The 249,221-nt window shown below is 47.4% G+C and overlaps 12 protein-coding genes and 3 non-coding genes across 24 annotated transcripts; 8 read left to right on the top strand and 7 right to left on the bottom strand.

Moving 5' to 3' along the window:
* The first annotated feature begins 5,761 nt into the window (after positions 1-5,761).
* Positions 5,762-14,033, top strand: hspbap1 (hspb associated protein 1). Of its 4 annotated transcripts, none has more exons than XM_047046076.1 (8): positions 5,762-5,950; positions 7,613-7,799; positions 8,435-8,619; positions 9,849-9,985; positions 11,063-11,234; positions 12,169-12,252; positions 12,703-12,813; positions 13,255-14,033. In XM_047046076.1, the coding sequence occupies exons 2-8, from the start codon at positions 7,616-7,618 to the stop codon at positions 13,786-13,788; spliced, it is 1,407 nt and encodes a 468-aa protein (XP_046902032.1). In that variant the 5' UTR covers positions 5,762-5,950; positions 7,613-7,615; the 3' UTR covers positions 13,789-14,033. The 4 variants fall into 4 exon arrangements, with proteins under 4 accessions (XP_046902032.1, XP_046902031.1, XP_046902030.1 ...); XM_047046075.1 differs by lacking the exon at positions 5,762-5,950 and adding an exon at positions 6,855-7,272; XM_047046074.1 differs by lacking the exon at positions 5,762-5,950 and adding an exon at positions 6,855-7,428.
* A 686-nt stretch (positions 14,034-14,719) lies between these two features.
* slc15a2 (solute carrier family 15 member 2) lies at positions 14,720-24,915 on the bottom strand. Its single transcript, XM_047046072.1, has 22 exons — positions 24,011-24,915; positions 23,357-23,444; positions 22,751-22,892; positions 22,572-22,664; positions 22,327-22,426; positions 22,094-22,184; positions 21,846-21,923; positions 21,199-21,281; positions 20,999-21,082; positions 20,641-20,730; positions 20,115-20,159; positions 19,765-19,800; positions 18,419-18,507; positions 17,990-18,071; positions 17,769-17,894; positions 17,384-17,548; positions 17,059-17,105; positions 16,841-16,948; positions 16,526-16,622; positions 16,190-16,333; positions 15,821-15,925; positions 14,720-15,346 (listed from the first exon to the last, which is right to left on the bottom strand). Exons 1-22 carry the CDS (start codon positions 24,017-24,019, stop codon positions 15,143-15,145), a joined length of 2,106 nt encoding a protein of 701 aa, XP_046902028.1. The 5' UTR covers positions 24,020-24,915; the 3' UTR covers positions 14,720-15,142.
* Positions 24,916-26,927: 2,012 nt separating this feature from the next.
* On the bottom strand, positions 26,928-32,361 carry si:dkey-91i10.3 (cytochrome P450). The gene is made up of 9 exons (XM_047046073.1): positions 31,980-32,361; positions 31,147-31,337; positions 30,592-30,791; positions 29,849-30,046; positions 29,308-29,471; positions 29,033-29,199; positions 28,776-28,857; positions 28,463-28,666; positions 26,928-27,352 (listed from the first exon to the last, which is right to left on the bottom strand). Exons 1-9 carry the CDS (start codon positions 32,226-32,228, stop codon positions 27,194-27,196), a joined length of 1,614 nt encoding a protein of 537 aa, XP_046902029.1. The 5' UTR covers positions 32,229-32,361; the 3' UTR covers positions 26,928-27,193.
* Positions 32,362-32,533: 172 nt separating this feature from the next.
* On the bottom strand, positions 32,534-35,547 carry eaf2 (ELL associated factor 2). The gene is made up of 6 exons (XM_047046078.1): positions 35,338-35,547; positions 34,804-34,898; positions 34,559-34,695; positions 34,132-34,310; positions 33,747-34,013; positions 32,534-33,621 (listed from the first exon to the last, which is right to left on the bottom strand). The coding sequence occupies exons 1-6, from the start codon at positions 35,438-35,440 to the stop codon at positions 33,572-33,574; spliced, it is 831 nt and encodes a 276-aa protein (XP_046902034.1). The 5' UTR covers positions 35,441-35,547; the 3' UTR covers positions 32,534-33,571.
* An 87-nt stretch (positions 35,548-35,634) lies between these two features.
* On the top strand, positions 35,635-70,549 carry si:dkey-91i10.2 (uncharacterized protein LOC555224 homolog). 6 transcript variants are annotated; one of them, XM_047047522.1, is made up of 10 exons: positions 35,635-35,704; positions 36,388-36,514; positions 37,094-37,176; positions 55,693-55,830; positions 57,653-59,364; positions 62,328-62,505; positions 64,708-64,927; positions 66,387-66,961; positions 67,086-67,231; positions 67,702-70,549. In XM_047047522.1, exons 5-10 carry the CDS (start codon positions 57,698-57,700, stop codon positions 68,570-68,572), a joined length of 3,657 nt encoding a protein of 1,218 aa, XP_046903478.1. In that variant the 5' UTR covers positions 35,635-35,704; positions 36,388-36,514; positions 37,094-37,176; positions 55,693-55,830; positions 57,653-57,697; the 3' UTR covers positions 68,573-70,549. The 6 variants fall into 6 exon arrangements, with proteins under 6 accessions (XP_046903478.1, XP_046903479.1, XP_046903482.1 ...); XM_047047523.1 differs by having other exon boundaries at positions 37,094-37,185; XM_047047526.1 differs by lacking the exons at positions 35,635-35,704; positions 36,388-36,514; positions 37,094-37,176 and adding an exon at positions 46,249-46,366 and having other exon boundaries at positions 64,711-64,927.
* Positions 70,550-70,615: 66 nt separating this feature from the next.
* tsn (translin) lies at positions 70,616-73,455 on the bottom strand. 2 transcript variants are annotated; one of them, XM_047046781.1, is made up of 6 exons: positions 73,280-73,455; positions 72,854-72,947; positions 72,646-72,742; positions 72,432-72,547; positions 72,108-72,187; positions 70,616-71,987 (listed from the first exon to the last, which is right to left on the bottom strand). In XM_047046781.1, exons 1-6 carry the CDS (start codon positions 73,343-73,345, stop codon positions 71,754-71,756), a joined length of 687 nt encoding a protein of 228 aa, XP_046902737.1. In that variant the 5' UTR covers positions 73,346-73,455; the 3' UTR covers positions 70,616-71,753. The 2 variants fall into 2 exon arrangements, with proteins under 2 accessions (XP_046902737.1, XP_046902738.1); XM_047046782.1 differs by lacking the exon at positions 72,108-72,187 and having other exon boundaries at positions 73,280-73,447.
* Positions 73,456-73,843: 388 nt separating this feature from the next.
* si:dkey-219c10.4 (high affinity cGMP-specific 3',5'-cyclic phosphodiesterase 9A) lies at positions 73,844-78,714 on the bottom strand. The gene is made up of 14 exons (XM_047047454.1): positions 78,627-78,714; positions 77,766-77,915; positions 77,542-77,593; positions 77,350-77,452; positions 77,021-77,163; positions 76,790-76,849; positions 75,893-76,070; positions 75,449-75,571; positions 75,184-75,276; positions 75,022-75,089; positions 74,829-74,931; positions 74,556-74,660; positions 74,262-74,408; positions 73,844-74,176 (listed from the first exon to the last, which is right to left on the bottom strand). Exons 1-14 carry the CDS (start codon positions 78,712-78,714, stop codon positions 73,985-73,987), a joined length of 1,605 nt encoding a protein of 534 aa, XP_046903410.1. The 3' UTR covers positions 73,844-73,984.
* A 956-nt stretch (positions 78,715-79,670) lies between these two features.
* On the top strand, positions 79,671-82,784 carry nifk (nucleolar protein interacting with the FHA domain of MKI67). The gene is made up of 6 exons (XM_047047250.1): positions 79,671-79,890; positions 80,188-80,316; positions 80,708-80,816; positions 80,960-81,171; positions 81,322-81,381; positions 81,804-82,784. The coding sequence occupies exons 1-6, from the start codon at positions 79,771-79,773 to the stop codon at positions 82,047-82,049; spliced, it is 876 nt and encodes a 291-aa protein (XP_046903206.1). The 5' UTR covers positions 79,671-79,770; the 3' UTR covers positions 82,050-82,784.
* Positions 80,487-80,616, top strand: LOC124486122. Its single transcript, XR_006958240.1, has one exon. It is a non-coding gene; the product is annotated as a small nucleolar RNA ACA64 (small nucleolar RNA).
* LOC124486121 lies at positions 81,481-81,610 on the top strand. The gene has a single exon (XR_006958239.1). It is a non-coding gene; the product is annotated as a small nucleolar RNA ACA64 (small nucleolar RNA).
* Positions 82,785-82,882: 98 nt separating the features above from the next.
* On the top strand, positions 82,883-141,831 carry clasp1a (cytoplasmic linker associated protein 1a). Its single transcript, XM_047047249.1, is given in 42 exon segments — positions 82,883-83,022; positions 84,344-85,066; positions 98,136-98,214; positions 98,445-98,548; positions 98,810-98,901; positions 99,113-99,188; positions 99,608-99,705; positions 102,176-102,246; positions 114,492-114,635; positions 114,785-114,861; positions 114,976-115,068; positions 115,270-115,415; positions 115,984-116,119; positions 116,213-116,283; positions 116,504-116,563; positions 117,480-117,557; positions 117,778-117,945; positions 118,659-118,705; positions 119,178-119,348; positions 122,897-123,004; positions 124,415-124,576; positions 126,031-126,183; positions 127,207-127,269; positions 128,148-128,251; positions 128,406-128,429; positions 128,952-129,077; positions 129,079-129,215; positions 129,792-129,855; positions 130,029-130,031; positions 130,145-130,308; positions 130,473-130,551; positions 130,656-130,799; positions 132,670-132,819; positions 132,930-133,036; positions 134,104-134,251; positions 134,372-134,618; positions 136,256-136,312; positions 136,959-137,131; positions 137,307-137,435; positions 137,590-137,796; positions 138,172-138,288; positions 139,419-141,831. Coding segments are annotated over 41 exon segments (4,659 nt in total). The 5' UTR covers positions 82,883-83,022; positions 84,344-84,871; the 3' UTR covers positions 139,506-141,831.
* Positions 97,632-97,759, bottom strand: LOC124486120. Its single transcript, XR_006958238.1, has one exon. It is a non-coding gene; the product is annotated as a U4atac minor spliceosomal RNA (small nuclear RNA).
* Positions 141,832-142,380: 549 nt separating the features above from the next.
* On the top strand, positions 142,381-149,873 carry tfcp2l1 (transcription factor CP2-like 1). Its single transcript, XM_047047102.1, has 15 exons — positions 142,381-142,660; positions 143,058-143,206; positions 144,086-144,159; positions 145,587-145,692; positions 145,935-146,041; positions 146,152-146,304; positions 146,419-146,529; positions 146,889-146,989; positions 147,225-147,276; positions 147,461-147,554; positions 147,793-147,883; positions 148,139-148,221; positions 148,441-148,583; positions 149,039-149,090; positions 149,272-149,873. Exons 1-15 carry the CDS (start codon positions 142,434-142,436, stop codon positions 149,307-149,309), a joined length of 1,581 nt encoding a protein of 526 aa, XP_046903058.1. The 5' UTR covers positions 142,381-142,433; the 3' UTR covers positions 149,310-149,873.
* Positions 149,874-150,001: 128 nt separating this feature from the next.
* Positions 150,002-156,451, top strand: LOC124485468 (sterile alpha motif domain-containing protein 9-like). Its single transcript, XM_047047101.1, has 3 exons — positions 150,002-150,116; positions 151,132-151,205; positions 151,326-156,451. The coding sequence occupies exons 2-3, from the start codon at positions 151,182-151,184 to the stop codon at positions 155,862-155,864; spliced, it is 4,563 nt and encodes a 1,520-aa protein (XP_046903057.1). The 5' UTR covers positions 150,002-150,116; positions 151,132-151,181; the 3' UTR covers positions 155,865-156,451.
* Positions 156,452-164,344: 7,893 nt separating this feature from the next.
* gli2a (GLI family zinc finger 2a) lies at positions 164,345-221,421 on the bottom strand. Its single transcript, XM_047046263.1, has 13 exons — positions 220,971-221,421; positions 210,250-210,387; positions 189,304-189,409; positions 183,212-183,414; positions 181,029-181,229; positions 174,628-174,829; positions 174,193-174,388; positions 172,643-172,897; positions 170,239-170,388; positions 169,311-169,475; positions 168,824-169,105; positions 167,508-167,862; positions 164,345-167,330 (listed from the first exon to the last, which is right to left on the bottom strand). The coding sequence occupies exons 2-13, from the start codon at positions 210,362-210,364 to the stop codon at positions 165,055-165,057; spliced, it is 4,506 nt and encodes a 1,501-aa protein (XP_046902219.1). The 5' UTR covers positions 210,365-210,387; positions 220,971-221,421; the 3' UTR covers positions 164,345-165,054.
* Between the last annotated feature and the right edge of the window lie 27,800 nt (positions 221,422-249,221).

Here is a 249,221-nt window from a genome sequence, read left to right as displayed (position 1 = left end):
AAGAGAGAGAGAGAGAGAGAGAGAGAGAGAGAGAGAGAGAGAGAGAGAGAGTGGATACTGTTGAAGATCTCACTGGTACAGCGAGCCTACCACAGACCTTTCTGCTACAACTCAACTTCCTCGTCTGGGGAACAGACCAGTCTTGATCGCCAAAAAGACCCTTACGGAGATGATATTCCGACTTTCGATTCAATCCTATCAGTAAAGGGGCTAAGCGTCTAGGTTAATGAGGTCCCAGAAGTGTTAGCTCCAATGGCATGTGAGCTCATCATCATCACTGACTAAGGGGATTGTAACTTGACACCATGGAGGGTATTTATAGATGAGAGTCTGCTAACTGAATAAAATAATCAGCCGGGATACAGAGAAACAGATCTATTTACGTTTGATCATTCAGGGGTCTTGGGAAGGCAGAGAAGGGAAGAGCGGGAGGAGAGGCAGAGAGAAGTCAGTTATACGGGAGATGATTAACTTAATGGGTATTGATGAACCCTGTCGGAGTGAATCTCAATGTGGCTGAGACTCAGCCAGCTTCCTAGAGAGATAATACAGCGAGCTCACCCTGCACCAAGCCAGGCATCACCAAGAGACTGGCAACGTGTGAAAGCGTCGTATCACTCTGCCAGCAAGTCCAGATCCTATCTGAAGACTGTCTGACAATGGGACACGATATTCATAGCGAATGCCATTGGCATGGGGGCCTGGCTGGCACAGTCTCCCATCAACATGGCTGTGAGCAGCCAATCAGAAGAGAGAGAGAGAGAGAGAGATGAGGAAATCTGACATGTTTTAATCAAAGAGATACTTGCATCCATCTGAATCACTGAGCAGTGCCCTGCTTTGATTGAAGAGTCTTTATAATCATGGCTATGCCTAATCAGTGGCTATTGCAGTAATAATGGCTTTTTTCCTTCCAAAACAAACACACACACACACACAAACAGCAACCGTTTCCACGCTTCCCTGAAAACAAACAGGAAGGTGTTTCAACCTCCCAATTTCCCCTTGATACCAATAAATGAGCTCAAACCTAAAAGTAGAAGTTCACCCTCTGGAGGAGAGGACGGAAGAAAAACAACGCCTGGCGGACATGAAACGATTGTTTTCCCCTCGTTCTTCATGAAACACCTCCAGGTCTGATCTCCAACAGCCTGTCAGGGGAGCCGTACGCTTTCTAAATCAAGCTAACCGCAGCCGTCCTCCCCCCAGCGGACCAGTCCAGAGCAGGGGAGGGGAGGGAATCAAAGGCAGGGAGCGTTTGATCGCTCCCCCACGCTGCCCTTGAACTCCTCACCAGGTTGCGAGGCTCCTCTGGCTGTGCAGCTGTGAAGCCAGTCAGTCCAAGACAGGAGCAGCAGGACCTCTGTTTACTCGGGGTACGGAATCAAGAGTGTAGCATCTGAAGCACTCACTCGAACCATCCACTCGCATCGTTGGCGTTTCATTACAGTGTGCGACAGGGGACGTATCGATGAAGAACCCCCAAAACGTAGCCGAGGTCAACGTATCCAGCCCTCCTCTTCTGAGAACGTTGTGATGGCTTTGAGTCACTCGCTCTACCAGTAGGTTCTTGCACACACAATGCAGAGAGGGACACCTGCTGGCCACTGTAGAAACACGCTTTTTCAAACAAATCCGTGGTCTACTCTGATGATGAAGCTCTTTTGTTTAACGATGGAGGTCAATAGGACCCATAAACAATGTAGCGTGTAACTGGGGTTGGTCCAATGGGTCCAGACCCAGGTGTTGTGATCTTATGACCACAGGCAGGTGCATTAACAACTCGCTCGTTTCGAGTATACTGTAAACACCTGCTTGCTCAGGATCTTTAAACCTCTGAGAACAGTGTGTTTGCCACAGTGTCTGAATGACTGATGTTGAGTCAGCCCACAAGCATCCCTGTGGTCCTACCTTATCTACCATCAAGTTTAGAATGCACATCCACAATGGGATGACACAGCAAACTCATGAATTTTACTAACCCTGTATAGTCTTTCGCATCCTGCACACAAAACAGCATGAGGACTGCCATTTAAACTCTACTTTCAGGTCGATACTGACCAGCCAAACTAGAAAAACCAATGCTGTTGGTCAGTCTGGTCTAACTCTTCTTTGCTACTGCTATGCTGTAAGCTGTGTGTACAGGCTTGCCACAAAGTAGTAGAGATTAATGGAGAGAGCCAGCAAGACAGCAGTATTATAGTGCTTACGCTCAATATTGCAGTGTGCGACTTTTAGGCATCCACACTTTATTACGAACCTAGCAAATCACAGATGCTGAAATCGGATATTATATGAGTGGTGGAGAAACTTGGAGGGGATCCTTACTGCCTCTAATATATCTTTGTCTCCAGTAAAAAGCTGTCCGCTACAAAGACCACTCTTGTTCAAGGCTCGATGCCAGCGTTTGACTGAGGACTCCTCACCTGATGCTGGTTGTAAAAGAATACACCCCCGACAATCTTGGCAAGGTGAAAGACCCCACATGACATAGCGGTTGTGTAATGAGTACCAGCGACTCCTGCTTGGTCAACCTGTTCAACCTGCAATGTGTCAGTTCTGGCCTAAATAGGTTGTCTATGGTCTCCACTTACCATAACAGAAGGCAGAGAAGCAGCCTAATACCTTGCATCTTGCCTCTGAGGTCTTCTATCTATATCAGTTAATAGGTAGTAGCGAACAATTGAGTGTCATTAGTTTGAAATACTTTGCAGTAAACATTATCACTGTTGGCATTTCACAGCAAACTCTGGGGTGGATCCAACTAGGAGAAAATGATTTCTGTAGCAGTGGAAACATGATTGCCTCTGTCTGCAAATTAAAGCAGTCGCTTTGGTATGAATTTTATATTAGTTAGCTATGAACATAACTGACTCACTATGGGTGAATGAGCTCTTACCTGCTCTTGGCAAACAGGAAGCCCAACATACCATAGTTCTCATTAGTGAGGTCTATGATTTGCTTCCTCAAAATAAATCCCACAATACATTACCTGAATCAAGCTCATTCTGGGGTTGAGGATGTAGTCTATGCGCAACATTAACAATTGAAAGATAAGGAAATTCCCTTTTATGCCCACAATATTGTTTTGATGGCCTCGCTTCAGCCTTTGACAAAGCTGAAGGAACATTCACTTTCTTCTAAACTCGAGGACAGACCTAAGACAGGCTTCAATATGCTGTTTTTCAGTGCGGAACAAAAGAGCATGGTAGTTTGAGAAGAAGAAAAAACTCTGCAGATAAGAGACAGTAAAAGAAAATCCTTACAATTCATCATTTTAAATTGAATTCTAGCCGGTATCTCTGGTCGCAAACATTGCACCTCAGTCCTTTTGAATGATTCAGTCATTGGGAATCTGGGAAAGTATGAATAGGAGCCAGGGCTAGGTCTGCTTCAATTCAATTGTTCAACACAGACTTTCAAAACAAATTACAATACGTTGACTGTATTCAAATAAAACAAATCTAATTTATATATTCAAATTATGTATGCAGCTTCTTATGCTCCTTAAAAACTTGGCCTTCTGCGGTGGTATTCATGTTCAAATTGCACAGAGCCTATTAGCCATAAACAATTATGAATCCCAACACTGTCCACCATTAAAGTGGCTACATGTATAGTGTGTAATAGATTGGAGTTTTGTCTGTGGCATTAGACAACACCACAGATGAATTGGCTTTTAGTGTTCATGGTGCGGTGCGGTTGGATGAGACTGATGGCTTGGGCCTTACCATCGTCGTAGAGCCTGGTCTCCCAGGGGGACGCTTCGTAGAGCCGCCCCCAGCAGCATAAAGAAGGCTGAGAGGAGCAGGGAGGCCCGCAGACCTGAGGGAGAGGACGAGAGAAGTGGAGGAGAGAAGTGGACAAGAGAAGTGGAGGAGAGAAGTGGAGGAGAGAAGTGGACGAGAGAAGTGGACGAGAGAAGTGGAGGAGAGAAGTTGGGAAAGAGGAGGTTAAGATTTGGTAATAAATTAATAGCAGAAAAATTATGTAATGGGGGAGAGAGAAGTAGAGAAAGGCGGGGGGAGATATGAGACATGGCACAGAGAGGTGGAACAAGACAGACAAATCAGGTTAGAGGTCAAACTTAAAGTATCATTATGATATCCCTACCCCCAACTGAATACATATCCACAATACACACACGCATGCCAGCACATCTCTTCCTCATTTAGCAGAGCGAGGGGTCCAAAGAGAGACAGTTGCCACTAACACAGTACTTTTTCAGTTTCAAACACATGATAGGCATTTATGGGAACTCTGTAGACTTCCTTGTTCTCCTAACTCAAGACTTATTTTTCATGCAACATAATGACTTAACATGCCCTTGGTTAAGAAAAAAATTAAATAAAAATAAAAACAACTCAAAAAACAACAAGCTTTATATAGGCTATTTGTTTGAGCCTCTGTCAAAGACTAATTTTCACCCCTTTGGAGATGGACAATAATGTTTTTTTATTGATTTGAAGTGAATTTGTGAATTGGGGAGAGAGTAAAATGATAGTTCCTTGGACATTTTAATGGAACTGTCCGTAATCACAGAACTTAGAATAGAAGAGAAGAGAAGGGGAGGGGAAAGAGGGACTATTTCTGAAGAGACCGGCAGGTTTTGGCATGAACTCTTTGTATGTAAAATACCTTTGTCTCTATAAGTGATACATCAAGATGTCGGTTTAGGGCTTTTTCTCTACATAAAACGAAAACAATGACAGTAGTAAGAAAGTGTCAATAAAAGAAGTATACACATTTGGGGAAGTAACAAAACTAAAAACCCTACTTCCATTATTTGTAGGCTTGATGTTCCCAACCTCAAAGGGCTCTTGAACAGTTTCAACATCACATTCCATGACTTCAAGTGCTAAACTTTCCCATGCCGACACAATCAAGAGAGCAATAACAGCTTCTCTTTTAGACATTAACTGTATCATTTTTTTCAATAGATGTCCCCTTATTTAAAACACACATAATAGTTTTCATCTAATAACTTAATCTCTGTGCATGGAAACTGGCCACATAGCTGACATCTTTACGAATCCACTGTTACAAGAGGCCAGTTCAAGCTAAGGATCCGTATTTCTATACCTAATATAAACGCATGGTTTCTGAATGTTTTACATAGCTCTAGACTCTCAAAGTCAGATAGTAAAAAGGTTGGATGAGAATACGCAGAAAACAAAAGCTCAGTTTTGCCAGAGAGAAAATATAGCTCTAAATATTTAAAAACAATTAAGCAATTCTGTGCATAAGGAAACGTAAAAACAATTATTGAAACATGGTAATCAATGGATTTTAGCTAAACAGAGCCAGCAACAGTGCTTTGTTAAGCCCAAACGTTTAGCCTACTACTACGAGGCTACTACAACCAGGTGTCAAGGGGCCCATTGAACAAATCATGCTACAGCTTAACACCATTAGTGGAGACTTTCTAATTATAATGTCCTTACTAGGCTAAGACTGTCACTCTCCAGCTGGAATTCCACTACTTGTTAAGAAGTAGAAACTCCACTGAAGCAACTGTCATTCAATACAACACTTCAGCCATAGGCCTACTTCACATAAAGACTGTATTCCATTCGTTTTCGAATTACATTAAATTATAATTACTCTGTGTATGGAAAGGACAGAAAACACTAGTTTCACATGACCTTGTAGCTGTACGAGTGGTTTGTTATAAGATTTAATTGGTAAACCCTTATCATTTATGGTTGCAGCTCATGGTGATGTTATGTCAGTCATCTGATTATCTAGTCTATGTGTTAGCTGCTTCAGTCAGGTGACAAAGAGGAACAGGTTTAGTGCTCTGAAATACGCACTTGTAAGTGGTTTGTGGAACTCCCTTACATTCAGGCTTATTTTTACTGCCCATTGAACTTTCATAAGACTATACTGCTTTGTAGCTTGATTGTTTAAACGTTTCACGAGGACTGGCCTCTAGAAAAATTCCACCAAGGTAGACACAATTTATTTATTGCGGGAACATGCTATTCTGTACCTCTCTATTTTAGTAGCCATGTAAAAGACAAAACTATGATGGGACACACCTGAAATAAACTTTGGGCAGACAGAGCAAAGCATTTGCTGTATCATGTAGGCTAAGCAGCTTTCTTGTGGGCCAAAAGACTGAAAATCTGTCTCTTTTATAAGCCTACTTTTGTCAGTTGTTAAGGCAGACTTTGATCCAGTCTGTTACTACGCCCTACTGATCCTTAAATTCCTGCTGCTTCTTCTAGTTTGTAAATGTAATATTTGTAAGTCCCTTTGAATATAAGCTATTAATAAAAATGTAAATGTAAAACGTGTTGGGTAATAGACTACCAGTTCATTTAAATCGAGCACTTCATCAATCCCAAAATAAATTCAAAGTTATGTTATGATATGAGGTAAAGTAAGAGACCATCTAAAACTAAGCATTAAGTGTACCTGCCCTACTGTTGGCAATGTTTATTATACAAGTACTGTATGTTGTACAAATATTGCGGATGGCCCCCCCAACCACTCTCCTGACAGCAACAAAACAAACTGTCACAAACTGAAAACACAGGTGATAACACATTTCTCACCTTTTTTATCCATCAGCCACATAAAGAGCAGCCATGGAGCGAATCCCACTGGACCCCACAGAACCAAGAGTGCAATATCAGATTTCGTGAAGTCGTACGCGTGCATCGCAGAAATCTGAATTGGGCCCCAAGTGTTCCATACCATCCCTTGCATAAACGCCAACAACGAAAACAGAGTCAGAACCAGCCATCTTCTCCTATATACTCTGCTAAATACAGGCTCTGTGTTCGTTTCGGGGTGTGTAGGGACAAGAAGTGGTTCCCTTTCGGCCTCGTTGCTCGGTCCAGCACCCATCGCATTTATGTTAATGTATGGAGAGCTTCGCTGTGATTTATTCCGTATCTTAGATCTTCGGATTGCACAATGTCTTACTTTCTACTTGGTAGCCTACACTGATATCAGTTGCCGAGAAACAGTAACAACCGATTGCTACAATTTACAAGACTGCGCATGAGCGGATGCTATCACAATTTGGAAACCGATACCGTTCGTTCTCCATTTTGGTCCATATGTGGGATCATTCGTCTGCGGGGTTTCTACGGCATTTGAGCCACCATGGCCTCAGTTTCATCTTGAAAAATACAATCAGTCTACCACGTGAGCTTTGTTTACTTCCGTAAAAGCGTTCTGTGCGGGTCGGTGCACGTGTTCTGAGCCCCAAAAATGTCCGAGGATAGAGCACACTGAGTTCTTTGAATCCCATCTGGCTTGGTGAGGATGGGTGCCTGGTGTCTGTCTTTCCTCGCAGACGGATGTAGCACGATGTTCGATTATGACAGCTAAAACAAGCTGATTTCATGAAGCCTACTTTCAGTTTCATGGATTTTCTGTAGCCTACGAAAGATTTTAATCGAGTCTTTATCATTGGTAGGGATCTTAAATTTGCATTCTTAGACGGTACATTTACTTTATCTTAGATAACGGTGTCTGCTTTCTACACTCCAAAGAGTGTTTTTTTTATGGGTATTGAAGCATGGAGGAAGTTACTGGAAATAACAAATTGATTGATCTCGCAATGGGCTTAAGCATTTCCCCATATAATTTCACTCAGGTCATGGCTGCCAAACCCTTCAGCCCAAAGGAGGTGAGGAGGATCCTGGATTCTCTGTCAAGGCCTGCTGTCTTTCTCCACATGACTCATGATTGGCCAGTTCTCCACTGGACAGCAAACCACCTGTCAGACTGCCTTGACCAGAAGAACATCCGATTCAGACTGGGGGAAAAACAAGCAACACACAGTGAGTGAGTGAGTGAGTGAGTGAGTGAGTGAGTGAGGGAGCTCTCAGCTCTGCATCTTAGAGTAACAGCCACAATCTAGTGAACATGAGGAGGGGTCATGATCCCACCACTCTCCACCTCAGTAACCCAAATTGGAATTCACTCAGCCATTATGTATCTTACTGTTCACCTTGCATGGTTACAGTTTTCATTGTTCCTCTTGCTGAAATGTAGAAATGTATGTCAGCAACTATGCACACACACCCATTCCCAATAATAGAGTTGTTTCAATCAAAAAGCAAATAAGAGGATGCCGTCAAAAAATATCTTAAACTAACGGTTTTCAAGGGTTTAGCCATTGTGAGTTATTTTGCTTTTGTTATGGGTCAATGGAAGTACTTGTTCTACAGCGAACAAGAGAAGTTGTCTATAAGACTGCAAAATGAATGTTCACATCTGCAATATTGTTTTATATGATTGATAACAGACGGTCTAATTGAACACATTTCAAGTATGTTTGTCAATAGTACTGGCAATGTTTCTCATAAGTGATATTGATTTCATGTAATTAGCTTTTGAATTACTTTCTGTCTCACTGATACCTCTGTCTTCCTCTCTCTCACCCTCCTTATGTGTCTGTGGGTCTCTTCTATAGCTCCTCTATTTGAAACCCAGTGCTCATATGTGGAGGCCAGCCTTGACCAGTTCCTGTGCTGGACCAGTAAAGGGACTGGGACAGAGGTGGGGCTTTTCTCTGGCTATCCTCTCTCAGAGTACTGGGCCTATGCAGACTACAAATACATCGCTATGCTATTCCAAGACCAGCCGTCCATGTTTGAGGTAATGAATCTTTTCTGTCTGATATGGACACTGATGTATGACACGTCTAATCAACAATGAGAACACGATCGAGAAGTCGTCTTTTCAGCCGAGTAGTAATTGGGCTCGGGCTTTATTTTATCTTGTGTTGTTTTTCCAAATGAGATGTGATGGCAAACTTCTAAGGTTTTGTTAGTGGGACCCAATTTGTAAAGTTTCTGGCGTAGTGTTGACCCTCTCTCCCTCAGCACAGCGCTTCTCTGATGTGTGTGCGTGGTGTTGTCACAGTCAATAGGCCGCTTCTAGATCTCCGTCCTATATCAGAGCCCCTGTGGCATGTTATGTTCCACACATCCCGACGTGGCTTCAGAAAAGTTTAGGCCACCACATATCATATTTCATTGGAGTTCAACTAAACTCATTTGACCAGAATACAATTTGTGAACGCAATGAGTCGATGCCAAACAGGTGCTCTAAAATTTTCAATTTCTTATCATCCGGCGGCAGATGGAGACACGGACAAAAATGTAACAAATCAAAAGCTACCTACGTTTTGCTAACAGCAGACATTCTCCAACTTTTAATGATTTCCTGGCAGACACTTTTGATCAAAGTGTTTTTCTTTTTTTAATGTTTTGCCTTTTGTCCCTGGGCGGTCAGTACTTGAGAGTTCATTCTTGTTTGGCCCACCCCGAGATTCTTTCGGTTTCCTTAAATGATAATAAATGCTTACAGGCGACCTGCGTTTTTGACAGGCCTGACGAAATTCATACCTTAGAGACAGGCAGACAGAGGCCTTTTAAATGATGAATAGTGCCATTTAAAAGTTGCTGAAAGCCAAGATTGTGCAGTCTATCATTTTCAGTCGCCTGAATATGGTAATGGAATCATTATCCAGTGTGCTGGGCAGAATCCCTGAAGGCTTTCTCCTCACCATTTTGACAGGAAGTGATTGACAGCCTAAATAGTTTGACAGAGCGTGTTCAGACAGTATTTTGGTCTCCCCACACAGAGCATGGCTAGCCAACAATGTAACAGTCAAGTAGGCAGCAGACGAAAGCGGAGTTACGTGCACCCGTGTCACCTATGAGTTTGAATGTATTGTCATACCTTTTCATGTTTGCTCAGGTGGAAATATCAGGTTGATATTTCCACCTGTAGTTCAGTGTTGTGTTTCGGAGGTTTCTTCCAAATCAATTTGCGATGAGATCCACGGGTGTCTGACAGAGCATCTGGATGTGTCCTTTCAGGACGTGGTGTGGTCTGATTTTGGTTACCCGGGCCGGGCCGGTCGAGAGAGCACCCTGTGGATCGGCACAGGGGGAGCCAACACCCCCTGCCACCAGGACACCTATGGATGTAACCTCGTGTTGCAGGTGCAGGGAAGGTGAATACAGTCCAGTCTAAACCCCCTCCCTCACAACACACCTCACAACACTTTGCGTTGCTCAACCGATTTCTCCCCTTGGTGAGGAAATTGCTCTATGAATTAGAGGTCTTCAACCTTGGTCCTCAGGGACCCCCTGTCCTGCACGTTTTAGATGTTTCCCTGCTCCAACACACCTGATTCAAATGAATGGTCGTTAACAGACTTCTGCATAACTAGATAACAACCCATTCATTTGAATCAGGTGTGTTGGAGCAGGGAAACATCTAAAACGTGCAGGACAGGAGGTCCCTGAGGACCAAGGTTCAAGAAAGTTGGAAGTCGCTTTGGATAAAAGCGTCTGCTAAATGAATAAATGTAAATGTAAGACCTCTGAATTATACTGATGCAATTCCAGTAGCATTAGAGCTGAAGAGAAGGGTTGGGTGACAATGGAGGCTACAGATCACCACCATTTCTCTGGTTGTCAGCGATCCGGCTGAAGGGAGAGGACTTGACAATCCTAGGTGATTGAGGAAGCCTTCTCTTTTTTTCCTTTTCCCTGGGTGCTGATGGGACTGTGTCATTTGGGGGCCATTTCAGAGCAGTCCTATGGCCTCAGAAAGCAAAAAAAAAAAATTTGGTCTTGAGGCAGTTGGAGATATGAGGTAATGCTGTTTTGAACTGAGGTGAAGGTTTTCTGCGAAGCACTAACACTGCTCAAGGGGTAAAGGCTGTCTTTGTGTCTTATCTCTGCCTGGCATTCACTGAAGAACATCTCTGCCATCTTGCTCCTTGTAATTGGTCGTATAAATCTAAATTGGTGAGGTATTCTGAAAAAAAAATATATATATTTAAATGATATCGGGATTCTATTCATTTTGACAAATGATGATGTCAACTGGCACCAGCACAGTGACCATGTTAGTTTTTCTGATGATGCCTTTCAAATGAACTGTAAAATAAACTGGTCAAGCCATACCCACAAGGTCACCAAAGAAACAAAGAGACGCTTCTCAGATTTCATGCTTAATTTAACGTCGGTAAAAATGTGTCACGCAACCTTTTCTTTGCCTGGCCCTGTCTGTGTGTGCTCAGGAAGCGCTGGACCCTGTTCCCCCCGGAGGACACGGCTCGTCTCTACCCCAGCAGGGTCCCCTACGAGGAGTCCAGCGTCTTCAGCCTGGTGGACGTCCTCCAGCCAGACCTGAGGAGGTTCCCTGCCTTCAGCCAGGCCAGGGCCCACACCGTTACACTGCAGCCTGGACAGGTAGCACCATTACACAGACAGACTACATTACTGGGGATCGGTATAGCTCAGTGGTAGAGCATTTGACAACAGAAGAGGTTGCACGTTCAAATCTCTCCTCGTACATCGCTGTGGAAAAAAGGGTCTGCTTAAGGAATACATGATTATTATTATTGTGACTGGCTTTAGGAAGGGATCGAACGGAAGGGCAGAGGAAGAGAAAAAGAATCGTCTTCTATGCACTGAGTTTACAAAAGGGCGAGGTTAATCGATGCGTTCAGAGACTGGGTCATCTGTGTAGGTTCTATTCAACCTCTGCCTATTCAGACTCTGTCAGTGTAGTAAGAAGCCCGGGCAGCAGTCACAAAGCCACCGCAGCAGACCCCATGAAGACACTTAGCAATATTTCACCTGTCAGCTCAGATGAGATACTGCCATGGTACACCGCTATCTCTAAACCAGATATTGATAAGTCTGTCTTTGCAAATCAAACAAACCTTGCAGCATGCCTCTCCTCTTGTCAGGTCGGAGAGCCTGAATGAATTAAGAGTCTGAGGATCAATAAGGCCTGCCCAGTTTAATAAAGACTAGAGCCACTTTGTTAATGGCTCATCAGTTTACCTCTGATGGACAGGCAGGATGGGGAAGTCATGCACTGCCCCCTAGTGGAAACAACCCACCACAGGTATTGACGTGAACATGTGTGTCGTGTTGTTGGCCTGGCTTGAATACATTCGCTTGGGTCCGCTATTGACTGGCTTCACTCCCCTGTCCCCTGAACTGTAAGCTGTTCCACTTGTCAGGCAGCAGAGTAATTCAAGACTGCCGGACACTGCAAACTCCCCCTGGGCTCCAGGAACATTTGGCTAGATTTCCTCCATGTTGTCATCCTACATTGGTTCTGTTATATTCACCTTTTGACCTTAGCTCGCCTCTCCTGTCCTTCCCCCCCCAGGTCCTGTATGTGCCCAGGCATTGGTGGCACTATGTGGAGTCTGTGGATCCTGTAACAGTTAGTGTCAACTCCTGGATTGAGCTGGTAAGCTAATGCACACACCGTGCCCCTCAGCACCTGCGGTAACTACAAGGCATTAAGTATTTTGAGAAAATTGGTCTTTTAAAGGGGATACAAATTTACAGCTCCCTTCTCTCCGCTCTGGAGTTTTCCGTGTGCCTCGGTGATTGATGTTAAGAGAGTTTGAGGTTCCCCCGATGATGTGTGCCGTGCGCTGTGAGTAATGAACAGGCCTTCGAGTTAAGATACCCCTGTCATAATGATTTGTGAGTGGGCACGAGTGTGTGTGCTGCATAAATTTGTATCCGCGGCTGGAGAAAATGTGTGTTTGGGAAAGTGTGACATGCCGATGCCACCCAGATAAGGGCGTCTTCCACAAGGTCGCAGACACAATCGATTATGCTCAGCCTGTCCGTCTGTGTCTTTATCGCTGATTTTCCCTGGAAAGCAATTCTGTTCACTTCCTCGGCACAGGACGTGGATGACGAGGCGCGTGTAAACGAAGCCGTCACCAAGGCCGTCGTCTGTGCCCTGAAGACCACGCCCAGTAAGGACAACACTGACGACTGGCTCAACCCCACTGAGGTAACGCTCCACATACACCCACACAGACGACGTCCCAGTGGGGAAAAGTGCATTCGATTAACCTCCATTTGTACAATTTCAGTCTGTGGCGGTGCGATTTATACGTTTGATGGATAATCCACCTCGAATTTAGGAAGGATTGCGGCCAGCGTTTGGGCCCGAAACCTGAACCTGATTTGGCAAAGCCAAGATGGCTTCACCTTGCGGGTGTCACATTTGTTCTGCTGCCATTTTCACTCCGGGCAGAATTTGTGGTCTTTCGCCATAGCTCAGATCACAGGGAGACATTTCTCACGGTTTACATGTGTCCAGAGAAAAAGCTCAACCCCTAGAAATGCAGTTTTAAAATACTTGAGAGGGAAGGGTGGTGGGACTGTCGAGATGAAATCCTTGGTTTGGGCCTTCCCACATCGATCACAGAGGCTTTGACACCTTTTGCAGGAAGGAGTGTCCTCGCATGGAGAGAACCTGCAGTGTCTGAACCTGGCGGTGCACACCTGCCTGCAGAGGAGAGAGAGGGGCCAGGGTGCTGAGCAGGAGCGCCCAGAGCCAGGAGGGGGCAGAGGGGCCAAGCGGGACTCTAGCGGACAGACCCGTGGCGGCGGCGGCGGCACCACACCCCTCACCATCCCCTTCGGACCTCACCTCGTCCCTGTGCCATCTAACCAGGACGGGCTACCCAAATCAAAGGGACTCAACTCGAAAGACGGGGAAGACGGATCCCCTAAGAGCTGCATGGCCGACCCAAGCAAAGACCCGAGACCCAGAGTCTTGTCTGATAGTGGTGAATGTGGTTCTGGTTCCGACGACTATTGCAGCCCGGGCAGAGACTGTGACTCCGGAGACGCTGCAGAGGCCTTAGGACGCGCCCCCATCACCACCAACGACCTATTAGAATGCCTGGTGCACCCTGATGTCATCGCCCATGTCACTAAGCTCCTGTTGGAGAGACAGAACAGACAAAACAATGCCTGAACATCTCAACCTTGTCTTCTGGTTATGTAAAGGGTCAGTTAAATATATAGTCGGTATCTTTAAAATGACATTGTTTTTTGGGGATGCTCAGGTAAAGAAATAAGGTTTTCTAAAAACTTACATTGAATTAATTGTTGAGTCACCTGAACCCCTGAAGTGCCTCATCTTATTGACTGAAGAGGCTTTGACTAGTAACACTGTCTCAGTCTCTTTGGATTTATATGTTTTTACAGGGAAATACTAGAACTATCTGTGGATCTAGGGATTCGGAGATGAACTGTGAGAACCTTACTGGCTGTATGTATCCTTCATGTCAGTGAGGAGGAAAGCGACAGAGCTAAGCGTGTGTTTGCAAACCCTGTCATGGAGCATTCCATTCACAACAGCTCCATAAGCACAGACAAGAACCACTCTCAAGGTTATGAATTAGAAGGAAAAACCTGTTAGCATTTGTACTGATTTCATTGTTTTATCAAATGTAAGCACGTGCGGTTCTTATTTTTGTATTTCAGAATGTAATATATACATAAAACCAACCAACCAGTGTTCCGGTAAATATAGCAGCAATGCTTGTTAACAAGGGTGCCAAGGAAACTACGAGACTTTGATGTGCATTTCCTGTCTAACATTCCAGAGTTTTACTACTGATGCTGGCAGGCCAGGGTGTAGTGGTTTGATGTTTCTTGCAAGCTGTTTAAGACTGATGGATATGATTTCAACTCCTTATAACTTGTGTTTTTTCCATTGCTGTCATCTTGTATGTACAGTATTTGTAAAGTAATGAGCAATATAAAATGTTGAAGCTCATCGTACATAGAAAACAAACATACAGGGCATATTAATAGAGAATTTGTCTGCTCAAATGAAACCACACCTGCTAGTAGCTGTATTTTATGTGTAGTCCTCATATAACCAATACCATCAGAATAATAGCTGACATTTATTTACAGAATAGAAAAATATGTTTCACTGTTGACTTAAATCCCTCATAGCAGGGTCTCTATTGTCGCATTGTGTTCTCTTGGGTTTTTAAAACAGCCCCTAAGTTTAAGTTTACATTAAAAGATTAAGTTTACATTAAAAGATGTATGTGGACACTCAAGTTAACCAAACTAACCATTCTTTCTGGAGAAGATTTGTAATTTGAGACTTCCTTGTTTGGATTTAAGGGGTTGATGATGGACTTTAAGGTTGATTAGTTACAGTAGGACACACTCAGACACTTAATATGCTAATGTTATACTCAGCGTGGAAGATATCCACTTGCCAAATTTCTGGTTCATTAAGTTTTAAAAAGGGTTCCCCAAATCATCTATTGTAAGGCTGGAGAGATCAACTGTATGGTGTCACCATGCTACATTTTTGTGCTTTGCTGTAATTGGATGTTTTCCTTTTCATTGTCCTTCTTCAAGTCACTATCATCATGGTTGTACCCTTTGTCTTCGTGGAACAGCTTGTCCAGCTGATCCGGGTCTACGTAGGTGTAGAAATAGGCCATGATAGAGAAGATTATACAGACTGCTACCAGCAGGCCACCAAATAGCAGGAACTCCATCCACTGGAACAGACAATAACAGCCATCTGAATCCAACACAGTGTCAAAGTCACACTTCTTGAATTCTTATGTCTTGTGATTTCTTGCGTAATAATTAACCTCGTCAGACAAGATAATGTTTCAGACTTGAGAGTTTTATGTCTGTGTGACACCTCCAGATGGATGAATTTTTTTTTGTTTATCAAAAACTGACGATTACATAGCTGAACATTGTGAGGAAATATAATTTTTTATGAAAGCACTAAGTGAATGTTGTATTTTGACCCCAAACAAAGTTGTTAGGCGTATCAGTGCCAACTTGGCTCGGTCATCCCTCAAACTGCATCTGTAAAAATATCAAGCTAGCCTTGATAGTGCGGTTTCCTTCCCCTGTTGAAGAATATCACGAGCATCTGTTTGAACTTCTATTTCCCCGTTCGAATTAGAAGTATTTGGACATGGATGAGACGAAGAACCCTTTGCCAGCCTGGGACCTACCTGTTCAAGGCCTGCTCCCTCTGCCACAATCAGCACAATGACATTCCCAAAAGCCACAGTCATCAGCCAACCAGCCTGCAGTACGGACTTCATATTAGCTGGAGCCTGCAGGGGTAAGGCAGGGTTAGGCTGAGGCCATTAGATAACATGCAGCTTCAAGGGGCTGGATCTTGTTAAAACACACATTTCAGGTGTTTGAAGTGGTGGCTACAGTTATTGAGTTTCAATTGCTTGTGGTGTTTGTCCAACAGGCGTAAACAAACTGCCATCCACTCGTTTAGTTGACTCTTCTAGAACATACAGCTCTGCTCTTATTGATCCATTGTTCCCCAAGTTTAGCATTTAATCGTGAAAGTCTTAGCTACTGACCTGTGAGTAGGAGAACTCCAGGCCTGTGATGGAGAACATGACCTCTCCAGCTGTGATAAGAACATACTGGGGGATCTGCCAAGCGATGTGGACATTGTTAGCCTGAACGTCCTCCATCTTCTGGGTCATTATTTCGTCCACACCCTGGAGGGAAAGAGGTGGTAAATGATTGTTACTTTTACTTCCTGCTGGTACAGCCACTGAGGTTTGCCTAGGAATGCTGTCACTCAGTAATGAGCTGGCTTCTTTCCAAAAACCAGTGCCATGGTTGACAAGAGACTATGGGAATGTGGATGAAATGGAGGTCAGAATTATAAATAAAAAAAAATGACTTACCCCTTTCAGAATGACAGTGTAGGAGGCACCAAAGTCCAGCAGCCCCAGATTGATGGTGAAATCCTTGGAGCCAGATTTACACTTGACATCAGTGTACCTGGGAGAGGGACCGAAAATGAGTGAGGTGATGGTTGGATGAGAGAGATTAGAGAAAGCAGAAGGAAAATTCTAAGCAAAAAAAATTGCCTGGTTTACTGATATACTGACTGTCTGCTATACTGTATATTCTCACCACTTCAGGACAAAGTGCTTTGCTCAGAGACTAGTAAACAACTAAACCTGTACTGACGGACAACATACAATAAATAGACTCACTCCTTTCTGTCCACAGTCTTGTTAGCGGATATGCTGTAGTCAGAGGGGACATAGAAGTCCTGGTCTCCCACCGTTAAGTTCACATCTTCAGACCGAGTGTTGATGAACCTGCAAGACAGAGACAGTCCATATCAAACATCCACCGATCTGAGTGACACTGTTAACGGCAAAAGAGGAAGCATAGAGGCAATAAATAAATGGGATAAACTCACGCTTACCTCACAAAGGCATTTCCATTTTCGTTTTTATCAATATGATCGGTCACCTAAATGGTGGATTAAACAACATTAACAGTTTTTTCTTTTTACCAGTTAAGTTACCAGTTTAAAAGACAAATAATGTGTTTAACAAGCATAAACTTTTATATGCATTGTTCCTTTCTACTGACACTAATGCAGAAGACAAAAAATAAACAAATGTATGTGGAAAAACATTTTGCACAGTTCTGTACATTTGTGAAATAATATATCGGAGTACTACACAGTAGAACTCTGGAATATGACTTGGTCATTCGCTATGGTTAGGGGATCCAACATCACTCACTAGTTTGCACTCCAATCCAGAGAGTTTGCTGTGCAAGATCAGACTGTAAGCCTTCTCCTCTGTAAAGGCCTTTGTACACTCCTTCATGACGTTGTTTTGCTTGATATGTATAGTGAGATTCTTACTGTGCTCCCCCAGGGGAACCCTCTGGTATCCTACAGGGTCCTGAAACACGCACACACAAGGTTGTACGAGTTTTTAATGTTCATCTTTCCATTGGTAAACATTTGGTGAGCATACTTTTACACTGACCATGTTTTCAAACATACATTCAAGTAACAACCATAGCTACATCCTACAACTAATAACGACATCTGATCATTGTGCTACTTCGGACACTAGAACCCGTCATTGACTTATCATTGACTTATCATTGAATGGTTACCTCATAGAATGGGAGTGGTTGGAATAGGTCGTTCCCTGGTATTTGGATGCTGACCTCCCCCCCCTCTGCCAGGTTATAGACCTGCAGGAGACACTCTCCTCGAGGCGCACGCTCCACCACGGTTTTCTATCAGAGTCAGGAAGGTGAACGACACTTGTAAACCTGTTATGGAGGTGTTATGTCTCTCCAGGTCTCACACGCGTCCCACAAATGTGACTTACCACAACGTTCACCTCCACAAGAGTAGCCGCCCCAAAGGCCAGAGCTGCAAAGATCATACCAACGGCCATCTTTCGTAGAGGTCTATGGTAACAAGAGAAACCGTTTTAGACCCTCTCTCACACACACAAAGCCGAGTGCTCCGAATCAGAAGTTAATTCAGTTGCTTCTCTCTCAAGGAGGAGCCGAGGTGTCCACATCGTTGTATGATACGTGAGGGGATGATGCATTGCACATTATCTGATATCTCAGATTAATCTGCATGATAGGATAAGGCAGAGTCATGAACTGGTGGTGCGGTGTCATAACCGTTTTCCTGAAAGTGTCTCTTACCCAAGACCTGGGTCTGTCACGGGGGGGGGGGGGGGGGGGGGGGGGGGGGGGGGGAATATCAACCATAAATGTGTTTCTCGGCACCGGTGTCCACTCACGTGAGTTTGATTCTGCAGAGACCTATCAGAGGGTAGACCATGAAGTCGAAGACTGGGATGAACAACAGGATGAGCAGGGCGTTCAACATCTTTAGGACATGGAGAGAGGGGGAAAAACACACCCTTAATGACTCCATAAAAAGTCATGAAAAACATATCATAAAATCATAAAGGCTAGTGCAGTATGAAAAGACACCAGTAAACTTTCTTGCTCAATTTTGCCTGTAGAGCAATAACAAGAAGTGGGTTACTTATAAAAGGGCTTGGGCTGGGAGAAGAAGAGGCGTGATGTCCTCTAAGAGAATAATAATCCTTTATTCATCTCCTAATCTGGACAAGGAGTGGCAGAACACACACAAGCCAAGGGCGTGAGTCTGCTTTTGGTCCCATCCTGCTGTCCTTCTTCCCAGGGCAGCCATGAGCAGTGGGCACCCATGTCTGCAGCGCCCAGGGGCCAAGTCCAAGTGCTCACCAGGCAGGAGATGATCTGTTTGACTTTCTGTTCTACTTGATTTTTTTTATTTCTGGGGTTTTTCGCAGGGAACCATTTTGAGCACAGGGGGAACATACAAACTCCAAGCAGACAGGCCTTGGAAATAGCTCGCCTGAGCACTGACAGGCCTATAGTGGGAATCGAACCCGGACCTTATTGTTGCGAGGCAGCAGTGCAAGGCAATGTGCGACCATAGACGCAAATGACCAGGGGCGTCATTAGACCCTTTTTACTGGGGCAGGTGCCCCAGTATAAATCTGCTGTGCCCCCAGTAAAATGTAAAGTTTGAGTGTTAACAATTTAGTTTATTAGTCAGTGCATAAATTTAGATTGATAATCCCGGAAAAAATAAACGCAGTATCCCAATCAACGCTTGTAAAATCAAAGCAGTTTAACCGAAAACACAAACCGATGCACGCAGAATTCCATGTTAGCTCGCTCTTCTGAGCTTTCCAAATAGCCACTGCAGCACACATACAGAAGTCGAGGTGTCGGACTCGGCACACAAGTCAGAATTGAGGTAGGCTAAGAAAACATGACAAAACTAAAGAACGTTTCTAAATGATAGGCATCTTATTTTGACTAAAACATAAAACAATACATGAAGCAAAAAAAAATGTGCGTGCTCGCATAGACTATTGATGTCCCTGCCAAAGCTGATATCAAACTTGCGTCCCTGAACTGTTGTATAGTGGGTTCAGCAAGGGGAGTTTCTATAGTCGAGTAATGCACGCTTGGAAGAAAAAAAAAGGGACATGAATAGGGCCCTGTGCCCCAGTAGAGTTTTATGTCTAACAACCCCCCTGCAAATGAGGTTGAGTCAGAGACAGGGAGACAGAAAAGCCACAAGTACCTGCATTTGATCAGGCTTCAGGATGAATGATTCCCCCTGTAACAAGCAGATTGATATTCTTTCAGCTTCAGGTATTACGTTTACCAATAGGTAAAACATACATACCTAAAGAGTTTTAAACTTAAACATTTAAAGCTGACAGTTTACATTCTTAGAACTAATAACTAAAAGTAATGCGTCACTCTGGTCATTACTAAGCCGGTGTGGGGCTCTCGTAGGGAACTGTGATGATGACTACTCAGCGTTCACATTGTGATCTCCATTGCACCACTTTTGTGCACTATTGCACCACTTATTGTGACTATAATTGGACATAGCCTGTATTTCTAGATCTATAATTGAAAACTCACAAAGGCCATGTTCATCCTTGTGGCTTGGAGGGTCCAGCGGGAGCCCTGGGACAAAGTAGATATGGTTGTTACAAAACACACTCTGTTTGGACCAGGAAGAGAGGGTTGTCTCAAAACACATTTTACCAAAGTAGATGGCTTTTTTACACAATACATTGAATGAGCCCAAGCAGAAATGGTCGTTACAGACTCCAGATTGTATCAGAGCCGCTCAGATCAGCAGTAACCCATTGTCAACCTTTATTTGTTAACAAATACTTGGCTTCTTAACAGGCCTGATGTAAAGCCAAGTAAAGTGTTGACAAAAGATTCACATTCCTTTATTTAGAATGGATAGAGGGTTTATTGTTATCTTTGTTATTTCTAATTGGGCTTTTATAGGAAGAATGTGCTGGACAAGCATGGGTCCTGGGGATGTTTGTTAGGGGGTTTCACTAATCATTCAGGCTGGAGGAGGGGGTTACATTGACTGCAGAGAAACTCGAATAATCAACCAATCAGGAATCAAGAATAAAAAATGTGTTACCTGCTGGTCAAACAGAGCCCAGAACATAGGCAGGGGAATGTAGAGAACTAGAACCCTCAGAACCATCTTAATCTCCTGGATCAGACGCTTCTACACGGTGACATACAGCAGAAAGCAAAGAATCATTCGGTGTTAGAACTCTTTCGTGGAACATTAAGCATGACAAAGCCTACCGTAGTTGTGATTCGACGGCTCTTTGGAGTCATTCACACAGTTCCTGAACCTCTCACTGAGTCATTCACACAGTTCCTGAACCTCTCACTGAGTCATTCACACAGTTCCTGAACCTCTCACTGACTCATTCACACAGCTCCTGAACCTCTCACTGAGTCATTCACACAGCTCCTGAACCTCTTACTGAGTACTTCTTCTCAGCCCAGTCGAGCCAGTGCTTCCTCTTTGGGTCTCCCTTGGAGCTCCTCCAGCGACTCTTGATTGCGAACTACCGGACAGAGTGGGAGAAGCATGGGAAGATATAGTGACTGCAGGCCGCCATCATGCATCTTCGAAGGGCTAAGTTTGCAAAGGTGTGAGTGACTGGAGTGGTACCTGACTTACCCCGATACACTTACACACGTCTAACAAGACATTCCCCTCAGGAGGACTCTTCTTATACATGCCACTGCCAGAGATGAACACGACTACACACAAGCACACAAACATGCCAAGGAGGACAGTGAGCAGAGCCAAAGAAAGACAAGGGATGCATGAAAGTGTTTATCAAAACGCGGTTAACACAATTCCCAAAGCAAACGTCCTCAACTAGAGAATAAACGTTGTTTGACTGGAAGTATTTCCAAAGAGCATTCCATCTATAACGGTAGACAATATTAAAGGATGAAAGGACACAGTTCTGTGTTGTTTGGTTTGGCTTGGCTCCATGTTGATCAAGGCCTCGACACATCCCTCCTGACACCCTGTCCTTCCAGCTGACTGGCCCTGGAGCCCACCACTCTTGATCCATATGGGATTCATGGTCCAATGACCATGCTGAGCTGAAGCATGCACAATCCAAACACGCCATGTTTTCCAACTCAAGGGGCCACAGGACCCATGGTGGTTGCTAGGTCAACGTGTACACAAGCCAGCATCGACAACTCCACTGGTTAATCCTGCCTGCACCAAAAGCTTCATCTCTACAGACTGTCTGCCTAGGTCAATAATAGGACACAAATGTCCACATGTGTGTGGACTCACTCACTCACCCAGGGCAACGACCATTAAAACAGCCGGCACTCCAAAAGCAAGAGCATAGCAGTCTTGACCAAAACACTGCACATCACCTGCGAAAAACACAAAAGCATCACACCATCAACATGTTGATCAAGCTCATGTTGCAGTGGTGGTTTAGAGTAAACTTCCATTTTCTCCTTAAACAAAGACAATGCTTTTTGTGGTAGGCCCATGTTTGATTTGAAGGCGGTTTGTCTAAACCTTCTTTGTTAACACTGACCTCTCAGAATAGGTGTGATGATTGTCGATAAGACACTACCCGCGTTGATGGACATGTAGAAAATGGAGAAGAATTTCCTCCTTTCACTGGTCTGGAAGATAAGAGACAGTCGTTTACAACATGTCAATCACTTGAATTAAAGATATATATACATAATCCATGGTATGTATATTTAAGTCACATTGATAAATGATTGGGCCTTGGTGCTTCAACAGAACTCAAATAACTCGTACATGCTCCTCGTCAAACTGGTCCCCTCCAAACGCTGCCACACAGGGTTTGATTCCACCGGTGCCAAAGGCAATGAGGACCAGGCCCACCATAGACAACACTCTATGGACATACACAAATACGGTGAATGTTGGTTGTGAGGTTTGTTATAACATTGGATATGCCATATAACATTTGGTCCTATAGGAAATCGAATTAAAGCGGAAGCAACACAATACAGCATTGTTCAGTCGGTGTGTTTGCTTACATGTGTATGGTCTTGTCTCCCACATCAGGGATGGCTCCCACAGACTTGACTACATGGCCGATGACATAGACAATGGAGAGATAGATGATCGTCCTGTGTATGAACACACACACACATCTATTAGAGCTCGCTCTAACGCTGCCCGTCTTGGGTTTGTATGAAACAAAGGGGTTGCTTACTTGAACTTTCCCAGCCAGGAGTCAGCAATAAGAGCCCCCAGCAAGGGGGTGAAGTAGCACAAGCTAGAGAAGGCATGGTAGACAGCTGTGGACAGGTCCTTGTTCCAGTCCAGATAGTTGACAAAGTAAAGGGTCAACACAGCTGGTTCAAAGAAAGCAAGAAGATGATCAGATTACGAGTCGTGGATGTGGTGAGTTGTTAGTGTTGATTCCCTTTTAGTTGAAAAGACCATGCATTACATTTAAATTTAGTCATTTAGCAGACACTTTTATCCAGAGCGACTTACAGTAAGTACAGGGACATTCCCCCCGAGGCAAGTAGGCTGAAGTGCCTTGCCCAAGGACACAACGTCATTTGGCTCGGCCGGGAATCAAACCAGCAACCTTCTGATTAATAGCCCTATTCCCTAACCGCTGTGCCATCTGACCCTATTCATAACAGTGTCTTGACATAAAAAGGGATGTGGGTTAGACAGTTACGAGCATGTGACTGAGGTGAACCCATGACATGTCTCTTTGTGGGAATCGTCTCATTGACTTGTGTCACGGTGCATGTTTCAGCTATATCATTTGACTCCAGAGTCTTGGTTGGTTTTGGTAGCCTACCTTTCATGCCATAGTAGGAGAAGCGTTCACAGAACTCATTCACCACAATGAAGGCAATGCTGACAGGGTAGTTGGTCCCACATAGTTTCTAATTAGAAAGAGAAATCGGATCACAAAGGTTGGATGGGATTCCTGGTGTTGGTGGATAAAGAGGAACACTTTCAGCGTTAAAAAATCGACCACTACATATAGAGTACCAGTCAAAAGTTTGGAAAATGTGTCCAAACTTTTGACTGGTGCTGTATTTAGGCATCGTCAAAGAAATGTGAAGTGGGTCTCCATTTGGAAGTCTTCGAAATAGACATTTGCACTTTTCAATAAAAAAAGATTCGTTTGTCTTTATGTCTTTCGTAAAAAGAACTACAACTACTGTAAACATTTCAATATAATTTTACAAAAGTTTAACTTAAATGAAGACATATTATCTCATTGCAAACCCTACAATTAAGAACATTTTTTCCACATTCACACAGCAAAATGTGTTTCACAGCCGTCGATTCTACAAATGTCCAGAATCCTTTTACATCTGGAACCGACTGAACTGAAAACTTTTTCTTTTTTTCAAACTTTCTTGCGAAGGCAGCCGATGCATTGAAACCTAAGACTAATAGTTTTCCAACTCAAATAATAGTTGGTAACACAGATAGGATTTACCTTCCCCATTTCTTCGGTGTTTTGTGCAGAGCTTTGGCTAAGCGGTATCTTATTTTGTCACATCGATATTGACGCGCTGCCAAGTCCGTCCTTCTGTGTTTTGTGTTTCTTGAGATGCAGCAATGAAAACCTTTATAAAGGCTCCTCTTTTAGTTAATATTTCACCAGAGAGTGGTGCACTTCAAGGCCCACGTTCCACAGAGCTTAAGGTTTCCAGTTGACGGGGGATGAACTCATAAAACATGCGTCTATAAACTAAGTATTAGGGATGCACACAATGAAGATTTCTTACAACCCTGCACCTCATTCTCCCTGGACGAATGAGCCTTCGGGGACCAACATGCCTCTAGCCTCATCTCCATTGCCATTGGTGGATAATTCTATGACTATACGTGCATACTACGTTCAATCTTTTGCGTGTGTGTTTGTGCATAACAAAGTAGACTTGGCTTCATTCGTTCAGACCGGTACATTTTTTCATCTTCATAAGTCCTGTTGACAACAATCTTTTGTAAACCCTGGTGTTTCCCGCATAAATTGTAGGCTAGCTAATAGGCTCATAATGATGGTTATTCTGTAGATTTACAACATTCATTTATTGTCAGATGGCCTACCAACAGAGAAACAAATCTGGAGTACTATTCGCTATCTATTTTCTTAATTTTCAATTATTAGTTTTATAGATATATACTTTATAGATATATACTTTATAGTCATTTTATAGACTAGGCTACTGAAGCCATTTGCACTGCCAAGACTGGTTTCAATAACTTTTGTATAAAAAATCAATTTCCAATCTCTAAAAATAAAACAACATCTATATTAAGACGCTCCCATGTCACACCGCTCCTCATCTCTCTCCACTGGCTACCCATCAACGCCTGTATCAGATTCAAGACCCTGGTACTGACCTGCCGAACAGTGAACGGGACTGCAACCGACTACATCAAGTCTCTCCTGCAACCTTACACCCCCACCCGTCACCTACGGTCTTCTTCAGACAACCGCCTGGTGGTCCCACCGCTCAAGACTGCCCGGTCCCAACACAAGCTCTTCTCCTGCCAGGACCCCCAATGGTGGAACCAGCTCCCCACCTCCATCAGGGACACTGACTGTCTCCCCACCTTCAGAAAAGGCTGAAGACGCACTTGTTCCGGGAGTACAACGGCACTTAGGAATGCTTGGCTGGACCTGATGTTAGTTTCCTCCAGGATCACAATGACTCTTATTGAGTGACTTGTTGCTCTTGTAGGTTATAACGAAGTTAAGTCTTGTACTCGCTGTGAAATATTTTACTGTTGATTGTTCTTCTACAGGTGCACTTTTTGTGGTTCATGTTGTTTTAATTTGTAACTTGTATAATTGCATGCTCTTATGGGTCTTCCCTTTTGGCACTTGTTTAGTTTTTTAACAATGTATGCTTCATGTTTTGGCTGCTTGCAATTTTTGGGACTACCTCGTTGTTATGATCAGTGACCTAAGCTCTTTTGTAAAGCTCTCTCTTGGAAGTCGCTTTGGATAAAAGCATCTGCTAAATGCATAAATGTAAATTAAGCTTCTTATCAGTTTATATTATGTATTCAGAACCTCATTGCTTAAGTAGAAACATTCATCTTAGACACACTGACTAACTCACAAGATACTGAGTGATGCATTTTTCTGTTCTTTTTTTTGTTACTATAAGAAAATACAACCGTCATATTGCCATTCTGATGCCAAAATAGATACTTTTAATTCTTTACCACTATTAAGTCACATTTATGGACAGTATTTTATAACGACATAATAATGTAGTGTAAACAGCATAGGCTATATTAACATGCAGCTGTTCTGTTTTGAGAGCATAAATGTCAAGTTGAATACAATTTGTTACAACAGTTGTGAAGCAGGGTGTGCCTATACTCCCACACAACAATTCTAACGCATGAAGTTGTGATTTACAACATCAGGCATTTTATTTTGAAATCTACTGCATTTATGGAACGGGTTCCGTTCATAGGTTCCGTTCGGGTTCGCGTTCCTAATTTTGATTCGTTCGATCCAAAGAAATAGGTTTGGATCTCAAAAAGTTGGTTCCCATCTGCCGAATGATGACATGGTTGGTTATATCGTACTATCGCATAAGCAACTAAAACTTGTTGAATTGAATGTATTATCTATATTATTATTTATTATCTATATTACATACATACAAGTTTATCTTGAAATGGATGTCCCAAAATTCAATGATTCGAGGTCAGCTTGGCCCACAGTTGTTTTCAGCTGACAGCAACATGCAGTAGTAACCGAATGTGTCCACAAGAGGGACACAAAAGAGAGACACCCAACTGAAACTAAATTCAGTTAAACTTATTTCAATATTCCATTTGAGATAAGTGCATTTGCAGAATATATAAGATTGCATACAGATATTACAGTGACTTTATAATGCCATGTTCGAATGAGAGAATGACAACATTAACACCCAAACATTGGAGTCTGATTAAAAAGCTAAAATATCAAACTAAATATACATACATTATAAGACCAATGGCTATTTCTCTTTTTATATAGAAGTCTCATTATGTGCAGTACTTATTGCAGTAATTAAAACAGTTAAATATTTATATTTACATTTATTCATTTAGCAGACGTTTTTATCCAAAGCGACTTCCAAGAGAGAGCTTTACAAAGTGCAAAGGTCACTGATAATAACAACAAGATAGCCCCAAAGCATTGCAGGTAGCCAAAAACAAGAAGCTCACATTGTGAACAACCGAAAATTAAGTGCCAAAGGGAAGAACCATAAGAGCATGTAGTTCAGCAAGTTACAATTAAACAACATGAATCTCTAAGTGCAAGTGTTCCTGTAGAAAAGCAAGCAACAGTAAAAATATAAAAATAAGATGAACTAAAATAGAATATTTCGCAGGGAATACAACAGTTTAAATCAGTTACCACTAACCAACAAGAGCAACAAGTCTCTAAGCAAGAGTCATTGTGATCCTTGAGGATTGTTTTGCATAAATAACCCTATTTATGCAAAACATAAACAAAAATACAGGAAATATTTTAAATATAAGCAGTGTTTTCGTTTTTGGACAATATTTGCCAATTTGCATTTGTGTTAAGGCATGGGAAAGTTAAGTGCGAAAAGGGAACCAAGTGAACAACAGCATTACACTCTCTGAATACTAATAGTACTCATGCAGACACTCCTGCTGCCACCATTGGCTCCTCTTGTTTGACTTTCCTGTCGACAAACTGCAGGTTGATTGGTGTAGAAGGGACCAGAAGGGTTCTTGTGATAGGCTTGACAGTTGAACCAGCAGGATCCGCCCGGATTTCATAGTGTTTAATCAACTAGAGACAAAGGGAGAGAGAGAAAGTTCATAACATTCTTTCCTCATCTGAAAGGCAAGGTTTCTAAATGATTGGACAGAAAACTTAAAACACAAATGCATTGATTATGTCAATTAATGGTATTGTTTAAGCTTGAATAAGTCTGAACAAATTGAAGAGTGGTTGAGACGTTTCAAGTACATGGATCTAACTGACACGTACTTGGGGTAAATTATTAAAACATCTTTACCAGAAGACAGACAGGCCCATGAATGAGTCAATCTAGGCGGGATACATTCGACCAAAGTTGAAAGTCTACTCGATCTTTTCATGATCTTTTCAACACCAAGCAAAACTAACAGGAATATAGGCAGCTTTATGTCTGTCATCTGACTGTCACTAAAGGGCATGGCAGCCTCCATCCACTGTCTTCCATGCTCCTGGGCTAGCAGGAGATGAGGGTGATAACACGGGTCTGGCTTCCTCCCCTCCATCCTCTCCTCCGTAAACAGGGAAAAGAGACAGAGGAAGAATGTGGAAACAACTACCGATGCAGAGAGGGGCTGTCCCTAAGGTCGAGGTGTTCTTTAGAAATTGAGCACAACACACATTTGAACAAGTGTTACGATGTTATTTAAATCACTGCTTATGATCTAGAAACCTGTGTGTCTTCTGATGTTGCATCAGTAAAGACAGGATAGAGAAAGCTTGGTGGTAGCTAACTTAAGTCAGGCAAGCTCCCTATCGCAGCTAGTCAAGGACCTGGGCCAGTTAACCAGCCACTCAATCTCAAACCAAACAGCCAAACTGATGTAGCTGAGGTGGCCCAACAGAAGTAGAATCTATCCGGTGTTCGCTGTCAAAGGACATCTTATAGACGGAGGCCTGAATCACCAGGGTCCTTATGTGCAAGGGTTGGAAAACACCAAAAAATTGTGACAATGTTCAAACACTAACGAAAACAACAGAGGGAGACTATGCAGTACATAATACCCTTGTGCTATTAAACTTAGCACAGCACTGGTGTGTCAATTGGGTCTTGAAGGTCTCATGACTATGCAGTACATAATCCCCTTGTGTTATTAAACCCAGTACAGTACTGCTGTGTCAAGAGGGTCTTGAAGGTCTCACCCTGGACAGGATGAGGTACATTTCCAGTTCTGCCACCCTCCGGCCCAAACAGGCCCGGATCCCAAAGCCAAAGGGCACAGAGCCAAAGGCGTGCTGCTTGTACTTGTCCTCCCCCCTGAGCCAGCGCTGGGGCAGGAAACTGTGGGGCGTGGTAAACACCTTCTCATCATAGGACACAGCATAGTGGCAGAGATGGAACAGGGTCTGAGGAGACAGAGAGAAAGAGAGAGAGAGAGTTATTATGTATGTCTTGTTTTTACAAAATAGGAAAATACATGTAAATATTCCAGACATAACTGTATTGTTTGCTCACATTCTTAGGGAAGAGGTGGTCTCCCACCACAATGTCATTTTCAACCGTGGTTCGGGCGTTACCAGGAACCACAGGATACATCCTGGTGAGACAGAACGCACAGAGAGAGTTATACAAGAGAATATTGAATCCTTACCAGTTATTTACTCTCTACAATTTCACATTTGCATTACTTGCCATGGGTTACCTACAGTGTTAGGGTGAATATATGTCAATTGAAAAAGAACAGAAATTATATAGATGATGATTGAACTCACCGTAACGTCTCTCTGACAACGGCCTTGAGCCAGGGCATGCTGGAGAAGTCTTCATTGATGGGCACCTTGTCGCCAGGGCATACGCTTATGACTTCCTGGTACAGCTTCTCCTGAATCTCAGGCTCCCTGGCCATGTGATACAAAGCCCAGGAAATGGTGTTGGACGTCTGGGTTAGGGAAGGGTTAAGTGGTTAAGACTATCTTGCATTCATCATATCCAATGTCAATTTAGCCTGGCTGTATTCCTCCAACCACCCTTCCCAGCCTGCCCTCACCGTGTCTACTCCAGCCAGCAATAGCTCTGTGATGCTCCCCAGGATCTCATCGACGGTCATCTGTTCCCCCAGCAGCAAGTGGGTCAGGTACTCCCCTTGCACAGGCTCACCCAAACGCATCTTCTCCTGGATGTCCTCCGTCTTCTGATGAATCAGCTCCTCCGCTTGAGGTGAGGTTGGCACAGCAAAAATAAAAACATGCAAAGACAGATTCACAAAAGGACATCCAAAATACATAAGTGTTGGTAGTCCTTGACTAAGAGACAAGTTCAATACACAAGGATGTTTCTTTTGTGAGTACAGGACATTAACCACTAGATGGTAATGTTGTCAAGCTGTATGGCTCATTGTACACACTGAACTCGACCCTGTGTAACTTATCAGAGGGAAATTGAACTTTGCTTTGTAGAACAGTTTCCAACAGTGGCCTTGATATTTTCCTGGCTTTCTCTGCTGTAATCTAGCCATTAACTATAGAAACCTCGCCATACAATCTCTATGTGCAAGGGGGAATAAGATTACCACTGGGGAGCTTGCTTACCAATTTTAAATAAATGATCCCAGACTACCACAAAGTGTTTCCAGAATGGGAGGTAGGGCCAGACGGACTTGGGGAAGAGAACAATGATGGGGGAGAGGCGGAACATCTCCCCGACTGAGAAGATGAACTTCTGGGTCTCCTCTGGTACCTTCTCATTCAGACAGCCCATACGTGTCTCAAACAGCACAGAACAGATGCCTGTGGTACAATCCAAAAAACATGAGTTACTGCCCTATTCTCATCTGTCGGCCTAATCACTGTATTCAGATCAACCCCTCCATATTCTCTGCATTATCTAATCAACTGTCAAGGCTAAGCCTTGCTGTGCAAACTTCAAGGCCAGCTGTGCAGCCCCTTGGTTAGTATGAACACCTAAAAGTCATAGATCACAAGAGGGTTTATGAATATACTGATTACTCATAGTACTTGGATACATTTAGAACTAGTTATCTGGGGGAATGTCACAATGACATAACCCAGTCAGAGAAAAACAGATTTTCAAATGAGCTCACAGCTGACAGTCTGCCAATTTATGTAAATGTTACAGTATCCTGTCGAACTCTAGAACTGGTCAAATACAAAACAGAATATGGGTTACTGTCCCAGGACTTTTGGTGCTAATTGTATATCTTTTTTCAATGTTCCAAATAACATGTCACATTTTGCCTGTCACATACACAAACACTTGCACACACACACATACCTGCACACACACATCAGTCCGCAAAGTTCTGTCTGCTTACCTTCAAAGGCAAATTTGTAGAGTTCTACTGCCAGGTCGTTGACCATAACCCCACCGCCCCTGGTCTCTCTGAGCCAGGCCAACTTGTCGATGAAGTCAGTCACCACCTCATTGATGGCGTTGGTGTAAGCAGAAACATGTTTTGGCTTTAGCATGCGTGGGTTCAAGATGCTCCGGATTCTTTGCCATTTTGCACCCATCCTACCGACACACAGATCTATATCTTAATCGGATCTACCTGGATGAAGAAGAGAGGGCTGGCCAAAACAATTTTCATATGATTCCAAAGCTGTTGTGTGTTGCTGGGAAGTGATCTTGACTAAGATTGGTTCAATTGAACCCAACTGCTACAATATTAGATACTAAATTCCATTGAAGAGCTGTTTCAGTAATAGGCCCAAAGAGAATACTGTGCTTCAATGTCCATGAAGTAATACATCATGTCATGCTTTTTACATGTAACAATACATATCCATTGACCTATTTCTCTGGACAGCACAGCTTGTTTTGGCCCAGTAGTGAAGCGTCACAGAACCTAGGCTTCTGTATAACTCACTCCGTGAGAGGTCCGTAAGCCTGGTTGCGGAGCTCCCGGTAGGCTCTCCAGTGGGGCATATCAGTGCGGACGGGGTGTCTTCCTTCCTGTCTTAACACCTGCTCGATCAGCTCAGCACTGGCCACATTCACTATTACCAGAGGGCCATACTTTGATTTCCACAGTGGCCCGTATATTTTGCTGTGTTCAATCTGCAGTGAGAGAAAGATATACACCTGGTTGAGTTTTTTTTATGGATGTGTCATTGTACCTCAAGCCATGCTGGAAAAGGGTGCTCATACTGTAAGAGAAATAGGGAATATCTTAATGAATTTAACTACGCAGTCCAATGGACGAGATTGACCTCTGACCCAAATTATTTTATTCAACTGATTAATGGACTACAACTTAGACTGAATTTCTGAAGCTGTGTTCAAAAGTTTTATCTCTTCCGTGTTCTTCAATTGATAATTTGTTTTGACATTGACTTCGCATAAAAAGCATATAAAGGAAGAAAATTAGCGCAGCAAATATACTTCCCCTTTTAATGGCCTACATTGACTGAATTCCTGAAGCTGTGTTCAAAAGGTTTCTCTCTTCCGTGTAGAAGAAACAGAGGGGTTTGTGTGAACTTTTTCATGCGTAGGCTGTTAGTTTACAGAATAAACATGTTATTACGCATGTCTAACACAAATAGCAGAGGTCGGGTAAACACTGAGTTGGTGTAAGAATGCCAGAGAGGGGAAATTTGACCAATATCTTCCATTATGCATACGAATTCTAACAGCTTGTTTCAATAGTGCGTTGTTCGTACTGTATCATTATGTTCTTCGGTGAGAGAAAGCTATTCTTACTTGCAGTTGTTGTGTTGTCTGAAAATATCCTTTGCCGAAAAGCCAGTATAAGGACGTCATAAAACTAGGTCCATCCAAATCATCCATGGTTTTCTGTTTATCGTTGCCAGCCTTGACGGTGGTGGCGGCGATGGATGAGCCACGTCGCATGTCCCTAACATTGTTCAATGTCGTTGAGACCCTTATAATTCCACAATTTTCTTGGCTGCAGGCACGCAATCCGATCTTTAACATACATTTACCAATCATTCTGGAGCATAAAATGGCCCTGACTGTTAAATTCAACGACTGCTTGGCGCCCCTGCCTCAGATCCCTTATTAGAAAGCCTTGTTGTTTTCAACGGAGGGAACGGGAAAGTGGCCAGATCCGCCTGAAGTTATCTGAACGCATGTGAACTTTGAACCATTTTGTCGTAAGAAGTAGATTGAACTCCATGCATGCACACACCATTTGAAATCCCTTAGTCCAATGTTGCCATCATCGACAAACTAGGACCGATTGGAGCTTTTTCAATGCGTGTTTAATGTCAGTTTTATTGATACAAGAATCCTACTTACTTCCAAGCCATGTTTATTGCCACCCACATACACAATTACAAAATGTATTATCAATAAATGTATGCTTAAAGAAAAAAGGTTTTTATGTATTTTGTAAATTTAATTATTTCCATCCACCTTTTTCCCAGTGGTTTATCATAGAGCGACTTTAGCGTACCTCAATATTCCATCCACTGTAATGTAAGACATTTTTACCACACTTTCTCCACCTATTTCTCAAGATAGAAACGGAGATACTTAATGAAAGCACTCATAAAATTATATTAAGAATATATTAAGCAAATATCTGTTGGTCTGCAGAGAATATTGTAAATTAATTACAAATCAGATTCAAGTATTGCAGGTTTAAAGCTACAAAGCCAAGTAATCACATCACAAAAGTCACTCCACAAGTAACTCTACTGCACTAGTTCTCTTCAAAGATTCACCTTGCTATGTTGCTAGTGTGCACATAAGATACACTGATAAATCCTAATGCAGAAAGGAAAGCAGGAGAATGCATTAACCTGGATGCTAAACAGTTGACATAAGGCAAAAAATTAAAGGAGCTTAACACTGATGCTATGAAGCCTAAAAAAACGTTCATCAAATGCATAGGAATCCACACAGATTTGATATGCATCCTCCTCTATGCATGACAGACAATTAGCACTACCTCCACTGTTCAATTCAGTAGTATAGGTCTCTTAACAACGACACTGGACACACCACCTTTACAAACTGTGAAAAACACCCAGTTTATAGATATTCTAATTATTCACAGCCTTGTACCTGTGGTGGAAAAAGGCACAAACGTCAACAAAAGACACAATTCTAACCTGATGGGCCATCTAATGGACATGTCTGAAGTGGAGATATTTGTTTCCAGGGGTGTGAGTGATGTCTTATTTGGCAGGATTAGAGTAGATCCAACCATGCAGTTGGATTCTACTCTACTTCTGTTTCTTGGAGGAGCATTCTATGGCCACAGTGGTTGTTGGGCGTTGGCAGATCGGTCCAGTCGGCCACGGATGTCATCGGACTTGTGAGTTCGCTCAGTCGTCATCGCTGTCACTGCCGGACTCGCTCAGCTGGAGGTCATTCTCTACACGTGGAAGGAAGGAAGGACAGTTTGCTTTGACGGCACTATATTCCAGGTTTTTGCCACATCGAGTAGTAGTCTAGCAGTGGTGATCTAATTAGTCAGCAAAGGAACCAGGAAGAACTCACTCAGCGTGTTCATCAGGTGGCCTCCTCCTTCCTCTGGCCGGGTGTGGGAGGAGGTGGTGGTGGTGGTGAGGATGGGCATGCCCTGGAGGGGAGGTGGCCCGGGCGGGGGGATCGTGTTCGGGGGTGAGGTCCGCGCGCGGGCCCCCCCCTCCCCTTCAGAGTCGCTGCTGCTGGAGCTGTCCTCGCTGCTGGAGGAGGAGCTGTGGGAGTCAGAGGAGCTGTCGCCGCTGCTCATCTGGTCCATGACCCGCGCCTCCGCCATCAGCTCTGTGGACGGGGAACAACAACATTGTGTAGAGTTGCCGAACAACCACCCACTGAGATGATGTGCATGCACAGGACTGCTGACGAGGCCTGCTGGTTCCAAAGAAAGCAGGCTGGTTACCTCTTTCGATGTCATCCATGGGCGAGGCGGCCGGAGACATCTTCTCTTTGGGAGGGGAACTCTTGGAGCCGGCAGCGGCCTTGCTGCTGCTGCTGCTGCCACTCTTGATCTGTTGTGCCTGGCTCAGACGACTGGTCTGCTGCTCCAGACGGGACTGGACCTTACTGCTGCCCTCAGCTCTGAGAACACACACTGGGGCTTACATTCTACAAGTCTCCTTAAATAGTGGCTCCTTGGTTTCCTTCTCAAAACACATTCCTACCCATGGATGTTGCCCCTCCAAAAGAAAAATAAATTAGCCCAGTAGAGGCTGAAAGGCTACAGAGAGATGCGGCTGGAAACTGACTATTTGACGCTGTGTGATTCCATCCGCTTATGAATTGATCTGGTTGAATGTACCACTACAAATATATCCTTGCCCACCCACCTGGTCTTCTTTACTGCAATGTTGCTGTTTAGTTTCTCCAGACGATATTCCCCCGTGTCGTGGTTCACAATGAGAATACATTCTTTCATGTATGGCCTCTTGGATCCTTTGAAGACTGTCACTGGGGCAGTGGATCCCTAAGATATAACCAAGAACATTTGTAAAAACTCAATACTGTGTAGCCCACCTTCCCAAAATCCAACGCATATTAACAAAGTCTATTTGTTATACAATATATTTCTTACCTCTAAATTGGGTAGCGTTATTGTTACTTGTTCCCCTTTGCCCACTTCAAGCTCACCCTCACATGCGGTGTCAATGGACGCTGGTTTGAAGTCATCTGCATCAAAACATTTATTAAAACTGAAAATTGCGTGCAGCTACCCTGGTTTTACCAATAGATGGTGGCATAATGCAACTACGACCCGTGCTGGACGCCAGGTGGCAAGCTAGTTGCATCGAACTGAATTATTCAAGCTAACCAAGGCTACGTAGCTAGCAAGCCAATTTTAGGGGGCAAATTTTTGGTTCTATATCGCAGGAATAATCACCCCACATCTCTATGTGTATAGCTACAGTAACATAACACAATGTTGACAAGTTACTTATATTACGACTGATCACTTGCAAACATCGATATAAAATCAAAAAACACTAGAGCTAGCAAACTAGCCTAGTCACTTACTAGCATAAAATGTTCATTTCGAGTGTTTAGCTAGCCTTGCAGGCTAGCTAATGTTAGATGTTGTAGCATACCCAGAGTTCAGAATGGCACTTACATCGCACTGTGTGGTATGCGCTTTTGGGTTGTTTCTCAAACGTTTCACCTAATTTCAAAACATGTTCCTGGTTGTCAAAGTTGGAGTAAGCTGTTCCATTCATTATAACAAAGAAAAGTTTCTAATTATATGCTGCTAGCTTGCTAGCAGCTGGTATCCACATAAAACTTTGTAGCTAGTTATGGCTACCTCGTTTGTAGCATCCAAACTCCGCCCATGCTTTGCTTTGATTGGCCAGTACATTTAGATTGCTTGGTCTCATTTACCAAAGGTCTTGTCAATCAATCTTTTGGTTGAAAGCCCAAAAGAGGTTGACAATTTGATGGCTTTCGTCTTCGGAAAACGCAAAAAAATAACTGACACATGGGTTTGTAATCTAACTACCTCTTCTTTATGTGTGGTCCTTCCATCAATTTAGATATGTATCAGTATAGCGCAATATTAGGGGCGCTGGTGGGTTGGGGACCCTCTATAAGAATTAACGACTACATTTGAAGACACATTAGGCAATATGATTTATGAATTATTTGGCTGTATAATGTCTCAATTAGCAACAATACTCAAATTAAAGTGAAAGTGATATGGGCTGTCATTGATTTTGCCAGATTCCACTGCAAGAGGGAGATAGAATGTGTGTTAATGTGTTTCAGGTAGGGTAGGATATCAATTGCAAGTGATAGCATCTGCACCTTGGGTGGTGAGATTTATTTTCCGTTTCTAGATACCAATTCTCTTGTACAACATGATTTAACGGTGGATTCCCTCCTGCAGTTAGATAATAGTCAGGTAGTCATCTACTATCCATATTTCAGACAACCTTGATTGTATAGGGTGAAATGCAGGAATAAGGGGGGGGGGGGGGGGGGGGGGGGCTAGAGTTTTGTGTGCCATATGTGTAAAGTGGAAATAAGGTATTTTTAATTAAGTACGCCTAAATGTAATATTCAGTAATATAGAACTATTAGATTATCATGTAGGTATCACCTCCTTAGTTTGGAGAGTAAGTAGGCATAAGCTCTCTTGGTCTGAGTTTATCCTGCCTCGTTTTAGGAAGGAGGAGGGACAGAACATCTTTACCACTGTCCAAGGGCTTGCTCTGCGTTCGGTTACCAAGGAAACCCAACAAGGACCAAATGATACAAAGTAGCCTCTGCGCTGCACTCAACAAATAAACGAGGTAAGAAAACTATCTACCTAAAACGATCTTCGTTTAAAAACATGGATTATGGTTTACTATGAATTATGACCCGCAAACTAACGGAAGTGCGTACCTTTAAATTCGCGAGTATGCACCAATACCAGTACTTTTTAGGGGACGAGGACCATCTGTTCTGCCAACGTTCCTCCCAACTTTTAACAGTAGACTACTGATATAGCTAGCACGTAGCCTATGTAATAACGAAACACTTTTTTATGTTGGGCACATTTCCAGTACAACAGTACACGGTATTTATTAGGAACTTGGTATCACTGATGTTGGGATTTAATTTTAGACTACGTCTCGTGCTAACAAATTTAATTTAGAAAAATACTGTACAGCCAATGTTAAAGAAAACTGTTGAAAAAATCATATAATCATATCAAATCTTCATAAACAAAACCATAGCTGTACAGGGCTAACCCCTGAAATTAATGTTGATTTATGCTGTTCTAACATTTGTAAGATGAGTAGGCCACGTTTTACATAAAGCTACTTCACTATTGTATTTTAAACTTTTTCCCAGAAATTACATTTTTGTCTGTCTCTGGGTAATAGGATAAGCATCGTGCGTGCCTGTAAAAGGGGATTTCATTACCTGTGTAAAAGTGTCAGCGATGGAATCCGAAACAGCTGCCATGGTGAGTGAGGTCAGTTCACCTATGGGGATTTCTGTCGTCAGTGTTAAGGCCTATTAGTATCACATGCAGCGTTAAACCAGGGACTCCATTGGGGGAAGCAGGTGCACCTCAGCAGACACTGAGGTAATGCTGTGCTTTCTAGGTGGCAAGGCATGTGGGAATTCAAACTCGTGCATGCACATCCAGGCTAAAAGTAGGCAGATGTTGTCTTTGGATACCAGTTTGTTTTTCTTTCATTTTAACAAACCTGTGAAAATGGCTTAATGTCAATAGATCAGTGCTTCACATTTTGATTTCAACATCTCTAGTCAGTGTAATTCAAGTACATCCATCCATTGTAGTTGAATTCCACTTTTCTTTTTTTACAGAGGATACAGGTCACAGATCAAATGTTTTGATCAGCTGGATCTTTGGTCTGCACAATGCACTTGCCCCAAAAAAGCTAATTGAACAAGACAAAAGACATGGGGACAAAGTGAAATTACACAAAGAACTATGCAAACCATTTTATTTGTATGTAGATTGTTAAGGCTTTGCTCTCCAGATCCACACTGAGATCAACAGGGATTTAATCAAGAGAGGAAGAAAGATCAGGGAATGGCACAGTGGAGTCCAGGACTCTGTGGCCATAGCCACACAGGGAGCTAACAGGAGTCAATAGCACTAAACCTAATGAGACAGTCCATCAGTCAGGCTACAGCTGCCAGGCCAGCAGATATCTTGGGCAGGTGAGGGTTACTCAGATGCTCTAATGCTGATGTATACATTTAGACAGGCTCTATAATGGCACTCTTCTTATTTGAGGCAAGTCGGCTCGGTTCGAGGAAGTGTAATTGCGTTCCATTAATTTATTGGCTGAGATTGAGAGTTTTTTAGGCCATTAGCTTTCAATGCTTAATGGTCATTAGAGCAGTGATTACGGTCATAACAAGTTCTGTTTTTGTATAGTATAGGCCTACATAGATGGATGCAGTTCTAATATTACTGAGATATACTGTATAGATTTATTTCTGCATGCTTGGACACAGATTATGGATTAAAAATCTTTCTTGCGTTTGACTGTGTCCACGTGTTTCTTAATGTAGCTTAGAACAAACACTCAAACTGAGCCAGTTCTATCTGGTGTACTAAGTCCTTTAAAGCTGCACAAAGTCATATTATAAAATACATTTAAATATGACAAACAGCAAACCCCCAATTCTCGTCTGGACTTCTGCACTTTCTTCCAGCTCAAGTTCGATTGACAGTGCATTCACAAAATAAAACAAGGAGGAAAGCTCGCCTCGCCAAAGGCAATTGGCTGGAACAGAATTGCTGGTACATCATTGGCTGGAAAGAAGGGGTTCACTCAAATATCATAAATTGACATTCCACTGGCACTGAGCTGTGTTAACTCTCAAAGGGGCTCATTAGTCCTCTCTGCTGCTATTATACATTAGGTTGTTGTTTTATTAACAACCTTAATAATGGATAATAAATAGTCTCTTACTTGGATTAGGCCTACATAAATAAATTGATAACATGCAAGCAGAAGTACCACAGCATGTATTGTATGTATTTTCAGATCTATATTTAGTTTTTGCGTGTCCTCTAGCACTTGAAAGAGGATAGTCCCTGTGCAGATCAGCGCTAGTAGCTGTCGTTGTAGTTGTGACTGGAGGAGAGCGGTTTACAAATTCCCATAGATCTAAGGTCATATCAGCTAGCCCTTGTCCTTGGTGAGAGGTATGCGGTTTTGTTCCAAGAACACCATTAGACCTTTGTAATGCAATGCTGAAAATGCTGAAAATGGCTTATTGATGAATGACTCCCATCTTCACTTTCCTCTACTCTGATAGGAATCAGCAGTAATGTGTGTTGAAACCGATAGCTTTTTTTATTTTTGAAATACAATGGCAGTTGAATATTGTCAGGAATGGTAATTACCAGCTTGCTACCTCAGTGAGTCATGCCGTCCATTTCGAGAGCAGCCGGCCCAACAGTCCCCTCCTCTTTCATCTCTCCCCTCCCCTCCTCCCCTGAGACTGACCTCTGTGGCTGGCTAGGGGGGTAAACAGACCCCAGCTCCCTCTGTGTCCCACTCTAACATCAGTCACAGCTGCATGGGGAGCCAGATGAAGGCAGGATCAGAGACATAGATATATGTGTCACTCCTCCTCCCCCCTCGATAAGACAATCAACAAAAGGGCAGCAGGCGGAGGACAAGCTGGGAGGCCTGAGGTGGAGTGGAGGCTGGGCTGGAAGCCGGTCCCTATCCGTACGGCAGATACACTAATTACCTGAGGAGTGATTAAAGGCTGTGCAGCTGGGGCAACAACACAATGGTAATGAGAAACGACATCCGTGATGTAGTGTCCCAGTAGTGTCCCTTCTAACACACACATACACACACACACATACAGTAGCCTACAATATACAAACATAGCCTATACGCTAATGTGTATCCTGAGTGTGTATGTGTGTGTGTGCATAATGACAGTATAACTATACATTAACAGCTCTTGATGAGTGTGTGACGTGTTTGGTTGCAACCTTATAAACATTTAGCTTTTCCGACCTGAGCAGGAAACCTTGAAGTGGAAAATGAATGCCACTCTTAGTCAGGAAGGTCACTTCGTAAAATGCTAATCCTAGCATTTACCAGCCACGCTCTGTCAAACAAACTAGCCCTGGTGGAGGGAAATGACATGAGCTAAAACACGTTGGTAGGGCTTGTCAGTTTGACAGCTGATACAGAATGGGTAGTGCACAAAACACACACACACACAAAGTGGATTAGCTCATTTTGAACATATTTGACGCTCTCTCTGTTTTCCATTTTCCAATGGGCCATTTGAATCCTACGATGAGATCCAATGCTCCCGTCACATTCAATGTGTTTGTTCTTCAGATTATGCTACAGTTTGATACACCCACTGACGTTATATTGCTTCACAGTTTCGCCCATGCAACTTTGACTCGCATCACACAATTTGCATTTATAACATTCTATCATCAAATTCCATTTCAATTCTGCCCTGGAAACAGGACCTACAGTTCCAACAGCGTCTGTCCTTGGTCATTCAGCCCCATGGCCTTGTCCAGTATGGCCTTGATCTCCCAGTAACAACATAGTGATTATCCCCATTGCTAGGCAAATCCATTAAGGCCTATTAGTCTAGTATTAGCCTCTTGTTTTTGTTTTGTTTTTAAACCAAGAAAGCACAATGCATGTCTGACTCCCCCCCAAGAGAAGGGAAGCAGGTACCATGCCATAGACTAGATGCCGCCTGGCCATCCGTCAGCCGGTCCCTCCCTGAGTGACAGTGCCTGGACAGTTCACAGCCCCGCTCCTCAGTAAAAGCTCCCCTACAGTGTGCACTGTTGTATGCACTGTGTCCACATCATTGAGGGTAGCCATGGGTAAATATACAGAGTCGTTCCTGCTGTGATCTCTCTCCTCCTCCTCCTCCGACCCCCTGCCTTCTCTCCCCCTCTATCGCTCTCCCCTTTCCCAGCCCACACCAGTCCTGTAGACTGGAGGCTGTGGGCTGAGTGTCTGGAAAGGTAATGGCTGCTCACCAGTCAGTCACCCTGCGGGGTTGTTCACGCTGACCGCACACCACACATGGCTAACCGGGCGCCCTGCAGGGCTAGCCCGACCGACTCTCTCATTTTAACATCCCTACTTTCCATCCAAAGGCAATTATCCAGTGGAGAACTTCAGTGGAGTGAAGAAACAGGAAAGATATTGGAGAAAACGCGTTTTACGGTGGGTTTGTTCCTCAGAGCAAAGTGGGGAAAATACTATATTTTGCTATTCTCTCCATGTACATTCGTCCAGCTCCTATAGAGGAAGGCTGACGGTGGATGTGTGTGTGAGCATGTGGTGGGAGCTGCACACTGATGCCGAATGGTAATGTGTGTAGAAGAATGCAGCCCGGCCCCCGTTACCTGTCTGACTGTCGAATGTAGATGTAGAGCTGCCAACTATTGATATTCAGGTCAAGGCTGCATTTTAGACAGTAAAACCTGGGGATTATCCTCAAAGGAGCTGAATCGGCAGTACCCTGCTCTCTTGCTTTCCCCTGACCATGTCTGGTTGAAAGGGTAAGTCAGTCCGGGGTAGAGGGAGGAACCTCACCGGCCTTTTAGAACCTCAGGACACATCTCTGGGTGTCTCACATACATTAGCAGAGAGGTTCTGTCATGACTGAAGCGGGATTTCTTTTTTTTTACTTCAAACAGAAGGATTGACGGATTTTTCCATCGTTCCGTTTCAGTTTTCTTTGTTCTCCAGCGAAGCCCAATGGGCACAGTAATCATGCTGGTCTGTACTGCCCCGTAAGCTGTCCCTGACTTCACAAAGGACCGCCTGTCTCAAAGTGATGTTTGTTTATTCAAATGAATATTATCGCTTTTAAGGCCCGACAACGCTTTATTTCGTTCCAGCTCGCGCTTATCTACACACACTGCTCTGTGTTGGAGTGTCAACAGCCATCCAGGCTTTGTTGTTTCACAGCTGTCAAGGTTTCCTCCTCAGCAGGTCTATCCCCTGTTGTGTGTCCTTGTGCAGCTCTCAGGCAGGGTTCTGGCAAACAGGAATCTTGGTTACGGCTCAGCCAAGGCAGTCATCGTCAACTGCTTAGTCTGGCTTACTTGTGGATAGGATTGAGATGAGGTCCATCCTCGCATGTAGATTTCCCCTTTGTTTCAACAGACTCTTCCTCGCTTGTGGCTTTCAGAGGGTCCCAGCTCAATGTCATGATGACCCCCGCTCGCCCACGGAGTACTCTGCATCATAATGCTCAAGATGTGCGTGCATGCTGAAAAGGACCTCTCCTGCCTCGCCTTTTGTTGTATAAATATTCAAGCCTGTGAAGTGGTGTGCACTTCCTCCTATTAACATGGAGCTGTCTGAATCTTGATGAGGCTGAGCGAAGACGCTTTGGCCAAGCCGCCCAACCAACCGACGCACGCAGACGCACACAAATACACATACACACCACCACACATACACATACACACCACCACACATACACATACACACCACCACACATACACATACACACCACCACACATACACATACACACCACCACACATACACATTCACTCATACTACACTGATGCTTATAAGCAATATTGACGATTGCCCAAGCAGAATCAGGAACAGTATTGATCTGGCTGTAAACACCCTCATCTGTGTAGTAGCTACTGAATCAATGGGCTCATCCATCCATGGTGGTTTAGCATAAGAATCATGCTGTGCATTCCACTGTGGAGGACAATGCATTTCAGCCTTCCTAGACAGTGGAAGCTTGATTCGAGAGTCGAGTATTTATCTGGTGAAGAGGTTCAGTACAGGCTTGAAATAGACATTTTCCAGAGAGGGGTAGAACTCCATCAGATTCTGTCTGGCCTCGAGGTTCTCCTCCATGATTTCCCAGCGGTAACAGTCTAGCCGGTGGACATGCGTAGCTGTAGTGATGTGGCTGCATGTCATTATGTCCGGCAGTGCTTGAATGGAGCTCAGTGGAATCAGTTGGAAAGGGGCTACCATGCAGGGCTGATTAGCAGGCCGTAGCTGAGTGAAAGAGGAGCCAGGCCGATCATGTTTCAGCCATAAAGCCCTCGCTGTCTTCGGGGACGATGGATTGATAAGGGAAATCGGATTTCATGGGTTCCCATCAGGAGGCCTGTCTGGCTGATTCGATGTACTGTACTGCTGTGGTCGCCTGATTGTGTTAGCATGTTCTCTCGACGGCCAGGACATTTAATCAGCATCCCGGGCCTAGGGTCTGAAGGTCTCTTGAACCCAACACACTGTCAGACAGCTATGACTGCCACAGCAGGACTACCGCCCCGTTGCTCTTGTGCCTACCAGTGTCAGCCGGAGAATATAGGTCAGAGAGCTGGCTTTATGTAATGGATGATGTGGCCCTCCACCGCTTCGAGAGCCATAACATTTGTACTGGGCAAATATGGCTTTATACCTACGGATCAAAACTGGGTTAGAATTAGCTTGTTGTGTGTGTGCGCGTGTGTGTGTGTTGGGGAGTTAGTGTCTGTGTGCGTGTATCTTCTGGGTCGTAGGCTGGAGTTCTCTATGAGCAATTCAATTCGATCCATGTCATCTGTTCCACTGGCTGACCTTCGATGTGGAATCTGCCTTCTCTAATTTAGCTTAGTTGTGGCGTCTCCATGTATCCAAACTGGAACGCTGACATACATGCTCAGAGCACACACACACACACTCTCTCTCACACACACACACACACACAGACAATCACACAATTGTCATGACTCAATGAAGCAGCACCTCTGCTGAGGAATGTGGGCCAGTTCCCATGCTGCCTTGCCCCTGCCTGCTCACACTGCTCAGTGTAAAGTGGACGGGAGGGTAAGCCCATGATGCAAGCGTCATGGGCAGGAGGCCTTTCGACAGCAGTCGAAGCGTACGTGTTGTGAGGATGATTGACTGTATGACACTCAAAGCAGTGGAATAGGTCCGTTGGGTTCAGGTGTCTTCACCACTGTGCCGGCCTTTGCATGGGTCATATACAGTCGTTCATCGGTTTAGCCTATTCTTCTGTCTGATATCGATCCCGGGGTGTCGATAACATGGGAACATAGCTTCCAACCAGTGATAGTATGAATATACTGTATGTTTACTGAATGTGAGCCTGACCTCCTCAGTTGTAGCTGTGTCACTGTGTCCTTTGTACATTTACTCCATCCCTCAATTGATTGTCTCTCTCATCTGGCTGGTCATCAAAGGTCATCATTGTGTCTCCCAGTAGCATTGCGGTTGTTATGCATGGTACTGGAGCCAAAGCAAAACAAACCAGTGAACCCTGGACAGTTTTTCACCACCCCTCCACTCCCCTCCATGACAAAACATGTCCATGTAACAGAGGGGGTCACAAACAGTGCATTGTTCCTCCCCAGAGGGGGTCAACACATTAGCCATTGTGTGCTGGTGAATGTTCTAGAATGCAGCGGAAGGAAGGCTTCTGGTTTACGCTGTCCGGCCTGACTGTAAACATTCATCGGTCTGATTCCGCTTTGCCATGGACAGTTTTGAATATAAACTCCATAAATAGAATGCAGTTGCTTCTATGTCCTGTGCTTGCAGTTGCTGTATCTGTTGCATATTGTGCTGTGTTGCTCTGTGTGCGCGTGTGCGTTTGTGCACGCGTGTGCGTCTGGATGCGCGAGGGAAACCCCTGTGACATTGACACTTGTCTCTTCTCTCTGACGATTTCCCAGCATCCGGCTCAGATAGGAGGCTTCTCCTCATTTAGCGTCGTTCTCACGCTGTGCCCTCTTCTCCCAGCAGCCCCCTGGGTCATGGGCCACGCACATTCCAAAAGAAGAGACATGGTGATAAGTTTGATATTCCACCTCTCTCTGTCTCCCTCTCCCTTTCTGGCTCGGTGTCCCTCTCCCCCTCCCCCCTCTTTCCGTCAAGGCCGCCCGTGACTCACCGAACAGCAGAGCGGAGCGAGGGCCCGATGAATTATTAAGCGCGTGGCGGAGCCCTCATCAATGATGTATATACGAAACGCGGGGCGGGAGGAGGGCAGGGGACGGCCAGTCCTCCCTCTGGTGTTGAGGGCCACCTGCAACCCTGTCCCCCCCCCCCCCCCCAGTGGGATAGGAACACGCCGAAGAGCCCTCTCATGCTCCGGGTCTGCCTGAACACCCTCCTGTCAGGCTCCACGGGGGGGAGGGCATGTCAGATGTCTCTGGTTCTCCTCTGTAGGCCCCCCGGTGCCCACCGGTGAACACAGCAGTGTGCCCCACCAGGCATCTGCACTCACGTCGGTGGATTCGTGTCAAGTGGTCTTTGATGGCTGCGTTGGCGACGGTCGCGTCTCGTGCGAACGCCTGCTTTGATTCATGTCTTAGATTCGTTTGATTAATACTTCCTTGTTCCATGCATCCTCTCATTGATTCCCCTGACACGACAGAGTTGTTGCACAGCAGAGAAGAGCTCTGACAGCCTGAGCTCAGCTCAACCATGAAGGCTTTTAGCATGGCCCCGTCGATGGGGACTGGCTGTACCTGGCCTGACCTGAACAGAGGAGCTATGTTTAGTGGAGGTAGCCCCCAGGCCGGAGCAGTATTGGATGCTGATAATATTGACCGCAGGTTCCTCCACTTTCCTCTGGTGATTAGTCACAAAGGCAGAACCCAAACAAGGAGGAGCCATTTGTTTCTATTTAGCTCTGGTTGTATTGATGCAGCCACAGCATTATCATAGATCAGGCAATGACACTTGTTTTCAAATGGTGTGTGGTGGCCACACACACACACACACCCAGAGCCTTATGACTGTTGTCTGTGTTGGCTGGCTGCAGGCTGTGTTGGCTGTGATCCTTACAGGAAGTAGGGTGCCTGGGTGGTACCAGGAGCTGGAGGCAGATTAGCCCTATCCATATGCCAAGCAAAACCCACTGTAATTACACCACACAACACCATCTCACTAAATACTCTCATACAGGGGGGGCTCTCAGTGTAATCCAGGCTACAAGATGGTAAAGCTTGGTTTGTATCATAGGTTTTCAGATGAGTTGATTATTCTTTAGGGAAAGTGCTGATTTAGATAGAGATTCATTGTCAGTGACGATTTTAAGAATAGGCAGCTGTTTAAGTTTACATCGCTCAGCCTGTGTGATTTAATGAAATGAATGATAAATGATGTGCGAAATATGTGTGTGTGTGTTTGTGTGTGTGTGTGTGTGAAAGATGAGGGAGAATGAGGCTACCGGATGGGAAATCCATTGAGCTTTGCTATGAGACCATGTGGAAAGAGAGTGGCTGTGTGTGTGTGTATGTGGTTAAGTGTGTGGCTAAGTGTGTATAGTAAGGGAGAGAGAAAAAGAGATAGAGAGAGAGAGAAAGAGAGAGAGAAAGAGAGAGAGAGAGAAAGTGAGAGAGAGAGAGAACACTTGGGGCACACGGCTGCCGCTTCCCGGTTTCCATGCCAACGGCAAGGGCTGTTCAGTTGGAGCATGCTCAGTGCGGCTCCCCTGCCTGTAACAATAGCCAGCCAGAGAGCTAGAGTATTCAACCTCACGCCACACACACACAGCCAGCGTACTACAGCACTGGAGAGCGAGAGAGACTGAGGGAGATTGTGGCTGCCTGCCGTGCGGAGCTGATAACCCAGCGATTCTTCCATATACGTTCACACACACGACCAAGGTAAGCAGGCAGGCAGGAGGTGACCTCTCTCATATCTAATGTGTGTGGACTGTTTACTGCCGTAGGAAGCTATTTATGGTTTTCTTTCATAAAATAAATGCGAGATATCAGACTTTGATGACAGTTGTTGTTGCTGGCAGGCTTGGAAATAAGTGTGTGATTTTAAATTCAGCTGGAGCTCTTTGGTGTAAGTTAATTCAGGTTGAATGATTGTGGTATTTTGTTATATTAATCTATATAAACACAAATACTTGATGTAGGCTCTGGGAGTCAGCAGTTATCCCACTGTTGGTGATGTGGCTGGTAAATATGCCTAAGGACACCCAGAGTCTAGATTTATAGCAGGCATACTGGAGTGAACGTTTTCCCCTGAAATAAATTAAAGTCACACTAGTCCGTTTTAAAGGCTCAGATATTTATTCAACTGAACATGAGGGATAGTCTCTGACAACTGAGAAATCAATTATTCACCAGGTTTTGTAGCAGAGTGAATGGCATGGATGACACAGGGTGAAATGTGATGCTTTGCATGTTGCACAGTGAGGTTCCTTCTGTGGGCTATCTGACAGACGAGGTGTCCAGGGCTGTTTCCAGTGTTTGTTCAGCTCAGGGCAGGCAGCAGGCAGGTCCTCAGTGGCCGCTGGCAGGGTCGGTATGTTACTGTGTTCCTCTATTCTACTGAATGATGGAGAAGTGCTGAATGAGAGAATATCCTGCTCCAGTCAAGTCACATGATCTGGGCGCGGGCCGGCTTCAGTCATGCCTCGGTCATGCCTCGCTGCCCCTCTAACACCATGTCCAGGAGCAGGTGTGTGTGTGGGAGGGGGGGGGGGGAGCTGGATGCTGGAGGCTAGAGGTCGGGGAGGCTAGAGCCTAAAGGCTGGGTGTTAGATGGGGCTGGAGGCTGGAGGCTCAGGGGTGGTTAGGGGAGGATGCTAGAGGCTGCAGGTTAGAGGCTAGTGGCTGGGGGCTGGGGTCCGGAGGCTAGAGGTAGTGGGCTGGAAGCTGCTCGTGAGCACACTGCAGTATGTCTGCCTTGCCTTGGACAAACCCACCTACACGCACCTATTCCCCCAACATGATGAATTGGGCTGGCAAATGAACTTGGTGGCCAATCAATAGTGTGTTCTTATGCACTGTCAGTGGTTCACCCAATGGGTTCTGGTCTGTCTGGTCTGCTGGTCTGCCTGCCTGACTGGCTCGATATAGGCATAAGGAAACCTAGTTCGGTCTGTCTGTCTGAGACTGTCTGTCTGTCTGTCTGTCTGTCTGTCTGTCTGTCTGTCTGTCTGTCTGTCTGTCTGTCTGTCTGAGACTGTCGTACCCATCAAAGCCACTTGAGGAGAAACAGCACAGCATGGTGGCTTACAGAGATAGTTCATCTGCTGAGAGCTAGGACGAGATAGCATGAAGGGGCAGGTGGAGAGAGACAGAGAGACAAAGAAGAATAGACATATTCATAGAGAGAGAGCAACAGAGAGATACATAGAGAAAGAAGAAACATGTGAGAGAGTCAAAAAGTCAAAGAGAAACAAAGAGAGAGAGAGAGAGAGAGAGAGAGAGAGAGAGAGAGAGAGAGAGAGAGAGAGGAAAGGCAGGCAAAGAGAATGGTAAGAGGGTGACCAAGTCGCTTGAGAGCTAGTTGGTGTGCTCAGAGTGTGTGAGAGAGAGAGAAAGAGAGAGAGAGAGAGAGAGCATACGAGAAGTGGACAAGACAGAGAGAGAGGAGGTGAAAGGAAAGGAAGACAGTCAATCACCCCACAGGAAATTGGAAAATAAATTGCGTTGACACTCTTGCGTTTGCATAGTAGCTGTCGGGGTAGAAGGGGGTTAGGGGTTAGAATTTTGGGAAAGAGAGGTTTAGATGAGGGTAATCAGTTTAGAGCCCAGCGGTGAAGGCTTCCTGGGGTCTGGTAATTATGGATTTCCCATCTGCTATTCACTTAATATCATCTTCTTCTAATATTGTAATATTATTTTCATCTCCTCCAACCACCACTAGAACATCCTTTTGTGTCTGTTAAAATGGTACTTCAAGGAAAATGTCCAAGTCGGTCTATTGAAAACATTTTTCTTCTGTTTCGGTTCACTGGAGCTCTCTTCTCCTTTGTAACTGCTAGATAATTGACAAAGTAAAATGAACCTCCTGAAACTGGATAATGTGCGGCATTGGATGTCACTGTCCATTTTTTTTCAATCTCAACCAGAAAAAAAATAAAGTTCTGAAGAGTTGACCGTGTAGATTAACATACATGTTCACCCTACATGCAGTGCTGTGCACATGTAGCATGTGAGCCATGCTGCAGAGGACAGACATGATGAGTCATTTGACAGTTATCCATGCAGCTCTGGTAAAACAGATTAAGGCTCCTGTCCTGTAGCTCAGCTCAGCTCTGCAGGGGAGCGATAAGGCTTTCCTCTCCTCACAACTTGAAACGCAAAAGCAGACTACTGTATTCCCTCTCACTGCACGCTATGGCGATTGGACAGGTGAAAATAGATAAAAATACAGATCTCTCACTCTCTCTCTCTCTCGCTCTCAGTCTACTGTAAACAGATACGACAGTTGATCAATGGCTCTCCGTCGCTCTTCGTTGCACATTTACATTTTAGTCATTCAGCAGACGCTCTTATCCAGAGCGACATACAGTAAGTACAGGGACATTCCCCCGAGGCAAGTAGGGGGAAGTGCCTTGCCCATGGACACAACGTCATTTTGGCACGGGCGGGAATCAAACCGGTAACCTTCAGATTAGTAGCCCTATTCCCTAACCGCTCAGCCATCTGACTCCCCGTCCCAGATCCCTTCCCCACCCCAACATTTTCCTGCTCATCCTGTCCCTTTCCCTCATCCTTCCTACCCTGTTCGCCCTTATACGTCGTACGCCCCCCCCCCCCACCAGCCTCTCTCCTCCTCACCCCTGCAGTGTAAGCCCATTACCATCCTGTCCTTGGCCCAGAGAGACCAAGGGAGGGGGGTGTTTTTGTTGTTGTTGCCCACTCTTCTTTGATCTTCCTCTACTGTCTTGCTCACCTCCCTTTCTCTACTTTCCTCCTCCTCACTTCTCCTTACCTCCTCTCCTCCCTTCTTGCCTCAACTCCTCACCCTTCTCCTCTCCTCTTTGGGTTGTTACAGACAACAAAGGTGTGAGTCTTGCACTGGAATTGTACCCCTGTTGCTGGGCCTCCCATGTGTGTGTGTGTGTGTGTGTGTGTGTGTGTGTGTGTGTCTGCTCTTGTGATTAATCTGCTCTTACAGAAAGTCCCTAGGCAGGGTCAGGGGTCTACTGATCTGCTCCAGAATAGGACACAAATACAAATGGCAGGAAATATGTTTAAGAGAGCGTAGGGAACACCCCGTTCTGAGTGTTTGTTTTATTTATTTTTCGATGGCAAGATGTTATTACGTCTCCTATTGTTACCAGTGACCATTCCCCTGTGAAGGATTGGTCTGGTGAAAGACTTCCTGTCTCCTCAAGGTGAATAATAGGAGAGCGACCATGGTCAGATTCTGTATTTGTTTGTTGTCTGGTGTTGAGCCAAGGACATTTCAGTCGAGACCCACAAAGGGCTTAACGGGCTATTATACATGCCTGATATAAGTTAGGTCTCCTTCTATCTCCCTCCATCTAACTCTCTGGTGTCTCCATTCCCCTGTCAGAGATATGAGTGAGTCACGCAGCCATCTGCTCCAGTGCAAATCCTGCCTTATTACCCTCCCATTGTTTACCAACAGCGCTCCTGGGATTACCTCTCTCTCTCTTTCTTGCTCGCTCGCTCGCTCCCTCCATCTTTCTGCCTTTATCTCCCTCAATCTCTACACCTCCACCACTCTACCTCTCTCTACCTCTCTCTCTACCTCTCTCTCCACCCCTCTTTATGTTTCTTCCGACCCCTCTCAGTCTACTTCTGTCTCTCTCCCTGAATGTCTTATTGCTTTCCAATCCTTCCCTTTTTGCTCTTTGGCGTCTCTCTCCATCTCCATCCTTCTCATTACCTCTCATATCCCACATTGCTCTCTTTCTGTCATGCTCCATCATTTTTTGATTTCCTCTTTTCACTAACTATCTTCTCTATCTCCCTCCCTCCCTCCCACTCCTTCCCATTTCCCTCTTACTTCTCCTCCTTCCACATCCCCAGGTTTCCTCCGGGCTCCTCTCTCTTTCTACCTCTCTCTCACCTTGTTCTCCTCTCCCTCCCCACACTCCCCCCCAGTTACTGTGCTCCTACTCTCTCTGTCCCCAGAGAAACATCTCGAGAATGAGGTCAGCCTCAGCTCAAGGATGAGCGAGGCTTGTTTTTGTTAGCGCTAATGTTGTCAAGGGGGTGTTGATGCCATTACCCCCGCAGTAACGCAAACAAACAGAAAACACTGTGCAGTACAGACGAGGAATCCTCACTCCTGCGGCACACACATACCTTCTCGTGAACTCCTGACTATTTTGTCTCTCCCTTTCACCCGCTGTGTTTACATTTGGACCCCCAAACACCATTTGATTCGGAACACAGCGCCGCCCCTTCCATTCCTACAACGTAGCATTTGGAGAAGATGATATTTAAGGGTGACCGTATGGTTACACATGCTGTATAGACCTCCGCCGGCCAAAACATCTGTCTCTGTCTTCCTCTTCCTCTCTCTCTGAAATGCCAGAGGTAGTAGATACAGCAAGCGAGTGGCCCGCGTCCCTAACCGCCTGCTGCCCAGCAGATGCCTGCGGTGTCGTGTTCCCCTCCCTGTTATCTAACACGGGGAAAGTATGCCAGCACACCCATGGACTCATCAAGGGCCCAGTATTATACCCTATTTCCCAAGGAAAAATCAGCTTAGTATGTCAAACACCCCCCCCTCACAGCCAGCCTGCAGTGCCTGCCTGTTGTATTCAGATCCTACTGTACTCTCTCCTTCCTGCTCTTCAGGGCTGGCCAACCATCTGGATTTGGGACTATCAGTAGCGTGTGAGCGCGCACACGTGCGTGGATGTGTGCCCGTGTGTCCTTATGAGGATTGATACGGAGACAACCTGAGAGATCGATAACCCTCCGTCACTCAACAGCCGAAATGGGGATGTCTGACCCATAGGGCCCACTCAGCTGATTGGCTCTCTTTACAGTGTTATTGGGATGGGGTCTATTTATACCCTCACAGGCTGATCATGTGGCCATAACACAGCACCGTGCGGATGACTGTCACCGTTAAATAGCACTGCCGACTGACGACGGTGACATGCAGACATTGATTTGGTATCGACTCTGGTACCGACTCGTCTGCCTGTTTGAGTTTCACACAGGCCACCTCATAATGATAGGCTAGTGAATGCTTCTTTTCGTACAACATCAGTCTACAGTACAATGGAAACGATCTGGCTCTGATGGTTATGATGCCTCTAATTGAGTTCATGCGTAGAGGCTGAGAGCTTTGGTTTTATTCTGACAGCTCTTGTGTCTGTTTGAGATTGCACATTTTTAGCCATTTCTGGTCACTTGATAGCCTCAGGATCATTTGCATGATCTGGATTCTTTGAGGGCCTTCTTTCTAGGCTTCGTCATTGTCCCTGTGAATAGACAGTGCTGCTCATGGAAACGCAAGGCTAAATAATCCAAGTGTTATCTTCCACCGCCCATCTCGGCCTTCTTCTCTCCCTTCCTTCTCCTTTTCAACCTCCTTCTCTAACCTGAACCCGTCCACATGCTGAAATATCTGCCTGTATTACTACACGGCACAACATGGTTGTTACCTCGTTTGTAGTCCGTCATAGAACGACACACAATGCTTACTACAATAATACACATGGTACTAACTAGGCTATCGCTTTAACAAGGTCCAGAATGCAATACAGGGCTACTTATTATTAATTAGTAGTATTCACTACTACACAGCCGCCCGTCTGTAATCCCTGTGTGTCTCGTACAGTTCCATCTCCCTGAGCAGATGTAAATCACACTGTTCCTGAAGACATTTCACCTCATTAACTCTTTTCCTCCAACCACTCCTCCACCTTTGATGTTGAACACTGATTCTGCTAGCTTGCCGTCTGCCCCCCCCCCTCCCTTTCCCTGCTGCTCCTGCTCCAGAGACTGGGGGGTGGGGGGGGCACAGGGGTTGGAGGGCTGTGAGCAACCCCCAGCTACTACTGGAGCAGGGAGGGGAGATGGGGAAGGAGGAGAGGATAAGAGGGAAGCAGGGCGAGGGTGGCTGTCTCATCTGCCTCCCCCGCAGGGTGGCACGTGAAGATGCCTCCTCGCCTCTCGCTTCTTCTTCTTCACCTTCTCCCCTCTCTCCTCCCCTCTCTCCGCCCCTCTCTCCTCCCCCTCTCCTCCCCCTCTCCTCCCCTGCGCTCCACTCGACAGGAGATGGAGAAGGCTCTCCCGTTCATTGGGATCTCGGCTCTAGTTACGCTGCTCCTGCTTAATCTTCTGTTTTGTCTTTGTGTAACGGTGCCATGGCGATACTTCCTGCGTCCTGTGTGCACTCACAAATCGTATAGCTCAACGAAGCAGCACACCTGCGCGCGTTTGATTCATTCGCGAACGCAACTCTGCTTCTTCATTGGTAATATTCGGATGTAACATGCGTTTAAATCCCTTGAAATCCCTTTATTTCAATATTTACATCCGAGTCATGGTGTAGAAAGTCCTCTCGTGCGACATCTTTACCGCGTCCTTCAGAGTCCTTCAGCTTATTTCGTTTTAGAATGATCTCCCAGATCAATATGCCCAGCTCTTGTCTCCTCCTCCCTGCTCCACGCCTCCCTGCTCTGCCGTGCTCTGGGTCAGCTCTGCTCTTTTTTCTTTATTCTGATCTGTTCTGCTCTGGGGGGGTCAGACTGTGGGCTCTGGCTCTGGTTAGGTTCTGTTCTGAGTGTGCTGTGGGTACTGCTTGTCCCCGACTCCCTGGGCCGTCGGAGGGGATCTCTGGGGGATCAGATGGACTCAGGGATTAGCAGCTACCATGAACCAGACTGACTGACTGACAGACTGCAGGCATGCTGTAAGACCCACTGGCTGGAGGGCAGGCTGGGACACCAGCATGGTCACCTCCTGCTCCCTAAGCCCCAGTATGTCATTATGTCTGTCACCGTCACTGTCAAGGCCAGGCTGCCAGGCTCTGCTGAACAACACACATTGTCACACCAGACTACTCGTCGTGCATTCGGATTAATGGTGAAACGTCACATGTTAGATGAGTCCCATTTGGGGACGTCTCGTCCGTTGAGACCATCTTTTCTGTCACTGAAGTCACAACCTTGAGTTGTGACACAAGGTTGGCTGGCTGTTCTCCTCAGTAAGCAATCCTTCCTATAACGTGTCAAGACACCTCTTTGGATTCATTGCAGCGTGTTCTGGGTAGACTGTTTAACCATGTCGACTCCATGCTATGTACGTGCTGACTGGCGAGGGGAACCGATAAGGGCCGGGTTTCCCAGATTCGTTAAGAAGCTCTTAACGCTAAGATTTTCTTAAGAACGTTCTAAGAGCGTTCTAGAGCGCTCTTAGAACGTTCTTAAGACGCTTAACGAATCTGGGAAACCCGGCCAAGGACATTAAGCCTGGTGATCTGTGATTGGACATCTGTCCACAGCTCTCAAGCACTGTCCCACTGTGAGGCCTGGTTCTGATTCTGGTGAGAGGCTGGACTTCCAGCTGGGCTCAGATTCAGCTACCTGTCACTCACACACTCCAGATAGAAATAGCCTGGAATCACCTGTGGAGCCATGGTGACACTGGTTATTGCTGGACACACACAAACACACACACACACACACAGAATTTGACATCCTTTAATTATTGCTGGAGTGGTTCAGCTGCATTGTTCTATTCTGGTAGAGTTGCCGGTGGGGGGTTGGACCAAGGATATAACTAGTGTGAGATTCTCTGTTAGATTCTTTTTAAATTTTCTTTCTCTCTCTCTCTCACGCACTTTTTTCCTCTCTTTTCTCTCCTTTTCTCTCTCTTTTCTCTCCTTTTCTCTCTCTTTTCTCTCTCTTTTCTCTCTCTTTTCTCTCTCTCTCACACATTTTTTCTTTCCTTTTTCTTGGTTCTCTGTTTTATAGCTCTCTCTCTCTCTTTATCCCTCCCTCCCTCAGAAGTGCCAGACAGAGGCACTTCATGGAGGGAGACTGCTGGAGGTGTCATAACAGAGTAGCAGGTTATTATCACTTCATTACAGTCTATAGAAGAAGCCAAATACCCAATGGTACACAGACACGCTATGCACACATATTTACACACACACTAAACAAACCCTCACCCACGTGATATATTGCAGTCCATCTCCCTCGACACAGAGGAGGGACCGACTGATGGAACTCGGTAGGGATTGTGCGTTTATGCACTTCTGAGAAAAGGCCACTTTGACAGCCTCGTTGGACCACAGCAAGCCACTCAGCGGGATTCCAAACGTGTCCATGCGTGGTGTCGATAAAGAGAAATGTAAATGCGGCCGAGCTGTAGATAGTTGCCAGCCGTGCATCCCAGCCTCGGCCCCACAGACCAGAGCGAGGGTCTCTTTCCAGGAAGGAGCCGTGAGAGAGGAGGGGTTACAGAGGAGAGGAACATCCATCGGTCACACTAATCCTACACGCGGCATGGCTTCAGAATGCAGTCCAACGTTCCGTCGCTCCGTAGCTGGGGGTCCACATGCTCTGCTGGGCAACCAGAAGACTGTCAGACACCAGAGTGGGGACAGTGGAGAAGTGGCACAAGTCTTCAGTGACAGACAAGGGGGGGGGGGGCACTGTTTATAGGATTCCTGTCCTGCTCAGGTAAGACGACCGAGGTTCTCGTCTGGTCCAGAGGCTGAGGAGGCTGACAGTTATACTGTCGATCTGGAGAGATACCTCGGCAAAGGAAGGAAAAACCTTTGCTGCTTTTTGTGGTTAATATTTATGGAGTAGCTCCTGGTTATCTAGACTGGTACCTTCAGTGCTGTAGTGTGTGTGTTGGGGGGGGGGGGTTTAGAGAGCTAGTGTATAGGGTGTATCTCTCTTGTGTCTGGCTATTGATCTGCTGGCCAATTACAGCCCTGAGGCCCAGTAGTCCAGTGCATTTACAGTGCCTCACACATCCTCATGCATACAAACGAGGCACACCAAACAGCAGTGATGGACATTTGGCGGTGTTTGCGTGCACCTTCTCCTGATCTAGAAATCAAACTCTAATTATACAACTCTCTAGGGTGTAATTCAGCCTGCCAGCTCAGCTTGTGTTACCATACCTGATACCTCTACTGCCAAGCTCTTTTACTGAACCACTGGACTCTCGACTGTATATTTTATTCTGCTTTTTTATTGATTTTTTCTCTCTCTCTGCCTTCCTTTTGGTTGCAGGGCACCACTGTCTGGATTGGTGGATGTTGTGGATGTGTTAGGGAAGCTTTCTGAAGTTCCGCCGTGGAGGAGCACACCTCCTGGGCCAGCAGGCTGGGGGAAACGCGGGAGAGGCCGCAGGGACGTGATTAAAATGGGGTAAGTTTAGACGGCCGAAGGGTTAACGGAACCATCTGAGGGGTTTGGTTTCCAGCCTTATCGCTGGAATACGATGCTCCACGTTGTGTAACCACACAAACACGCCCGTGGCACACACACACACACACACCCACACACACTGCTCATTATCCTAAGAGCACTCATCACACCACATACACACTAACACCTGAAATCACACACAGACACACACACACACACAGACACACAAACCACACACAGTGAGCCCTTCACCCACTGTCCTCCCCATCTCCTCCATCATATTTACAGTGAGTCCTCCTGTGTGGAGCGGCAGGGGGACAGATTTACTGTGGAGTCAGTGCAGATGAAATACTCCCATGTTAGTGCTCTGACAGCAGGGTCTGGGAGAGCACGGTCCCCCATAAAGCCTGCCTCATACCAGGGCTTCACACTGCAGTAATTCAATCAACCAAAGGGGACACAGGCTGTCCGTCAGTATGTAGACTCGTGCTCAAACACATGCATGTGATTTCACACACAAGGAGTGTGCCACTTGCTTATTAGACAAGCGCACTCAATGCTAATGAAGTTTGTTTATTCACTTGTCAGGGATTTTTGTCTAAATAAGAATGTTGGAGGTTCACGCGGTCAAACAAGCAACAAGGGGTGTTCAGACTAATGATTGACAACTTCCAAACATACCCGGCCCTCCGGGCTGGAAGGATTAACACTGTCTGCATTGATTTAGATTTGGAGATAAATAGCTTTGTTTTGGCTCGCAGCTTATTTCATTGCAGTTCACAAATTTGATTTGAGGAGAGCTGGCTGCTGTGTTTGCTGAGACACGTTTCTTAATTAGACCAGAATGCCTCTTCGCTACCTCCATCTCTGCTGGGAGTATCCACCACCATCAGCTAAAAGACCATAAAGCAGAGAGGATTTTCTACATAGAGCAACAAAGAGGAACATAAAGGAATTTGCCTCCAAATCAATGCTATAATGGGGGGGTGGTTATTATTTTATAACTCCAGCTTTTTGACCCTGATTTGTGCTGAAGATACAACTAGCCCCAAGCCATGAACTGTGTCCTAATTACAGATAGGGAGAAAGTGAGAAAGTAATAGAGAGAGGGAGAGAGAGAGAAAGACTCGGTTAGAGGGAAAACGAGAGAGAGATGAGGGAAAGGAAGGAAGGAATTGAGAAGGAGTCCTCTAAATCCTCTAAGCAGCGTCCGCCGTTAATCTCCGGCTCCTCTCTGATTAGTCAAAGTGAAGGGCCGAAGGCAGACTGCAAAGTAGCAGTCTTCATTACTGCCCGTTCAGCTTAGCATCCCCCCCCACCCCCCGCTCCTTCTCCCCTCCCTTCTCTCATGGGCAGAGCGAGGAACGTTATAATCCCTCTCTTTTATTCATGCTGCAGAGCGCTGCCATTTTTAGAAATCGAATGCGATTATTCGCGTTGAGGAGCCGCGCGTCGGGGGCCGGAGCGGTCGGCCGTCCAATAGCGGCCCGTCTCCGTGGCCTCCTCCGCCCTGACAGGCCGTCACATGGACAAAGCCTGGGCACGTTGGGGACGCACAGATAAGCCCCCTCCTGCTAAGGTCAACACGAAATTGCAAGGAATCCAAAGCGTTCTTCATTTCCCACATTACCTCAGTAGCTCCGTGTCAGTCCTTCAACACATAGTCTTGTGTGTATGTGTGTCTGTCTTTTCTGACTGTCTGCCTACTTGTCTAGTCTGCCTAGCCAAATCTCTGTCTGGTTTGTGTACATGGCTGCTTGCCATGTGTCTTGTCTGTGTCGGCCTCCTGATCGACGCCCGTCTCCCTTCCCCGCTGTTCCAGGTCCCCGGTGCCTCTCTCCGAAGGCTGGAGTTTCAGACGACAGCCATGCCGGACGTGAAGACAGCGTCATGTAACTATCCCTCCTCCGCCGGCCCGCTTGCTGGCTGCAGACTCGCCATGGATCTGGAGCCCTGCTTGACTGACCATCCCCTGCCTCTGCCCCTGGCTGCTCCCCTCCCCGCCTACCCTGGCCACAGTGCAGCGCCCTACTCCGCCCTCCAGGGGGCGTCACCCAGTCCCATACCTAGGTGTAACAGCAGTGCCCTGCTCTCCAACCTGGGCCTGCGCTACTGCTCCAGTAGCAGTGGCCCCCCACTTAGGCGAGCCGATGGACTGTGGCCCCACACAGGACTCCCCCCAGCCAGCTGCAACAGCGTAGGGAGCAGACTGTACCGTAGCATGGAGAACCTCAACTGGAACGCCATGGCCGAGCCCAGCCTGTTTTCACTCAGCACCCCCTACAGGAGCATGGACAGCGAGTTCATCTTCCGCTGCACCGCCACCAGCCACTGGTACGACGGGCCGCCCGAGGGGCCCCAGGTATACGGTATAATGCCCACCCCAGAGAGCCTGGCCTTCTACCCCCGCCGCGGACCAGCCAGGCGAGACCAGCCCCTCTTCCCCCAGTGGCTGTTCCCGGGTGTGGACGACTGGGGAGGAAATGCCAGGAGGGGCCTGCGAGAGAAGCTCCGCCTTCAAAGCGCGCGGGCCTCCGAGCCCCACAAGCCCCTGCGGCCCCAGGTGATCCAGGGGGCTCCGCTTATCCTGCCGGGCTCGTCGGAGAGGGAGGGGTCCCCCGGTCGGTTCCCAGGGGGGCGATCTCTGTGCGCCCGCCGCATCACCAGTCCCGAGGAGATCAAACAGGAAGTTCTGAGGCGTCTTCAGCTCCGGCGCCAGAGGAGCACGCCCAACCTGGCCGCGCACGTCCCCCCAGAGAGCCAGGGCGGCGTGGCCAAGTCCTACACGGCAGAGTCCCTCTGCGGGAGCGGGCCGGAGCCCTCGGCCGAGCGCAAGAGACCCCCCGTGGGCCGACTGCACATCCCCACCTTTGAGGAGTTCAAGAGGATGAGGCAGGGTGGGGGGAGCCAGCGGAGCGCGGGGACAGACCCGCCACTGGAAGCGGTGTCCGGGTCGGGGTCCACAGCCGGAGACCGTGAGGCTGTGATGACCGCTCCGTCCGGGCAGAGAGACTCTCGGAGGCAGGTTGGACTTGATGGAGAGATGGAGACAAAAGAGGAGGGGAGGGGGGGTGGAGAGAGGACAGATGGAGGAGAGGGCAGAGGCAGTGACAGTGGCATGTTGACACTCAGCTCCCCTGAGCAAGCTCCCTGTCAGCCAGCCATCCGAGAACAGAATCAAGAATCCACAAAATCCCCCATATGTACAGGCCCTGCACCCCGCACCCCCCTGCAGCCCCTGGTCCGAGCAGCCCCAGAGAGTGGTCTTGGGGCTTGGTCAGGCCCAGGGACGGGGCCTGGGGCAGGGGCAGGGTCTGAACAACAGCAGGGCGAGGAGGAGGCCAGCAAACCCAGTGTGAGCCTGGGCCCAGCCGAGCAGGTCCCTTTCCCCCCCCGCAGGGAGAGCTCCGAGGGCCCATCCAGCTGCTGTCCTGCCCTGCTCATGGAGGGGGCCCACCTCTCCAGCTATGGGGCCAAGATCTACAAGATGAAGGATGGCTTCATTGGCTCCGCCTTGGACCTCATCAAGAAGAGGTGAGTCACCTGCTCCACTGACTATTAGCTCATCGGTCGTTGATGCTTCGGGGTGTCCTAAGGGGGTTTGATTGATGTGACAAGTGATGTGGTCTGATTGGTTGTCCTGAGCGGCTGAAGGGGAAGCCTAATGGCCGTGAGATAAAATGCTAACGAATGGATCAATATTGTTTCGTGCTGTGGAGCCTGTTGCAGTAGAGCTGTTTCCATTCCAAATTCTGCTCCCTTTGCTGCGTCTTAGTGTGAAGGAGTTCATTCATAACAAGACCGTTTCATTCAAACTGGGTTCCTCTGGAATTCTGCCAGAAAGAAAAGCACTCACAATAAATAACACCAGGAAAATACCCCCTTCTCTTGGAAAGAATTCTAAAACCCACCTACAGTATTTGATCACATCTCGATGGGCCTTGATAAGATGTGTTGTGTTGATCTAGACCTTGTTCTCCCTTGAAGGGATGGCTGTTCTCAGGTGTATTAGTAGTCTGGAGTGCTTTTGTGGGTAGCTGGTTGGCTGGGGCTCTCTGGTAGCAGACTTGAACTCGGTTTGTATTGCCATTCATTAGCTCAGCTTTGGCTAGCAGCTGTTGGAGCTAACAGATAGAGCCGGCTGATGGCTGGCCTGTTGGATGGCATCAATGTGGTTGAGCCAGATCTGCCAGTGTCTCAAGTCTGACATAGCATCCGTAGACACACCACATAGTGAGGCAGCTTGACACTTTGGAGGGGGGTTCTGTCTCTCCTGGGCCAACAGTCTGGTGTCACACACACACACACACACACACAGGGACACAACTGATGGTTGCAGCCATGGAATGTCTTTCTTCTCTGTCCTAAACGCCTCTCTTCCTCCTCCTCCTCTTCCTCCGATGTAACCCTGTGCTCAGCTCCTCTCTTTGTCTGCACCGCTGGCACGCGTGATGGATGGATGGTGGAGGCAGGCTGCATGGAATCAGGAGTGGTGTGTGTCTGTGTGTGCGCGAGTGCATGTGTTTGAGCAGGTGTGCACGTGTGCGCTCTCCAGACGGCAAAACCAATTGGCACGCATCCATATTTTTATGTCTCTCCTATGTGCAATTGGCGAGAGTTTGACAGTCTCATCCTCTAGCTCTGTATTTATGACATGGCTTTTTGCACTGTGGATGACATTACACATGTTGTCACGTTCACATATTTCGTGTTTGGCTCAAGTATGGATCTGAATTCGACTTCAGTCATCTGCAAGCTTTATGAATATTTTAGTAAGATAGATAAACATCGTAATTAAACATGAAGATTCTCTGCACCCTGTATGCAGCCCTAGGGGGGGGGGGGGGGGGCAGGGTTTTGAAACCCAGGAGACAACACACATCTGTCTGTGATACGATCTCTCGATGCTAGACATCCTTCCTGCTTCCATATTAAACTGCTGACCTGTGCTAGGCTGAACTGGTGCTGTTTTCCCACAGTCGGCTAATTGCCAAGCTGCTGTCATTTATCTTATTGAGCCTAGCCTGTCCCCATAACAGAGTCCTGATCATATTCTCTGTTTGGATATGCTGTCCTGTGTATTTTCAAAAACCCTTTAGCAATATCCTAGCTATCATGGTAAGGCTCATTACAGTGTCACACTATTGTGCGGTGAAAGGAGATTTATCATACACAGTGGTTGGTTTGTAAATTAACCTTGAGGTAATAACCTCAGATAAATCTTACTGGATGTCACAGGTCTAATCTTCAAAGAAATGCTTTAATCACAGTTATTCTAACTGGAACCAAATGACTGCTTTACTGCTGCATCTTACAGGAGGCTGCATATCCATAATTTAAATTGGAGTTGCCTCTGGCACCTGCTGAATTTGTACATGGAAGTAAACCTCTCTCTTGATTCTTTGTTCCATGCATTAGTGATGAGTTTGATTAGCTTGAATGAAGAACCAAAGGTGGCTATAGAATGGCTTTGTTGTGTTTGTGATGGGAGTGTTTGTGTAGTCAGATGGGACCTAACACACTGGAGGGATCTGATCTCGATGCAGATAGCCGGTCAGCGACGAGCTCAGCGTTAACTAGACTATGAGAACTGCCGAGGCTTCAGAAACTCCAGCGTTATGTAAGAGGCTCATAATTAAGGCTTCATATAAATGAGGTGGGGAGATGGGTGCTGTCATGGGACAGGCGAAAGAAAGTCAGACGTTTAATGGGTCACATGAGGATGGGAGCATCAAAAGATCATTTTAAGATCTTACTTTCCCATTCTTTCACAAATAATGAATATCTCATACGATTGAGAACAAGTTATTGTTCAGACTTGAAAATATAATCAGCCAGGGAGCAGAGAGATGTTCTAGGGAGAGATGTGCGATGTTATTGTCCGTGCAAATGAATCAGACTTAGTATTAGACGCCAACCCTGTCAGAGTGCTCTGTGCTCCTAATCCATGATTGTGTGCGTGTGTGTCTTTCCGTGTGTGTGCCTGGAGAGGTGGTGTGTCTCGGTTCACACGCTTGCCACGTGTCTGGAGCATGGCCGCCCAGCCGCCCAGCACACAAAGGACTGAGAGACATGTGGGATGCAAGCAGGGCCAGTCTGGCGTGCTGCCTTGTGGTCCAGGAGTTCAGGTGTTAATAGGAACTGATGCGTCCAATTACCTTCCCCCTGAGCCCCTCTGTTGTGGCCAGGACAACCGCCTCCCTGGAGGAGCGGAGGAGGGAGGAACTGGATGAGAAGGGTCGGAGAGAGGGATGAATGAGGGATACAATGGATGGCGGAAAGAGAGGAGAGAAGTGCCAGGAATGATAATTTCATCCTTAACGCCTCCCCCCCATTCTTTTTTCTCTCTCCTCCCCACTCTCACTCCCTCTTTCCCCCTTGTGCTTTTTTTACCTTCTTTTTTTTCTCCCTCTCTTTCCCCCCTTCCCCTTTCTCCCTCTACCTCCCTTTCCCCTTCTCCCTCGCTTTCGCTCTCCCCCCTCTGTCTCTCTTTCCAGCTGCAGTGCAGAGATCTCAGCCGAGGCCCCCGTCAGGATGTCAGGTGACCACGACGATGGCGCTGACATCACCGCTCCCCCCCCAGCCTGTCAATCCTCCACTGTCTCCATGGCAACGACGCCCTGCGGAGCGGCGGGTTGCGACGAGCCTGCAGGAGCAAAGGAACCAGCAGAATGCGTAAGTCGCTCCCTTTCTCTCCTTTGGTTTTCCTTTTTGGCTCTCTGTCGCTCGCTCGCCATGCTCAAGGCAGCAGTGGGTTACAGCCCTCTCTCTCTCACACACACACACACACACACACAGAGTTGACAGGGGCATGGAAGGATGATTAGGGCAGGGGGACTACGTACAAGCGCACGCAGCCAGTGTGGCATAAGATCCGGACCACAGCAGGCATGCAGCACCGGCCCCAGCCCAGCGAGGGACAATGGAAGTAAATGAGGATTAAATCCGGAGGTTGACGGCTGGTAACTGTTCTTCTCACGCTATCGCTCCGCTCGTCTCCTCTCCCCCTCTCTTCTATCCTCTCTGCCTAGCCTAGCCTAGCCACTGGTAGCATTGTGTTGATGTGTGCTGTAATCCCAATCCTCTCTGCAGGGGTCTCTAGAGGGCCACGTCGACACATTCAATGTCTGGTTCCCCGGGTCGTCATTCGTTCGTACGAAGACGGCGCGCCGTGTTCCACTCGCGCTTTCAGAGCCCGGCGTAGCTGGCGCCAGGCTCTGATGCGTGGAGAGACCGGCTGGCTTTTCTCTCTGTCATGACAGCCCTTCATTAATACCCCGCAGATGCTGCATTAATGATTCTGCACGACACCCGACTCTCCGACGGGAAACACTCTCGTGTTTCCCGTCCTGTCGTCGTGGGACGTGAGAAACGTAGCCCTGCGCCCTTCACTGCCCCCCCGGAAGGGTCGGCCCGTCACCGCTTGGCTTTCCGTTCATCACTCAGATATCTGGATCCCCCCCCTTAAGAATTTTGAATTTGTCATCAGTGATCTAGTGATCGATGCTTCTAGATGTCTGCTCGATCTCTGATTTGCATCTGACCTGCATCTGCAAAGGTGAAGGGTCACGCGTCGCCGTGGTGACCTCTCAGCGCGCCCACGGGGCGAGTGCTGAGGGGCCCAGATGAATGGCAGCATGATCGGATTGGCCGGAATGATTGGAGAGCTGTCTGTCATCCTGGAATCTAGTCTTCTGATGGCCCCAGCACACGAGGTTGGAATGCAAGGTCCTGTGTGAGAATTCCTGGGTTTATCTCAAAGGGCTAGACCCAGGGGATTGTTGATGAATGGAATCTCTCTGTCATCATCAAGGCTGCTCTTAGCAAAATCCACCCTTGGAGAAAAGAAAGACTGTTTGTGTCCTTGTCTGAGGGCTGCCTTGTATACCACAGAGAGACGTATTCGTTGGACAGTCAGACAGTATCCGCTGTTCAAGCCATGGTATAAATACAGACTCATTAGGCAGACGTTCCTGGTTCAGCGTGGGCAATTATCTCCCTGATCACGCTGTCAGACCCCCTGATCACGCTATCAGACCCCTGATCACGCTATCAGACCCCTGATCATGCTATCAGACCCCTGATCACGCTATCAGACCCCTGATCACGCTATCAGACCCCTGATCACGCTATCAGACCCCTGATCACGCTATCAGACCCCTGATCACGCTATCAGACCCCTGATCATGCTATCAGACCCCTGATCATGCTATCAGACCCCTGATCACGCTATCAGACCCCTGATCACGCTATCAGACCCCTGATCACGCTATCAGACCCCTGATCATGCTATCAGACCCCTGATCATGCTATCAGACCCCTGATCACGCTATCAGACCCCTGATCATGCTATCAGACCCCTGATCATGCTATAAGACCCCTGATCATGCTATCAGACCCCTGATCATGCTATCAGCCCCCTGATCACGCTATCAGCCCCCTGATCACGCTATCAGCCCCCTGATCACGCTCTCAGACCCCTGATCACGCTATCAGACCCCTGATCATGCTATCAGACCCCTGATCATGCTATCAGACCCCTGATCATGCTATCAGACCCCTGATCACGCTATCAGACCCCTGATCGTGCTATCAGACCCCTGATCACGCTATCAGACCCCTGATCATGCTATCAGACCCCTGATCACGCTATCAGACCCCTGATCATGCTATCAGCCCCCTGATCACGCTATCAGACCCCTGATCATGCTATCAGCCCCCTGATCACGCTACCAGCCCCCTGATCACGCCATCAGACCCCTGATCCAGCTCTCAGCCCTCCGTCATGTTTCACAACAGGGCATCTCTCCCACTCGCTGTCTGACAGGTGTTGTTGCCATGCAAGGGATTGATTGACAGGTGCCTCTCTCCAATCAGCAGCACTCTGGGCTGAGCTGCAGGCGTTCCAGCTCTGACGCGGCCTATGAGCCGGCTGAGACGGTGAGGGCCCAGCGCGAGTGCCGTCTGCGGCCCCACTACAGCGACCCCATGCCGGCTGATGCCGCCAAGCGCAAACAGCTGGAGATGAAGATCGCGGCGGCCGCACGGTTCCACAGCCAGCGCAGGGACAGGGACCGGGATAGGGACCGGGACAGTGGTGAGTGGATTCTACATTTCTAAATCAAAAGTCATTGCAATCTGTCTGTGATTGAAAAGTTTTTTTTTTTAAATGTCTCCAAAAGGCAGCTTTGGTTGTTACATCATAGTTTGTGAGTGCACAAAGCCATAGAGATTTTTTTTATCATCATTACATAAAACAACAACAACTCCCTTGTACACTTATGTAAGTCTACTTAATTTGATGAGTAAGCGAAACGCGAAACGATTTCAAAATCACCCCAAGTGTTGTCAGTCCTGGCCTGTAGCTACACCGGCATACAGGCATATATGGGCATGTTCAATTCTGTCTTTTGATAGCAGGCTTTCCATGTCCCTTTCTGCGTTCATAAACTCCTCATTTGAGCAGATGTAACCAGTGTGGACAGCAGTACTACTACAGGGCAGACAGGGCAGGAGTCCTCCCTCTCTGGTACTATCTAGCTGGGCTGTCTTCCCAGTGCCCCTGTCTGGCACGGAGCCTGAGTGCTTCTAACACAGAGTCTCTGGAGGTCTTTACATAGTCCCACCCGCATGCCTGTCCTGGCTTACCCAGCAGGCTGTTGACTCTCCTCTCTGCCTGCCTGGCTCAGGGCAGCTTCTGGATCTGTGACGCCGCTGAAAAGAGTGACGCCCCAGTGAGCCTGTGGAGTCGTGCAGCGTCTGAGCAGGCAGGGGATTAGGCCAGAGAGCCGGCGGGGAACAGCAGTGTGGTTGTGTGCAGCGGTGCGCGGCACAGCCGGGCCGGGAGGCTGCTCTCAGACAAGCCGAGCCGTCGAACCCAGCCGGACTTGTCATAGACGCCACAGCCTCGTGTGACCTCACCGCTCGGAGTGTTTTCTGAGCACGCTGCCGGCCTCCATCGCACACGCCGCGTTAGCTCTGAAGTAGTTCCGTCAAAGTAAGGGCCTCCGGCCTCCTCCTTTCCGAGCGACTGTTCTTGGATGCGGATTGGACGCAGGCAGCTGAATTCCAGTGACCTATCGCGTGTGTTCCTTCACATTTTCCCTCCTGTCTTGACATTTGAAGATTGTCTTGTTTTCAACGGTATGATATTCACGAGCCTCATCTGTTTGGCTTCAAGTAGAGGGAATACGCTGTTGAACCTAGCCTGATGATGTAACCGCATAACGGAGTGGCCTCACATTGCTGCCGTCTCTCCCTTGGGAGAAGCACCTTCTACGACCTCTCAACAATGTCCTGTCTTGTCCTGACTGATGCAGGACATATGTTAGTCAATATGCTGCCATATGGTAATGTTGACCTTAATGGACTATTGACAATGTTTTGAGGTCCGGAGCCAAAGGTCTAAGTCGAAGGTCGTCCGAGTGGAGAAGAAAGTCTTCTATATGATAATGATAGTTGTTGATGACAGATAGTTAGTAATTAAATAAATCCTTTCCGTTCGTCTCCCACGGAACCTTAGATGTAACCCTGCCGTGCGTATGTCTCTCCCACAGCCCCGGCTGCGTTGCGCGGCCGCTCAGAGCCCAGCGGCGAGGAGCGTGCGGGGGGCCTGAGGGTGCGGCGAGGCGGGCAGCATCGCTGGAGCACCGTGAGCAGCCTGAGCGTGGACAGTGGCGTGGTGGGCCTGAGCGATGAGCGCGAGGAGGAGGAGGAGCCGCGCAGGATGCGGCGTGGCGGCGGCGGCGGGGCGGAGGTGGAGCGCGTGGACAGTGGCATCGGGCCGGGCCTGGCCCGGGGCTGGAAGAGGCCCTCGGCCTCCCTCAGGGTCTGGGAGGCCCAGAGGCCCTGCCCTGACTGTGGCCAGAGGGACAGGGAGGGCATGTGCGAACGCTGCTCCAAGCTGCGCACCGAGCGCAAGGAGGCCATCCTGGAGTTCCTGAACACCGAGTCGAGCTACGGCGAGGACCTGCGCATCATCAAGGAGGAGTTCTACTGCCCCATGCAGAGCGCCGCTCTGCTGAGCGCCGAGCAGCTGGCCGTGGTCTTCAGCAACGTTCAGGAGCTCATCGACGTCAACGAGCGCTTCACGGAACACCTGCAGGACAGCATCGACCAGGCCTTCGACCAGGTGAAGCACACACACACAGGGACCCACTGAAACACACGGGCATACACAGACACACACCACCCATCGATTCTTGGACATTTGAATCCCATACAGTAGATAACCTGGCTGCTGTGTCTCCATACAGGGGGATGAGGACCTACTAACAGTCTGTATTGGGGAGATCTTCCTGGAGTTTGTCAACATGCTGCCAGCCTTCCAGACCTACTGCCTGCAGCAGTCCACTTCAGTAAACATGCTCAACACCTTGGAGAAGGAGAAGGAACTCCTAAGGTAGATGGCTCGCAGACTGCCCTGCACTAGCACTGGATCCTGCAACATCTGCACATGTAGATTATACTGGATTTGCCATTGACTGTCTCTATTTTAGGATTTTAACTGTCTGGTTAAAGACAAAGTTTATTTTCCCTGTTCTGACTGTATAGACTGATAGATGTGTGAACTGAACACAGTGCCCTAGGACCAGTAGCTTACGGTAGTCCAGCTACTCCATGGTGTTACTCTTAAAACAGAGGAGACCGAAGGCCATCATTTATTCATAACTGAACCTATTTGGAGAATAGTGCTGAAGTCATTACCTATTTTAGATCCAGCCATTTCTCACTCAATGACTCAGGCGTCCACTGATTCACTTCACTGTGGAATGAGGTCTGAGTTCTTCTAACGACACTGGTGTTCGACGTTTTGTTTATTTGTAATCTTACAGTCGTCCTCTTTCTTTCTGTCTCAATCTCTCCTCCCAGGATCTTCCTGGACGTGTCCCAGAATGACAACACGGCGCTGCGTCGTATGAACCTGCGCTCCTTCCTCATGGCGCCTCTCCAACGCGTCACCAAGTACCCGCTCCTCCTCAGCCGCATCAGCAAGGCCACCACCGAGTGTCACCCGGACCACGGGCGCCTGCGCGAGGCCAAGAGCCGCGTCGAGTCCCACCTGGAGCACATCAACATGAAGACCCGGCAGGAGGGCGCCGTCACCTGGTCCCTGCGCTCGTTCCGCCGCGACAGCCGCAAGAACCGCGAGGTCATCAACATCGAGATGAGGGAGCTGTCGCTGAAGACGGTGGGCTGGGCCCGGGAGAGCACGCGCTTTGTCATGGAGGGGCCCATGCAGCTGTCCCAGCCCGCCGACGGCCAGTGGCTAAAGAAAGGCAGCAGGGCCCTCAAGTTCCAGAACGTGCAGAGTCTACTGATGGTGCGGACGCAGCGGGCGGGGGAGGGGGGGCCGGCGCCGGTGGGGCTGGCGGGGCAGGTGCCTGGCTGTCAGGCGGACCCGGGCGCCCGGGGGGAATGTGAGCCGCAGGAGCCCCCCGGGGAGAGCGTGCGGGACGGCGTGCTGGTCCTCATCAAGGACAAGAGCAGCGGGAAGTTTGCGGTGCTGCGGGAGCCCATCCGCCTGGCCAACTGCGTGGTGTCGGCCGACCCGGAGTGCGAGGACACCTTTGAGCTGCTGGACATCCGGAGGGAGGCTTTCGTGTTCAGGGCATCGGACAAGGCGCGCACGCAGCAGTGGTTCCGGCAGATCAAGAGGTATTCCCGGGATTTAGGGCCCTGGAGGAAGAGGCGCAACGCTCTGCCTAATATCATGATTAACACGAACCAGAGTCGCTCCTGAGACTCAGTTCCCCTGAGGAAGCCTCTCCTCCTCCACGTGCTGGACCTGGGTACACAGGTGTACATAAATAGACAGTGTTACTGCTACTGAGAACTCTGTGGGAGATTCCAGTATTGAGTCTCTCAACACCCAGGCAGTGATGAAGATGGCACTTTTTTTTCTACAAGACTGCAAGTGCGTAATACTGTTCATGAATGAATCTTTTTTTCGTTTCAAACTGAGAAAAAAAAACAACCAGACATTAGCAACCAAAAGAGAGACTTGGTTGGAAGTACTGACACCCTTGATTGTAAAGATGTTTTGAGAGAAAATATTTTTTTTTCATTAATTTGACAGTGTCTGTGTTGAAAAAATTGTGAAACATGATAGCAAAAAAAATTACAAAAACATGGTTACAAAGATAAAAAGATTGGAGAAGGCTGTTATTGAAGATGATGAAGTGTGAGTGAGTGAGTGAGTGAGTGAGTGAGTGAGTGAGTGAGTGAGTGAGTGAGTGAGTGAGTGAGCGAGCTGCTGTTCTGTACAGTAAAACAAGAGCCTGGGCCAGTGTAGTAACCCAGTAAAAGGCTTTTGTTTTGGATTTTGACCAAGGATAGTAACTGCCCTCTGCCCTACTTCTCTTTCTCTTTAAGTTGGTAGCATGGTACACTGCCAAGAGTAGAACAGACACAGTGCCTGCAGGTGAGCAGATTACCCTAGAGGGTGATTACTGTGTGTTGCTGTGCCGGGGTCAAGTTACAATGCAGCAATAATCAATCTGCCATTTTCACATTGAATACCCAATCCTTGGTTCTGCACTTGCTAGTATTGTCATATGCTGTCTTGGTGGGGGGGAGGGGGGGGGGGGTTACTTACAATAATTAGCACACTTTCAGCAGAAACCCCTCAGTGAAGACAGTCCAAAATACTGTAGCATGGAATAGTGTGATAGACTATGGCTACAGAGAATGCCCACGATGAATCTATTCATTGCCCATCCTCTCTTAGACCATGAGACTGATGTTAGCTTTTCATTTCTTACATAAACTCACATCCTATTGGTTGATTTTGAGAAGGGAAATCCACAAAATGATGTGCCTTTTATGTTTGTGTTTTTACTCTGAATGAAATTGTAATCCGTCACAGTAGCGTTGACAACTGTGAAACGGCACCAGACTGCCCTCTGGCTGTGGGTAGCAGAATGGCACAATCTGCACGCAATAACAAGCATACCCCTGACTGAACTACGACCAAACAGCACCCCAATTCTAAAATCTATTCAACTGAAATCGGTGCAGCCCCCTTCATTGATTTAAAACCACAGTGTTGGTTCTAGAATAGTCTTTGATACACATGGCACATGCTTTGAAATACACGTAAGAGAGGGGAAGTCTGCCCACATCAGGGTGGAGGGTTGAGCACTAGACCTGTGTGCGGCCTGCCCCTGGCCTGTGTATTTTCTTACTTGGGTGAAAGCTCTTTTTTTCAGTTTGACGCACTTTATAATGATAACAGAATACTGGATCCAGACTACTAGGTCAGGACTTCTGAAACAGTTCTTGCAGTTAGTGAAAAGCTTTATTGGATTTTATGGGTTATGATCTTTATTTACAGACCTCATTAGTCAAACATGTTTGATCTCTGTTGAACACAGTGGTCGAGGCAATACAGTACTCATCAACCAAATCTTTAACCTTTGCATGCTGTCTGATTATGTTAGTCAAACGTAGCACAGGTAAATAAGGTAGCTAATCACTGTGTTTTGGAGAGTCAAACGGTGTATGGACTGCTGCCTAGGTTGTTACTGCTGTCTTTCCAATGGCATTAGCACTGTTAGTTCTTTCAGGTCCACTGTTCCCTCTAGATACCAGTTCATGGGAAGGCACAGGAATCCTCTGACACCTTTCAATCTTTTCCGTCTGTATAAAAACAAATTACTCAAAACAACTCAAATGTCCTATTTCCTTATGTAATATATTGTGAATTAAATTTAAAAGATTAAACAAACTGTTCTCTTATCCTGGTTGCTAATTCCTGTAAAGAACATTTATAAAGAGGCAAATAGATGGTGCAAAGTAGAAATATTTATTCGGAACAAATGGCCTCACAACTGATCCAACAAAGGATCAAATACAGAAACAAAACACTGAAACATGAGCTCCTGTTGATCAGGTGGAATCATTTTGTAAGCACGCACAATTCACTAATTTAAGGAAACCATTCAAACACATTGGAATAGTGCAACCAAATCAACGATTGCACTTTAGAACGACACTATCCAACTACACTACCATGGTTTACAAGAAGAAAAATGCATGGAGGTTGCCAAAAGTATGAAAAGAACATTTTAGACTTGGCTGTGCCAGGAGTAAATCACTGAGCAACTGTTTTTGCAGTGTATGGTACAGTACATAGCTAGATGAAAAGCTGCGTTCAGCACCACCCCAGCTTGGCTTGACCCAGTCTCTCCTGTTCGTAAGAACATGCAGACAAACGAGGCAGTGACACTGAGATAGAATCAATACATTGTCAATCTTGAAAAAAGCGCACACCATGTCGACGCAGTAATGTTTTTTTTCCCCAACACAGGACAGAACAAAGGCTTCATATCTGTGTTGAGTGCACCTATGCTGTTTCTTTGGCTCTCTTCAAACAATAGCTTGAATGTGTCACATCACATTCAGCAGCCTTTAAACTGTCTGTATTGGACTACTTCCCTGGCTTTTGGAAGATGCATGAACTTATATTTTAGCATATCGACTCCACAAACTTAAGATCAATAAGGTTACATTTTCTTTTTTTCTTTGAGTGGTCTAAACTACAACTTTGACCTCAAATAATAAAACAAAACAATACTTAACATATAAGGTATGTGTATAACAGTGTTAACAACAAAATCAAAATGTTGTGAAACATGAAAAGCACTCTGATGATGTCAGAAACAGGCGAACAAATCCAAACACCAGTATTAAGTTGGAACTCCCCTTCAAAACTACCGTCTCTGGGTTTTCAAACCCCACTGACAGACTGCCACAAACACACACACACTCTTTCTCGCTCTCTCTCTCTCACACACACACACACACAGTCTGTCTTAGGCTTCCAGGGCTTCAGACCCTTGGTCCTGCCCTGCAACAGGTCAAGTTCTCTGTCCCAGTTCTGGAGGATTGTCCCAGCCCCTTTCCTATCCCCACTCCCAGCTCTACTTGTCTCCCCCAGCCTCCTGCGGTTCCGTGGCCAACCCACGGATGGACAGGTCATACACCACCTCCTCGATCTTCTTCACGTCATATTTCAGGCCGTCGTAGCGCTTGCGCAGGGGGTCATTCTTCAGGTTGAGCAGGCGGAAGCCGGAGTCCAGCTCGTTGATGAAGTTGGAGATGCGGAGTGGCCGGGTGTAGTCTCCTGCAGTCACGCTGTTCACCGCCAGACGAGACTGCAGACAGGGAGGGGGGGGGGGGGGGGGGGGGGCGCAAGAGAGATGACATCCACAAGATCAAAATCCTGTCATCTTAAAGGATTCTTTTTATGGACATGAAAATGAGTTCACTCTTACCAGTTCGCTGGCCATGTTCAGCACACCAGCAAGGTAATCTTCCACGTCCAGGTGGAATCCTTTTTCTCTGACCACTTCAACTAAAAAGGTACAGCAAAGTATGATAAAGGGCAATTAATTGGTTTCTAGAGACATTTTGAAAGAGAGAGAGAGGGACAGAGAGAGAGAGGGGGGGGGGGGGAGAGAGAGTGCGAGAGAGAGAGACTGCGAGAGAGAGAGAGAGAGAGTGCGAGAGAGAGAGAGAGAGAGAGAGAGAGAGAGAGAGAGAGAGAGAGAGAGAGAGAGAGAGAGGATTTATAGTTTCTCCATGAAGATGATTCTTACTCCCTAATATTTGGGCCACCTCTTCTCTGGCCACCAGGACCTCAGTCTCCAAGTAGACCACAAAGGCTGCCAGGAAGACCAGTCTCTGAAGCACAAACCGCCAATGCTCATGGAATCTGTAGTCAGACAGCAAAACATAAATAATCAACACTAGCTTGTGCAGAAATATACAATTGTACTACGTGACAAAATGTATGATGTAATCCACCCATACCTGTAATACTGCTCCACAGGGAATTTAGTTTTGAGGTCTGAAATGTGTGTCCTCACAGTGCAAAACAACTCCCGAGCCTTGGTGCACTTACTAGGAACTTTTGGGTAAGACGACAATTCAACATTTCACGTTGAGTTTTTCCATCAACTCATTTTAAGATTGCATGACGATGTGAAGACTAAACATTTGGTTGCTGTTTGAAACTCACTCTCTTTGAATCCAGATGTCTGGTGGACACTTTGGAGAAGAGTCAGGATTTCCCTCGCTGTCTGCTCCAGGCCCTGCACAACCTTTCTGATATCCTGTAACAAGGTGTCCAGTTTTATGGTGTTGCGGCAATATTTTTTCCATTTATATTAGTATATAGGCCTATGCATGTGTACCAGGTGAAATTGTGAACTGCTTACTACTACTGTGTGCACCATTAGAAATGTCCAATTCATCAGCTACGCGTCAAATTGAAGTCTATTGCGTGCATTCCTGGTAATTATATATCACACGGTAAATAGATTCTTAGATAATGTGCTGGGACGCTATACATGCAACGATGAATTAGCAAGCTACCTCAAACCGCTGTAGTTAACGTTTAAACCATGCTAACGTTTAAACCATGCTATCTCGGCTTAAAACTAACCTCTCTGATATCTTGATCCGCACTTAGGAACCCCTGAATATAGCTGAACATTTCTGTTACCGACATTATGTGCAACAGTACAACTATGGGTCGTTAAGAAAATAATTCGTGTTCAGTGATTGAAAAACAAAAGCGTGCGCACGAGCTGAAAGTCGCAAAGGGACGGGTCTTTCTGTAAACAGTCGCATAGACATGATGTCACCATTCCTTGGCATAATACATTTTTCTTGTTTTGGCAAAAAGAAAGTAATAGATGGAAATATAAATACAATTCACGCCGTTAATGTTTATTTTTCAATAGGGTTTAATGTTTATCATTAATTATTATGAACAATTAGCATGTGACATGGGATCCTGTCCACTAGTTGGCAGTAGTTGAGAGACAACATTATAGGGATAACATCAGGACTGATTAACCAAGTTCTGAAATCAAAAACATATAATGACAATTATGCTACAGACAATTAAATACAAAATATGCACATATAGACAGACACTAAAGAACTTAACAACCAAATGTTGCACCTAGGCTACAAATCTGCGATCTGATGCAGTACTATCATCTGTGATCATATTCTATTCACACTCCTGCTCAAAAAGAAGAAAAAAAAAGAAAAAAAAGAAAAGAAAGCATGCACATTCCTGTAGAAAAAAACAGATACAGTATTTTCAGTCTAGATCAAAATGCCTCTATGGAGGCATCCATCACTGGGTGGCTGGTTTGGAGGTATCCCTGGAGTCTGCCTGGCTGTCTGCTGTGTTTGATGGGTTCAGGGGTGACTCCTTGCTCTTGGCTGCCTTGTCACTCTGTGCTCTATTCAGCTTCTCCCTTTCCAGGGCTTTCTCCATTTCTGTGTAGTAGTCCAGGGCCTTCCGCACCGGATCTATGATATGTTGCTAGGGTAAGATATAAGGCAGGAAACTGTAAGATGCATTGTGGAGTCCTGGATGGTAAGTTTGATAAATATTCCGCTTACTGTACCTCCAGGCAGGGAAAGAGGTTGGCCAATTCAATGAAGAGAGGGAAGAGGACAAATCGAATGAAGCCTGTCTGAGAGGATGGCTTGGTCACCTGTTCCCTGTCCATGAATGGTGTGACAGGGAGACCCTCCAGCTTTTCCATGTCACTCTGGGAGGGGGGAGGGGGGGGAATTTGGCACAAACAGGTAAAGACAAAGGCTAGGCTTCATCTGATCGTCCAAAGTTAATTTAAACTTTATTGGGTTAATCAATTATTTACTGAAGCACAGTTCTTCCTCGATGCTTTATGAAGTACCTGATTGTAAAACTCCTGAAGAAGGCAGTCTAACCAGGGCTCAGCCACCTCCATAGGCCGGGCCTCATTGGAGATGTCGCTCACTTTGATCATGATCATCATCAACTGAAGGACGAAGAGAAGGTCCGACGGGCAAACAATGTTTGTCCAATCAGTAGCCTCATACTTTAAGTTAAATCCAACAGACAACCAGCACAAACAAGCCATTCCTAAATGAGGCAACTGAACCCTCCATTTGCCTGAGGTCTCTCTTTCAGTTGTGGTTTTACTCACCACATCTCTGTGGTCCTTGATGCTAAAGTCAAAGACAGACAGGATGGACTTAAACTTGTTTAGAATCTCGTTGTGCCTCGTCATGTCTGTGGCCAAGATGCACCTGCAATAGGTGTTCAAGAACAAGGATTAAAATCCTAGAATGTGTGGGTTTTCAGTTTTATCAGTGATATGGCCGAGAAGAACATCTTACTTGATTATACCCTCCCTGATCCGTTTGTACTGCTCGTTGGTCAGGTTTCTGAAAATGTTGTTTTCTGTCTGTAGGAAAGAAGTTCTAAATGTCGTCATTCATTCCAGCTTTTCCCCTACACCCTCCAGCCTCAACTCCAGGTCTGGCCCCAGTCTCACCTACCTTCTCCAAGATCTCAAAGGCCACGGCACAGTGGTGGTTCTCCAGTGGAGAGATGTCATTATAACGCAGGGCCAACTCAGTCCGAGCATTTATCTGACAGATGAACAAAAACAGGTCAACATAAAACCTCTAACTTGCGCAACCACAGATTTGTCCTTCTGTCGACAGTGACTGTGTCCACAATATGCCAATCAGTGTGTATTGTAGCTGTATTGTTAGCGAACGGCGGGACAGATAGATAGATCAGAATAGTTAGATAGCTAACCTGGTATGCGTTGTTGTAGCCTGTGTGGTCGAGGTCATGGCACACTGCCGAGGTCAACATAGTCAGGAGGTCAATGCTGTCAATCTTACTCTTCAGGTCTGTCAGCCAAATCAGTCCATACATCTAAAATGTTGAATGTGCACCAACATGAATATGACATTTCAAAGCCCTCGAGAAATGTGTTGCACTCCATAAGGTTAGCCTGAAAGTCCTTGCCCACCACTTTCAGGCTTTAGAATGATTGGGTAATTGAAAGGAATCTGATGATTGCCAATAGTGCTAAAAGCCTCAGACCTTAAATCAAATGATTGCCACTCTAACACAACTCTCCATTTTCTTGCTCCCTCTGTTGCTCATATAATCAGAATCAGAAATCAGAATCAGAAATGGGGTTATTCGCCATGAATCACACACAGATAGACAGAAATACACAATCTGACTCACCATTTGGGTGACACAGAAGCAGTGTTTGAAGTTGTGGAAGGGGATGTTGTTATAGCGACGGTACACCTCGTACAGGAACTGTTGCAGTACCTCAGGCTCGATGTTAAAGGTGGCAATAAAGTCCAGGTCTGTGTACATCACCTGAAGCAGCACCATAATCTCTGCATCCTCCCACTGCCTTTATACAGACACACATATTGCATAGTAACACATACACAATTCCAATACATATCTTTATGTCTGATGCTGTTTGGTGATTTGGTGCTGTTGTTGAGTTTTCAACTAGCCAGTGAACCCTGTTCTGGGATATAACAGAGCATTATGCATTAGTGGGACAATGCGTTGAAAGGGTGCATACAATATGAAGGTCGCACTCTATCTGATTCAACTCTCTCTCCTTCCTGCCAACACAATATCACTGTTTGAAGTACCTCAATCCTGTTATGTTAAAAGGGGTAAATAACCAAGCCAGGCTAAGAGAAGCACAACACCCTATTAATGCACCCTTCAAACGTGGTGTGTTAATGAAGCTTGTTATGAAGACATCCTTTTGATTTGTAAACCCATAGTCAGTCTATTCATATTGATATGAGTGTCTTGATCAGATGAAAGGAGTGAACAAGCCCTGGCTCTTCAGGGGTACGTCAGGGGTGCCAGCTGCTGGCCACTTCACTGTGTCTCTATTGAAGAGACAGGTGTAGATGCTGTTTATCTCCCACACTTAGTCATGCACAAACACACACACACACACACACTGCCCTGCGCTAACTCAATGGAACGCATATTCCATAGTGTTCAACACTTCAAGTTTGAACATTTCCAGTGTTGGAGAAACACTCTGGATATTTTCGATAGGAAAAGCGATAAATATGAAGGAACAACATGATGTGTGCTCACCAGTTGTCAAATGTTGGGGTTTTGAGATACTGTCTCACTTCCTCGGAAACTTCCAGTGAACTGTGAAGAAGATTCAAACCACTCTTTTGTGAAAACGATGATATCATTTGTAGCCTTGGTGTGATACTGGTGTAACACATGTCTTGTAAATGGGGCATGTCGTAGTTGTAAGTGACATATTTTGTTGGTCACAAATTAGATCCACTATTTTGGTACTGTCTGGGAACTTACCTCATTTGAAGGAATTTGTCTCTAACGTGCTCACACTCCTCACGTGTTTTCCGTAGTGTTCTTTTGTGATAAAAGGGGGAGGGCTTGTGTGTTCCCTCAGAAAGCTCCTTGAACAGGCCTAGCCAGCTCAAATGTTCCACACTCTGTGGAGGAGGGAAACATTTATTAACAGAGATGGACAATTCTTCCACAATCCAAATCCAGCCTAACGTGTTGTATTGAACAAGACTAATCAAGGGATGACAAGAGGATTACTTGTTGACTAAGATGCATAGTAAACCAAACTAATTGAAGATTATTAAGACTGCTGTAAGATTGTACATACATACCTCAAGTTTCTCTCTGAACGATTCAACCTGTCTCTTCATCTCATACACTACTGCAGGGGTCTCACCAGCCTCAATCAGTATCTTCTTCTCCAAGCCCTGCAGCCTGGGCCACAGTGCAGCACATTGTCTGATTTGGGCTCCCACACGTCCTCAAAGAACGGGACTACTCTGAGCAAAGAACGAGTCACTTACCTCTTCTCCATTGAGGAGAGATCAAATCCTAGTGCCACAGCAAGCTCCACACCTGAAACACACCACTATTCAAGCAGCAAAACAGCTTCTCATTATGTTACAGTATTCAAACACCAAAGGGTGAAGGCTGCCCCAGCAAGGCTAGGTTTACACACAGTCAGACACAGCTGCCCAGCGGCCGAGGCTGGGTGTGGTGACATGGTAGAGAATACCTAACGGCTCACTGTTGCAGTCGGCAGCCACTACTTCCAGCTTATAGCAGGAGTTTGGGCTGTTGGACTCCAGTCGAGGGGAGATGTTGATGATGTTGCCTTTTGGATTGTACAGCTTCAGGATGTCGTGGGGTCCGGCCTCAGCTGCAGAGCGGAACAGGTCTAGAAAACATAGGAGGCACATTCTCTACATGCACAGGGACGGACAGGTGGACACGTACAAAACACTCCAAGATGCTCAGTGCTTTGAATCAGATGCATATACCACTGCAAAACGTTACTGTCTGTGCTGACAAACATAAACACTGCATACCCGTATGATCATACACTTTATGTCGATATAAAACAACAATATTGTGCAATACTTATGTTATCTATGATGTGATGCCTTAAGTACAGAGCTGTCAACAGCACCTGTTCCTCACACAATATCCTTGCAATAAGGCTTGGGTTTCTGTAATGTATCATCATAAATTTATAAATATATACTCTCCCTGTTGACAAGAATTTCACCCTCTTTCTTTAAAAGTGAATTGCAATTATTATTATTTTAATATCTCAAATCCTCCAAATGTGTGGTATTCAGTGAGTATTTGACTGAACACAATAATATTCTCAGATGACTACAATCAGCACAGGGCTGTGTGTTTTGACATACACTTATCTCATCATACGAACCCTAACTCTTGAGTTAACATTATTTTCACAGTGGAGGGATGGAAAACAGATGTGCAGGCAAACATATAGGACCAACTAAATAATAATACATACCTGAGCTACTGAGCTAAAAGATCTATGATTTCAATTTATATTTTCTATTTTAGCAGTATCACAAGTGATGCTTCTTTTCCAAACAATGAATAATCTGTATACCTTTGACATCTTGTGCTGGGCAATCCACTGGGATCTCTGCTTGTTCTGGTCGCCCATTCACAGTGAAGTAGATTATTTTTGTTGCCATATCAATGTCAGAGCCACTGATGTTGCAGCCTTCACTGCTTACTCGTCTTCCGAATTCAGAACCTGACAATGTCAGATAAGTGGACTGCTTTGCCAGGTCACTCTCTCTCTCTCTCTCCCTCTCTCCCCTCTCTCTCTCTCTCCCTCTCTCTCTCTCTCTCTCTCTCTCTCTCCCTGCTCTCTCCTCTTTTTTTCTTTTTTCTTAATAATATATTTTGTCTCCAGTCTCTCTCTCTCTCTCCCTCTGTCTCTCTCTCCCTCTCTCTCTCTCTCCCTCTCTCTCTCTCTCTCTCTCTCTCTCTCTCTCTCTCTCTCTCTCTCTCTCTCTCTCTCTCTCTCTTTCTCTGTAATTTCTGTGGGTAGGGCAATGGTTCTTTGTAGCCTCTAACATTTTATTTGTAAATGCATGACGACATTTAGATTATATCCTTTACTGATCAAATCCACTACAGACTGATACTTAAATAAATAAATAATCCTTTTTTGAAATTGCTACAAAAAGTTCTTGAAAATATCAGCCTTCTGGACACTGGCCATTCATTTGATATTTATTATCTGGAAAAAATATCAGCTTTCTGGGCACTGAACATTCATTTGATATTATATCTGGACAAAATGTCAGACTTATGGAAACTGATCATGTATTTGATAATGTATCTTGACAAACAGTCAGTCTTTACCATAGAGTTAATGGTCTTCACACTAGCCATTCATTAGCAGTATTCTGTTAGTCGGCAGTTAAATGTAACCCTCTTCTATGTCAATTTGACAATATTTAGCCATTTTGGGGAGGAATTCACAATTTCTGCGTATGTAAATATTCGTATTAATTTTAAGTTTACGTTTCACATTTAAAGAAAAAAATGTTTGTGATTCATTTGAATTTTATTTAAAAATCTACCGGAAGAGCTGGTTTCAACCAATGACTGTAAGATTTCAACTCTGCTTTCGCTGACGTATCTTCCGGAAAAAGTAGACACGAACGTAGTTCTCGTGTGCAGTAAACGTGGGCACTGTGTCTAGTAAATTATTTTTTATCAAGTAATAAGCCTTTGCAATGACTGAAGGTAAAGGACCGGCGACTTCTAAGCCGGCAAAACAATTACTCGCTTTGGACCCGAGTGAAGAGGCTGAATTCAAGAAAAAAGTACAAGCCGTAAAGAAAAGACCCAGAAAGGTAGCAGGCTAATGTTAATTTAGCACGTGGGAACTGGTTAGCTACTTGCGATGTAGAGTGGTTTGCTAGCTGGTTGCTTTGACACGTGTAGTTTAATTAATTGGCCGACACTGGCAATATACGTTTGAGAAAAGTTAAATGTTATATCTTAACTAGCAACATCTAGGTAACCAGTTAAGGTTATATCTGCAGGCAAGCTTTGCATCGTGGTGGCTTCAGGATTGTTGTACCATACTAGCCACCATATGTACGTTTTTCTTTAACATGTGGGCCCCATTTTCAACCTTCTATTTTCAGGGTCACCGTCTGAATCCAGGCGTAATCTATGTTGGACACATTCCCGTTGGTCTATTCGAGACTCAACTGAAATCATACTTTCAACAGTTTGGAACAGTTGTAAGGTTACGGCTTGCGAGGAGTAAAAAGGTAGGCATTACATGTTTACATTTTCTTTGATTGCTAACTGATTGACAAAATCAAGACCGAGAGGCAATTGCAAACGTAGCTGAGGTGACCTACTTTGATATAGGAATAGCATAATGTAGGAATTGTCTTACATTACTGAATGTGCCATGCTCAAACTATGGCCTACTGGCACATATTGAAAATTGCCTCGGGCCTTTCGGTAGCCTGAGGTAAGATAACTGTGCCTAAAGTATACTGGTTCATTAAGCTTATTGCCTGTTATTATTGTGACAGAGCGATAAAACCCTTGTTCCCACATTCTTCCAGAGTCAGATGACAACGTTTGTAATTTGTTTTCATCAGAATACACTTGTTTATATCATAATACCTCGAACTACATTCTTTCTCTCAGACAGGTGGGAGCAAAGGCTATGCATTTGTTGAGTTTGAATGTGATGAAGTGGCCAAGATTGTTGCAGAGACCATGAACAACTACCTTATGGGAGAAAGACTGATCAAAGGTAAGTTCCACTGCTGCTTCAAGCTCCTTGTAAGCTTTCTCTTAGGTCCCAGATCCTTGTGAGCTGTCTCTTAGGTCCCAGATTTAGACCCTAGTCCTAAAATGAATAACATGTCTAATTGTCCCGGTCTCTCCCTCTACCAGCTCACGTGGTCCCCCCTGAGAAGGTGCATGAGAAGCTGTTTGTGGGCTCCCAGAGAGAGTTTAAGAAGCCAAAGCAGCCGTCTGTGGCTCGCTATAACCAGAAGCACACTCCAGAGAGAGTGACCAAGATGGCAGAGACGCTCCTGAAGAAGGAGACCCAGCTTCGCAAGAGACTGGCAGAGAAGGGCATAGAGTACGACTTCCCTGGATTCGTAAGTCTTGATATCTTACAGTCTATTTAGAAAAATATATTTTAATATGGCATTGTCATAAATAAATAAAAATATATAAATATTGGAATATAACTGTCTGGGAATGACATGTGCTCAATCTTCTTTTTCTTTCTTTCTTTTTGTAAACAGGCTGCCCAAGTGCCACCAAAGAAAAAGTCCACAGAAATGAATGCATCCACATGTAGTGAGGTAAAAGAAGATCTTCACGTCCCACCTGACATTATCCGTCTTATTTTGGAATTGTTGTGGAATTGTTTACGTCGTCTTGCTTTTTGCCACATTCCTGGCACAGACTGAAAATTACCTCAGGCATATCTGTGGTCTGAGGTTAGATAACTGTGCCAACAGTAATGTGGTGCATTAAGCTTATTGCCTGTTATGTCAGTGACAGAGTGATAAAACCCATGTTCCCACACTCATTCTGTTGAATAGTAATGAATGTGTTCAGAGTAAACAAATAGTTGCATGCTGCCTTTGATGCAAATTAACATTGTTGTAACAACTAGACTGTCCAATACAATGGTTTACTGCTGTCTTGCCCTGTCATAGCCCTCTGTTTCCTTCTATTTGCACTCCCTTATCAATATCTGACAACTTTCTTCTCTGGCCAGGACATCACCCCAGTCTGCACCCCGTCTTTCATGGAAAGGAGGAAGTCCACAAGGGTTACAGATGACGATGTCGATGACGAAATCGTCATCAACGCCACACCTGCTCCCAAGTCTAGAGTCAGGGGCGAAGGCGAGGAGGACCAGGAGGAGGACGACTCCTCAGAGGAGGGAGATTACGAGCACGCAGATGACGTGGAGCCCTTACAAGGAAACGAGGCACCCACAGAGGAGGAAGGAGCACAGTAGTGGGACACGCAACATTGATGGACAGTTTCCTTCTCGCATTGCTTTGCATTTAAAAGCAGTCTTTTGTACATAATAATCAGAACTCTTGTGTATGATACACAGCGGGTGTCTGGTCAGATTAAATTGATGTTGGTGGACAGTGGAACACGAGTGTCTTTGTTGTCATCTCAAAGGCTGCATTGTTTCAATATGTGAAGAGGAAATAGGTTTGCAACTGCAAAGGTTTTTTCTATCAGGTGACCCTGAAATGGGCCACACCCTGATGGTAGAATAGTCAAGCTTGACTGCCATACAAGTGTCTGTTCTTGCGCTGATTGATGGTTTTATCTGAGGGTCCTTTATCATTATGAGTTCTCAAAAATATACGCTGAATCTGTAATTAAAGTAAATGGCCTTAGTAGAATTTGTCAATTCTGTCATGTTATGAGCCATAAATGGGGATGTTTATTTCTGTCATTCTCCACTAGATGTCACTGTTCACAAAGCGTTTGGAGAATGGTCTGAATCCTAGGTAGGGCTGTGCCCCTGTTCTTTGGTATCAGTGGTTATTGTAGGGGCATTTACAAAAGTGCATTTCAAAGGGGGGTAATATAGGCATATGTAATTTATATGGTGTCACTTCTTGGTTTTAATCATAAATTAACATCACTGACAGGTGCTTCAAGTCCTTTGTAGTGTATAGTGATGATTAAAGATGTTGTACATTAAATTCAGAAATTCAGCGTTTGTTACATAGACATCATAGATATCATTAATGAAAGCTCGAGAGTCTTCATATGAATGCGACAATTTCCAAAAGTACCAACATTTCTCTTTTCAAGACAGCGCATGCGCTGCACAATCCCATTCTTGTCCTGGTTGCAACAGCATTCCGGGGTGGAGAGGAACCTCGATGCGCTTGTAAATGTCTCTTGTCGATAATATTTATTAATATCTTGGACTATATATGCGATTTATATCTGAGCAGGCTATGGTAAGTACACATTTTATCAATGTCATAAATAGCACATTTTGGAAAGTGTATCCTAATTTCTTTTGTGGTGAGGAAGGTGTGACTGCTCTGACGTTCAACCAGCTCGCTAAGCTTTGAGCTATTCGTTTTGGATGAGTTGGGTTACAAGCGTCCGTCATATGGCTATAGCTATGTCACTGTAAATCTGTACACCTGAGTTGTGAGCAGCATAGAGCACAGTTTTAGATTTTTCCCAGACTCCCTGCCATTGGTCCCAAACACAATGTACAGTTCATAAAATAGTATTCCTGAATCCTGACAGAAACTAAGGTTTCCCCTCGTCAATGTCTTAGCAGTGGGTGTGTAAATACTGTACAAACTATAACTGTTGTCCATGTAAGTGCACTCTTTATGTCACTGGTTAGAATTATTTTGTCGTTTTGATGCTCAGTAAGCAGAAAAGATCTGGAAATATTGTTGACGGCGGTATCCCGGTGCACCGCGGGGCGGTCTGTTTGGTTCAATGGAGTAGCGATGGTACAGTACAGTATAGTCCTTAAATATAGTGGTGTTAACGTTAGAATTAAAGAGTAGTTTTTAGCCTTTGATGAACACCAATTTACAATCCTAATACAGACAATAACGCGTTGGCTAAATTATTCAATTTGAGCTGTCATTGTACGGATAGCTTTTCCTAATAGGTAGCGAACCTACCATTACCAAGAAAAGGTATTGCATCGACAGGCGATGTGACTGCCGACACAAAGCACACATCAAGCTAGCTAGCCAGTAGCCACTAGCTACTGTGCAGTAGCGTGTGTGGCTGACGGATAGAACATCTCCAGTTCATGAGGGCATTGATGCTTGTACAAAAGATTGCTTTTATCTACCTTACGTAACATATATGTGATTCCCAATGTATTAGTACAGTGAAATGTAAAATTGATAAGTCGGAACAGGTCATTTTTGCACTTCTTTTGCACAATTCCTAGCCAACTGTCATTCAAATGATGCCCACCACACACCATCTAGCCTACTAGGCCTACAGTATAGCTTTGGCCTATAAACTGACCTGATTTGGCAGTGACAATGAAGTGAATGGTTTCCCGATAGAGACAATAACTTCATTATTATCAGATCCAGGAGAGGGGACTTTAAAAGAAAATAAACATCAGTAACATTTGAAAAAAACCCTGTCAAAACAATGTCATGTTGCTGAAGGGATCCCCTGACCTTTGTTTCCATGGCAGCAGTGGGGTTGGTGGGATAAAGCTACATTTTGAACTAAGACTGAGAGGGCATGGAAGGATTTTGTTAACATCTACCCCTCTTTTGACCCCAGAGTCTCCCAGGAACAACTCATGAACAGTGAGTTATGAATCTCCACCTGACTACACCCACCCTCGTCGTCTCCAGTTACTGTATCACCCGCCACCGCAGCGCTGACTACCAACGCCAAGGCTGGCACTAGCGGCCTGGCTCCGACTTGTTCCACACAAAGAAGAAAAAAACCAAACTGCGAGAAGGAGAGAGAGAGAGAGAAGAAAACCCTCCCCAGCTGCTGTCCAGACACACATGCTGCATTGCTCCCATACCCAAGCCTGCATCCCAGCGGCCTGGCCTCCTGCTAGCTCTTGGCACCAATAGGGAAGGCCTACACTACAGGATATAAATATATCCAGTGTGTGCTTCAGTGTTTTTCTTTCTCCTCCCACCCCCCCACCCCCCTCCCCCTCCCCTAGTCACCCTCACGCCTAGAGGGTTACACACCCCCGTTACCTGTCTCCTCCCGCTTGTCTGAATAGTGGAAGTGATTGGCTGGACGGGGCTGAGCCAGAGGCAAACTGAGAGAGAGGGACAGAGCTAAGCAATGGAGCCCAACATGGAGTACTGTCTTGCTCAGGTGCTGCAGAAGGACATGGGTCGCAGGCTGCAGGTCGGCCAGGAGCTCATCGACTACATATCTGACAGGGACAAGTCACATGACCTGGATCAGGACCAATCAGACCTGGACAAGATGGTGGATGGCATCGCTACCACCTGGGTCAACTGTAGCAACTTCAAGGTAATATACTGTACTACAACATTCTCACAAATAGGCACAGAGCAAAGCTTTGGTAGGCTAGAAAAGTATAGCCTGGCCTAATGGAACTAGATTCAAGAAAGTAGGAAATATGCCCATAGAACAAGTGAAATGGGTAATCATTTAAATTTCATACATTGCAGTGGAAAATGTGCCTTGCTCTGTATTCTTTTCCCTGCTCTTGGTATCATCATGTGTGGAGAGATTTGAGGATACGTTGACTGAAAGACTGTTTTGTTGGATTAGTCATTGTCCACCTCTTCCTGACTGGCAGACAGACAAGCCCCTTTTTTGGATTTGTCTTCAGGCTGTTCTCTTGTTGCCGGGCCTTAGACCGAAATGGAATCGATTCGGTGTTAGTGTTCCAGCTTGGCTGTGATGGCTAGTTGAGGTCTCTAGAGGTTTGTCATGTCAATGTACCAGCAGTGTCTTGTCCTATTTCAGAACTTTGGTGTTTTGTAAATGTTAGGTTAGGCTATATTTTGGAATGTAATCTAGGCTAGGATTCCGGCGTTGCTTAGGCTATCTGACAGACTGGGACGACATCAACACAGCCCTCAGTTCTACTTTACAGTTGGTTATCATCTCTGCTTGTCTGTCCTTCATATCATATTATTTTTTGGTTTAGTGAGGTGATTGGCATCTTTCTGAGAAGTCTATGCAGGCTCAAAGATTTCTTATCTGGACAAAGCCATACTTGCCCTGCTTAGCTCATTTCTGGTCTCAGTATATAGGGAGAGAGAGAGGTATTTTTTTTAGAGCTGCCCTCATTACTGTTCAATGTGAGGCCTGGCAAGGTCAGATCCGGGGACAGCTCAGTGATGGTCAGATCCGGGGACAGCTCAGTGTAGGCTATCACTTCATTTGGACTTTAATGATCCAAAAAGGTTTCTGCCCTGAAATGGCCTGTTAGCCCCGGTCTCGAGTAACAGGGCCATGATTCCCAACCCTGGATCGATTCAGTAAACTTCAAACACATCCAGGGGTGGACTGGCAGCCAATCACATCAGGGGATGTGGGCCTCTCTGGGGCTCTCTCCCTTGTGGAAAGGTCAGGTGAGCCAGTCGGTCAATCCAACGGACCCCAGTCACCAGGGTGGGGCCGGGGGACTGTCTCTGATGGTGGGTCTGCCTCTGGAGGGTCAGGACAGGCGTCTGGACTGGAGGCAGACTGCTGGCTGCCGAGGACACTAATGTGGAAAGTATGTGGGGGAGGGGTGCGGAGAGAGAGAGAAACTGAGGGAGAGAGAGATAGAGAAAGAGGGAGAGCAAGAGGGGGAGAGAGAGAAATGTGGAGTATTGAAACCTTTTCCCCCATCGATGGAGGTTCTGGGGAGATGCCAGTGAGAATTCAAGTGTCAGTGATGTGAAGGTTTTACGTTCGACACGTCAATCCTAGTCGTCTGGTGTTGCGTGCAAACTATAACGTGGACCTTTGAATGACGATCCATACAGTCCACTATGTTGTCCGGGGATTGTCACCCCTAAGCTTTTAATGGAGTGACGTGTGAGACACTGCTGTAGTATTTAATCCTTTCTTTAGCGCACTGTCACATTAAAGACTGGTGCCACGCCACAGTGAGAGGCGGCTCACTCTGGACAATGAGCGCCTGTCCTGCCCTCCCAGAAAGGCCATTTCCTCTCTTTTCTCTCTTTTCTTGCTAGACTGTTGGTTTGACTCACAAGGGCTTTAAAGCCACATGAGCATGTAACGGTTGGCCTAACGAACGGCTAATTGTACAGGTGTGTCTCCTATTGAAGTCACACCCGTGTTAAAAGGTTCATATCAAAGGCATAATAGTCATTATAACTAAACCAAAGGCATCTCCAGGCATGATTTGGCTGTGTGTTTGGTGAGGGGGAGGGGGGAGGGTTATATTATGCCTGTCGGAACAGAAACACTTTGTATTCATCCTGCCTTTGTCAGCCGTTGTGGTGTGCTTCTCTATCTATCCAGCACAACGCACCGCCAAAGCTCGGTTCCACCCGCAGCACCTCTGTCCTCCATGTCCCCATGTTTTAAGAAGAAGAAAAAAAAAAAGAAACTCTTATATCGCAACGTCATACCAGGTCAAACTGGCTCTGGTGCTGTCCAAACCCATCACGGTCAGGCATCACTTTGCCTCTGCCTCTCGCTGCGTTGCTGACAGCTAAGTGAACCCAGCTCTGCAGGCTCCTTCAGCCTCCTCTATGTGGTTAGTACCAGAGGCTGGGCAGAGCCTGAGCTCCTGGTGGAGGGCTTGTCACCAGGGCAGAGAGTGAGGCTGACTAGGGCCCCCCCCAGCCCCCATGCAGAGAGCTGTTGCTGCTGCTGTGCCTGCTGTGACACTCAGCTCCTCTGGCAGAACACTATTCGGCCTCTAAGCAGATTAAAGAGCAAGTATGCTGTGCAAAGGGATAACCAGGATGAGGACAGGCTGAAAGTAGGGCCTGTTTATGACTGGCTTGTTTTCTGGCTTGCGGGCTGTTTAGTTTTTTGGGCTTGGCTGGCTGCTTGTGGGCCCTCTTAAGTGTAGGCCTTAAAGGGCCCCTGGACAGGAACACTGCAGTGCCTCCATACAGAAATCATCTTGTGGTGTTTCAGTGTTGCCAGGGAATGTAGAGCCATGCCCCTCAGCTGAATGGAATAGAATGAAGAGAGGAAGGTAGGGTACTCTGCCAGGCCTGTAGAGAATGGCTTATCTACCCCACTGGGTACACAGCTCGATGTGTTGCTAAGTCCTCAGTCCGACTGTTGTCCCTTTGAAGTAACCTCGTCGTAATCTCAAGGCAAATGTTTCACCTGGCAGCGGGCCAGTAAAGCCAGGACCTGCATCTCTGCAGTCTGCGATGACCCACGTCCTGCCGAGTGCCGGTTTCCCCACTGCACCGCCTCACTTGTCCATGAGCTGGCTGCGATAGACGGCATCGCTCGCCTCTCTTAATGATCTCCTCGGGTTCACCCTCTTGAGGTTGAAGTCTCCCACCGCCTCCCCCCGGTTTGAGTGACAGCAACAGGGCGGGCATAGGCCCCTCTGGCCCCCAAAGCCCGCGCTAATTCTCTCACCTTAATTGACCTTGCTGGGCTGGAGCACAGGGGCTTTCTTCGTCCACGTGGTACGGTGCACAGCTGTGAGCACCTCCTCGGCCTGGGGTGGTGGAGGTTGGCTGAGTTCTTGGCGGAGGGAGTGGAGCAGGGGGGAAGGAAGGAGCACACGGGGGAGGACTCCAGCTCGGGGTCACACCGCCCCTGGGTCATGTCCACCAACGCAGGACTTTGTTCCCCTTCTCAAGCCGGAACACAAACAATCGTTAAACGTTAATCCGAAACGGTTTGATCACTGACCCCTTCCGATGGGCCAGGTCTGCACAGGCCCAGAGATCAGCCCGGGCAGAGGGAGGGAGGTGGAGGGCGAAGACCGCACGGGCCCTCCACGACCCCTCCGCTCCTGCAGCGTGGTGTTTATTCAAGTCAGACAGCCGCTGCACTGTAAAAGGCTGTGGGAGTGTGCTGTGAGGGAGCACAAGGCCTTAGTCACTGACGTTTACACACACACACTCACACACTCACAGAGAGAGAGCCTGAGAGGCCTCGTGCACACCGTCAGCGCCTCAGGGAGAACGTTGGCACTATTAGAAGGTGTCTCTCCCCACCACCTACTCTTGCTACTACTGTAACTCTTCATCCTTGACATATACCTCTTATTCTGTTCACCAGCATCACATTTACTACGCTGAACTCTCTCTCTGCCTGGGTGTGTGTCTGTGTGAGACAGCCCCTAATGCGTCCCATTACTCAGCATGCTGGACACACACACACACATTTCCTCCGCGAGTGTGTGCAGTTTTCCTCCATGCCGGTGTGAGCGCTGTGCGGGTTTTTTGCCGAGCTGGGTGATGGTGTGTGTGTGTGTCGAGCATGCGCCGTCGCGGGGAGTGGAGCTCCAGCGAGAGCACCGCCAGGCTGGCAGCAGGAGCGCGCCATGATGGAGATGATGCAGGCAGAGGGGAGAGGGAGGAGAGGAGGAGGGAGGGAGGAGGAGGAAGGGCGTCGCCCCACAGTAAGGATGGGGAGAGAGGAGGATGGAGAGGACAGAGAGGGAGAGGACTGGTGCATGTTCAGATGATATGCTGCTGGTTTGGTTAGCGGGGCTCTCTCTCTCTCTCTCTCTGTCTCTGTCTCTCTGTCTCTCTTTCTGTCTCTCTCTCTCTTTTTAACCCTGTCCCAATCAGCAGAGAGAGCACACCCAGTCCTTGTCATGATCCCTTTGTTTCATGTGTTTAGTAATCATCCCAGTGCTGTCTCATCATCTCTTGTCGGTTGACTGTGCCACTCTCTGGCCCCACAGTCATAATCTGATGTGTTATTTAATCCGAGTGATATATGCTGAGTTAGGCAACATTTCCCATGAGCGGGATTGAGCACATCTCCCAATCCTGTTCCTTCCTAGGTCCTAGTTATCCTCCTCCGACATAACGTTTTATCTAACTGCTTTTGACAAGGCAGATATGCTTAGGGTCTGTAATGTAGCTTGGAGATATGTCAGTTTCTTATGGAAGATCCTATTTAGGCTCACTGTGAGCTCTTTGTTCCCCATTAAGGCAAACCCACACATCTGTGGTCAGGAGAGAGTCTTTCACCTCTCAGAGTCCAACTGCATTCACGACTATGACTCACCATGAGCTTGGAGGACCCACAAGCTAAGCTAAATACAACTTCCTGCTTTGACTCAGCAGTAAAGAGGCCTGAGAGTACCACAGGTTATGTACTGCAGGTGTTTTATAACGGCTCTAGAGGAAGAAACATTCATCGTGTTTTTTTACGTTTTTGTACCATCTGACATCGGATTATGGGCGTCCCAGTCTTTGGATGGGGAACCAAAGCACACAGAGATGGTTTTGTACTGTATCTATGTGTATGTCTTGGAGCCTGGGGGGGGTGATCTTGTGAGTCAAAGTAGGTCTTCTTGAACAACAGACCTGCATGGTGTGTGTGTGTGTGTGTGTGTAGGCCTAAGGCCTTTCTCTCTGTTGCCTATGTAAGGACTAGCCTATGCGCTATTCAAGTCCTCCTGGTCATTGTCCCCACACTGGTCCTTTTCTCTCTAGCAAATCAAAACGGACCATAAATAACAGACAACACATCCCGCCATTAATACCTTGTCATGTTTGCTTGGATAACACTATCGGTCATTTAATAGATGGTGGAATGTTTTTATATTTCTTCCGTTCATTTTCTTTGGTGTAGGCTTGCTACGGGGCACGTGAATCACAAGCTGTTGTGACAACAGGCACCAGGTTCACTTTGATGTGGTGCTTTCGTTTTCTCCCTTTCTGAGAGAGTACACTGGTTTACGACTCAACAGGCAAGGTCAACACCAGGACTTCAGTCCATCAGGCAAACACGTCTGATAAGGGGCAGGCAGGGGGATCCAAGGTCCAGAGAGCAGACAAGCAGGGTCGAGAACAGGTAGGTCTGGAAAAAGAACTGGAACGCTGGACGTAGGCCTAAAGAATGCGATAACCCCCCCCCCCCAGCCCCACCCACACAAAACTGTTGTAGACTGAGAACAAAGGGAAGGAGGACTTGTACATAAACTGAGGGGCTGATGGGGCACTGAGCTGCGGGTGAGGACATGTGGGGGGGGGGAGGGGTGGGGTGGGACAACAGCATCCAAATGAGGTGACTGCATGGCAAGAGGGAGTGGCCAGGACCTGAAATGACAGGAGAGTTCTGGTGACATGATGGGGCGAAACCAAATCCCAGGGGAAATGAACGAAGAGCCCGGGAGCCTCCCGACCGTTCCAATGGCTCTCCTGTGTGCCAAGCAAACCCACGCCCGCTGAAACCTGTCAGTCCTCTGAGGAGAACCCTCCTCCAGAAACAGGGTTACGTCACACCCGTATGGCCAAGGCCTGTGTGTGTGTGTGTCTTGGCCTCAGGCCTTTCTTGTCCCTGGCAGCCCCAAGGCCTGGTCGTCCCCTCTCCTTTGGATGGAGCCGACCGGCCACTAACCCCATAGAGGTGCCCGCTAGCTGGCTGGCGGGCCGGCCGGCCGCCCACAGAAACCTGCTCCGTCACTCACAGTGGAGAAGGGCTTGTGTCTGTAATGTCAATTCTGTTCCACTGCCAAGCCCCGGTGATGGCTGCTGCCTCCAGGCAAGGATGGAAGGAGCCAATCATGCAGACGGGGAGGACAGGGGATCAGGAAGAGAAGGACATAATAAGGATGGATGGAAGGAAGGAAGAGCGGGACCCTTAATGCTGACAGAAGAGATCGACTGCGCGCACAGCAAGCAGCCCATTAAGCCATCTCCTCCCCACCTGCTGGACTGTGGAGGACGAGCATGGAGAGAAGAGCGTGTCTACTTTGGGGGCTTGTCTTTTTCTCACGGTGGATCCTGATAAAGCAACGGTAATCCAGTCAGCCGGTCCGTGCAGATCCCCAGGGAGCTCATCTCCTTCAAAGCCCACTCAGGTTGGCTTAGTTAGCCATTAGCATGCGGCTGAGGTGTATCATGCAGCACCGAAGATGAATCTGTTGAGACTCCACTATGGGGAAGTTCTCCAGACAACACTACTGTGGATGGTGACATGGTTTCAGACCACCACATGGGATGAAAGGGGCTCTGCTGTGACTATTAGGTGGCTGGTTTATGTTTCATAACAGTGATAGGTTAGAAAGCAATGTTTGTTAGCGTATCTGTGTTGCTTGCTGCAGTGTTGGTTAATCAGTCACCACAGGACATTGCCCGTTGTGGTATCTCGGGATGCAGGCATCGTTTTAAACAATGCCCTCCTTTTATCAACATCAAATTCAAGATAGGCCATGGAACAAGCATTCAGCCATCCTAACAATCACAGCTCCACCAGCGAGATACTGTATTTCAGCAGTGAAATGTGCTCCGTCTGAATACACAAGTCCGGACTGCTCCCAGTTGGCCTGGAATTCCAGGCCTCTGTCTCTAATCTCCCTGGTTTGACCTTTGACCTGTCCATATTTCATCTGGGCAAGAATGTGGTCAACCTACGTTCTCCATGACCTCCTTGAATCCTGGATTCACCGTGCTGTGTCTAAGAATGTACAGAAATCGTAACAGGGGTGTACTGTGCTACCAGTTCTCAGTCCCAGGGCGAGAGCCGGGGAGCTAGATCCAGTTCTGGATCCAGGGTGAATTTCAAACCGACCAAGGTCTCTTCTTCACCCATATTTCTCTTCTCCTGCTACTGACCCCCTGCTAGCAGGCTCCTAGTGGAACAAACGACAGTACCTTGTTTGGCCTCCTCAGAGAGTCGCTTCATCCGACCCATCTAAAACATACAGGGATTACAAAGGGAATGATGGGTCTGGGAGAACATAGTCAAACACGTGCATAACAGCACAACGAAAAACTAGAGGTGGAAACATTTTGCTCCAGTTGTATGTGGAAACCTTAAGCACCAGTGGATATTCCTGCCTGAATGCAGAGAACATGATTGGGAGCCAAACTGGGAGGAATGAGAGTGTGTGTTTGAGTTCACCTCAGAGTTGAGTCAGACAGTCAGACAGTCAGACAGTTGAGTGCTCTCTGTGACCTGTCCTGTCTGGACCGATATCCTCTCCCAGACTACCCCCCCCTGCAGCCAGCTGGCATTAAAGGACCACACACTGAGGCGACAGGGACAATTCCACTGCCCCCCCTCCCCCCCCCCCGCCTCCCCCCACCTCGAAAAACTCTCTCTTTCTGTCTCTGTGTCTCATGCTCAAACACAGACGTGTATACAGCCAGAGGCTTGACTACAACATAGCAGAGGAAATAGTTGTGTCTCGACCAAAGTGACTGTTCTGATGGTATTGTGTACCGAGTTTTACGACCTGGGTTGTATCCCAGTGGCCAGTCTCCATTCTGACTGTCTGCAGGTAGACTACCCCTCATACTTCCAACAAAGTTCCTCCTCAGACTAAAATCGAAACATTTCAAAGGCTTCCCGGTTTCTCCCGGCCACACGTATAACTCTGACTCAGAAGCCTGACCCCGGTGTGACCCCAAACAAGCCCCCAATGACCCTGTGACGTATTCTCTCATCCTTGACGTCCACATGTCCTCCCTGTCCTGGTTAGTTAGTCTTGAGAGGAGGCCGTCAGAAGCAGCTCCGGAGGCTTGTCTGGTCACGGCAGACCCTCGTCCTGGAGCAGCCGTCTTCTTGTCTGTCTGGCTCCGGCGGCCATGTTTGTTGCCTTGGTCTCCAGCAGAACACTTGTCTGTGTCGTCGTGGACTGACGCCTCGGGCTGTCCTGGCTGTCTCACAGGTCCCGTGGCCTTGCTTTCACCGTGTGTGAGTGTGTGTGTGTGTGTGAGAGAGGGATGGAGAGGGAGAGGGGGGGAAGAGAGGAGTAGGGAGGGAATGCGTGTGGTCAGCATTGGCCATTCTGTCCTTAGTCCCAGGTGGGCCAGGCTGTCCCCTGACTGCCCCCCCCCCCCCCCCCCCCCCCCCCACACACACACACAGACTCCCAGCTCTGCTGATGTGGTGTCATTTGCAGTTCCTGACTGCCTGGAGATTAGACTGAAGAGGAGGGGCGGCCTGCCCTGGCCCTGCTAAGCGAAACATCTGCTCCTCCTACTGTTGTGTGTGTGTGTGCGTGTGTGTGTAACTGCGTATAGTGCATGTGTATGTATCTCCTTGTTTACTGCCTCTCATTGTAGCTATTGAGGTCATCCTCCTGTGTAGATTCATGGGTATGCTGAAGTTTGTGTTTGCAGTGTGGACAAAAGCCACCCAGCAGTCTAGCTCTTTCAGGGCGTGTCTCTCTCTTTCTGTCTCTCTGTCTCTCTGAGTCACTGTCTCTCTCTCTCTCTCTCTCTCTCTCTCTGTCTCTCTCTCTCTCTCTCTCTCTCTTTCTCTCTCTCTCTCTCTCTCTCAGTGCAGTGTGATGGTACGCAGGTTATCCTCCTCAAGCAAAGTCCAACCCTATCCGTCATCCACCTGAGGTGTCATTATATAACAAGCGTTTCCCCCCTTGGCTGCCCCGTGTTAGGTTTCTATTGGGGGGGGCTGCGTTCCCTCGACCCTGCTCACATATCTGATAACCATCAGGCCTGCAGTAGCCTGAGTGGTCCCATGAGCACCTCGGAGCCGCTCTGCTGTGGTCCCATGGTTCATGCTGAGCGTTCCCCACCTTCAGGACACGTCTGCAGTCTGACGCCGAGCCGCGGGCTGAGGTTAGGGTCAGGGGTGAGGCTGAGGCTGGGGCCAGGAATAGGGATGAGGCTGGGGCTGGGACTGAGCGAGGATGTGTGTTTTGAAATAGCTGCAGCAGTGTGTGACACACAGGATACAGGCCTCCCTAGCGCTCTAAACACACGCACACACACACACACTCAACAACGCTTATTTAAAAGCCCTGACCGGCTAAATCTCACCTGACATACAGAGACACAGCAGAGTGCTGGAGAGTGTGGCTGAGACTGCAGATTGAGGAAGAACACACACACACGCGCACACACGAGCACACATGCACGCACACACACGCACACACACACGCACACGGATGCATAGACGTGAACATTTCTGTATGCACCGTCAGCCCCCTGACAATGGTGGTATCAGGTTGCTGCTTGGTCAGTAGCCTATATAAACAGTGCTGCATTCAGCAGAGGGATACTACTTGCTAGGATAATGAGTAAGGGGGAAAGAGGGATACTCTAATGTCTGGCCACATTGCTGGAGGAGAAAGCTTGGATTTCACTGTTTTCACTTCAGGAATTCAAGCATGAAGATGGGGTGAGAGCATAGTCTGGGTGAACTGGACTGGAAAAACTGTATGTGCGTGTGTGTCTTGTGTCTTGGATGTGTGCTCGCGTGCGTGTCGTCGTGTTTTGAATGCGTGTTTACTCTTTTTTTCTTGACTCCACTCTCCCTTCAGAGTCCTTGTGACTATTGCTGAGTCACCACAGTGCATCACTTCTGGGAAAAACACAACTGTAATATAATATAGCCCCATTACTGTCCCCGAGAACTGGCCTTGCATCAGCCCTGCCCATCCATATCCCTGACTCTAATCACTGTCTCCAGGCCCAGATCTGAACTCAGACCAGGGGCTAACCATGCAGACTCCCAGGGTTAGTGGCTGTGGTGTGGTCCCCTCCCAGGTGGTTACTCTCCTCAATCCTTTTTCAGGTCTGTGAGGTCAAGTGAACCAGGTCAGATGGGGAGCTCCAGGACTAAAACACACCCCGGGGCTCAAGACGTGGTTGTGTTTGTCCCGGCGCGCTGGCTCCTCCCCCTCCTCTACCACTTTGCCCAGCTGAGGACGTCCTGGAGTGCGTTGTGTGTGTGAAAGAGCGTGCGTAGTGTGTTTACAGATAACAAAGAGAGGGTCTCTACACAAACCTAGACATGGTGCTTCCTCCTTGTCAATACATGTAAAGTCAGTGTGTGTTTGTGTGCGTGTGTGTGTGTGTGTGTGTCAGACCATTGACAAAAAGACAAAAGTCTTTTAAAGAATCGACTTTGCCTTGATTTGATTTCTAGGCCTGCCCACATGAGAGAGAGAAAGGGAGAGAGTGGGGGTTGGGGAGAGAGTGATTTTCCATTACCACTGGAGATGAATAGCAGGCATGTTTCAGTAAATGGCATGTCATTTAGGCCCCTTCAGGAATAAATGGTTAATGGCAGTAGTGGAACCTCCTACCCACTAATGGATCTCACTCTGCTTTCTGGCAGACTGGCTGGTCAAGGCAGGTCTCGAGCTCGGAATGGGGTTCAAAGCCTCCTTTTGAAGCCATTGTGTTTGGTGGCGAGTCCAGGCAGGAGAAACCAAGTCTGTTGTCGACTGGTCGACCACAATCTTCCATCACCATTTAGCTGATGTCAACCAGCGCCCCCACGCCCCAGGATGGAGCAGCAGGACTGGTTCGTGTTCCACAGGGACCTGCTGTCCTGCAGAGGGGTCTTCATACTGGCAGAGGGACAGGCACTGTCCCAGGACAGGCTGGGTGAGACAGGGAGGTGGTGGAGGAGGGCTGGACCGGCCCATGCAGGGGATGAGGGAGGGCTGTGTGTTAGTGTCCTTGATCAGTCACTAGATGTTTGGTGTGGGCCCGGGGAGGGTGAGGAGTAGCTCCAGCTGAACCAGCGCTGTCACCATTGTTTACCGCTGATGTGCGAACACCACCTGTCCCCCAGGAATAGACGGATGGGTAGACCGGTCCCTGCCTACTCTACCTCTTCTCTCTCCCCCATCCTCTCTCTAGTATCCCTCTCGTTCTGGCCTCCTACACGTTTTTGGGGTGGCCCGTTCAGGCGACCCGTCGTTTGGGCTAGCTAGTCTCTCCCTCTCTCTGTCGTCTCTCCCTCCTTGTTTTCCGTGTCTATCCTCCTATTGTGGAGATTCTCCTACCAGCCAGGGCGTGACGGAGAGGGCCTTGTGGAGGTGTCCGATTGGTCGACCCTCAACCTTTTTGACTGCAGTGACATTGTACGAGGATCCACTCAGTGTTCGTCTGTCTCTCTCCCGGGGAGTGGAGCCAGCTTTGGGCCAGGGAGAGGCTGTCGCCGGGCGGATCGAGCAGAGACGCCCAGTCCGACATCCAGATAAACACACATCTCTGTCCCCAGGGACCATCAGGGAGAGGGGGGCATGACGGCAGCTATGCATACCCTATGACCAGGCCCAAACGGAATACGCGGGCGCAGAATTCCGATGAAAACCCGCAGATTTTCAAGTAGAACGCATTGGTCTGAGGCAAAATGTTAATACACTTTTCAACTCATATGACGGCTCTACTTTTCAAACGTTAGCCAAAAATGCTAAGAATTGAAAAGGAAATTACAAGCAAGAGACAGGGCCAGGGAGTTTTCAGCCGATCTTTATGAGGATGGTTAAATACTTTTTAGCAAAGTCTGTCAACATTCAATCGACCATATTTGCCGTCAAACTGTTGCACATGTCACATTGGCACATATTCTGTCGCTCCGACATAAGAACAGGAAGGCTAGCGGAATTCCTCAGATTTCCACAGATTTTCAGTCTGAATAACCACATAAAATGTTAAAAAATCTGCATATTCCGTTTGGGCCTGCCTATGACCCATCTCCCAGCGCAACTGTCTGTCTGCCAAGTAGTGGCTACATTCTGTGTGTGTGTGGTGGTGGAGGTTGTGTGCATTCGAAGGAGAACATCATATTCCGCTTACCGTGAGGACCCTACTGTGGTTCCGTAGTGGGCCTCTGCTGGACGGTTGTGAACCAGCCTAATTGTTTTGCAGCCTCTAGTTTCAGGCTTGTCATCAGTGTAATGACTGGAAGTCCCTCTGGGCTGGGAACAAAGGGGCTGCTCTGAGGATTAGGCCCCCAGACATGCCTGCTGCCAGGGCTCCAGTCAGCTTGGACCCAGCCTGAATGGAGGAGATCTGGAGCTGCGCTAGAAACCTGATGAAGGAATTTACAGCACACAAGTTTGTGTGAAATGTATCAAAAGTCAGAGAAAGCAGTACATCATTCCAGGCTACCTTGAGTTCAATCTTACCAACGCTGTTATCAAGGTTGACAAAGTGGCTGTGAGTCTTTTTAACAATATCAGGGTTTTCCCAAAAATTGCACCATGGTCTGGACAGAAAGTCCAGGTGATGCGTAAGTGTTGATATGGTGTTAGCAAGGCTGCTCTCACTTAGCATTCATTGAGCAGCTCTACAACCCCATGACAAGGGAAGATCATTGATGAGGGAACAGTTGTCGTATCACTCAGTGTCATTGAGTTTCCCAGTGTCGGTATGACCATTTTCATAAAACGTCTATAGGATTAAAGTCCCAGCGATATAGAGAGATGTTGTGCTTCCATATAAAAGAGGTCCCATAGTGTTATCGTAATCCACTAATCCTGTAGAAGCTGATAAATAAAAATTTCAGTTTACCCACAATCCTTTGCACACCAAATTTGACTACTGGACCTGGGGACCAATGGAAAAGGATGTAGTTTTTGTCACTGAATGAAATGACTCATGTAAAAACAAAAAACAAAGTCTAAATATATGAGAACGTGTTAAAGACATGAATAACATTTGGAATGGCTGATTTGTCTTTTCTCCAGGTTGCTTTGCTAGGATTGGATCTTTTGTCTGCCTTAGTGACAAGGTTACAGGATCGCTTCAGGACACACTTGGGAGCAGGTAAAGTTGTCATTTATCAATATTATATATGTCCCAACATCATTCTTTTACGGGATGATTCCTTTTTTGATTCGTTTAGATCCGAAAGAAAAACATTGTCACTGTCGTTCCATTCTGGCTCCTTAAACACTCTTTGCATCAGAGCCAACTGCAGGAAACCAACACATCGTTCGCACCTTAGAGTTGCGTAAACTCCTCCCTTCTCCCCCAATTGTCTGCTCTCTCGCCAGCCCTGCCCAGCCTGATAGACCGCCTGGGCGATGCCAAAGACCAAGTCCGCGACCAAGACCAAATCCTGCTGCTGAAGATCATGGAACAAGCTGCAACACCGCAGGTACAGTCTGCCGTGCATCCCCAGTCTCACTGGCGACATCCCACCATACGAAACACACACACACACATAGCTACTGCAAATCAAACAAACGCATAACTAAAGTATTGTCAAAGGTGGTATGTGCTAACCAACCCCCCTAGGATTGACGCTGACATTCCTCATGTTTCTGACTCAGCCGGCCGTGGTTGAGATTCCTGGTGGAAGTGAAGGGTGACTGAGGTTTCTGTCTTGTCTTGTGGTGTGTGTGTGCTGTCGTTGCAGTACGTGTGGGACCGAATGCTGGGAGGCTTCAAACACAAGAACAACAGAACCAGAGAAGGAGTTTGCCTCTGCCTCATCTCTACCCTTAACATGTAAGCGCCTCCGGACACTTCCGGTGCTTGGTGTATCCACCGTGGCATCGTCCGTCCGACTACAGTGCCAGTCAAACGTTTGGACACATTTTCCCAACTCACAAGTTGGATCGTGACGTCGTGGACAACGCCACACAGATACACATATCTAGGGGATGCGGAGTGATGGGCAGCGATGGCTATGTAATTGTTTCTCTGTCTCTTCTCGAAGGTATGGGGCACAGGGCTTGACCCTCAGTAAAATCGTCCCCCACATCTGTAACCTGCTGGGAGACCCCACCAGTCAGGTAGGCTCCGTCTGGCTGTGGTTCAGCCTGCTGGGATGACTCAATAGGGCTGCTTGGAAGGGAGGGAGATCTTCAGACACAAAGGGGACGACTACTGCAGCATTCCACAGGGGGGGACATGATCCCCCCCTAGTGGCATCCGTGAGAAATACGCCCTCCCCGTAGAGAGCCCTCTGCTGGTAGAATCATGGTTCTGTGGAGGGTTTGGGAGAGTAGTAAACATTACAGCTTGTGTCAACTGCTTCCGTTGAGAAGAATGGCCTGGTGTTTGTACGTGCCGAGGGTCAGTTTGTCTTGAGCACTGTGTGTAGGATCATGCGATGTCACAGGTATACAGGGCCAGGCCACGCCCCCAGAGAGGAGCGTGTGTCGACCCGCGTGTTGACCCGCGCATGCATGCTGTGTGCTGCTGTGTGCAGGTGAGAGACGGGGCCATGGCCTGCCTGGTGGAGATCTACAGACACGTGGGGGAGAGGGTGAGGATGGACCTCAGCAAGAAGGGCCTGCCCCAGTCACGGTACGTCGTCGTCCCCCCCGCACTCCCTCTCACTCCCTCTCACTCCCTCTCACTCCCTCGGTGTCGGCCGTGCTTCATTCACGGCACGGCACGTCTGTTTGGACTCCTCCTTCGCTCTCAGCACCTGCTACTTGCTGTCTCTGTCTTTGTCTCTCTCTCTCTCTCTCTCTCTCTCTCTCTCTCTCTCTCTCTCTCGCTCTCTCTCTCTCTCGCTCTCTCGCTCTCGCTCTCTCGCTCTCTCTCTCTCTCTCTCTCTCGTCCCACTATCCCCCCCTCCCCCCACCCTCCTTCATTCTCTCTCCCGGCCCCCCTCCTTCTGCCTTTCCAGTGTAAAATGGGTCAGGTAAATTTAATGAGGGCGCTGACGTTCGATTCACGCGACTCTCTCCACGTCGAGGTGGGGGGGGGGGGTTACAATCCATGAAAAAAACACAAATAAGCAGATTTGGCCGTGTCTGTGTGCGTGTTCCTGTGTGCATATTTGGGGCAAGCCCATCAGCCTGTGGCCCGCAGCAGCAGCTGGCGATCACCGCAGGAGGAGGGAACGCTGTTCTGCAGGAGAACGGAGAACACACCAGCACACGGAACCCCTACTAACTCATCCAAGAGCTTTCATCTCCCCCCCACCCCCCCTTGTCTTGCTCCGAAAATTGAGAGGCAGAGGGGAAATAACAGGTGGCGGTTTCGTCGTAGCGGACAAGAGTAACCAAAAGTTAGGGGGCTATGACAGACGGGGGTCAGTGATGAGTCAGCCTCCAGCTAGCTGTCGTTGGAAAGGGAGAAGCACCCGACATTTTTGCGTGTGTCATTTCCATTTGAGGCCTAATGGGAACATCTGTTCCTGGGGCGGGGGGGGGGGGAGCACTCGGGGACATCTGTGTCTCTGGTAGCGCCCCTGCTCTCAACCACTTTACGGCCATGCCCACAGGCCGCTACCCGCTAAGCACTCTGGGAAGGGAGAATGAGTCGCCCCCCCCAGATCCTAGAGAGCTTCCTCTCACTCCTCTTGCTGACTCTGCTTCGTCGTTGTTCTTGATTGCTTTCTGTAGCCCGTCCTCGTCTTAGTCATCTTCCCGCACTGCCTCTCAGTGCTTGTCCCACTCGTTCTAACGATGCTGTGGGTGTGGCATCCTAATCAAATGGTTTCTCAAAAGAGCCTAGAGTTGTAGGGGCGGATTTAGAACGCGGAATTCAGGCTAAGCTCATTAGTGCTCCCCCATCAGGAGCTCTGATTGGTTTGGTCTGGGGGCCCCGAGCAATGGGTTAGGCCTGGGATTGGGGTCTGCCACAGGGGCTAGGGGCGAGGGGAGGAGGTGGTGGTTGGTGTTGGTGTGCTTCTGTGTCCACCTGTGTCTTCCCTCAGTGGCCCAGCTCCTAATCCAGTTAGTCAAAGAGATTTATGAGCAATTAAAATGGCGATTAGTGAGATCAAGTTAAACACATAAGTCCTCATATCCATAAGGTCTTAGGGCCGCCTCTCTGCCAGTTCCTGGAAGATCCCTTTGTGATTGGTGGGACAAAGATTGAAATAGATCCAAGCCTCTGGATCTGGATATAATTTCTATGTGATTTGAATGTTGCATAAACGGAGAGAGAATGCAATCCTATTTCAGCTGTGGAACCAACTCGGACGAAAGGGGGTTGGGAATGTCAGCTTAAAGCGGCCTGCGAGGCCCGTTGTGTATTCCCACATGATGGGAGCTGTGAATGCAGAATGTCTGAAAATGCATGAGCATTAGACACGTTCCTGTTAGCACATCGCCACGTTTGACTTCATTTACAAGTCAAAGAGGCACTGCAGAATATGCCGAGGGACGTGGTGGGATTCGCTGAAGAGAATGACATCTACAAAACATCCTCCAGTGTTTGACTTCCAACAGTCCATCAAACGGTATCAGTGGCGTGTTGATGAAGGGGGCTCTGCATCTTGGCTGGGGTTGAGACATATATTTGTGTTTACAAATGACAATAACCTCAGACCTGGGCTCAGAAGACTTTCCATCTTATTGTCAAGCAGTATGTAAGCCAGAGGGCCAGATCACTGATGGATCGATCTTCTAGAAACTTCCTATTCATTCTGTGCACCATTATGAGGAGATGGGTGTATGGAGACAGTAAGATAGGTAGACAGCCCCGGGCCTACAGAGATGCAGTCACACACTGTGTTCTGACTGAGTGCTGGAGAACACTGTGGAACACAGGTTTCTCCACCCTGACTTGTGCTTGGACTTTCTTTCAGTTGACATGTTTTTTTCCCGGCCCATCCCAGGGTTTGGGAAGGATGTATGCAGTATGATTCTGCTGTATTCGAAGACCTAATCTACCCTCCTTTGGGGGTGGAGGGGGAGGGGGGGGGGGGGTGGGGGGCGGGGTCATCGGAGGCATCATCAATCTTATTCATCTTCCGGTCTCTGAAACGTCCTCTCCCGTTGCCTAAACGTCCCTCTCTTCCCTCTGCTTCCTGTCGCAGGTTGAACGTCATCTTCAGCAAGTTTGACGAAGTCCAAAGATCTGGGAACATGATTCCTTCCTCAGGCTCAGGTGAGTGTGACAGCATGACACGTCACCAGGGCTCAGCCCTACGAGCTGTAGTTTGGACCTTGCTGAATTGTCTGCACCACGAAAGAACCGAATGTGGCTGGCTGGCCGGCCTCAGTGGATCTGAGTCATGACTCATCTGGAGAGAGCGGCAGATGGGTACAGATCAGCTTTTTCCTGCCTCATGAGATTTGGGCACTCTCTCAAGTATTTAGGCATATTTCTCCTTTGGATGAGGGAATTAGATAGAGCAGCTGCGTTTTCCTAATGTGTATAGGAATGAGAGAGAGAGAGAGGGAGAGGGAGAGGGAGAGGGAGAGGGGGGAGGGGGAGGGGGAGGGAGAGGGGGAGGGGGAGAGGGGGAGGGGGAGGGGGAGAGAGAGAGAGAGAGAGAGAGAGAGAGAGAGAGAGAGAGAGAGAGAGAGAGAGAGAGAGAGAGAGAGAGAGAGAGAGAGAGAGAGAGAGAGAGAGAGAGAGAGAGAGAGAGAGAGAGAGAGAGAGAGAACAAAAGCAGGCAGGATCGCTGGGAGACTTTGAGCTTTTGTAGTTGTTCATTATTCCCATTCGCATGGAATGTAGGCCAGTGAGGGTGCCTTAATAGATGCTGAACCACTTTTCGGGGTTGGGGGGAGTACAGTGTGCGCTCTTGTCTGACGTTTCCTGTCACTGCATTTGGCGGAAAAAGCCCAACCATGTTATCTGGTCCTCCCGTTTCCCTACATCACCTCCCTCCATCTTCCCTCCTCTGCTCTTGTTTTGCCTCCCTTCCTCTTCTGCCTCTAATCCCCCTCTTGTTGAGTCCCCGCGGCTTGTGTCATGGCTGTGTGGACGAGGGGGCTGGAGGCCAGACGGACAGCCTGGGACTCAAGTGGATGAGTCTCTCCACAGGGGGCCAGTGTCCGCTGGGTCTCTCAGATGTCGCGTTCCCTCACTGGCCATGCTAGAACCGATTTCCAGTCATCGTGTTTAGCGTGTGGTCGTGTGTGTGTACGATGAGGGGCATCAACCCCAGAACAAATCTGACCTGCGCACTGGTCCTAGTGTGTCTACTGTACCGACTGCCTTGTTAACCAGAAGAAGTGTCGGCTAAATGAATTACATAAGGACTTTTTTTGTTGCTGTGTTCCTGTTGAGTTTGTAATTGGAGCTCAGGACTTTGGTGTGAGTGAGCACTTCCTGGCTGGCTGAATCCCCTTCTGGCTGACGCAGCACACGGGGTGTTGTGTTTATTTGCAGGTAGGAAGGCTGAGGAGAGGAGAACAGGGTGCATGGCTCATCATGCCTCAGGACACGATGTCTCTGCCCTCTGGCGCTTTTCCTTGAAGGACAGTTACAGTGCACCCCAAACCTGGATCAACACTGTCTCTCACACATACAGGCACATAACATTCTGTGAATATAATATACGCGCCAATAGAATCACAATTTGGCTGATCTGCTTTGCCGTTGACGAGAATCAGACTTTTGTGGAAGGAAACACTTTAAAAACGTCACAAACTGGTTTTTGGACTGTTGGCCCCCTCACATTACCGCCTCCAATCCCAGATTGAGGAGCTCACGCTCCTTTGATGACAGTTTAATTTGAAAAGGAAAAGTAGCAGATGATTCATGTTCCCTCCATCTTTATTGCACCGTTCATCATCCTCTGGGCTCAACAGCTGAACTCAAATTAACTTTGGAGGGAGTGTGCCAGTGAGGACTAAGTTCAGCCTGGAGCTTGCACAGGGATTGCTGCACTCTAAGACAAACAGTTCCTGTATGAACAGAGAAACAAACAGAACAGCTCTCGTTTCACAGTCCCAACACTTTAATAGTCTTTGAGGTGCTTTATGAAAGGAAAGTCTGTGTAAACAAAGAGAATATTAAGTATTTCATCAGGTCAAAAGGAACTGTGTCCATAAACCAAAGTAATTCCCAGGGTTTCGGTGAAGAGTCTGTGTCTGGCCAGAGTCCAGATGTTGTTGAAGGGCAGAGCGCAGAGCGCGGTCATGAGGTGACCCCGGAGAGGCCGGTTGTGCGTGAGCCTGCTCGCTGTTACCTGGAAACCCAGGTTTGGTCCCGAATGCTCCAGCTGGGAGGGAAGGCGTGGTGGGACCTGAGCCTCTCCTGGTGTCCCCACACAGTGACTCCTGGCCTGAGCTCGGCAGCACCGCTGGACACAACACTGGCGGTGTTGCGGTTGGATTGGAGTTCATTCGCTTTTTTTTCTTCCTGAGGTGTGTGTTTGCGTATGGCCGTGAAGACGTCGTTATTGAACCGGTCCGACCGGTGAAGGGAGAGCTCGCTCTGTTTACTCAGTGTTCCTCGTGCTTTTCCTCTTGAGAGAACACCCGAGGATGGGACGAGATTCCATCTGCTGTCGCTGCTTTGGGAGTTTTGCGGTGCAGGCCTTAAGCCTGAAAGCTGGGTGTCGAACATGTTCGAGTCGAGTCCGAGTGTCTGCAGCTAATCTGCCTGGAGTAGGCTGGAGATGTGTCCTGATCCTCAAACCATACACAGGTCTCCTCTCAAAAGGTGAAAGGTCACTGAATAGTGGGATATGTTTGTTCAAATGCATGAATTTGTATTTTATATTTAGTCATGGCTAACCCATCAGTATGATCTTGCTTTTGCTTCATAGCACTGATAAGGGGCAAGGCAGCTTGTATGCACACAACACTTCATCAGGTTCTAACTCATGTTGACCTTTAAAAGCCATCCATATTACAATGTCAACTATTTCACCTGAAGCTAAGTCACACACAGGTGAATGTCTGCTATGTGAAATGGGGGGTGGTGGTGGTGTGGTTCCGGAGCCTTCTGTTGTGAGGTAGGGTGGCAGTAGTCGTGGGTGCAGTCACAAGACTCGAGCAGGAGGAAGGAAAGGGAGGGAGGGGGGATGAAAAGGAGAGTGGGCTAGAGAGAGAGAGAGAGAGAGCGAGCGAGAGAGACGTACTCAGAGCTGGAGCTGCGTTCTCTTTCTGCCTGCGTTTATTCTCTGCTCTCCCTTTTGTGAGGAAGGAAGACCTGAACTATGACAACCGGGAAAGGTAAGTGCATGAATGGAATGACTGTAATGTCAATGCTATAAAATGACTTGGGTAGGGTTTTTAGTTGTTGTTGTTGAGAGAGAGGTTAGTGGTTACAGCTCTCTCCCCCTCTCCTCTCTGGCCTGGTTTAGATAAGATGCCTACAGTATGGAGCAGAGAATGGGCAGATCTGTGTGTTTGCTGAGGGAGAAAATCCTGTTGGGGCTTTGGGAAAGTTTTTGGTGTCGTTATATGGTATCTTGGGAGACAGAGAGCCAGTTTGAAGCCCGTTGCTGTTGACTGTGCAAAGAAGAGAGCTGTGTTGCTGTGGGATGTCAGGCTGAGAGTAGCTAGCTAGCCATGGGGGCTGGAGCCTGTTGACTCCGGGTGCTGCAGAAAGCAGACTGTAACATTGTGGCCTGTGTGCATCAGGCTGGTGACATTTCCAAGGAAGCATCAAACGTGGTATTTCACGCCTGCTCGACTCCCTACAGCTCGGGGGGAGAAATCTCTTGCCTCCTCATCCTTGCCTCTGAGTCTGGATGCTGTTTTGGCTCGGAGGGGCTGTCTGTTTTGGGAATGGCCGACCACTCACAGGGTCGTGCGTGCCTCTTGGTTTCAGTTCAGACACCTGAAGAGCCAGCTAGCCAAATTAGCTCACAGCTAGCCACATTAGCTCACAGCTAGCCGCATTAGCTCACAGCTAGCCACATTAGCTCACAGCTAGCCACATTAGCTCACAGCTAGCCTAACGGACACCAGAACGAAGCTTCTATGCAGCCCTCACTAAGATAGACAAACTATCTTCTGGATATTCGGTCTCTTAGCTGTGTGTTTGTGTGTGTGTGTGTGTTTGTGCATGGTTGTGTGTCTTCTCTGTGCAGGACCATTCATAGCCCTTACTCATATACATAATGCAGAGATGACCAGGCTGACATAGAAGTATTTATAACTCGGGGAGATAGGTGGAGAAGCAGTCAGAGTTTCACTGACCATGTGACCCACATGCGGGGGGAACAGTGGTGCAATGTGGGCATGTCAGCTGCTCCAAGACAGCTGACATGGGCTGTTCAGCGTGGTCTGTGTTGGCCTGACACTGTGAATCCTAGGGGTGCCGTGGTACGCTGGCCTCGTGTGAGGGGCTGCTTGTGCTCCACAGGCTCCTCTCTGTCTCCTCACGCTGTCTCAGGGTGTTATGTAAACACTGCAGCGATTTGGTGTTTTCATCCTCCGCCTCCGCTCCTCCGGGAGCACGCAAACCGAGGGGCGGCTTTGTCGTCTGACGTTGTTGGCGCGGCTAGAAGCACGTACCTGTGAAAAGGTGACAAAAGTCGCGCGTGTCGCTCGGTGTCACGTCACCGGGGTTTGGAATGACACACGCTGTTGTGTGTTGTTTTGTGTGTGTGCGTGACTCGTAGCAGAGTGTACAGGCTGTTCGAGGTGACTTCGAAGACGGAGCAGGACAGGAGGAGAGTTCCGGAGAGGAGGAGGTTAACTCTACAGGATGGGAGAACACGGGGAGATTCACACAAAGCTGTTTGATCACATCACACACTTCACGGAACACCTTTTCTAAGCTGCGTCACACACACACACAAACACACACACACACACACACAGAGAACGGAGTTCAGTTGGCACACACTCAGTATGCACGTGTGCCTCTGTGTCCCCATTAGGGACAACATGAAGCGGGCTTGGGGTCAAGCTGGTTTGACCTGTCATCAGAGCGTCGTTTGTCCCCTCGGGGAGAACATGGAAGGAACAGCTGACCTCCTAGTTTTCCTCCACTGTCCTGTTCTGGTAATGGGAAACTGGAACGGGAGACAGTGTTATCTCCCTGGTACAAGCTAGGCCCGATAGACTATCATCTCTGAGGGGAAGCCCATTCCATAGAAACCTGCTGGGCTGCACCATTGAAGGGTCTCTGTCTACATTCTGCCTTTCATAAGGGCTCATACATCGACATTGGCTTACAGGGATGATTAGGACTGAAAGGGGAAAGGTTTTGGGTTCTGACCTTCCTAGCAGTTTCTGCAACAACAACAAAAAGGACTCCCAGCTACAGCACTGTATATAAACACACACACTCGCGGGGGAACAATTTGGAGTTCTGTCGGAGGAGAGTGTGGGCCAGATGGAGAGCGTTTGTTTTGTTTGACGCGTCTCGGGGAAGTGTGTTAATAGAGGGTTTTTAGAGAGAGACAGAAGGAGTGGACTAGAGAGAGAGAGAGAGAGACTGGAATCCGTGGCCGGCTCTCTGAATATATCCATTGTATTCCACGGTGCGTCCATGAGGGAGCCCCAGTGGACTGTGTGTCGAAGGGAGCTGGCTGGTGAAAGGCTCTCTGTGAGAGGCAGGAGGAGGAACTGCAGTCTGTGCCGCCAGCCCAGGGGGGCCCTGCCATGGCAACGCTGAATGGCTGATGCCACCCATTGGAGAATAGTGGGCATACTGTAAACAAGGGTTTGAGTCAAGCTGTTAACACACACACGCTACACACACGCGCTACACACACACCAGAGATACTCTTCTCCAGTATGACTGGTTGTTGTCAGATACTAAACAGGCGTGTCCTCATTGGGCTCCACTGCAGGGTCAAAATATTTTGAAAATTGCACGAGCAGGCGAGTCTTTGTCTTTTTGCTGCTGACTCACGCTCATTTTCTCTGTCATCACCTCTCCCTTCCCACACACAGTCAATGGTGCCCCCCAGGCGTCAACACCACAGGATGGCGATGCCATTAGCTTCACCCTGCCGGCACGCAGACAGATGGATCGAAAAATAATATTTAACGCTCTTGTGAAACGAGAGAAAAAGACGTCTTGGGTTGACCTCGCATGAAGATGAATGCTTGGCAATTTCAAACAAGACGTCGAGGCTGTCGACTGTTGAATCGTCCCCGGCGACCTGAGGCTTGTGCACACGTTCGGACAGCCATTTGACTGTTTGCCTCCTTCCATTTTTACTACGGCCTGTGTATCACCGCGGCAACCATGTCGCCAGTCACGAATGCTCTTAGAACAGAGAGCGCCCACTGGTATGGAAGCGCCTTAGGGACATGTTCGTCTCCCCGTGGTCTGCTTTCAGGCTTTCTACTTTGCAGCGAGGCTGATTGTATTAAAAGTGGAGTCATTGAAACTAGACACTGGCACGGCAGTTCTGTACAGGATCAAGGATTTCTTATTGACATGCTCGGAGAAGTTTCCATCTGCAGGCTTGAGTTTCCAGGTAACAGTTTCAGTGTGGGATCGTGGGGTCTGTCTTAATCCGACGGGGAGCTTTTTCGATCATGATGAAATCATGGCAGGGAACGCTCCACCCCCTATGAAGCTGTCGAGGAAAGCTTCGGAGAAAGTACAAGTGAGAGTCGGAAGAACCACGCCTTTTTCGGATGATTACATGGGCGCCGTGAGAACATTGTCATATGCTTAAGCCACGGTATTACTCTGGGGAGGAAGTGTGTGTGTGTGTGTGTGCGCCTGTCAGTATGATGAGATCTGTGTGTTATGACATTGTGCTGAGCGTTAGTCTTTGTACTTATGCAACATGCTGGCTCCCTGACCTGACAGAGAAGCTCTGGGGGAATGACTGGGAGGAATCAGACTGACGCTAAGCTAGGCTTCAGCTGAGTCCTCTCTACCCCAGCACAGCAGCCCTTTCTACCCCAGCACAACAGCCCTCCTTACCCCAGCACAGCAGCCCTTTCTACCCCAGCACAGCTGCCCTCCCTACCCCAGCACAGCAGCCCTTTCTACCCCAGCACAGCTGCCCTCCCTACCCCAGCACAGCTGCCCTTTCTACCCCAGCACAGCAGCCCTCCCTACCCCAGCACAGCAGCCCTTTCTACCCCAGCACAGCAGCCCTTTCTACCCCAGCACAACAGCCCTCCCTACCCCAGCACAGCAGCCCTCCCTACCCCAGCACAGCAGCCCTTTCTACCCCAGCACAACAGCCCTCCCTACCCCAGCACAGCTGCCCTTTCTACCCCAGCACAGCAGCCCTCCCTACCCCAGCACAGCAGCCCTTTCTACCCCAGCACAACAGCCCTCCCTACCCCAGCACAACAGCCCTCCCTGAATGACTTTCATGTCAGAGGCTCTTTAGATTCACCAATCCCTGAGCATGGGCCTAAATCTGTGGCTCAGGGATTACCTGCTGCCATGCCATGACGCTGCACAGAGAAATGAGGACTCATGTCTATTGTCCTTTCTGAATGTACCGCCACCCAGTGGACACATTTGGTAGTGTGCAATCCCATGCCATTTTGACTATAGTCCCTGCATTTGAAACACTACCTTTTGATCATTGTTTCTCTCTCGCTCTCGCTCTCTCTCTCTCTCTCTCTCTCTCTCTCTCTGTCTCTCTCTCTGTCTCTCTCTTTTTCTCTCTCTCTCACTCTCTCTTTCTTATTTTGGCAGTACATTGTCAGTTTTCAACATTCCTGTGGTTCTGTCCTGAGCTATATTAAGTCTGTCTTGTTAGGCTTCTTCCCCTCTCAGTGAGTTATCTTGCAGTTTCCTGACTGTCCATGTGGTTATAAACACAAACAGAAAGTAACTCGGGGAGGTTTATCAGTGAATCCCAACCGGCTGATATATGAACTGATGAACTTCCTGCCGGATAGAGATTGAACCTCTAACAACTTCCTGTGCCTGTCAGTGTTTAACCACAGCTAGCAGAGGGCGCTAGCTAAACTCCACACCCCCTTCCATTGTTTTAGCCACATTACCATAGCTGTACATTGTAGCGAATGAAAATATTTTTGGTTAACTCAATATGAAATACTGGTCACTTCATGTAAAATGCACACACACACACGCACACGCACACATGCAGGTGCATACAGACCAACACAGCTATCGGTAATCAAGTCCTCTGGGAAGGACTTAAAGGCATGATGTCATGGTAGTTAGCAGGATGTTTTAAATTGCCCTCTGCTCTGCCACCAGACAGCTACCCGTGCCCCAAGAGAGGTGTGTGTGTGTGTGTGTCTCTATCTGTGTTTTTGTGCGGTTCGTGTTCGGAGTGCGTTGGTCGCGTGTGCTAACAGGGCCTCCCGCGTCGCCCACATAAATCAGCTCCACATTTGTGTCAGCGTTGGAGCTGAGCTCCGCTTTGACCGCTGAAATCAATACCCTCGCTAAATGCCAACGTTATTGGGTTTGCTCAATCACCGCGCTGTCCCAGCAGCCGGTGCTCGGAGGGGCCGTCAGACTGATCTCATAGAACCCGCTGTCGGATTCGCGGAAATTCATCGTGTCCCCGTCACTCTAACACTCACACCGAAATCTGCTCAGGGATAATCGGAATCTCTTTGTGGATGAGCACACATTCTGTTCACGAAGGACCCCGCTCATTTCATTGTCTCTACCTCCTCCTGTGAAGATGGACCCCGGTGGCACTGCGTAGGCATGTCATAGATGTGGTAGGATCAATAAGCACGGGCTTATCGACCTGCTGAGGGCCGGAGCAGCCAGCTGGGTTTCCGGCAGACCAGCTCTGTGCGAGCACCGCAGACAGGGGAGGGTGTGTTTGGATCGTCTCCCGGGAGCGCGCCACTCTGGAGGCTGAAAGGAGCCGGCGTGGAGCTGAACACCAGGCGCGGCATGGCCCTGCATTCTAATTTCCGACCGCGTGGAAAGAACAAAGGCGTCGACCCATTTCACACGGCAACCGCGGCAGTCTGACGGTTTCCAGATTAGCGTCTGGTCGCAAAACAAGAGCTGTGTTTCGTTTCAAACCTGCGGTCCATGATCCTGGATGTGGCCGATGATTAACGTGCTACGTGTTGTTGCTGAGTGCACATAAGCTAGAGGTGACCTCACAGCTGCTGTCTCCTCCCTCTACGGCCAGAAGTGTCCCTGTGGACAGGTCACACAGCGCTGGCAGTGCGGGAAGAACACACAGACACACACGCACACACACACACACACACACCCATCATGACACACCATTCGGTTTGACATTTCACCTCAGAGAAAAGCCATAGGGGGAGCTGGTTTCTCTCTCTCCCTCTCTCTCCCTCTCTCTCTCTCTCTCTCTCTCTCTCTCTCTCTCTCTCTCTCTCTCTCTCTCTCTCTCCCTCTCTCTTCCTCTCTCTTTCTCTCTGTCTCTCCCACACACACACACACACACACACACACCCACCCTCTGACATAAGCATGCGCCGAGTCATTCACACACACATGCACAACCACACTCCCTATGCCGATGCCTGGGCAGGGAGTGTTCAGAGTGTGACAGATCATGCTGAGGAAGCTGGTGTGCAAGAAGATCTGTGCCCGTAAGACCGCCGCCTTTTAATACCTCCTCTCCTGCTGGCTCTCTCTCTGTGTTTCTCATCTCCCTCCGTGGTCTTGTGTCTCTCTTCCTCCAACCCGCTCTTGCAATCTCCCTTTCTTTCTATTCGTTCCCCCCTCCTTTTCCCCACTTGTAGCTCGTGTTTCCTGCGATTGTATTTGACTGTCTTGCTCTCTCTCTCTTTCTCTCTCCATCTCTATCTCTGTCTCTGTCTCTCTCTCTCTCTCTCTCTCCCATCTCTCTCTCTCTCCCATCTCTTAATAACGGGGTTGGTAATGATAGTCTGCTCTGTGGTTAGAGGGCTAGAGCAGCAGAGGAGTGGCTGGAGAGATGAGAATACAGAGTGGATGGCTCGGCAGGGCGTTGTGTGAGCGTGTGAGCGGGGCGTGCCGGGGTTTCTGTCGCTCTCTTGGCTCTCCGGTCATGTCTCCCGAGGACGTCTGAGGGGATGGGGTGTCTGAACAATCATCTGTTTTTAGTCCCAGATGCCCAACTGCAATGCAGCCTAATGATAGACATTTAACCCCCACAGGTATTTCAATAAGAGCGTAGGCTTGTGTCGAGATGCTTCCAGAGTGTGTCAATGTTGATTCCCCTTCAGTCCAACTGAGACAGTAGATTGAGTTCATTGTGTGTGTGTGTGTGTGTGATAAAACGTAGGCGTTCATGACTGCTGTATGTTTCTATCTATCAAAAAAATTATTATATATATACAGTGCCCTCCAAAAGTATTGGAACAGTGAGGCCAATTCCTTTATTTTTGCTGTAAACTGAAAACATTTGGGCTTGACATCAAACGATGAATGTGAAACCAGAGATCAACGTTTCAGCTTTTATTTCCAGGTATTTACATCAGGATCTGATGCACAAATTAGAAAATATCACCTTTTTGTTCGAACCCACCCATTTGTCACGTGAGCAAAAGTATTGGAACATGTGACTGACAGGTGTGTTTTGTTGCCCAGGTGTGTCCTATTACATACATTATTCAATCAATAAATACCACTGAATGTCTACACTCAGGTTCAGATTGGGTAAGATAGGTTTTGTCTATGCAGACTGTATTCAGAGGTGAAAACAACATGAAAACCAGAGCGCTGTCTTTGGGTGAAAAACAAGCAATTGTGAGTCTTAGAGAAGATGGAAAATCAATCAGAGCCATTGCAGAAACATTGGCCATAGCCAGTACAACCATTTGGAATGTCCTGAAGAAGAAGAAAACTACTGGTGTACTAAGTAACAGACGTCGAACAGGTAGACCAAGGAAAACATCAGCAGTTGATGACAGAAACATTGTGAGAGCTGTAAAGAAAGACCCTAAAACAACTGTTAGTGAGATCAGCAACAACCTCCAGATGGCAGGAGTGAAGGTATCACTATCTACTGTTCGCAGAAGACTTCATGAACAAAAGTACAAGGGCTACACCAGAAGATGCAAACCACTCATTAGCAAGAAGAATAGGAAGGCCAGGCTGGAATTTGCCAAAAAGTACAGAGATGAACCTCAAAAATTCTGGGACAAAGTTTTATGGACTGATGACACAAAGATTAACTTTTACCAAAGTGATGGAAAGGCTAAAGTTTGGAGAAAGAAAGGAACTGCTCATGATCCCAAACACACAAGCTCATCTGTGAAACACGGTGGAGGTAATGTCATGGCTTGGGCTTGCATGGCTTCTTCTGGGACGGGCTCATTAATCTTCATTGAGGATGTAACACATGATGGCAGCAGCAAAATGAACTCGGAAGTCTACAGAAACATTTTGTCTGCCAATTTAAGGAAAGATGCAACCAAACTGATTGGCAGAGCCTTCATCATGCAGCAAAATAACGACCCAAAACACACTGCCAAAACAACAAAGGAGTTCATCAGGGGCAAGAAATGGAAGGTATTAGACTGGCCAAGTCAATCTCCAGACTTAAACCCTATAGAGCATGCATTTTACCTGCTTAAGAGGAGACTGAAGGGAGGAACCCCACAAAACAAACAACAACTGAAAGAGGCTGCAGTGAAAGCCTGGGAAAGCATCAAAAAGGAAGAATGCAAAAGTTTGGTGACGTCAATGGGTCACAGACTTGCTGCAGTTATTGAAAGCAAAGGATTTGCAACTAAATATTAAGTCTTATTCACTTAAATATGTTTTAAGTATATCTGTTCCAATACTTTTGATCACATGACAAATGGGTGGATTCAAACAAAATGTGATATTTTCTTAGTTGTGCATCAGATCCTGATGTAAATACCTGGAAATAAAAGCTGAAACGTTGATCTCTGGTCTCACGTTCATTATTTGATGTCAAGCCCAAATGTTTTCAGTCTACAGCAAAAATAAAGGAATTTGCCTCACTGTTCCAATACTTTTGGAGGGCACTGTATATATATATATATACTGTATCTATCTCCAGCTTTGTCCTCTAGCTGTCTGGAGTCATTCCTCCATCATACTGTATTTGTCCATGCTAATCCCTCATGTCAGAGGGTGAGCTGGAGATGTGACAGGTCGGCTCGCGGACCTCAAACACGCAAGCCAGATTAAATCTTGTCCCTGGTGACGGAGGGCTGGTCAGAGAGACAGGGTCACACACACCACGTCCAGGTTGATCCGGTCCACGCTCGCTTAAGCAGGGGCAGAGGGGACTCTACCTCGCGGCGTTCTGGCGGGAGCTCTGGGCTGGTCTGGGTGGGTGGTGCCCCCTAGCTGCAGGTCTAGGAACAGTTCCACCCTCCACCAGACCAAGTGGATCAGTCCCCACAGGCCCCCCATGTGACCGGTGCTTTTTACCCGCCCCTTCTCCTTCTCACCCAATGAGAGTCGGTGGTAGGTGGACGACAGAACGCGGGACTGCAGGAAGATCCGCTCTGAGCCTCGCAAGACCTAACCCCAGTTGTTCCTTCTCCTCCTCTCTCTTCCCCCCCCACCCCCCCCTCTCCCAGACAAGAACTTTGATGACGAGGACTCGGTGGACGGAGGCCGGTCCTCCTCCTCCTCATCCTCCAAGGCGCCCCCCGGTGGCCGGAGGCCCGTGGCCCCGGGCGTCGTCAGGAGGCCCAGCTCGGCCGGCGCGGCCAAGGTCGCAGGTGAGCCTCCCCCCTCCCCCAGCCCGCTCAGCACCGCACCGACCGAGGAAGTGACACGACCATTCATGTCAACGTATGGAAACGTATGATTAGTTTTTTTCATTTATTTATCCTTACTGTTGTGTCACCCCCCCCCCCCCCCCTTGCAGGTAAAGAGGGTGCCAGTGCAGGTGGTGTCGACGAGGAGGACTTCGTCAAGTCCTACGTGGACGTGCCGACCATCCAGGTAGGCCTCCTCTCTTCCTCCTGAAGAACCCAACTTCCTGGGCGGAAGCTGTCACGTATGATATGAACTCCCCCTCTCTGTTACCCCACCTCCCTCTCCCCCCCCCCCGGACAGCTCCACTCCAACCGTGAGATGGAGGAGCACATGAGCAAGGTGCGGGAGGTGCTGTCCGACGACAAGCACGACTGGGAACACCGCGTGGTGGCGGTAAGCTCCGCCTCGGGGGCGTCTCCTCGGGGGTCTCCCTCCATTGGTCCGCCTCGCTCACGGACCACACCCACTGACGCTTCCCTGATACCTTGTGGTGTTCTCGTGTGAAATGACGTGCAGCCACGACACAAAGCCACGGCCCGAAAGCCTGCACCGCCCCCAGTCACCTAGTCTCTCTCCATTGGTCATCCTTTACAGCTCAAGAAGGTGCGCTCGCTCCTATTGGGCGGAGCCTTGGAGTACGAGGGCTTCCCCCAGCAGCTCCGCCTCCTGGAAGCCCCGCTGAAGCTGTCGGCGAAGGACCTGCGCTCCCAGGTGGTCCGCGAGGCCTGCATCACCCTCGGGTGAGGAACCACCCCTAGCTGCCCCCCCTAACTCCACCCACCGCGCCTTGTCAAAGTGGCATTCCAAGTCGGGGCGTCGGGCGCTGTGGGAACGTATCCGTCATCTTGTGCTAATGTGCTGGTGATGAGCTGGAACCGAAGCGCCGGTCGCTCAGCCACACACGGCGCTCGCCGAAAGAGCAGCCGCTTGATGGATGGGGCAAGGTGGGCAGCTTCTTAATGCCACCCCCCCGCTGCCCCCCCCCCCCCCCCCCCCCCCCCCCCCCCCCCCCCCCGCTGCCACACAGAGCTGGCAGCCACATCTGTAATAACCCAACACGGATGTGCCCGGAGATAACAGCTGGGCTGGGAGGGACGGTGTGGTTTTAGAACCCGGGCGTTCAAAATGAATAGGTATCTGGTGGGATAGAAGGCCTAACTGCCAGCGATCGAACCCCTGTTCCTTTAGTGTCCTCTCTGGACAGACCTGGGCTAGCTGTGTGATGAGTTGGTCTGGCAGGTAGAGCTTGATATTGATTTGTTTGCGTCTTGGATCCTTGTGTCCCTTTCCCTCCCTCCCTCCGGTCAGGCATCTGTCGTCTTTACTGGGCAACAAGTTTGACCACGGGGCGGAGAGCGTCATGCCCACGCTCCTCAACCTGGTGCCCAACAGCGCCAAGATCATGGCCTCTTCTGGGGTGGTCGCCATCCGCCTCATCCTGAGGGTGAGCAACACACACACGCACACAGTGTCTCACACACACGCTCACACGCGAGCCCACAAGCCCGTATTCACCGTTGTCTTTCTCTGGTTCCAGCAAACACACTACCCGCGCCTCATCCCCATCATCACCAGTAACTGCACCTCCAAATCCGTGGCGGTGAGAAGGTGAGGACTCTCTGGTCTGGTGCTCCCGGTCCCGGCCTCCTTTCCCCAACCCCCACGTTCTCCCTCCCCACGTTCTCCCTCCCCACGTTCTCACTCCCCACGTTCTCCCTCCCCACGTTCTCCCTCCCCACGTTCTCCCTCCCCACGTTCTCACTCCCCACGTTCTCACTCCCCACGTTCTCACTCCCCATGTTCTCCGTGTGCTTGTCTGCCCATCCAGGCGCTGCTACGAGTTCCTGGACCTCATGTTACAAGAGTGGCACACACAAACCCTGGAGAGGTGAGGAACCCACCGTTTCACTGCTGTTCGACATCCAAGCACCCTCTCTCACGCACGCGCACACACACTCACTCACACACACATTCGCGTGTGCATGCGCGCGAGCGCTCGTTAGCTCGTATGTGCGCGCCGTTTGCGAATCTCCCCCTCGTGACATTTAAGTATGTGTGTGTCGGCTGGGTGGGCGGCTGATGAGGCCGGGGTGATCGATGAGCGAGCCGTCGGGGCTCCTGGCGGTGAGGGGCTGGCGCTGTTACCAGGGCAACCGGCGCTGCCGCAAGAGTTTAAAAAGGGGTGTGGGGACGCCTGGTGAGCCCACTCTCCCAGAGGACCCACCAGGACGAGAGGAGGGCTGTGTGAGAGCAGAGGGAGACAGAGAGAGAGAGAGACAGACAGAGAGAGAGAGACAGAGAGAGACACAGAGAGAGACACAGAGAGAGAGAGACAGAGAGAGAGACACAGAGAGAGACACAGAGAGAGAGACACAGAGAGAGAGACACAGAGAGAGAGACACAGAGAGAGACACAGAGAGAGAGACACAGAGAGAGAGAGACAGAGAAAGAAAGAGAAAGAGAGAGAGAGATACAGAGAGAGATACAGAGAGAGATACAGAGAGAGATACAGAGAGAGAGACAGAGACAGAGACAGAAAGAGAGACAGAGAGAAACAGAGGGAGACAGAGAGACACAGAGACTGAGAGAGAAAAAGAGACAGAGACAGACAGAGAGAGACAGAGAGAGAGAGAAAGAGAGAGAGAGAGAGACACAGAGAGAGCGAGTAAGAGTTGGAGAAAGAAATAGAAGACAGAGTGGAGATAGAAAAGAGAGAGAGACCGTGCGTGTGACAGAGCTTTGAGACGTCCTGCTTCTGAAGGCTGCCTGTCTCTCTGCCCTGCCATGTTCCCCTATTACCCCAGACACGTGGCCGTCCTCACCGAGACCATCAGGAAGGGGATCCACGACGCCGACTCTGAGGCCAGATCTGTCGCCAGGAAGTAAGTTCTAGCTCATACTGTTTGGGGAATATGACTTTAAATTTGTATCATTTGTTCTTGATTCTTTTACCGCTCTGTGACCTGTATCCGCTGTGTAAAAGTATGGTCGAAGATATATTGGAAGTTGATCCTTAATTATTTCTTTATCTTATTTCTTATTTTTGCTGTCTTTAAAGTTATATGTTCGAAAGTCAGTTTCACCTTTCCCTCTCCCATCCAGGTGCTATTGGGGTTTCCATGGCCACTACAGCCGGGAGGCGGAGCATTTGTTCCAGGCACTGGAGTCGACCTATCAGAAGGCTCTCCAATCACACCTGAAGAGTTCTGACAGCATTGTGTCCCTGCCCCAGTCCGACCGCTCCTCCTCCAGCTCCCAGGAGAGCCTCAAGTAAGACCACGCCATGCTCTCCACCTCTCCACCACGTCATGCTCTCCACCTCTCCACCACGTCATGCTCTTTACCTCACTACCTCTCCACCTCTCCACCTCACTACCTCCCCACCCTTTTCATTTCTCGGTCATTCCACCTTCCCTCCTTCTCTCCCTCTCTTCTTTCCTTCCTCCCTCTGTGACTCATGGCGAAATGAGTTCCTGAAGAGCTATTAAACATCGATTTGAGGATGCCACTAATGTGTCTAAGCCTGTTGGCCCGCAATTCTAACAGCGGCCATGAATATCTGCAGCTGCCTGGGGGAACACAGTGGAATTGATTGTGTTCCTTCATCCAGCCCAGCGGTCCCCCACGGAGTAGTGGGCTATGACCTCACCTCCTCCTGCAGCAGGACGGCAGCTGCTCTGAAGCAGGACCCTGGGAGAGGGGAGAGGGGGGGGGTGTGGAGTGAGTGTGTACAGTATGTGGTGTGTGTAGAAAGAGTCAGTGCTTGAGGAGACTGTATGTGGGTATACTGGGATCAGATCTTTCTCTAGGTAGTCTATATAACCCATTCAAGCTGGGACAGGGACAGGGACTGCTGGATAGCCGCCGCAAATGTCTTCATCCGTCACCGGACTTTTAGTACGCCCCGCGTGTTCGCCGCTCGAATCAGCGGCGTGGGTGGAGTGTCGTCCTCGTCTCCTGATCCATCCCCTCTCTCTCCTCAGCCGGCCGCTGTCTGTCAAGGGGGTCATAGGAGGCAGCATGTCGCGGAGTAAGGAAGCTCTTTTCTTCTCTTCCCTCAAAGTTTCCTGCACGTCCACTTCCGGTCAGTGTCCATGTGGGCTCTGTGGGTGAGCAGGCATATTGATATTCCTCTCCTCCCTCTGTCCCTCTCCTCCCTCTGTCCCTCTCCTCTCTCTGTCCCTCTCCTCCCCCTGTCCCTCTCCTCCCCCTGTCCCTCTCCTCCCCGTCCCTCTCCTCCCCCTGTCCCTCTCCTCCCTCTGTCCCTCTCCTCCCCCTGTCCCTCTCCTCCCCGTCCCTCTCCTCCCCCCGTCCCTCTCCTCCCCCTGTCCCTCTCCTCCCCGTCCCTCTCCTCCCTCTGTCCCTCTCCTCCCCCTGTCCCTCTCCTCCCCGTCCCTCTCCTCCCCCTGTCCCTCTCCTCCCCGTCCCTCTCCTCCCCCTGTCCCTCTCCTCCCCCTGTCCCTCTCCTCCCCGTCCCTCTCCTCCCCGTCCCTCTCCCCCAGGTAAGATGATCAGCTCCAGGGTCTCCTCCACGCCCGGCTCCCTCCAGCGCTCCCGTAGCGACGTCGACGTCAACGCCGCCGCAAGCGCCAAGTCCCGCCTCTCCACCGTCCCCTCGGCGTCTCCCTTCAGCTCTGCCTCCGCCCTGCCTCCAGGGTCCTACGCCTCCCTAGGTAAACCTCCGCCCTGCCTCCAGGGTCCTACGCCTCCCTAGGTAAACCTCCGCCCTGCCTCCAGGGTCCTAGACCTCCCTAGGTAAACCTCCGCCCTGCCTCCAGGGTCCTAGGCCTCCCTAGGTAAACCTCCGCCCTGCCTCCAGGGTCCTAGACCTCCCTAGGTAAACCTCCGCCCTGCCTCCAGGGTCCTAGGCCTCCCTAGGTAAACCTCCGCCCTGCCTCCAGGGTCCTAGACCTCCCTAGGTAAACCTCCGCCCTGCCTCCAGCTCAGCCTCTCGCTGCAGCCAAGGTCTCTCTTTACACCGAGAGTCCGTCTCCGATTCAAATCAAATCATATGTTATTTTTATGGCCCTTTTAACGAGCAGTGTCACAGGCGGCTTTGCATCTAATAATACTTTATTGATATAGCACATTTCATACAAGAATTGCAGCTCAATGTGCTTGACATAAAATCACTACAAACAACAATAATAAAAACAATAATACAAGTGATACAAGTAATCTAAATAGATGAAGAAAACATTTAAATGTATCAAGACAAAGTACAAGCCGCAGTCTTTGCGGGAATCAAGAGCTCATAAGCCGCAGTCTTTGTTGTGTCTCGAGTCTGTCTTAGACTCGAGCTGCCTTTGCAGTTTCCCAAACATGTAACAACCCAGACTAGCCGCACTCTATCTGCGGTCTCTCGAATCCGTCTTGGACTCGGGCTGCCTTTGCAGTTTCCCAACATATAACAAACCAGACTAGCCTGTATAACTTAACCTAAACCAACCTAAACCCTAAAGCCAGACAAGGAAAAACGCCCTGAACATCTTTTGAAACCTAGGACTTCTGAAATTCAGTGCAATTCAGCGAAGGATCCCCTCCTCCAGAGCCAGTTGGTGACACCGAAAATAGCAGAGTAAGACTGAACACAGTCATGTATCAAGAGTAGAGATCACAGTAAGAATATGCAAATAGTGTGGTGTAACACGGACACCCGCAGGTCCAAATCAGCGCAGTAACTGCAGTGCTCGCTTTTCCTTGTCTCCTCTCCGATGGATCGTTCCGGCAACAGAGTGGGTCAAATGGAGGAAAGGAAACAAGGGGAGGAATCCACTTTAAACTTCTGAGACCCTCATGCAAAGTTTCTCTCTCATCCCCACTAGCCCCCCCCCCCTCCACCCCCCATCCACTAGCCCCCCGCCCCCTCCCCACCATCCGAGCACTTAAAAAAATCGTACTCCCACAAGAATCCCATCAATCCCATCAGGAGCGGCCATACGTCACGTCTGCACGTCTTAATGAAGTACTCAAATGTCGAGCTGAAACCAGTGGCTTTTATGGCTCACAGTGGGAGTATTAATAAGCCTGTCATCTGCTGGCTGGATGTCATTAAGCTGTTCGGTCAGCAGGAACACACTAAATCCACACGACGGCTTCTCCTCATCCACCAGTTTGACTAATAGCTGGGACGGGGGCAAGCAGCCCATCACACACAGGCTGTAATTAAAGGAGAATCCCTTCTGGAAACTAACATTTAAGGCCACGCTAACTGATGACAAACAGCTCTCCACTTAGCGCCCAGCCAGACTGTTCATGGGAGGATCCAAGATGGCCGACACTAATATCCTGTGCCTCTCCTCTTCCCTCTGTGGTGGAGCCGACGGAACTCTTCCCATTACTCTTTGTGTTTTCCTTCTCTCCTTCTCTCCTGGCTAACTGTTACTAATGTCTAACTCTACCTCTCCTCCCGCTCGCCGCTCCCTGATCTTTATGTGCCCAAAGACGGCACGCCTGGTAAAACTGATGGTAAGATTTGTGTGTGTGATTGTATTTGTGTGTGTGTGTGTGTGTGTGGGGGGGGGGGGGGGTTGAGTGAGAGAGAGGACATGTGTGGTGGGGAATGACTAATTGCGTGTGTAGTGTGAGTGTGAGAGAGCAGGTGTGGCAGTGACTGAGTGTGTGTGGTGAGTGTGTCGTATATTTGTGTCAGTCTTTGTTTGTCGAGGGCTGTATTCTAGAGCCCTACCCCCCTCCTTCTGTCCTTCCGTTCCTCCGTGCCGGTGGTCTTCAGTGGAACTCTGCATGAGCTGTCTGCATGACCCTCCTTCTCTCTCAACCCCCCCCCTATCCCCCAACTAACAATGGTCTCCTGTTATCCTCACAACAAACTGCACCCAGACCAGTCGCGAAAGGGTTTTTAACGTTTATTGGGGTTTGTTTGTTGTCTAAACGTTTGTTGACTCTTGCCAGCAGCTGGTATGCAACTGGGTGTTCCCAATAGAGAGCATGGATGTCCTCTCTTCACCTGTTGATGTAGTTCATTGTTCCCCTTGTCAATGTTTGCATCTCAATGTCTGTCTGTAGTTGTATTTTTCTGAACATGAAGATTCCACTTTTTGGTTTTATAATTAGGTCCGTCCACATTACCTGCGTCTTCTGCTCTTATTCACAGAGAGTGTGTTTGTTGTCATTTGATTCGGATCAGTGAGTTCACAGGAAGTGTGTGTGTGTGTGTTAGAGAACCTGACGGAGCAGTGAAAAGGATCCTCAGGTGTGCGTGTGACTGAGTTCGGGCTCTGAGGTTATTTCATAGTTTAGCTTGTTTGTAGACACTGTGTTTTATTCATAGACTGGTATATGACACGTGCCATGATCATCACCTAGACTTCATGGAGACTTTCTAGACCCCATGCAGTTTTTATAACGACTGCTGTGTTGCGTGATGCTAGATATTGCAATGCAGCCGACTGGATGTGGTAGTCTTATCAAGTCTCCCCCCAAGCAAATTAACCTTCCCAACATTTCAATACCAGACAGGTTTCGAAACAGGCTGTGATAACAGTCGTGCTGTGTGTGTGTGTGTGTGTGTGCCTCTGAGGGAAGTAGATAAGGCAGGAAAGGGGGCAACGAGTGTGGGAATTTTGAGATATTTGAGAGCTTAGATGAGAAACGTGGGACGGTGTTCGTTTGCAACGTCCACATTTAGCAAAGACAAAATCCGTAACAGTCTCTCAACTGCACTTGGTCTTGTGAGCGAAAGGCTTCCAAAGTATGAGTTTAGCTTGGCAGCGTGTGACTGCGTTGTTGGGCAAACTCAAGTCCAAGGAGCTAGCCGGGTGGTGTGTTCAGCTGCACTGCATGCTGGAAGAGATGTCGTCATGAAGGGCCACGTGAGAACACTGTCTGCAAATACAGAGGTGTTCAGTCTGTCTGTCTGTCTGTCTGTCTGTCTTCCCCCCAGTGGTTCTGGAAGTCTCTATCCTCCTCCAGGTTGTCTTCGTCTCTCCAACCCGTCTTCCTCCTCTCCAGTCCGTCCACGTGTTGTATGGTCAATTGGGTCTGATGATGATACAGCCCCGCCCTCAACTTTGTCTCTCTTTGTCTCTTTCTCTATGTTTCCACCCCTCTCCCCCCCCCCCCTCTCTCTCTCTCTCTCTCTCTCTCTCTCTCTCTCTCTCTCTCTCTCTCTCTCTCTCTCTCCCTCTCTCTTTCTCTATCTATCTCTCTCTCTCTTTCTGCCCCCCCTCTCTCCCCCCCTTCTCCCCCTCTCTCTCCCCAGGCCGAGTGCGTACCAGGAGACAGAGCTCAGGAAGTGCTGTGGGGGCCTCCAGCACTGTGGTGGACAGCAGGGGGCGCAGCCGAGCCAAAGTGGTTTCCCAGTCGCAGCGTAAGTTCAACGGACAAGCAGACAAGTGTTCGGACCCTACGCACACAGTAGCAGTCAAGATGAGGCTAGAGTCGGAACATGAGGCGCATTGTCCTGCTCTGTCTCTCATCGTCACATACTGCCTCAGTATGACCCATGACGTGACAGTTGTGAGGTCATATTAGGTCCTTGCGTTTTTCCTATGTATTCGGTGTTTTCCTCATGAACCTGCTTTGTGAAGGGGCTGGATTCACTTCCGGGGCACCATATCAGAGGGTGTGCCTGTGTGTGCCTGTGTGCCTGTGTGCCTGTGTGCGTGTGTGTGTGTGTGTGCGTGCGTGCGTGCGTCTGAATGGCTTAGAGGCTTCACATATGATGACGTTTGCACGTGTAACATGCACAATGAACTGCAGACCTGGCATGGTGCATGCTGGGTAAACACTCATATCACATTGACCGTTCTGATTCTCGCCTGTTCTGCGGCTCGGCTCCATAAACCAGGATCCAGATCGGCCAATCCCATCGGTGGTAAGGCCTAACTTCATCCAATCAGAGCCAAGCCTCCACCCCATTTCTCTACGCGGAGCTCATGCACGCCGACTCATTCGTTCCGTTCCTAGCTTCATGTCGTCATCCCAGCATGCTCCATTCAACTCAAGTCCCTGCCAAATTGCCATGGTTTCTGTTTGCCGTTGACTTGGTCCCTTCCACCTAGGCTCCCTGTTGTGCTGTACTGTTCTACGTTGTTGGTGTTGGCCGTGGTCTGTCTTCATGGTTGGGTGTGTGGGTGTTCTGTCCCTGTGTGTTCTACCACAGCTGAAGTCAGTCAAGTCAGTCGCTCGGTTAGATGGGATCCAGACCCTCCCTTCTGTCTGTCTGTCTGTCTGTCTGTCTGTCTGTCTGTCTGTGTGTCTGTCTGTCTGTCTGTCTGTCTGTCTGTCTGTCTGTCTGTCTGTCTGTCTGTCTGTCTGTCTGTCTGTCTGTCTGTCTGTCTGTCTGTGTCGGTCACCATTTGTCCCTCGCCCATTCAAAAGCTGAATTCCCATCTCTGTGTTTGTATCGGTGCGAGTCGTCAGCCCTGGGCAGGAGACTGTCCCCGCCCCCTCTCTCTCTCTCCAGTCTTGTCGCTCCTAAGAACTTAAGAATAGGTCACACAACGTGATTCAGCATTTATATGACGAATGAGGTCTCCTAAGAGGACCTTTCACCTCCACTGATATCCCAGTGCGGTGCCTCCACAACACGGAGGATGTATGGGACTTCAGCTTTGAGCCTGCCAGAACCCCCCCCCACCCCAACCCCCCCCAGCATGACACGGGAGAGGGGCGTCAGCAGACGACCTCTGACCCTTTCAGGGAGGCCCCTCTGTCTCTCACAGACTCTGGCCACTCGCTAACCACTGACCTCTCTGTGTGTGTGTTTCCCCCCCAGCGGGCAGTCGCTCCAGCTCCCCAGGCAAGCTGCTGGGCCACGCCTACGGGCGGATCCCCCGAGCCACCGTGTCGGCCTCCAGCACGCCGCTGGACCGGAGGAGCAAGATCCCCCGCAGCCAGGGCTGCAGCCGGGAGAGCAGCCCCAGCCGCCTGGGCTTGGGTATGGAGCACACACATTAACACACACACACTTACACACACATACACACACATACATGAAACATGCACACACACACACACATACACACACTTACACACATGAAACATGCACACACATTAACATACACAAACACACACATACATACACACATTCATACATATACACACGTACATGAAACATGCACACACGTTAACATACACACACACACACATACACACCAAAATGCACGCATACATAACAAACACATGCACACAAACATACATAAACATACACACACATGTGAAACACACACACATACATCCATAAACACACATGTACGCACACAAGCATTGACAAACACACAGACAACCCTTCCATGGTGTATCTACACACAGATGCCATCCAGCATTCCGGGGCGTTCTGCAGCAGGCTCTAGTCAGACCGGGAGCCTTCTCTGCACAGAGCACCTGTGCTGGATACTGATAAACGACACACTTCACTGAAGCTATCAGCATGCCATGGCAGTGCGTCCAACTGGGGGATTTCACAGCCCGTATCTTATCTGCAGTGTAGTGGTGTGGAGATCATCCCACTGGCGCTGTCTGTCCTCTGAGTGGGTCGGCTCACCACCACACAGAACACCAATGTCCCAGAGCTGTCTGGGGGGTGTCGCTACTCTCACAGAAAGTGGACGACCATTGAGCCTTACAGGAAGGACATCAGTCCCTATTTCACCTCCAGTCCAGTCACTTGCCACCACCCCCTGTAAACCTGTGTATTTGATGGGTTTATGGGATTTCATCCGTGCACACATTCACCAATCCGTTCCTTCCGCCTGTCGGTGTGTGTGCGTCTGTGCTGAGGTCACTGTCAGTGTGTGTCAGGCGTCGAGACTCCATCTCCATGTCTGCCAAAGGCTGCCTTTTTACGTCTGTCTAATTGTAGCCGTGACAGGGTAGGAGGAGTTACTGATCCAACACGGAAGCAAGACTACTATTTACGATTTCAAACTGTCACGAACGTGACTCTTTTAGGAGGTGTCTTTTACCATGACTCATTTACTTTTCAAACTATGACTCCATATGATTTTCAGGTTGTGAATAATGCGTAAGACGCCACTTTTTTTATTGTGAACTTTATTATTATTTCTTTCAGTTTTTGATTGTTGTTTTTTTTTCGTCTCTTGGGAATTTTTTGTTCTTCTTCTTTATGTTCTTTGTGAGAAATGGTCACATCAAATGTGACCGTCTTATCCCTGTCTAATCTGCATTTTAGTAAAGCTGAGAACTTCAGACTTGAGCTTGGACTGTGAGCTTCAGCTAACCTCTAATTCTGCGATGTTGCGTGACCGGCAAAGCCCTTTCTTGTCTGTCCTGGTCTCCCCTCCTCACCCCCTCCAGCCCAGCCCAGCCTGGCCCAAACTCTCACTAACCCCCCCTCCACCTAACCCTAACCTGACCTGTGTGTTCTGACAGCCAGTGGTAAAGCTCTTCTTCCTGCCGCTCTCCCCTACCGCACGCTAGCCCGGAGCCGCATCCCCCGGCCCAGCATGAGTCAGGGCTGCAGCCGCGACACCAGCCGCGAGAGCAGCCGCGACACCAGCCCCACCCGGGGCTTCGCTCCTCTGGGTGAGTACCGACCACCGCGGGCCCTCAGCACCGCAGAACCAGCAGCGGTTGGGCCTCTCCAACCTTTCAGGGGAAACACTGCCCGTGTCCAAACATAGTCCTTACACTCTTCTGCCCTCACCCCCTCCCCTCCCTTCCCCACAACGAGACCTTCTACTTTCCAGTCCCCCTCTGCCACCTTCAGTCCAGTGTGGGAGGTCATGAGGAATCTTTCACCTTCTGAAGGCCTGCATCTCTGCTCTCGGCATGCAAAACTAACTCTGACAAGTTTTAGAATAAAGCACTGTCTGTCTGTCTGTCTGACTGACTGTCTGACTGCCTGTCTTACAGATGTCTGTCTGTCTGACTGACTGTCTGTCTGTCCAACTGTCTGTTTGTCTGTCTGTCTGTCTGGTGGGTAGGATTGTGACTGTATCATTGTGGGACTCTTAAGTTGTATGTGTGCAATACTTTTTATTTATTTTTTAAGACATTGAGTTCAAACCAGACAATATCCATGTGTCTTACTATGTGAAAGCCTTATTATAGCTCAAGGACATGCATTCACTTTTTTTTTTTACTCTAAGTAGAAATAGGACGACAGAAAGAAAAGGCAGCGTAATGTCTGTATGTTACATTCCGTGGCCATGCAATCATGTGTTTTCTGTAGCTGCTCAATGGACTGGAGAGGAGCCTTTATTTCCTGTCTATTTCCTGTACTGTGACATCACAGGAAATGACAATCTGTCCCGGCCTTGAGTTGGTGGAGGAAGAGGGTGGCGTGCAGGAAGGGGGGGTGCACGTCGTTTCCCTCTTTCTCCTCTGACTTGAGGTAGTCGGTCATTCGCATGATCCATACAGACCGCTCCCGGCTCCTTTTCCCACTGGCTCTCAGAGTTGAACAGCGTGGAACTGTCCGGTTCCACCCAGCTCAGCTCGGCAGTGTGAGGGCACCTCAGAGGAGTGTCCGGTGTGTGTGTGTGTGTGTAGCGTGTGTCTAACCCCTCGGGTGTCCCCCCCCCTCCTCCTCCTCCCCCCTCGCAGCCTCCCGACGGCACTCCCGCTCCACCAGTGCGCTCTCCACGGCCGACCCCCACGGCCAGTCAGGTGACCGGCACGCCAACTCCCTCGCCCCCCACCCCCCGCCCTCAGTGTCCACACCACTGTACGCCCCAGCGTGCTTCCATATTGCTACTTGGCCTCCCTGCCGCCAGGGGGCGACAGGGAGCAACGTCATCCGTTGTCTGTGCTGTCGTCCCGTGCTCCGCGCTGTGTCGTTCATTTGCCGTTCGAAGGGGGGGAGCCTTGTTTTCATTTCTTCATTCGTCATTGAGGCTTTTGTTGTGATGTCTTCATCTGCTTCTGCATATTATTTGCCTCAGGCATGCTGATATTGTGACCGTTAGGCATTTGTCCTTCGTTTTTTACCGCTACCCTTTTAGTGTCCTTACTCCCAGTGTGGACGGGAGCTAACTGTAGGTTCACATTTAGCTGTGGTCACCATTTTCCACTCCACACAAGAACGTCTAATGTTCATACAGCTTTGTCAGACTGTCATTGGCATCTAATGTCACGCTTTTATCCGTGCCCATTCCATATCGGGCCTATTTGTTTCCTGTATGGGATTCATTTGGCCCTGATTTGGTCCCACTCTATGTTATCTGGGATTTTCTGTTGGTGGGCGAATCATTCTCATCCTTGTTCTGCATTCTTCTTCTTCTTCATTCATGGTGTAAGCTCATGAAAACCATTTGATTTGGTATCTTGCTGAAGTGTCGTTTTTTCCCGTGTCGTTCTTTTGCGCGAGTTATCTCGCCACCTCAACATGTCACCGCAACAATAGGTCCCCCATAAGTATCACTCATTGTATTGACCACATCAATGTTCCAGGTAAGTGATGGTTACCCATGGAACCCTGTGGTCCTGTTTAATCCACCCCCTCACTCACCAACCTCTCCCCCCCCCCCTCCCCCCCTTCCTTCCAGACCGGTATGGCCTGCTCCACCAGGCCAGGATCTCGGCATCGGTCAACGCCATGCGAGTCCTCAACACCGGCACTGAGGTGGAGGCGGCCGTGGCAGATGCCCTGGTAAGGACCTCATCGGGGACACCCACATGCCTGACGTCTTAACTCTGAATAACTGGGCTGGTCCCAACAAGGCCTGCCGTCTCAATAGACCCTGCTGACCCTGTGAACTATCCTTCCCTTTCTCTCCCCCTGATCCTCGTGGTCCACCTCTCAGCTGTTAGGAGACTCCAGGAACAAGGTAGTTTGTGTGTTTGCGTCGCCGTCTGTCCTCCACTCTACTCACGCATCTAGAAATATCACACGTGTGCATGACGCGGCTGACTTGCCAGCGTTCCGATAGGCTGATTCGAACCATTTATGTATCCAACTCATGGCCGCACTTGAAAGTTCTCATTTCCGTGCGAAACCTTGCATGTCGAATGGTAGTCTTCCAACATCATTCACTCTTTAACGTCTGTGCAGAGTTGGCATATGTGTCTCTTAGTATTTCCAAATAACGAGCTTACTAATGACACAGACATGATCTTTTGATACTCCGCTGGCGACAAGTGAAATCTTCCCAGTTCGATTGTCACAAGTAGTTCAGTAGTCAATCTGTGTCAGTAAAACAACCAGCATGGCTCCCTGAACACCGACAAAGGAAGCACCCATCATATCCCATCATGCCTAACTGACTGAGCCAGAGCGGGCCGCGCCTCTCACTCACCTTCGACCCCCACCCTCCCACAATCCTCCCCCCCCCCCCCCCCCCCCGCCGCAGAGGAAGCCGATGCGGCGGCGCTACGAGTCCCCGGGCATCTACTCGGACGACGACGCCAACAGCGACGCCAGCAGCGCCTGCTCCGAGCGCTCGTACAGCTCCCGCAACGGCGGCGGCGGGGGGGGGTGGCGGCCTGCCGCACTACCTGCGTCAGACGGAGGACGTGGCCGAGGTGCTCAACCACTGCGCCAGCTCCAACTGGTCTGAGAGGAAGGAGGGCCTGCTGGGCCTGCAGAACCTGCTGAAGAGCCAGAGGATCCTCAGGTGAGGCGCTAGGGGGGGAGGGGCTGGGGGTGAGGGGCTGGGGGTGAGGGGTGAGGGGCTGGGGGTGAGGGGTTGGGGGGTGAGGTGCTGGGGGGGGAGGCACTGGGGGTGAGGGGCTGGGGGTGAGGGGTGAGGGGCTGGGGGTGAGGCGCTGGGGGTGAGGGGGTGGGGGGTGAGGCGCTGGGGGTGAGGCGCTGGGGGTGAGGCGCTAGGGGTGAGGGGGTGGGGGGTGAGGCGCTGGGGGTGAGGGGGTGAGGGGTGAGGGGGTGGGGGGTGAGGCGCTGGGGGTGAAGGGGTGGGGGGTGAGGAGCTGGGGGTGAGGAGCTGGGGGTGAGGCGCTGGGGGTGAGGGGGTGGGGGGTGAGGAGCTTGGGGTAAGGGGGTGAGGCGCTGAGGGGTGACAGAGAGGGGTGGGGTGAGGGGGGGGGGGGGGGGGGGGGAGTGGAGGGGGCGGGGTTATGGTCCAAGCCACTGGGATGGACCTGACCAGCGTTTGTTCGGTCAGGTTCCTTGTTCCGAGCCGGTTTACTGTGCAGTGACGGTAGTTCTGAGGTGTGTGTGTGTGTGTGTGTTGCAGCCGCGTGGAGCTGAAGAGACTGTGTGAGATCTTCACCAGGATGTTTGCCGACCCACACAGCAAGGTACCAAACCCATCCCACAGGAGGGGCAATGACCCGGATTGGCCAATGACGTTTTATGGGCGCGATTCATTCTGTAAAAGCATGTTACTAAGTACTACGTCACTGAGTTTGCTCTTACTAATCGCGTTTGTCTCTTGTTGCATGCTCTGCTACCGTGTGGATTTCAACAACAGAGAGTAAGTGTGGGAAATCATTCCCTTCACATTGACTTCCACTGCCTTCTGTGGTAAAAATGAGGGTCTTTGCCTTAGAAGTCACACAATGCGTGTGTGTGTGTGTGTGTTGTCAGGTGTTCAGCATGTTCTTGGAGACCCTGGTAGACTTTGTCACGGTGCACAGAGAGGACCTCCAGGACTGGCTGTTCGTCCTGCTCACCCAGCTGCTGAAGAAGATGGGGGCCGACCTGCTGGGCTCCGTCCAGGCCAAGGTCCAGAAGGCTCTGGACGTGACCAGGTCTGGACCGCACGCAAACCTATGTGTTCAAGAAAAAGGGAGATTTTGAAATGCTCTTTTTCCTTCAGATAAGAGGGGATAATCGAACGAGAGCATCTCAAAACAGCAATTTGCACCCATCCCTATACCAACCTAGCCACATGCCTTTTCCGTCATCTTTTCAGGGAGTCTTTCCCCTTCGACCAGCAGTTCAACATCCTGATGAGGTTTATCGTAGACCAGACACAAACGCCCAACCTCAAGGTACCAAAATCTCCCAACTCGACGCTGATCACGAGGGGCTTCAGGGTCGGTCCGGCTTCCGAGACTTTGTATTTCCACCTGGCAACTCCCTCTGTGTCCTGCAGGTGAAGGTGGCCATCCTGAAGTACATCGAGTCCCTGGCCAGGCAGATGGATCCCACAGACTTTGTCAACTCCAGTGAAACCCGCTTGGCCGTGTCGCGCATCATCACGTGGACCACGGAACCGAAGAGTTCCGACGTCAGGAAGGTACGGAGAAGTCTTCCCTGACCGCTGCTCCGCTGTAGTCGAGCCTGTCTAAACCACGGCCTCTTGAAGCCCTGTCCTTAAGTATAGCTTCGTTCAGCTGACCTCGATAAAACCTATGAAGCCAGCGTAAATGTGTATCCAGTTTGAATAATCCGTGTTTCATTTCAGATAGGCCTTATACTACTAGACCTGGCTACTATCTGCTGCAGTCTTGGGTGTGGTATCTTGGTGCCTAAACCGTCTACCTAAATCCCACCTTTTAACAGCGACATGCTTCCTACAGAGTTAATAGGGCTGAATTAACTTCCTACGCTTAGGTCAATGAAGGGATTTGCAAACTGTATGTGTTCAGGGTGGACTCTGATCCATCTGTTCTAGAGTACATACGCTCGGCCAGACCTCAGTGAGTGTGTGTGTTTATGGATGCCAAGGTTCCATAACGTTATCGTGGGTGCCCTCACCAGTCCCCGGCGACGGCCTTGACTCCCCCCTTGCCCCAGTTTGTCCCACGCTCATGCACATCATGTGTCCCCCCCCCCCACCCCCCCCAGGACCGTCTGTTTGTCTTTCCACCGGTGGTTCCAAAATGAAGTCCTCCCCCACGAACGCTCGTATTGCTCGCACGCTAGGGAACCTCAGCTTGTTGTGGCGTGTGAATGGATCCACCTGTGTTAACGCCCCCCCGTTCCGCCCCTGCCACTGTGCCCCAGACGCTTCATAACTGGGTGAGCGAGGAGCTAGCGGGCCGGCCCCTCGCCACGGCTTTACTGTCCACGGAGGGCCACCTGGAAGACAGGTGTAAGCAGGTAGTGCCCCCACCCAAACACACCCATCGCCCTCCGGCACGCACCTCCGCCCCGCTCATTCTCTCCCTCTGCCCTGCGACCTCTAACCCCTCCCGGCCCCCTACGCGGTAGGGGGCCGCTCCTGTGTGGGCCTCTCTTCTTGGCCTTCTGACCTCTAGCCCTGTCGCTCTCTCTAACCCAGCTATGCCTCGCACACCTGACTGCAGATCCACCAGTCTGACGCCGGCTGAAGTCGTTACTCAGTGTTGGAGGCTGACGACGTTTGTGACTGTTAGACATATGCAAATGGGAATGTGCTCTTTTGGCCTGGTTAAAAATTAAACTGTGTGACCTGGATTGTCGTGTTTCTTCCTCTCTGTGCGTAACACATTTGTGTCTGTCCGGATCCATATTAACAAGCTCTTGTCCATCTGCATGTCGATAGTTACGTGTTGTGGAACAGCAACAACGTAGGCAGGATGATTTAACACTGCACTTCTTAAATGTATAACTGGGCCCAGCTAAGAAAACCAATGTTTTTGTTGGACTACATCGGAATGTCGTTGCACTTGCATGGTGTGATAGCACCAAGGCGCTACAAACATTGTCAAATTAGGTTGGACATCTGTGCCCATGTAGACCTGGCAATATAGCCTTCCTTTCACTGTGCTTCCCAGAGGGTTCATCCATCAAGACAGTACAGTAACAGTACAGTCACAGTCCAGTCATAGTACAGTCACGTTACAGTCACGGTACAGTCACGGTACAGTCACAGTACAGTCACGGTATAATCACGGTACAGTCACGGTACAGTCACGGTACAGTCACAGTACAGTCACGGTATAGTCACAGTACTGTCACGGTACAGTCACGGTACAGTCACGGTATAGTCACAGTACAGTCACGGTACAGTCACAGTACAGTCACGGTATAGTCACAGTACTGTCACGGTACAGTCACGGTACAGTCACGGTACAGTCACGGTACAGTCACAGTACAGTAACAGTACAGTCCACACCCCTGCACTGACCCTGCCCTCTCTGTGCCCTCTCTGTGCCCTCTCTGTGCCCTGCTGTGCCCTGCAGGCTGCCCAGGTGGTGCTGATCTCCCTGTTTGAGCTCAACACCCCCGAGTTCACCATGCTGCTGGGGGCGCTGCCCAAGACCTTCCAGGACGGAGCCACCAAGCTGCTCCACAACCACCTGAAGAACTCCAGCAACACCAGCAGCAGCGTGGTATGACACCTGGGGCACGGTGGACCTGCCTGTGTACGACCTCACTCAAAGCCATATTGATAGTGTTTAATACCACTTCTTTTTTTCCTTCTTTCTTTTTCTCCCTAAAGGGTTCTCCGAGCAACACGATTGGCCGAACGCCACCCCGCCTCACCCCCAGTCGCTCCAGCCCCTTGACCTCCCCGACCAACTGCTCCCACGGAGGACTGTCTCCCAGGTACGCACGCACGATCGCCTGCTTCGCAGTGTGCCCTCGTGACCCCCCTGTGGAGGCGCTGGGCTAACGTAAAAGGCTTGTCTCGCTGAGTGACTTTGTCTCGCTGACTGCCGACCAACGCGGTGACGAGTGAGCTGCTCCAAACTCCACTGTAGTGTCAGGAAGTCATGTGACACGGCGGCTCTGTCAGAGCGGCTCACTCCCTGCGTCCCTCTGGCCTCTCTAGCAGAACCCCACGCCCGCAGAGAGAAGCTAGTTTCTACAAACAGCCTGGTGCAAAGATACGGACTCTCGGTTGGTCTGTGGACGCTTGTTTGGTCATAAGGGGGTTGGTCTGTGGACTCTTGTGGGTTTCTGGTAGACGCCAGTGCTCTTCTTAACACGTGCGCCTACCTCAACGCTCAGTCTCTTCTTCCTGTGTCTCCTGTCTTTCTCTCCCTCTCCGCACCTCTCTCCTGCTCTGTGCTTCCTTGTGTTGTTGTTGTTGCCCCCCTCCCGCCCCGCCCCCGTCTTTTCCGTCCGTCCTTCCCTCGCGGCCGTGCTGTGGCTACAGTCGGTTGTGGGGTTGGAGTGTCGACGGGCTGTCAAAGCAACCCCCTCCCCCTCCGCCTCACTGCACCCCTGCCGCCCCCTCCCTCAGGGTCCTCCGCAGAGCTTACTCTCCCAGGTAACACACCCAGAGGCTCGGCAGGGCAAGGCAAGGCAGGGGGGGAAACGGGAAGTGCACCAAACGGTGACCTCTGGTCCTCTTCCTTTCTCTGGGGGAATCGTAGCTTCATTTGAGGACAGTACTTGTGTAAAGTTGTTATTAGCGCCTCATGCTTCTTCTCCCGTACTGTCCGAATTTCTATCTAGAGGTACGATTCTCAATTGCCGCTTACTAATAAAGTAATCGAGGACCTCGGTCGAGAACGCATCCTTGCCTGGTTTTGTTTTCTCGGGTTTACAATCCCTTCACGGAACACAACCCCTTTGCATGGTGTAAGACCCAAGCTGCCAGCGTAGTGGTTCACGTTAGCCTGTCCGACAGGCCTCCCCTCACCTGTGGCCTCTCGCTGTGCTTGCAGCATGACGGAGTACGACACGGAGAACATGAACTCGGAGGAGATCTACAGCTCGCTGCGCGGCGTCACCGAGGCCATCCAGAGCTTCAGCTACCGCAGCCAGGAGGACCTCAAAGAGCCCATGAGACGAGACGGCAAGAGGGACGAGGGCGTGAGTAAACGGCGGCGGCGTCTGGTCAAGGGGCTCGAGCAGCACAGTGGTCAGTCCTCGTGACGGTCTCTATCCCCCCTCTCCTCCACCCCCTCTCTGTGTGGCTCTCTCTCTCTCCAGGCTGGGAGGGAAGGGGGGATGGCCTCCCCGGGCTCTGACGCCCGCCTGGGGCTGGATGTGGTCGAGGGAGGGCGTACGGCCCTGGATAACAAGACGTCCCTGCTCAACACCCCGTCACCCCGCTCCTTCTCCGGGCCGCGGGGCCGCGAGTTTGCCCCCTACGGCTACGGGGACACCATCAGCACCTACGACAAGAGCGCCCTGAAGGAGGCCGTGTTCGACGACGACGTGGAGCAGTTCCGCGACTGTGAGTCCTCCTTGACTTCCGACCTCCGCCCGGCCTGTCATTGACCCCCCTCCCCCCACCCCCCCATCCTGACCCATGTTGTGATGTCACCATGAGGGGTTGTGGGTGTCACCAAGGAGGAGTATGGTAGCAGTCATACTGGCAGCCAGTTTGGGTGCAAAACTTCCATGTATTTTCATATGTATAACGACAAACAAAGAAGGAATTCCAGAAATAATCTAATTGAATAGCCAACAATATTACCACACAACATACAACACAAGACAGCTCTCCCATATACTAGACATAAACACAATGATAGCCTGACTCATTTTTCAGAACCACAAACATTGTTTCTAAACACACAAAACACGTGCGTATATCAAGGACTATTACAGGATGGCCCCGGGTCCTTAAAAAGTATTGTCTTAAACCAATTTTCCAAAAATTAAGCCCTAAAAAGTACTCAATTGTCTTAAATTCAGATTGGAGGGGTCTTCATTTTATTTTATTTTCATGTCACTGTTAAAATGCAAATCTGTTCTGACAGGTCGAATATTGTATTTTTTCCGGTAGGCTATGCGCTGCGTTGTCTCTAGACTCAATGGTCAGAGCGTAGCCTACTGCGCAGCTTTTGATGACGTAAAGCTGTGGTTCCCAACCCTGGTCCTCAGGGCACCCCTGTCCTGCCTGTTTTACATGTTTCCCTGCTCCAACACACCTGATTCAAATGAATGGGTCATTATCCAGCTCTGCAGAAGCCTGCTTATGACCATTCATTTGAATCAGCTGTGTTGGAGGGTGCCCTGAGGACCAGGGTTGGGAACCACTGACGTAAAGCATCGGCAAGGCAGGTAATACAGCAATGGTTGTTCAAAGTTCAATTACAAATGGCTTGAAAAGAACGAGTATTCTTGGTTAAGGTTGGTGCCTGGAAATGCTTATGAAGCAAACTGCGTGTCGAAATAATTTCAATCTTGGGACAATGGGGATCAGAGCGGTGGAATCACACATGCAGAGCAAAAAACACAGGGACTACGTAAAGGCACGCCAGCAGCCTGAAATTGCTAGTTTCTGCTCCACTATTTCCACAGCAAGCAACGGCTAACCCTAACTCAATCGATAATTGTCATTTTACCATACTGTTCATTTTGAACAGACATCAGTGTGTACTTGGAAATATTACTGTATATTTCCACTTTTGATTTGTATATCCATCGTAAGTTTGGTGTTAAATTTCATTTAGAAGTGGTATTAAAAGGTCTTAAGTCTTAAATTTAACTTGTTTATACCTGTAGACACCAAACATTTAATAACAATGGTACGGATCTGGAAGCACCAAATTTGCCTTAAGGAAAACCATAGAAGGCGGTTATAACCGGTCAATCCGGTAGCATGCAGGTGAAAAGCGTCAAATGACGTTTTGGCACCAGGACCTGTGTGATTGGAGAAGGGGTGCGAGTCTCGTCACGCCACATGGTGCTCTCATGTCACAGCAGGAGTGGGGGCGTTCCCACCCAGGACGTGGGCGTGGCTCCTTGTCTGTGGCGGTTGCTGTTGTCATCATCACATCCCTTGCTTTGTGTCCTTCTCCTACCATCCCCCACCCATCCATCCATCCATCTTCTCCTTCTCCCCTCCATCCACCTCCTTTCCAGGCCGCCGGCAGGACTGTGGAGAAAACAAGATGGTGGTCGTCAAGGGCTTTGCACCTGGTAAAAACCCCGCCCCCACCCCCCCCCCCCCCCCCCCTCTTGATAACCCCTCCCCCCCTTTCCTCAACGGCTCCCTAACCCCTTTATCTTGATGACTTGTTTCACACCGTTCTCACAATACTAATGCCAAACTCAACTCAGCTGCTCTTAGTTAACTAGGTCCAGCCCGAAACATTTCAAAATGGCCGACTTGGGTGACAAGGGTAGTAAGGCTGAGGGTACCTGCTGTGTATTCGCAACGTGTCATCTCCGTCCCCCATCTCTATCCATTTGTCTCTCCTCTTCCTGCATATAGCATTGCGATGTGCTCGCTACGCTGTTGTTGCACAGCTTCCACGCCGTGTGTTCCAAAAACCGGGCTGAAGGCTCTCTAACCTCCTAACAAATGCCTATGCTGTGAAATCCTAACCCCTCGAATCCATAAAATGCCTGCAGACAATATTGCTTCATTGCACAGTTCATCATATTAGACTGATCACACGAATGTGCATCGACGCACGTGAACACAGATCGCTTGACAGCCGTTCAGCCCGGTAGCGTGCTCCCTCCCCCTCCATGGCAGCCCCCCCATGTCCAGACGAGTGAAGACTGTGGCCGTTATAGTCCCTCTGTGCCCGTCCTGAGCAGTTCCCCCATCCCCACTCAGACCTGGTGGCCGACCTGCTGAAGGAGCTGTCCAATCCCAACGAGCGCGTGGACGAGCGCAAGGGGGCGCTGGTGGAGCTGCTGAAGATCACGCGGGAGGACAGCCTGGCCGTGTGGGACGAGCACTTCAAGACCATCCTGCTGCTGCTGCTGGAGACCCTGGGGGACAAAGACGTAGGTCTGCCCCCCGCCCCCCCCCTGAGGGGGGACGTGTGTCTGGGGGTGTGCGTGTGGGGGTGTTTACTGGATGCTTGTGTGTTTTGTGTGCTGTACGATCTGGGTGTCTGTCGTGTGCGTACGAGCCCTCCGGCGGCATCCGATGATCCGTCCCTCCCTCCCCTCTCCGCAGCACACCATCAGGGCCCTGGCTCTGAGAGTCCTGAAGGAGATCCTGAGGAACCAGCCCATCCGCTTCAAGAACTACGCCGAGCTCACCATCATGAAGACCCTGGAGGCCCACAAAGACTCGCACAAAGAGGTACGCCCGCCGACCGCTCAGATATGGGGAAATCACTTTGGATTTGCGGAGACGCTGCCTATTAAGACAGTAGCTTAATCATTCTCCCAGAGACCCATGTGCAGAGTAATATAGAGACTCCTTCTTCTCTCTCTCTGTGTGTGTGTGTGTGTAGGTGGTGCGGGCCGCAGAGGAGTCAGCTGTCACCCTGGCCGGCTCCATCCATCCAGAGCAGTGCATCAAGGTGCTGTGTCCCATCGTCCAGACGGCCGACTACCCCATCAACCTGGCCGCCATCAAGATGCAGACCAAGGTGATCGAGCGCATCACCAAGGAGTCCCTGGTCACCCTGCTGCCCGACATCATCCCCGGGCTGCTGCAGGTCAGTGCATCATCAACCCCCCCTACCCCCCCCCCTCATAGCTCTGCTCCGTCAGAGGTTCTGTTTAACGATGCGACATGTTGAGTCTTGCATTGTTTTTCGCACGGTTCAATGGTAGCTTTTCTTTTTGGATGGAAAGTGACTTTCAGACTTCTTTTGGATGTGGCTTGAAGGGGCTGGGGTGTGCGTAACTCTGTCAGTTTTGGACCAGTCCTATTTGGACAGTTGGAACAGTTTGCCTTATTTGTACCAGGAAATGTTTGCTTGTACTTTGCCCTCCTGCACACACCTCTTCAAGCCTTCCCTGTGACCTGTGTGTGTGTGTGTTTGGCTGACTTCCAGTCACTGACGCTCGTTTTGGCTGTGTGTTCCCAGGGCTATGACAACACAGAGAGTAGCGTGCGCAAGGCCAGCGTGTTCTGTCTGGTGGCCATCTACTCCGTGATTGGTGAAGACCTCAAACCGCACTTGGCCCAGCTCACCGGCAGCAAGGTACTCGCTGCCATGTACCTAAAGTCCTCACGCACACACACCCAAACATGCCCCTGCTCCCAAAAGACAAGGCCCTTGTTGGTTTTCCATGTCTTGGATTTGACCTCTGGGTTCAACTGACCTCCCTGCCAAAGGTACAGGGTAATATATGTCCTTGATGAACTTTCTGCAGAGTGTGTCCTTTGGTTACATAGAGGGGGCTGGACTGAGGTCTTTCCCCCCTTGACGGTGTGTGGGCTTGATCTAGCCTGTCGGTTATTGGATAGTGGATATTGACGCTGGTTGCGTAAGCCTGGTCACGGAACACTGGCTCGACACAACGGCCGAGTTAGCCCTCACACCTTGTCTGAGAGCTCTGTCACCCTGCTGGCCCCTGCAGAGAGGAAGTCCTGCAGCACAGGGCTTGGTTCAGTTAGCAGTAGACATGGGCTCATTACTACACCAAGCAAACATTTCACCAAGCAGGTGTTTCATTTGTCCAAGACTAGAAACGTTTTGATATTTACATTTAGTCAGTTTACTTATCCAAAGGGACTTACAAGAAAGAGCAAAAGGTGCATAGGTCAATGATCATAAACAACGAAAAACAAATGTGGGTAGCCAAAACATGAAGCATACATTGTGAAAGGCAAACCAGAGCCAATGGGTGGAACCAGAAGAGCATGTAGGTTAAACAAGTTACAATGAAACGACATGATCCTCGAAAGGGCCCAGAGTGTACCTGGAGGAAAGCAAGCAACAATAATAGAATTCACAGCGATTACAAGCAGTTAAATCGGTTACAACTAACTAACAAGTGCAACAAGTTCCTGAATAGGTGTCATTGGAGGAACTCAATGACACGACTGTAGGATATTTCTCGAAAGCATTTACCTTTAAAAAAATTATTTAAAAAATTGCTGCCGCCTTCGGGTCATTGTGTCCCACCTTTTGCACCACGACGGTGGGTCACAATGACCCGAAGGCAGCACAAGGGTTAAGTTGTTTATAGCCATGTCTTCAATGATCGCGCTTCCTGTCTGGTAGTTATAGTTCAGTATTTAAAGTAGTATTGAGTTCAGGAAAAGGACAATTTTTCCATTAGTCCAATGTACACAATTAAGCTGCATTCTATTCGATTCTGTTTGCAGATGAAGCTGTTAAACTTATACATTAAGAGAGCCCAGACCACCAACAGCAACAGCAGCAGCTCCTCTGACGTGTCCTCGCACAGCTAGTGGAGCAGTAGGACCTCCGCCTAGTCTGTCTGCTGCTGGCCTGGAGGTGGAGGAACATCATGAAATGACCTGGGATTTAGTAGTGCCTGACCTTCTCCTTCATCTCCTGTGCTTCAGCCCCGCTGGACTCCCACAGCAGACCCTGTCTCCATGCCCACCCGTCATGGCTGCCATCGGTTCAGTTCTGTTCCCCCTGATGTTCACTCATGATGAGTTTCTGTTTCCTCAGTAAACCTTCTCCTCGTTTCTGCGTCATCTGTTTCCTCCCCCTTTTGTACAGAATGTTGGATTGTTGAGTTTCTCCATAGAGGACTCCTGCGTTTTGACTGTTCTAAAGGTTCTCAATAGGAGGCCAGTTCATCTACGACCACACGTCAGGTGGGCTGGATGTCTTTCCCTAATGTAAAGTGGTCTGTTGAGCTTTTCCAGTTGTTGCCTGAAGGTTGTTATGCTGTGGTGTAATAGTATCCTGACGTGTCTTTAGATGTTACTCCTAATCCGCTTGTTTTGTTGGAGGAACACCTTCTGAAGGGGCCGAAGTAAAGTGATTTCACTTTTGAATTTTAGTTTTGTGATAAAGAATCATTTGGCTGGCCCAGTGATGATGTAATGGCCATTTGGATCTGGCAAAACTTGGGGGGGGGGGAAATACATTTAACATGTATAATTACATCACGTAATTATAAGCATTATTTAAAACTAAATTGAAGAGAACACCAGTTTGACACAGTGAAGTTTATGTTTGTCACTTGAATTTTGTCACTTTGAAAACTAAAGGTCTAGCACGTTATACCTTTCGTCTATAATTTGGATTTAAAATTTGACCGGAAAGTGAGAACATTTTGAATTTAAGTTGAGCCCATCTTAAGACCTAAACACAAGAATTACAGGAATACCATGTAAATGGCTCTTGTTTTCTAACTAAAAGACTGACAATCTGAGATGAAAACTGGCATAAAATTTGCAATCAGGTTTGTGACAAGGTCCTTTTTTTTGGTGCTGTTAAGTATGTTGAACACTGAATGACCCACCAAGTTTAGATTGGAAACAATCAGCCTGTTGTCAGTGTTGTCAACTAAACACCACACAAAGGCTCAAAACATTACTTTTGACTCATTTTTTGTTTAATAAACACACTCGTGAGTGCATCTGTTGCAAGTCTACGATGCTGCTGCTTAAAGAAGTCTCCCTTGTCTGACATGAATATCACATGATGTAAATAGTGTTACCAGGCTCAGTGTTTGAGGTCAAACTACCAGGTTGTGTGATATATATATATACACACACCACAGTCAGGCCTGACCACTTGGACTGAGGAGAGGGGATGGATGTAAAGTGATGTAATTGTCAGCTCTTCAGAATGTGTAACCCCAACAGAAATAAACTGACCTGCAAACTGACATTTTGGTATTGACCCATCATGATGCAAATACGTTTAGTTTGTTTATCGAGCACCATTCCCACCCCTCCCTCCATGTGACAACAGGTTTTTGCTATATCAGTAAAGTATTTTGTAAATAAACCTTTGGACACCGCTTCGCAATTTTCATAAGATGAAATAACAGTTTGGCTATATCACTTTTTTGCACGTTAGCAAAAAGCTTGCATGTACTGTACTGTGGCAACACAGCTATGTTCATGGGCCCAGTTTTTGGCTGTTGAAGTGCACTTGTAACCTCATTTACAGTGTAGTCAGCCTTTACAGACTAATGTTTCTGTATAGGCAAGGTACTGTAGCCATGTGTTACACTCAATGAGCTTCTTAAGTTGACCAAATCCTCGCAATGTCTGTTTAGACAACTTTTAACTGGATGTAATGCTAAGAATTATGGCTGCCCTGGAAAAAACACCTCTTCTGGAGATGTGGGGTGGGCTATTAGGGAATGTGGCTTCTGAAAATGTTTACTTTGGTACTATTTGACTTTCCTCCAATTGACGCAACAAATTAAGATCACCAAATTGTTTCCTTCTGTTCTAAAAATTGAGTCTCTATCCTCTGCGAGTGACTGTTTTGTGTAAAGGAGAAGCAAACCAGTAGAAAGTTTTGCTGGTAACGTTTTGGTAGTTTACTGTCAAGATAATCTGATGCATTGTTGGCCACTAAAGTAAGTTATTCCTATTGATCTGTTCACTATGCATGTTATTATTTTTCTTTCTTTTGTCCTGTTTTGTCATGTAATATTATTATCTGTATTTATATGTTTCTTTTACTTTTTTTGTTTGTTTCTCATGACAACTGTACAGAATGGTTTTGTTAACAGCCACCTGTGATAGATTTGCCACATTGTAAATTTGTTTGCTTTAGAAATAAACCAACGAGAAAGTTCATATTGTTTGTCGTGCCTTGATCTGCGTCGGGGGCTGACTGCGCGAAGCAGGCGTCTCTGGTTCTGTCTCTTTAACAGCACTATCAGCAGCATAGGAATGCAACACTGTTGCTCAGTCTCCCATTCATGTACAAACAGAACGGAGTGCTGAGGTGTGCTTAGGTTTGCTATGTCAACATGTACCTAGACAGAGAAGAGGGCTCCTCTGGTGTCTGTCCTCCTCAGAGCTCAACAGCAAACTAGGACAACACTGAGTTATTGAGTGTGTTTTTAATAACAAGCAACTTTTGCACCAACACACATTCATATATAGAATATAAATATATCTATATATCTAAATACATATATGGGATTGGAGGGAGTCACACATTTCTCCAGGTGGTTCATCTTTTAATGAATGTCGCTCTCTAATAACCAGCACATTTTGACGTCCCCCTTCAGTACCCTCATGTTTACGTGTCAGTCTGGATATGCTAGTGCCTGTTAGCATAGTCAACACTTGTCGTATTCCAAACGCACTGCAGGGGGGTCACATGCCGGCTTCCCAGCTGTGCCGAGCGGAGGTGTGTCAGCCAGTCCTCTCAAAGGTCATGTCAGGTACATGATAATGAGAGGGGACGTCACACTGGGGGATATAAGACCGAGACAGAGTGGCTGTCAGCAAACCGCTCAGAGAGCTACTACAAGCGACGGCCTGCGCGCAGGGTGCCAGACCCACACGACTTCTCTGTTACCCAGGGATACCTCAGAAGCTACACTGGAGAACATGCTGTTCTGGCACTCCCAACCTGAACCCTACCATCAGCACTCATCTGCCAGCTACATACGGTAAACGGTTACGGTTCTCTGTCTTCTAGCTGAAATGTCTTTCCAATACCTGCTCATTCGTTTCTTTTATTCAGTTAGGATTTGGTGTTATTCACAATCGAGTCATAGGATTTGAAATACGAAATAGCCCACATGTGTGACCTTTCTCAATTCCAAATAACTTGATTCTTTTCTGCTACTGCTCGGGGAACTCTCTGGAGAAGTGGCAATCCTTGCCTTGACGGTTTTTTGCCCAAAAGCATTTTTCCCAAAATGTTTTATGTTTTTTACCTTTGATCCTAGTCTGTCTCACCAATATGGCTGATGAACTGATTAGATAAATGGTCGACCATACTGACACTATGCCCTCCTCCCCGATTAGTCCACTAATGATCAACTGTTTGTCCCACTCACTCAGAGAAGCATTAGCACCTTTCCTGAAACAAGAGGAGGAGCGTCACGATTCAGAAAACGCCACCAAACTGTCCCCTTTCCAATATGTTCTGTGTGCACCCACATCGCCGGCTGTAAAACAACAAGAAGAAACCCTGACCTATCTCAACCAAGGTAGATATGTGTCTACATTACTACATGTCTAGGTTACAGAGTTTAGGGTCAGCCACTGGGCCATATGGTCTCCCATGCAAACACAGCTACCATTAACCAGCCACCATCACCATAGTAGGCCATCACCCTTGCCACTTTAACACACTTTTTACAGACACAAGCTTTGTCATTCTTGTTTGGCCTTTTATCTACACCACTTGTCAGGAATATCAAATTGTCAAGATATGATTGAAACATGAAAGCTCTTCTTCCATGGTTTGAATTTGACTCTTGTCCTGAACTGCACATTTCCCTTGTTCCCTCTCACCCTTGTATCCACTCTTACTATTCTCTCTGGTCTAATCCAAAGCTTTCTGAACTGGATTTAACCCATTTTTATCATTGTCACCACTGTTTTGGAGCCAAATAATATTCCCTTGGGTAGCACTCCATTGACAGCTAAAGCAGTGCTTTTGGTAATTTAATGATTACAAATACAGATACAGGTTATACAGACTAGCAATGGATACAATAGTCGTAGAATAGTGACACGTTATCGTGTCTGAGATTGGAGAAAGACATGCCAACAAAGCTGGAAAGTTTGAGATCAGATCCTTCTTGTTATGACATTTGTGTAACAAGAGATAGGAGAGACTTCTTTTTGAACAAGAGTTACTCCATAGCCGAGGATTAGAATATGACACAGATAGGGTCGGTCTTTGTATTAGTGGGAGACGGAGTGACAGGTATTTATTTTTAGGGGCTTACCTTGACATTTGGCTTTCAAAAGCAAGGTGTTTGAATTGACAACATTTCTATCCCCAATGCCCCTCTTTTCTTATTGATTGATTTCCCATTTTTCAATTTTAATCAGGTTTGTTTTAATGTCTTAAAATGTAGGTCAGTCCTACGAAATCCGTATGCTTAACAGAAAACTAGTGGAGTATACAGATATAAGCAGCAAATGTGTAAAGGTAGGTTAAAGGTATTTAACCTGTATTTTATACTCTCATGTGACCTCTTCCTTTCTTCTCTATCTTTTTATATGTATCCCCTTCCTGGTTTGTCAACATACAGGTGACCCCTCAACCCCCTGTCCATCTCCTTCAGGGGTTGGGTTACATCATTGCAGACTTTGGTACTATCACCCAACTTCTCCCTTTCTTAAACCCACTTCTTGAACACTCAGTCGTCGCTCCTTCGTATCATCTTTCCTCATTTTCTCTTTTTGCATTGTCTCGATGCAATGTTTTTTTTCTATGCTACTGGGACTTATTCATAAAGTTGGACATCTTGGTTGGAATAATGTATTGCTTGTTCCTTTTTTCAAATGTGAAAATGCATCATTTTTTCGTGTTACAGTGAAATCAGTTCTGCAGTAGGTATGCAACAGTTACAGTTGTTCTTTGTTTAGTTTTGTGGTTACTTTCAAGCTCTAAAGGTGAATGTGTTTCATTTTTTGAAATAAAAACAAGTGGTATATTGAAGATGCCATTGGTTTATGAATAAACCCCATTAGTACACTATAGAGTATGCTCTGTTCTCATCCAGCAGGTTGTTGTAATATGTTGAACCAATGTTTTTTAAGTGATTTCAGTTAGATAAACAAGACTCAAATGAAGTCATTGACAAAATTAAATCAAATTGCTTATGCATTGAAGCCTCCACCTCCCCCTCTGCCAAGAACGTAAATTAGGAAAGAGTGAGTCATTTGATTGAATTTGGCTCTGTCTCAGTGCATCCACTTGAGAGTTCTTTGTCGTCAGGCTGTTAGGCCTGTCATATATCGGTCATGTTTGGGAAGGAAGCCTGACAACACAAGAATGGAACAGGTGGCTCCTCCACTAGCCAATGACGTGTCTTGTCTGGGAGTCTGGGCAGCCTTTCAAGCATTAGTTTCCCTCAAATAGACTTCATGCTACATGTTTTTGCAGGTTGTTAATTTTATGATTTGTTTTATGCAATGTTTGAAAGGTTACCATGAACTATATCCATTATTCATCAACGACAGGCATTCATTCACTCTCTGCTCCTTGCAGAGATGCTAATGTGTGTCTTCATACACATCCAGAAACCACAAAACTAGAAAAGCTTGTGTGGGATTTATGCAAACCCCTAAACAACCTCAAACAGCCACCACTGATTCTGTAAAAATGTTTGTGTCTTACATTAGATATAAGGCAGACATTCTCGTTCTGCAACAGACCCTTTGTCCCCATCATGGGGTTGCCCTAACTGCAGGCAGAATAATTTTCTTTTTTTTGTTTAAATTAATGGAAAATTGTGGCTGTTTAGATGTGATTTTCATGTGGGTAGCCACTTACATGTTTTGAGTTTCAGGCAGTATGGTCTAGTGTGGTCACTGTACTTCACACTAACAGCCGCCCCTGCTTGTTTCCAGAGCATAGTCCGAGTGGTGTTCCACGACCGCCGACTGCAGTACACAGAACACCAGCAGCTGGAGGGATGGAAGTGGAACAGGCCTGGAGACAGGATCCTGGAGATCGGTGAGGTCACCTGCCTGAACTGACTCTTACTACTCAACACTATCTAAGATGGTTGTCTTCCCATGTCCGTAAAAAACAAAACAAAAACCACAACCAATATAATATTTAATGCTATGACACTTTGAGTTTGAGTTGAATTGGAGTGGAGCATCATTTCTGATGCCTGTCATGGAGACATTAACCCTCGTCCTTCATCTCCTATTTGCCATTGACTGTGATTGGCTGTGACGGCCTGGGTGCAGACATCCCCCTGTCTGTGGGCATTGTGGACCCTCAAGCTCACCCTCTGCAGCTCAACACCCTTGAGTTCCTCTGGGATCCTGTGAAGAATGCCTCAGTGTTCATCCAGGTACCCCCTCCAGATGTCGAACCCTCCCTTTGAGCACCATCGCCTGGTGTTTCTATCAATATAGCATAATGGTGTAATGGCTGATCAAACCGTGAATGATTTATTTGAAGGTAAACTGTATCAGCACTGAGTTCACCCCCAGGAAGCATGGAGGGGAGAAGGGGGTTTCTTTCCGAATCCTGATCGACACGTTTGCCCAGAATGAACATGGGGAGTACCAGGACCATGTCCACTCCTCCAGCTGTCAGGTCAAGGTCTTCAAGGTACGGACCCTGAAGCTGGGCAGTGTGTATGTGTGTATGTGGGTGGGGGGGTTGCATATTTTGGTATGCACATTTTGGTATGAAAACTCTGTAATTGCTCTCCTTACCCCACAGCCAAAAGGAGCAGATCGCAAGCTTAAGACAGACCGGGACAAAATGGATAAAAAGTCTCTCCTGGATAAAGAGAAATATCAGCCTTCCTATGATACCACCATGCTGACAGAGGTTAGGAACAATCACGTCCAAGAAAGAGTCCCTAAAAACAATGCTCAGCTTCTGTCACTTGGCAAACTTTGCTACTTGTTAATATTTTGCTTTTTTAGACCATGCCCTTGCTCCAGTGATCTGTCAATGATTGTTACTGTTATGGTTACAGACCAGTGTAGTGTAGTCTTTCTCAGTGCCTAGTAAACAAGTGGTGCCTACTTTAGCCTAACCTGGATTGATGTTTTGTTAAGTTTGCATGTGTTTTTGTGTCAAGATGGAGTATCCTGGTCAAACAGTAATCTCTGGAGCCTCTCTGTAAATGACCTCTCTCTCTCTCTTTCTCTCCCTCTCTCTCTCTCTCTCTCTCCCCTGCCTAGTGTTCCCCATGGCCTGAGGCCCCAAACCTGATCAGCACTAGCAGCACTCCATCCCCAGTCTACCACCACAGCTCCCCCACCCCCTGCAGATTTACTGATGGGTAAGCTTCTTTTGTTTTGTTGCATTATTTGCATTATTATTTACATGAAAAGCAAACCTGGCCTGACAGCTAACTAGAGACTGGTCTGTTTCATATTTGTGCTTGACAAGTTACTTCCAAGGAGCTGCAGGTCTGCGTCGTGCAGCTCCTTCTAGAAAAAAAGTTTGTTCTCACTGTTTGTTATCACCGCCCTTGCTTCCAAATCACCTGCCTCTTGTGTTCCTCACACTTCTAGCCACAGTTCTCCACACCCGGGGGGGGAGTTGCTGTCTCCTGGCTGCTCTGATGTAAGTAAAGAGGACTGGTGCTGCGTTAATAGTTATACTTTTAGGCCAGTCAGACAGGCAACGAGACAGCCCACTGGACAGACAGGTGGTCTTACGAATCAGGCAGACAGGCAGGCAGGCAGACAGACAGACGGAGGGGGTGCCATACTAATTTGAAGAAGCTCTTCTTGTGTTTACCATGTAGTCCCTGCTGCCATCGTCCTCCCCCCAGCACACTCAGCAGTGGCTGCAGCTCCACAGGTTCTCTCCCTTCTGCAGGCTCTTCTCCAGCTTCACAGGTACGGTCAGAGGAGACCCACACGGTCCCGTTAAATGAAAGCAACGCAAAGCATTTGTTCAGATGACACACGCAAGCTTTGCTTTACTAAGTGGCACACTGTATCTTCCAACAGCAAAGGCTTTTTGTCAGTGAGTAACAGGACTTCTATCTCTCTATCTATGGGTTTGTTTCTCCGTCCGTCCTGTCAGAGCAGTTGGTCAGTGACTATGGAAATTGCGCTTGTGTGAATGTCGTAGGTGCGGATCTGCTGAAGATGAACCGCGAAGACCTGATCCAGATCTGTGGGCCTGCTGACGGAATCCGTCTCTTTAACATCATCAGAGGAAGGTGAGGGAGAAAAAACCCAGATGACATTGTGATATAGTGTATACATGTGTGTACATACAAGACAGTACATATGTAATACATTCATCCATATTGTCACATACTCTAAAGAGATGAAGGTGTTACTTTGTGTTTCTGGGCATCAACCATTGAGTGCATGACTGATTGATGGTGCATGGCTGCGATTACACTGAGTGTGTGTCAGAAAGTCCGGTACTCCCTGCATGTTGTAACTGGATGTCATCTGTGCTCATCCAGGGCGATCCAGCCTCGCCTCACAATCTATGTGTGTCAGCAACAGAGCAGGAACCAGCCTCCGACTAAACCAGGGAACGGGCTCAGTAGGTTACACAACAAACTGCTGTCTGTTTCAACAGTCAAATATGTGGCACTATGAGGCTAGGTTACAAACCATAAGTCTAGTCTCCATAGTAGGTATAATTGAAGTGCAGTAGTGTTTTGTATGATTTTCTTTTTGCCGACTCCATATACAAATATTGATTCTCTGTGGGTCCGGTAAACCAATGCTCTGGTAATCCATTCTCCTCCTTGGTGTGTAGTCTACCATGCTCTGTACCTGGAGAAGCTGACACTGAGAGAGCTGTCTGAGAAGATAGCCCAGCTGTACAGCGTTCCACCACAGCACATCAGCCTCATCTACAGACAGGGCCCCACTGGGATCCATGTCCTGGTCTCTGATGAGGTCAGGAAACCCTCTGTCTGTAGCTGTCTGTGTGTGTGCCCTCCTGACTGACTGAGAGTCTGTCTGTCTGTCTGTAGCTGTCTGTGTGTGTGCCCTCCTGACTGACTGAGAGTCTGTCTGTCTGTCTGTAGCTGTCTGTGTGTGTGCCCTCCTGACTGTCTGTTTGTCTTTCACAACTATTCTACTAAACCAGAACCAGGTCTACTCAGAGTGATGGTACTTCCCCCTCCTGGTGATCAAATGTGCAGTTGCCAGCTTCAACTAGGCATAGTGTTACTGTAGGATAAAGGATCATGGAGAATGGATCGTAGTCCAACTGGTGCCCCATGTTATAGGTCCCCTGATAGTTTGTAAAGTTTAGGGGCCTAGACTTAACAGACTAACTTGTTAACAAACAATGCTTTTCAACAGGACCATTGCAATGTTTGTTAACATGTTTTCTTCATGTTACTCAGATGGTTCAGAACTTCAGTGAAGAGGCGAGTTTCATCATCAGCACTCTGAAAGGTGATGTTTCTCTACACTAAGTTTCTTATTATTTGTTATCTATCCATCTAGCCAGCCACCCAATCAGCTATGTCAGTTCTAATATATGTAAATCAATATATTTAAGATTAATCTTTACTTTCTGCTCTTTTTATTTATGGTTGCTGTATTGTTTTGTTCTACGATGGTTCTGAAATGCCAGATGAAAACAACGATCGCTACCACATTGTTCTGAAATGACTATACAACAGAAGCACTGGGGCCCAACAATCTAGCTTCTACAACCTTCAGAAGATGCTTGGTCAGGTTCATTCAAACTTGTGTTTGTACAAATTTGACTATATCTAAACTATAGCTTCTATTACTCTGTATACATTCATTTATATATTGTATAAAGCATTAAGAAACTTACAGAGAGAAAATGTCATAAGACACTATTAAAACAAAGTTGTTGTTTGTTGTGTATTTCCATTGTTTCCATCAAGGCAGTGTTTAATATCAGGATGTTTATTTCTTGCTACATGTCCTGCTTGAACTTAATAAGAAAATGACTTGCAGAAAAGGCAAATGAACAAAGTTTGTGTACGTGTAATTAATGTAAAATTATTTCCATGTTCAATTTTAAATATGTTACATAGCCTATATTACTGTGCAGCAAACCAGATAGCCAGTATAATGAATTGTCAACATATTGATCATAAATCCTCCCAATAAGTGTAATGAATAACTGTCTTTTAAGGTGGTATTTCTGCTTGGATTTGTGAGAAACTATTTGACGGGACAGCCATGACTTCAAAGATGAGGTTCCACTCATAATAAATGGTTTGCAGTTCTTTAGTCCTGAGAGGTTTATTTTATAGAATAAAAAGTGAAACCCACAGATTTTCCCCAACAACAGATGACTACATTACAAGACATCCCACAACGGAACAGTAGGCTACAGTATTTTGTCAGGGTAACTTCATTTCTAACCAATGCGCGATTTGGACAGATGCTCAACCTATCTACCGGCAGACCACGGAGGCCTATCGGAAATTGTAATAAAAAGTAAGTAGGCTATAGTATTTTAGACGTTATGCTTGAAGTGTAAAATGAATTTAGGTGTTCATCGGTGTTCTTTAAGCAGTTTGAACATGCTGTGATACAGGAACTAAACAAGGCAGAGTGTGGAATTTTCCATAGGTTTCGTTACAAGTGAAATGTCTCCGCCATTTGCTTGAAATATTTATAAGTAACCTGGTGAAAAAGTAGGCCAAAGCGGCATAAAGCGACATACAATTATAATGTTTTGTCTGAAATCCCACATAGGCTATGTTGGATGGTCATATTATTCTACTAGGACTGTAAAATGAATGGGAATAATGGACTAATATATCCTGATCTTCCGCAAAACAGGCTATTATTCCAGCATCCTTAGATTTTATTTCTTCCATAGCTCTCTTTCTCCATTCTACTCAGCATTTCTATCACTTTAATTTATGATTCTTATCTTGAAATGAGTCTTGAGATGACATATGGTAAAGTGCATAGACTATATTGGCCTAAACATAATTTCAAACTGCATACAATCAAATGTTAAACTTGAGCACATATTCAAATGGCAGATGGGAGTTTCATGCACCTTTTGACTAGACTTATGCTTGATGTCAAACAAATTTAACAAAAGTCGATTTTTAAAATGTAATTGCCTGAAGTTTTGGTTGAACCTCCTAGCCTATTTTAGTTGAATGTTCTAAAGGAATGAGGAAAAGCTTGCTTGGACACACCCTCTAGATTTTATTCGAATGTAAACTACCGGTTTATGATTTTCGTTAAAGGTTCATACAGTTGACCAACTAGCCTTATAAACAAAGATCAGTGTCTTTAACACATTTCTCATCCGACTCATACTTTTGTGTAGCTCATTTGCAATAAAAAAAATTGTGGTATGAATCTCCTAATGCAACTGTATGTGTAACACTTACATTACATAATCTTACATTTAAACCCAGCTGTCAACATGCCATAATTAATTGTGATATAGGCTATTTAAGATGCAGTGTATTTTTTACTAACTTTTCAGCTGTGGATGACCTACTTCTGTGTTAAAGAACCAGAAGCAAGCATGTCAGAATGGCTGAACTAAGCCAAACAAAGGTAAGCATTAAAAACATTGCTAATCCTACTATAACAGCCATACAGCAGAACAAAGCATTAACACATACTGCTGCTATATTCTTGTTAGCTTGTAAACTTTGATGATTTTTTAAATTTTAGAATGAAGAGGAGGGGGGGCTGTCTGAACTGTCAACTGATGTTGAGAATTGGAGCATGTTGGATGTGAGACGTTGGGCTGTGAATGGAGCACGTGTTGAAGCTGACAGTGCCGATATTTTGCTTCAGCAGAAAATTAATGGCGCCAGTCTTTTACTTTTAGATAAATCTGAATTATCTGACTTGTTGGGACTAGGGCCAGCCAAACTTATCATTCATGCAAGAGATGAACTTTTAAAACAAAAAAAAGAGCAGCCATTAAACCCAGTCAGTCAGTATGGAAGACAATGCAAGCCATATCCTTTTCATCGACACCATGATGCCTGCAGATACAAGGTGAACAGTATTCTCGATGTAACAGAATCCGGGGCATCTGACTATATAGAACCATGTCATGAGTACAAAGCATACATTAATACTCAAGCTATTCCTGTGGAAAACAAATTTCAAAAGTTCACTGATGAGGTCATTCGATTTGCATCTGCCTGCATGAATAGCCGTACTAATGGCACCATACATTTTGGAATAGGAGATAAGCCAGAGTTTGAACACGGACAAGTTTTGGGAGTTGAACTCCAGGATAAGGAAGGATATGACAATGCTTTAAAATGTGCTATTGAGGGTCATTTTGAGCATAAACATATCCGGGCTGCCAGAATGTGTATCAAACCAAGCAGATTTGTAGAGGTTCTCAATCTTGATACAACAACAGCTGAAAAGTATGTCATAGAAGTGGACATAGTACCAGATTCTGTAATCTGTGAAGAGAACATTTACCATATATACAACGAGAAGAAAGCCAAAAAGACCAAACACAAGGAAATGAACAAAGAAGAAATGAAAAAGCAATCAAAACACTTTTTTGTCCGAGATGGTAGTAGCAGCAGGAATCTCCGTGCACCAACCAGCCATGCCAAGCCTATGGAGGAGTACAAAAGATTTGTGGACAATGTGAAACAGCTGTCACAATTAAGAAAGGAAGCAGAGGAAAAGCACCTCAGCATTGTTAAAAGCAGTGTTCAGGGCTCCAGGCTAAGTGAGATGATAACAGGTGGATCACAATCTTTAGACAAAACCCACTTCCAATATTATGTGATCGTGACCAACAAATCACATCCAATTCAGTTGGCATCCCTGGATTTCCTTCCTGGACTCAATCCCATTGCAGTTTTAGACTTTGACCCAGAATCAGCAAAATGTGGACTTAAAAAGCACTTTGAAGAGCAAATTGCAATGAATGTGCATTTACCAGAGCGCTATAAAATCACAGATTCGATAGAAGACATTGTAAGCAAGTTGAAACTGTCCAAAAACACCAGCTGGGTTTTCTGCAATGGAGTTGTTGATAAAGAGTTGCCTTCAGAAATATGTGACTGGTTGATAAAGAAGGGAGCATCTGTTCGCGATGTGATTTCCTTCCTCTGCCGGAAAGATGTACTACCACACAAAAAGTTCCTAGTCATCTTCTTATTGTTATCTACTGTCAGTGATAAAATGGATCCCCTGCTTGAGACCTTCAGCACTTTCTTGCAGCAACTCGAAGGAACAGAGCAAATCCTTTGCATCTGTGAAAATGAAAATGCATTCAACTGCTGGAGGGAACTAATTGAAGCTCGCTATGGATGCAACATTTCAGCCAGATGCATATATGAGCTCAGTTTAGCAGAAATCAATGGCACTATGCTCAGTCTGTGGTCCGTAAATCGTAAGTCCAAACGTTTCCTACCCGGTGCAGGAGGCAGCAAAGTTCTGCTAGAAAAGAAAGTGGAGGGCAGCCTGGACACCCTGAATGTTCTCTGTGTGAACCAGTGTGAAGGTGGAAGTGAAGACAAGGCCGACATAGAAGAGAGGTTCTACAAAGGAGGGGAGGTATCATGGTGGAACTTCTTCTTCTCTGAGCAACCAGGATCTATGCCATTTATTAAACGGGACAAGTTTATCTACATCATGAACACAATCATACCATCTTTGAGGTCATTGAGAAAGGCATGTGTGTCCTTCCACCTCAGGCACATCGCAGGTTGTGGAGGAACAACCCTTGCTATGCACATATTGTGGGCCCTGAAAGATGAATTCCGTTGTGCAGTTTTAAAAGACAGAGATGTTGATTTTGATGAGGTTGCCCACCAGGTCGTTGACCTTCTGAAGCATGACACAACAGAAGAGACATCTCTGCTTCCTGTGTTGCTGATGGTTGATGATTTTGAGGAGATGGATGATGTCTTTGATTTACAGCAACACATAGATAAAGAGTGTGTGAAGAGAAATATATGTGCCAGATCCCCACAGGTCTTTCTACTCAATTGCATGAGAGCAGAGGCTTTGGAAGAAAGGGAAACAACAGAAGACTCAGTGTTCATTGGGAATGAGCTCTCTTCTACAGAGCAGGGGCAGTTTGAGAAGAAACTGGAAGAGATGGAAAAATCCTACCAGAATACAGAAACATTCTATGGGTTTATGTTCATGAAGAAGAACTTTTCACCAAATTACATGCAGGGTGTGGCTCAGAAAACTTTGAAAAGCTTCAACATTGAGCATAAAAATGCACAGCTGATTGCTGTTTTGGTCCTTCTGAATGAATACTGCAAGGGTGCAACGCTCGCTGTCTCTTTGTGTGAAGAGTTTCTTGGCCTTCAGACAAAGCCATGTTGTGGTTCCAGCAGAGTTGAAGATGGATTTGGAAAGTTTTCACCCCTGCTAATGCGATGTACTGATGAGGCCAAGGTTATATTCAGTGGAATCAGGATGATCCACTCAAGCATGTCTTTTCACTGTTTGCAGGAACTAACAACCACATATAATGTCACCAAAGCGGAGATAACCAATCTTTTGCTCAACACAGACACGTTTTATGAGTGCATACAAGGTAAAGGCAGACTCCTCACAAATGTTCACAATATGTTGGTCAAGAGATGTCACTCAAAAGGCACAGCATCTCAGTTTTCACCACTCATCCAGGATATTGAAAAAGAGTCACCTGGAGCAGAGGAAACTGTGTTATTCAACGCTGCTAAACGCTTTGAAAAAGATGCCATCATCTCGCAGCTTCTTGCCAGGTACCAATACATAAAGAGGAAGGATTTCAGGGAAGCCAAAGAGTGGGCACGTAAAGCAAAGGATCTCTCTAGAGGTAACTCCTATATTCATGATACTTCTGCACAAATCATCAAATCAGAGCTGACTACTGCACTAACAAATAACAAGGATTCACCAATAACAACTGATAACTTGAGAGATTATCTCAAAATGGCCTCTTTAGCAACAGAAGCTTTCAAAGAAACATATGAAATTGCCAAAAAGGAAGCCACTCTCCGGCTCCAAAACAAAAGAAATAACAACACTTTCAACACAGTAGGGTGCCTTGGAGAAATCCAGGTTGCAGTACTTATCATCGAAATACTGGAAAGAACACCTGTGTTTTCATCAGGAGACGTCCGTCATGACATACTGAGTGAGGTTCTCTCAGACAACATTCCAATTCAAAAAATAATCGAAAACGATCGATTGCGTCACAAACACATGAACTATTACCATGTTCTAGTTGAGTTCAAGGATCTACTGTACAATCTCAGATACAGAATGAAGAAGCACTTTGATTTTCTTGACAGCTTTTATGTCCATTTGGGTTCCAGATTTACAATCAAAGACCAGAAAGAGGAACGAACCAGGCAGGAGCTCTTCAAGTGTTTTCATACGTATGTCAAGCTCTTCTGCAAGACAGATTCCGCAGAGTTGCTGAAAAATACAAACATGGGTGTCATGCTTCAAGTTCACAAAACAAGACAGTTTTTGGAGAAGAAAAAAGCTGATTCTTACTCTGGAATCCTGGGCTGCCTCTCTGATAATATTGCTGTTGACATGGAGACGATAGTCAGAAAGTATGCTTTCATCTTAAAAAATTGTTCTGGAACAAGTGTCAAAGAGAGGGTCAACTTTTTTTATGCTAATGTTGCGCTTAGCTGTGTCAAACCCCAGTCTCGGGACCTTAAACCTTATAACCAGCTGCTTGATGGCCTTTGTCAAGTTCTTCAGGGACAGATTCCATCAAATGACATATTGCCGTTGCACTTCATTGCAGTTGCACTTTTATGGCCCCTGAATATTCCAATGGCACAACCCGCAGCATCAGAAAAGTTGAAGTCGTACATATCCCAGATGAGAACATCATTCCATAACGAGATGAAATCAGTGTACAATGGTAAGAGGCCTGTCGTACATTTCTTTTTGGGAGAGAAGCCGGGTTATAACCGTTTAATACACCGACGTGAAATTGAAAAATGTGCTAGGAAGGGACAGGACAACTTTGCTTCCCTTTGGGAAAATGGCAAGATATGGAAACAGGAGGATGTCAAGCAGCTTCTCTGTAGAGTAACAGGAGAGGTGCAGAGGAACGTCATCCTGGCAGATATCAGGAACACAGACATGAAAATTGAAGTAACTCCCATCTTCAGAAGCCAGATTAGTGGGCAGAAAGAGGGGAACAAAGTGTCCTTTTATATTGGTTTCTCCATGAAAGGTCCACTAGCTTTTGACATCCAGTGATGTCAGGGACAAATACTACGAGTAACTAAAGGATCATTCAGGAAAAAAAACTGAAGTTCAGACCAGAAGTTCTCAGAAAAAAGTCTTAAGCAAGTTTATCTAAGAGGATTTTTTTTATTTGTATGTTTTTACATTTTATTTCACATCCCTGAGGTGAAGCCTTAAAAATGTCTTGATGTGTTATTAATGTTCACTGTTTCTTCAACCATCACCAGTAATCAATCAATGGGCTAATAGCCTGCTGTTGTTATGTTTTTTTTACTAAGGTTATGATTATATTTCTGCAGTTTTCCATAAGAAGACATTGATCCATCATAATGTGTGTACTGATATTTCGGAACTTACTATCTGTCCTATGAGAACAGTCTTTGCATTTGTATTATTAAGTTGAACACTGCAGTTTCCTTTTCTGAACCAGATATTTGCACTGTTACAAAGACAAGCATTTGATGTTGTACCATGTGATGAAAACAGCAATGTCATTTATTAATTCACTATTTGTTATAAGACAACAAAGCACTTGGAGTTGATCCAGATGAATTAACAATGATTTATATTAAGATAATGTGTATTAAAGACTTCTTAAAGAATCGTATGGACTTCTTCTGCATCCTCTTACAAGTAGTTACTTAGGCTGTGCAGGCCTTTACTTTACAGTAGATTATGACCAGATCATCATTATAAACTGTCAACATCAGTGCTGACTAGGATGACTGTGATCATTTTACTTTGCGTTAGCATCTTCCCCCATGAGGTCATTATCTAGTAAGCCAATTGACAAGAATAAAATGTGCCATATCTTAAACAGCAAAGTATACAGTGATGTATAATATAACTGTAGCCATTTGAAATGGTGCAATGACAAAGCCAACCTCTTGTTAAACTACAGATTATGCACTCCCAATATCTAACACATGGTGGCGCTTTGAGCTCAAATTTCAATAAAAGGACAGCTACGACACCTACAATAAACCACGTCTGGGAAGCATACTGTATGAAGGACTCCCTTGTCAGTGAAGAACATCAAGTATCACAAAGATAAAACAAACATATCTTGCCTCCTACTCTTGTCTTCCTTCCCTCCCTTCACTCCCCTTGCTAGGAGACGGTTCCCATGGGAACTCCTGGGACCTGGTACTATAGAGCCCCTGGACAGGGAGAAACATGGGAAGCCCTGTCACCTAGTACTATAGGGCCTCTAGTCACGGAGGGCAAGAACCATCTATGGGTGCGTTAGTGGTCAAGACTCAGGTCTGAGCTCTAAAGTTAAATGTTGATAAGACAATGACAAGGCTCCACAAGGGAGCTGAAAGAAAACATGCTCTATTGGATTTACACGAAAGCTGTAATAGTTGTACAATAATCATGTGTAGTGTAAGTAAGGAAGTACAACAAATATTCCAGTCAGCGCCCCCTAGTTACATTATTTTCCCAAACAGTCCAAGACTTTAGACCACTAGAGGGAGTCTGAGATCTGCTTGATTCTGGTGTCAGCAACCTGGCACACATATAAGCACTCTACTTGAACTAAGCTGTTGTTGAGTGAAGGAAAACCATTTCCCCTCTCACTCTCTCTTTCTCTCTCCCTGCCTTTGTTTGCCATGCCGCTGAAAGTTTCTACATGCAGAATTGAAAGGCGCGCGTGTTCCCTGAAGGGCAGAGCAATGAAAATGACCCTGATCGTCTTGCACCATTTCTGCCATAAAGTGCAGCTGTCCGCCCTAGTGTTAGAATGTCTCTGTGAGGCTGGCTCAGCTGCAGGGCTGAAAATTGGAAGAATAACTGATGGTGTGCTTGGCCATCGGATATTTGCCCGTGCAACTGCTGTTGTTTTTTAGGCATGCTCGTGATTTGTCACAGCATTTTAAAGATCATTTAAACATGGTTCTCAAATTGTAGGTTTGTTGTGCTACCCTAATGATAACTGATTAATTATATAAACACAATTTAAGAAAATGTATAACCATTTTTACACCAAATGATAACAAATGAAGTGTGAGTCCACTGTAGGTCGACACACTGTAAAGTTAATCATGTACTCCACAGTTTCCCACAACCCTACAGTCCCCCAGCCCCACAGCAGCATTGCTCCTGATGTCTAAAATATATGACCTCATTGACCCCTTCCCCCTCCCCTTGACACCCCTCCACTCAGCCTTTTGAATTATAACCTTTGCACACGGGCTGGTGCACAATGTGATGATTGTGATTGTGATTTAATTCTAATGGCAAACTAAAAGATGGCTTCCTCTGAGAACAGGCTGGATTTATGGGCCTTGTCCTGGCTGCCGGCCTCACATCCTCTCTGATCTGCTTTTACTCCAGCGACCCCTTGACCCCACGGGTCATTAGAGAGCCCCGAATGGTCCCATTGGCCGACAGCCGATCTCACGCTGCTTGTTTCCAATCAAATCACTATATTTAACAGGGACACGAGCCGGCCAAGTCCAAAAGAGACATCTGTTTGAAATTGTTACTCGCAATTATTTCATGTGCAAGTTCTCTCCCCTCTCCCTCCCTTTGTTTGTTATTGTTTGTTTTACCGCTGAACGTCCCTCTCTGGATGGCTAATGGCCAGCATGAGGAGGGAATCTGGCTCCTGGAACTGCTGTCACAAAGGCATGTAGCTGGAGGAAAATGGAACAGCACAGAGGGGTTCATAATGCTGAACAAAGCAGGTTTTTCACTCTATTCAGAGCAGGTTTCTCAGTCAGAGCCTTGTATCGCTGCCAGCTCACATGATGGCTCCATCCAGTCTGTCAGTCATAGTTCTCACACGCTGGCGGTGGGAAGGCAGATTTACGCCCCACACATGGAAAAGGAGATCAAACTTTCCGTTGAGAAAGTTTATATACAGTGTCTAGACCTATGCATTTATGTGTTGCACGATTAATGGGACAGGAGAAGCAGGAACAACATTACTTCTCTTGATTGTTTGTGTAAATTGTTCAAGTCAAAAATAACTATTCTTTAGAATGATGTTGTGTAAAGGGTTCTGCTGTGAATGGTGTTGCTGGCCACAGTTTCCGTGATTGGTTGAATTGGTTGAAATTGTTTTAGTTCCTTCAACAAATTGTGTGTGCGCGTCTGACCTGAATCTTGCATTCTTCACATTCTTGTACCCTGCCGTTGGATCACGTTTAAAGGACAATCATCCCTCCTAAGTCCTATCCCCATGTTCTCCCTCCCGGCTGGCTCTAGACCAGAAGACCTTCAGAGGACAGCCTATGCCAGTTCTCTGTTCTCAGTTCAGTTCCAGTGGAAAAGAAAAAGAGGAATTCGACCCCTTCCAGAACAACTTTCTTTTATCACTGCACTCACTCAGAGTTGCAACACCAAAAAGAGTTGGTTTACAGGTGAACATGGGATATAAACTTTCCAAGTTTACAAATACAAAATAGACAGTTATGATCTTGGATTTATCGTACAGAATTTTCCTAAGCCATGCTGCTAAGCCCAGTGAGCCCATAGAGGCTGGTCTTGGCTGCATGGGAATCAAGTTTCCTCTGCAAACTGGCCTCATAATTACCACTGAATATAATAGGCAGCTTCCTGACCGTATAATCAGCGACTTAAATACATAAGTGCATAATCATGGTAAATTTCCCAAAGGTGATTGGCCACAGGTTTTCATTTGGTGCTAAACTTTCCCGGCAAACATGATCAATTGTTCTTAGACGACCGCTGTTCACACGGTATGCAGCGGTACAACGAGTGCCTCAAAGATGGACATCAGATGACGCCACAGTAAGTCCGTTACCCTCACCCAGAATCCATGGCGGCAACTCCACCCATGTAGATCAGGAGAGATGTGAGAATGCTTTGCCACCTGAAATGGAGTGTTGTGACACGCTGTGGGTGCTAAAAGCACTGACAGCTGCGTGGGCTTGAACAGTGCTTTTGGATGACACTTAAAAAGGGTTAGTAAGTGTTTCTTTTTCTTCCCAGTGGGATCACCGGTACACTGAGGTGAAACAACATGGAACTGGTGTGTTTCATGTGGTGTGGATGCAGGGGTGACCGAGTCAGCCTGGCAGATGCGGGGGCAGTGACGATCTGGAGCAGGGGTTCATCGTGAATATTCACAGGCTGACAGCATTGTGACACGTTCGATTCTGCAACCACAGGAGTAGATGACTTCTCTTTTCTAAACAGCCATCGTAGGACTAAATATTTACAGCTCTGGAAAAAAATTGAGAGACCACTGCACCTTTTTCTTTCGTTTAAAAAAAGTTGTGAAGGACCATTTTGAGTGAGGAACAGAGGGGTAACATTTAACAGGCCACTGCAAATGTTATTCTTCTGTTCCCTCACTCAAAATCTATTAGGGGATGTCGTTAAGCAGTTGGCTGCAGCTCAAAAGGTGACTGGTTCAATTCATCATCATTCTTCTTGCATACTTAGTGGCCAGTACTTGAATACTTTCATGGTTTCATCGGGGTGCTGCAAGTGTATATTATTAAACGAATAGACTACTAAACAATTATATAAACACGTTATCCATTGTCCCGAGACTATCTGAAAGTGCCCTTCTCCTCTACCCTCGGGCAGGTCTGCTACTGCATTGCCAGGGAGTACTGCCCCAAAGCTGGATAAAGATGCTCACCAACTGGTCATGTATGGTTGATCCCTGGCCATATTATATACATTGAGCATTACTCATATCGCCAAGCCTGTGTGGAAGATGCATGCACACAGACAGACACACACTAACAACACATGTTGACCTTTTTCCAGCACACACAAACATGCACTCAAAACACATGCCTCTCTACAAATTGAGAAGATTTTAGGGTTGGGATTAGGGTTAGGCCATGTCAGTGCTATACTTCAACCTCAGTTGAGCTTCCCCTCTAATCTTATGGATGGTTGATGTATAGTAGATCCTAGAATGAACTGAAATAAATGCACAAATAGTCCACTTTCATCCTATGTGATGGAGCTATTTCTAGGTTATGGGGTATTGTCAACTATGTCACCGTAGTTAACCATACCCCCTCAGCCTCCGTTCTTAAGTGAGAACATAATTGGTTGGTGGGCTATTGTGCATTGTATGGGCAACAGAGTGTGTTCTGTCAGGGCTCATTTCTGCTGCATCAGGCCCTCTTCCTTTTTCCTGTCTCCTGTGACAGGGGAGAATATATGATACCTGTAGGGCCCAGGGTTGGGGTCTCCTTCCCTCAAGACAGGAAGAACTGATCCTTACAGACTGCCACTGGTCAGCTGACCCACGCTTATGAGGTGAGATGTGTTGGGCTCCGGCTGCTGAAGATGATGAAGTCATTGAGGCCTCGGATACATAATGTACGGTGAAACTCTGGAGCAAGGGTTCTTATTCCACGGTTCTGCTTGCTAAGGCACACTTCACTCCTAAACTCTTCTCTCACACTTCTTAGACGTTCTCAGGTTTACAATGAAGTGCACTGGAGTTCACTGGATATCGAGTTCTGTAATTGCCTGTTTAATACGGAAAGGAAGACGATATTCTCTCGCTTATAGCAATGGACACATTTTAGTAGCATGTGCTGAACTGGTGGGGGTCAGAGGGTTAGGCTCGTTTCTGAGAAGAGCAATGTTTGCATGCTTTGTTTCCCTACTACTACTCAGCTGTTTAAACTGTCACTTTGGTCTGTATTTCCAGTCCATAATTACAATGGTGGAGTTGTGAATACAGTCCCAGAGCAGCAAGGCTTCCCGCCCCCACCCTCTACTATGGAATCACCAGTCCCTTATCTCTCTGAACAAGGACAGGGTCAGGGGTTCAGCTATAGGGTGGAACACCACCCCTGCCTATGAGTGAGCTCAACCCAGAAGAAGAAAAAAACGGGGAAATGAGAGGGTTCGTGGAGGTGGGGAGGTGCTCGGGTTAGTGGCCTAGAGAGAGAGAGAACAAGCCAAACCAGAAGAACATTAGCAAAGACAGAACTTTGTAGCCGACTGCACTGAGCTCCAGCCCAGTATAACTTTGACTGTCCTCAAGGTTTTTTTGGGGGGGGTTGCCAGCTAAAGATGTGCCCATCGGTCTTCAACATCACGTGTCGCATGACAAAAAACAAGGATAACACAATTACTGGGATTTCTGTCTATTTCAGTTCAACTTTGTGGGTCGTCACCGCAGTGAGGACAGAATTGTACTTCATTCACCAACTTGTGTTATAAAACCACCACCCCGTCCAGTCGCAGAGGGGAAAATACTGTGGGTGGGTGGAGTGATGAGTGGGTGTAGATTCTGAGGCCAATTATAACAGGAAATGGAACTTCTAAACATAAAAAGAGAAGCTCTGAAGGAACCTCCCTGACCGCAGCTTAGACGAGGTCATCCATTCTCGCCTCTCACTCACACAAGTCTTCAATCAGAACTGCCCCTGGCCTGGACCAAACCGTAGCATTCTTCAACAGCCTACGCATGGCATGGTCCCTGGCCCCTGGTAGACAGCTAGCGACCTCTCCAACTGGATGGGTCATGGTGGATATACGAGTGGTCATGGAACAAGGTTGGGTCCTCGTAGGTTGTGCGAGGGAAAGAAAAGCCACAATGAATCCCTTCATGGTGGACGTGCGCTTGGCTCTTCCAGCTCTGCCTCCAGGGTAGTCATGTAGGCCTCCATGCTCCGGCCTCGCTGGGGCAGAGGGATAACCTTGCCTCTGACATGGGTCACTTCTTTTTGATCTCGGAGGACTGAGCTCTATACAGGAAGTCTTTGATGAAGGCTTGGGCCAAGCTCAGGGAGAGCTACACAGAAGCCTTGTCAAATGAACCCCTTTATTATGATGACCTCAGCCTCAAAGGTCAAAGGTCAAAATGTGACACACTCTTGGGTTTTTCGAAACATCTCCAGACACTTTCCTATTCACCAGAAATCTTCTTGCCTTTATGTTGTATTTGATCAAATCTATAAAAGCATCAATCACTATCAACTTCAATCTGGGAGTGCTTCATATATATCCCCACACCACTATGGCCATGGCTAGTTCTGGCTACGTGTAGGAGGTTGTGTTCTCCATTCGGATCTCACCTCGTTTGTGTGGTTGTTTAATTACTGCTGCGTACCCCTCTGTTCCCGAGCTGTACCCAAGAGAGGCTCCTTACCCCCAGGCTATTTTTCCTCACATCTCCTCTCTAAGAGAATAAGGAATTCCAATGGCAAGGCCAATCAGTGAGATTCTTATGACATGGATCCTCAGCAGAATTAGCTGTCAAAGTAAAATAATTTGTTCCCCTTTCTCCTTACACTCCTAAGATAGCAACATTGTCTTTCCCCGTCTCTCTCTGTCTCTCTCTCTCGCTCTCTTTCCACCAGTGGTGTTTTATGTGGTTCCTGAAGTCTTTTCCTCCGAGTTTCCTGCCACTGTTAATTTTGGACAACATGGGGGCTAACTTTAGAAAGTGCTCTGTATGCATTTTGCATTTTGGGAGTATCCTTTTTCACCTCGGTCTTCAGACGAGGGCTGAGCTCGGAGGAATAAGAAAAAAAACACAACTAGTCCCATAAGATACATATCATATTTTCATTTGTTGCGTGTAATGAACAACAATGTATGTCGATAATGAAAGGGATGGCTTCAAAGAGAAATCATAGTTGGTCTTCCATTATTCAAGCTTATTCACCACCTAACTCAAAGATGAAATGACCCTTAGAAAAGGTTTGAACATAAATTGATACCCTGGCTGGCTTACAGATGTTACCAAATACTATATATATACAAATTATTTTTTGCACACTTTACCATAAATATGAATAGAGGATCATGTGTAAAATTTGATCATTTTAGTCAAATTATGTAGTCAATTAATTTATTTTTTTCAAAGTGTTTAGGGGTGAGCCACTGTCTGCATCCTGTCTTTAGAATAAAGCTATGACGAAAAAACATTCAAGCTAGCCTGTGACGCATGTCCAGGGTATTTTTGATCAGGAGAAAGGGTCTGACATGAAGCTCTTTTTTTACAGGCTAGAATTCATTACAGGTCCATGGAGAGGAGGAACGATGCCACCGGCTTTTATGTTTCCCTCAGGGACGAGACCATGTGACATCAAAGGAGACACAACACAGGACCTTGGTTAAAACCGGAAAAATGTAGATACTGTATTTGAAATGTACAAAAGCTATATACACACCCACATACACACGTCTGCACACATACACACTGAGCATAGTAAAGTCGACCGTAGCATACACAGGGGCTACATCAATTCCAGCAAACCTACAACTGTTTGAGGTCGTCTCATTGTTGTATCCTTTATATGGTTCCTTATCAAGAGACAGAGTTCCTTGTTTGAGCCTCTAGTCCACCCCATGCTCACTGGGAAAGTGTGTGTGTGTGTGGGGGGGGGGGTAATGAATGCATTCATTAGAGCACAGTCTCCACTGAGGACTCATGGAGCTACTTGCATATTCCTTTAGAGATAACAGGCTACGCGTACCTCCCCGTCAGTCCTGTAGAGGGGTCCCTTCCTATCTCTGTTTGGTGTGAAATCAGCCGGTCGTATGAGAGGGAGCTCCATAGAGAGGGAGCTCCACCCAGCAAGGTCCATGGAGAGCTAGCTAGGACTCTGTGGGGCAGCGGGAGGGCTTCTGAGAGAACGGTGCCCCCTTAGAAGTGCGTGGTACAGTGTCCTCGGACACCCAATGCATGGATGGGGACGGCTCGATGGAGCCATGTTGGTTGATGTTTTTCTTGAATTCGACATTCACCAAATGTCAACTTTAACATAATTTAAAGCATGTATCATACAGTATATTTTTCTAAACATGGTCATGAGGAAAGAGATTCCGATCATTCCATTTGCCTTTTATCATGTCAGTTCATGTGTTCAAATGCTCAAACGGAATCTAGTTAGCAAGGCACTTAGTGAACTGCTTTCAGTGTACTGCTTTTTAAAGGGTAACACTATCAAATACTGATTGATGGACTTATTTGTAGATGCATTTTCATACCCTGGTCAATTCTTGATGTAGATAAAAGTATGGCTTTTTAGACACTGAAAATGCTCCTTGTGCCTTTACTGTATTGACTTTCAACATAAAAGCTACATATTGTGTAGCGAATAATACAAGACAAGCAGAGACTCTGTACGCAGGTGAACGCACAGTGAAACTCCCTTCCACATTGTCAAATAGTTCAATCAGTGCTTGTTTTCATAGTTCATGGTTTTCCTGATGTAGAGGTGATGACCCGCGAGGCCCACTGTTAGGTCATCATGTTGAGGAACTTGCTTTCCTCCGCCAGCGCTGTGAGCATGGAGCTCATGTCTCCGATCGCCATGTTGCCCACCCCCGCCGGCACGGACGGCAGTGTCACCGAGTTCCGGGGGGTGGTAAGTCGTGAGGAATTCTGGGACAGGCTCTGGAGGAGGCCCGGGCTGAGCGTGCCGGACATGAGGCTGGAGTGGTCCCCGTCATCCAACATGGCGTCAAAGTCGATCTGAGCGTGCTCCACGCCAGAAGAGTCCACGGTGCTGGTGACCTGGTTGACCCCTGGGGATGCCATGTTGGCCAGGGTGCTGCCAGGGTCCTGTCCGGCACAGGGTGACATGGGCGCGTCGAAGTGAACACCGCTGTGCTCAAACATGTGGATCTGGCCGTTGTAGAAGGTGACCGGGTTGTTCCCGTTGACGTTGTGGACCGCAGACCCGCCGAGCCTCTTAGGGCTGGCCTCGGACGTGTTGCCGTGGCCAGGGTTGAAGTCCGTTGGAAGGAAGCGGCCGTGTTGCAAGGCGCCGCTGGGTCCTGAATGTTGTCTGTTCATAGACTTGGGCTCCATGGGAGGCCTGGGCTGTATCATAGCCCGGTTCCCATTGTGGACAGGCTGCTGGGCGGGAACACTGTAACCCTGCTGCTCCACCTGGGGATTCATGTGGGGGTAGCTTTGGCCGTGAGTCCTCGACCTGTAGCTCTGCATGTCTGGGTTCTGGCCTCCCATGCCTCTGCCACTGGGCAGAGTCATGCCGCTGTATGCGGGTCTGCTGGCGTTTGGCTGTAAACTGGAGTTTCCGGACAGAGAGTTCGGAAGGACTTCCTGGCCGTACCCTTGCTGGGGGCTCATTTGCTCCCCAAAGCTCATGTTGTTGTTGTTGTTGTAGGGCTGCCTCGGTTGTGGGAGGGAGTTCATCCTCTGTGTGCTACGCTGGGTGTAGCCTTGTAGCGCCATGTTCTGGCTCATGGGCATCACCTGCTGGTTGCCATTATCGAGGCCCTGGAAGGGTCCAAAATTGTGTTTCTGCTGAACCACGGCCAGGTTCCCTCTGCCCAGCTGCTGTTGCTTGGTGAGCCTGGCTGGAGCTTCCACGGTTCCAGAGCTTACCTCATTCCACTGCACTGGCATGCTGCTCTTGCTCAGGCTTGTGGGGGCTAGGAAGGGCTGCTGGTGGGAGGCTGGACTCATCTGGCAGGGGGGCAAGGCCTGTTGGGCTAACTGGGGCATGTTGGCATCCACCATGGCCATGCGTCTCTGCCCATAGAACTGCTGCTGGGGCTGGCCCTGGAGCTGCTGTAGGAACCCCTGGGGCTGGCTGGAGCCATAATCAGCTGCTGCTGCATTCTGGGGAGCGCCACCGTTCTGTGAGCGAAGGTACTGCACCACGTCGTCAGGAAGCACCATGTCGTCGTCCCCGGCCTGGTCCAGCCCGTCCACGGCCATGTTCTCCATGGCCACGTTCTCCGAGATACTGGGGGGCCTGGGCGCAAAGGGCTGCCGTTGCAGGCTGCCATCCGAGCGGGTGTAGCCCTGCATGACCAGGGCCCGGCGGTCGGTGGAGGGAGGCCCCATGAGGGGGTTCATGTTGTTCATGCTGTTGTAGCGTTGGACCCGGGGCAGGGACATCGGGTCCAGGGTCGGGCGGCGGACGGGGTCGCTGGCCCGGCGGGGCAGGCTGGCAGGCACTTCGTGGGGCATCATGCTCTGGGAGCCGTAGCCGAGGTCGCTGCAGCGCCGCGGCACGGCCCCCCCGGGGGAGTGGAACAGGTGGGAGGAGTCCTGGGAGTCCCCATACAGGGCCATGCGGGTCCGGAGGCTCATACGCTCCATGTTGGGCAGGGGCGTGGGCGGCGCCCCCCCCGTGGCGGCGGCGTACTTGGCCTTGAGGCGGTAGTGCTGGGCCGGGGTGAGGCTGAGCAGGCTGGGGAGGCCTCCTCCCCCTCCGCCGCACTGGCTGGCCTCGCTGGAGCGGCGGGAGAGGTCGGTGGAGATGGGGTCGTAGGAGTCGGCCGAGCTGATGTTGTTGTGGTGGCGGTGGCTGAACTGGGAGGCCTCGGAGGAGCGGCGGCTGGAGTAGCAGGGGGAGATGCCCGAGGAGCGCCGGCTGAGGGCGTAGGCCGAGCTGCCGGTGCTGGTGTTGCTGTCACGCCGCTGGTTCAGCTGGTTCAGCTGGTTCAGCACGGTCACCTCGCAGGATGACAGGTCACCAGACCGTGGTCCAGAGTACGTCATGGTGGGACAGCTCATACCAGAACCCTCTAGGAGAGAACCTGAGAGACAGAGAAAAACATCCCTTAGACTCACAGTAGTACTCCAATCATGGGGGACATACACAGCCCAAAAGTTCCGTTTGAGCAAATTCACGAGGCACAACCGGCTGATTGTACACCGACAGTGAAGTCTCGAGATGTGTGTTGTGATAGGTCAGTCGTCGAACGTCTACTCACCGAGAGTGGGCAGCGGCGGCAGCTTGGTGGTGCGCACCTGAGGCGCGGGATTGGCCCAGGGACACGGCTCCCTCACCGTCTTCAGACGCTCCTGCTTGATGTTCTCCAGCTTGATGGTGACGCCCCCGTGACCCGCCTTCCTCAGCTGGAGCCCCACCCCCCCAGCCGAGTGGCCGGGGGACAGGGTGGACGAGTCCACCATCGGGGGGGCGGCGTCCAGAGTGCTCAGGTCCCCGAAGCTGCCCCCGCCGCCGTACAAGGCCATCTCTACTCCACTGTCGTTGTTGGTGGCGCTGCCGAGTGGCGACGGCTCACTGCTACATGACGAGTGGCCGCCAGGGCTGGACTGATACGTCTGAGAGAGGGAGCGGGGGACAAGGTTAGTGTCACACACGGTCAGCGTCTTCAGGTCCAATCGGATCGAGACAGATCACTGGCTGGCTGGTTTAAAAGGCAAAGTGCTGTTGGTGTAGAATAATACCAAAAGCCTTTCAGATCCTCTTAAAAGGATGTTCAAAATGCTAATGTGTTTGTTTTTGTGACACACTATGTGTAGAATAACTGATTAGGCGTATAGAATCACAGGGTATTCATCTGAGATGGGTTGATTTATTGATAAAGTAAAATAAATAGATAATGGATGAACATTTTGAGTCTCCAACAGTCCAGTTGTGAAAGTAATCCATTCTGACCCAAACTGAACTTAAAAGAGTCTTGATCACAGCTTGATAGCTGGCACAATTTGTTCAGCACACATGCTCAACAGTCCCAGTCTTTGAATATTAATTTGATAATGACTTTTATCATTGGCCTGCAGAGACAACTGTCAGATCTAAGGGCCACAGAGGAATAGAACAGGATACAGACAGAGACAGAGAGAGCGTGCGTGTGTGACCATGCGTGCGTGACATTCAATTGAATGGACCAACAAACGTCGAAAACAGGCACATCGGGACGTGAAAACGGGCTGTTGAAACAGAACTCTCATGCTGAATCAGGAGGTACCGATTGGAGGAAAAAACGGAAAAAAGAGGGTCAGATGCTCACCTTAGCACAGCCTGTCCGTTAGGAAAGGTTAAAGGGAGAGAAGCACATTCAAGCAGTGACCAGAGAGGTGAGTCAGACACAGGAGAAGCCAGTAGCAGAACAGCATCGGTTTGGTTGTTGGTGTTAGTCAGGAGCGAAAATGCCATTCACGGTAACATTTCGATATTCGATTCAAGCACATAGAAAAGGGTAAGGTTAGTCATAAACTCGTTAGTGTAAGGGAACGCTGGGTGGACACCAAAGCGGCCTAATCGACCGTCCGGACTCACCATTGAGTTTTCTGTCTTGATAGACTTGACCAGCAGGCAGTCATCCGCCCCTCTCGTGGTGCTGTTGGCCTCCGTCATGCCTTCCAGGCTTCGGCCGCTCAGCTTGTGGCTGGACTCGTTCTCTCCGCTCCCTCTGGGCGGCTGGGGCCTGGGGGGAACGTCGCCACGCTGCTTCTTGGTGACGTGGGCCTCGGGCCCGTGGACGGTCTTCACGTGCTTCCTTAGCGAGCTGGGGTCGGTGTAGCGCTTGGTGCAGCCCGGGATCTTGCACACATAGGGTTTCTGTGGGGGAGGGGGAGGATGTTCGCAATCTCGTCACCTCATCTTAGTGAAGGACCCGGTTCTTTCCATGCCAAGTCAAGTGTTCCCATTTGACATGTTGTTCATTTAGCAGACGGTGACTACATCCCCTAATCCAATGGTGATGGTTTTGGGACGATGATAATAATAATAATGCATTTGACGGACGATGTACGCGCGTCCCTACCTCGTTGGAGTGCGTGCGGTTCTGGTGCTTGGCCCGGTCTGAGGCATTGGAGAAGGCCTTGTTGCATCCCTCGTGTTCGCAGACGTAGGGTTTCTCTCCAGTGTGGGAGCGCAGGTGGGTCTTGAGGTTCTCCAGACGAGAATAGGCCTTGGAACAGCCTTCAAACTACACAGAGACACACACAGAGGTTACAGAGAGCGGAGGGGGGTAGAGAGAGACACATGAAAAGCACTCTCACGTCACGATACACGTGCGGACGCATGGACTGTATTTAAGCTAAGTGTGGGGCCTGCAGTGTCTTTGGGTAGCATGGGGTCATTTGTGAAGACAAAGTCGAGCATTTCTGTTTAGCTTTTGTATGCATTGGTCTGTGCTGCCATTAGCTATTCCTTCAGAGGCCTCCATGCAGGGGTAATTGGCAGTGTGTGTGCATGAGAATCAAACTAGATTAGCTCAAAAAGTGGACATAAAAGCCAAAGATCCTTGCTATCCAGTCAGGAGGGAGATGGTTGGAATGAGATGCACGAGGGGTTTACAAACTATACAGTAGATCTTAATAAGGACCCACGGCTCCTTACTTCTCTTTATATTTTAATTACATCCCCATCCTGTCAATCAGCTTTGTGAAGTCTTCTGAGAAGTAATCTTTTATAAGCGAGCTTTGAAGCAAGGAAACCCGACACTGAATTTGATCATCTTGAATGTATGCAAGATGATAAGGGCCTTGATGAACCAACTGCAAATGTTGGAGGAGGACCCCGGGGGTACAAGCCTCGAGTACAAGTTCACAGTCGTGTTTTATACTGGCACACAACAGCTTCTAAATGACATGGGGAAGAACTACAGATACAGCTTCGAGTCACCTACGTGTGTTTATGTAGCCACATTGGTCACTGTCAAGTTGCATGCTGGGAGAAGGAGTTCTTACTGTGCATTTGTGAGGCTTCTCTCCTGTGTGTCTGCGCATGTGGACTACCAGCATGTACTGGGCCTTGAAGGGCTTCTGCTCCCGTGAACACTCGTCCCAGCGACACACAAACTCCTTCTTCTCTCCGTGGATGTGGTCATTGTTAATATGCTGCAGACAAAACAAGGCTTTAGTACACCAACAGTCTATGCTAGCTAAGTTAGCACAAACAACACAAAAAAGCATCGTTTTTTCATATGAACTATGAGTCAGACATGGAAGGACTGTCTGATGTGGACTGAAATTTGATGTTAACTCTCACTAAGCTAAATAAGATTTGTGCTCGTGTATTGTGAATGTGTGTTTGAGTGTGTGTGTGAGCGTGTGTTTGAGTGTGTATGTGTTCGTGCATAGAAGGACAAAAGTCAATAATGAGAGCAGGCCTCCCTTTTCAGTTCCCACCAGAGAGGACATGCATCCCCCACACAGAGAATGACTCTGCTGGCTATCAATCAAGACTGACAGTAATTTTCCATTCGGTAGAAGTGGAGACAAAGGACAATGATTTGTCAGATGTGGAGACAAACACCTATGATTGGCTGGGGATATGTTTTCTCAGACCATGACGCATGAGAGCTAGGGAACTTCCTGATTTTTCCAAAGGATCTTCAGCCTTCCCTATCTTGTCTCACATGGCTTCCACTCTTCCTGGCCCTTTTTTGTGTAAACTCTCTCAAACATGAGGTGGAAACAAGAACAAATGTATCTAGTATTTTTTTTTTTTTTAACAAGTGCATAACAATGTTTCATTTGAGAGGACTCTGTCATTCCTGCTGTATTGTCCAGGCATGCAAGGCCTACTATATAGGATTACAATGCATACCCCTCCATTTACCCTGAGCTCTTAATTATACCGCCTTTTACCCAGGAGACCTAAGCCTTACCCCCCCCCCCCCACACACACACACACACACACCAAATACAACTCCCACACACACGTTCACAAATCCTGAGTACACATCCACCGCATGCAAATATCTCCTCCTCCTCCCCCCCCCCCCAAACAGACCACTTCATGTCCTATGGGCATCCACCCACACAATACTCTACTTATGTGGCTGATTCATCTCAAAGCGAAAGCAAATGGAGCCAGAATGTGTCCTCTCTTCATGTCCAGCCGCTGAGTGTGCTGGCGGTTGAGATTCCTGTTCCAGATCCTTCTGGGAGGACGAGGAGACAGAAGTGTGTGGCCTGAAGAGAGGCTTCCATCTTCAGCTATGTACTCTTCATACTGAACTGAAACCATAATTTGGGGCTATTGGGAAGGATTACTTTTAGTGAATGGAACCAAAGCACTACACCGGCATTTAGTGTTTCTTTTTTCAAGGTGTGTGATTTCTCTGGGTACCGAGCAGAACATCGTGTGAAACCTTGGAACTGCAGGAGGGAGAGGAGGGGCTGGATGAACTCCTGTCAAGCCCTTGGCACTGAACTCCAAGCTGTCATTACCTCCACAGAGGCCGAAACGTCCAACCGGTTTGGAATGAGGAAAGAGGCTGATTCATTGCACTGTTCTAAGGTGAACCGCGTTCTTTCGTTCAAATGTGAGTGTGCAAGCCTCTCCCGCTCGCTTGTCTTGCTGTGTCCCAGTGAGAGTAGTGGTATGTGAAAAGCTCTTGTCCATCCACACCCCCCACCCCCCCCCCCCCACCCCTAGCTCAGCCTCACACCCAGCCTCTGCACTGGGCTTACATTGTGCACACGTCAAGCACTGACAGGACTCACCACAGGGACTGGGCCTGAGAATGGGTCTCATGCTACAAGCTGGAGCAGGGGCTAGCCTGGGCTTGTCCTCTGTCCTGGCTGGAGCCGTGAAGCTAAAAGGAGGAGGTGAAGGTGGTGGGGAGAAGGGTGTAGGAGCCTGTGAGGGGGCCTCTGGTCCTGACCCAGAACTGCCTGACATATAACCCCTGACCAATAGGGGCAAGAGGAGAAACCCTAACCCACAGAGGATCTCAACCAATGGGAATGCAGATTCAGAAGGGGACCTGGGTTCCAGTGGTCTTGGCATGGTGATAGATTTATGACCTGCCTTGTAGAGGGTCGGGGGTCAGAGATCAGTGAGAGCCAGAGGTTGGGGTTGTGGGGCCACAGCTGCAGCGGCTGGACTGTACCTCTGAGAGAACCTACTAGATCATTAACCATGCGTCTGTCGGCCACAGGAAGGGATCAGTTACCGCCCTGCTTAATGAGGGGCACAAAAACCAAGACTTTCGCCCTTAAAATAGACGGACGGTTCTTTTCCCGCACATACTTTCTCGACTGTATCTCCAGTCCTGGCCCTGGTTCATCGCATCACTCCGCGCTGAGCTAAGCTACGACAGGGCTACGTATGTCCGCTACTGAGCATGTGCACTGCACTCACGTGAACCAGCTGGTCCTGGGTGTCGTACTCCTTGGCACAGCCCTCCCAGTGACAGTTGGTCTCGTAGACGGCCTCGGGCTCCTGCTTGCACTCGTCCTTGTCCAGCTCCTCGCTCAGGTCCAGGACCCCCCCGGCGTGCTCCTGGGAGCAGGGAGAGATGGGCCGCGGCGGGCACTCCACCTCCATCTTCACCTTGGGCTTCTTGGGGATCATGGGGTTGACCGTGCTGCTGACGGCCGGGTCTCCTCCGGCGCTCTGAGGGGAGAGGAAGAGACGGACGGGGAGAGGGTCAGGCCGTGAAAGGGAGGTGAAAGAGAAGGGCGAGGGAGAGCGAGTCGGGGAGGTAGGGAGATACAGAACAGTGGGTGTGGGTGGTGGTGGTGGTGGGGGGGTGTATGGAGCGAGTCAGATGGAGGAGTCAGAGAGATATCACAGCGTTGTTCTTGGCCTGTGCGGCTGATGTGAGTGCCGGTTCCAGAGTGCACCAGGCACCATAACTCAGAGAGCGACCCGCCACAGAGACTAAACAGTTTAGACTGCTTTATGAGCGCCAGCCAAGGGGAAATATGAAAAGGCAGAAATGATTACCCACAAAGCAACAGCTAGGGACTTTGATCTACCGATGAATTCTCAACAGAACTGACAGGCAGACTGTCAGACAAAGGCAGACTGACTTTTTAAGACTGAACGTATGTGGAAATGTTCGGAAAAGATGGGTCAGGGATACTGTAGGTCTAGTTGTGGTCATAGTTTGTGTGTGTCGGTGTTTGAGGGAAAGAGAGTAAGTAAGTTTGTCTTATTGAGGTTTTCTTAAATCCCACCCAGTCACTACAGTGTAGAGCAGTGCTGCAGGGGTCTCCTGGTTTCACTAACACATGCTTCATTGGCTAGAAACCAGGAAATGTGGTTCTGATCTCTGTCTAGGCTGAGCTACAGCTCACTGTGTCTCTGTCTGTGTGGGAGCCTCCGCCCTGTACAGTACAGTGTGTGTGTGCGATATAGGCGTGTTTGTGAAGAACTGTGCGCGTGTGTGTGTGTGTAGTGGATAGAGCTGAAATAGAACTTGGGATGGACTTCACGTGTGTGGGATTGTGTGACGGCCACAGGGTTGGCCTCTTCTTTGGTCTCTTTTGGTGTTCTAGGTTCCACTAGGTGTGTGGGTGGAGCTAACCTGATGATCTTGGCTGGGCTCGGCAGGTTACAAGTCAGCCTTGCAAGATCCTCTCTCTCTGTCTGCCCTCGACATTCCGAGCGGGCCGATGAGAGGGAAGTTTACATTGGGATAGATCATGTTGTATATATTAAGATGAAGGAGACCGAGGAGGAAACTGAGATAAGAGAGAGGAGAGACCACTCCTAGGACAATCACTGACTTTTCACCACTCGCACTTAGAAGTGTTGAGTAATCCAGCTTTGGTATAATTAATTCAGTCAGGGAAAAAAAAATAGATCCGATTCATTTTAAACACACCTGGTTCCTACAGAACACCAGGAGGAGGGTTGTGAACGTAGATGTGTGTAGTGTGTGTGTCTGTGTGCGCGCAGCTCACCTGCTTAGACTCTACACTGCTGCTGTTGTGGGAGCTGATCAGAGAGGAGGCTGCCAGGACGTGCTGGCGGGCGGGAAAAGAGGGCGAAGGCTGGATGAGGGGCGGCGTGTGGCCGAACGCGCTGAGTCCCCGCTGCTGCGACAAGAGCTGCTGGTAGGCCACTGGGTTGATTGGGTGGGGGAAAGGGAACGAGGGACTAGGGGGGAGAGAGAGAGAGAGTCAGTCGACACATGGCCTCACAGCATAAACCCGCAACTGAACGCAGCACGGCAAAGAACATTGATAATCCGAGAAATATTCTGCAAGCGTGTACGTGTGTGCGTCGTACACATTGTGTGCGCGCATCGCATGTGCGCGCGCACGTGAGGTGCGTGCAAGCGCGCGTCTCTGGCACACCCGTGTGCATGCGATGTGCAAGTGGGAGAGCGCGTGTACCTGAGGCCTCCGACAGAGAGGTGTCCGTAGGAGCTGGAGGCTGCAGAGCTGGATCGGGAGTTGTTGATGTAGGCCACCAGGGAGTTGGGCGACGTGCGGATCATCGTCTGCAGGTCGATGCTGGCGTCCGACAGGGGGGAGATGGACAGGGCTCGCTTCCTGTTCAGTCTGGGGGTCAGCCTGGGGCTGGAGAACCGAGACACTGCCGAGGGAGAAGACACAGGCCGGATTTACCACAACGTCTAACGCACGACGTCTATCCGCGGTGAAAATAGATCGTGCAGACAAAGACCACGTCGTATAGTGGTTGGAGCCACAAAATCCGACGTTGATTTTAGGTAACGGCAGATGATCACACAGTCCCAGTGTTTCTGCTCTCTGTCAGACTCATGCTCGGTTACGCAGGGAGACACGACGGACTGATCGGCAGCTCCGTGGGTTCCCGGGAGAGACAGAGTCTTGGTGGAACCTGAGCACTTCTGGTAAAGGTCACGGTGGAGCCAAGGCAAACCCTGCTGTATCTCCTGCATCTCTTCCTCAGCCCCCTATTTGAGATCTACATCCTCTTATGCATAGCTAATCACTCGTAATCATTTGCCGTAATTACCAAGATAAGAATCTCTCTCTCAGGCAGTTGTATTTGAGCAAGTTAAATGGGAGCAATTTAAACAAATTGATTTCAGAATACCATTAAAAAGAACAAGGCTGTGTTGTAAGGTAGAGGTCAGGGCCCTCTTGGTGCACTCACATTCCCATGCACTTTTTGTGTGTGTGTGTGTGTGTGGGGGGGGGGGGGTGGCGGCATTGTTTGGGTACATTTTAAAACCACTTTGCTTTTGGATTTCAAATCAAGTAGAGGGAGAGAGAATGGAGAGAATGGAGAGAGAGAAGAGAGGTAGAGAGAGAGAGAGAGAGAGAGAGAGAGGAGAGAGAGAGAGAGAGAGAGAGTGGTGTTTGAGGCAGAAGGACTGGTGTTGACCAGCTGCTGTGGACCAACAGGTGCTGGGCATTAGGCCTGGTGTGAGAGGACATGGAGCAGCGCTGGTCTGGGGGGGTAATTAGGCCTTACAGGGGGCATCATCAGAGGCGCGGGGCAACAGGAAGCCTATAAATAGCCCCCATCACACCTCTCCTAGACACATGCACTGTGACTGACCACATACCGTCTGACAGCCCGTCAACCACAACCCTAGCAGCCTGCAGCCAATCACTGACCTGTTGTTGGTTTTACGAGTGATCCGTCCCCCAGCCACATGGATGTATGGGTCCAAGGACCACCAGTTTTAAACTCGCAGCCATAAACTGTGATCTTACTTCTAAAACAGTTACATTCAGAGGTGGTGAATCGTAAAAACAAAGGCACATGTGCTCGCTCCGAGAGCCCCAGGACTGTGAAGACAGTTGAATACTCGCAGAGATGTGAGAGATATTTATGAAAGAGTTGGCAAAAACAACAAACGGTCCCCTGGAATGTTCTTCTGAGAGGCCTAATAAATAAATGTGTCATGTATCATTAGAACCATCGGGGATTAGGGCGGGGTGGGGGAGGAGGAGGGCGCGGGGCTGGAGGGGAGGGGGGGAGGAGAGGGGAGGATGGGGGAGGGGGAGCCGGGTAGAGAGGGGGCATTGCTGGGAATCGAGAAAGGGGGGGGGAGGGGGGGGCGTCTTACCCATATTGGGGTTTATGGTTCTCTTAAGGAGACTGGGAGCGAATTCAGATTTGCACTGCTCTGCTGGCTCCTATCCCCCCCGACTGGGGCCTGGAGACGAGGGGCCATTGTGGAGCGGCGCTGGTGCGGTCCCATTCATCTCTGCTAGCCACAGGACCTCGGGGGAGATGGGCTTATTAATGTGCCACTTTATAAAGCAGGAAACAAGGCATGGAGCCTGGCGCCTACCTCAGGCCCTGCCTCGCCCCTCCCCACGGCCCCTGCCTCGCACCTCTCTTCCTCGCTCCACATTCAACAGGAACACACTCGACCGGGTTTTCGTCTAGGCTGGCACTTCAAGGTGCTGTCCGTCCGTCTGTCCGTCTGGCTCTCCACCGTCTCGTCTCCCCCTGTACGCCTGTGTGTGTGTCTCCTAGCCTGCGCGTGTTCACTCAGCGCCAAGGGGTCACCGCGTCTGTTTCTGCCCGAGGTCACGCCAGCGCACACTTGGGGATGGAGTGTTTTATAGACGGCGGCTCTAATTTAAGGGGTGCGCAGGTTCCGGCGGGGAGCGAGAAACCAGATGTTGCGCGGAAGGCGGCGTCGCCTCGGAGCCGAGCGGGCGGAAACAGAGAGAGGGAGAGAGAGAGGGAGAGAGGTGAAGAGGGAGATTAAAAGAGAGAAAGTGACGACGGATAGAGAGAGGGAGAGAGAGAGAGAGAGAGAGAGGGATAGAGAGAGAGAGAGAGAGAGAGAGAGAGAGAGAAGAGAGAGAGAAGAGAGAGAGAGAGAGAGAGAGAGAGAGAGAGAGAGGAGAGGAGAGAGAGGGTTGCCATGAGTTATTCTCTCAGGCTCTGTGGGAGCACAGGGAGTGCTGGCTGTAATTGGGGGATCTGGACTTGATATATGGGCTTATAATTACAGGCGCTTGAGCACACATTCACAAAAAAAGCAGAGGGGTGGCGATAGGGGGGTAGCGATTATTTTAAGCATCTGCCTTGCTGTTTTAATTGAAATGGCTTTGTGGAAAATCAAGAATACTGTAATTTGGGAGGGTACTAATCCCCCCCCCCCCCCCTTCCCCACCCAGCCTGTTCTACCAGCTCAGCCCACAGAGCCCCCTGAATGGCCGCTGGCACAGGGGGGGCCCACAGCAGAACACAAAGGTATGCTGCCTTTGTTCTGTAACAGGCTCTGGAGGCATGGGTTTAGGGAGAGAACGCAGCTCCAACAACCAGCGGGGCTCTCTGGGGGCCCGTCCCCAGCAGGAGCAGGGCAGGAGAGGCCTCCTCCTGGCTGTCACCCCTTGTTCGGGGCAACGTTTCTCTGGCTCTCCATGGGGGGAAACAGATCGTTGGAGGAACAGCTTCGAGGGAAGTCTGTGCACCACAAGCAGGGCATCTGATTATGACTTGGGCCCTATCCCAGTCTATCCTGTCCTGTCCAGGCCTGGCCTGCTCTGCTTAGCTGCTTAGCCACCCCCAGGCTGGAGGGGGGGGGTGTGTGTTTATTTTCCCTGGTAAATCTCACTAATACCATCACTGAAAACTTTATTAGAGAGGGGCTCGCGCCGGATCTTCTATGAGCCCCCAGTGTCCTGCTAAAGCCAGCCTTGTGTTTGTGTATGTACACTCAGTGTGTGTGTATATGTGTGTGCTTGTACAGTAAGTGTTTGTGTATGTAGTCTGGAGGTGGGGGCTAACCCCCCCCCCCCTCCCCCCCCCCCCCCCCCCCCCCCCCTCCTACACACTGGAATCTCTTTTTCCTCAGGATGGCAGACATTTGCTTTGGCAGCAGCTATTGTCACGGGACCTTGAGCGTTTTCCAGTCCGCTCCCAACACCCTCCCTCCCTGTTCCTTGCTTGCCTTGGATTGGCCTGATCTTATGACAGCTCACCAATAGTACCATACCAAAGTGTCCTCCTTCAAGTCCGCACTGTGAGGATGTAGAAGCAAACTCAGTGCTGCTGAACCACAGGTGATGCTCTGCTCTGTGCTGGACCAGCCTGTGGCCTGCTTGCCCGGACCTTAAGCTTCCTGTCGCTGATCGATCCACGTATTGAAGTGCTCATCCACCCAGGGTCTAGCATTTCCCCATCCCCCCTTTCAGTGAGATCCGGGGAGGGAGAACACTCCCCGACATGAACACGTGCAGCAGATTGACTTGATCCACACAGAGAGACCCGGGAGCGTGGCCCAGCCTGTAGCGAAGACTCGCGTCGCGGGGGGAAATGGATCTGTGTTGTTTTAGCGGAGACTGCTCTTTCAGCCGGCCGTGTCGGCCCGTCACACACAGGCAGTGATTAAAGCGTAAGAGAACACGATTGGCACAGGCACGCACTTGGCACCGCAGCGGAGCATTTCGAAACGGCTACGGCAGGCGGTGGCCAATGGCACGGTGTCTCCTGTGTTTGTTCAGCAGGCCTGTTAGAGCAGACTGACTGACAAGTACTGTACACTCAAACAACAGCAACATCCAGTAGGTAGATTCAGACAGTCTGTTCAGATTACCTTCATGGCTTGTTCTCATTGACTATTATATTAGGACAAATGTACTGGTTTAGTCCAAACAGTACTTTTTACAGTATAGTACAGTACAGTATGCTCCGCCCTGGCAGACTGGATAACTTCATCATGACATATTTACAGCAGTTTCAGTATGTGTGTAATTTCCAGAGCAACATTCCTGGGTTAAAGTGGTTGGTTTACAGTGCTGAATGGTGAATTCAGTTTTTAATCCGTAGATGTTCCTCTCTGGAGCAGTAAGAACAGCAGCCCGTCTTAAAACTTTACAATACTCCCCGGCACTGACGTTAGCATCCAGAACTTTCCATGAAGACTTTTCAGACTTTTACAGTGACTGTCGGTCTTGAAGCTATTAAACCCGGAGCTCTCATGTTCACTAATGGACACACTGAAGTCAGCAAAAGGAAGCATGCTCGGAGTTCACTGAGGTCTCGCTCTTGCGGTGGGTCCACTGAATTTATTAGAGCATAAATTGATTTTTAAATATGCATATTAATTTTTATCAGCGCAGTCTTCCAAAACAAACGGCCGGCCTGGGCGCATATTTATCGCCCTTTTTGCAGTAAATGAAGCTCTTTATCCGCCAGCCTGTCCGAGGAGCCATTAGCCCTGGGCCTGGGTCAATACGGACCCTGTGTCTGTGGGTAGCCATGGAAGAGACCCCAGCCCTGCAGCGGCCCAGCCCTGACCACATCACTCCTGGCCCTGGGGAGGAGACCACAGAGGGCTGCCAGAGGGAGCAGAAGGCAGGCCGCTGTGTCGGGGCTGTGGGTGTTTGAGCAAACAGTCTCTCCAAACAAGCTCGGGCAGGCAGTGCGAGTGGTGGTCAGAGGGGTGGGGATGGAGGTGTGTGTGTGGGGGGTAAGGTGGGGGTAACAACCTCTGATGCCCCCAACCGACCCTTGCCTCTTCATGTTTTATTAAGTGAATCGAGGTAATTTAAACCATATATTTGCAGTGGAGCCGGGGGGGGGGGGTGTTTGTGGTGTTTTCCTGTGAGTGCGTGAGTATACTGGTGCTGGGGTCACGCAGACTAGATATTAACACCGCCAGGAGGCTAGCTTGGGTCTTGTGGGTGGTGGGGCAGGATGAAACAGAGACGGAAGCCCCATCATGGAGGCCTGCGAGAGAATATGTTTGATTGTCAGGCATCGAATGGATCCATTTCACGGACAATCTTCCACTCAGTGGCGTACACTGTGGCACCCTTTCATAAGGCCACTGCTACATGAAGACTTCTTGGAGATGTTTACCTTGAAAAACCTGGTCCTGGTCCTAGAACAGCAGACTTAGATCGACCAATCCATTTTGGTCAAGGACTTAATGCCTCATATCATACAGTTCAAAAACAGGTATGACTCTGTTAGTCTTTCTGCCTGCCCTCCTACCTGCTTGTTTGCAAGGGTGCCTTTCTGCATGCCTGCCTGCTTGCATTCCAGTATGTGTACATGTTGGTCATCAAACTACCCTTGCCATTAGATTGAGAGGACAGGGGATGTGGATAAATACCTGCCATAACAGAACAGATATGGAGGATATCTGTGTCTTTCTACTGTACCTCCACTGCCAAAGAACTCTCTCTCAGCCTCTCTCTCTCTGTCTATCTGTTTCTCTCTCTCTCTCTCTCTCTCTCTCTCTCTCTCTCTCTCTCTCTCTCTCTCTCTCTCTCCTCTCTCTCTCTCTCTCTCTCTCTCTCTCTCTCTCTCTCTCTCTCTCTCTCTCTCTGTCTCTCTCTCTCTCTCCCTCTCTCTCTGCCTCTCTCTCTACCTCTCTCTCTTTCTCCCCGCAACACACATGCTTGCCCTTTTAAGGGTACTGCGGTGTGTAGGATGTTACTCATAACCGAGCAACACACCTGAACCAGTGAGTGAATGAGAGGCCTGCGAGGGGGGAACAGTTGTTTTTACGAGTGGCCAGCCCCAGGGCTTCCAGTGTTTATATAAGCCCCCCCGCTACGAGTCACAGCTTTTATATGTCCAAAAAAGCTCCTCTCTCTTTGATGTGGGGGGGGGGGGGGAAGTCTTCCACCCAAAAGCCACAAGAAGGAGAAGGAAAAGGCCTTCTATGAAAAGCATAGCATTAACATACCTGCAGCTAAGCTACAAGGGGAACCAGACGGCACAGCTTTACATATGGGTCGCCAACCAAATGCTGAACCCGTTTTTTTTTCCCGCTCGCACAACGCTCCCCCGGTGACCCCGGGGCGGGGGGGTTTCGCGTTCTTACCGTCCACGGGACTGATGTAGTCGGGTAGATGGGCCGCGGCCGCAGCCGCCGCCGCCGCTGCGGCCGCCCCGGTCTGCAGGAGCAGGTCTCCGTAGGGACTCCTCTGGCTGGCCATCAGGTGATAGTACTCTGTAGGGTTGGCCCCTGGCGGGGGAGGGGGCAAGCTGAAGAGCGCGCGTTCCTTCAGATGCTCGTGGGTCACTGAGGAGGAGAAGGGAGGGAGAGAGAGGTGAGACGGATGGATGGACGGACGAACCGGACAAATCACGTGACCGGGGGCTCGTTTGGGAGATTTGCCGAGGTCGAAAGAGGGACTCTCGTGAAGAGGAAAGAGAAAGCGAGCATATTTCTGTGCTTCCACCTCTTGTAGCTAAATCACTTGTGACAGACATCTTGAAACACACACACAAGCATACCAAGCCATAAACGGTGTCCGTAGTGGAAGGGAAAACCTGGAGCACAACGGCAATATTGATGTAGAACGTGTTAACACCTGCACCCAGTAAACCCACATTTAAAAGTGTCAGGGGCTATAAGAGTGAGAGATGGATTTGTTTGTCTTTCATCCCTCCTCGACCCACCGAGGGTTAACCATGACCATGTTCCCCCCCTCCTCCCCCTCCCTCCCCCTCTCCCAGCTTCCTGCTCTCCTTTCACCCCTGTGGATGTGTCATAGGCTAATGTCTCCCTCGCTGGTGAGCGTGGATGTATGAAGGGGAGGGAGAGGGGGGCGGCGGGGGTGGGTGTGTGTGTGTGTAGGTTAGGGCCCCTTCTTCTGTGTTGCCAAAACCACGGCCCACACCAAAACTGATCCATCACAACCAATTAGACCTGGTGGTGGTAAAGCAGAACAGGCATGTGTTTGTACGGGTCCAGCGACACAGCCAGAGCCTCCAGCTTCTCCATGCCTGCCGTATCACATAATCACTTCCAGCCAGGGGCTTTGTATGTGTGGACAGACTGTGTATGCGAATGTGTGTAAAAATGTGTGTGTGTAAGCGTGTGTGTATGGGGGGGTGGGGGTGGAGGGGGGCATGCCTAGACACTGTGCTGGGGAGAACTCGATAGCAGTCACCGGGACACCAAGTCAGTAGACAACTTTTCAGACAGGAACTCTGCCAAGACATTTACCATCACTTCATTCGTTTTTTTTTTACATTTTATGTTGTTATTCTTATATATATATAAACCATCCATTAAACCCACATGTGATGTGTCTGGTTTTGCAGGAAAATGACTTTGGAAACAGGCCCACGTTCAGGTATTCTATCTCCGCATCATCTCCTGGATGCTTCGCTAGACTCCGCGGCTTTGAGCACACTTTATTTATGTTCCCCTCGGCCTTCGGCCCCCTCCATTTTACGCCATACTCTGCTGGCACCGTATCAGTGACAGGATCTCTTCCGCATTGCTTCTCTTGAAAGCAGGGGAGCCATTACTGCCGACAGACAGAGAGGGCTGGGTGATTTATCTCAGGCTCCTCTCTCCCCACCAACCTGTTGTTGTAACAGGGCTGTGAAGACAGGCCTGTCAGCATGGGAACTCAATACAGGCTGGGCTCTCCGCCTCTCTGTTTGCCTTTGTTCATTTCCATGGTTTCCGATACCCAAACATTTGCTCACACACTTAAAACACATTTAGGGAGAGTACTGTAGGGAGAGTACTGTAGCTTTCCAGTGTGTGCATGTAGCATTACACTGTCTCTCTCACACACACACACACACACACACACACACACACACACACGCATGAAACCGGCTCACACTCACACACAGGTGTTACACGCTTAAACAGAAACACACATGATGCAAGTTTTATGCTGGTGAGTGTAATAGCTGTTGGACTAATTATCAAAGTGGGCTTGATGATGTGGTGAGCAAACTTGGAAGTTAAGCTGTGAGAGTGATGTGGAATGCCAAACAGCGTTTAAAGTGAACAGGATACATAAAGTCTTTCTTCCTCCCTCACTCCAACCAATCATCTCCTCTCAGCACCTTAGCGTGGCCCTGACTTTATATGTACTGTACATTTATTATCCCACACTAGACAGGGAACCTACATTTAGAATGTACATCATTTGTACGCAAAGCATTCCATGAATGACCTCCAAAGTTCTATATAGACTCTGGAGTGAGTCGATCCACACTGTACATTGGAGGGATGAGAGTATTTGTGGGTCTTACCATCCGCAGGGCTGAGTCCACGGGCGGCCGAGATCATGGAGAGGGTGGGGCTGCTGTGCATGGAGCGCAGGTAGTGCTCCATGTGGGGGTTGACGTAGGGGTGCGGGGCGCTGAAGGGAGACTCCCCTGTCCCGGCGGCGTGGGGAGACAGCCGGATCAGGGAGATGTCTGAGATGACCGGGCTGCCCCCAAGTCCTGGAGGTCTGAGAGAGAGACACGCACAGAGAGGGAGGGAGGGATGGAGAGAGAGAGGGAAGGAAAGAGAGAGAGAAGTACAGAGAGACAAAGAGAAAAGGGAAATGTTACATTCAATGTTTTTGGTCTGTCTTTCTCTTCGCCTGCCTGCCTGCCCCCCTTCCTGCCTGTCTGATTGGCAGATCCGTCGTTGGAACGGAATCCTCCTGATCCACTTCCAATCCCTTCCCTTTATTGTTCATTCCTGATGTAATGATCCCTCCTTGTTGTTGCACATATTAAGGCCTGCAGCGCTGAACAAGTCCAGACCGGGGCGTTCAGACTGCAGGCGCATGAAGTCTGCGGTTTGGGTGGGCACGCTCGACCTGTCTGGCATGAGGCCTGTAGGGCACTGATAAGACACAACACATCTGTATGTTCAAACCAATCTTCTCCCTGGCCACCTCCTGGCTGACTGCCAGACTGACATGACAACGGCATGTTTGAAGTTGGCTAGCCCACAGGTCGAATCAGGATAGGCAGTAAATTTGTCGTCAGTGGGAGGGTGAGTGGTAGTCTGTTTGTAGGAACATAGACAGACAGGCGGGAGCTTTCGCTGTTGCATTCTGAGGGCAGAGGACTGAATGACGGGTGTGTGACGGTCGGCAGAGGTGCTTTGTTAATGGGATCCAGTGTGTGTTTGGTGTTTTGGTTTAGTCTACGTTGTGGAGAGAACTAAAGGAGAGAGCTTCTGTACTCTGTCCCTTTCTCCCTGGAGAAGAACACACTAGGCAGGCACAGGCTCACGGGCGGAGAGGTGCAGTGAGAGAAAGGATGAGGAGAAGGAAGACCGGTCACAAAGACCAAAGCAGTCATGTGTTGCCTAATTTCTTAGTTGCTCAACCTGATAAAAAGGAGCAGGTGTATGACTCACTAAACTACTGTCCTCTGTACTGCAGAGAGGGCCTTGTACCCAGCAGTAGAGATGCAGAACAGTCAACAAAAAACTTGCGTCCAACCTATGCATTTGGTTCATAATGAGGATATTTAAAGCAGAATTTATTCATGGGCCACCTTGACATTTTTTGTTTGACCCTCCATTAGTTGAAGCAAATTATAATTTCCCGTCCATATACTTTGACCCTGGAATGAGAATGCCATCTCTGCAGATTCATTCTGGTAAAAGGGTGCAATTGAGAAAAGGTTTGAGTGTGGATACCGTTTTTCTTTCTACGTTCTGCAGATTTCTGTAGTGATCCTCTGTGGCTGGAAGCAGGTGATTGAGAGGGGCATGTCCACCTAAACTGAGAAGGCCAGGTCTGAGGTCCAGCGTTTTTGGCAGGGTCTTAGCTCACCTCAGTCTCCCATTCATACTCCCCTCTCTGTGTGGAGGCCAACCTGCAGCCAGTCCAGCCCAGCCAGGCCCCGTTTCCAGTAAATGCCTGCAGACTAGCAGCCTTGTCTGTGGGCCAACTTTCTGCTGTCAGCCCCCTCTGATGGAGCCCAATAAAGAGCTCTCTGTTCAGGGAAAGCTGAGAAGAAACAGACGTTCCATACACAAAAACACGCTTCCCCCCGCCTCTCCAAACAGGCTGGCAGCCTGGCACAAGACCCTCAGATTATCTCGGGGCTCCTCTTCAGACGCTGGTCGGTTGCTCTGGCACCGGACGGCCCTCATCTCTTCTCTGTCTACATCATTCATTAATTCCCTCTCTCTCTCTCTCTCTCTCTCTGGTACTAACTAGTAGTGGTGGAGTCCGTGGTGGTAAATGTGGTGATCCAAAACCCGTGGAAGAGTCCAAAGGGTCAATCCCGTGGTCCGCACCTCCGAATCAGAGGTTCCTCTTGTGTTGTAGCCCCTCTCTAGAAGAGAACGCTAAAAAATGTGTCTATCAACACAGCTGTCAGGAGGCGTATGTTGTGTTTTCACAGTGGATTTGGACTCCTCTCAACTATTTGCAATATAGTCAAAAGTTGCAAAAGTCAGTAAGCTTAATTGAAACTGTGAGTGTCCCAGTAGTGGTTGCTGGGAATACTGCCATATTTTTTTTTACTGCTCTGGCCCCCTTCCCTACCTCGTATAGAAGTTGAACAGTAAAACTAACACAAGCAACTATTGGTAGAAACAAATTTCCTCTTTACAATCATAGATTTGTTACAATCCTATTTTCTGTTAACAGTTTAAAAGGGGATGTGAGATAATATCACTTTGAGAACTACCTGCATTTTATATTTTCACAACAAAGCTCCCAGCAGCAAAATGCTGTGTTTGTGGAATGGCCTTTCATCCCTTACAACCAAAAATATTTGTCTCTCCGGCTACAGCGCAGAATGTCAACACATACTGTGTCCACAGTAAATCACGTTAACTGCCTGCTGCGTGTTTGAGTCTCTGATAATAAGGTAAAATTTACTACCTTACCTGTCAGGAGGCTACAAATACTAGACCTCTCTGACAGCTACTATTATTGAAGCCTTGTCGATCCGCCCCCTTTCTGACAAGACGTTACTTGAACTGTTTTTCCTCCAGTTCCTTAGTCACAGAGGATGAATGTGACTCTGGGAGACGGGCCTCTGACGCTCACCTGGGCCTGTCATTTAAACACAGCTCCATCATAGCAGTATGGGTGGCTCTGCTGAGGGAAGATGAGGAGCTGGATGGAGACAAACAGACAAGACACTCACGTGCCGTCGCTGTGTCGGCGGATAGACGGAGGTAGAGGGAGAGAGAGTGATTGTTCCCGTCCCACCAAACACGACACATTTCCACTTTGGGGTAATTGTTGTTTACGTCACTGTGTGATTACACAGGTGCCCTCTCCCTGTCATCTCATTGTTGAATCTCTCGTGTGTGATCTGGACAAGGTGTTGCATGTTAGGATCAAATGAAAGGAAATGAGTGAGGGCATAGCTGCGTGCATCCAGAATGACAGCTGCAGTGGGAAGATTTCTAAGCCCAGTTAAATGACTGTACCCCCCCCCCCCCCTCCCCGGACTAAAGAAACCTTTGCTTGTATCACATCTCCATGCCTGGGTTTTCTGTAAGTGTAAGCTCCTTGCCTGAGTGGAATTCTGCATGCCTGTCGACCTTTCTGCGTGCAGTACCTGCGGGTATGTCTGTCTCCCTGTTTGTGTCTCACTAGTCTGTGTGTGTTTGGTTGTCTCTGCCTGGTCTGTCTGTCTACTTTTCCTGCCTGCATTAGTCCCAGCCTGACCTGCCAACGACTCAGTATTTGCCTCTCTGGCATGTTCCCTACTGGCCCAGTAGATGAATGATGACGTGACGCGCTCTCATCTGTACTTCTGGGCAGCTAAGCCGATTGAGATAAATCACCCAGTACCCCACAGGGGCTGAGGGCGGCTACTAACATAGTTGTTTTTGGGGCCTTCATAAGGATGCTAAAGATTTGGACCGTAGCTTGATGTACTACTCCTTAAAGAGATGCTTCGGTGTACGGACAAAGGGATGACCTAGAAACATACAGTACAGTTGGAGTAAGAAATCTAATGAGGTATGGGGCTTGCACGGAAGGCAATTATCTATAATCCTGCCTCGACACTGACATCAGATGTTCTTCAAGCATCGGTAAATCATGTTTAGAGCTTGAGATAAATCACAACCATTTTTCCTCTATTGATTTTCAGCGGTGTGTGATTGATAGCTGCTACTGTTCTTTCATGAATGCATTCCTCACAGTATATCACGAGCACAGTCAAAATCCCATTGGGTCGGAGAAGGCTAAAACTAACATGGCAAGAAAACTGTGTCAACACACTGACAGCCAATCAGCACGCTCAGGAACCAGCTCCACTCCGTCCGACGAACAACCACACCAAACAAAGACAGAAAACACAAATCGTTGATCTGGAAAGCCCATTTAATCAACACATTCCATGTTCAGTCTTGAACCGACTGACTGCCTGGTGAGATGGACCGCATCTGTTTGTGTGCCGGGGCGGTGCAGGCCGCAGTCCAGCCACACGAAAACCTTGGGTACATTTCAGATTTCAATGCTGCAATTTCCCCCCCCCCCAACTGCTTCCCAAAAACCATAAATACCAATCCTGGAATGAGTGTGCAGATCTGTTTTTCTCATCCCTTGTGTTGTCATTGAGGTCCTGGAAACGGAAAGACTGGATTTTGGATACTAATTACCCCCTCAACCATGTTGGCAGAGGACCGCTTCCCTGACTCGTGGGCTCACACAGAAGATGCCCGCCAGCCACAATCTGCAGCACGCTCCACTCGAACACTGCCTCGCCAGAAGCTCCTGAGCTATTTCACAAAGGAGGTGCCAGTCCACGACTCAGCACCGCAAAGCAGCCCAGAAGTTGCACGGGGAGGGCCACCGCGCAGGAGGTCGAACGTCCACGCCGGATGGATCAAAAGTTGGCGGAAGCTGCCTTCAGTTAGAAGGAGAAAAACAAAAGAAGCCCTTCTATCTCCCGGAGGCTTCCATGTCAGGCAGGTATTAAAGAAGCAGCGCCTACCTTACTAGAACGAGACAGGGATCAGGAGCAGTCCAATCGCTCTCTCTATGACAGCCCTGACAGAAGGACCTACCTTCTCATTATGGACGACGCAAACAGTGATGAAGGGGCCCTGTGAGGAGACGCCACGTTCAGGCAGACAGGACAGAAACCCCTGACACGCCGCTGGGACAAGGTAACAAAGCGGTGACAGCGGGCAAAGACACCCCCTACTTCATTTGCAGAGCAACGCACCGGTAATTAGTTGAATTTGGCGAAGGCACAGAGAAAGACGTCGAGATCAGGGTCTTGATGAATTAGGGGTACACTGTCAAGACCACATCACATTAATCAGAGAGCCAGGGTGCGGACAGTGTTTTCTCTCCTCCTCCCTGGTCTGGCTGGTGATGAATGGCTTTGCCACAAAGTATGTATCACTATCACATCTGTGAATTTAAATGTACCACAGTATTGCCAGAGACCTATTGATTTTACTCCTACCTCCCGATTTGAGGCTTTGAAGATAAGCAGTGGTACAGCATTGTTAAAGAGGCCTAACTTTCAGCAACACCAAATCGAAGACCGTGAGCAAGCAAGTGTGTCATGGACTAATTTACACAAGACAGAGACACACAAACGTGTGGTGATTAAAAAGTGTGACTGTTTAATTCATTATTCTATATACAAACTGTTTTTTTGTTTGTGTCACATGAGGGAATCGAATCCTGGATTTGTGTGTGTGTGTGCAGAAATTACTTTACACAGTATGTGTTTATTAAAGGTTGCCAGAGACAACATCGATCCTGCAAGTGAGATAAGCTTGAAATATCTTTTCCATACACATATCTGTGCATGATGAATCCAATCTCTGTGGAATAGGAAGAGGACGTGTCCTGGCAAAACTCCCTAACTCTCTGGACCGTGCTAGCATCATGCTAGCATCGCACAGCCATGCAAGTCCTACACCGTCAGCAAGGAGGTGAGGCACGAGAGGAAGTGTTAACATTCTGTTGTAGCAGTGCTACCCTGGCTCCTCTCTACTCCCCTCTCCCCAGTCTCATCTGTCTTTGATAGGGAGCTGGCTCTCTCTCTCTCTCTCTTTCTCTCTCTCTCTCTGTCTCTCTCTCTCTCTCTCAGCGTGAGAGAGCTAGAAGCTTCTCTCCCTTGCTGGAGCTGGTGAGAGGTGGGAGTTAGCTCAAATACAGTTCAACAGGGTGGAGACAGGCCTTGGAACTCGTAGCTGCAGTATTAGGATGAGTCTAACAGGTTCAATAAAGTATTGCACATTCTCATCCTGTGCCACAAATTGAAATGACGAATGGCAAATATTCTAGATGGTCAAAAAAGGAATATATACATATGTATACTAATCCCATGGCTTTCTTAAAGCTAGCCATATTTCTTTCCCCTCGCATCAACTCCTAATGACTTTCGCAAGGAATGCTTACCCGTGCATGGCGTGCAGGGGGTGTGGCTCATAATGGTACCGCCCCTCGTGGTGCCGCATGTCGATTGGGATGGGCGTGTGGAAGGTGGGGAAGAGGTGGTGAGGACCTGACGTAGGGAGGAGAGGAAGAGTGAGGAAGGAAGAGACTTCAAACACAACTTTCAAACAGGATATTTCAAAGGCAGAAAAAAGCTACAATACAAAGGACATGAATCTCAGAGCTGGCTACGCAGTTTTGTGTCAAATATTGGCACTATCACACAGGCCAAGAGGGATAAATAAATAATCAAAGTCATCCTGAGGAATCCTACATCTCTGACATGAGAGAGATCTCACTGAGCCTTTGACAAAGACCTGCATCCTTTGAACTGGGGAGAGAGAGGCGGTGGGTGTGTGTATGTTGGGGGGGTGGGGGGGTGGGGCTATAGTGGTGGTTGGGAGAAACCACAAGAAAGAAATACTACTGTCCCAACACAAGCATGGAATAACTTAATGGAAAAGGAGTGAACCACTTCCTCAGTACGGACGGAGATATCCAATATCCACTCTGGCAATCTTAGCACGAGCATGCAACCAAACGGTTAAAGGCTACACAGTTTTAGCTCAGTCACTGCCTGGGGAGAAGGTCAACAGCTGTACTCTGAGAGAAGTGAATCAGCCAAGCAGTATGAAGCTTGACTGACTCTAGCGATGAAGTGGCCCATCACACACATACACACACACATACACACACACACACACACAAACACACACACACACCCGAACACACACAACATGGGGTGAAACTGGACCATTTACAGTTCCCATAATTCTGCAGTAATTGGGGCCTTCCAGTCTGTCTAGTGTGGGGCCCATTATTAACCTGCCATCTCTAATAGGGGCAACAGAATGTAATGTGATGATTGTGTTTTTTATGTGAGACACAAAAAATTCACAAATCAACAATTTCCTGCAGTAAAACGTTGATAGCCTAGGGTAAAAGTAGTTAAAGAACTACACAGAACTTGACTCGTTACTGGGATTACACAAAAACTTTTCGGGCTCTTTATAAAGTTACGGAGAGATCTCCAACCTTTTGATTCAGTTCCTCGTTTGAAAATCCTCCTTTTAAAATATGTGCATCACGAAAACAAAAATAATCAAAGAGGTTACTCAGCTAAATCCAAACAATAGCCCTGATTGACTCCATAAACTACAGGGTCACCCAGGGTCTCTTTTGTATAGCTCAGCCTAGTATGTTTGTGCACTGCCGCGACGCAAAAAAGAATGACAGAGAAAGGGAGAGGGGCGGTGACAGAGAGAGATAGAAAGAGTGCGAGAGAACGGTAGAGCGGCAGAAAGAGAAAAAAGTAAGAAAGTAAAAGATAAATTGAAAGTAAGAAAGAGAGAGGGGGGGTGGTTGATCAGTTGATCCCTGGTGTTGTATTTAAATTCTTTGTGCATCATATGCATCAGTGAGTTAGCAGAGACCACCAGGGTTAAAGGGCAGGGGGGGTCAGGGGGGGGGATCAGATCATTATCTTTGATTGAGAGGACCTGTGGGACTTGGGGGAGTGGTAGAGGGCACTGCTTGGGAGGGAAGTCTGGGGTGCAGGGTGTTGGGGTGCCAAGCCGAGGCTACAGTGGGACCTACATACCAGGAATGGACGGCAGCTGGGACTGAGGTTTGGACTGACAGCTGCCAGAGAGCTGGGCCCAGTACAGAGACATGATCCTGGGTTGTGGTGTGTTTGAAGTCATGGTACTGAACCGCTTTCTCAAACATGTTTCTCTCTTCTGTGTTTGACATAAACTTCAGCTTCATCACAGCACAGAGACTGCTGAAACCAAAGCTATGAAAACTTTAAAACGGTAATACAATTCTTTGCCTAAAGGCAAATGTGAGGTGTTATTTTTGGGGCTTATGGCAGACACAAAGCCAGACATTACAGGCACTTATCCCTGATTGAGCCTATTGTTGGAAAGATTGCTTCTGTTGGACTGGACCTTCCTCTAATCCTTTTAGAATGTGGCAATTGGTTAACAGCAAAATAGGTTGATTCCGTGACTGGTACCGGTGTTTTTAACTAAATGACAGTTGACTTGCAAGGAATTTGTTTACCAGCTGACTATTATCCATCAAAGAAAACGGCGACATCTGTTCTCTGTTTCAGCCGTTGACGACATGATGTATAAAACACACCTGACAGGCAAGTTGCGCGGCTGCAAAAACACGAGAAGAGGGAGAAATCACCACAACGCATCGGTATAAGTGAAAATGCCGCTCTCCGCCTCTCGATATCCAAAAGGGCCTCATGTCTCTGTGAAGCCCTGGGGCTGGACGCCTGCCAACAGGCCCCCCTCTTCTTTGTGTGAGACAGAGGAACACTTAGGAGTCAAGTTGTATGCCACAAAGTGAAAGAGGCTCCCAGTAAAAATAAGTCATGGGGAATGAGTTCGGGCAGAAGAGCTACCCCTATTCAAACGTGCCCCCTCTTCTCTGTGAGTGCGCGGCACATCTCTGGGGGGAGATTGAGGGCTTAAGAGAGGGCGGGGAGGGGAGAGGGGAGATGGGAGCAGAAGGGGTGAGGTGGGCATGGGTCGAGGAGATGTCAGTGGACCAGTGAGCCCGGCAGGATAGATGTGGACCAAGAAGACTGGGAGAGTCTTGAAAGTCATGTTCGAGGAGGATTGTAGACACGCGCACACACACCACAACACTGGGGGGGGGGGGGGGGGGGGGGGGGCATCCCAGTAGAGACATCCTGGTGCCTGAGCTCCTGGAGTTGGAGGTGGATGTGGGGACAGGCTGAACAGACGCTTCATCACCCAGACAGATGCATTGTTTCCTGGGCTAGCAGGACAACACTAGGCAGGTATCTGGGGGACTCCACAGGGACCTTTACCTGGTATACTGGGATCCTAGCAGCGCAGCAACACAGACATACGCCCGCCCTTGGCTTAACACATTCATCCGTCTTAGGAGCGGTGACACCTATACTCACATCTGCCAGAAGAGCACATAGCAGTACACACCGGTCACGGTTGAATTTCAACAATATTTTTTGTTGTGGTCATGCCGCACAGCATAGCTATATCCTACTGATAACACTTCTGGCTCCTGCTGAATATTTTACCAGGTTTTTAGATCTGCAATGTTGACAACCTTGAGCATGTCCATCTCTTTCTCAGTTTAGGTAAACCTGGGAACGTGCAGGCTTCTGCTGCACTTTTATCTCCATACCGATCGCCCGGCTCGATCCGCTTCAGAGGAATGTGCCTCAACACGGTGCTGGTGCTTGTTTGTGTTCACGGACGTATCTGGGGGCTCCTGAAACTCTCTTAAGTTCCATCCTAAGACATTGGCTGGAGATTCTCGACAAATATTATTGCTCCTAACCCCCATCATAATGCCTGAGATGATCCAAACATCCTGTCAGAGACCTGTGAGAACCAACCATCTACTCTTTCTTGTTTGGGTCTTAAGCCCGGTTTGATCTACCTCTTAAGACAATTCCAGGTGTTAGACATTAACACAGGGCACGGACAGGTTCAAAGCGAGCTCTGCGGAGCGACGTATGGGGGAGACACAGAGCCTGTCCGAACGAAGCCTGAGATCAGGGCCAGGCTGAAGAGGAGAGCAGAGCAGGGTCTCATCCTCTGAGGAAGCACTCTGTGATAATAACAATATCCTGAGAGGCCAGGCCTGGGCAGGGTAATTAAAGCAGCTTTTTTCTCTCTCACTCCAAGAGGGGTGAGGGGGGAGAGGAGGAGGAGAGGGGGGGGGGGGGAAGACTCAGACAGGAAATTCCAGCAGAATAAGCTGGATGGGGTCCTAACTACACAGCGCCATGCCAACAGCTACACACACACACACACACACACACGTCCCTGTCGTCCTCCACTGCACTTTGAGAAGCAACAGCCCAGAAACGGTTGTGTTACTAGAGCCTCCTTGGTGGCCTGCAACTTGTTACCAGCCCGATCCAAACAGGCCTTTTCCTAGTCCTCCATATCCACCCTGTCTCTCCATTCTGCCCTGTGGACTAGGTTAATGCCTCTGTGTTTGGTCTGACACTTCACCAGCGCTCCACATAGGTGAACCCTGCAGGTCTAGGCTGCCCAGGGCTGCTGGTTCCTTCCCAGTGTGAGGGTTAGCCCTGGCGACGGCAGGATTAGGGGCTTACAGCCGAGCACGAAACCACCATCACTTCTGAAAGGAGGCATTAATACAGTCACTCTTGCATCTCAACACCCCTCGGGGCTGGTAAAATGATACCCTTTTTATTGATAGGGAGGATTTGGGGCAGAAGGTAAGTGGATTAGGTCAGGGTCTCCAGCCCAACACTTGACAGGTAGAACGGAAATTCATTAAGGCACACATAATCTCTATTTGCCTAAGCACATAACGTCTACGAGACTGAAAAAGTGTTCTGAAATCCCCATTAAAATGGAAACATAGTTTTTTGGGGGGCTATTTTGAGTGAGCTCTGTGAAGTGGTGGGTATGGTCTCACTTTGAAGTCCTGCAACCTTTTATAGTACATTAGGAAATGAGATGTTTATACTGAAATGGAACAATGTCCATTAGGCTCCAGTTGTAGACTGGCACATGTCCACACAATACAGTTAGCTGACTTAGTCATAAAGGGGGGAGAGAGCTGAAGTGAAACCATGTTGAGTCCTGTCTTTGAGATCAGCCTTCTAGAATGTGTGTTATAGGAACTCCTACGCTAGATTTTCGGGATGGTGCTAACTGAGGTTAAGGACAAGGGTAAGTGGACAGAACATCAGACATGAGTATTTCTAAACTGAGCATAAAATGCTTTATCTAATTGATTGGACGTGTGTTGTGAATAGACAGTGGGAGTTTGTACTCCACTGTGTGTGAGAGACGTGTGTGTACTGCAAGTGTGAGTACTGGCCGCTAAGGCCCAGGCTGTGTTTACATCCCGTTACCATGGGCACCCGCAGATGTGTACAATCTCCATCAGGCGTTGTGTAGTGGGCTCGAGTGCCTTTCCTGTGCATGTTTACAGAGCCGAACCCAACTGGCTTCTCACTGCTGTGATCCGTCACAGTCAAACAGCAGGCCGCTCTCATCCAATCACTGCTCCCGATCGACCCCCAAACCAGCATCCACATGATGCATCACCTTGACGGAAGGTGCCGGACTGGCTCTGCTAATTGTCCGTAGGCCTCCGTGGTCCTCGGACCTCACCTCTTTAACACCACAGAGAGCTAGCGGTGGATAGTGTGTTAAGGGTAGGGGGCCAGGGGACTTGGTCGTATGGGGAGCATAGCTATCAGCGCAGGCCAGACATGTCTGGGGATCTCGGGCTAACGACCACCATGCATCACCCAGCTGAGAACTGGACCGGGCGCAGGAGTTGAGCGGCTCTGTGGCGGGCGTTTACAGCTTCGCGGGGATCCGTGGGGTAGTGGAGGTAGCTAGCGGTGCTGTTAGCATGCTGTTAGCGTAGCGCGGGTCAGCCTCAGGGTTAGCCAGCCCAGAGTGAGGGGGCTGAGGGTCTCTGTAAGACTGATGAGCCGTCAGGATAATCAGCTACCTGACAACGGTCTGATTTATCACCTGCTCTCCTAACAACCCTGCTTAACACACAGGTGTGGGCCAGATTAAGTCATTACCTTACAGAGCACAAAGGCCATTATCACAACAGAAGAGATAATGGTAGACAGACTAGGAAATTAGTCAGGGGATTTAGGTTCACGTAAGTGAAGCAAGGCCTATTATATACATAATAACTATGACCAGTGATGTTTTGGGTTTTAGTTTGACCATGTGTCTGTGTACTTCTATCACAATGAGCTTTGATAAGTCTTTGATAATGTACCGACAGAGTCAAATTGTTCTTAGCTTCAAACCGCGAGAACTCAACACAGCACCCAGGCTCCGTGTAGTGCATGACCTCTAACCCTTGAGTCACAGCTGATAGACAAGCTGCCAGCCCTCAGCACAATGAGCAGCCTCACGGCCTGATGACGGCATAGTCAGCGCTAACTCAGCAACCTCCACCCCCCACTGCACTGAAAGAGTCTTATTTAAAGGGGAAAGGAAGGGGGGGGGGGGGCAGGGAGTAAAGGAAGTATCCTCAACTGCAAATCTGCAAATGCGTGGGAGCAGGGCCCGTGCACATCAATCTGAAACTAGTCTTTGCTGGGGGTCACCCTGGGGTGAGCCCCCCCCCTCTCTCTCCCCCCCCCCCCCTCCCGGGAAGCCTGCAAACTGGGGCTCTGACTCTATCTCAGGGCTGGAGAGTGTCTCAGGGACGAGACTGCCCTGGACTCTATCAAACTGCCATGCAGGGTCTGTAAATGTGAACTCTATTTACGAAACAATACACATGTTTTTGTGTCTGAACAATAAAGGTACAGTCTAATGTCAACCCAGAAGTCTATTTTGAAACTAAAGCACTCAAGAAAAACATTCTAGCGAAAGTTCCAGAATGTTCTGTGTATATCACTTGAAAGTTTGGAGACTTTCAGGAGTGCCAACTTTGTATTCTGCTGGGCAATGTATGCCTACTCATTTCACAGCATTACAAAGGCTGATGGACTTTACATCGCCACTTCCAAACATCCACAACAGCTTAGATCCATAACCGTCTCTGCCTCTGTTTAGTTCATCTACCACAATGAGATAATACCGGTCCGCTCAAACAGAACACAAAGATCCAACTTCCCTCCCTGCAGTCTGGCCCCTCACTCCAGGGAATTCAGCTGGAAAACTATCTCACTCTGGGAATTTGTTTTAAAATCACTAATGAGGAACAGCTGCACGGGCTTGGAGAGTCTCTGTGTGATTGGTTTGTGCTCAGGTGCTTTTCTACAGGCGAGTCAGACAGGTCGTCAGCAGCGGACTGCGGATCCCCTTACACACATCTTATTTTGGGTTCTCTGAACATTCTGTTTCACACTGTCATCATGCCTTCCAAGTACACAAAGAAGGGATACATTTCATGTAGTTGAATTGCGAATAAAAGTTCATTCAAGATTAGACTAACTTTGCTGTTGAATACTGACATAATACATTCACTGTGGATGCTTGCATCCATTGCTCTGAGTTGAGTAAAAGTAGTAAATAGAGCTCTTTAAACGTAATGTACCAACGTCACATTTACGTTGTAACCCCTAAACTGTCCAATCCTACAGCAGCTGAGTTGACCACACATCCATCCAACACAGAGACATTCCAATGATTTATGACAGGCCTTTATTTCATAGCACTTTTATAGCACAAACTCACCGCCTGTGTCAAAGCCCTGTAGCCACATAGATAATGAATTGTGGGGAGACTCCCCCCACTCTCTCTCTCCCCCCCCCCCCCCACCTCTCTCTCTCTCTCTCTCTCTCTCTCTCTCTCTCTCTCTCTCTCTCTCTCTGTCTCTCTCACTCTCCCTTTTTTTCCTCCCTCCCTTTTTTCTCTTTCGGAGGGCCCAGCAGAGATTAGGCTGTTAATTAGAGCATCCGGGTTGGTTTATATGGAGGCAGTCAGGGGTGGGGAGAAACCGGGGGATTTTCCAATAGCTCAGCATGGAAGTCCGACACTGAAAGGGGATCAAGGAGAGGGGGCAGGGACACAGAGGACCTCTCGTTCTTCCTGGACAATGGGTGCGCATTCTTGCTGTTGGGTGTTTACTAGGTTGGTGGACAGAGGAGCTGTTTACAAGCTAGGCTGTGTCTGTGAAGCCCCGGTTGACCTAGGTACATAGGTTGTGAGAGGGAGGGGTTAGGGGGTACGTGGTTTGAAGGTTAGGGGTTGTTAGGTAGGACTGAGGCTGGGGGGGTACTATGGTCGTGTTCTCGATGGGTTTGGTGAGTAATCACTAAATCAAATGGCGGCCATGCACTCCCAATCTCCTTGTTCGAGTTAGAGAAAAATAAACAAACCGTCTCGCTTTCATGCTGGAGTGAAGGAGGAGTGGAGAGTTTTGAAGGAAGAGCGGGGCCGGGGGAGGGGAAACAAGAGGAGGGCACAGAGTCAACAAAGGCATGAATTAAAAGGCTAACTTCAGGATCTGCCAAACGGGCTCCTTTTTGTGTTGTCTCTCCTGGAATAGTGTGTGTAAGTACATGGACCCTCAGGCAGAAGTGCTCCTCTTCCCCAAACACTAAGAGAGTTCTAATACACTGTCTGCAGCACTCCGAGCACACAAAAGTACTTAGCATGGTTTGATGATCCGCTGTGAGAAAACATTTGGGAAAATATGTTTTAGCGCTCTCCAGACATAGAGAGGGGCTTCCTCTTGGATGACTGCAGGTTCAACATCAATGTTTTTGTCTGTTTAAACTGTTGAAAATGAATACCAGTTTGTACGGGCCTTCAGTCAATTGGCATAAGTGTCCATCGTGTTACTGTTGGTGCCCCAGTGTAGGGCACCTCCCTGCCCAGGTCACAAGCCAGCATCTATCTAGTGGCAGCCTAGCTGGGGAGCAGTCAGTGTGTTTACCTGGCGCTGATGCGAGTATGGAAGTCAAATAAACAGGGGGTTATGAGAAACACATGATGCATTCTTCACTGCCGCACTGGCAGAAAGGTGAAGATATTTAAAGGGGGGATTTGCAGGGGTGGAAGAAAGGAGAAGTTGAAGCGTGTGAGTCTACATGTCTGTCTTAATTAGCCTACACTTAGAAGATTGGGAAAGCCACCAAACAGACTCATGTGGAGATGATGTCATTATGTGAGACCCACAGCTACTGAGGAGCACTGGAACACTTGGAGGGCCCTGGGTTGGAGGCCAGGTCAGTTTCCTTACAAGGATCAAGGATACACTTTCTTCTTGTAACTTTGTTAATCTTGTTTAGAACAACCGGTCCAGTCTAGTTCAAAGCAAAGCAAAAAAATACATATATATAGTGCTTAGTCTCATGTTGATTCTTACTTGATAAAACCCTATCTTTGTGTTGACGAGCCGGCAGGTGAGACCTTAACAGACTCCAGAGAGGAAGGAGAGTGGCTGGGACGTTAGTCAGCTACAACAACAAGGCTCAAGATAAAGAGTCATTTGTCACTGCATCCAGTGACAATACATTGTGTTATTTATAGAGCTGCCTCTGTGGTTCGCTGGTGTGACTCTGCAAGATCAGAGGTGACGTGTCTTTTGGGGACTTTGAGACAAAGTGTGTTTTCTTCAAATAAGAAAGGGCAAAAGTGCACTATCCCTATCACTTTATCATCCTTCAGCGTGTCTTTGCACACAGCAAACTGTTGAAGTCGTCATTCTTAAAGCTTTCTAGAGCGCAGTTGACGTTAAATCTGCAAAGCAAATCTACACTTCTCTGATGGGATTGTCCACCAAGGGCCCTCCAGAAGGATCTAGACTGGAGGTTCTAGAGTGTTTGGAATAACGCCCAGGAGTCAATTAAGACCCCACTACGGCTTGTTCACACACTCTCCTCTAATCCCTCTCAACACCATAGTCAATATTGTCAGACGGCGAGGGGGTGCGTGCCTCCGTCCTCCTCCCCAGACTGCCCCCACATCGTGTTATATTGATCTAAGTGTAAGCTGAGGAGCAGGAGGATGGAGAGGAGCATGCAACAGTCTGAGCAAACAGTCTAAAAGGGTCTGGAACCCTCTCTTTATCCTGACCCCCCCCCCCCCCCCCCCCCCCCCCCCGCCACACACACGCACACACTTTCATCTCCTGCCTGAATCACCTCTACAGTCCTGTACTCTGAACCAGTACCATTCCCTGACTATGTTTCATCTATTTAGAAGGACAACATGCGTGGTATTAGGATTCCGACGGTGCGCTTGTTTGCTGATTGCAGTGTGCCACTCTGCTCAGACAGGTTGGTGAGCTGTTTTAGAAGATGGCCATAGGGTGTCGAAATTGTGGACGACTGAAAGGGTGGATTGAGATGGTGAAGTTAAAGTGTGTCTTAATAACCTTGTTCCCAGACAGGACAGGATGAAGCATGTGGAGGCTGTGGTAAAGGGTCAGCGACTGAAAGAGAGTGTGTTCAATGGAGGCTGTCACAGCTGAAAGTGAGGGTCATTATCACATCAAATACAGGCCGGCACCTTCATTTAGTAATCACTCCATTAATGACAGGAGAAATTACTCCTGGAAGAATGAAAAGTTTGGGTATGTGTTCGAGGTTCGGGTTTTTTTTTGCTTGGATCCAGTGGATCAAAGAATTTGTGTAGGACCTGTAGTATGCATTTCTCTTCACATCTGGACTACATTTCCTTGTGTATTTGCTGTAGTCTGCTTTACCATATCATGGTTTCATAGAATCTGTCAAAACACACAAATGTCAAGGATGAAAAATTACATCTCCCTCTAATGCCAATTGTAAAATACTCCATACTTTGCTTTGGAAACGGCACAATCAAAAGAATAGTGATGACAGCAATACAATCAAGCCTTTCTACATGCAGCACTCAGGTTCTGATTTAGTCCCTTACCAGGGTCCTGTGTAACCCTACCTCACCAGTCTGAAGCACAACTTCAGCTGTCGTTACTGAGATGCAGAACAGAACCGGAAAAAAGAAAAGGCAGTTCTTTCAAAAACATTAGGTAGACTTGATTCAATTTTGTTATTTTAGATTGACTTGATTTGGTTGTATGTTTTTAACTGAGAAGTGTGTAACTAGGCCTACAGAGAAATCACAAGGGAAAGCTTCCAAAAGCCTTCAATTGTGTCACAATGGCAACATCGGTTGTAGTATGTACTGTATGCATTTAAATGCACAAGCCTGTTCTAGTATGGTAGCATTGTTAACATTTTAACAACTAGTGCACAGTGCCTGTGATGCAGTCGGTGACACACACACATTCCTGGAATTATAGTAAAAATGATGAAGCAAGTGAAATCATTTATCAAGCAAAAGCATAGTGAATTCATCGCAAAACACTCTGCCCAGGACTTAGTCTGAAGATATCCAATGTTAAAAGTGCTATGCATCGAGTCGATGACAAGATCTTGAGGAACGCCTCCATCCATAATGAAGACACACATCTGGTCCTTCTACAGCGCTGCCTGGGACGATCTTAATAGGGTTAATGCACAACACCACTTGTTTTTCCAAGACTCTGATTAAAAAGCATTTGCTTCTCCCCTCAAAGAAACCCCGCAATCTGGGAGCACATTGAAGTTTAACAATCGCCGCCGCACGGCCTTGATGAAGATCCACATGTGCTGCAGATGTGTCTCTTGGGCCAAGGCTGGTTCCTCCTGATGGTGGAGGTTGCCACATGCTGCCCCTGTGTTATTCCTGGGTCCCTATACTTAAAAATAAGCACCCCAGACACATCTGAAATCTGGACAGACGAATGAATGAGCCTCTCATACTGTAAGTGGATTGTGGGTACCAAACACCTTGATCTGAGAAACCACACTTGCGTGCACATATTACATTTCCTTAACAGTTGCTATGTTCTTATTTTTCTAATATAGGGAAATAAAAGAGTGCTGTACCGCACACAGCATGCAGCACAAACTCGAGAGCTTTCTTTGCCTGATCTATGTTGATCACTCATGCAGGCCGTTCAACCACAATCCATGGATGTGATTTGGGAAGGGAGGGGCACACATACCAGTGTGACTGGAACCTTTTCCGACACAGATGCTTAGTGAGATGCTACTCCCTGATGGGGTCCTATGAGGAGGCACCGATTCAACGGCCAGCTAATCAGCCCCCAGAAAGCCTGGTCCCATTTCAGATTACCGTTGGAGGAATAAGCTCATAGAACACATCGCCCTGACAGCCATGAGTGACTCTGTCACCCCAGACCTCCAGTCACCCAGCGCTGGGGAACACCAGATTGTATATAACTGTCTATATGGGAGGTCAGATGGCTGAGCGGTTACTAATGTGACAAATGACATTGTGTCCCTGGGCAAGGCACTTCACCCTACTTGCCTTGGGGGAATGTCCCTGTACTACTGTAAGTCGCTCTGGATAAGAGCGTCTGCTAAATGACTAAATGTAAATGTAATGTCTAATTACTCCATTTCAGAGGGGGGTAGGACATTAAAGGAAAAGTCCCCTACACCTGTGCGGCAAACCATGATGAACGAGCACCTTGTATATTAGTACTTTAAGCTGTGTTGGAAACTAAAGGTGGTTCATTCTGAACCATTCCCATCAGTGTGTTTAAGAGGGAAAATACTGCTCAGTAAATTTGGTGTAAAACTTGAAACTTCAGAACAGTTTCTTCTCCCCTAACAGCTTCTTTACTATGAGGTAAAAGACGGATGGAAAAAAAATTGCCAGCTTGTGAAAAGAGTTACAGTTTAGCTAAAATACCAACACCGACACAACATTTAGAGACCATTTACCTATGAAATAGGAGAGGTTACGGGAGCAATTGAGCAAAAATGCCCAAATTGGGGTCGATATGTACATTGTTATTGTGGTTGTGTCGAATGGAAATGCATACGTTTAGTATTGATACAATTTAATCTGTCTAAGTAAGTTTTCTTAGCGAGCTTTAAGCCAATTACTGTCTGTCCTTGTCTGACAAGCTGCCTACTCACATTCTCCTGAACACGGGGCTGACCAGACAGGCTCACAAGGCCCCATTTAGAAAATGAGAACGACATCTCTAGAGCTGGTAGACACGAACACCTGCAAAAACGATATTCTCACAGTTTATCTGACTCTGACATGCTCTAAATTCGACTTTTGACAACACTATAAGACGGTGTATCAAAGAGATCTGTGTTAGACCTTTTTGGCACGCAGACAGTAACAAATGGGCTTGACAGTGTAGAGTTCTGAATGACCTCATTCAACAAAATGCCAGGCCTTCAGGGATCATCATACTTATATTGTAAAGTAGGTAACTTCTTTAGGAAACTCTTGCCACTTTCAACTAATGTAGGGTAACATTCATAGGCAAAAGACGGCGCAAGTTTTTCACACACAACTCAACACAACCCATCCCATGTAAGGCTTTCTGCACATTCTTGAGTTGAAAGCATAATTGCAAGTATTTCACTTTCATTTGTCTCAATTGGAAACCATACAAACTGAGTTGTCAGCATCTGCAGTGTATACGTGAATGTCTAATGAATGAAGTAATGGAGAGATGGTCTGGCCAGTCTTCCCTTCGCTCCTCCTGGCTATTGGCCTGCCTGTTCATCCCTCTCTCTCCTCCTCCCCCCAGGCCCAGACTGTGAGTCTCCACCAACAGAGCGAGGCCTGGCAGACGGAAGGAAACATTACCTGGAGCACAGCACTAACTGGCCAGAGCCCAGAAACCCCACAAGTGCTAATGAACAGGGGAAATGAACAGGGGGAGAGAGCAAGTGAAATAAAGAATGGGAGGACCTTTAAAGGGAGTCTTGTCAAGCCCGCCAGTTGTGCTGCTGACAGAGGCTTAAGGAACTTCCTCGGGGGTAATTAAAGGGTTATCCTACACAATGAAGAAATTAAACAGTAAAAACTCTCAGGGTAGATGACTGTTTTTCTTGCAAAGACAAGGAAGCATCTAGAAAAGTAAACAGTCTCCTGACTTTTGCTGGGTACTCTCGCTCGACCTCTCTCTCTCTGGGTGCCGTGGGAATTTCAGGGCAAGTGTTATCCTTCCTGAGAATAGGACTGTGTTGAATAAGGAGGATTTACAGAGCCTTTGACTGTTAAGTATCTCCAACCTCTCTCTGCCAAAGCTAACACTTTGAGAATGTACAGTACATGGTTCACATCCATGTACTGTATATACACACACACGCATTCTCATTCCTGCACAGGCACATGTCAAATTGACTCATTGGTCTGAGCCAGAGTGTGTGGTGTCTCATGGGTAAAAAAAAAAAAAGTGTTAAGCCTGTATTCCCGTTATAATTAAATGAAATGAAAAATGCAAATGTCCTCATCACACAAAGGCTCATACCTATAATTCTCGGCCTGTAGCTGGTACCAGTGTTCCCATGACGACTACACAGTGAGGCACTCTGCCACAACATGTCAGAGAACACCGTCTCTTAACCATGACTGTTTGATACCATCCTCACTATCCCGGATAAGATAACGGCCATGTTCAACTGTCAGGCTGAGGAGACTGGGAATGCGTTTCCGAGAGTTATTGCCCAAGTGTGTGTCTATATGTGTGTTTTGGGAGAAGGACGAACATGTCTGCATCTGCTTTGGCAGAGGGATGACCCTGTAACTCTTTGAAGCCCAAGCCAGGTATGCACATGCATAGCATCCACTGTGGGAATTCACCTAGCCCACAACACTGGCTTACTGACAGAGGCCCTTCATTCATATAACAGAATGTGGTCAGATGTCATAATGTCTTCTCCTGATTTCATCTGGTTGAATTTAGGCTCTGGTTAAACTGATCTGTGCTGCCAACTATATGAACTGTTTTTTAGCAACAGTGCAGAGCTTGAAGAGTTGAGTTGAAATAAGGATAAAGTTTTGCATATAAAACACGTTCCCTCATTGAAAATGAGGGGATTCTCTCTTGAGGAATATCCACAATTGCCAAGACAGGGATTTCACTCCATCATTGTATCTTTTCCTCTCCACCCGGTTGTTACGAAAATGACTATCTATCTCCACGTTACTCCTACGACATTTCTCGGAGTTGCCTGATGTACGTTACACACATAGACAAACACGTTTTCCATTTGGCAGCCTGTTGTCCTTGTTTTTTTGGTGACCATGGCAACCATACATTGAGCCAACGTTGGTCTTTTTGGCTATGCTGTGATTACAGGGTATAAATATGCCCTCAGATTTAGGCTCAGAACAACTCTAATTCTAAGTAAGGAGAGAAGGCTCTAAAGCGTTAGAGCACCAAAACAAGTTTCCCATACCAGACACAACTAAACAGCATGATTTCCAGTGTAGCCATACCAGTAAAGACACAGGGATTGGGCTAGGGCTAGGCTAAATTAGGCTGATGGGCTGGTCTACTCCCTTGTGGCCCCTGGTTCAGCCAGATCTGCTTCTGATCCAGGAGTCGTAGGCCGGTGTGTTTGTTATCCCTGGGCCCTCAGCATTTCCACAGGCAGCCCTGTCTGCTTATTTTGCTGTTTGAACAGTTTACTGTAGCTCGTCTGCGTCCTGTCCCTGGAGCTGGACCAGTCTCGCCTGCGACAGCAGGTGTCAGGGACGTTCCCCCCTCGTCTGTCTCAGACAGGATTCACTCCGCTAAGGACCCAACCACGAAAATACTGGCCACGTTGAGATTCCCGAAAAACGTTGATGGAATCTGTACGCCTCCTCAAAGAACTGAGCTGCTGGCGAGCCGACGGATGCGTCCGACGAAGGTGCCAGCAAACAATGTTAAGGCTTTGAAGGGTTTGGGTTTCAGTTGTTTCAGTCGTCTTCCTGCCTTCTAGTAAACTGTGCACAGGGGCAGGTGATGATTAAGTGCATTGCGTGTTACTTTGTCCCAAAGCACTAAATAATCATGCTAATTGCTAATGGCTCAAAATTGGTGCCCCACAGAGCCAGCTCTGTAACCTTAGATCTGTAATTATCCACAGGTCAACCTTCCCCCAGGAATAATCCGAGAGTCAGCGGAAATCTATTTCGTCTGTGAGCTTAATAGAGCTACAACAACACAGTTACAATAGGCTCCCATTCTGGGAAGGCTATTGTCTAGTGTCTTCTCTTCTCAGGCTGAGTGACAAATGAGTCATTACGGAACCGTTGAGGATGTAATGACCTCAGGTGACTCACACTTCATAAATGGATCGTATCTCTTCCAACCAGAATGGCTCAGACTTTTGCTCACAGACATGCAAGTCTTTTCATCTGTATATTGTCCTTTTCTACCCTCAACATACGCACGGCTGACTCCAGACATGCACTTCTTGTCATGCCTCTGTGACCTCTTACTCTTCTGAGCTGGGAGTTGTGATTGGCTCGATGGTCTGACTGTCTTATCCCACGCTGACCACAGCTGTGTGTGTGTGAGTGCAAACCGAGAGAGAGAGAGAGCGAGAGAGAGAGAGAGAGAGAGAGGTGGGGCGAGCACAGCAGACCACAAACTGTCCTTCCTCCCACTCCGTGCAGCCCTCAGGAACAGGCCTGTTTACCTAAGCACCTCCCGTCAATGTTTACAAGTCCTGCACATTTTGTTTTAACGTGTTTAACTTCTCCAAAGTTTATTTTGGTTTACTTCAACTGTGAGTGTAAAGGCTACACTGGCGGACAGAAGAAGGAACCAAGACGTCAGCTAGTGGAATAAGTGTGTGTGTGTGTGTGTGTGTGTGTTTGTATGTGTTTGTGAGTGTGGCGTGAGGAAGGGGTCATCCGAGGGGGCACCTGGGAGAAGACGGGAGGACAGCAGGGCAGGCTGGGAAGACAGATTTGAAACAGGAAGGAAACGTCTCTGAGGAGGAGGCATTGGATTAAACAGGGCATGCTCGGAATGGCATGGTTTTAAAAAGGAAGCAGAAGAAGGAAAGAGAGGAGAAGATAGCGGGAGTGGGGGGGGGGGTGTTGGTTAATCCCCTAAAGCATCCATATATTGCTGCCCCTCACTCGTCTCCCTGTGCTTGTAAATGGAGAGGAATGTAACTTGTTGTATTTGGACCCTGTGCGTGGACGCCTCTGGTAAGGAGAGATTTATGTGTGCAGACGTTGCCCAAAGCGCACTGCTTATTTCTTCTTTAACTAGAAGCTTTGAAGCAGAGGGCGACCGTTCCAGAGAGACAACCATTATCTTAGCTGTATTTTCATTTCACAATGATTTATGTTTTATAACCACATTAGAGACCTGTCAAAGCCTGTTAGTGTTACTGTATGTCCAGCCAACATATAGAGTTGGCTTCAGTTGGTTGATATAACGTCTTGGATGGTATTCTTGACATAGAATAACATATTCTCTCAAATAAACCTTGGTCTTGTAGATTTCATCTGAGAGGAATATCTGGCTACTGTGTTTTCAACATAATTAATTATTCCTCTTAAGTATTGCAGTTATCTTGTATGAGGATTTTCTTTACGCCTATCAAACACAACTATCAATAGAATTTTCTAAAGTGACAAAATGTAAAAATACTTACAAAATGCAAAGAAAAAAGAAGAAAAAAACCTTGAGACTCATCCCAGTCAATCAGATGACAACAGGCCAGTTCTCCAGTTTGAACTTTCCCTCATTGACTGTGGCAGATACAAGGAACACGTGCTTCAGCAGCATCTCAGTAAAGATTCCTTTTTTCTGGTGGAGATGTTTACACTGCAATCAACAGAAAGTGAACTCCTAAAAAAAATACAAGATACCCCCTCTGCTTTTACTTAGCATTTCTAATCTTAAAATGGTCTCTTGGCTAGCCATTCCCTCGAGTGAAACCCTAGATAAGAGGGAAGGGAGAAGAAGGGTCCTTGGAAAGCCATCAAGTTAACCTTATATAAGCCGCATTCAACAACATTTCCCCTTACCCCACGTACTCACTCAGTCATTCTGTGGTATGCCAGTGTGTGTGTGTGTGTGTGTTTACATGCATGGATGTGGAGTGTGCCCAGGGGGACCAGCACAAATGCAAAACAGAACGGTCGATGCCATGAAACAAAAACAAACAAGGTACTATCACCAGCGTGTACAGAACAACCTTAGGAATCACATTGTTCAAATGTAGTGAATACGAGAAGAAGCATTCCGGATGACCTGCCCAGCAATCCAGGTTTAACAGTCGGGACATAAAATGCAACCCACAGGCTGTAAAACGACCTGTAAGGTTTTCAATAGATGGCCATAAATTGAAAGTTATTCCGGCACTGAAACGATATCTCTCTCTGTGTCATAGCCAGTTTGGAGGACAGTTCCTGACAGTATGTGACCTGACAGGAAGCCAGCGCTGGGCTCAGTCAATAGGCCTTCCTGTAAGCCTATTGGGCACTAGTCTTCTCAGGTATCGGCTGTTTGGTCTGGCTGTATTGATAAACTTTTGCGAAACTGATGACACTGTATGGAGTCGGTTCTTTCCCAACATGACAATCTACAGGGGATAAGAAAGAGTGTTTTTATCTGTCATCGAGTGGGAAATGGGACCGTTTTTTATCCGATGCGACAACTGAGGAGGTGGTTCTGTACAGTATGCATAAGCTTCCTAAACGGCGCAAATTATAACCTTTTTGCAGACAAAAACTATCTGTGTGATAGGAGGACTAGAAGGTTCCCTCATGTTACTCATCAGGAGATTCATTGTTTGAGTCTCTCCTCCAGGGTGAAGGGCCAAGAAGTCAAGGCTGGAGGGCAGAAGGGTCGGGGGGGGGTGATGTGAGTGCAGTCATCCCTGGCTAACCTCGGAGCTCTGAGCCTCACAGCTCCTTTCTCCTCTAGTCTTTCACCCTGCCGTGGACCCACGGCAGCGTAACAGCCTAATTTAGAGGGAGAGAAAGAAAGGCCGAAATCCCCCCTTTCTCAGGAAGATTAGTGGCTGTCCCTTTGGAGTGGGCTGCGGGCTGGGAGCCTTTTTTCACAGGGTGTTTTTTTCTGCCAGTGGCCTGACCCATGGAGCACCTTCTCCGAGCGGGGCTCTGAAACCAGATGAGAGGCCCTGGAGGAGAAAAGACCCTCTCGTACCTCTCCGCTCCATCTTCGCTGATCCCCCCGTCATTCTCCTCCTTCTCAGTTCAACTTTCAGCCACACACATCTCCCTCGTCAGAAACATTTCTCTCTTAGTACTGCCCCCCTTTTAAAGACCTAATGCATGTTCTTCCCTCGCTTCTCTGACCACAGCTCTCTATTCATCTCCACTTGGGACAGGGTTGTGATTGACACAATACTGCTTGTCACTCACTTTCTTCACCAAACTAGCTACACTCACACATTACTGGACCCATCTCCCTGTATCCAGTTAGTGGCCTGCTCATATAGGACTGCTGGTTGAACCAATGGGTGTAGCGTTAAAAGCAAAAGTTGAAACTTTTGTGGGAAGGGGCACCAAGGAAAGTAGGAATTCCACTCAGAGAATTCATCTCCTTCTAAATATACAGCCCGGCTCTGTGAAAGATGTATGTGACACTGAAGTCGAGGCGGTTCATTACTGATAGACACTGTTCCACTGGCCTAGTTCAGGCGAAAATAAAGAGCGAAGTGGAGAAACAACTGTGACACACAGAAGTACTGAACAACTAGTACACCCTAGAAGCCGACAGGAGTTAGTTTACCCCAAGCCTGTGCTAGCCTGCCTGGCCAGACAGATGCGGGCCGTCAGAGAGAATGCTGGTACCCATTTAAAACCATTAACAAGGCCCAGAGAAAGAAGCCTGATGCATATCGCAGGCTGGCTTTACCAACAACATGCCCCCTTCATCCTCCCTCCCTCCTTCAGCTGCTCTTCCCCCTCCCCCCTGCCCTCCCCCCTGCCCTCCTCCCTGCCCCGTGGCCCGGTGCACTGTCAGTTGTAGGGGCCAGATCGTCATTACATTTTCAAATCCACGGTGTCAGATTTAACAAGGCAAGGCATGTCTCTGTAAAACAGGACTGAAATGGGCTTTCATTAGCTGTCTTCTTACACTGGCTACGTGTCAAACTGACACATAGGAGCGGTCGACAGCTCCTTATACTGGCACTCATGACCAATGAATGGCGTTTCATCTTCCCTGTTTAACTTGAATCTGATTTGACATTTTTAAGGCAAAGTGTTTTGAGGGGCTGTGCTTTGAGGGACTTGTTTTATCCTTCAACATCAGGGGGTAAAAAAAGCCGCAGTGAAATCTTCCATTCATGTTCATTCAATCTACTGTGCATACATACCAAGGTTTGGTGATGTATTCATGTTATGATGATCTCCATAATGATTACAAAACCAGTAGATTTAAAAGGCTGCTCAAAAGTACAACAAAGGAGCAACCCACATGTATCTGATGCCGGCATGGTTATATACGTGCCCCTTTCACCATGTCCACAAATAGAGAATTAGGGGTTAAGGTTTTCTGATGGCAGGCCACCAAGCCCTTCATTAAAGAGTAAAACTGCTGGATTGATCAGCTGCACCACTGTTTCAGCGGAGGGCTTTAGAAGATGTCTTTGTCAATCTCTGAAAGACTTTTAATGTCCACCCCTCCACCAGCAAGGCGTTAGTAATTTATAAAGCCGATACTCGGGAGGCAAGAACAAGGTCCTCCAACCTCGTTATGGGGAGTTTTCATCACACACACATCGCCCTTTTCATCTTTAAAACATGAGACCTCTATCCCTCTCTCGCGTTCTGGATATTCTCCGACCGGACGCCCACCCGCCCTCCGTGAGAGGCGTCAAATTCTCTCCATTCCTAACATGAGAGATGGGAGAAGTATCGTGTTGAGGAAACCTGTAGGTGGTGCCTTACCAAAAAACTTGACTTCACTCTGACTTGCGTTTCTGTCTAGATGCTGAGGTTTCGTGGGTCTTTGTATAGCTGCCAGGGAGGCCACAGTGAATGTCCTACTTCTCACTCGGTTCTCTAAACAATTCACGTCGATGGCTTGTGGCAGGCCACCAAGCTTACCATTAAACTGAAATATCGCCACCGTATCAGATATTCTCATTAGCATATCAAAAGGTACAGTAGCTTCCCTTGCTCGTCTTTGTCAGAGGACGCTGATGCGCTGTGTCGTCCACTGCTGTGCCAGTCAGTTTTAGTAATTCATAGTGTTTATACACGAGAGGTGAGAACAAGGTCTTTCGATCTCATTACCGTGCTTTTCATCATCCTCTGACATCTTTGAAACACTTCTTTCTTTTCATGTCCTACCGAACTGTGGACCTGAATATGCTACAATGCAATGTTCTTCTTCCTGAGCTGTGTACCAACATTGCTTTAAGGCCACATCAGGGTCCATCATTCAGTAGCTCAACAGCAGAAAATAGGTCAAATTACAGGGCTTTGCATGAGGAGCATCACAAAGGAAAATCCAATGAAACCACAATGATGTTTAAATAAAAATGGTTCATCTTCACGTACTGGGGATATGGTGCTCAATAGGATCATGCTAAATATACATTTCAGTTAACAATAAGTATTGTGTAGCCAGGAGCCTCCATACCTCTGGTCAGTGTGGTAGGGGAGGGTTTCTTGGGGAGATCAGAGAAGCTGCTGGCGTCCAGGCCTGATCCCTTGCACTCCTTCTTCTCAGATGCTGCCTGAGCCGAGGTCTCCATGGTGTACAGCTCAGAGGGAGAACCTAAGGAAGAGGTGAGAGAAACAAAGAACGGTGAGCTGGATGACAAGCGGATGTGGAAGAAGACATTTTTTTTACGGTTGTGTGTGACATTTCAAATGGCTGCAGATTGTTTGTGTAAGTAGAAATACAGAGATAGACGTGTCATGAGAAGAAGAAAAGACAAAGAGTGTGCTCTTGTTTATTTTCAGACACAAAACCATTCAATATGTGACATGAACCAGGATCTTCTGAGGTCCTGCCGTTGCCAAGCACTGAGGCAAAAGACACCAAAGCCACAATGGAGTCTGTTATATTGCATCATGTGGCGTGTCTGGTCTGACTATTCCCATACACATTTAACTAAATATAAAAACCAAGTTGTACTGTAAGAAGGAAAGGAATTTCTTTCTCTCGCTGGTATAAATAAGTCTTAAGACAATCACCATTCAACAAATTAAAAGTGCAAAAATACAATAAAAAAGGGCGTGCCTGCATTGCAACATGACATAACAAAACGTAATTTATGTTTGAATGAGTAAAAATCTTTCTCAGTGACGTGACAGTTTGTCTCCACACTTTACAGTTACTATGTAACAGTAATGTGTTTGTGTCATTTCAAGTCATTCAAGTCCAAAATTGGTTGTGAAGCCAAGTTTCTTAACTTGGTGTGATAAGTACATAGAGCGGCCCCTTCATTTGTAGACGGCACAGACCCACTGCAGGCTGCAGCCTCAGCCACTGGGACTGTGTCAATACTTCCACATGCCTGCGTGAATGACCCATGACTTGGCTGCATGCCACTTGTTTGAGTTTGTGGTCTGAGGCAGAGAGTCGAGGCCCTTCCACACACTCACCAGCCTGTGGTCATCTCTGTCCAAACACATCCATTGTAGGTGTTTAGTAGTATGTACAGCGTGGTAGATGGATGAAGGGAAGTTAAGATTCCCAACAGGTCCATGTTTCAAATGAATGCACGGCATTGGTTAAAATCTCAATTGCTGGAAGTGGCTGGACTCGTAAAACAGAAATGTGTTTAATGTGTGTTTTTTCGGACATGCTCCGAGTCTATGGAAACAAATGTACGCTTGTAAAATTAATTTCCTTAAATCCTGCTAAAAAGGTGACCTCAAACGATTTTTTTTCATACATCCATTGAGTGATAGAACGCATACAGTCCTGTACTGTGTCATGCATGTGGTTCTTTTGAGGACATTAACAATCCAGAATTTATCCTTTAAGAGCTACAGTAGTCCAAGGAACAAAAACAGATACAGTATGTACTTCTTAGACACTGACATACTATTTCAGTAAACAGTACAGTATTATAGTACCGTGTACAGAACTGTGCAAGGAAAAGTCGACCGTGTTACGGAGGGTGAGCTCTAGTGTTAAGTATTTGCGGTTTCAAGTATTTTCACCCAACATGTCATGTTTGATTGGAGGTGAGATCAGTGTGTGTGTGTGTGTGTGTGTGCGTATGGGCCGGTGGCCATGCCGTTCCGGTGACCCTTCATAGGTGTTAGTCGCCTGTCCCCATGCCAAGGTAAGCCGATTAGAGGTGGGCAGCTAACAGGTTTAGGGGGGCATCTGTTTCTGCCTTTCTCCTGCCAAAGGCAAAGTCCTCACACTAGTCTTGTTTCTTGACAACTCATTCATAGAGGCTGTTTCAGCGATATGAATCACCATTTTGGGGATTTAATTAGAAGCCGTTCTCTAAATCAAGAATGGCTGAGTAGTCAAACTAAGTGCTCAGTAAGACAGCTTTTACTGTCAATATGGGGTCTTCGTATAGACCCTTCTCAATAACCTCTATGTCAACGTTCTGTCCTTCAACGTGTGTTGTTGATGTCTCTGTGTGACTGAGGGTCCTCTAAATCGCTTTATGTTTCATCAACATCTGGAATCGCCTCCATCTTTTTTGCTTTTAGGTCATACCAAGAATGTGATTTTCAGTTACCTTATTAAAACATAGGTACCGGTATGTCAAAGGCTTCTTTTTTGTTGTTGCAACAAAGACACAAACAACTCAGATACATTTAGGGCTACAATATCAGGAAAAAAAAGCTTATTAGACACAGTAATTCACACAGAGTTTGGCTTAGAAGCGTCCTCAACTTCACCCTGCACCCCCACCTCCTCAGATCTCCAGCAGGTCTTTGGATGGCCCACACCCCCACAGTCTCCCTGCAGACCAGACCCATGCTGGCCTTCTGACAGGGGTGCCGGGCTCTGACGGGACAGTACAGGTGTCAGGAACTGAAAGGACAGATGGTGGGCCAAGGAGAACAAACAACAAGAGAGCATTTCTTTTCTCTTCTTCTGGTTGGCTGGGCAGCCTAGTGCAGCGCGCGAATAGGATCACAGTTCCGCCCCCCCCCCCCCCCCTTCTCCTCACCCAAGAACCCCTTCTCACCCCACAGCCCATGTGACCAGGGGCAGGGGAGGGCAGTGCAGGATGGGATAATCCCCTGCCCCCAGCCGCCTTCCTCTCTGTTGTTTTCTGCTTCCCCTACACACACTTCTCTCAGCGTCCAAGGCGGCAATGGCTCAGACCGTTTTGGGTGTTTCGTTTCTAAAGTGCAACATGCAGCATTAGTCTTTGAGTCAGGTATTCCGTAAAGGAGTGTTTACCGCAGCCACCGTGCAAGTTTTGGGCTGCATTTTTTTCCACTGAGGTACTGCTTCAAAACATTGTGGTAAATTATCCCAACAAATTACTGTGTGGTTCTGTGGAAAACCTGTGTCATCACATAACAAATCATACCTCCAGTGCTGCACGGGGCATGCAGAGGGCAGCTGAGACTTAACCATGTCTTTGATTATATCATCTAAGTTCATTTGTAATGGCAGGGCCCATCTCTGAGGCGACGAAGTAGTGGTTGTCAAATACAGACAACAATCCTTGTTTGACAACGTTCGCTCGTACAAAAGGGAAAGAAGAAGTGAACTAGAGAGACAATCAAACGTGCAGTACATTAGAAATTCTCCCGTCAGCCAGTAACCTCCATTGTCAGCCTTTACTGAGATGAATCACTAGGACATGCCACTTAACCACGCAAGGCCTTGAAACAGCCCAGACATGAAGTAACTCATCTCCTTCTGACTCCCTCTCTTTCTCTCTCTCTCTGTCCAGACTTTTGTTAAGAAACCTGGTGTGTGTTTTCCTTAGCGCCTCATTCAGTTTCAAGTGTTCCTCTCTCCACTACCGTTCAGCAGATCCCCTTTCACCAACACTCGATGGAATGCAAACAGACTTCAAAGGCACCTCTCATTTGAAGATTTCCAGTTTGAACTCCTCTTTCTTCACATCCCGAGTCCCAGTGTGTTACCGATGCTGGTACCACCTTATTCCTGTTTTCCCATGTCATTTCCAGCTATGTAACCTATGTATAACGGATGTAAACGCTGTGTGGGCTGTCTGAGGTTGGATGCCCCTGTGCCAACTCAGATGTCTGTACTTCTGCTGAGCACGTGTTTTAGGAGGTGGTGCTGGTTGAGTTGGTCGGCAGTCAAAATCAGATCTATTTCTGTCGTCCCTCGGGTTAACAGGGATCTAGTGGCTTCTGTAGTATCTATTTCCAAATTGGAGGCCTAATTGTTTTACCTTCATTTAAATCACCATTCATGACAACAGTTTTTGACTCCGGTCAGAACGTCTGAGTTTTATACATTTAATCCACATACCGTTTCAGTGCTTACCTTAGTCTGCTGCCAGCAGTCTACCTTTCAGGAATTTGCTTGCACTGGTGGCACCTTACCATGATCTCAAACACACCATACTAAAGTCTGGAAACTGTCAAGTCTGCACACTCTCCTCAGTAGATCACAGTGTATTAGGAGAAGGCATCCAGGAAGCCCAATTCAGCTTACTTGCTCCTCCCAACAGGCTACAGGCTAATTCAGACAAAATACAGCTGTTTTAACATGGCCAAGGCCAGCCCTAGGCCAGCCCTAACCACTTTGGTCAGACCAAACCTGGCTTTTTCTTGTCTGTGTGACAGAGAGAATCATGAAAGCATTTTAAATCTGATATTTTATTCATTTAGCAAACATTCAAATAGAATTCGAAATTCAGGAAATAGTCCATTTTTATATAATTTCTTGTCAAATCGCAAAATAACCACATCAATCTTTCAGCTACCCAGTGCAAGCATTTGATTTAATCTTCTCTTCACTAGTACTACCTTTCTCTCAAAGGCCACTGCTGTGCATACTTCCTGATTGTTGCCAAGCATTGTTTATACAACATCAAACTAATGGTTTCTGTGACTCTTTACACAGTAACCCATCTCAGATTCACTGTACTCTGCTGTATACCATCACACTACACTTATAAAACGTTCCACAATTTGCAATCCTCTTGACTCTTCCAGGACCGACTAATAGAGGCATCAGAAGCAGACTCAGTGCATCCCACTGAGGAGAGTAATGACAGTGCAACAGTGCTTACGATGTGGACAACCAGCTCCGAGTGCACTCTCTCAGGGGTCGTATGTGTGGTCATGACAGTAACACACAGAGTTCCTCTTTCTGCAGTCTCCTCAATTATAATCCTCCACTCAGTGTGGTTTGGCTGTTGATGAATACATGCTTCATTACGGGGTTTTATCTCATACAGTGAAGGTTTGAACTTTTGAACTCTATTCAGTCTACCAAACAGACAGGTATTAGGTTTACACTTTGAGATACTTAGTTTACACTTTCCTCTAGTCATTGTGCCTTCCTTAACGTCCTTTGGTTCATTTGATCTGAACAAACACGAAGACAATCAGATGCTTTGTCCTGAAATTGTGAGTTTATTTTGGTATCAGTTGTTATCTGACATCCTGTCTTTGTGGGTAATGTGGCGGTGTGTAAAGTGACAGAGATCTGTTTGGTCTGGTCCTGTGAGCATTAGAAGTCATTGTTCCTCTATAGCAGTATAATCTATTCCCAGGAAAACACACAAAATGCTTCAGAAGCACTTTTGCCAGCTTTGTGGTGGAAAAAGAACTGATATGAAGCATTATATGGATAATGTCATACATATCATCAGATACTTCTAGTTTGGCTTGTTACATTAGATACAGTAGATGTCTAGGGAATGTGTCTCTGGTACAAGTTTGGGCAGCACGAAGGGCACATTTGAGATAGATGAATCACTGTTTCCGAAGAGACATCTCTAAGTAACCCTTTTGAAGCTCTGAAAGGGCAGAACAGTGAACAAGAGATAAAGAACGTGAGGTTCACATTAGTCATTAGTCTGATTCAGAGACAGAAATAAATGGTGTGTGAGTGTGACATGTCCCATTATGAATGGGTTCTTCTGGTCAGTGAAGCAGGGCACACGCATTCTTAAGGGATAGCCTTCGCGAGTAGGAGGAGCCCGATTAGACAATTAAGAGCACATGTAGCAGAGGTGGTTAGGTGACCTTATCACCTAGAAGGAAATGGGCTTTAACTTAGTCGATTAATACAGTCTGTGCAGCCACTCAAAAAAATACATTTAAACCCATTGATGACATTCATATGAATGGCTATACAAGTTGATTTGAGTCCCGAATTGTTGGGTTGAACTTCAAGACCATATTTACCACAGATCCCAAGAAAAGACATTGAAAGATCAAGACAAGTCTTGTGGATGTGCCCCAGCACTCCATGCTAGTAGATGCAATATCCTGTGGTTGATCTCTTTGTCTCTCCTGACCAATGGCAAACAGATGTTGAGATCACAACCTCAACACAATTACCAAGAGGACTTCCAAGCTGTTAGGTTCAGTTTTTATTTACAGTTATTTCCATTTAAAAAATACGGTTTCAGCTAATTTGTGATGGCGAGGGGAGGTTCAAGACAAATTTGATGTATTTTGTAGCAAAACAAAACTTCTTAAACTGAGTTTGTTTGTTTGGCAGGGATCTTTGATATGTCTTCTAAGTTGGTGGTTTTCTTAGGGGGACCCCCTGGTCTTAGGTGACAGCCAGCTGCTACTAGTGCCACATTGCTGAGTCGGCTTCCTCACAACATTTGGCCCCCAGTCATTTATTCTAAATGTGTTGTTAGCACTCACTCTCAACAGTTTCAGCTGTCAATACCCTCACCAGCTACTTAGGCGATGGTGGGTGGTGTGGGCAGAACTCGTGGGGGAGTTGTGTGTGCGAGTGTGCGTAAACTGTACATGCCTGGGAATCAAAGTTGGCAGAAATCAAAGTTGGTATTTTCTGCGCTTAAGTTTCTCTGCGGCGCGACTTCCGTGTTGTGGCCTGTGAGCGTTTATCATTCCACTTTAACTGTTTATGAATGCCGGCATTATCTCGGTGAGTGTGTGGTGTTAGTGGGCAACGTGTCAGCTGTTTGCCGACTCAGATCCCAGCCCTTGGTGACAAGAAGGAGAGACCCCTGTTGTATGAGGCCCTAGTGTGTTTATATGAGTGTGTGGGGTCACAGTCTTACCAGCTGTCAAAGCACACCATGAGGTGACAACTACAGAAACCCACATGACATGGAAGCAGGGGGCGGTTTCACACCGACAGCGACTTCCAAATCCACCCTTCCTCTTCGAATCCGGCCAGCTGAGATGGCCTCCACACTTCTCGAGACAGAGGGAGAGGAGTCGTGTGAGAGAGAACAGGCCTCTTCCCTCACCTCTCCTCGGAATGTTCTGCCATACCGCTACCACCTGTTGAGGCTACTCTGAACTCACAGTGTGAACTGCCCACTATGGGACAGCCTTTCATGTTCTCAAATCCTAAAGACAAAGACAGCATGGACCCATACGATCCACATTCAGCTCCTTCTGATGGGGAGATTACCAAACACGAGTACACCACAACCTCAGCCTGGCCCGGGCCCAGAGTCTGCCTAAGAGAGAGAGAGAGGAGAGGGAGAGGGAAAGGCCCATAGCAGAGACGTGCAGGGAGGAGGAGAAGGAGAGAGGAGCCGTTCGCTAAAGACTACCACATGGCTGCCAGCGAGCCTCCCAGTCTATCAGACAGGAGTCTGTGGCCTGGCAGAGAGTCAGCCATGTTTGGAAGTTAATATTGCTCATCAAATCGAAAACCGTAAGAAGATGAGCCCAACCACCCAGCCCCTACAGTTCAAGCCTACTTTGTAGCTACGGGAGGCATCCGGATAAATCACAACTTACAACCAGGCTTTCCCTCCCTACACAAAGCCCTGCACTGGAAGCACAAACAGACTCCTCCCCCCCCCTGGTGAATGCTCGTGGCCTCTGCATGGACCCTACTCGCTCTCTGCATCACATTAAGACCGACTGATGCCAAACACTGGAGACAATGCACCATTGTCTCGGAAGGAGTTCCCGTCAGTCTCCTAAACGCCACACAAACACACATACACTTAAAACACAGCAAGATAATTTTCATTGGTAGTGAAGAAAACACAGTAAGTGTTAGATGCAGATCCTGTCCGCCAGCCACCACTGAAAAGTTACTTCCTAAAAAAAAACTGCTGATCACCCTGTCACTGTGCCCCAACAGCAGTTCATAAGTGATGGGATGAATCAAGGTAACCCCCTTCAACCCCATGTGAATGATCTCTCTCCCTCTACTCCCTCTCTGTCTATCTCACTGTATCTCTCGGTCTCTCTATCTCTCTTTTCATGCTGGGACCTTCTTGACAGACCTCAGTAAATGAAACTAGTTGAGGTCGTTGAGACCTTGGAGTCTGGAGGCCCCCTGACCTCCCATTCTGGTGTCTCTGGAAATGCAATTTGAGACTTTAGAGGAAAAAGGCATGAGTAGGAACAAGATAATTAGGCGGAGATGCATGACTTTAAGAAACCTGGAAATAACCTGCTTCCTCAAGAGAAACCAGCTCCTTCATAATTGTACATTCTTGCTTTTGATGAGGTGGGAGTGCCACAGATGATTGATGAGGTCAATTACAGTAATGAGCTTGTCAGTGATTTCAACCTTTAACTGGCTTGTTAAAGACACATTGGGCTCTTTCCTTGCTTTGAAGTGTTGTTATTTTACACAGACATATGGTTTGTCATTCTCTTTTCGATAGCAAGAGAGGCAAAGACCCAATCGAGGGTGACCTGCCTGTCCCTGAATGGCTTTGAATGTATTTGAGCATGGCTGGGGCTGAGAGGGGAAGTAGGGATGGAGAGGAGGATGAGGGCTATGCTGTGTTCGTCTCCCGGATATGATGCGATCCCGTTGAACCCCGAACACTTGAGGAAGAATGAGCCGGATGCCTGGAGGGCTGCGGAACAACAGCCACTAGAGAATTGGGATTGTCCACTTGCCACCCAAACCAAAGCAGAGAGGGACTTGAGAGGAGCCCAAAATGGATGTAAGCTATCCCATCCCCTACCTTCTCTCTTTCTTTTCTCTCGTTTTCATTCTACCCCCACACTTCAATCCTTCCATCTCAAGTACAGGCCTGCCATGAGAGACCACAACGGAGCAGTTTAAAAAATAGCTGTCTTCTTACAGCTCCCTAAATGGCCATTAAATACTGATAAAATCAATTCAGCTCTAGTGAGAGTGCATCAGCCTCTCCCATACAGATCCCTACTCTGGACAGGAACTGCTGGACACCCAGCTTTTGTTCAGGCAAAGGGCCCGGACATGCACTAACCACAGGGGGCTTGCCATTCTTTTCACCATTGAATGTATAATGGCATAACATCAGTACATTTGAACAATTTCTTTCATACTTCATCTCTGGGAAAATCAATATGGACCAGCTGTATTTTATCCAGGTCAGCCAGATTCTTAAACACTATTTCGATTTCTGCAGTAATGCCAGAACCATTGGCAGAGCCACTGGACCCCCTAGTGGTCAGACTATCACTGTCCCACAGCTGGACTTTAGGAGACTGCAGTGTAGGAAGGACAAGCTGTGTTGAACAGCTTCATTGACCCGGTACAGCATAATGTCTTAAGTGTTTAAGTTCAGCAAGTCGGAGGTGTGTGTGTGTGTGGGGGGGCACTCTCCCTTCTCAACTTCACAGTTCTCTTAGTGGGGGACTGAGAAAGAGGGAGGATGGATGGGGTGTTTTCCTCAGAGTCATTCAGATTTCTCCCTTCTTTGCTCCACCACATGCTACACTCCATCGCTGTTTGTTTTCACAAAGTTTCACCCCCGTTTTCCACTAGTGCGGTTCATTGAATTTTCCACAGACTCACTTCCAGAGAAGAAAAGGGCCAGATCAATAAAGCGGGGGAGTGGGGAGCGATGTGTGAAAACGAATGCACACACAGAGGCTGGCGGGCTGGCTGGGGAAAGATGAAAGTGACATCGCCACCGTGGGTCTTAGCGCCCAGAGAGAGGACCCCCAGACCAGGCTGAATAAGCTGAATAGCCCATCATTTCTTTACATCCTTTCTCTCTCCCCAGGCATGACTGCTGGAACTCTTCATTCCACACAATGGCAAATGCACTAAAACTTTTTTTCTCATGCAAATGATCTGAACCAGGGCATCACATTCAATTACAAACACACCCATACACATTTCATACATAGCGGTAGACACACACACTGAAATGCTAACCCCAAGTGCTTTTCGAACCGAGAATATACAGTATGTCTGGTCCGAGGTAATATTTAGTATTTCAGTATTTCTTATTCAACATTACAATTTCAAAATCACGCTTTCATCCCAAGGCTTTTTAAAACCAGTTTCACTCATTTGGTACTTAGACTTAGTAATCTGATACTTTTTGCTGTAGGTCCATTTCTGATGCGTTTGTGAAACCCTGTGTTCAAATACATTTGTAACCCACAAAACTAGACAGAGCCTCCCCCCCCCCCCCCCCCAATCAGCATGCTCAAGCACCCAAAAAGTGTGACATCATTAAGAACATTTAGATAAAGTAAAAGCCAACAGCAAATATAACTGTTTAAGAACAGTACAAAAGCCTGGAGAGTTTGTTGATTATTCAGCCTTGAAAGCAAACAAAAAACTTTGAATCTTTCAACAGTCGGTACACAAGTCCCACTGACCTGTCTGATCCAGGGATTGGCACACACACTTACACGTAATTCAAGATTGTTTCAATCTGTATGTGAAAGTGGTTGAGGAGTAGGATCTATGTGTACTAAGAGTGTGGTGAGTGGTACATTGTGAGACACTTTCATTTGGAGCCAAGTGTTTGCATTGCTGGAAACAAAGTTATATTTTGATCTTCAACTATACAGTACGTGCCTGAAAATTTAAAGACCACATGTTGCACACGTATACATTTTGTGTGCCTTTTTCTACAATGGAAAAAAAAAATCTTACTGTTAAACAATACAATTTGAAAGAATACTTAAACAGCCACAAAAGCTTTGGTGTACAGAGGCACCTATATGAAGGCTCTAAAAGGATTGGCGCCGGACTCTGATCACATCTCTTCACATATGGATCAAGTTGCAAGACAGAATTTTTTGGATTCCTATGTCAGATAAGTTCAAAGTGCAAATGAGATGTGAAGTTACCCCGTGCCTTATTTGTCCTTGACACGCAAAGTAATGCTACAAGGCTATTAGATACTATTTCAACAGCCATATATACAGATAATAATATTAAGTTTAAAGTAAATGTCATTAATTTGATAAACTTCAGAAGTTAATCAATGCACAGCCAGCATCATCATCACTGAATGGTCCTACCTTGCGTGTTTTCTTTTTCTGAACCGATTCTCTTCAATTCACTTTGTCCGGTGAATCATTGACTGGCACTGATTCCGATAGCTGTCAGTAAAATGATACATTTATGTATGAAACGCACACATACCTATGCATCAGTAAAACTGACACAAAACTCCATGTGCTCCGCGCCTTACGGAAACTTGTTCTAAACTCTACAAAGTTCGAGACACGGCATCCCTCGACTATTTTATTGGAGCGCAGTTAGTCATCTAACTTTTACAATCCATCATAATGAAGCGGAAAACTTTCTATTTCCTTTCGTGATTATTCAAAAACATTGTTCTCGTTTTTTCTTATTGACGGAATGTAAAAACTCGTCTAGGTTTAATCGTCAGTTGTTCTAGACATGCGGTGGAGATATCTTCAGGCTGATCTGTTTTCAATCCGATCCCCTTTCCCCCCCTCGCCTCTCTCTCCTCCACCTCTCTGGTGAATTGGGCCATTTGCTGCACCAGATGGGCCGGGCTAACGGAATTCAGCAGTTAGACTCGGTGAAGTTAGATAAAGTTTCATTATTGTACGATTTCACGGAATATCGTGAAGAGTGTCTGTATGAGACCATTAGCATGTCAAGACCACATTATATTGACTAGCTACTTATTCTCAGATTTGATGAATCAATTAGTACTTTATCGTACTTTTTATTTACTTTATAATGTTTTATATACTGGCTGACTAAATTGTATGATTTGCACACACGTGTGTCACATATTTTTTCCATAATTAGGCCTACCCTGAATGGAATTAAACCAAGCAAAACATTGGATAAAAGAAGAAAAAAACATTGTTGATTAAACCATTAAACTCGTTGATAAAAACGATAAAAGGCTAAGATTAACTCATAAAAGGCTAGTTACATTTTTTACTTCTCCAAACCAACTAAGAATATGGTGTCCACCCGGTGACAAACGATGAATATTTTACGCTAAACAGCGAAACCTTGTGGTGTCATGCACTTTCAGCTTCAAGCTTTTTCACAAAATTAGTGGCTATAATGAACAGTAAATGTTATCTGATGTATTTACTCTGTTAGATTTCTGGATAAAATTATTAAATTCAAATCAAATGCATTTTATTGTACTTGAAAATAAAATGTTTTTATGTGCGCTTCTGCTGATTCACCAAAATATAGCCTACTTTTACTTTGTTGTTCATTGCCTACTTATATATTGAAGTAATTATGCTGTGTCCATTACAAGTATGTTACTCTTGTAGCTGGTATGAGAATATCCATGTGCACTGCTCTTGTTGCCCATTATTACCTTTGCCTCTGTAGCAACTAGCCCTAAAGAAATGTTATTGAACCCATATGAATCAACCCAGAATAATACAAAAGTGATGAAAGATTTTTAGAATGAGAAAGGAGGAAAATAACACACACAGTACCAAACACCACTGATCACCATAACCTTTTCAGCTGTGTACATCTCTATGATATGGCCCTGTTGTATTGCTACAGTGGGAACTGCATGTATCTCTTCTCTTGTCTGTACCCCAGTGTCTCTGTGGCCCTGTGTCCTTGTATACGTCAACAGTGGAGTTCACCACCGCCAGGCTTACTGGCCTTTCTCCTGAGCCAGCAGGCCGGACAGGCAGGAATGTTAATGAGCTCCCATAGTTCGTGATCACAGGAACAATATAGCAGAGACGAAGGTGGAGTAGTTTACTGTAGTTGAGGTTAGCTAGAGAGAAGGAGAGAAGAGAAGAGCAGAAGAGGGAAGGTTAAGGAAGAGAAAAGGACAGGAGAAGGAGGGAGGGAGGGAGGGAGGGAGGGAGGGAGGGAGGGAGGGAGGGAGGGAGGGAGGGAGGGAGGGAGGGAGGGGGGGAGGGAGAAAAGTGGTTAAGAGACAGCAACAAATTTCGATAGTCAAATAACCAAGTGATTGAATACATTCTTACAGTGTTACACAACTTTCAAGGAAAAGAAGAGTCAAGCATCCTTCATCAAAGTGTTTACAGAGTAAATATTCTCAGAGTGAAATCATTACAGCATTCAATTTCTGCGATTTGGCATATGAAGAGAATCTGACTTGATGACGTCACACATTTTCTTCTGTTGGTAACAAACTTGAGTTACAGTTGAAATCACAAAGATGTTATTGCCTTTTTACAAGTAAGACTTTGTCAAAAAAATTGAAAAAAATGCAAGTTCATGGTCAATTGACGGCATATTGACTCTAATGCAGTATGTGAGGGCTATGAGAGAACATTATGATACAGATAAGGATACAAACTGTAGGACACAGTGTTTGAGTCTGTGTGTTCGTGAAGGGACCTGTTGTTTTCTGGAAATTCAGTTTAATCACATCCATCAAGGAGACTACAGGGTTAGATATCTCTGGTGACTCAGAAAGATCTCACCTGGAGCACAGTACTGGTCCTGGCATTGTCCTTCTATCACTCTCTGCATTGCTTAGTTTTCCTGGAGATTAAAACAGTCACTCAGTGTCCTGACTACTACACAAAGTGATCTTTATCACAAGCAGAATGATCCCCGTTTTGTGAATTTAGGCCACATTGTCTTTCCGAGGTGTTCTTTTAAGTTTTGTCCTCACTGTTGTTCCGTTCATTTAAGTGGATGGATAACCGTTTGACTGGATGAATGTGTATATGTTGAAAAGCATTGTCATCTTGTGGTGTAAGGGGGTACTGCAAGCATACTATTTTGGGCCAAAAGTGTATTACCTCTTACTGGTACATGAAAGGTGCCTCCACATCAAAGCACTTCCTCTGGCAAAAATCAGTGAAATGGTAACTCTTTCAATAGACTGGACCAAAATAATACAACTTTGATACAGTTACAAGAGCAGTCATCCAATTCCAGCTGCATTCATGTAAATCTCACCACACGATGACGTGAGCTGGCAGTATAGAGCACTATTCTCTGCCGGCCAAAGTACCCAGGGTCTCTGTGACTCACACCTCCATCTGGCTTGAATTCCCCCAAGTGTTGTGTAGACACATACCCTGCAACATTATGAGACCTGACCATACATCCTTTTCCAGTAAAGCCAACCTCTCTGTGGGGTCTGGCGAAGGTTTGCAGAAAAAAAAAAAACGTCCCAGTGTTCCGGGAAAGGATGGTCTCACCAGAGGGTTGTTTCGGAAAGTGTTTGTTTCTCCTTGAAACAATGAGAACGATATTTTTTATATGTGGGCTCAATTTCGATTACAATCAGCTTCCCGGTCGACATAGATGAATAACGTACAGGTGGCTGTTGTTTACATGGGTGACATTTCACACAGTGAACTCTAGGGGGCAGCAGTGACTTGTTCAATGCCCTAACTAACGTTGAAATGAAGGAATTATTTGTCTTTGCTGGATTTCTCCTGAGTGACACATTTATTCCAACATATCAGTGATTCATTGCAAAAGGAAATGTGAGTTCACTGTTAAAGATATCATAATTATAAAACCTTTTCACCATTACAGTGTTTGAGTATGTGTTTATTGTGGCATTAGTTGGCAACCAATGACCCCATTGACCCTTTAGGGCACGCAAGCCAACCATGCAGTCATGCCTGGTCGTGTCTACAATTTTGTAAGTATCATTATACAGGTGGGAAAAATGTACTTAGCAGAACCTGAAGTCTGAATTTTTGTTCAGACTTTCTGTTGTGAGAACTCTAGTATCCTTACCTTCGACAGTCTGATGGCTTATGGAATGTGACAAAGAACAATGAAACTAAGTGAGGAGCAGGCCATATTCCTTGTGGCGTCAGGCAGGCCAGCGTTTCCTTGTCTCTTCTTGCCTCACACTCAGGAATGGACTTCTTGGTGTTGGGTGCACACACAAACGCACACACCCACACCCACTGCAGTACTGAACAACCATGGCCAGAGATGGAAGCAGAGATCAAGGTTTTCTATGTAACCACTGCAACTAGACACATGACATGGTGACCCTTGGCTCCACGTCTTTGGTCACTGGTGACAGGTGTAGGAAGCCTCAGTACTTCCTGACCTGCTGAGTAAAGTTGCACACACATGCAAGCACAGACCCCCCCACACACACCTAGCCATGCACACAATACTAAGTGCTCTCGATTTGCTGTTAGGGTTAGGGTTAGGGTAACCCTGATCTTACTTCACCCTCTTCCTCCGCTGTGATTGGTCCATACATATCCTTCCCCGGCACACAAGGGGGACATTTGACTCAGTGCATCATTGGTGATTTCCCATCGTTGTTTACCCTTGTTTTCAGCAGTGGAGTGGAGTCTATAGGTCCCCTGTGCGTCTCCATGTGTGTTCTCCAGGCTTACCGAAGAGATATTCGAATTTACAGTATCTACATCAACTATACCGTGTCTGGAGGGCTAATCAAGCAGATAGGCGGTCAGGCTATCTGAACCATCAAAGCCTCCTCCAGCCAGTTTGATCCTGTCTTTCAGAGCCCTCAGAGCAGCGTCTGCTCCTCCTATCTCCTCGGTGGCCACACGAACAAAGAGCAGATAGCCACAGATCTTTTACCTGAGGCCATTTCAGCGGGACGCTCAGTGTGTTTCTCCAGTCCAATTTGACAGTGGTCATGGTGTTCAGGTCTTCCTGACAGTACACACACACTCACAAGCCTGGTGGAGCCCTGTGGATCTCCGGCTGGAGATCTGTTCGGTATTAACCCAGCCTCTTTAACACAATAAGATTATCAACGGATGGGCTAACTACCTCAAGGGTTTCTCCAAAAGGTTCGGAATTCAATTGTGAAATCAGAACATTGTGCCTGTCTTGTTTGGAGGATGATACACTAAGGCCCTCCGTGAACTTTCGCTGCGTTTATGAGGTCCGAGTTGCAACTGAACCTTTTTGCGTTGTCATTATCTTGCTGACCAGGTATGTCTCGACCTGCGTCTTGGAGCCCATGCTGGCGGCCTATCTGGTGCAGCGTTGCGCTCCGAAACGTGAGCCCGCGAGCATGTGCTCTAGCTCTGCTCCCAGCTGCAGATGCCCAGATAAAGCCCAGCGGCTTCGTGCGTCACTCTCTTGTCATGACACTTTGATATCTGCTCCCTTTCAAGCGGGCCCAAACACTGGGGAGAGGGACAGGAGCCCAGGGGAGGCACCGGGCTCCGTCCTGATCTGCAGTCCTGATACAGATACACATCGCCCAGCACAGGGACAACACTGCAAAGGGGAAGAAACACTCACCATCCCCCCCGTTTAACTCAGACTTTCTCTGGGGTTGTGCCTGTGGGTGAGACGAGGCCTGGAGCTGGACTCGATTCAGCAGGTCCTTTAGTGTTTAGTACAACTGGGCTTGGTACTTTATTTATTTCTGAGAGAAATAAGTTTTTTACGCTCGTCAGTGTCACAGATCCCTCTATTGCTGCTGTAGACATGTTTTCCTGCAAGTCAACCAAGTTGATAACAAACAGTGTTATTCCGGTTCTGAGGGTCTGAAGATGTTGGGCTAATTTGTGGTGGTGAGTTAAACACTACACAGATGTGTGCGATCAAGGCATTTCCTCTTTGACATGCCTGCCCCTCCCCCCCCCCCCCCCCCCCCCGCCCTTTGCAACATTACACAGCTACGTCTATATATGGCCGAGCATTTCCCCCAGCTCTGTCTGATTCCCCTGCATGACCAAACGTCTAGGAAGCCATCGTCTGAGACAGAAGAGGAAATGAGACTCGGCCTCCAGCTCTCTGAGAGCTTCACTGGAAAAAAGTATCCAGTTATGTTCTCCCAATTACCATCCCGTTTTGACGACGGATCCTCCTTCTTCTCGTCTCTGAGGCGGCGATAGCGCAGCGACGGGGCCCTCGGGGATTGATGATGAGGGTCAGACATGCCACATCTGAGAGTCTTAATTCCTCATGGGCGTGTCTCATTGAACAAAGGTCAGAGGTCAGTTCGCCCCCCCCCCCATCCCCCCTTGTCTCTCTTTTGTTGTGGTTTCTTCCTCCAGCTCCAGTGATAAACCAAAAGGTACTTTGATGTGCCATCACACAGGCAAAAAAGGGAGGGAGGCTCTGCCCAGATAGGTGAGTGTGATGAAAGAGACATGGCTGGACATTGTTAAGCCGTTTTTGCAGCCACTGACACTGTATAAAACACCTCCCGTGGTTGAGGCACGACAGCACAAAAGGCTCGGTTTCCAAAGCGGCCGCACAAACCGCGAGCCGGGTTCCCCGAACACAAACCATGTTACGTGACGTGATTTATGGGTCACGCCACCGTGTACGCCACTTTAAGTGAAAAAACATCTCGAGGCCTTGTTGTGATTGATGGCAGAAGCAGAGGAGGAGGGACTGATTGAGTCCGTGTCCCTGTGGGGATCTGATATTCATACCCTCAGAGAGACCAGCCTTGCTCTCCTGTTACCCAAGCCCACATGCGCCGTTGTTGCTTTGTGTGTGACGGGGTATTTGAGGAACAAAACACTGGACAAAAGAGCTTTTACGGACTCGAAGCAATCGCTTTGAAAGGTAACTCATATTATTCCCTTTAACACAGACCTTTAGTCAAGGGGAGCTATTGAAACTGAGTAAACAACTCTCTCACTCAACATGCTGTACATGTAGGCTGACTCGATTTGGCGGTCGACCAATGACCCATCCGTGATGTCCTGTTGCTGAGACGGACAGTCTTAATCACAGGGAGCCACATTAGCATGGCAGAAGCCGCAGGTACAGTAGAATAGACAATTACATTGAGATGTCTTCTTGTAGAGTTGAAGCGTCTTACAGACTTGGCAGGGATTGGCAGGTGAATCACCCTACTGTGGCCGGACCCATCAACACGGTTGGATACTTGTTGGAACACACATGTCTAGCTAGTTGCCGGCCTGCAATACCCAGATAGCCGACCCTATTACTCAATGGCTGTAGTACACTCATAATCACTGTAAATCTGTCTGAAATCCCATTATAGTGCTACCGAGTCTAGACCGAGTGATCTCCCTGCTTCCTAATGACAAATAACCCCTCAGGGTGTACACAGCAACATCCGCCCCATCACACAAACAGCAGTCCAGCAGCCTTAATCCCAAGAAAAGAGAAATCCCTGCATAATCTGGGCACAACATGGGTAGGATGGCAACTGTAATCTTTCTGAAATGTATTGGTCTGTGGGTGAATGACTGGAAGTCAGCAAAGCTCTTTGATGTATTTATAGCCTTGTGTTTTGTTTATTTTGTACTCGTCTCTGCTTTCTTTTTTTTCTCTGTCTCCTGTTTCCCATTTCCAAGCAAATCTGTCAGATTGGACCTAAATCAGATTTATGAACCCGAAGGATGTTCCAGACAGACAAACACGTGGATTAAGGGAGAAAGGCACATTGTTGCAACACAGGGGAAATGTTTACCATCTACAGTTGAGGTCAGCACACTCTTTCCATTGTCCCTGTCCGTGTCCTCATCCCAGCCACTGTCCCTGTGCCTGTCCTCATCCTAGCCACTGTCCCTGTGCCTGTCCTCATCCTAGCCACTGTCCCTGTGCCTGTCCTCATCCTAGCCACTGTCCCTGTGCCTGTCCTCATCCTAGCCACTGTCCCTGTGCCTGTCCTCATCCTAGCCACTGTCCCTGTGCCTGTCCTCATCCTAGCCACTGTCCCTGTGCCTGTCCTCATCCTAGCCACTGTCCCTGTGCCTGTCCTCATGCTAGCCAATGTCCTTGCCCTTGTCCCTGTCCTCATCCTAGCCAATGTCTTTGCCCTTGTCCCTGTTCTCATTTTAGCCAATATGCTTGCCCTTGTCCGTGTCCTCATCCTAGCCAATGTGCTTGCCCTTGTCCCTTTCCTCATCCTAGCCAATGTGCTTGCCCTTGTCCCTGTCCTCATTCTAGCCAATGTCCCTGCCACAGCTTCTGTCACTGCCTCGGTCACTGCCTCGGTCACTACATCGGTCTCTATCTCTTAAATGTACTCTGAAATGAATGTATGGACGATCATTCTCAGTCTCCAGATCCTTGTGTGTGCAGTGAAGTGTCAGAGTCAGAAGTGTATCTGGTCTTGCTTTGCAGAGCAAAGACATCTGGAGGACTGCCAGTGGTGGGCTCTGATTTCAGTGTGGACATGACTCCATCCCATCCTTCACCTGCTATCTATTAGCTCTCCTGTTGATAGCGAGCTAAAGTTGCACTAGTTCTCCTCTAAGGGAGGGCCTTGTAGCCGAGGGCCGTGTGACAGCTCTGTCCCTCAGAGCCTGCACGGGAACACGTAGCACTGGACCCTCCACTGCGACACGGTGTACATGCTGTCTGAGGTCCAAACACGCGAAAGGCCAGAAGGTGTTTGTGCAGGGGAGGAGCGCCCGCCCAGCTTATATCTCCCATAATGCGATTTGGTCCCTCATCCCTTTGTGTTCCCCTATCGTATCGATAACATATGAATTGTAAAAGCATTGTCTCACATTTAGTCATGACGCGACGCATATTTCCGATTTGAATGTGTTGCAACTCCTGGGAGAGATTTGTCATATGAGCGTGGGTTTCCCCCTGGAGATGCGATTGTGTATCCTCTTACGCTCACACACAGCCTGAGTTGACAAAGTTCGCGCTCCCGCCCCATTAGACTGCGCTGTGCGGCGACAGAGATGGAAGGCCATTGTTGGCCATGTTGTTTATGTCTCTTGATCACCCGCTCACTCTCTTCCTCTCTCTCTCTGTCTCTTTCTGTCTGTCTTTCTTTTCTCTGCCTCTCGCCCTCTCTCTATCCCTCTCTCCGTCAGTAAGGAGCCTGGGATTGTGCCCTCCCGTGAATAGAATGGGTCAACGCCATTCATCTGTCTCTATACGGCCTCATTTATAGAGTTCGTGTAACGAGACACTTTAGCCTAACCCTCATCCGGCCATATACAGTATGGTAAAGTTATCTCTCCCCTTGGGTTGTACGGATTGGAGGAATCAGGGAAGACCTTGGGAAGAAAGTGAGCGTAAGGGAGGGGGGAGGAGGACTTTCCGCTCTGACTGATCCAGGCCAGTTAATCAGGTGATGAACCATTCCTCCGAGCTGAACAGATAATGGTCCATCCCAAATCAACTCCTCAGTCCCATCGCCGGAACGTTTGACGAGATCTGAGAGGGACTCTTCACTGGCCACATTAATGGTGCTTTGTGGGCCATCAGACACCCATCTTTGATTGGTTATTAGTTACCAGTGTTAATCAGCCCAATGAGCTCTGTGCTTCTCTGTTTCCCTCTAAACCTCGACTGTAGCCTGAATCAGAGCTGATGTCTGCAGAGGAGCGACCCCCCCCTCCCCTGCAATTTCCCCCCCAAGCACCATACGCCCTCACCTCTTATCCCCTGGCCCCCTGGCCCCTCCCAAAACATCCCCTTACGCTTATTCAGCAGTGCCCCCTGGCCCTCAGCCCCCCACCTCTGCCCTTACTCCCCCTCTTCCCCCCTGCATTGCCCTTACCTGACCCTTATCTGAACCCTGGATCTCTCACGCATTTCAGCAGTGGTCAGAACCTTCACATCTAGCTTGACCTTTAAGTGAAAGAGAGAAGAGAAGAAGGCTAACGCAAAGAATAGAAGACGCTCAGCTGTGTTTCAGATATTCTGCAAAAGAGAAAACCGCTGGTAGACACAAGGAGATAGGTGACATACTGTCTGTAAAAGTAATCTTTTTAAATATACAGTTTATTGACATCCTCTTCCTAATATAAAGTTCACCTTCAGTACTCATTTCATACCGTAGTTCATTCCTGAAGAACTGATAATGCATGCTCTCTAGAGCCATGCCGTGTTTCGATGGTATCCATACTGTACTGTGCACGACTGAGACGTGCGCTATGTTCACGTCCGTCCGATCACGTTAGGGATTTAGTCCAAGCATAAACTAGAGTAACCTAGGATCTAATGGGTTCAGCATGGCTCCAACTAGGCCTGACCCAGTCTGTTCTGCTGTTGTGTCCCATTGGTCAAGCTGCGACCAGTGGGTAGCCTACAGTCATTCTGCGTCTGCTGTTGATCTGGCAGCTGTCAGTCATTTCCTCAGTGAGGCTGGAGTCTCTGACTGGACAGGATGTGCTGTGGGATGTCCGTGCTCTGTTTCGTGTTCGGTTTGGAAGAGAATCTTTTGAGCGCAGTCGTGGAATTGATCTTCTTTATCTCCCAGGATTGGCTGGCGTGTCAGGCGCCGTTTAAAGGTCTCACAGCCGAGTCAGGGTGAGTTTGCATTCTTTGACCAACCTTTCTAGTCTGCATGCAATTACCTCCTGCAAAGCTGTTCATTTCGATAGTGAGATCACTTTGAAAAAGCCCCAGCTATTCAAACTGTTGAGTGTCTTTATTAGTATGCAGACACATAATGCATAGCTGGCATGTAGCTCTATGTGTGTGTACGTGTGGTGTGTATGTAATCTAACAGGGCAGCAGGTGCTTACGTAGCCTAACCTACATTCTTGTCCAGCAAAGTGCTCCTGGGGGCGGGTGAGCTCCACTGTGTGAGTGTGAATGTTTTCTTAATACTCTGCAATCAGTGAGCCGGGCTTCTGAAATAAAGAACAACACTGTAAGAACATGTTGCATGTCAGAGGCTCATTAAAGGAGAGGACTGCGTTTCGAATGCTACCAGAGACGAACAGTGAATCACTGTGTTTCCTCCAAGCTCTCAAGCCTTCAGCTCTCCCATGCTGACGGCCGTTTGCCTCGCTTTAGTGTGCCTCGGCTGAGGGCCTCGCTGCTGGTCGAGACTCTCCGGACACCGTGGACGCCACTGCGCTGCTGAAGCGAGCCAGGAGACCGAGCTGTGTTATGACACGTGTGCACACACACCTAGACACGCAGACACTAGCACACACACTCACACACAGATAAGTAGACACATTCGTCAACGTTTGTATTTGCACGCTTTGTGAATCTCTCAGTCTTCCGGGCTCTCTCACACTCCACACCCTGTCACACTCCACACGTACACACACAAAAGGTGCACTATTTAACAATGGTTTTGAAAAAGGGAAGAAAGTGGCAGAAACATGAAAGTGGGTTACCATTTTTCGGAGTCTTAGGTCTTCAAGCAACAATATGTTCCAATTAGATAGCCATCAGAAGCAAGCCATGGCTGATGTGAACCAAATGGGACAACGCAGGCAGTGTGAATTGTGTCATTGTGCTGCTGATAATGACTGCCTTCTTGCACACATTGAGCAGCGGTCTCAAGGACCCCTGAGGCCCTGGTGCCTGTTTTTTCATGAAGTAAATGCCTCCCATTCAATAGGGCATAGGCAGCCCAGTTAACGTTTATGGAGGTTGTTTAAACAGCCGTTAACTGCGGATTAAGTGGGATCTGGTCTGCGACCTGAAGGATCTCTGTTTGGCTCTTGCGAGTTCTCTCACACGCGCGTACGCACACACACACATGCAAGTTATGATTTGTTTAAGATCTGATGAGTTTCACAATGATTTACTCTTATCTGTCTTAAGTAACTTGATGGTCCTCAGGTTGTGCATCTTCTGTAAATGCCCTAGTGGTCCAAGGAGGATTGGCAGTTACCGCTTTTCCTAATTTCCTGTATTAGACAGGATGAAATATCAGAGGGTTACTGACAAGAGGTGGGTTTGTCCATGCGGGAACAGCACAAAGTGGTCCCTCCCCAAATCCTAAGTACTGATCAAACATATCAGTATATGTCCAACCTTACTTTAGATTCTCTTCTTTTTCAGATGATGAGAGACCAGACAGTGGAGCATAGAATAATACAGTAAACACATTGCTTTGTCTTGTTTTTCACTTGCCATTTCCTGCCTAATCTGGCCTTGCAGCCCCAACCAGTGTGGTGAGTCTGGACTGGATCGGGATGTTGTGGCTGTTGCCCATTCAGCCAGAGATTAAATGAACCTTCTCTGCCAGACAGGAAAGTGACTTAAGACTTCCCAGGTTCGTTCTGGACAGTGACAAATGCAATTTGTCATGTAACGAATAGAGCTCTTTGGTAGCGTTCCAGCTTTTGCTTTCTAAGATGGGGTTGGCCTCCTTTCCTCTGCCCACGTGCCAGCTGAATGCAGGTCATCAGGACATCGTTGCATTGGAAGCAACGCTGTGAGGTCATCCAACGTAGTGTTACAGGGTTAAGAACATGCACCTCCTGATGAAATGAGGTTGTTGTGGTTGTTGTTGATTCGGGGAATGATGGGAGGCTGGAACTTTGGAAGTGTTCAAATGGCGACTAGGTTCGGGTTAGTGTTGAGTTTGCGGTGCATTTAACACAGCAAGATGAAAGGCTTGCGTATTTTCAGAGCACTTCACGATCATAACTATGATCAAGGTACAGATATGTGGTTCATTATAACTGATCTTTTTATATGTACGTGCTGCTTTATTGACGGGGTACTTAACATGCTAATGAGGGTTTTTAATTGGCTGCTAATGCGGCTTGTTGTGGTGTTTTGTGTGGGCCGGTGGCGAGGCAGGCGCTGGGGCGGACAGCTGGCCCGTCTGATCCCCCAGTCTGCTCTTAAATTGGTTTTAGCGGCAGTGCTAATAAAGCTGATTATCTGTGCGGCTCAAGACCCACTAACCCTGACACCCTGGCAGCTGGGGCCCTCGGACGCCACCCGCCCTCCCTCACCTCGCACTCTCCTGCCCCAGTGCCTTCGCTTGCTTGCTCCCTCTCTTACTGCTCTCTGGCCCTCCCGCCCTCCTGTTTCCTTCTCTCTCTCTCTCTCTCTCTCTCTCTCTCTCTCTCTCTCTCTCTCTCTCTCTCTCTCTCTCTCTCTCTCTCTCTCTCTCTCTCTCTCTCTCTCCTGCAGTCACTCCCTGGGCAGCTGCCACTAAGTTCTGCCTCCCCACCTCCATGCCACACTCCCCCAAACCAGCACCCCCCATCCACCGGGCTTCACCCCCTCCCCCAGCACATGCACTTACCTTACTGATGCTCAGAGATTCTGACAGGTGTGTGTATGCATGCGTGTGATATGTGTGTCAGAGTCTGTATGCCGTAGTGTGTGTTGTGTGTGTGTGTCTGTGTAACGTGTGTGTGTGTGTGTGTGAGAAAGAGAGAGAGCGCATCCCTGTGTGTGGTCGCTTCTACTGTATGCTTTCCTTCAATTCTGACCAGCCTTCTGTCTTAGGCTTCAATGCTCCTAAACTGCTCTCCTCTCATGTATGTTGATGAATGTATTGTCCCAGCATTGACCATGGGGGCACAGTCCATTCAGAGCTAATTGTATAATGTGCTGGGTGACCTGGCAGTCAGCATGGGGTACAGCATGGGTGCTGTTTGTGTTCCCCTCAGTGAGAGGGCTGAGCCATGTAAACGTTCTCATTGATTGGTGTTCTTCTCAGAGGGGGAATCAGGGGCTAGACTGGACTCTTTCTATTCCAGGGATGAGAGGAACACAGGGCAGGGGAGCTTGTCAACATGGTTGGTAACCACATTATTGGGTTCACAGTCAACTGGTGGTCCCCAGCTCAGCCCTGGGGGACAGAAACCATCGTTTGTCAGCTGACCAGGGCAGCACGCTTGTCACCAGCATCTCCTTGTCTTTGTTTTTTATTTTACTGTTATTGACTGTTTGTGTTTTGTTTTTCTATGCATTTTATGGTGTCTTTTTTTGTGTGCTTTTGTTCGGCACCTCGGTCAGCCTTGCTGTGTAAGAGTGTGCTTTATAAATAAAATATACTTACTTACTTTACTGGATCAGAAAATCTGAGGAAATCCATCCAGTCCCTAGAAATGTCTAGATCTAACAATATGTTTTTTGTTTTATTGACGGATTCATTGACGTCACATAGCATCACTGTTGGATTTCCTACTCCTTTCACCTCCTACAGTACGAAGAGCCTTCGGTTGGTGACTGGGTGTCTGTCAGTACAGTACATGTTGATCTCTTCTCCCATGGGTCTTGCCATTTCTCTGGTTTCACTCTGAGACTTGCTGGATTGAAGCCCCGGGCGGATGTTCCTCCTAAAGACTGAGCACCACAAAGTCGTTAGGTGAGGGAAGTTAGCGCTCCTCCGATATCCCCTCAGGTGGACAGGACCGAAAGTGGTCATGTCACAGTTTTTCTGTCAACAAGGGTTTCTTGTTATGGTTGATTGTACCTGTCACCATGACGTCACAGTACTGCGTACCACACTTTTTTTTTTTCTTTTCCACGTCACAGTGGTTGAACAGACACTTGTTTCAGCTGTTTGAAAACTTTATTCAAAGCAGCTTTAACACAGGAGCACACGTCCTTTGCCAGGGTACAGTACCTCTGTGTTCATCTAATCTCAGTGAAGTCATGTTAGGATTTTAGTTCTCTCACAGGTTCACTGACTCAGCAAGTACTGTTCGAATCATAGATATTGCCATTGTCACATATGACAGAGAAACAGATATTGGCCGGGTTTCCCAGATTTGTTAAGAAGCTCTTAACGCTAAGATCTTCTTAACAACGTTCCAAGAGCGTTCGAGAGCGCCCTTAAAACGTTCTTAAGAGGCTCTTAGCGGTAAGAGCTTCTTAACGAATCTGGGAAACCCGGCCATTGACTGTGCAAAAGGGAATCGTGTCTACACACAGCCTGTATACAATATCAGTATTTCGTTCAAATATAATGCTGTACAATACAGGAATAGTAAACAGCCACAAATCTTCTATGGCATTTATAAATGACTAAGAGAAGGAGGGAGGAACCTACTTCCATCATAGAGATGATGCGTGTCTGTTTCATATTGAATGTAGCCCAACAAGATCTCCACCTTGACCTCTCCTCACCATGTACAGTGGAGCGGGAACAACAGACAGAAATGGGTACAGACCCCGTCTGGGCCACAGCTGGCTCTGTTCATGTAGCTCACGGCCACTCGCACATGCTCAAACAGAGGAACTGCCAGAAACCAGGAAACAACTTCAAAGGAACTTGGGTACGTTTCAACTGCTTTTAGGAAGTAAACAAAATGGTGATGCAGTCGTTTGTAGCCAACTGTTCCTCAAAGCATTGGAGTGCTCGGCCTTTAGGCTGGAATGTGTGGTGGGCAGTTAACTCAAGCTTGGCCTGAGAATATGCCTCTAGAGTCTCAATTTTCTTGGTTTGTGTTCAAATCTTGAGAATACCCGATTTTAGTTTTTCCAGTGGCGTGATACAAGTAGATGAGCATCATTTGTGTTAGGTGGGGGAAGTAAAGTTAAGGTCATAGCTGAAAGCCAAAGGACCTCATGTGGAGTGAGGTATGGATGCTTTAGTCGACTGATTCACTGCAGTCGACTCATTCACATAAAGAGGAACCTTTTCACCATATGCTTTAGGCAGCACCATTTTAAATAGTCTTGGCACTAGAAAAATTGTACATACGCTTTTCTTTGAGGGACCCCTCCTCCAGAGACGGTCAGTGACACAGAGAGGTGCCGACCGTGGACTAAATACAATTATGCAGAGAGAGCAAAGATTTTAATTTATTTGCAAGTGGATGGTAAAACACATCTATCCAAAATTCTGAATTCAGTAGAACATCTTCAGCGTTCCGAATTGGCACCCGTCAGTGTTTATGTAGGACACATTGCACCAATCCTTAAACCTAGACCTCTTTCTACTGACTTCTGGAACCTTCAGACCCTCAGCAGACCCACGCTAGCAGGGCAGAGGTCAAACATGTGACCCAGCCTTGTCAAGAAAGAAGCTTTGGGCTTGTGACCATAAGAAGCAATAATGTGTGTGTGTGTGTGTGTGTGTGTGGGGGGGTCCTGGCTTGTCCAGCCCTTTAATTTAAGCTGTGTCCACAATCATTTAATTGCAAAATATCACCCCTGGTCTAGCTTAGTTAGAGAAGTTAAAATAATATATATTGCAACATCAGGACTGAGCTGGTTAATATTTCAATTTCAAACTGTTGCCCCAGGGTAACACAATCGTCACTGGCATGGGAGAGTGTGCAATAGCAAAGAGCCGGGTGTAGAGGTGAGTCTGGGAAGGAAAAGTATGGACTGGTGCCTGGCCCATCAGCCCTGGCCAGGTCAATTCAGGACCCTGAGGTTGAAACGGGATGCTTGGCAGAGCGGGCAAGGTTTGTCATGATGAGAGAGCCTCGGGATTGAGAGAGGGAGGGTGTGAAAGAAGGAGGCGGTGGGAATGAGGTGGGAAGCCTGAGCTAGCAAGCCAAAAGGCAACCCATCGACACAAAAAGACGCCCAAAGCTGTGCTCTAAAACAACCGCTTCATCTCTGCAGCATTGATTGACTACGTTTTAATGACACCAGTAGGGGGTTTAAGTAATGCTGTGAGATCGGGTAACTTTTCAACAGAAAAAGGGCTGATGTTTGAAAGTGATTTTGACAGGTAGCAAGTACAGGCTCTGTAAAGGTGGAGGAGGGAGGTTAACAGCAGTCAGCTGGGTTTAACAGCCTTGTGAGGAAATGTAAAACATTTTATTGGTATTTTAAAGGAGATAGGGTGAATGAGGGCCCATTGTGAGGAGCCCTAGGGAGGGGAGAGAGGACTGTGTGGAGCTCAACAGGCTTTGAAAGCCAGAGGTTTTGAATAAGTCCCCTCTGCTATAAAAAAGATGAAGGCCAAAGCCTGCTGTATCGCCCTATAAACAAGACCGCTGCAAAACCTGTTTACTCAAACTCCTTTTTATTTAAAGCAGCCAGCGAGAAGTGATGGTATTATGAATCTACAAAGATTATATTGTTTCACACTTCAAAGGGATTGTGAGGGGAAAATCCACAGAGAAAAACAAATTGCACAGTCATAAATGCGTTTAGGAAGAATGATAGGGGCAGGCCATTTTGCACATTTAAAGCTTTTGTTTATGAGCTAGACCATAAAAATAAAGCTGCTTAATATTGGGAATGCTAAGAAGTGCAGACACACACAACATCATAAATCTAGGGGACTGTTTATCCCCTGAAAAAATAACCCCAAAAGTCCAGGAGATACTTGACGACTTCTGAAAGTCACTACTGTTGAACGATTTACTCCTCCAAACCGCAGCTAAACTGAGACAAAAAATGGTACCCCTGGGAGACCATGCTGTGAATTCCTCAACGTGGCGTGTTATTTGTCTCAAAGGATCACTCTGCATCACCATGACAATGTTTAGTTTTGTGTAGGGCCAAACAGAAAATAGCCTGTTTTGTTGTCAGCGTGTATGGTATCTGTTTCTGTTGACAGTGCAAACGGTTTGATGGTATTCTCAGGTACTGTACACTCTCCATGAAAGAGATCAAAGATGACAGAGATCAGAGATAGGAGAGATAGTGTTGGTTTACAAATTCTCTGAGGGAATGTCCATGTGGCAGTAACCATGGAAGAAGAGAGCTCTCTCACTCGCAAACTTCACTCATATGGAAGGATGAGTGGATGGGTAGAGAGAAGGGGATGGTAGCATGAAATCAAACCTGACAGAAAGTGGAGTAGAAACTGTGCATCTCAACAACAAACAAAAAATATTTGTCGTAAAATGGTTTAGGGCAATGTCAGTGAGTAGCTCTAAATCATGCATTTTCAGGGCCAACATTTCTCCCCATATCCAGTGTCATTCCATGGCTCAAATACCTCTGATGAAACTACAGTGGCTACAAATGCTTTCAGAGATTCACCCACAAACAGCCTAAAGATGTAACTCAATAGTCACATCTGCATCAAAGTGTGTGTGTGTGTGTGTGCGTGTGAGTGTGTGTGTTTGTGTGTGCCACAGTGTTGGTTATGGGGTAAAGTGGTGGAGTGATCCGTTTGAGAAAACATAAAAAGCAAGGTGACACTCAAATGTACAACTGCCCACAAGGCTTTACTATTTTTAGTCACCCTAAATGAAACATGAAACATAAAACATAAACTGAGTTCATATTTAATATACTTTATTACTTTGATATGGTGTAGTTCTGCAAAACAATTACATTGTTTAATAATTACACAGAAAGGACACGGTTCCACAGGGCAATTTCATTCTAATTTTGCAAAAGTTCTACCCGAGTAACATCATGTCTATACACACTCAAACACACATAGAGGACATCAAAATATACTAAAGCCAGATGATAGGTGTGTGAACATCTCAATGTCACAATGACCTCTTTACTGTGACACATGATTCGTCGAAGGTCACGTGACCCTGGATCCCTGTGGCCTTACAATCCTAAAAATACATAAATGAAGGTATGGAAACACACAAGAGTATATTGTAAACCGTTAATAGAGAGCACAACAGGGACGTCATCTTCTCAGCCACTCTGAAAGGATGGTAACTGTTATGTCATGTTCGGCACACCAACAACTTGCAGCATCGCTACATGTGCTGACTCAAAAACCAAGACATTGCCTTGAAGCTCAAACATCCAATAGGTCGATGCTTGATTGAAAATACTAGGAAAAGATAGGGTAACACTTTAGATCCAGTTGCTTATAATCTCATAAAAAGCATTTGTTGATAGGTGAACACTATAAAGTTGCATGAAGAGCACTCTAATAACCCCACAGAGATGTGTTTCAGTTCAAGGTCATGAGATGGAGATAGCTGAGGCAACATTACTAGAGATGAGATAACTCATATCTATAATTCTAGGAATTTTACGCTAAGGAACAGCCTAAAGTATCCATTGAGTGTTATGCTGCATTGTTCAATATTTCTCAGTGACACAGAATGACATTGTGTCTCACTTTTTTCTCATTGTACAGTACACTGTAACTTTTCACAGTTTTTCCCCACTAATATCTGATGAATGTTCCCTGTATTTAAAAATGACAAAGAAATCACATAGAAAATATTATTAATAAACTGTTTATTCAGATGTGTCATGTAATTTTACAAACAGGATCAAGATTGTAATCACATTAATGTAAAAAACTAAGTATTATATTATGACAAAGGTTTTCTGTAATTTTACAAAACAATATTTTGTAATGGCAATATGTCACTGTCAAATGCATTAAAATACTGTTGATAATAGAGTTTAACACATAGAATTGCAAGAAAATATAAGTGAAAATAATCGTTGTCATTTTGTACGACTCAACCACTACACATTAAATGAACTGAAAGAAAACAGGTGTTCCCACAATGCACCATGCAAGGGATTTGCTTGGCTCCATTGATAAAAAATGGAAAGCTTTGTTTTGCTCAAATTGCTTTGCAGTTGTGGACACAAACTGTTATAGTCTCTGAGGGCATCCTGAGTCTGAACCCACTCACTATCCTTAAACTTTCCCCAAACCCCATTTCTGTTAAACTCTGTGAGATGATTGGGTGAAATGTCTCTTCCCCATGCCTACACTGTCTGTTGGGGAAATTTATATTGGGTCGTTACTTAAATTTTCAACACTAGGAGGAGGAATTTTATCCATGATAATTTTACACCTCTCCAAAATACCATCTTATTGATTATAGGCACTGCGACATGGTTCAGTGTCAGTGTGGAATTCAATTATTTAGTTATTTTAGGTGTATTTTAGGTGACTATCCTGACAATTAAAATATGTTAAAAGTCAAATATTGCAAGGAATTATAGGGAGATCTTTTGGGGAAAATACAGTAATATAAGTTACTTATAGTAAAGCAAATTACTTTACTTTTTTTAACATTTTATTTATGTTTTTAATCAGTCAGTACTCTTCTGTTTTTCGACAGATATTTTACGGCAACTTTGCTGCTGAAAAATGTTGCGCCTATTTTTTAACAGTGTCCACTAAACTGAAACTCATGGGAACATGTCACAAGTCACTCATCCAACCTTCTACGTGCAACTTTAAACATCTGCTGTTATATTGGGACAAAAAAGGTTGTTAGATATTTCAAGACACGTGCAGACCTGTCGACTCTTCTCCAAATATGAAGGGCCTGTTGTGAGATATTTCCTTATGCCTTAATTTATTCTTTATACTTTGGACAAAGTCCACATAAATAATCCTTCATGAAGCAGTAATTACAGCAATTGAACTAATCAGTTTAAAACTATTATAGATGGGTAGCAAATTGGAACAACAGTTCTCTCTCCATTTGCCTTCAATGTGTGTCTTGTTAATCCCCATGAAGAGAATTTAACTTATGGCTATACTATTCCAGTCAGCTCACACTCATGCCTGCAAACAATTAAACAATCAAAGGACTACTTCTCGGAGAGGAAGCTAGCCCATTATTGTGAATTACTGTCAGAGATTGTGGTTCCATGTGTCATTTCACAGGCACTAAACAGAAAACGGCTTCTCTATGCTCACTGTTACCAGCACTGTTACCAACAGTCTCTGATGAATATGCGTAGTCTGCCCCCTCTCATAATAGATTTCACATCTCACTTTGATGTTGTTGTTTTGAACGGGTAAAAAACTTGAGGTTGCCAATGCATAACCTACTCCCAATATCAATAGGATTTGTTTATGGAAACAAGGTTTTAGGAAAAGTTGAAAGCTGTCGGCTGTGGTTAGGAAGAGATGTGTGGTTTACAGAAATGCAGCAGGATATCCGACGGCACCAGGAAGGACGGCCCGCCACTAATCAGCCCAAACCGCAGAGTGCTTAGGTGGGCGGCTTCACATATGCCCAGGATCACTCGGACCGGATCCCTATCTAACGGAGGCAAAGTCCACTAATCAGCATTTAAGCCCTCTTTATTGAGCATGAATAAATTCCAAGGCCCCCCAAAATAATTTGCCCAAGACAAGATTTTAAAAGCTTAATGTTGCAACAATTAATCCACCTAAGAGCCCTCCTGCTCAGACCTATGGTGGTGGGGGGTCCTTGGGTTGGGTGGCACTGTTGAAGTGCCCCCCACCTACTTTTTAATTAATCTATTAAATGATTGTTACAACTGGGGTGTATGTGTGTGCACTCATCACTCACCGCTGCTGTCCTGGAGTGCCCACCACTGAGAGGGCTACAAACCAATGAAACCTGTTGCTTACTGTATAATCAGCAGTGAAAATACACAGCTTGCATGCCTGTCTCTGTGTGAACTTCAGGCTAAACCATGTAGACTGCAGTTACAGTACGCTTTGTGTAAAATAACGACAACTTGGATTTGCCTTGTCTTTTATATGAGATCATTCTTTACCGCTGCAGTGTCTGTCAGCAGTTGTGAAGGGCTTTTGAGGACAGTGAAAAGGCAACATGCTGACACAATGCCCACAAACATTCACTTCCCACTTCTTCACAGCCAACCCCAAGCTGCCCCAACCCCCAAGGCACGTTACTGTACTATTTGAGGGGTCAACTCCTGTGCACCGGTGATTTCCTGAAAATACTTTTTTTTTTTTTTCCTGGAATCAAGTTGTTCATTAAATCAGATTGGGAGGGGTGGGTCATAGGCTGGGGGGATTGGGGGGAGATTAGAAGGAGGGCGTAATTCAGTGGGAGCCGGAAAAGAGCTGTACTTTCAGGAGCTTCCCATCATCCCCCTGTCCATCTCTCTTGTTTGACCCAGTCATGTAGCGCAGAGCTGGCATGCTGATGAATTCTCCAGGCTCTTATGTCACGCGAGGAGAGAGAGAATCTGACACGACCCTGGTTGCCCTATTTTAAACTAGTTGTGGTTTTTGCATTGTCAATTGCTTTTTGTTTAGCATGACTACAGCTATAAACTGCTACTACAAAATGTGGTCACATTATCGTTGGAAATGTACATACTGTAACTGTTCATGCACATAGCATGAACTCAAAACTGTCTAAAAATGCGTATCAGGTGCTGGCAGCTGTACCTATTCTCCAAGCACCAGGCGGACACAGTGAAAGCACTGGCAGCTTAAGCCTGATAAACAAACAAGTAAGCAAAAAGAGGGAAATCGCCTCTAAGCCAGGTCAAGACGTCTGCCGTGAAAACTAAACCCTGGCAGTCTGCACTCTTACTCTCCTGACTCTGTTCTGGTAGGGTCAGTCTCAGCTTACATCCAGTCTCTCCTCCTACAGGTTCTCTCCCATCCTAGTCACGACTGCTCCGGTCAAAACTTCACTGACTCTTGTTGTTCTTCAGGCCCAGTTTGGAATGTGGTGTGAATGGAATTCCTTCTCAGAGCTATGTGGATATTTGCAGTGGACATTGTATTGATTTTCTGAAGAGTTTTTCTTTTCTTCTCTTATCTTCTGGTTATGAATGGAGAGGAGATTAGTTGGGCTCAATAATGAAGCATCTTTGTTCATTCTTTCTTTCTTCTGCTTAAATCTTTTTAACGCACTGCCTCTTACAGAGAAATCCAAGCAGTTCTTACCATTCCCACCTGCAGAGTGAACAATATACTAAATCCATATTAGGGCTCTTCCCAAAAGCTTTGGCTAACAGATGGTTTCCCAAATCCCCCTCCACCCCCACCAGTTAGTTGCCTCCAAGCTTGGACATGTGTTGGTAAAGATTCTGTCCTAAAAAGTCAACAGACATCTGACAGGATCTCTCAAAAGATGTGAGCCACATGTACAACAAGGTACTACAAGCATCAAAACTGGCAAGTTTGATCAAAATCAATCAAGGACTAAATCTATCAAGGAAATAATGTGAACCTTTTTTTATCATCTTGGTGAACTTGGATGAGTGCCCCCCAACCAACCCTCCTGTTCGCACTCAGACCCCACAGACCCGGCTCCACAGACCCCACCCCCATTCTGTCAGGCTAAACAGTAGATTGTGAAATGTGTGAGTAATGAACGTAAGAAGCTTATACACGACCACTGATTTGTCGTGTTGATGAATTCCTCATTGTTTTGTGGTTTTTAACAAGACATAGCGTAAGAATACCTGGGACTATTAGTTCCAGGAACGTTTTCCATTGTTGGAAAGCCGGTAATGCTCCAGTAACATTGCCTTACACTTGCAGCATCCTTGGCTTCGCCCCCGATGTGTTTGTTCAAGCCTTTTATGAGCTGAGTGTTTATGAGCTGAGCTAAGGTTGCTGTTCCATAACCAATTACTGAACCTGTTGCTTGTCAGGAAGTCTCCCTGCTGCTGACTGCAACAAGGTTTGGGCTCTAAGCTCCAGCAGAAGTTACTGGTCAATTGTAATCCACAGGGGTTAGGAACAGCAGTCACGTTGTGATGAACTGGACCCCAGACAACAAGCTTCCAAAGCTTGTCATGTGCCAAGTGTGTTCAATCCATTGTCCCTTAGAAACAATCCTAATCAGTTGACCCCTACAAACAATGTTAAATACACGAGTGCAGCTGATTAAGCTGGTTCACTTAAAACACCAGGTGGGCAATTTTTGGATTACAATTATTATAAAAGTGGTTGTTTTCCAACGGGAAGCTCAATTTGGAAATGGATATCAGAAACGTCTATGAAATGCTGGCAAGTGTATACCATGCGTGGAGGTAAGCTTGAGGTGAAGGAGGGTATCTCTGAGCCCAGAAATGGTTTTGATGCTTGTGGGTTTCAATTTTTGTTGGGGTAAATTGAATAGTGCCAGCTTGGTAACATCTTTATGTGTGTGTACTACTGTAGCTAACGGTAAAAAGTTAACATCGAGAAATGAATCTTTGGAAGATGTCAGCTGTCAGACAATGTTGCCTATAACACATTTCCACACCATTACGATTTTCTATCACCAGCAACTCAATGAACTCAGAACGTCCTTTGTTCATCTCCATTTTGATGCTTAAGCAATGCAGCTATGTTATTTGTTAAAACTTGTCAAAGGAATGTTACCTTGTTTTTCTGAGTTGATCCCATTTAATGAGGTTCTATTTGTACACCCAAGAAGTATTCTAGGAATTGCGGCACTGCAATTCAAACACGTCACATGAGACACGTAGCTGTAAATGGAATAATGATTGATGTTCTAAGTCAGCGTTGAAGGTGTCCACTGCACTTGTGACCCTGGTCCCATAGATATTATAGAAATACACAGCGTGCTTGCTGGTTGTTTATTTGTTCCGTAGGTTAGTGTTTTTGAGGTGGGTGGCATCTGCACTCACAGTATGCATGTAAGAGAGGGAGAAAGAGCCTGATAATGATCACTGATTGTACATGGAACAGTCAACTACAATACTTGTTTTTGTGCAATGTGCTTTGAGAGGGTCTATGGAAATCTGTGCTATAGCTTCAGCATGCATCTCTTTTTGTGCTATGTACCGTAGATACTTTTCAGCCTGAAATGGATTCATTTCAAATACTGACATCAAGAAAAACAGATGACATGACATAACGCCTCGGTGACACTGTCCTGTCACTTCCAGACACAGTGAGTGTCTCGTGGTGGCAGTAATACGGCTGTGATCTGCTGTAAAGAGGCTTCAGGTGCTTTCTGGACCTGTTTTCCCACACCTGCTTACACCTACAAGAGCACTGGGGGGCATGGACACTCTAGCTGTCTATTCACCAACACACAGCGCATGCCCCGCCCCGTCCCGTCCCAATCAATAGGATCTGCAGCTTCCTCTACAGCCCAACAATGAGCACGGCTATCACTGCCCAGCTATTCACAGGCAGGGCGGTGACCCAACCATCATAAAAGACCTTGTCAATTTGACGCTGGCAATCCAAGGGTGGCTTTGTGAGACCTACGAGAAAATAGGCCTCCCTCTCTCCCAACGCTCTCTCCCACTCTATCTCTTCATCTAAATCCCCCCCCCTGCCATTGTACATGTCGGGCGGGCTCATGTCTGTGTCTGTACAGACCTGTGTCTGATCAGACATGTTAAAGACAGTCAAATGGTTGAGCGGCGGGATCAGTGTTTGAATCTTCGTCCCCTGTGGTCTGTTTTGTCAGTCCTCCTGGAGTCTGGAGGCTTCTCCCCCATTCCCTGAAACAGACAGGTACAGCTGTGACCAAAGTAAGCTTGGAGGTACAAAGTCTTTCGTCCGTGACCCAAATGTGTCTCTTGTTGTCTTTCAATGTCTGAGCTGGAGGGTAAGGGTCACGCTGGTAGGGAAAGGTGAATCACTTGGTTCTAAAGCCAAAGACAAGTCTGTCAGATTATTATCAGTGAGTCATATTACCAATTACGTTTTCAATGACAGAGCGTTTTGTAAAGAAAATGGTGTCTGTCATTGATGTTTTCACAACGTTTGTTGTAGTGCAGCGATCCAGCATGGCGTACTGAGGAGATTTAAAACCTTCATCTGCAGTCAAATGCTCCACCACTGAGTTGTTCTGTACCTGCCTTACCGATATTTATCAGTGTGGCAGTCTTTCCAGATAGCAGACGTCCCTATGTCCTGAAGTGGTCCAGTACAGGGCAGTGACTGGACCACAATCTCCAGTGTAAAGCAGTCTGAGCTGAAGGCCTAACACAGCTGCTGTTAGCCATGCATGCCTCCTCTGTTGCTGTGGAGACCAGAGAGAGGGTGGCAGAACAGCACACAGGATCACTCTCGTTTTCAAGCTTTATTTGCCCCACTCTTTTTCTCATCTGTCCTTTCCTCCTCTTTTCCTCCCTCCCTCCCGTCTCTCTCTGTCTTTTCTCCGCTGTGATAAACTCTGAGGCCTCGCCATGGCAACGGGGGCATCTGGCTCAGTGTTCCTGGTATGTGGCCAATGAGGGTGGACATGTGTGACAGTTAGGTAACACTGCAGCACAACACCCAAAAGTGTTTGGCTCCGAGCTTATCTGCCCGACATCAAGTACATGAAATGCCACTTTTATTCAGCCTCCGACCTCAATGGCCGCATGTGACACTCACCACAGAAAGGATTGAAACCAACAGATACCGCATTGTTGCAGTTGCCAGGTATTAGACAATATAATCACTCTTCTTTTCATTCTCACCTATTTACCTTGGCACTAGCAGTGTAAAGGAACAGAAACGTGAATCTGACTTTGGCTTTTTGGCTCTCTCAAATTCCTGCAGGAATTCATTAATAGTGAAATTATAGTTGTTCCCTGATTTATTCCATGTTGAACCTGTGGAGTATTTGGAACTGGAAACATTACCATGCTTAGTTCCACTATTGCAGTAAAAACACATGGGCCAGAGTCCAGTAAAACATTTGCATTGCCCTCAAATCACCACTCACTAACGTCCCAGAACACTATAAAGCAAAGAAAACAAGCAGAAGGCCACACTTATTTTAGAAACACTTAACAGACTCAGTGATAGATTTACGAGAGGGAGTCAAGCAGTCTTTTCTTGATTTGGAAAAAAAAGCCCATGAAAGCAGCTCCAGTATTTGTGCATTATTACATCTTATGACGCGTTTCAGCAGCCTCAAGTTAAAGTTCTAGTAGCTCATAAAGTCTCCTCTAAAACAGCATTAGCTGTACATATTTAGCACTTTTGTCATTTTCATGAGGGGAACGTGTTTCCCCCCCTCCACTGAAGGGGCTCTAATGAATGTTCTGTATGTTGTGGATTTCCCCCACTGTGGCACCACTATTAAAGTTACAAGTGTTTTCCCCTCCAGCAATTACTAGCATGAAACAAGTGTCGATTCATTTAGATTCCCTGATAAATGTCTTACGAGGAGAATGTTGTTCTATAGGTTATGTTAGCTTTTGATTCTGCTACTGTCATTTGATAATGGGACACAATTACATATTGTGATATGGGAGACTGCAGCCCATTGAGCACTAGAGCCCATGATTTTAATGACTATTGAATCACTGACCATGGCTATGAATTGACCAATATTTTTTCTAATATATTTTTTCTATACATGCCGTTAGGGGGTTAAATGTTCTCATGCCCATAAGGCCACAACGACCATTTCTAATAACATTGCAGTGGAGTACACGTGTGGAAATGGATGTCAAATTTTACAGTAATAGCAGTAACACTGCTTGTCCAGGTGCATGTAGGTTGGATTAGGTTGAATAATAGCCTAGACCAAGTCTTATCAGACCTTTGGTAACAAACATGGCTGTTGCACATCCCTAAACAGGAGTGCCTAGGACATGGTTTTGTTATTGAGAATTGTCTCCATAGAAATCAATTGATATACATTCTATGGAGTGATGCATTTGATTGCGTAGACCAACTGATGCTGCACATGCGGAAGTTGGAAAAGAAGCCAAGCTGGCCTTGTAAAACATGCACCCCGTACTCAGAATAATCGTCTTGTAATCCTAACAACCTCCAACTCAGCCTAACCCTAAGCACTTGAAGACACCTAACCACTTGGAGTTGTATGCCCAAACTTAACCCTAACAACCAAGGGTCAAATGCTAAACCTGAGCCATATTCACAAAATGTGGTATCTAGTAGTGATTTGTCCTTCTGCTCATGTTTTACCGGATTTGCATCTACGTGGTATGTTTGGTAGACCATTCTGTGAGATCCGTGTTCTACTAAAGTTTATAGGAACGAAAACATTCAGCCAGGACTACAGTACCTCATTGTTCCAATGCATTCACATGGTAACATTACATTTATTTTAATAATGATAAAGCTATAATGCATTTGCAATAGGCAGTTTTCAAGTGTCTTAGTTCTGAGATACCTTGGAACCAATTATTTTGTCTTATGTGGGTTGTCATACTTCATATTCATTACACATTCAAGACTGGTTCTCATTTGTAACCTTGAGTATTGTATCAAAAGCCTTGCCACAGAAACTGTTTTGACTGTGTGCAACATATCTCATTGTTTTATACAGCGAAAAAAAACAAAGTCTGGCTTGTGTAACGAATTATTGTTTCTACATGTTAGAGCAACTGCACACTTGTACATTTTTACGCCAACCCTGAGAGATATAGGCTGGCCTTATGACTGCTTATTCTGTCTGAAGATACAAAGTGGTGTTAATCCATGAGAAACCAGAGAGATGGCTGTCTGCCTTCATGTTTTGCGTCATAGAATTCAATAATTGTCTTAGACAGAAGTTTATTTTATTAAAACAGGGGGTGGGAGGTTAGAAGAGAAGAGCAGCATGATATGGTTTGTCAGATGGCTATGGGAACCATGTGCACCATTCTGCGCTGATATTACCTGCGAGAACAGAAGCTTTTTAAGATGTTTACCAAACTGTACAAAAAACGTCAGTGATGAAATGAAAAAGGAGACCCCAGCTGGGGGTTGATCAGACTTTTCTGCCCACACTTTAAATGTTTGCTTTATGTCAGAATTTTGTCTGACAAAGTCAAACTTCTTGCACATGATTTAGTTTTTTAAATTATTGTTATATAATACTTTCATTCCACGCCTCATTTAAACTCACAACTCCCATAAATTGCTTTTATTGTTCAGGGACTTAATGGAAAATGGAAAATGATGTGGTTTGTGCTGGTGGGGAACACCAACTTGATCAATACAGGCAATGTCATCAACGTTGATTCAATGTGCAAACATTTCCTTACGTCTCGGAGCTCTGAGAGAGCTTTGGAACCGTTCCATTTGTTGTGTTGTGCGTCTGTGAGTAAAGGATAGAGAGAAGACAAAAAGGGATGAGGACTGCAAAAGAAAGAAGGTAGGACAGAAGGGAGGGTGTGAT

Source organism: Hypomesus transpacificus, chromosome 23 (assembly GCF_021917145.1).
Source record: "Hypomesus transpacificus isolate Combined female chromosome 23, fHypTra1, whole genome shotgun sequence".
Lineage (NCBI taxonomy): Eukaryota > Metazoa > Chordata > Actinopteri > Osmeriformes > Osmeridae > Hypomesus > Hypomesus transpacificus.
Note: the sequence above shows the minus strand (reverse complement) of the source record. Positions and strands in the feature narration are given on the sequence as shown.

What these genes read in the sequence shown, in the direction of transcription:
- nifk (XM_047047250.1), top strand. Translation starts at nt 79,771, where the DNA reads ATGACTGAAGGTAAAGGACCGGCGACTTCTAAGCCGGCAAAACAATTA. An exon ending in GGCTTGCGAGGAGTAAAAAG is followed by an intron (nt 80,317 to 80,707) that starts GTAGGCATTACA and finishes TCTTTCTCTCAG; the next exon opens with ACAGGTGGGAGCAAAGGCTA. An exon ending in GGGAGAAAGACTGATCAAAG is followed by an intron (nt 80,817 to 80,959) that starts GTAAGTTCCACT and finishes TCCCTCTACCAG; the next exon opens with CTCACGTGGTCCCCCCTGAG.
- slc15a2 (XM_047046072.1), bottom strand. An exon ending in ACCAGTTTGACGAGGAGCAT is followed by an intron (nt 22,185 to 22,326) that starts GTACGAGTTATT and finishes CTTATCTTCCAG; the next exon opens with ACCAGTGAAAGGAGGAAATT. An exon ending in CATCACACCTATTCTGAGAG is followed by an intron (nt 21,924 to 22,093) that starts GTCAGTGTTAAC and finishes TGTTTTTCGCAG; the next exon opens with GTGATGTGCAGTGTTTTGGT.
- eaf2 (XM_047046078.1), bottom strand. Translation starts at nt 35,440, where the DNA reads ATGAATGGAACAGCTTACTCCAACTTTGACAACCAGGAACATGTTTTG. An exon ending in TAACGCTACCCAATTTAGAG is followed by an intron (nt 34,696 to 34,803) that starts GTAAGAAATATA and finishes GTTATATCTTAG; the next exon opens with GGATCCACTGCCCCAGTGAC. An exon ending in CATGGATGACATCGAAAGAG is followed by an intron (nt 34,014 to 34,131) that starts GTAACCAGCCTG and finishes CCCCGTCCACAG; the next exon opens with AGCTGATGGCGGAGGCGCGG.
- LOC124485468 (XM_047047101.1), top strand. Translation starts at nt 151,182, where the DNA reads ATGGCTGAACTAAGCCAAACAAAG. An exon ending in CTGAACTAAGCCAAACAAAG is followed by an intron (nt 151,206 to 151,325) that starts GTAAGCATTAAA and finishes TTTAAATTTTAG; the next exon opens with AATGAAGAGGAGGGGGGGCT.
- tsn (XM_047046781.1), bottom strand. Translation starts at nt 73,345, where the DNA reads ATGTCGGTAACAGAAATGTTCAGCTATATTCAGGGGTTCCTAAGTGCG. An exon ending in CGGATCAAGATATCAGAGAG is followed by an intron (nt 72,948 to 73,279) that starts GTTAGTTTTAAG and finishes ACCTTGTTACAG; the next exon opens with GATATCAGAAAGGTTGTGCA. An exon ending in GACATCTGGATTCAAAGAGA is followed by an intron (nt 72,743 to 72,853) that starts GTGAGTTTCAAA and finishes CTTACCCAAAAG; the next exon opens with TTCCTAGTAAGTGCACCAAG.
- si:dkey-219c10.4 (XM_047047454.1), bottom strand. Translation starts at nt 78,714, where the DNA reads ATGGCAACAAAAATAATCTACTTCACTGTGAATGGGCGACCAGAACAA. An exon ending in GCTACAACAACGCATACCAG is followed by an intron (nt 75,277 to 75,448) that starts GTTAGCTATCTA and finishes TTCATCTGTCAG; the next exon opens with ATAAATGCTCGGACTGAGTT. An exon ending in TCAAGGACCACAGAGATGTG is followed by an intron (nt 74,661 to 74,828) that starts GTGAGTAAAACC and finishes TTCGTCCTTCAG; the next exon opens with TTGATGATGATCATGATCAA.
- gli2a (XM_047046263.1), bottom strand. Translation starts at nt 210,364, where the DNA reads ATGGAGACCTCGGCTCAGGCAGCATCTGAGAAGAAGGAGTGCAAGGGA. An exon ending in AGAAGCCTCACAAATGCACA is followed by an intron (nt 169,476 to 170,238) that starts GTAAGAACTCCT and finishes GTCTCTGTGTAG; the next exon opens with TTTGAAGGCTGTTCCAAGGC. An exon ending in TCAAGACAGAAAACTCAATG is followed by an intron (nt 167,863 to 168,823) that starts GTGAGTCCGGAC and finishes TCCCTCTCTCAG; the next exon opens with ACGTATCAGTCCAGCCCTGG.
- si:dkey-91i10.3 (XM_047046073.1), bottom strand. Translation starts at nt 32,228, where the DNA reads ATGATTGGTAAATGTATGTTAAAGATCGGATTGCGTGCCTGCAGCCAA. An exon ending in CTACAAATTTGCCTTTGAAG is followed by an intron (nt 30,047 to 30,591) that starts GTAAGCAGACAG and finishes ATTGTACCACAG; the next exon opens with GCATCTGTTCTGTGCTGTTT. An exon ending in GGATCATTTATTTAAAATTG is followed by an intron (nt 29,472 to 29,848) that starts GTAAGCAAGCTC and finishes CCTCACCTCAAG; the next exon opens with CGGAGGAGCTGATTCATCAG.
- hspbap1 (XM_047046076.1), top strand. Translation starts at nt 7,616, where the DNA reads ATGGCTGCCAAACCCTTCAGCCCAAAGGAGGTGAGGAGGATCCTGGAT. An exon ending in GTGTTGCAGGTGCAGGGAAG is followed by an intron (nt 9,986 to 11,062) that starts GTGAATACAGTC and finishes GTGTGTGCTCAG; the next exon opens with GAAGCGCTGGACCCTGTTCC. An exon ending in ACTGGCTCAACCCCACTGAG is followed by an intron (nt 12,814 to 13,254) that starts GTAACGCTCCAC and finishes CACCTTTTGCAG; the next exon opens with GAAGGAGTGTCCTCGCATGG.
- si:dkey-91i10.2 (XM_047047522.1), top strand. Translation starts at nt 57,698, where the DNA reads ATGCCGGACGTGAAGACAGCGTCATGTAACTATCCCTCCTCCGCCGGC. An exon ending in TTGGACCTCATCAAGAAGAG is followed by an intron (nt 59,365 to 62,327) that starts GTGAGTCACCTG and finishes CTCTCTTTCCAG; the next exon opens with CTGCAGTGCAGAGATCTCAG. An exon ending in CAAAGGAACCAGCAGAATGC is followed by an intron (nt 62,506 to 64,707) that starts GTAAGTCGCTCC and finishes CTCTCCAATCAG; the next exon opens with CAGCACTCTGGGCTGAGCTG.
- tfcp2l1 (XM_047047102.1), top strand. Translation starts at nt 142,434, where the DNA reads ATGATAATGAGAGGGGACGTCACACTGGGGGATATAAGACCGAGACAG. An exon ending in AGACAGGATCCTGGAGATCG is followed by an intron (nt 145,693 to 145,934) that starts GTGAGGTCACCT and finishes GCCTGGGTGCAG; the next exon opens with ACATCCCCCTGTCTGTGGGC. An exon ending in ATGCCTCAGTGTTCATCCAG is followed by an intron (nt 146,042 to 146,151) that starts GTACCCCCTCCA and finishes ATTTATTTGAAG; the next exon opens with GTAAACTGTATCAGCACTGA.